The sequence below is a fragment of the Pseudorca crassidens genome, chromosome 2, assembly GCF_039906515.1.
Source record: "Pseudorca crassidens isolate mPseCra1 chromosome 2, mPseCra1.hap1, whole genome shotgun sequence".
Lineage (NCBI taxonomy): Eukaryota > Metazoa > Chordata > Mammalia > Artiodactyla > Delphinidae > Pseudorca > Pseudorca crassidens.
This window is the reverse complement of record NC_090297.1, coordinates 115,447,279-115,710,296: the sequence shown is the minus strand read 5'-3', so window position 1 is coordinate 115,710,296 and position 263,018 is coordinate 115,447,279. Positions and strand designations below refer to the sequence as shown.

Genomic DNA, 263,018 nt, shown 5'->3' with positions numbered 1-263,018 from the left:
TCCTGTCCTGGGCCCACCCCGCAGCCACTCCTGGGGCTGTTTTTCTCCACCCGCCTGTCGGAGACAGAGCCCCCCGACCCCGAGGGGTGGCCGTGTTCAATTCTTTGGGGCCCAGACCCGGCTACACGAAATCCAGTGCAGTCTGGGACGTGGAGAGATTGAGTTTTTCCCCCCTCTAGGGCTGCGAGAAGAGAAAGTCATCCCTGATTTTAATTAGTGGCGAGAAATGCTCCCTTCGTCCCATGCATACGGGGATTTCCCTGACACAGTCGCCACCATATCCCCCGGCTTCCAAAAATAATTTAATTACTTGGTGTTCTAGCTGCGAGCGGCGACCGCTCAGTCAGTCTGGGACGCTCTCTTCATTAACACTTTTTTCCTCCCCTCTGGTTTGAGCGTTGGGATTAATTACAAAGGAAACCCTGCCCTGGGGGAGTGGGGGAAGGGAGACGACGAGGGCGCCGGGAAGTTTGGATGGCAGGGGAGAGAGGCCCTTCTCCCAGGAAACCTCCAAGTGTAAAAATGCGTTGACCTATCGGGTCCCTAACCCCAAGCAGGCAGAGCTCTTGGCCCCAGGGTTTCATGTACACTGGAGTTGATGGCGCTACACAGGGATTGTAGGGTATCACAAGTATCCGACATAATCGGGCATTTCTGCTTTAGAGTATGCCAAGAAACCAGTTGAGTTTCATGAAGTGGGGCAATAGCTTTGAACCCACCAAGATTGACCCCCCACTATAAAAGTCTAGGCTTGTGAAAAGTACATGTACTCCTTGGAGTGAGTGAAAGCAAAAGTATTATTATAATGTCATTAGTATTGTGTGCAACCCGCACTTACCTAGAATAATAATACTTCAAAAGCACCTTTGCACACTTCACCTCTGGCAGGGCAAGGCTCCCTCAACATCTCAGCGTCTTAGGGCTTCCAGTCCTGATACCTTCTCACCCAACCCTGTGATTAAAAAGTCTCAGGGTAGGAGACTCCCAGCCTCTCTGTTCCTGACTTGTTGGGGATTTTTCTCCTCTCTGATGAAAATATGTTTTCTGAGACATAGTCTCAGACTTTTTGGTCATCCATTCTAACCTGACCAAAGATGAGAACAGAGTCATCTTCACCTGCACTGTGACCATTCCAATATGTCATTCTTTAGGTCTTAATAGAGCCTTAAGACAGACTTCCCTTCTTCACCCAAACGCTTGCCTTTCCTCATACAGTACTCTCTTCCCACATCATGGGTCAGCAAGTGACTCAGCACCAAGGCTGCATGAAATATGCAGAATCATCATTTCAGGTACCCAAGTCTCTGCATGCATTCAGGTGTTCATTTGCTTGGTGCCTATCATGTGCCGGGCGCTGGGCTGCAATGGAGGTCCTGCCGGTGTGGGGGACGTTGGCAGGAGAGCTGGGGAAGGGTAAAGGGTGGTAGAGAGGGCTTAGGGTGCTCCCAGCCCCGCCCAGAGCACACCCCTGGTGCTGGGCAGCAAGTGTGTAATTTGACACAGTGTGGGGAATGTCCTAGCTGCCACAGCCCCAGCTGACTATCCAGCAGGTTTACTGTGAACTGTGTTCACATGATGGTAGCCTGTTTCACAGACCTCAAAAGGGCCCAAAGAATAGGAAACACTGCTTCTGATGCCAGAATTACAGATAGCTCTGTAACCTCTCCCCACCTAAAGCTTGAAACCTAAGTCAGGATGTCAACAAATGAAGCGTCAGGATTAGCAGAAATCAGGCATCAAACTGCAGTAAGCTCTGACCCTCTTTTCTCTCTCTGAGGGTGAGATTGGGGGCTTTCTGTTATATCTCTATAACAAAAACACTGGATTTCAGAGGAGAGGTCCAACATTAAATCTAATTGGTGTGGTGTGTCCCATGCAGCTATTCTCTGAACTGTCCTCCACCCTCACCCCTAGGATGGAAACCCATCTGGACTTCACACATCCTTAATTCACAGAATGAAGACATGGATACACAAAGAAGAGGCCCATGTGCCCTGGGGCCCAAGGGAACTAGCCTAATTCTTTAGGAGGGAGGAGAATGCTGAGGTGACATCCAACCAGGATTTTCCCAAAGACGCCAACCTACAGTGACAGAGGGAGGACAGGAGCCTGAAGGACAGCAGAGTGGAACAGGTTGAACTTCAAAGGCACAGCTCTTGGCTTGGAGCACATGGGCAAGTTTCTTAATTTCTTCAAGCCTCGATTCCTGCATATAATATGGAACTAATAAGGTAACAGAAGGAACCCCCTCTGCATACCCATAGTGCCCCAGTCAATTCCCAATCAAACTTCCCCTCTCTGTTATATGACTTGGGGATTCCTAGTGCTTTGGGGAATCCTGATCAAGGAGGGGGGCTCCCAGCCAAAAGCCGGGGTCCTCAGTAAAATCTCTTTCAAATCCTCACCAGCTCATGGGCCCGGGGCAGCAGTGATGGAACAGGCCGACCACAGGCCTCTCAGGAGCCCTGGGAGGTTGAGTCTCCCGGGGAGATGCAAAGGGCTCAAGACATGGCAGTGGACACTCTCCAAGGGAAGGTCCCAGCTCTGAAGAATTGCCTGCTTCCCGTGCACAAGAAGCTGTTCCTTGAAGTAAGTCCCATACCAGAGTGGCAAAGGTTAGGTCTTCTAGTCTGGTGAAAAGTAGGGCCCTTTTCCAGCTCCACTGCTGAGAAAGAGGAATCCTTAGTATCTTGCTCAGACATAGAAACTTCACAGCCTACGGGATGGCCATGAAAGGTTTCCAATGTGAGTGATTAGCAATTTCACCCACCTCCCAGGTACAGGGACCCCAGTAATGAACCCCCCATGTGGGACAAGAACCACCATCTTCTTGTAACCCTGTTGATAAAACTGGGGACAGTTCAACCTCTCAGGATAACTTGAGCTCTCTCCCCAGCACCCGCTTTCCTAGAAAGGCTGTCTCAATGCTTACAAAAGTATTCCCAGACCCAGTTTGTACTGTGAAATAACTGGATTTTTTTTCACTTTTAGTGAAAAAGGAAACAAAATAGAAAAAACAAACAAACAAAAAACGCTTAGCTGGTTAAGAACTGTAGGATGGGGCTTCCCTGGTGGCACAGTGGTTAAGAACCCGCCTGCCAATGCAGGGGATATGGATTCAAGCCCTGGTCCGGGAAGATCCCACATGCTGCGGAGCAACTAAGCCCTTGTGCCACAACTACTGAGCCTGTGCTCTAGGGCCTGTGAGCCACAACTACTGAGCCTGACTGCCACAACTACTGAAGCCCGCGTGCCTAGAGCCCACGCTCTGCAACAAGAGAAGCCACCGCAATGAAAAGCCCGTGCACTGCAACAAAGAGCAGCCCCTGCTCAACGCAACTAAAGAAAGCTTGCGTGCAGCAACAAAGACCCAATGCAGCCATAAATAAATAAATAAATAAATAGATAAATAAATAATTTTTTAAAAATAAAAAGCTTAGGGCTTCCCTGGTGGCGCCGTGGTTGAGAATCTGCCTGCTAATGCAGGGGACATGGATTCGAGCCCTGGTCTGGGAAGATCCCACATGCCACGGAGCAACTAGGCCCGTGAGCCACAACTACTGAGCCTGCGCGTCTGGAGCCTGTGCTCTGCAACATGAGAGGCCACGATAGTGAGAGGCCCGCGCACCGCGACGAAGAGTGGCCCCCGCTTGCCACAACTAGAGAAAGCCCTCGTACAGAAATGAAGACCCAACACAGCCAAAAATTTTTTAAAAAAAATAAATGAATAAAAATAAAATAAAAAACTTAAAAAAAATTTAAAGAAAAGAACTATAGGATGTAATAGGTTTGTTTTGAGGTGTCTCTCTCAGATAAGCTGCTGATCTCTTTGAGAACAAGGACCAAGCCTCACTCATTTCTATATGAATGGCACATAAAAGTCACTAAGGTAGGATTAGTCCCCTTCCCTTCTAACTTCCTTCACTTTCTCTATTCCTAACCTATCCCCAAACTTTACTACTCCCTATTCATCCGATCTTTATCAAGCGTGAACTTCCTCAGATCCCATCCTATTATCACCAATCTAAAAAGTCACCTACAATTAAACCAGTGGTTCTCAACCTTGACTGCAGATTTTAATCACCTGGGAAACTCTGAAAACATACCAACACCCAGGACCCATGCCAGACTAATTAAACCAGAAACGTCCGAGTTGTGGCCCAGCTATCAGCATTTATTTTTTAAGTTACTTCAGTGATTCTAATGTGAGAACCACTAAATCAAACTCTTCTTTGATAGGCTTCCTCCTTTCTTGACACAAGGAATGCCCCCACCTCCCTTGCCTAGGACTAATCCCCCCAGGTTTCATTAGATCCTATCCTTTCCCAGCTCCATTCGTTATCCCCAGTCTCTACTGTATCTAACTTCAAACTCTTGTAGCAAAATAAAATAGCTCCCTCCACTCTGCACCCTCCTCTTGCTTCAGCCCTCTCTTCTTTTCTTATCATCCAGTCTTCTCAAAAGAGTAGGTTCCTCACCACTATCCTTCATTCCTCAGCTCCTTGCAACCCAGCCATCCTCTCAATATCTTTCCTCTTCCTGACTTTGAATATCGATATTTCCCAGAATTCAGCATTTGGCCCCTTTACTTCTCACCCTACATCCTCCCCCAAAGTAATGTCATTCTCTCCCTTGCCTTCAGTCAGTGCTTACTTATTAATGCTCCTAAATCCAGATCTCTCTTCTGAACATCAGACTCAAATTTCCAGCTTCCTATTGGACATTTTATTGCCTATTCTTTTGGGTACTTTAAATATAATAGGTTTAAAGGGAACATATTATCTTCCCTCCCCCATCCCAAATCCCTTGGCTTATTCAGACCTTTCTCACTTCCAAACTTGTATCATGCCCTTCTAATCTATCTTTCTATCTGTTGCCAGTGTGATTTTTCTGAAAGAGAAATCAGACTGTCCCTCCATTGCCTAAAACAATGACTCCCCACTGTCTACAAGATGAAATCGAAACTTCTTGGCATTCTATGTAAGGACTTTGAGTCTCCCCCTCCAGCCTTATCTCCTGTTGCTCCCTGGGCATTCAAAGCCCAAACATGCAATGCGCATACGTTCTAACTAGACCCATCTACTGGTTGTTCTGCCAGCTTAGGGCTTTTTTACTGCCTCTTCCTTTCTGAGGTGTTTTCTTTGCCTGAAATCCCATCCCTGTCCTCTCTGCCTAGAAAATTCTGTACATCCTTCAAGACTCCACTGCGGTCTCCCCTCTGATTCCTCCCCAACTTTCCCAAGCAGAGTTAGACGCCCCTTTCCCCAGAGAGCCTCCTTGGTGCTCCCAGAATTCTGCATTTTATGGCATTGTATGGTAATTTCTTATTTACATATCTGTCAGCCCAGCTGGTTCTGTGAGCTTCTGAAGTGGAAGAAACACAGTGCTTTAGGTATCTTTCTACCCTCAGAACTTGGCTCAGTGAGTGGGACACAACAGTAAATGTTTGTCTACTGAAACCTAACAGAGAAGAGACTGAGAGGAGATAAACTGGAATATTTGATGTCAAAGGAATCTTTCTGTATTTTACAGATAAGGAAACAAGGGTGGAGCAGGTAAAGCCACTGCCCCCAAATCATACAGCTGATTAGTTGGCAACACCAAAATTGGAACCTAAGTCTCCCGATTTCTTGTTCAGTAGTCTGTCAACTATATCATATTAACTGAGCATTAATTGTTTCACATGAAATAAAGATACAGGGCAGATGGATCTTAGCTTTTTGTGGACTGGTGCTCTCTGAGACTTTGATGAAAACTACAGGCTCTCTCCAGAAAAATGCACATAGAATTTCCCATCCATTTTCAGGGGATTTAGGGAGTTAGTTGTTGAGTGAGGGATGATTGGAAGCAAGAAGGATCTAGAAATGGAGAGACCAGTGAGAAGGCTAATGCAGTAGTTGAGGAGAAAGACAGAGCAAGCAGGCTCTAAGAGTAGGGGGATAGAAAAGAAAGTTCAAATTTCAGAGGTGCCCTGCAGGTCGGATGGATAGAGTTGAGGAACAAGAAAGCATTTAAGATGACTCTTAAAAAAAAAAAAAAAAAGACTCAGGCTTCTGATGTAGATATTAAGGAGGATAGTGATGCCACACATCAAATTAGAGCTACTGAGGGAGAGTAGGTTTGAAGGGCAGATAATGTGTTTGATTTGACAGGTGTCTTAGATGTCTGCAGGCCATCAGGGTGAGGATGTCCATAGGAAACTGGCAACAGCACAAGTACCTTCCACATCTCCTGCCACTCTTCCTCAGACCATCTGGATGATCTATTTTTCTCTGAATCAAATACATACTTTCCTGCCTCCATCCCCTTTGTCTATCCCATTCCCTCTAAATGGTGTACCTTTCATTCACCATCACACTTACCCAAATTATTTCAAGGTCCAATTCAGGTGACAATTTCTCTGTTAAGTTATTCCTGACACCACCAATTTGACCAATTTAATCTCTCCCTTCTCTAAAATCCCAATTTTTTCTCTGAACCTCTCTTACCATATTTTATATTTTGAATTTCAGTTATTTGTGTTATTGAGAAAAAGACATTAAAAGAGAGAAAAATAAACCAAGGATAGACAGTAAAAATAAATGACAAATAGCAAGATGAAAAATGTAAACCCAGCTATATCAATAATCACATTAAATGTAAATAGTATAAACACACCAATTAAAAAGCAGCATTGATCAGATTGAATTATAAAAGTACTATCTCACTATACACTGCCTACAAGAAACCCATTTAAATATGCGAAAAGGATGGGAAAATATATGCCATGCTAACACTAATCAAAATAAAGTTGGAATGGCTATATTAATACTAGATAAAGTAGATTCCAAGGCAAAGGTATTACTAGGAATAAAGAAGGTCATTTCATAATAATAAAGAGGTCAATTCATCAGGAAGACATAACAATTCTAAACATTTATGTACCTAATAACAGAGATTCAAAGTACATGAAGCAAAAACTGAGCTCTATCAAATCCACAATTATAATCAAAAATGTCAATACCCGGGCTTCCCTGATGGCGCAGTGGTTGAGAATCTGCCTGCTAATGCAGGGGACACGGGTTCGAGCCCTGGTCTGGGAAGACCCCACATGCCGTGGAGCAACTAGGCCCGTGAGCCACAACTACTGAGCCTGCGCGTCTGGAGCCTGTGCTCCGCAACAAGAGAGGCCACGACAGTGAGAGGCCTGTGCACCGTGATGAAGAGTGGCCCCCACTTGCGACAAGTAGAGAAGGCCCTTTCACAGAAACGAAGACTCAACACAGCAAAAATAAATAAATAAATGAATAAAATTTAAAAAAATAAATGTCAATACCCATCTCTCAACTGATAGGACAAGTAGACAGAAAATCTGTAAAGATATAAAGAACTTGACCATCACTATCAACTCACTTGACCTAATTGACATTTACAGAACATTCCACTCAACAGCAACTTAATACACATTCTTTTCAAGTGCACATGGAACATTTTCTAAGATAGAACATATTGGGCCATAAAAATAATCTTGATAAATTTAAAAAGAATCAGATCATACAAAATATATTCCCTGGCCACAGTGGTATTAAATTATATATCAATAATAGAAAGATATACAGAAAATCCCCAAATATTTAGAATGTAAATAATACAATTCTAAGTAATTCATGGATAAAAGAAGAAATCAAAGGGGAAATTAAAATTTTTGAACTGAATGAAGATAGGAACACAACATAATCAAATCTGTGGGACGTATCTAAAGCAGTATGGAAAGGGAAATTTACAGCTCTACCAGCCTATTAGTAGAAAAGAAAAAAGCCTCGAGTGAAAGATATAAGCTTCCAGTTTACAAAATTAGGGGAAGAGTGAAAATTAAACCCCAAGTAAGTAAAAGAAAGGAAATAATAAAGATCAAGTAGAAATCGATGAAATAGAAAACTGAAAATTAATAGAGAAAAATCAATGAGATCAACAGCTAGTTCTCTGAGAAGGTAGGTAAAATAGATAAATCTGGCCAGACTGATCAGAAAAACAAGAAAAAAAATACAAATGACTAATATCAGTAATGAGAGAGGTGACATCACTACAGATTCTAAAGATATTAAAAGGATAATAGAAAAATATTATAAACAGCTTTATGCCAATAAATTTGACAATTTAGATGAATGTAAAAATCCCATGAAAGTACCAAAATGTCAAACTCACTCAAGAAGAAATAGATAATCTGAATCACCCTATAACTATTAAAGAAATTGAATTGAAGTATAAAAGATTCCCACAAAGAAAACACAAGGTGTAAATGGCTTTACTGGTTATTTCTACTAAATACTTTAAAAAGAAACAACACCAATTTTATACAAACTCTTCCAGAAAATTGAAGCACAGGGAATACTTCCCAAGTCATTATATAAAGCCAGTGTTGCTCTGACACCGGAATAAGACAAAGAAATTACAAGAAAACTACATATCAATATCCAGTATGAATAGTTGCAAAAAATCCTTAACAAAATTTTAGCAAATCAAATCCAACACTGTATAAAAAGGATAATACATCATGACCAAAAATGCAAGATGGACTTAACATATGAAACATTGAAAACATTTTAAAAGATTAAAAAAAGAAAAAACAAAAAGAAGGAAAACACATGGTCATCTCAATATCTATCAAAAAACATTTGACAAAAATTCAATATCAAATTCTGATTAAAAAAAAACTTTCAATAAATTTGGAACAGAAGGGAACTTCTTCAACCTGATAAAGGGCATCTACAAAAAACTATGGATAACATCATATTCAAAGATTGATTCTCCTAAGATGAGGAAAAAGGCAAGGATGTATGTTCTTACCACTTTTACTTAACATTATTCTGGAGGTTCAAGCAAGTGCAATAAGGAAAAAAAATGGTATGCAGATTAGAAAAGAAGAAGTAAAATTGTCTTTATTTAGAAAGGACATAATCATCTTTATAGAAAATTCAATGGAATATTTTTTTTAAGTTACTAGAACTAATAACTGAGTTTAGCAAGTTTTCAAGATACGAGATCAATACGCAAAAATCAATTATATTTCTACATATATTTATATTTCTACATATATTTATATTTCTACATATATATTTCTAGCTGTATTAGTTTCCTAGAGCTGCCCATAACAAAGTATCACAAACTGGGATGGTTTAAAACAGCAAAAATGTATTCTCTCACAGTTCTGGAGGCTAGGGATCTGATATCAAGGTGTTGACAGGGCCATGTTCCCTCTGAAGGATCTAGGAGAGTATCCTTCCTTGCCTTTTTTAGCTTCTGTTGTTTTCTGGCAAGCCATGGGTTCCTTGGCTTGTAAATGCATCCCTTCAATCTCTACCTCTGCTGTCACACAGCCATCTGTTCCCTGTGGATTTTTACATCATCTTCCCTCTCTGCATGTCTGTGTCCAAATTTCCCTCTTCTTATAAAGACATCAATCATATTGGATTAAGGCCCCACCCTACTTAAGTATGACCTCATCTTAACTCTAATTACATCTGCTAAGACTCTATTTCCGAATCAGTTGACATTCATAGGTACTGGAGGTTAGAATTTTAACATATCTCTTGCAGTGGGGGGGGGGACACAATTTAACCCATAACATTAGCAATGAGCACTCAAAAAATTAAATTAAAAAATACCATTTATAGCATCAGAAATATAAAATATTTAAGGTAAGTGTGACAAACTATGTGCACTAAGGGACTTCCCTGGCAGTCCAGTGGTTAGGACTCTGTGCTTCCAATGCAGGGGGCGTGGGTTCGATCCCTGGTGCGGGGAACTAAGATCCCACATGCTGGGTGGAGCGGCCAGAAAAAAATATATATGTGCACTGAAAACTACAAAACATTGCTCAGATGAGTTAAAGATGACCTAAATAAATGGGAAGGTATACATTGTTCATGGATTGGAAGACTCAATATTGATAAGATTTCAATTCTACCAAAAGTGATCTAAAGATTCAATGCAATCCCAAACAAAATCACAGCAATCTTTTCTTTTTTATCTGATTCTAAACATTAGATGGAAATGTAAAATACCTAGAACAGCCAAAGCAACTTTGAAAAAGGAGAATAAAATTGAAAGATGTATATTATATAAATTCAAGATTTATTATAAAGCTACAGTAATCAAGACAATGTAACATATGCATAAAAAAAAGATAAGTAGATCAATGGAACAGAATAGGGAGTTCATAAATAGATCCACATACATATGGTCAACTGATTGTTGACAAATGTGCAAAGGCAGTACAGTAGAGAAGAGATAGTCTTTTTAATATAGAACAGTTGGATATCTACATGCCCAGGAAAAGAATGTCAATCCACACCTTGCATCATACACAAAAATTAATTCAAAATTGATCACAAAACTAAATGTAAAACATAAAACTTCCAGAAGAAAACATAAGAGAAAGTCTTTGTGACCTTTGGTTAGAAAAAAGTCTCTTAGATGTGACATTAAAAGCATGGTCCATAAAAGACATAAAATGATAAATTGGACTTTACCAAAATTAAGAACTTGTGCTTTCAAAAGACACTTCTAAGAGGTGAAAAGACAAGTCACAGACTGGGGGGAAGTATTTTCAAATCACGTACTTGATAAAGAACTTGTATCCAGATTATATAAAGAACTCTCAAAACTAAAAAAAAAAAAAGAAAGTAATATATAAAAATATTGCAAAGGAAAAAATAAAATTGCTCTTTTAATTTAAAAAAAGATGGATTGTTCAATAAATGGTATTGGTATAATTAGGTAACCATTGGGAGAAAGCAAAGTTGGATTCCTACCTCATTTCTTATATCTAATGAAATGCAGATAGATCAAAGGGCCAAAGATAAACAGCAACAACACCAAAACAATAATAATAATATAACTACCAGAAGAAAGCAGTGGAGTTTCTTTTTTTGTCTTCTGATCTTGGAGCAGGGAAGGCCAAGCCCCAAAATACAGAATCCAGAGAAGAAAAATACTATAAATTTGACTAAATAAAAATGTCTGCATGGCAAAAGAGTTAGTATCCATAATCCTATAGATTTTACAATCCTATAATCCTAGAGATACTGCAATCAATTAGAAAATTCCCAACAATCAAACAAAACAATAAAAGAATACTTATGACTTTACATCTATCTGAACAGCAAAATTTATAAGTTGGATAATATCAGGTGCTAGTGAGGTGGTAGGAAATAGAGATCATCACAAGCTGCCGTGTGCAAAGATGAGTTGATATGTTTTGTAGCACAATTTAGAAGTATCTCATAAAATTGAATATGTGTATAGTCTCTAATCCAGTTCCATTCCTAGGCGTGTATGACAAAAATGACCCTGCAGGGACTTCCCTGGTGGTGCGATGGTTGAGAATCTGCCTGCCAATGCAGGTGACCTGGGTTCGAGCACCGGTCCGGGAGGATCCCACATGCTGTGGAGCAACTAGGCCTGTGCGCCACAACTGCTGAGCCTGCGCTCTAGAGCCTGTGAGCCACAACTACTGAGCCCGCATGCCACAACTACTGTAGCCCGCGCCCCTGGAGCCCCTGCTCCACAACGGGGTGGGGGGCCACTGCAGTGAGAAGGCCGTGCACCGCAACAAAAAGGGTCCCCCTCTCGCCGCAACTGGAGAAAGTCAGTGCTCAGAAACAAAGACCAAACGCAGCCAAAAATAAAAAAATAAATTTATAAAAAATAATAATAATAAATGTTAAAAAAAAAATGACCCTGCAAAGGATAAATGAATTGACTTATTCAAGGATATCCATTGCAGAAAAAAACTGGGGGAGAAAAATCTTATATAATAAATACATGGTATTGATAGAATGCACATATGGTATATGCAGTTAAAAAAAGAACTAGTCAAAAAAAAAAAAAAAGAACTAGTTCACCATATATTGTGTTTTAAACTCCATCCATAAGAAAAGCAGAATAGAATTTTAAAACACAATGCTCAGTAGGAAGAAAAAAGAAAAGGAAAAGGAAAAGAAACAGACTGAGATGTACATCACAATATTGTCCTGAAATATAAAAACATGTAAAATAATGTAATGTACAGATCACGGATACATACGAGTCAATAAAGGGATGAAAGGGAGATTCAAACACATGCACTAAATAAATGAGTAGATTCCTATTGGAGGAGTGGCAAGGAAAATAGGGTCAAGGATGGGAAGAGGAAGCAACAAAAAGGGAGGCATGGACGAATTATTTACCGTGCAACAAACTGAGGAATTAACTTGATTATAGCAGTTGAACAAAAGAAGAACAAAAACATTTTTGTTTTCCTTAAACTCAATTGTATTTTTTAAAAGAAAAAATATTGCATAAAATTTTTTTAAATAAACAGTTTTTTTCACTCGAGAACCAGAGAAGCTCATGAGGAGACCACCTGAGACTAGATTAAAGGAGTGCAGGTCCTGTGTGCACCCTGATCCTTATCAGCAACCCCACTCTTGAACTATTGCCATAAAACTCCTCACCAAATCCCCCCAGGTTGGGGCACACAGTTTTTCAGGGCACGAGCCTGCTGTGTCCCCCTTTGCCTAGCAAAGCAATAAAGCTGTTCTTTTCTACTTCACCCAAAAATTTAAAAAAATAAATAAACAGTTTTTTTCAATAGGCCAATGATATGAACAGGCAATTCACAGAATAAATACAAATAAGCATATGAAATTATTATAAGCATATGAAATTATAAGCATATGAAATTATCTAATAAACATATGAAATTATTATCATCAACCTCAAATAGGGAAAATTCAAATTAAAGAAAAATTTGATATTTCTTTTGCCCGTAAAGTTGGAAAAAATAAAAAAGAATGATAATATCCATTGCTATGAAGGGTGTGAAGAAATGTAGACTCTCATGTATGGTTGGAAATAGTGGAGGTCGATAAAGACTTTTTGGAGGACACTTTGGAAGAATCTATCAAAATTTTAAATGTTCATTCTCTTGAATCCAGCGGTTCCATTTCTAAGAATCTACCCTCCGAAAATGCTCGCATTTGAGTGAGCAAATATATACATAAGTGCACAGATGTATGCATAGAATGATATACACTGCAGCATTAATAACAAAAGATTGGAATTAACCTAAATGTCCATCAGCAGGAGGATGGTTATATGAACTATCATACACATGTCCTATGCAGAAGTTTAAAAAGTGAAGTTAGTCTGTATGTACAGATAAAGAAGATTTTTATAGTGTGTTGTTTAAAAAAAAGTAACAGTACATATTAAGTTAAAGTCTAACAGTAAATGTACAATATAATTTTAAATGCATGCACCTATGTATTTATAGACATTTGTAATGTAAAGTTTGGAAAGATGGTTCAGACCAAATGGTTAATACAGATTTCTTTGGGGGAAGGTTATGTAATTCATACCTACACAGTTGGTACATCTACTTTTAACTCTATGTACATATGTTAGTATTATTTGAATTTGTTACAATAGGCATATATTACTTAGGTAATTTTTTTTAACTTGCCTTTTTAATTTTTTTAAATGTATTTTTGGCCATGTTGGGTCTTCGTTGCTGCGCGCAGGCTTTCTCTAGTTGCAGCGAGTGGGAGCTACTCTTTGTTGAGGTGCACGGGCTTCTCATTGTGGTGGCTTCTCTTGTTGCAGAGCACAGGCTCTAGGCACTCAGACTTCAGTACTTGTGGCTCGCAGGCTCTAGAGCGCAGGCTCAGTAGTTGTGGTGCACGGGCTTAGTTGCTCTGCGGCAAGTAGGATCTTCCCAGACCAGGGACAGAACCCATGTCCCCTGCATTGGCAGGTGGATTCTTAACCACTGCGCCACCAGGGAAGTCCAGTAATTTTTTAAACGCTTTTTAAAAATGAGTAATCTTATGGCTTCCGGTGGAGTGAAAAGATAAGACACAGCTTCCAGAGGAAAATAACATATGAGAACCCCGTCTGAAATGTCAAATGGACTGGAATAGATGAATACGTATTCTCAAGGTGAATGGTAACAGGTAGATGTTGGGACAATACAGAAAACTGAAGTGGAAGATAATAAAAGCCATAATTTGTCTTAATATAACCACCATTTATTGAGCTTTGTTATGCACTGGCATGGGGCTAAGGGCTTAATATGTTATCTCTAATAAGGAAACAGATGTTTGGAGATTTCAAGTAACCCACCCAAGGCACACCAAAACCCATGTGATAGTAGGTAAATGATTTCAGTACCATTCAATGTGGGGAAGGCAATCATAGAGATGTGCATAGAAAGCTAAGGGGGAGCAGGAAGGCTATAGGAGGGTTTCCTGGAAGACGGGACATCTCTGTTGTCTTGAAGGATGAGTAGGACCTACATAGGTGAAGTAGAAGCAAAGGAACAGAAGTTAGGAACAATGTGGAACGTACCAGAGAGCTCGTTATAATGTTAGAGGACAAAGTGTGAAGGACGGAATAACCGTCGGGGTGGAAAGACTTGCAGGAGCTGCACCATGAAGGGAATTTCGCGCCATGTTGAAGAATTTGGATTTTATTCAAGAAATAATGGGGAGCCATTAAAAGGATTTGAGTCTAGCACTGTCGTGATTAGATTTGCACTGGGGGTAGGTCACTCTGATGGCAGTCTGGAGGGTGGATTTAAGGAGAGGGGGCCAAGAGGCAGGGAGACAGCTCGGCAACTGCGCTAGTCCAGGCAAAGGAAAGCAGGGGTGGTACTGGTGGAAATAAAGAAACGGTTCCAAGTCTCATTTAGAAGGCAAAATGGATGGATGTTGATGACGGATTGGAGGTGGGAGCCAGGGCAATTGAATGCTGATGGTGCCATTTCGTCATCTGAGGAGCAACAAGGGAGAAGTCGGGATGAGGGGAGGAGAGAATAAAGAGGCCAGTTTGGGGATGTGGAGTTGGAGATTTCTGCGACACGTCCTAGCAAAGAGGTCCAACTCTTTAGTCACAAACCCAGAGAGCCAACTTCCTTCTGGACACTCCATGGGAAGACTCCTCAACAGCTCTTGTTCAGTGTGTCCTTAGTATGTCACCACTGCTGCCACCATCCCCACCACAATCCCTCACAGTTTCTCCTCCTATCTGGTCTATTTTGGAAGGCAGCGCCGCTGTTCATCCAGGCTTCCCAGACAGAAACCTGGGAGTTCTCTTCTAGCCTCCCACATTTAATAAATCGCCAAGTTCTGTTGAATCCACATTTAAACAGCTTTTCCTAAATCTGTCCTCTCCTCTCCATTCCCTCTGCCACTGCTTAAACAGACTCTCTTTTTCTCTCAGCTGACCTTGCAATAGCCTTCTAAAACTGTTCCCTGCACAGATCTTACCCTTGCTCATCTGTCTTCAGAACCGTCCTTAAAGTGACATTTCTAGAATGTAAACCTGACGGCATTTATCCACCCTACTCAACAATATTTATTGGTTTCCCATCATTATGTGGTGAAGGACAAGCTCCCTAGGATAACACATAAGGCCTCTCCTGCCTGGCCCCTGCTTACCTCTCCCGCCGTCCTCCATCACTCTCCTGTCCCACCAGCCCCTTGTATTTTATGTCCTAACAATACCAAACTGGTTATGGTGTGCACTTGCTCACAAAGCCTCCTCAGGCCTCCATGCCTTCGTACCTACAGTGCGTTCTACCTGGAATATCGCTGTCTCAGGTAGAGTTCCCTGGGAAAGAGATTCTTACACTCTGAGGTGTATGCCGGAGGATGCTTTCAGGAGACAATACCTGTGAGGTGTGAGAGAGGCTGTATTAAGCAGAAAGCTAAACTGAAATGCAATGGGATCGCAGTAGAGGCCTCTGGCAATCCCATGGGGGATCTCAAGCTGGGACAGCCCTTCATGATTGTCCCTGGAATGGGGCTGTGTAGCCCCATGCACCAAGCAGCCCTTGCATGTACACTGCCTAGGGAGGGAGTGCAGCCTTAAGCAAGGCAGCTTTCCTCCTCCAAAGGCAATTCCTGGAGAGAGACTCCTCGGCTGTGAGTCAACACTCCTGCATCTGGGGAGGTGAACGCCCTGTCCAGTGAAGGAGGAAATTTGCAAAGGGGGTTCCTGACATCACACCGCAGAATTTTCTGCAAGCACCTTCACAGACCTGGCAAATCCCTTTCAGTCTTTGAAGCCCAGCTCAGGGTTTACCTGCTCCCTCCTTCCCCAGCACTCCCTCTGAGTTCATACTGACTTCTGATCCTTGCATATGCTTTTCACCCTCAGGAAACGGATGCGTTTCCATGTCTGTCTCCCCAGTAGATACTGAGGAGAGCCTGGGCCTGTATTTCAGAACCTAGAACAGTGTCAGGCACACGTTGGCTAGTTAATAAATGTATGGTGCACTGAATAAAATGGGAACGACTGGTGAAGGAGACAGCTGCAAGGTTGTAAAAGGAGAAGGCTGGAGTTTAAATGCCAGTAAGGACAGCAGAGAGGTGGATGGCAAAGGGGTGCTGATCTCAGGGCTCTCCCTCGCCTCTCACGTCACTCGGGAAGCAGGTTAAACCCAAGAGTCCCAGGTTAAAGCGGAACAGGGCTCTGCTCTTGGAATGATCAAAGCAGGGCAGAAGCCAGCAAAAGTCTGTCACTTGTAAATAACCGTGTGGCTGATGGAGCTGGAAGGCAGAGGTAAAACCTAGAAGGAAGGATGTCATGGTCTATATGGGAAGAGAATCTTAAGAAAGAGTAGATATATGTATAACTGATTCACTTTGCTGTATACCTGAAACAAACACAACATTGTAAAAATCAACTATACTCCAATAAAAAGTAAAAAACAAAAAACCTAGAGGGAAGGAGAGGAAGTTAAACAGCTTCAGGTCTCTGTGCCATACCTGAAAGTTGTCACTCAGATTCCAACATGAAAAAGGGCACAAAAACAAGCACACTGATGTAGGCGCATACAGAGACCACAGAAGCAGGCAAGCACCCTCAGAGTAGAACACACACACACACACACACACACACACACACACACACACACACACACCCTGAATGGAATGGACACAGGAAAAAATCAATCCGAAAATTATAAACCATTAATACATGTAAATGAAACACTATTTATCCCTAGACAGCAATCAACCCTCATCCACCTTCCGGAAACCTCTGACAAGAAGAGAACTTTGGATTGCTGGTCCCACCACATCTCCTTCACCCTTTGTCCCCAGTCTAGCACCATCTTCTCATTTCCCATTTCTTAGCAGCTCCCAGCCAGAGAGGGGGAAGAGTGAGAACATCTCTAATCGCGGACAGCAGGGGGCAGTGCTCCATAAGCAATAATCAGACCTGGCTTAGAGAAACTTGCTTAAGGGAGGGAACGGGGGAAGAGGCGGAGCAATAGGTCCGCCCAGCACAGCGTTCTGATCGTATTCCCCCACCCAGGTCTCCCTCTTTTTCTGTTTCTTCAGCACCCACCGCGCTTTTCCTCAGCTGCCGTGTCTCCATCCTCAGTTTAGCAAATTTCGGGGTTTGGCTCTACCCAACTCTCCAGAGAAGCCTGAGCTAAGGGACCCACAGCCTCTTGTCCCCTCCCACTCTATCTTGGTTTCCAAGGTGACCAAGACTCCTAAGTTTTTGGTTGGACTCCTGACTGACGCTCAGGAGCCCACATGAGGGGCTTGATTCTAAGGCCACCTCTTGAAGGATGCATGCATCCTCACTGGCACCAGTGGCACAACTGGTGTGGTGGAACAAGGGCTGGATATCAGGCCCCTTCACTGCCCTGGCCTGGCACATTGTACAGTGCACAGACTGTGCAACAGTACAGGTTGGCCCTTGTACTTGCTGCCCCTGAGGTACCCTAAGTGAGAACTAATCATGCTAAGCACTGCCACAATGATCTCGTTTAACCTTCATAACACGCCTTTGAGGCAGGTCTTATTATCTTCCCCTTTTTGCAGATGAGGAAGTTGAGGCCCAGGGAGGCATGTGCTTTGCTCATTATGGCACAAAGTGCAAAAGGTAAGTATGGAGCTGGGACACATGTCCTCCGGCTTCCAGGTATGAGCTTTCTCTCTCCTCTAGCACAATGTTGCTGCTTCTGCTGCGGCCACCACACTGCCTCCCTTCTCCCCAACTCCCTCTCTGCTCTCTTCCTTCTTCTCTCTGGCAAACTAGCATTTGAGGACTAACCTTCCTGTTAGCTTCTTTCTTCTGTCCCCAATCCTTACCCAGCTGGATTTCAAGAGCTTAGGAAAGGACATAAGAAAGCAAGAAAGAGTCAGAAAGATGAAGGAAGGGGGTGGACTAAGGGGCCTTCCAGAAAGAGGAAGAAGAGAAGGCAAAGAAGTCGGGCACTGCATTGGGAAGGAAGGAAGGTGGGTGAAATGAGGGAGAGGAGCCCTGTGCCCAGACTGGAAAGGGGCACAGGCAGGGCCTCCATTGTGTGGGCACAAAGGGGCCATATGCCTGGCAGCCTACACAGTGTGTGTGTGTGTGTGTGTGTGTGTGTGTGTGTGTGTGTGGAAGGAGAGGAGAGGGAGGAGTGGCTAAGAAGTCCCCCCCATTCCCTCAAACCCCTGGGGCCCTGCTGTCTGCTCTGTCACTGGGGGTGGGGTTTTCTGAGAAAAAGGTCAGAGGGGAGCAATTATGACAGACAGCATGGGAGGGTCAAGGCCAGCGGTAACTGGGGATGGAAGAGGGCATGGAAGGCTCGAAGGGGCATGATGGGGAGGGGCTAGAAGAGGGAGGGGTGAGGTGCCAGAGCCCCACTCGCCAGGTGCCCCCCAACCGCCCCTCCCCCACCCCACTGGCCCACTTGCTGGGGTTTGGTGGTTGTGAAATGAGGGCCCCCAGATGCATCCTCTTCTAACCTTCCGTTCCTCCCTCCTCCCTGAGTGCTAGACCCGGAGCGCTCTCTTTTACCCTCATCCAGGGACTTCTATCTCCCTGACAGTCTCCTCTCCCAGGGCCTGGTCCCCTGCTCCCTTCCCCCTCCACTCCCCACCTCCTTCTCCCATCCTGTGGAGCAGAATGGCAGCCGAGGCCAATTGATTATCTGAAGAAATTCGGAGCTAGCAGTAGAACAGCTGCAGCCGCCCCCTCTCACCATCCCCAGGCCCTAAGGGATCCCTGAGGGGAGGGGCCCAGTAACCCCTTCTGCTTTCCAGCGGGGCAAAGTGATGAGAGGGAGGCAGGGCGCTCAGTGGACTGAGGCTGCTGTGCGGTGGAAGGCGCAAAGCACTTGGGGCCAGGTAACCCCAGTCCGCCATCATGGGTGAGCCCCATCACCTCTGTGGACAGCATTTCACCTGCCTTTCAAACAAAAGTGTTGGATTCAGCAATTTCTGTGCTCCCTTCCCACCCTGGCCCCTTGTAGTCCTCAGATTCTCCGTGGTCTCTGTTCAGCCCTCCCTCTTGCCAGGTTCTGGGCAGAGTACATGTCATCTAAATCAGATGGGGAAGGGAAGATGTCAACCTCTTCCCGTATGGGAGTTCTTCCCTAAGTCTAACTCAAACCCCTCTTGCTGCTGATGTCATTCTTTGCCCATCAGAGATGAAAACAGCACCCTTCAGAGACTGAAGGACATCTCAGCATCTTCCTCCCTGTGTTGGCATTCAGCCTTCTCAGAAGGCCTTCAGCCTTCTAAAGTTTGGATAGCATCTTCAAGTTCACCTAGCCAGGATTTCATCCGGCAGGAATGGCTCCCTGGCAGCTCTGCCTACAGTGTTTTCTTCAGCCTATTTGGACTCCTCCTCCTTGAGGCAGGCGCTTCCACTGCTGGACAGCTCCAGATGTTGCAACGCTTTTTGGAGTTAAAAATCTGTTTCCTATCACTTCCACCTACTGGTCTTTGTTCTGCCTCCTGGGACCACATAGAATGTCTGTTTTTGTTTTTTCTTTCAATATTTGAAGATGGGTATCATATTGTCCCTAAATCTATTCTGGTAAAGACACATATCCTCAGTGTTTCAACTATTCCTTCTGTGAAGTTGTTTCCAGACCTTTTGTCTTCTTGGCCGCACAACTCTGAATACTCTCTAGTTTATCAAAGTTCCTGTTAAAATAGGGAGTCCATAGAGTGTCACCTGTCAGGCTGGCTCATTTCAGAGAAGCAGAGGGGCATTGGCAGTATAGGACAAAAAGAACCTGGGTTTGAACCTTCTCTCTGCCCTTAACTAAATGTGTGACCTCGGGCAAGGTCCTTCTCCTCTCTGGGCTCTAGTTTCCTCATCTATAAATTGATTTTAGAGTCCCTTCCAGGATTCCTTTGATATTCCTTCAGCACTACTTTTTATCCCTTTCCCTATTCTTCTCTTAGTACCATGTCCTCCACTGTGTTCTCTCGAGTATCTGAAAGTTGGGGAACACAAAATGGGCCAAGAACCATGATTGCAAGGAATTTTGATCCAGCTCAGAGACAATAATGGGGAAGGCCATGTTTCATAGCCATGGCATGAAATGTTTCATAACCCAGCAACGTGGACCCACAGACGCATGTTTAACTTGGGTTCCACTGGGACACTCAGCTCCTTCCCTGATCCATAGAGACCAGGAGCAGAAGCACAACATCAGAGGGGTCAGAAAGTTTCACTCAGTGGGTGCCAAGATGGAAGTACATGGTACGTTAGGTGGAGAGGCCTGGGACCTGTTACACCCTCCCCTGCACCTCTTTACTCTGTGACCCCTTCTCTCTTTTTTCATTTGCTCACCATAGTGAGCTCTCATGATCCCATCAGGAGAGCCTTCAAAGCTTGGGACCCTCAATGCCCACTCTATCATAACCTGCAGTCCAGCTTCCCAACCCAATTGAATAATCCACAGCTGTACCTGGTGCTAGAACGAGGTCACTTTAATTCTTCTTTTTGTATGAAATCAGAACTGCAACAGGAGGAAATCACACACAGGACACAGGACACAGACCTTTAGGGCCCATTGTTGGGGGTCTTAGGAAGAAGTGAGGGTCATGGGAGAGGGCTGGAGAGAGAAAAGGAGCAGGCAGGACTGGGGTGGGATTGTCTGGGGATGGAGGGAGCTGAAGAAGGATCCAGGAGCCCTGGAAGTGGGGGAGGGGCGCCATCCCAGAGGACTAGGGTGTCAGGACAGATGGATCCCAGGAAGGGATATGGGTGTGGTGAGCAAAAGGGATCCCCACACACACCTGGAGTTACAGAAGGAGCAAGAAAGGGAAGGGAATAACTAGGGAGGAAGCAAGAGAGACCTGGCTAGGACAGCCAGGAGCTCCCTCAGTCGACCCCAAAGTGCACGACTCGGCAATAAATAGTAATATTTATAAATAAATACGTAAATAAATAGATGAATAAATAAATAAATACGTAAATAAATAATATCCTTGTAGAGCTAGGAGTTTGGTGCGAGGGAGGTGGAAGCATGGGAAGTGCGGTGAGCTCATCTCTTCTACGCAGGTCCTCAGGCCCTTCATTCTGCCACGGACCCTGGGCTACTGAGCAGGGGGCGCTCAGCAACGTGGGGGTAGCGCAGAGAGCCACGAGGTGGGATGGGGTAGGGGGTTATCTTCCCTTGCTAATAAAGGCAGCTTAAGGAAGCAGAAAAAATATAATAAACAGGTCCTAGGGTCGGGAGAGCTGAGCTTTCCCAGAGGGCAACAACAGGGCATCCCCCCTGCATCCGAGGGAGGAATCAGTGTGGGCTTTGCACATCTTTGTGGTGGACTGGGATGGAGGAAGCAGACATGAGATTTGGCCCACTCACTGCCTGGGCCTTTTGCAGATGCTCTGGGCTGATTTGGGGGACATCACCCCCTACCCCAAGATCTAGGTTCCCTTTCTCTAGCTGCACACAAAGAAGAAGAAAATTGGGATGGTTGGGGTGGGAGGAGATAGGGAGGGGGCCAAATAGCTCAGAGAGGGCAAGGCACTCACTACCAAGTAAGATCCGAGGTCTGTATATGCTAAGCCTCAGGAACAAGATAGAAAACAGGAAGAGTTTTTCCATAATCCCCAGCTACTGAGATTCCCCTCACAGGAGTTACCTCACCATGCCCCTGCCTCCCAAGGGCTAGACTGAGATGTCTAAGAAAAAGCCCACACCCTCTAACCCCAGCCTTCCCCTTTCCTGTTCCCATGCTGCCCCTCTACCATGGGCAGGAGAAGCTGCAACAGGGTGCAAACAGGATGGGAGACAGAATCGGGGTCTGGGGAAGGGGGTGTGTCTCTGAAAATTTGGATGTAGGAGTAGAAGAGGCAGCAGCCCATGAGCAAGCCAAGGGGAGATTCCAAGACTGTATACCCACCACCCAAGCAAAAACATTTCTAACCGGCTGGGTCCCAAACACAAACTGTAGAAGGTACCCACGAGAAGAGCCCTCCGGCTGCCTAGGTGAGTAAAAGGAAGTCTCCTTCGACCAATCGACCAACCGGTGGGCACTCTGCCTGAGCCCAGGGCCAGTGGGTACATGCTATGCCAAGGTACAGGGACTCAGGGAGGAGAGGCCGTTCTAAGCAGTGAGCGGTGAGGAGGGACCCCAGCGAAGCCCCGGGGAGAGGAGTGAATCCAGGGCGGGAGGCAGGCAGTGTTCAGACGTCCAGCACGTGGTTCAGGTAGGAGATGTAGCAGATGGCCAGGCGCAGGATCTCAATCTTGGAAAGCTTCTTGTCGGGGGGCAGCGTGGGCAGCAGCTTGCGCAGCTCGGCGAAGGCCAGGTTGAAGGCTTCCACGCGAATTCGCTCCCGCGTGGCGTGGGCCGTGCGGTACTTGGCTGTGGCGCGCCGCCGGCGCCGCCGCTCCTCACGGCTCAGGTGCTGCAGGTCTTTCCGGCCCGGCTCTCCTGGCTCCAGGACGCGAGCCTGGCCCCCTCCCGGCCCCCCCGGCCCCGCCCCGTCAGGGCCCGCCCCGCCCCCACAGTCGCTGAAGCCTGACTCGGTCTCAGAGTGGGTGGGAGGCAGGTCCAGCTCCATGGTGTCTGAGTTGAGCATCATGATGGATGCCCCTCGCCCTGTGAGATCAGGATCCCCTCCCCACCCCTCCCTCTGGGAGCCTGAAAGCTGGTTGCGGGAGGGGCAGGAAGGGCCTGGGGTGGTGGGGTCTGCCACTGAGCTCAAGGAAGTGAGAGCCACTTCAGGGTTCCATGGTCAGCGTTCTGGTCGGGAGCCTGGAAGAGAGAAGGGGAAATTGGTAAGGGCAGAGGGAGGAAGGAGGGGACAGCTCAGAGATGGGGAGGGGTGAGGAAGGTTTAAGATGGGCTGGGAGAGGGGGAGGTACTGTAAGCTTGGGGAAAGAACAGCAGAAACATGGGGAGGGGTGGAGGCAGTGAGGCAGGAGAGACAGGCAGGAGGCCATGGTGTCAAGGAGTAAGAGGAAAGATGGAGAGAAGGGAAGAGATCCAGAAAGTCGGCAACTCGAAAGGAGAAGAAGCAATGAGAAGGACAGGGTCAGGATAAAACTGAGCAAGAGGATTAAAGACCTAAGTGTAAGACTTAAAACTGCAGCTCCTAAAGAAAACACAGGGGGAAAACTTCATGACATTGGACTTGGCAATGATTTCTTAGATGTCATACCAGAAGCAGAGGCAACAAAGGCAAACATAGACAAATGGGACTACATCAAACCTACAAATTTTGTGCGTCAAAGGACACAATTAACAGAATGAAAAGGCAATGGGAGAAGTTATTTGCAATTCATATAGATGTAAGGGGTTAATATCCAGAATATTATAAAGGACTCCCACAGCTCAACTTCAAAAAACTAAATAACTAGATTAAAAACTGGACAAAGAGCTTGAAGACATTTCTCCAAAGATGATATATAAATGACCAGCAAACATATGAAAAGATGCTCAACATCACTAATCATCAGAGAAATGCAAATCGAAATCACAATGAGATATATATGACCTCATACCCATTAGGATGGTTACTATCAAAAAAAAAAAAAAAAAAACACCCAGAAAATAACAGGTGTTGGCAAGGGTGGAGAGAAATTGGAACCCTTTGCCCTGTTGGTGAGATTGTAAAATGGTGCAACTGCTATGGAAACAGTATGCAGGTTCCTTTAAAAATTAAAAATAGAATTACCATATGATCTAGCAATCCCACTTCCGTGTTTATGTCTAAGGAAATTGAAATTGGGATCTTGAAGATATATCTGCACCCCCATGTTCTTTGCAGCATTATTCACAATAGCCAAGATATGGAAACAACCCAAATGTCCATCAATAGATACACAGATAAAGAAAATGTGGCATATACATACAATGGAATATTATTCAGCCTTAAAAAGGAAGAAAATCCTGTCACAATGCTACAACATAGATGAACCTTGAGGACATTATGCTAAGTGAAATAAGTCAGTCACAAAAACATAAATATTGTATGATTCCACTAATATGATATATGTAAGTATTCATCTTCATAGAAGCAGTATGTAGAATGGTGCTTACCAGAGGCTGAGGGGAGGGTGGGGAAGGGGAGGTGTTGCTCAAAGGGTATAGAGTTTCAGATTTACAGGATGAAAAAGTTCTGGAGCTCTGTTTCACAACAATGTGAATATACTTAACACTACTGAACTGTACACTTAAAAGAGTAAATTTTATGTTATATGTTTTTATCACAATGATTTTTTTTTAATAATTAAAAAGGGGTGGGGGGGAACTGAGCGAGACTGGAGCCACAGCTGCAAGAGAGATTGGCTGTGGCTCTAAACCTTTCCCAGTTGTGAGGGGAGCATTGCAAGCCTTGGCCCTACCATCCCCTCCCTCCCAGGGCCTGTCTCCACCCTGGCTGCCTCTGTATGTGTGTGTGGAGGGGAGAGGATGATAAACACACAGATTGCCCTTTGTAGAGTGGACTGGGGCATATGGAGCTCGGCACAGCTGCCCAGTTCAGTCCCTCCCAGCCCCCAAACCCCACAACAGGACCATTGCAGACACCAGATCCTACCACCCCGACCACTAGAATCAGGGGGAGGTATCTCCTCTGGCCACAATCCCCCTGCTCAGGACAGTCCCTTCCTCCAGCTCTGTCCTCAACACCCTCAACCCTTGCCATTCCCTGGCCGTTTTGGCAACTCTGCAAGGAAGATTGGGGAAAGGGAACATAATCAGCTTTCCACTCCACATCCTCCCCCAGCCCAAGGCCAGTTCAGATGTGGCGGGCAGAGACGGATAGGGGTAGCTTTTGGAGGCCACCATTTGGGGCTTGGCGAAGCTTGCTTGTCCCTGGGACCAGAGGAAATCAGGAAGAGGCAGCAGGAACATGGTCTGGGGGAAGGCTGGGGAAAGGGCTTTGCTGTGGGAGAATGTCAAGTGGGAACAGTGGGCCACTCACTGTGAGCTCAGCCGGACTAAAGTGGCAGAAACAGAAGCACAGAGGTTCCTTCGCAATCACCATATCCCCTTCCTCACCAGTCCGGGTTCTCCCGCCTGATGGACACCTTCACAGGGGTCAGGACTCCCCAGGCTTGCCCCGCCCCACCATGCAGAAAACAGGCTCAAATGAGTAGTCCACTAACAGTAAGCTCTGAGGTTGGGGGTGTGAGATCATCAACATCTGACAGCATGTACGCACACAGCCATAACACAAAACAGACGGGGGTGAGTGCTGAAATTTAGAACACACCGCATATTCCAGGGTCCAAAGGAACATGAGGGGATGGATGGCAATAGCGTGGGAGGCCCCGAAGTCAGCACCTCCCAGTATGTGTTTAGTGCTCCAACTCCCCACCCCCATGACCCAGGAATTCAGCTATGGGGCTCTCGGCACGTCTATCACAGCCCTGCCTGGTCCCCGTGTTCCTTCATCCCTGATCACTTGGCCCTCCCTTCCCCTCTTCTGCTCCCAATCTGACCCCAGTCCCATTTCCACCTGGACCCACTGTCTTCCCCAGCTGCAGTCCTGGCAGCAGCTTCTATTCACCCATCAAGTCAGTCCTCACCCCAAAATCCACTTCTGGTTTCAAAGTTGCAGGTTCCGAGGATCAGAATTCCAAGCATCCAGGATAGGACTTCCTGCCCCACTTCTGCCATCCCCAACCCGACTGAGAATAGATAGGCACAAAGAGTCAAAGGGGAGAAGTGGGGAAGAGGGAGGTGCAGGGACAGAGAGAGACACAGCGTGAGAGAAAACTAGAGGGAGACTCTGGGAGGGGACTTGAGCCAGAGAGTGGGAGGGACACGCCCACCCCTCCCCAGCCTTTGGTTCCCCCTTTACCTAGGAGGAGCCTGTGAGGGGATCCAAGCTGGCAGGACAGGGGGGCAGCGTTGACAGCCCCAGTCTCCTCTGGCTGCTCAGAGCTCATCCGTCTGCAAAGTTATTGACCAGCTTTCTAGACCTCTCCGGGGCAGCGTGGCGTGGCTGTACAGGCTCCGGGGCATAGGAGAGGGGTACACATGTTGGGGATATAGGGCCCAGGTGGAGGGGTTGAGCTTGGCTAGGTACTGGGGACACCCGCACTCACACGCACACACACACCACACGCTCACAGACACATACACACCTGAGCTGGCCCAGCCCTATGTATATATATGGAGATACACACACACACCCCCAGCTCTCCATTGGCTGGCCCAGCCCCCCCCTTATCAATATTAAACAGTAAGGCCAGGCAGCCATTGGCAGAGGGATCTGGGAACCCCCCTGGGAGCTGGGGGTGGGGCTGGCCCTGGGGGGGGCGAGGAGTGGGGGAGCAGGGACATCTGTTCTCCATGCATATTTCATAAGCAAGAAATGGAGAGCTGGGGAAGGGGTGGGGCTGGGGCGAGAGCCAGGGCAGGATCACAGATGAAACCCCTCAGTCTCCCACACCAGAGGCGGCAGGGACAGAGGCCCCCAGCAAGCCAGGTTTAAGTGCCATGGTCCCATTCTGAGTCCCAGCTGGGCTTTGACAGCCCCTTCCCACATCTCCTTTTCCCTGGGAAAAAGGCTCTCCAAGGTACTAACAGGGAGATCGAGAAAAGGGCAAGTGGACAGCACGAAAACGCAGAAGAGGTTCCCTAGAGTCCTTGCCCTCACCAAGCTCTCATTCTTCGTAAAGCTGGTTCCCACCAGCCCCTTTGCTAGGCTGCCTGTGGCTACTGCTCAGGCCCCTGCCCTTGTCACCCTGGGACTCAATCACCCCACACCCTCTTATCCCAGCCTCCAGCCTCCCACCTACCCAATCACCAGGGGAGGAGTGGGGTCAGATTCCTGACACAGATCCTACAAGGAGTTTTTCTAGGCTGGCTGGCCCAACCTGACCCACTGGGAATTGGGGGCTCTCAGGAGGAAAGAGGTAAAGGCTAAAAGGAGCAGGATACAGGAGTGCGGGGAGAGGAGGAACCAGGGTTGGATGGACACTGGGGGAGGAGGGCAGGGCACCCAGGCAGGCTTCAAGCATGCAGGGGCATCAAATGAGCAATAAGAAAACTAGCTGCAAAATCATATGCAAATGGGCATTGATTAAGTTCACATCAATAGCTCAGCTGCCTCCAGCCTGTGTGTGCATGTGCATGCGTGTCTGAGTGTGTGTGTGTGTGTGTGTGTGTGTGTGTGTGTGTGTGTGTGTGTGTGGTGTGTGTGAGATACAGGGTGGCAGGAGCAGGGAGCAAGGGAAGCACAGAGGCAGTGGGCTACATTTCCGTATCTGAAGTTCTCTTCCCCACTCAGCTGTTGAATGTCTTCGTTGAACCTCTGTGAATATCGAGAAGGAACCATGGCTGGGAGGACTGCAGAGACGGCTACACTGCTACAGTGAAGAAAGCTTTGTCGGCTGTGTGACCTTGGATGAGTAACTCAACCTCTTGAGCCTCAACCTTCCTTCTCTGTAAAATGGGATTAAATATAGCTGCCGCTTAGGTTGCCACGGAGATTAAGCGAGATAATGCACGTAATGGGTCTGGACCTTAGTAGGAGCACAGTCCACCTGCAGGCTTTTGGAAGCATTTGCCATTTCCCTGTTGCCGATCAACCTTTTCTGGGCTTTCTCCAGGGTAAGGCATTCCCTAAGGGGAGTCCTGTAATTCTTCCCCAAGCTCCCCCACCCCCAGGTCTGGGAGGTGCCAACTCCCACCTGGGCAGGCCCAGACAGGTGCCCAGGCGCCAGCAGATTGGCTGAGCTGGAGGGGAAAGGAGGCTTGAGGAGGGGGGCTGGGGGGCAGGGGATCAGGTGGCATCGCAGTTCTTGCATCACCATTGCCATGGTGCTGATTAAAAACCAATCTCTACCTAATGAGCCCCCAGCAACAACAATCCTACCTCCCCCACCCTCTTGCCCTCTACCTCATCCAAGAAAATTGGGAGACAGAGAGACTCAGGAGAGAGGGCCATGGAGGAGAGGAGAGATACGGAACAAATGGGAGATGGAGAAGAAACAGAGGAAATGAAGGGGGAGACGTGGGGAGATGTCGAGACACACACAGAGAGGAACAAGATGAGAAAACAGAGTCATGAGGTTACAGACATGGGGAAGATACAGAGAAATGGGAAGACTCGTTGTGGGGAGATGGAGGCGTAGGGGAGACAGAGAGATAGAAGAGAGAAGATGGGAGCAGAATTGCCAGGTTGCCAAGGCTTTGTGGAAGATTCGGGGATGCAAGATACAGGGGGATAGAGACATGGGGAGAGACATGAAAAGAGGAGATGGTTAGGGAGACACAGACCTGGGTGAATTATGGACGTGGAGAAAACATGGATATTCAGGGATGGACAGGTACTGATACTGGGAGAGGGTCCTGAGGGAAGCCCCAACACAGGGTGGAGATATACAGACATGTGGGAAGCAGAGTGCAGACAGTTGTGAGGAAACAAAAAAATACCGGAGACAGGGAGACAAGGAGGGGAGACACGACAAACAGCTATAGAGATGAGGGACTGTTACTGAAATGGGGAGGCCTGGTTCCCCAAGGGTGAGACATTGAGAAAAACAGAAACAGAACCTGGAGAGACTGTAGAAGCAGAAGGGAACCTTGGTGGGGTGGAGATGGGAGAGAGAAACCAAATCCTTGCTCCCGGCCTCCCTCCTTTTAGGCAGTTCGGCTCAGATACTTCAACCCTGCAACCTCCATCCTTGAAGCACTCAGCCCAGGCTGTGCCCAGTGCAAGCTGAGGGTTGATGGTACATGGGGGTGGGAGAGTGCTCTGGGACCACCCCTGTCTGCCTCCTCTGCATCTGTCATTCCAGGGTCCTGGACTCTGGGGCCCCCAGCCCCAGTGTTCACTCAGGGATTCAGTTTTTGCACCTAGGGGGTGTAGCTAAAAAGGACATAGTGTATGATAAAGAGGAGGAGCTAAAAGCATGGCGTGGTGGGAAGAACTACTAATTCTACTGAACTTGGGGCCAGTAGACCTGGGTCCGAGTCCTGGTGACCTTGGACACATCATTAACCGTTTTCTTTCGGCTGCGCAGCCTTGTGGGATCTTAGTTCCCCAACCAGGGATCAAACCCAGGCCCTCGGCAGCAAAAGCATGAAGTCCCAACCACTGGACCACCGGGGGATCCCCTGGACATATCATTAACCTTGACTGAACCTATTTTGTCATCTGTGAAATGGGAAAAATATTGCCTTCCTTGTAGGGCTTTTGTCCCACCGTGCGTGGGAAAGTGCTAGGTACCCCAAACCCTTACATTTGTGCAGTGATTCAAAGGTGGCAAGAAATCGTCCATGCGTGTATATGAGGCATGATGATTGAGGGAGGCTGGGGAGAGCTCTGAGGTCAACTCAGGTTGCCGGCAGCTCCAGGCCCCGCGGGGGGAGGAGAACCCTGGGAGTTGTGTTGGGGTCTTTGCTGTAAGCAGGGCAGGAAGATGCGGAGGGGGTGGGAGGATGAGTGGGGCTCTGCGGTTTATTGTTATTTTGCATTTGATAGGTGTTCAATTTTTCAGATTGTTACTCCCCATCTTTTTTCATCGCCACACTGCCTGCCTGTGAGTTAGATGGTGGGGGAGTGAGGTTGGGATGTAGGGAAGACATGGGGGCAGGGGGCCTGGTCCTTGAGGGTGGGGGCAGGGCCTGGAGGAGCTGGGAAGCCGTGGGTTTGGCAGGAGAGGGGGTGACATATGTGGGGAGCCCTGGGGACCCAACCAGGCAAGCGGCTGGCAGAGAGAGCAGACGGCATTAACCCTCACTGTGCCACACTGTGCGACCCGTCCTGGGAGTGGCCCGGGGCAGGGGTGTTATCATGTGTGTTCTGGGTCACAGGAGCTCCTGGGCAGGATCTGTTATGATCCTGGGAAGCGGTGGCTCGTCTTGGGTCTTCTTCCCTCTTTGAAGTTCCCTCCTTGTCTGCTTCCACGTGTTCTCCCTCAGTCTGTCTTTCCCTGTCTCCACCTCTCTGTGCCTCTAGGTGACAGCGGGTCTCCACAATCTGTCCCCTTCTCTGCCTCCAGCCCTGCTGGAAGCCCCTTTTCAGCGCCAGGCCCTGAGCCCTCTCTCACCCCCGGCCCCCTAGGCCTTGTCGCCTTTGTCTCCTAAGGCAGCCTCTCCTTTCTTCTCTCCTCTCTGCTCACCTCTCCCCAGCTCCAAGCCCATCCCAATCTCATTAGGCCTCCTCCGACCACTGCCCCCCCACCTCTCCTCCTCCCTCCCCCATCCATCTGTCTTCCCCGAAGCCCTCCTCTTTGTGTCCACCCATCTGTCACCACCAGCTCTGGGCCCACTCCCCCCACCCCTGCAGCACACCCGCCTGGCCTCTCTCCCCTCAGGCTCAGCTCCCTCAGAGCACTCCCAGCCTCCTTCCCTCATTCAGCCCATCAAGGATTGCCTACTTCCACTTGCCCTTCACTCATTTATTCCTTTTCCAGATACCCTCTTTCATCTCTGTTGTTCCTTTTTCCTCTCCAGTTTCTCTAACTCTTCCTCAGTTGATGGGGGGAGAGACAGAGGACTCTAGGGTCCTGGCCCCCAGCCCCTGAGCAGCCAGCCAGCCGGAGCCAGAGGCTGGTTAAGATTTACTCACAGTTGCATCATCTCCTCAAGCCTCCTGAGATGCCTCCTCCGCTCCTGTCCCATGTTCTTCTGGTTGGGAGCAGGGGCTCCAGCTGCCCTTCTCAACAACAGGAGTGTGCCAACCCCTCTACCTTCTGAGTGTGGGACTCAGAAAGGAATCAAAAGCTGACCTGAGGCCCACATGGACCCTGACCTTCGAAGGCTCTCTGCTTCCCAAACTCCCACCAACTCAACAACTCCCACCAAGCTTTTTTGAGGATGGGATGCTGAGTTTCAGGATGGCTTTTCTACCACATTATGCCACTACCCGCAGTCTACTGTCCCCGGGTTAGAGGGCAATCAGTGCCCCCCAGGCCTCCCTCTCCAGTGGGAGAACTTTCTAACTACCTTCAAAAGCTCATGAATTGGCCAACCTTTCAAGCCATCCGCTGCCCTGAAGGGTTTAGGATGAAAGGCAGAAGGGAAGAGAGGCTGACTGTCAGAGCAAGGCGGGGCCTCAGACAGCAGCCTCCTCTGACTCCACTTTGTGCAAATGAGAACACTGCGGCCCAGAGAGGGGAGTGCCCTTTCCAAAGTCACACAGAGCATTAGAGGCACTCCAGAAAATCTGGTCCTGAGCTCTTCCCACAACAACATGAAGCTTCTCCTTACTGGCCCCACCCAAAGCAAACCCGCCATCCTTTGAACTCGGGTAGAACCTTTTTATAGCACTGATTTTGCATGGAACATATGCTGCCTGGCCTGGTTATTTATCTCGTGTCATGTCCCATCCAGCCATCTAGACTCTGGATCCTAAGTCTCTAAGGGAAGGTGCTATATCTCATACCCTTTTACGATGCTGGGACAGAGTGCCCTGCCTGTAGTCAGGCTCCATAAATGTTTATTACCACTGTAGCTACCAGTGCAGATATAAGAAATGTTCCAGTCTCTGCTCTAATATGCTGTGTAACCTTGAGCAAGCCACGTCACTCCTCTGGGCTACTGTTTCCCCCATCTATCAAATGAGTTAGGCCATACACACAATTTCTCAGGGCTTATCATATGGTCCCTGGAAGAAACAAAGTCATCTTGAAAAAGGTGGAATCTTGGTACAGAACACCAGACTCTGGATGAAAATCATCTCCTCCCAGGATGTGCCTCTGGGATGTGGGAGACAGAAAAGAGTAAACCCTTTACTCAGAGAAGCTGGGAAAGAGAAACCAGCTAATAGAAAAGCCTTCAGTGCTAGTCTCGAGGGACCAGGTGTCACAAGAGGTAGAGACAGGACAGACTGGGTCCTGGAGCAGGGTGGTCTGTTATTCAACAGTCCACGGGGGTTGGGTGGAAGAGAAGGTGCCGTGAGAACTAGCAGTGGGTAGGATTAGGGAGGGAGGGAAGCCCTGTGGGCAGAGGAGGAGCTGGAAAATGACAAATTTCAGGTGGCACAGAGGTAAGCAGGGCCTGGAGCAAGCAGGAAGAGGGAGGCTAACAAGTTAAGTCTGTGGCCCTAAGATGCTGCTAGCCAATCGCATGCGGTCTCCAGGACACAGGAGGTGGCTGGGGAGGAGTTAGACTGTGGTCTCAGAAAGAGGGCCCCAATGGGTTATCTGGGGGTCTATTGCCCCTTCCATGGAGCCTGGTCTCCTCAGGAGACATGTTTTTTGGTTTTGTAATTTCTTTTTTGGGGGGGAGGGGGAGGTAGGTGTAGCATGGAAGGCGGAAGACAAGCTGGTGCTGAAGATTCCTCCCCAGGAGGAGACCGGAGGACAGAAAACCCTACATCCTGTACCCTTCTCTTGCCCACCCCATCCACTGATTTTGCCTAACTCTCTGCTTCCCTGTCCAGCCCTCTCACTGGTTCTCAGCCACTTCCTCGCTTCCAGAAGCTGCCAGCAGGATGAGGGAGCTTAGCGCTCTGTCCACTGGGAGACCTGTTGGCCGAGGGAGGCATGGAGTGGGCCCAGGCGATGGTGGCAGCTGTGCTCAACTCCCGCCAGCACAGTGCACAGCTTCTCCAGCTCAAACTGGGAGGGGTGTGGTGGAGGGGAAGCAGCGGGGTATAGTTCCACACCCCAGAATCCCAAACATGCCCCCTGAGGGAACTTGGAGAGAAACCTCGAGAAAAATCACCTCCTCTCAGCAGGATTTGAAAAGGTAGTCTAATCAGGAAACTAAGAGGAGTGCTTGGGACTCTGAAAATGGCCAGTTCTTTTCCACCTCTGCTGTCTTCAGGCACGTTGCAGACAGGCCCTTGGCCAGCAGTTAGCGGAGAAGGCTGGCTTCAGGCGCCACTCCCACCGGTTCGCGTCCCCCCTCAGTTGACTCAGCCCCTGCCCATCATCTAGCAGTTCTGCTATCCTCCAGAATTCTGCCTCTGCGAAGACCCAGGGAATGAGAGTATCTCCAAAGAGCAGAGATTCCCTTTCTAGAAGGGTCCAAAACTACCTGTTTTGGTCTACCAAACGCCCACTGACAGCACAAACCGCTTAGCGTGCCACCCAAGGGCCTTTGTGACCTGGCCCCAGCCTGCCTGCGGATCCTCACGGCTTGGGAACACTGAACAACCTACGATTCTCAAGCGTGAGCCATGCCTTTTCTTGGCTCGATGCTTCCACACCTGGTGAGCTCTAAATCACCACCCAAGTGCCTCCTCCTCTCTGCAGCCTTTCTAAATGCCACCCCCACTGCCCTGAACCCCTCCATGTGCTACCAAAGCACTCTGGAGAGGCTGCAATTTCTCCATTTACTACACCTAGTTGTGAGTGTATGTTTCTCCCTTTAGCCCAAATGTGAGCTACTCAAGGGTCAAGGCTGCTGTATCCCCTTCATCTCTGGACCCCAGCCCGGGCCTCAGATAAGGAGAGAAATGTCTGTCGAATACAAAGTGGGAAGAAACCGTGCTAACGTCGCTCTTGTAGAGGGAAACCGGGATTCCAGGGCTCCACAAGGAACCCTTCTGCCAGAACTTCCACTGTTGTTGACAGAGCCTTACTACTCGGGCTCTCTGGGGACTCAGAAGAGAGCATGTGAGGTTACGATTCCACGACTCCAATCTGGGATCACTGAACAAGGGGGCTCAGGAAGAATAACAGGTAATGGTACAGGACATGTGGGAGAGTCTGTTTTAATGAGACTCGTTATTTATATATTTGTATACATGTACACGTACACACACAAAAAGAAAAAAGAAAACAAAAATAGATATTACAGCTTAATAAAAATTACAACTGAGCACTGTGGGCTGGAGGTGGGATACCCACCCAGCAGCACACCCACCCTGACGTGCCATCTAAGGGCCTTGAGACGGGACAGCAGGAGGGAGACAGGAGGCTCAGCCCACAGATGGCTCCTGTCCTCCTCAGGGCTTCCTTGCACTTTGTTCCTGGCATTCACCCCTTCATGTCCTTCCTGGTCAGGAAGGGGGCGAGGGGCGGGGAGCAGAAGGAGGTATAAGGTGGGACGGAAAAAGAAGAGGGATCCTGAAGAAGGGAAAGTTAGGGTAGGTAGCTAGGAGTCAAAACAGGAGCAAGAAGCTTCTATTTGTCATCCCAGGATTTGGCAGCGGTGAGGAAGAAGACACAGGGAAGGGGAGATGGGAAGGGGAAGATGGGGGCGGCAGGTAACTCGTTTCTCTCTCACTGTCTCTTTTGGGCAGTTCCACTTTATGTTAATGTCAGTCCGAGCCAGGCCCAGAGAGGTTCCAGTGACAAACTAGTGGTTTATGTCCCAGTGGGATAGATGATCTAGGAAGTGAACTGCAGAGCTGGCAGGAAAAGCTGGGGTCCTCTTCAGTAAGACACAGATCCTGGTTCCCGGGGAGCAATGAAAAGGACATCGGCTTTGGCATTGATGCAGTAGGTGACGACAAGAGAGAAGACGAGGACGCCGAAGCCCACCATCAGGGTGATAAACTGCAGGAGGGGGTGGGCAGGGAAGGAGAAAGGTGCTCTCAGAACTCAGTGTAGTTGTGGGTAACTGCTCGGGGCTGGGAGCCAGGGCACTGGAATTCCAGAGCTGGCTCCAAGCACCAAGTACTGAGCAATCATGGGCAACGTCTCCCCATTTGAAAAGAGGAGTAAAGTACCTCTGTCCTTGCTTCTGCCTTTTTCACTTAGATTTTAAGCATCCAGAAGGTAGGGCCCACGACTTTGATTCTCTTGTGGCCAATTACGTGACTGACTCACTTGTGACAGGTGCTCAGTAAGTTATTAGATTGACTCGTCCTAGCGATGGCTCGTGGACATACCGGATGGGAGTGGAGCTGCGGAAGGGCTACATAGGGTCCACAGGGGAAGGCATATCTCTTTGGGTCTCCATGGGAACATATGTCCAGAATGAACACATACGTAAACTATCAGTGAAGACAAGCTTCCTAATGGCGCATGCTGGCTGACCAGGGACAGATTTGCAGCAGGTTTTTGTGGCAAATCTGGGGCAAATGGGAGATGGAAGGGGGTAAGAGACAAGAGGCAATATAAAGAGGTCAAATAGACCTCTGCCACCTCCCCCACGCCCCACCCTCCCCAACCCGTGTCTCACCTCCAGCTCTTTGCTGGCTATCAGAAATATCCGGGCGCGGATGTCTTTCCAGCGGCTCTCAGTCCATGTAGAGTATTCAGTAGAGCCCCACTGCTTCAATTCAAAGGCAGGGGACAAGGCCCTGGCGAGTCGTGCCGTGGAACGCACACACCGGGGACGCCGGTCTGTCTCATTGGAATTCAGAGGGCCCTGAACCCAAGCGTACTCGTACAGCTGCACAGAAGACAGGCCACAGCAAACGGGCTGACAGGATCCTCTCCCTCTCACTCCCTTTACCCTCTAGATGGTCCGTTTTTACCCAGGTTACTGCCTCTTCAATACTCAAGTTCAAAGGGCTACAACCCTCCACCTCTCCTTCCCAATCTCTTGGGTCCAATTGGGCCTAGGAGATCCACCAACTTTCCCAAGGGAAGGGGACCCTTGGGGCGCCTCCAATGTCCACTACCACTCACATCCTTGTTTTCAGTGGGGACTTTACTCGGATCCTGGCACTGCTCTCGGGTAAGGTCGATCACCTTGCCAGTCAAATTTGCCAAGGCATACTGTACAACGTAAGTGGTGTTGGTGGGGCTGGAGACGGCGATGTAATGCTGAAGAGGCCCGTCACCTGACCAGATACCACAAGGGAAGGGAGGATTTGGTGGGTGGAAGGTGGGGTGCAGATGGGCAGGGATAGGAAGAGCCCAGGGACAGGCAGGAGCCAGAGAAGAGAAAGTTAAGAGAAAACGATCCAACAGATATCAGGAGGAAGAAAGGAAAACAGGGGGTAAAGAAAATAGGAAAAAGGAGAAAGGAAAGATTAAATCAAAATGATGACTTTTTCTCTATCCCTTCCCTTCGTTAAGGGTCCCATCACACACCAGGTGCTTACCCAAGTAGGACCTTAGGTCCGGCCTGAGGATAGACTGGAACCACGAGTTGTTGGCTCTAACCAGGAACCCATAGAGCAGGCGGGTAACCTAGGATTGGGACAGGGAGAAGAGAGACCCCTGTGACTTGGAGTCCAAGGAAAGAACTATTAGTGGAGATCCAGTCATGGGGTAGGAACCAGACTGGCCAGACACTGGGGTTGGGGAGACGGTGGCTGGTCACAGGATGCAGATGAGGCTCACCCGAGAGCTCTCTGGGGCATCAGTGATCCTCACCTGCACATCCAGGGCCGCTGAATGCCAAGGTTTGGGAAACTAGGCAAGGGACCAGGATAAAGGATGGGGTAGCCTGCTGTGTAAACAGACGGAAAGGAGCCAGGGCCCACTTGCTCTTACCGTTTGGGGATCGGCCTGAATGGTGTCGCTGAAGTTGGTTCCTCCTGCGAGCTGGTACAGTGCACGTCCCAGCACCGTGGCCACACCTGCCAGAGCCTGTAGTAGGTGAGGAGGTGGCTGAATGGCCCAGGTTCTCTGACCTCCAACACGAACATGCTAGCCGTCTGCACTGTGTTCCCCACGCTCCCACCCAGCCCGGGTGGGTGCTACCTTGGCAGTATCTGTCACAAAGTTCAGGTCCTCTTCAGGGCTCTGTCCTTCAGGGTAGGTCACATTAATGTTCTCAGCAGTGTCGTAAATGCTCTGGTAATAGCTGCCAGGAAAGCCAGCATGAGCCTTGGCTGCACTCAGCCAGGGCCCTGCCCTTTCCTCCCTCAACTGTCCCTTCTGCAGGAACTTGGGATCTCAGTTTTCCTCATACAGGGAGGAGGGAAGAGAGAAAATCAGGATTCCACATTGAAAAGGCGTAGAGAATGGCAAAGTAGGAGTGAGCGTGGGAGTGCTTAAATACAAAGACTCGCCTGACCGACAAGATAGAAAAGGTAAATAAGATCACAATGCAGGAACCGTTCCTTCCTGGGAGATCTTTAAACGTAAGAGACACTTCCGTGTCATTTGGGTCGGAGATACAGGAGGGTGGCTAAGACGACTCTCAGAGAACCCTGCCATACGTTATCAGAGCAATCATATGATTGTTTCAATGTACATTCATACTGAAGGTGGCTGGGAGTAGAGGGGGACGAGCAGGTCTGTCCACAAATATGTAACACTACACTGGGTCAAGCCACCCTGATGCTCCTTGGGAAGCCCCAAGACAGATCTTAGAAGAGAAGCTAAGAGGAGAGCGCTCCCAGCCTCTACCATCACTGAATGCCTGCCCCCCACAGAATCAGGTCAGCCTCACGACCAAGTCCAACACATGTTCAAATGATGAATCACCCCTCACCACAAAGTGATACAGAAGACAGGTTTGGAGAAGAGAGCTGACCCTATGTATCAGAACCGTCACCGCCCTAAATAAATGAGAAGGTGCTACTGGGTGGTGGCTGGAGAACCAGAGCTTATGCATGTTTACTCAGAAACTCACTTGGCCTGTTTTGAGAAGGGAAGGAAGGCTGGGGGCTTAGCAATCCAGCCTGAGTCAAGTCCCCTGTTACCCTAGGCCTCAAGTTAGGGGCAGTTTAGAGGTGCCTAGGACCAGGAGAGAGGTGATTACCAGGGCCTCATCCTTTATTGCTGGAGCCCCCTCAGCTGTAGGGACATTTTTACACCGACACTGAACCACGCGCACTTACCACATGGCAAGAACATGTTACATTTCACAGAGTATGAGTACTGTCTGCGGCACCCTTGGGCGGGCCATAGGCACCCTTGGGCGGGTCATAGAGAGCAGGGACAGCTCTCTGTGCTCCAGCCAAAGAACCTCCAACATCATTCCGCCGCGCGTTTGAGATGATGCCCTCTGCTGGCAGCCCTGGGGAACTCAGGCCCCTGGAGAGCTTTGGAGAGGTGGAACCACAAATGAGGAGGATTGTGCTAGGAAAGGGCTCAGGGTGAGGACTGTTTTCTAAGATGAAATGTCAAGTCAAACGCGGGGACCAGGTTAGATGTGAAAAAGACACTGAGCAAAGAACACAGATTGACCTGAGATTTTGGTGAGGGTCGTGTGGGGACAGGGGCGAGCAGTGATCTCTCCTGACACAGAGACATTTCTCTCTATGGACCTCTGGCTGCAGAACAGATTCTCTTTGGGAACAAAGAGGATGCAGGCTAGGTGACTCTTACTGGTTTTGGAAGACAGCAGAGTGGTCAGCAAGAACAACGCCAGAGATGTTTTGAGCTCGAAGAAATCGCTGCAGAGAAGATGGTGGGAGAGGCTGGGACCGATTCAGCCTCCTGAGGACTACAGTAGGGACGCCAGCACCGCTCTTCTCCAGGGTGGTCAGGAGCTCCTCCACCTGGGGGATGAGGGGCATTAGCTGATGGGATGCACTGGGGAGAGGAAGCAGGAAGGGTCTCTCTTAGACCCGAAACACTCTCTACTTCAAGTCCCCAATCTGTTGAGCAGCCTTAAATTCTCCTAGATCTAAATCCTTCAAGCCTTTTGGGATCAAGGCTCTCTGAATTTTCCTGCAGCTCCCACCATCCTGTTTAACTTACGGCACAGAGAAGTAAGAGGCCTGTGGGTTCTTTTTTTTCATATTTACAGGTAAACCCCACTGTCCTCAGGACACTGTCTTATCCTCAGCTGATGTTTTACTTATTATTTGCTGTGTAGAACTGGAGGAGCAAAAACTAATACAAAACAATGCTGAATGCCACACCAGTAGTCCACTCTGTAAGGGCTGTAAGAAGTCAGAGCAGGGATGACACTGAAGCTGGCATGGCAGGAAGAGGACCTCAGGGAAAAAAACAGACCTATTTTGAGGGAGAGAGGGTCTTGAACAAGGAGTGAGGAAAGTGGAAGACAGTTTGGGTAGGGAGTCTTACACAGCCAGGATGAGGAAGGGCAGCCAGGACAGCTGGGTCCCTGGGGCAGCAGGAGAGAAAGGAGCCACTCACATCCTGTCCTTAATGGGCAGTGATAGTTCACTAGGCACCGAATGATCAGAGGACCATCCATCCCAGGGAACCAGTGACAGGAGCTGAACTCATGGTTTTTCCCGGGGAGCTGTAACAGCCGAGTGTTCACCCTTTGGCCAACACCCAACCTAAGGTCCTGTTTCACAGGCCGTGGAGGCTGGTGCGGATAGGGCCAGGGCGAGAGGGTGCCCATATTCTGAGCTGTTGAAAGAGGAAGTGAGGGGAAGAGATGCTCAGATTACCTGGTTCTGTACAGTTTCATTTTTCTGAGACATGGGGTCTGTGTGCATCCAAAGCTCTAGTGAATTTCTTAAGGCCACCTGAGGGGAAGATGAAGAAGCAACATTTATAATTAGTCTCCCATTCTGGCCCATATCGGGGAGAAAAGAGTGGGATCAGAAGTCAAGGGAAGAGGTGGTGGCACCTGCAGTGGGTACAAGAGAACAGCAGAGGTGAAGCTTTAGGAGGTAGGAAGGAAGGGGTGGAGGATACATGCTGCACACCTGTCCCAGCTCCACGAATGAGTCAATGTTCTCTAACTGCACAGGAAACTTGCCATTTTTCATATCGTAGACCATTCTTGAGCTGCCAATGTAGTCAAAAGTTTCCTGAGGGATGGAGATGGGTGGGAAAGGGAACAGAGACTCCAAAGTGTTAGGGCAGTCTCAGTGCCTTGGGGCCAGATCATCAAAGCTGTAGTTACAAAGGTTACTGTCTGTGTCATCTCAACTGCTGTCCAGCTTAGTCATGTGACTCTGCCCTCCTCCCTACCCCAGCTCCCAGCTGTGGCTATGCCTCACATGTATGTGTCACAGGACTTCTCGAGCCCAGATGTGGGGAGAGCAGCCTAAGTGGAGGCCCAAGGCAAACATCAGCTGCTAACCGTCTGCTTTTTGCTTCTCCCCCACCTCGGCCGACTGAGCCACGGCTGCTGTTCCTTTACCCTAGGGCCAGTCTGTGGTGGCAGTGGGGAGAGGCAGGAGCCTCAGGGCTCCTGGGTGGAGGTGGCAGGGAAAGGGTCCAGAGAATGTAAAAGAATGTTTCAAATAGACCGTATCCGTGGGGGAGTGAGGGAGTTGGCAGTATACCAATTCCAGGTCAGGGTGCAAAGGCTTCCTACAGTGGGGGAATCTGAAAGGGAGACACACATAGACACATCTAGAAGCTCTCTGGTGAATAACAATTAAGTCAAGTGCTGAGATCTTCCCCAAACAATGGCCACTCCCATCTTTACCACCCGCTCCTTCCCAGCCATCCCACCCCAGCCAAAGAGCCCTCACCCCTTGGAAGAAGACAAACATGACATTGCGGGGCAGGGTGGTCACATCGGGCGCCTTCTGCAGAGCTTCAGCTGCAGCCAGCTGAGTGACGAAGGAGGCAACAGCACTTTCAGCCCCTGGGGCCACATTCCAGAAAAAGGAACGACTGTCCAGCTGGGCACGGCAGACAAGGCAGGGGAGGTACACTTTGAAAATGGAAATTCGGGGCAGGCCCCAATCCCCCTCTCCTGTTCTGGCCAAGAAAATATTCATGTCCTGCGGCGATGGCTAGAACCCCAGAGTCCCACAGCCCAGATCCCTCTCTGTCTGAGGCTCCCCACTGTAGCAACTCAGACACCTCATATGCCCAAAACAGGTCTGCCTGCCCTTTCTGTGCCAGCCCCGCTCACCCTGATCAGGGGCCAACACTCACCCGGGTGGCAGCCACCACAACCTTGTCATCGGGCTCCAACGTCTCAGAGGTATTTACAGGCTTAAGCATGCTCCATACGTTGTAGTCGGACAGGGGGTCACAGACGATTTCTGAGCAGGACACAGACAGTGAGAGATCAACAGGTAAGGGAGAAGGTAGCTACAGAGAAGGCCCAGAAGACCTCTCTGTAAGTCATTTTCTGTCTCCACTCTTCCACGTTGGTTTCTCTGCCACCGTCCACTTCTGGGACAAGCTGCCTCGATTGTGTAGAACTGTTTCCACTTCTCCCACCCAGTGCTCCCTACCTGTGCCCACTCTATCTCGATAGTGGTCTCACCCACATTCCCTGGCCTGACCCCTCCTCCCCACCCCAGGGCACCCAGCTCGCCTCGGACCTGTCCTACCTGGGTTGATGCTGAAGGAGCTCTGGATGAAGCTGCGTCGCATGCAGGTGACGGTACTGATGACGGCGTGCATGTGTGAAAAGAGCTGCATGGCACACAGTGGGAAGGCCGGTGCTGAGCCGTTCTGACTCAGGTTGTGATCGCGGTAGCACTACAAGGGGAGATGAACCCTGATGAGGCAGCTAGCTGTGGAGTCCATCTCATAACTCCCAGAAGGAGGAGGGCCCAGCTCCATTCCCACATCTGTCCCTGAGCTAAGTTGTCCTGGTACAACCACAGGAGCTATAAGGTCAAAGAGAAAAACTCACCAAGAGGTGCCAAGGGGCACAGAGTCAATGACTTAGTTGGGGCAGATGAAATTACCCTATACCAACAGCCTGCCCCAATTCGGAGCTTCAGCCACTGTTCCTAATGTGATTTGCTGTAAAGAGCACCAAATTGAGAGATGAAAAATGAAATTCAAGATGTTTGCACATCAACTCACCATGTAACTTTGGACAAATCTCTTAACTGCTCTATGTATCAAAATTAGAGAACATTAGATTAGAATTAGAGAACATTAGAGCTAAAAAGAATTTCAGAAATTACTGAATTGAATCTCTCAATTTCTAGTCCAATGCTCTTTCTTACCACACTAAGGGTTCTTAACCAGGACTCTATACCTTATCTCATATTAAGTATACTTTATGTTTTCTTCCAGTCTAAATGTTATATTTAATGCTATAATTTCAGGCAGGAGAGAAGACAGGGGAATGTGAGAAAAATAAACCTCTTGGCTCTTCCTGGAGCAACTGTTTTTCAGAGGGTGTACGAGCAGAATAAGACTCTCTCTAAACAGGAGAAGAGCCTAAAAAATAATTCTCTTTCTAAGTGGAATTGCTAGGAGCTGGCAGAGTCATTACCTGCTTAATGACATTGGTTTCATTTTCATCTTCAAGAAGGAAGATGGGGAAACTGAAGTCTTCATAAGCCAAGCCATCGCCCAGGGGGTTCCATGCTATCTCTCTGCAGTGAGCAAACTCTGGCCCATAGGAGTTGGAGTAAACACCTGAAAGGGAGGACAGGGGATAGGATGTTGGGACACCAAGGACTCAGGGACCAGGTAAGGAAGGTGGGCTAGGATATCATAGGATTGGGACTAAGAGTTCTGAAGGAGGCGGTGACTCAAAGCAAGTATCAACCTGTCACCACGTACAGTAAAACAGACACTGGTATCAGGGAGCCCTAAGCTGGGCAGTCAGGGATCTGAGCATGTGACAAAAAGGGAGGATGGAAGGTAAGCAGAAGAAAGGTGAGCAAGAGAGAGAAGGGATGAGTGGTAAAGACAAAGAAACGAATCTTCTGTTTGAGTCAGTTGCTCACACTATACACAGACAGACGCACACCTCTTCCCAAGCCCTCCAAGATGTGAGAATGAAGCAACAATGAGCTTTGGGTGACAGCAGGCTCCCCTGATCCCTTGGGGCTCTTACCAAACCCATCATTGGGACACTGCACACTAGGAGAGAAGCCTGAGGCAGGACTGGGCTTGGCTAAAGACACTGCAAGACCAGCAATTCGGCTGGTTCTCCCCTTCAGCTTCTCCATCAGATTCCTGGAATAGGGTGACAATGCCATGAACAAAGGCAGGAAGGTTATCAGGCAGCCCGACATCCTGCCCCCTAGGATGGAAACAAATGGGGAGTTAGGGGAATCAACACTGTCGACTCATTTCTTGTCTTTTCGGTCTCTTAGCTTCTGAGTGAGAACCATGACCTGATCTGAACTCAGGGCTTAATCTCATCTACGCTGTCTCTGTGCACCCCTTCTTCCTCCCTGGGGTCCGTATTCAACTAGAGCTCTACTTACAAGGTCACCGAGACGATTCCTTTTAATGGCCCATCTTTTCTTCAGAGGATCACTCCACCCCCTGCCCTGATCGGACCAGGGCAGCCAAGGGAAGTTTTCACTCACAAGTGTGAGGACTGTTCACTGACACTTCCGCTCTCTGGATGCATTTCCTCAGCAGGAACACAGAGTTCTTACCTGGTAAAGAGCGTGCCCTCCAGCAGGACCACATAAGGGGGGTTAGGGCCATCGGTCAACACCCACTGTAGGTCTTCTTCCTTCTGTACTACGTGGATAACCCCTGTGTCCCCACTAACGGAAGCTGCCAGAACAGAATGGGACAAATTAAAGCACCCACAGCTGACCATTCTGACTTTGCTTCACTGACTCTGCAGATCATTTATGCCCCCCACAAAATGTCACAAGACATTGCGTAATGCAGCCAACTCTGGACTGTAACTGAAAGGCTGAATTGCCCTGGCTCCATTTGAAGGCTACTAGGAGGGAACGGAGGACAAAAGAGGCCCGAAGTCTACTCATTAGAGGCCTTGTTTGTTAAATGTCAGAAAGGCTCGACGATCTTCATTTTCTTGCCCTCTTCCCTCAACCTCATTTAGCCACATATACAAGATTCTGTAACAGCAGACACCAAAGTCTTTACACATGCATTTTCTCCATGAAATGGCAGGATCTAGATCTCAAGCTTAGAGTTCTAGCACTGAATCTTCCTTTGTGAAAACATATGTGTAGATTTCCTTGACCTCATAGCCTCCTTGGATCTCCATTCCTTTGCCCTATTTGGAAATGACTTTACTTGCTTTTGGCCAGTTTTGGGAAAGGTTAATCAAGAAGTTCAAGGAGTTCTGTAGAATAGTTTCCCAAACGATGGGCCTTGAATAGATTAGGTGTGCTGATATCGAGTCCTCTCATTGCTGGGGACCGAGGGTTTCCAAAAACCCTACACTGGTCACCCCAGGCCAGGAGCAGACTCATCCATTACCCCAGGATGCTCTACAAATATCATTTTCTTTTATTTTAAACATTTGTTTATTTATTTGGTTGTACCTGGTCTCAGTTGTGGCAGGCAGGCTCGTTAGTTGCGGCATGCACGTGGGACCTAGTTCCCTGACCAGGAATCGAAACTGGGCCCCCTACATTGGGAGCTCAGAGTCTTAACCACTGCACCGCCAGGGAAGTCCCAAATAACATTTTCTATATGTTTCATGACAAAGACTGGAAGGCACCGCTCTAGAGGATGGACAATCCAGTCCAGAATGACTTGAGTTCTATGTGGCAATACCCTCAAGTCCCTAGTGATCCATGTAGACATCCTAGGGTCTCCCCACAAGTTTTCTCCCCACTCAAAACTGGATGTGTTACTCATAAATTGTTTTAGAGCAGTACTTCTCAACCCTGGCCACATATCAGAATCACTTTGGAGTTTTAAAAAATAGAGATGCTTGTGCTTTACCTCAGATCTACTCAATTTAAATCTCTCAAGGTGAGACCCAAGCATGTGTAATTTCAAAACACATCACATGGTCCTTTAGTAGGCATGAGAATTATGGCTCTAAACCAAGACACTGGAATACTTGTAACTTGCAAGAGACAAAAACCACAGATACTTTTCAGACTGCCAGCTACCAAGAATTTTTCTCCCATGGGATCTGGTAAAACCTAGATATAGAAGCAGGTCCCCAACATTCCACTAAGTCATATATAGCAAATACTTCAGAAGTTCATGTCGATAGTGATAAAACATAGAGGAAAATCAGAATCTGGAATAACTCTGGTAAAGATTTAGCTACCAAATGGCAGTTCTAAGTAAAACAGCAGACAACAGTGCGTGCCACAGCATTTAAAACACAAGAAAAGGAAAAGCTCATCTGGCAGATAAAAAATATGTAACTTCAGCTCCAGGGAGGACAGGAAGAAGACAAGCTATAACACAGGCCTGAAAAAACCTGGATTGGACACTGGGTTCCCACTGGTGACTGTGTAGTCTTAAATAACTTATTTACTTTCTCTGGTCCTTCAGTGAGGAGGAGATTTTCCACCCCTATTCATCTCATACTGTAGGAAAAGAGTAAAAAAGGAAAGAAAGGAAGGAAAGTAAAGAAAGCTACAGGTAGCCCCTTATGAACACTTTTAAAAGGGTCCAACAGAAATAGAGCATCAGAATCAGAAAATCAAATCTAGGTCTTTCTCTCCAAATTTAAGCGGGTGTAGCTTGCTCAGGATGGACAGACATGAAGTAAGACTGAGAAATAAGTATGTTGAAAAGGAACCAAGATCTTAATGAGGAAGTGTCCAGAGTCCAGCCCCACTGTGTTGGCACCAGGCTTTATCTCTAGAGGCTACTGCTTTGCTTCCCACAGGGCTGCTCTAAGAACATGCAGCAGAATGACTCATTCCCAAAGGGGATATCTTAGAGCTCAGCTTCAGGAGGATGTGGGCCTAGCCTTTTGCACTAGACTGGGGTTCCAGCAAGACCAGCAGTCTGATCTCAGCCCACACTGGACCTGGCTCCCTTCTACTCACAAATCTAGTTTAAGAACAAAGTCCAGGGACCTCCCTGGTGGTCCAGTGGTGAAGAATCCGCCTTCCAATGCAGGGGACGTGGGGTCGATACCTGCTCAGGGAACTAAGATCCCACATGCCGCGGGGCAACTAAGCCCATGCGCCACAACTACTAAGCTCACACACCTCAACAAGAGAGCCCACGTGCCTCAAACTACCGAGCCCACGTGCTCTGGAGCCCACATGCCTTGGAGGCTGCACGCCACAACTAGAGAAGAGAAAACCCGCAGGCCACAACTAGAGAGAAGCCTGTGCGCCACAACAAAGACCTGACATGGCCAAAAAAATAAATAAAATACATAAATAAAATAAATAAATATTAAAAAACAAAACAAAACAAGGTCCAACAAAAATTTAATTTGGGGGCTTCCCTGGTGGTGCAGTGGTTGAGAGTCCACCTGCTGATGCAGTGGACACGGGCTCGTGCCCCGGTCCGGGAAGATCCCACATGCCGCGAAGTGGCTGGGCCTGTGAGCCATGGCCGCTGAGCCCGCACGTCCGGAGCCTGTGCTCCGCAACGGGAGAGGCCACAACAGTGAGAGGCCCGCGTACCGCAAAAAAAAAAAAAAAAAAAAAAAAAAAATTAATTTGGGACTGTTTGGAACCAGTTAACCTACTCCCAGTATTTCCTGTAGTAAGGATATGGACAATTAATGTAGAGTATAGCTAGGGGAAGGATGGCTAGAAAACTAGTAATTGCCACCTTGAGCAAGTCCTTCACTTCCCACTGTCTACTTTTCTCCAACCAAACTGGAAGGTTTCAGACAATCACACAGTCCTGCTGAGACCACACTCAGCATCATCAATAAACACCTATTAAAGGCAGTCTGACTTTCAGCTTTGTGCACTTATATTCTAACCATTTTTACAGGAGTAAATAAATTCGGAGGTAACCAATTTGATGACGAAGAAGTCAAGATCTGACTCTAAGTTTCCTGCATCCCTGCAAAACTACATTCTGACAAAGCTACTATCCACAAAACAAAATCTGAAGATAACAGGTTAAGCAGCAAAGGAACTAGGGATTCAGCCTTCAGATTACAACTTTTTACCCTCTCATAGTTTTATAACCGTACCACATTGACAGGGTAGCCTGTCTTGGAACACATTTACAAAACATAAAGACAAATCTAAATCCTTTACTATTTCCTTTTGTAACTATTTGGTTTCTCGATGCCTTCTTCTTCAAAGAGTTCACTGCCTTAAGGAAGCCCATTTTGGTTCCAAAAAGAGCATTCAGAGTGCAGGTGATGAGTGGACTTCACAGAATAAGAGGCTTTTACTCCTTACAAAAGACTATAACTTTCTATCTAACCAACTGGGTGGTTAAGAGTCCTGGTTTAGAACTTAGACCACTGGGGCTCAAAGCCAAGCTTCATCACTTAATAGCAGAATGATCTTGGAAAAGTTATTCAACTTCACTAAGACTCAGTTTCATCATTTGTAAAATGGGGGTAATAACAGGACCTACTTATGGGGTTGCTGTGATGGTTAAATGAGATGTACATGTAAGAACCTTGTATGTAGCATTTCCTAAATGTTTGCTCTTATTAACTATCTCACCTGGTTTGACAAATGGTTCTCTATCACCTACTACCCACACCGCCTAATTTGTGTGCTACGACTCCCAAGCAGGACTTGGATTATTATACCTAGGGCACAGACTGAAATATCAATGGCCACGAACACAAATCCCAACCTCAACTCACACTGGCAGCCAATCTGATGAGTAGCGTTGAGCAGACGGACACAGGGAGCTGTTTTATTTAAGGGGATGTAGATCTTCTTCTCCACTGAGTTTCCTTCACACAAACCTGATCAGAAGATAAAAAGTATAAGAAGAAATTGAGAGACAATGGTACTAGCCTTCATCATGTCACAAATTTGTTGTATGGCTTGAGTATATCATACTTTCTAAAATGGGACTAATGTCTATTCTTCTCACCTCCTGGGCACATTATTGGAACAAATAAATGCACCCAGCTATGTACCACAAAGAGTTACTACAAATCATAAAGCAACTGACATTGAAGCTAAAAGACAAAAAACTTGATTTGTCAAAGGAAAGGTATTTAACCTCAGGTGTACCTGCTTCTGGTTGCATGGACAACCACACTTCTGCTTTTCTCTTCTGTATGTACATGACTAATTAGTTAATAAATGGGTGCCAGTCTAAGAATATAGATCACAACAGCAAAAAAATCTTCTTGAGACGTTTTTCCAGGGGTCTGAATGGAACTGGGAGAGAAAACTTATGCCAAACACACTGTCAGTTAATCTAACATCAGTAAGTCATTTCTGTGTGCCCACAGTGTGAGGCAGCTAGTTTCTCCTTTGGGGATTTTTAAAACAAACAATCTCAATTTGGGGGAAGATATCGTCGTGGTTATAAACAGGCATGTTTGTATTTTAGGGCTTGACCAACTAGAAAGCCATATACCAGAAAATAAATGGGTGTAAGCAAACACCTGTGCACATTATAAATGGCTAAAGTTTCTTGAGTCATTATTTCACGGCATAGACAGTTAAGAGAACTAATATCTTACCTTAGTTTCACTTTATTGATGGGACAAACTGAGGTGAAGGACAGGGACGCGGGTTTACAGTGGAATAACAGAGAAAGAAATAAAGCATTTACCTTCCTAAGCGCCGCAATGCACCCACAGAACCAAGCGCGTTTATCTTAAAAGTCTAAACGCACTGGGAAGAAAGCTGAACGCTAACTAACACCTGTCCTTTCTGATTGTGCGTGGGGTGGCTGGGGCCGTGGGGGAAACGAGATACCCGGACGAAGTAAGAGAAAGTGAGGCTGGAAGTCCAGGAAGAGGCCTGGAGGAGGAAATTGGTCTACACGACGTGCCGCGGGGGAGAAGGGACCTTCAGGTCCAGGCAAAGGGGGAACTTCTGTCGTGGGAACGAAAGAGAAAGAGGATTTACAGGGTGGGGGACGGAGGGGCGGCGGGGACCAGAAGGGAGACGGCAGCGCTCGGGCCGGCCAGATCCGGAGGATTCTTCTTACAAACTGGAGCTCACGGGCGGGGTAGGTCTCACCTGCCAGTAGGACGCAGAAAGACACAAGGCGAAGGAGACTCCGACTTCCCAGGTCGGCCACATAGCCGCCGCCATCTGTGGCCATCTTGCCTCTCGGTTGAGCGGAAGCCTTGGTTCCCTCCTTGTCCGGCAGTGGCCTCTCTAGGCCAACAATGGCGCCGTCTCTGTGGCCCGGAGCTCCTGGGGCCGGAAGTTCGTGTCTGGGGAACTTCCGGGAGTCGCGGCTGGGGGACGCTGACGTGGAGGCAACCAAAGGACAGCAGGGAGTGTCAGGGCTCGGATTAACAGGTCGAAGCCGGAGATCTGAAGGATGCTAACCAAATTCGAGACCAAGAGTGCGCGGGTCAAAGGTAATGGAGATTAAAAGGGGAGAACGGAGGCTGGATGTCAGGGGCGGGCGCTGTCACCGGGGAAGAGAGAGAAGGTAGACTTAACGGGCTGAATTGGGCCCACCGTGCGAACCAGAGGAAGATGGGACCGAGGGAGGTTAGGCCTGGCGGGCGGTTCACCTGCAGTCCTGTCTTCTTTGGCGTGCCCTCGGGATTTGATTTTCCTGTAGTGGTTAACGAACCGCAGGAGGTTCCTTAGCTTCGCTTCTCTTCCCCTCCTCTCCTGGGGCCTGTGCCGCGACTTTTATTCTGCTCCCAAGGCCCTGTGACCTGTTGGTTTTTTGATGATTGTGTTGTAGAGAGTGGCCCTGGGGATCGAGTCTCGACCTCTGCTATTCGTGTCCAACTCTAGGTTTTTCAGAGACGAGCACTGGCTACCTCTCTTAAGGAGGCCTTGGGCTGCACCGTATCAACATCCAGTGCCTCCATTGGGCTCTATTGCCTACCTGGAAACAGGACATTGTTAAGTCTCAGTTTGCACAGGTTGCCGGATAAAATAGAGGATGCCTAATTGGATTTGAATTTCAGATAAAAAGCGAATAACTTTTTAGTATTGTTCACTTTTTATCTGAAATTCAAATTTAACTGGGCATCTTTATTTTTATTTCCTGAATATGACAACTCTAAAACTTGTGCATCAGTGGATGGAAGTGGAGGACAAACAACTGAAATTGCAATAGTAGTCTCTTAGAATGTTAGAATGAGAAAGGCAGAGACTTGGGGAAAAGATTTGTATCTTAAATATTTAGTAATATAAAATAAAAAAATTTTTAAATGTAGCATAGTAAAGTGGTTAGCAATTTGCTGTTTGGAGTCAGGTGGGCTTGCTTTGGAATCCTGAAACATTCGGTAACGAACTGCACGACCTTGGGCAACTTAACATTTCTAAATCTATTTCCTCATCTGTAATATGTGAATAATTAACATTCTTTTATAGAGAGAATTGAAATGAGAAACTATATGAAAGGTGACTGGCGTAGACTCAGTAGCTCAGAAACTGGATGCCATTATTAATGTAAGAATAGATTCTGAGCAAATTCTAAGTCTCTTGGGAATCTTGGTTATGAAGAAGAGTACCATTAAGAATTCCTGGATGGTTGAAATGGGTCTTTATAATCCTCGAGTTTCTCTTCTGCTCCTAATTTCTTATCGGGCAGTAGGGAAGGAAAGTCGGGGTGGGGGGGAGGATATCAAAATATTTGAGAGTAAATATCCATTAATGAGTGTTCCTGTATATAACGGGGTGGGGGGAATGAACAACCTAATGGAAAGTTTAGAAGAAGAAATTAAAATGTTCAATAAATAAATGAAAATACTCTTTATCTCACTAATAATGAAAGAAGTGGTCTTAGATTAGTAAAGCAAGCAAAACAACAAATAGGGGATAACATCCCATGTTGGCCAATGTGTGCAAAATGGGTACCTTCAGAAACTTGGTGAGACTGTATGTTGATACAGTCTTTTTGCAATCAGATAGTATCTACCAAAATGTTAAATACACATACCCTATTCCTGAACAATCTCATTTCCAGTCTTTAGCCTAAATCAGTAATAATGCAAATAGGCTAGATTATGTGTGGAAGCATCTTCATTAGGTCCTATTTTCTGGTAGATAAAAGTTAGGAGAAAAAACTTAAATGCCCATGAGTAGAATAATTTTAAAATGTGGTGCATTTATACCTTGCAGTTATTAAAAAGAATGAGTCTACATTTATATGTACTTAAATGTAGTGAGATCCATTGTATATAGTTAAGTGAGGAAAGAAGTTTGCAGAACATTATAATGGTATCTCCATTTTCATAAAATGATATGGATTGCATTAAAAACCTGAAAGACTACAGTCCAAACTGTTAGCAGTTGTTACTTCTGTGGACTTCCATTTCCAGTCATGATGGAGTAAGAGAGACCAGGTTTATCTTCCCACCTTAAATACCTGCATAACTGAACAAAATGTGTGAAACAAAGGTTTTCAGACATTGGACAACAGGCAGTGCGAGAGTGATTCTTGAGAGAAGGGAAATAAACAAGATGAGTCCTATGATTGTTTTAGCTTACTACCTGGAGAGAGTTTCCAGGCTGCAGTACAGGGAGGGGGGAAGAGCCCCGTGGTCTCACTGAGGAGACAGAGTTTAGAGTTCAGGGAAGTCAAGACAGCTAGAAGTTGCTGGGCAAAATACTAGAGAAGAGGGAGCTGCACAGAGAACCGTAGAGTTCTGCAGGGGATCCTGTCAGGACTTTGAGTACTAATCTGCACATGCATGTGAAGAAATGACCCAAAGCCTGGGAAAGAACCACTAGAGAGGAGAAGGCAGAACAATCCCATATTGAGCTCACATACTGGCCAATACAGCCCTCCTGATACTACAGGGCATGATATAGAGATTTCAAATGGGTATTGCTTTAATAGTGGTGCCAAATTAGACCTAAGCTAAAGGCTGCTATGGACCCATCCTAACAAAACTTAAAAAGCAAGCCTCAGAAGGACCAACTAATTCCAAGTAACTGCATCCTAAACCAAAGCCCAACGGTATCTAAAGAAATATAACAAAAAATCCAGCATGTTAATACCATAAAATTCACAATGTGTGGCATCCAGTCAATGAATGTATGAACCCAGGGTCAACCTAGCTGTCCTGTTTTCTTATCAGAGTTGGCAGGAGGTGACATCGTGGGGCTTATTTAGCTCATTGGATCATTGTCTGTTTTTTTTCCCCCAGGACTCAGTTTTCACCCCAAAAGACCCTGGATCCTGACCAGTTTACACAATGGGGTCATTCAGTTATGGGACTATCGGATGTGTACCCTCATTGACAAGTTTGATGAACATGATGGTAAGATAACAGTTTCTAGGAGGAAGCTAAAAGAGATATAAATACTTATTGTCTTCTGGAGTAGTTTCAACTTTCTTTAGGATTATAGAGCATGGGAGGGATAGAACTGGAAAATTCTGAATAAGAATCACCTTAGAGACTAGGAAGCATAACTCTCTTTAACGTGTATTGCCTGCCTTCTTCCCCAGGTCCAGTACGAGGCATTGACTTCCATAAGCAGCAGCCACTGTTTGTCTCTGGAGGAGATGACTATAAGATTAAGGTATAGAGGGTCTGTCATGACTGGGAGTAAAAGACAGGCAATGTGAAGTTTGGGAATTATGGAAGGGACTAAAAACCCAGACATCTCATTCATACAGAGCTCAGGCTTTTGACATTATCCAGAGCACTTATCCAGCAGACATTTATTGAATGCTTACTGTGTAGCAGGCACTGTTTTATATTTTTGGAATTCAAAAATAAATAAGAAATGGTTTCTGCTCTGAAGAGCTTTTGTTCTAATGGAGGAGTTAAATATATAGCCAAATAATAGCGTGTACAGTTTAGTGAGTAATACAATAGAGAGATAACCAAAGTGAAATAGGGAAGGACAATGTCGGTACAAAGACAAAAAGATATGACATAGCTGGATACATTTGAGAAACTATAATTAGTTTTGTGTGGATAAAATGTGGACAAAAGGTGAGAGAAGGAGCAGAAGATGAGAAGGGCCAGATTATGGAGTATCTCTTTGTAGTGCTCAGAAGTTTAGATGTTATCATACAAAAAACAATGAGTCTGGGTTTCCCTGGTGGCGCAGTGGTTGAGAGTCCGCCTGCCGATGCAGGGGACACGGGTTCGTGCCCCGGTCCGGGAAGATCCCACATGCCGCGGAGCGGGTGCGCCCGTGAGCCATGGATGCTGAGCCTGCGCGTCCGGAGCCATTGCTCCGCAATGGGAGAGGCCACAACAGTGAGAGGCCCGCATACCGCCAAAAAAAAAAAAAAAAAAACAAAACAATGAGTCATTAAAGGCGTTTAAGTAGAGGAGTGACATCAGATTCACATTTTTTTGAAAAGGTTACTTGAGTGGCAGTATAGAGAAAAGAGGCAGATACCAGTTAGGAGACTCTTACAAAAGTCCATGTGGGAAATGAACAGAGCATGAGCTTAGGCAGTAACATTAAAAATGGAGAGGAGATGGGGGACTTCCCTGGTGGCACAGTGGTTAAAACTCCACGTTCCCGATGCAGGGGGCCTGGGTTCCATCTCTGGTCAGGGAAGTAGATCCCACATGCATGCCACAACTAAGGAGCCCGTGTGCTACAACTAAGGAGCTGGTTAGCCACAACTAAGGAGCCTGTGAGCTGCAACTAAGGAGCCCGTGAGCTGTAACTAAGAAGCCTGCCGGTCGCAACTAAGGAGCCCACGTGCCGCAACTAAGACATGACACAACCAAATAAATAAATAAATAGGACTTCCCTGGTGGTGCAGTGGTTAAGAATCCGCCTACCAATGCAGGGGACACAGGTTCGAGCCCTGGTCTGGGAAGATCCCACATGCCGCGGAGCAGCTAAACTCGTGTGCCACAACTACTGAGCCTGCGCTCTAGAGCCCACGAGCCACAATTACTGAGCCCGCGTGCCTAGAGCCTGTGCTCCACAACAAGAGAAGCCACTGCAATGAGAAGCCCATGCACCGCAACGAAGAGTAGCCCCCACTCACCACAACTAGAGGAAGCCCGCACGCAGCAGTGAAGACCCAACGCAGCCATAAAGAAATAAATGAATAAACAAACAAATAAATGGGAGAGGAGATGGTTGCATCTAACTGAACCAGAAAAATTTACTTCATGAAAAAAATAGTCTTCATAGGCTACCTCAGGGAGTTATAAATTATACAGAAGAACTTAGGTGACAGGCATGAAAAGTGACAGCTGCCTGTAGAGAAAAGAGGCATTAGAATTATAGGAAGGACAGTTCTTTCTGGTTTCTAGGTTTTAGGCACTGATCCCGGGGGCAGTTAGTGGAAGCTCAAATCACCTGGTAGGCCTCAAAAGCTCCTAAGGGTATCACTTCCTTGTAATATTTCTAGTAGAGTGATGACCATTAAGTATTAATAATGGTTAACTTGGGTTCCTTATGATCTGTTTAAGAGAAAGACTGAGTGACATTGAAGAAAAAATTGTTTTTCCCCAAATCATTAAATTTTTGAAAAGGAGTTATCTTTCATTTGTACAAAATATCCAGATCAGTAGAGCAAATCAGTAGAGACAGAAAGTTGATTAATGGTTGTCTGGAGTTTGGTGGGGGGTTGGGAGAAAATGAGGACTACTAATGGGTATAGTTTTCTTTTGGGGGTGATGAAATGTTCTAAAATTTATTGTGCTGATGGTTGAACAACTATGAATGTATTAAAAAAAACACTGAATTCTATACTTTAAATGGGTGAATTAGATGGGATTTGAGTTATATCTTAGAGCTGTTATTAAATGAAGAAATTAGCTAGCTGTTGGGTGTGTACTGCTATTATGCTGTGGTTTAAATTTATGTTTCTCTAATGAAAGTGGGATTGTCTCGAAAAGTTATGTTTATGGACCATAATATTGTTTGCTATACTCAGATAAATGTAATATTAGTGTAATCCTGATTTACAAAGAGAAAGACAGGAATTACAAATGGCCAAGGTCTAAAAACCCTATAGGTCTTTCAGAATTCACAGTGCTGGAATTCGATAGAGGACTATAAAGGAGTCAAGACAGTTTGAAGCTAGAAATATGAAAGTTTAAAATACTGAACTCTATAAGAGGAAAAAAAGCTAGTTATAGGGCTTCCCTGGTGGCGCAGTGGTTGAGAGTCTGCCTGCCGATGCAGGGGACACAGGTTTGTGCCCCGGTCCAGGAAGATCCCACATGCCGCGGAGCGGCTGGGCCCGTGAGCCATGGCCGCTGAGTTTGCGCGTCCGGAGCCTGTGCTCCACAACGGGAGAGGCCACAACAGTGAGAGGCCCACATACCGCAAAAAAAAAAAAAAAAAAGCTAGTTACAGAATAGTATTTATGGTATGATCTAATTTTTGTGTGAAACTCAAACTCCACTGTGTACATGTATATTTATTTATAGATGACTCAACAGATGAAGGTGAAGGTACTGGAATATTTTCACTTTTCATGTTATTTACCTTTTCTCATTTCTGCTGCACATACCTTTTGAGCATGTACTAAGTGTTAGCTGCTATGTTAGATGCTAGGGGTATAGTGTTGAGCATGATGGACAAGGACCCCACCTTTAGGGAGCTTACATTCTTTTTTGGACAATCAGACTTAAGGGTTATTCAAATTTGTTACAGGAAATGGGATTACCTTTTGTGATTTATGAAAGAAAATTTAACAGTTTTTAAGTAAAAATAGGAAAGAATAGTAACAAGCTGGCCTAGATAGATTATAAACAAGCGTTAAATGTTATAGAAGGGAAAAAAGGCATCTGACCTCTTATTTTTACATTTTTGGGAGTTTTTCTGGATGGGAAGTGTGAGCTGTTGTACACTTATGGTCCTGGTTTCAGCGTCTTCCTCAATTGTGTCCATTGATGCCTGATACTTTGGTAGTTGGCTTAATTTCTTATCTGAATATGATGTTTTTCTGCTTAGCTCAGCCTAACTGAGCAATGCAGTATTTTCCATAGTGATGAGTTAAAATATGTTTGCATGATAGATGAGTACAGACCATGAATATATGGGCATCATTTGCCATCAAGTTAGGAGTCTAACAAAAGATGATGCTATATATTATATCATTGTTTCCTTTGCAGTCATATCCATCCTACTTTGTCTTATCCTGAGCTAAGGTGATAGGTAAGCACTAAGTAAGGGATCTGTATTCAAGCGAAGAACACAATAATGCAGTAGAAAGAAGAATTTCAAGTTGAGCCTTAGATAAGCATCTTGTCTTACGTTATCGAATACAGATGGTTTCTTACCAGAAAAAAAGAAAAACCTTTCCATAATTTTATCTTTAGGTTTCCCTAGCCTTGCCCTTTTTCCCTCCCCACATTTTGTTTAGCTGACTTATATTTTCATTCATGGTCTTTTCCCCTCAAACCTTAAACGAGATTCCCTATCAAGATTCTTACCTATTTAAAAATGACAAAATATAAATCCAAACTTGTTTATTGAGAAACCTGGGCCTTATAGAGGTGCAAGACCTTATGTCCTATTCCTTAGTTGAATTTTTCTCTTCGCAGGTTTGGAATTACAAGCTTCGGCGCTGTCTCTTCACATTGCTTGGGCACTTAGACTACATCCGCACTACGTTTTTTCATCATGTAAGTAGCCATTGTGGCTCTTGTTTTAGAGCATTCTTCAGTTTCCCTGTAGGAATCTTCTACTTGCTCCTCAAGCATCCATGCTTTGATAACAGAATTATGTTATTTGTTCTTCTAGGATCTGTGAGGTGTTGACCTTTCTGCTTTGTTTCCTTCTTCAAGAGGAAGCACTCAGGGTTATATTTGAATTTAATTTAATTGGATTCAGTGGGCTTTATGAGGAAGGCATTGATTCTCTGTAGGGAAAAGCAGAGATTTGATTTTAGGTTTGCTGAGCTAGCACACAAAAGTTTGCAGGCTAATCACATGTAGGGTATTATTAAGTAGTGTGTCTAGAGGAAGGTCAAGGTAAGATGCCATTTTGATGAGTTAACAAATGTTTTGAAACATTAACAATCCTGTGCTTTTATCCTAGGATTTTAGGGTCTGGTAGAGGCTATTCCTTTAGCCAAGCTTATTACCTTTCTTGATCTGTTAGGTATCACAGTAGACAGATACTGAGTTACAGATTAGAGACTCCCAACCTTTTAATCTAGTCCCAACCTGACTGGATTTCTCTATAATTATATGCTATTAGAATTCTACTATTCCTTGACTCTGAGTAAACTAAGTCTCTTGAATTAAGTAAGAAAGAATATAATGAAATAAGCAATAAATTCCTGGCTAATAATACTTTATTTCCTTTTTTAAAATTAAAAAAATTTTAGGATAGAATAGGAGACGATGAATGCTAAAATTATAGCTGAAACATTTGAGAATGAGGGCCATTCAATAAGATAATTTACTCAGAAGGAACTAATCGTCATTGCCATTCAGGGCTTGCTGAAGGCTCTTGCCTAGAACAAGTTGCCATTCAGCTGGAAAGTTATGAAAAGCTTATTTCCTTTTATTTTTTCAGTTTAATAAGTATATGTGTACCTTGTGCTTATTAAGTTCGTTGCTGAACACTGGAGATACAACTGTGACTAAGAAATACTTCCTTTTCTTAAAAAGCTTGAAGACTCTAAAAGGGCTGAATTGTTTTTACATGTTACTTTCTGCTTTGTTTACTGAGACTTGGGAATTTTTTGAGACTGGATGGTCTGACAGGGAGAAGTCAGACTTTAAAACAGTATTCCAGGGGCTTCCCTGGTGGTGCAGTGGTTAAGAATCTGCCTGCCAATACAGGGGATACGGGTTTGAGCCCTGGTCCGGGAAGATCCCACATGCCGTGGAGCAACTAAAGCCCATGTGCCACAACTACTGAGCCTGTGCTCTAGAGCCCGAGAGCCACAGCTACTGAAGCCTGCGTGCCTGGAGTCCATGCCCCGCAACAAGAGAAGCCACCATAATGAGAAGCCCGCGCACCACAAGGAAGACCCAACACAGCCAAAAATTTTTTAAAATAATAATAAATAAATAAATTTATTAAAAAACAAACAATATTATAATCTTAGGGTTAAAGAGAAGAAATCCTTTCACAAGATCTTAATTTACAAGATTATTTATAAATATAAATCATATATACATATGCACATATGTAAAAGTAAATGTAAATATGTTTTATACTATTTGCCTCTGAGAACCTATTATGTCTGGCTTCCACTCTTAAACCTTATAGCTGAAAGTGCCGAAGCTGGGAAAAGCTGGTAGAATGGTAAGGAGGAATAGATAACTAGCCTGATAAGTCAAAATCGCTTAGAAACTAGCTGAGACGTTAGGCAACGGAATATTTCCTCCAAAGAGAGAAATGGGTTACAGCAGCCTGGAAGAACACATTTGTTTCATGTTCAAACCCTTTGTCTGGAATATTTTTCAGGAATATCCTTGGATTCTGAGTGCTTCAGATGATCAGACCATCCGAGTGTGGAACTGGCAATCTAGGACCTGTGTCTGGTAAAGCAGGAGACAGCTCAAAAAACTTTCATTTCCTAGTATTTTCATAATCAGCTTCTCTTCAGAATAATCATCTCCCTTCACTAATGGGTTATGTCTGCTGATTAATTACTGATTATATTTGTAAGACACTCTTGTGTATAAAATGATAAATACAGAAGCAATCTCATTAGTAATATATGAACCTGGATTTACTGGTCATTTCTTACCAGGCAAAGGAGGTCATATAGCTAGGCTTTTAGAACAAAATTTTTGGCTGGTTTTCAGTTCTGTTCCCGTGAAACCTGAGTCAAGATCTAGACTTCTGTCCTGCTTTGTATTTGGGTGTAGAGCTTTCCATAAGTATGTAAGGACCATTTAAAGTTATGGCCTTTAAGAGGGATACCCCACTAAAATCTAACATAGCTTCCAGTATGAATTACTAAGATTTCATTTATTTTAGTATTTTAATGCATCTTTAATCTGAGAGGAAAGCTGTACAGTCTCAGTTCTCCTGAAGTTAGTAATATGTAGATACTAAAACATTACAGGCAAGAAGAGAGCCACTCTTGGAACAGCTGACCTTGCTTATTATTATTAGTTCAGAATTGTTAGGATGACTTGCCTTTGCCTCCAAAAAAGTATAATTGGACCTGCATCTGCTCAATATGGAACATGGTATTTAGCATGTAGGAATCTGTAGATTCCTGCCTCTAATTTGGTATTGTCTTTCTTTTTTCCTCTTGCAGTGTGTTAACGGGGCACAATCATTATGTAATGTGTGCTCAGTTCCACCCCTCAGAAGACCTGGTTGTATCAGCCAGCCTGGACCAGACTGTGCGCGTTTGGGATATTTCTGGTGAGCTGCCCAAGTTCAGGGGACAACCTAGTGGTGTCTGGCGCAAAACTGCAATTGCTTAAAATAGTGAGGGTAGTTGGCTTAGAACAGGAAAACTTAGAATATTCTGTTCTCATGTAATAGTGTCTTCGATTTTGAGGGTGTTAAATCTGCTTTGACGGTTCTTTGTGTTAGAGGTATTCTAAGAAAAGTGGCTGCTCTAGAAAATTCATTTTACGTTGAAGAAAATTTCACCTTTTAGTTCAGTTTTAGGGAGTATTTGATTAAGAATTGAGCTTTCCACTAAAATAAAAAAAATCTTTGACAAAAATAAATTTTGGGAGTAGATTAGTGCAGGGAAGCAGGGCTCTTGGATCCTGTGGCTTCATTTAGAAATAGGAAAATCCTTCTATTATATATCTTCTAGTGTAAGGAGCATGAGGGTTGGACGAGGGATTTTCACGTCCAGAAAACCTTTTAACTGGCAGACTTCTAGGATGAAAAATAACTTGTAGATTTTGGAGTGTTGTCATAATCCCTCCTTTCACAGTTTGTATACAGTGTCTTGATTTTGGGATAAGGATTTAAATTTTTAGTGCTTTATAGAGGAGAACTGAGAATTTAAATGCAGAGGAAGGACTGTACCTATGAGATTGACATGCTGGAAAAATGGAAGTGCTTTGTTGAGAAATGGAATAGGGAAATGAAATTCTAAACGCTATGGTTCTCTGCCCAGTTAAATTTAATTATCACTTCCTGAATTGTTTCTAGTTGTTTGTTGCCTTAGAAATTCTTAGAGATTGGATTCTCTGAAAGGTCCATGACTAGACCACAGAACACTGTTTTCATTCTGTAAAAGGAAGGACTCCTCATAGGTCCTTGCCTGGTTCTTTGTGGTAATAAAGAAAGTTGATAACTTTTCCCAACTCCCTTGTGGCATGATGGGCTGGGGCAGTATAATACTTGCTGTTTTAACAAGCAAGATAGACAATTTGGATTCCTGGGTGTAGCATTTGAAATGTTATAATAGCAGGTGTTTAAGATTCATGTAGTATAGAGACAAGCCAAGGGGAAGATGAGGACAGTTGGAAGTAGAACCTCTGCATCATGCTGTGTTTGCAGTTTCAAAGGTTCAGAATTAGAAGGGAGTGGTATAAACAAGACTGTCTTGGAGATAGGGCAGTTGTCCTCTCTTCTGCTAGGGCTTTTGCCATTGCAGTTTTTCGTCAGACTGGCTAGGCTTTTTGAAGTACACCCAGATGTGACCAGCCATGCCAGCAGAAGGTGTTAGGTACAGGCACTGTGAGCCTGTGTCCTCTCCTCACTGCTAGTACCAGGGAGCTTACTCTTCACTCCCGCAGTAACCTAGCTATGGCTTTCCATGGTTTTTCACTGTGCACGCATTCAAAGCACCCTCTCTGTCTCAGGATATGGAAGCCTGATGGGGTTGGATCCCAGGTCATGCTGTTCCAGCTGATCAGGGGCAATTACTTAGAATAGCCTTTCCCAACTGGGGATCTGTGGAAGAATTATGTGCTACTCAAACACTTTGAGTGACTGTTTTCTCAGTTCTTCTAAGAATGGTATACAGGTAATGCCATTCTAGATCATAGAGAAGTTCATTTGTTACATGCATAGACTGGTGGTTTGGCCACTGGGGCTTAATTCTTTCATAGTGCATCGGGTTGGAGGGGCCTTATACTGCTCCACTCTTAAGAGTACTGTTTATGCCACCTGATTCTGGCAGAGCAGGTTCCCTGTGGCCTAGCTAAAGCAATTTGGGGCACTTAGGTGAATGGAGTCTCTTTGGTCATCATGAAATGCCCAAGGCAGGAAATCCTTTTCTTCACTTTTGTAGGAAAACATATTTGCATCAGAATCAAAGGCCCTAAAAATCAGAGAAGAGAGGGAGAGGGTCTGACCCCATTGGGTTTATGCTTGCTCTTGAATGTGTGAAGTGCATGGATTACTATATAATATTACAATTGCTATACCTAGCATATGTGATACTGAAATTTTATGCTAATGTTACTAATGTTAATTCTCTCTTTACCATTCTAAGTGTTTTTCTGTATTCACAACTCTCTTGATTTCCAGTAACCCTTTAACCAGAGTGGAAGGAGATGCTTTGGTATTTTACCAAGTGGAAGGAGCTTTTGGTTAGACTTACGCATTCTTTCCTTTTCTGGAAGTCAGCATACTCTTTTTAGCAGAGTTATTTTGCCTGGGTTCAAATAAATCTGAACACAGGAAGAGAAATTAGCAGTCAGCTCTGTTAGGAACCAGAGTTAATATTTCCAGTGTTTCCAGGAGGGAAAAAGTTCGTTCTGAGTCAGAGAACAAAAACCCTCAAATTTAGAGGACTGGTGAAAATTCTAATCTTTCTGAGTGACTCTCTTTGAAGGGGGACACTCTCTGAACTAAGTAAATAATAAGAAAACAGAGGTCTTAAAGGAAAACCTGTCTTCTTGATACCCCTCCCATTAGGATTAACCCACAGGGCTTAGCTTAACTTGATCTTTTGTATTAGCCTGGCAAAAAATATTTGCTTAAAAGGGAATATATTTACAACCTAGATTTAAAAGATAGGTTACTTTTTTAGCTTGAGCTTCCAGGTAAACTGACAGTGAAATTATTTTAATGTGCTTATACTTTTGCATGTCAAGCCCATATAATTCAGCCTTAATCTTTGAAATGACTACTAAAAAAGTATTAATTTGCTGCCAAATCCTGTCCTCATCCCTCTCTTTTTACTACTTCCCCTGGTTCCCACTGGGAAGTGTGCGTCAAACTGGTCCATTCTGAGTGTGTCCTCCCCTCCCTCTGGATCTGAGTAGCTGCTGTAGAAATTTTCCATCTGTCGTTCAGTCCTAGTGAGTAGCTTGTCGAAGGCTCAAATATTTCTTCTCTAAGTATCTTCACTGCCTGTCACTATTCATCTCTCTGTTTTTGCTCTTCCCCTTTTCCTGGATCATTACAAGCAAGTGCAACAAAGGCTTCCATTCTGTCATACAGCTTTCCTTTTAATGTGTTTGTTGAAGCTTATTGGAGGTGAAGTTCCTCGCAGCTGTCTGTCTTTGTATCTTCCTTTGAATCTGTTTCCTGCACCAGACTCATTAAAAAGTTGACAGATCCCATTAAAGGGATAAATGAAATAAGTGAAAGGAGACATCCCTATGATGATGTATTTTTGAAACCTTAGGAGAATGAATTTTTTTTAAAGCATTGGTTTTATTTCTTTCTACCTGTTGGCTAAATGCTTATCATGGACAGAGTACAAGATAATTAAAACTGTCATGTCCTTTTAGGCACTTGCTTCTCTAATGCTGATGTTTAGGTGCCATTGTACTAGAAGAGATACATTGTAATTTTAAAACAATGGAGATAAATACAATCATTGAACTTAAGTTTTTGTATTTTCTTACAGGTGCCAAAATTTAGGCTTAAAACTATGTAGGTTTTATTTTAAGTGATAGCTTTTATTTCCCCCCATTACAGATATTTGTTCTTTTTACTTTATAAGTGCCAGGTAGTTTCATCTTCCTCTCCCCCCACCCCCAAATACTCCAAAAGATAGGATTTTAGTCCCAATCCTATTTTCTCTCTGTAACCTGGTATAATTATCCCTGCTTGCCTACCTCGAAGCGTCGTTACCCAGATCAGCTTTGAAAACACAAAGTGCTTTTCACCTGTAAGGTAGTAGTGTTACTGTAATTTTGGTTCTGACTATAGCACAAAATATCAAATTTTAAAGACAGGTTTAAAGACAGGTTGTGGTTGAGCCATAAATGTGGGCCCTATACAAATAAGACTCTCCTTATCTTGGTGTCTTTTTTGTTTTGTTTCGTCTGGTTTCTTCCTATCCTTCTATCTATCTGTTTATTTTTGGCTGCGTTGGGTCTTTGTTGCTGTGTGTGGGCTTTCTCTAGTTGCAGCAAGTCGGGGCTACTCTTCGTTGCAGTACACGGGCTTCTCATTGCAGTGGCTTCTCATTGCAGGGCACGGGCTCTAGGCGCACGGGCTTCAGTAGTTGTGGCACACGGGCTCAGTAGTTGTGGCACATGGGCTTAGTTGCTCCGCAGCATGTGGGATCCTCCTGGACCAGGGATCAAACCTGTGTCCCCTGCATTGGCAGGCGGATTCTTTTTTTTACTTTTAATTTTCTTTTAACATCTTTATGGAGTATAATTACTTTACAATGTTGTGTTAGTTTCTACTGTATAACAAAGTGAATCTGTTATATGTATACATATAGGCAGACGGATTCTTAACTACTACGCCACCAGGGAAGTCCTTTTCTGTTGTTTTTGAATTAAGGGCTGATTTCTCCCTTTAGTCTCCAAAAGTTTTAATAGCAAGATACATATATTCAGATCTATAACCAGTCTTTTGAGCAAGTGTTTAAAGGGATATGACAGTTTTAATAATTTTTGTCCCACGCTCAAGAGTCAAGAAGAAGATATGAGTACACTTTTTGCACAATTTGTAGTTTTACAATATCATCCACCAAATAAGCTGTTTTATATTTGATAGTTTTAGTTTCCTTAACTCCTTTGGAACTTCCTCATGAGTTGCCTAGAAGCTTCTAGTTTGAGAAACACTGAGCTGCGTCCTCCCCAAATGACTTTTCTTTTAAAATTTTTTGAGATGATAGAAGAAAAGTTGCTATAGATTTCATGAAGTTGAAAGTAGAAATTGAATGTTTACCATTTGAGACCAAATTTCAAGAATATTGAAGAATGGAAATGGGTGTTATCTCAAGTAGACAGCTCTTGAGATGAGGTTTGTTGAAGAAATTAGCTATGTCAGAAGTTTGGATTGTCCTCCTCTGGGAAGAAGTCCTAGTAATGGGTCTGTTAAGGGAGGAGAAGAGAAGATAGTGAATGTACTTCACTATTTTGAACAGGTTTTTTTTGTTTGTTTTTTGTTTGTTTGTTTTGGCTGCACCGCACGGCATGTAGGATCTTAGTTCCCCAATCAGGGATTGAACCCGTGCCCCCTGCAGTGGGAACGTGGAGTCTTAACCACTGGACCTCCAGGGAAGTCCCTCGAACGGTTTTAGAAAGAGATAGATAGAAGCTCTTGCATCTTTCTTTAGTCTCTCTAAATTTCTTTTTCCCTTCTTTTTCCTTAATGTTAGTCTATCACTGTACCTTTCTGCATTTCTGTCACTGTGCTCTTTTTGGTAACATTATGTTTACATTTTTCATCCCACTCCTTACCCCTTCAAAGGTCTAAGGAAAAAAAACTTGTCTCCTGGTGCAGTGGAGTCGGATGTGAGAGGAATAACTGGGGTTGATCTGTTTGGAACTACGGATGCAGTGGTGAAGCATGTACTGGAGGTACTTATCTCTCAGGGAAACAGTGACAATATGCCGTTCATTTATTCATTCCTTCAACAAAGACTTATGCAGGGTTTACTGAGTGCCAGGCACTGTTTGAGGCACTGAAAATAGAATAGTGGGTGAGCCAACAGAGAAATGAAGCTTATGTGCTACCTGAGGGAGAGTCATGTTACCTTATAAACATGAAAGCTGGCATAAGCTCCATCACCATCCCAAAGCAGAGCCCATTGTCAAGCCTCTTGAAGGGGAAGGGGAGGATAGTTCATCAAAGTTATTGAGAACCAACCATGTGTAAATAACTTGCATGCATGGTGGGAAAATAGAAAAGCATAAGGGAAACAAACTAGATTTTAAAAAATAATCCTTACAGCTATCTACTGGTAGAGATATTATTAACCTCATTTTGCAGATGAAAAAATTGAGATTTATGGAAATTAAGTGGTTTACCAAAGTCTACACAAGTCTACTAAGTTGAAGAACTAGGCTTTGAACTTGGATCTATCTGACTCCAAACGAAGCTGCTTTTCACCGCAGAATGGTACCTCTCAAAAATACTGCTAATTCGAAACTACCTTATCTGTGATTCTGTTATGATACAGAGTATAAACTTACAAATAGGGTAAAAGATATCTTAAAATCAGCAGTTCTTAAACTTTTTGGTCTGAGGACCTTTTTATACACTTAAAAGTTATTTAGGACCCCGGAGAGTTTTTGTTTATGTGCATATCTCAATTTTTATCATATTTGAAATTAAAACCAAGAACTCTTAAAACATGGACTATATAAGGATAAAGTCTTTTAGCCACCAAAGCAGTGACATCATCACATGTCATGTAACCTCTGGAAAACTCTGCAGTCATGAGAGAATAAGAGTGAAAGGGGCAAATAATGTTTTGGTGTTATTACGAAAATCGTTTTAGACCCTGCAGATTTCCTGAAAGGTTCTTGGAGCTCATCTAAGAGTTTCTTGAGCACACTTTGAGAATTTCTTCATTAAGTTATAAAATTGGCTTTATTCTTGAGATGCTAATAACTAGTTGGAGAAATAAAATATAAGTAGACAAGTAACAAAACAAGGTAGCATATCCCAAATGCAAATGAAGCTGAATTTGGGAGTAGAAGGATTTGGGAATTCCCATGAGAATTCGGGAATAATATTAGATAGATTGATATAGTAATTCTCATGGTCAGATCTTAGAGCAGCAGTCCCTTGAGTCTTTTCACATGAAGAGTAAAAATCAGAGACATCGTTTATAACCACTAGCATGGTCCATTGGTTTGCTTTGAGTAACAGATATAAAGAAGAACGACTTTTTTAGTTTAGAAGAACCACCTTTTTTGTACAGGGTCATGATCGTGGAGTTAACTGGGCTGCCTTCCACCCCACTATGCCCCTCATTGTATCTGGGGCAGATGACCGTCAAGTGAAGATCTGGCGCATGAACGGTGAGTGAACCAGTGACAGTATCACCATACCTAAAATATTGGCTGCTGGCCAGCAAGGTGAAGTAGCCAGGTTTTCCAGACTTAGTGACCCATTTTCCTACCTTAGGTTGTTAAGCTAATCCTAGGAGCATGACAATTGCCTTATTCCCTTTTTTTCCTTTGATGGCATCCTGATTTTGAGGAGTGTGAACATAATTAAAAATAAGAATTCATTTATTCAACAAATATTTATTGAGTACCTACTTTGTACTAACCATTGTTCAGGGTTCTGAAGATAACAGTGATGACTGAACCAGATAACATTTCTGCCCCATGAAGAGTCCATTTATTCTATAGTGGCAGCTAGTGACAGAGCAGGGTAAGGAGATAAAGAATGACAGAGAAGAGGTGTTATAATTGATAAGAGGGTGAGAATGAAATAACAAAGAAATATGTAAAGATTCAGAGTCTTAAATGAAGAAAATTGCCCTATTAGAAAGGAGTTGGTAACTTAACATTTTGTAGTAATACCTAGCATTTGGTTAGAGGATGTCATAATTTGAAATCCCAAACTTAAAGTAGTAGGGAGTTGTAGTGACCTAATTCTCCTTTGTCCTTCAGAATCAAAGGCATGGGAAGTTGATACCTGCCGGGGCCATTACAACAATGTATCTTGTGCTGTCTTCCACCCTCGCCAAGAGTTGATCCTCAGCAATTCTGAAGACAAGAGTATCAGAGTCTGGGACATGTCTAAGCGGTAAGGGGGTTACAATGGTGTGTGACCAAACCCAGGGGAAAGCTCCTTTCTCTCTCTTACTCTCTCTTTTTAAAAATTAGATTAGAATACTTTTTGTTTCTCATCATCCTCAGCATGTAGAAAAATCAAATAACATATTATGAAAACGTGAAGGGACCTAGTGTTAGCCAACATTTAGAAATCTTCCATGAAATAGAAATTTCTGTGTATGTTCTTTTTCTCCTCTAAATTTAAGCAGGTTCTTCTGTAGCTACAGAAATAAGAAATATTAAATGAAAACAGTACAGTAGAAAATTATGATGAGTGGGGCGAGTTGTAATATCAAAATAGTAGAGTCAGTTTGAAGTCCTCTTTTGTTTTTTTTTTTGTTTTTTTTTTCTTTGGTCATGCTGCACGTGGCATGTGGGATCTTAATTCCCAGACCAGGAATCAAACCCAAATCCCCTGCACTGGAAGTTTGGAATCTTAACCACTGGACCACCAGGGAAGTCCCTGAAGTCCTCTTTCTGTTCCTTGGTAGAATTTATCATGACTGTCTTTATTTAGAATATGCAGTTCACTGTCCTTGATTTAGCTTTTTAATCAGTGTGCTGGCCTACCACTTAATACTCTTGTATGTGATAGGCTGAAGTTTCCTTGGAAATTAATATTTTTCTTTGTGTACCTTTTACTTTCCTAGGACTGGGGTTCAGACCTTCCGCAGGGACCATGATCGTTTCTGGGTCCTAGCTGCCCACCCTAACCTTAACCTCTTTGCAGCAGGTAAAGGCCATTTCTTCTTTTTTCCTTTGGTTCAAAGTTTATAAGACTTGAGAGTGATTCTCCATTAGCTTTGTCTCCAGCAAGTACATAGTAGGATGACAAGGAAAAATAGAAGTCTCAGAGCCACCTAGTTGAAGGTTTTCTCCTTTTTAACTCCCTTACCTTCTTGGTATAGTGTTCTTTATCCACCAAAATTCATTTAATAATAAAGCCCATTCTCTCCCTTTTTTTTTTTCTTTTGGCCATGCCGCATGGCTTTTGGGATCTTAGTTCCCCAGCCAGGGATTGAACCTGGGCCCTTGGCGGTGAGAGCACTGAGTCCTAACCACTGGACCTCCAGGGAATTCACCTAAAGCCCATTCTCTTTGATTAGTTCCTAGGAGACTTAGAGGCTAATACTGGACACTTGAGGTTCCTAGACTGAGGAGCTAGAAGCTGAGTTTTATTCATTCGTTTAGCAAATACATACTGAGTATCAGCCCTAGTCTGGGTGCTGGTATTCTAGCAGTGCATAAAACAATGTCTCTTACTTTACAGAACTTATTTTGAGTTATAATTAACTTAAAATATTTTATTAGTTTCACAACATAGTGATTTGATTTTTTTTTTCTTAATTTTATTTTTTTGTCTTTGGCTGTGTTGGGTCTTCGTTGCTGCACACAGGCTTTCTCTAGTTGCGACAAGTGGGGGCTGCTCTTCATCGTGGTGCGTGGGCTTCTCATTGCAGTGGCATCTCTTGTCGCGGAGCACAGGCTGTAGGCGCATGGACTTCAATAGTTGTGGCTAACGGACTCTAGAGTACGGGCTCAGTAGTTGGGGCTCACGGGCTTAGTTGCTCCACGATATGTGGGATCTTCCCGGACCAGGGCTCGAACCCGTGTCCCCTGCATTGGCAGGCAGATTCTTAACACTGTGCCACCAGGAAAGCCTGATTTGATATTTTTATACATAATGATCACTACAATAAGACCAGGCCACAACGGTGAGAGGCCCGCGTACCACCAAAAAAAAAAAAAGTCTGTTTCTATTTTGTTTTGTTTGTACATTTGTTTTTGTGTTTTTTTGGCGGTACACGGGCCTCTCACCGTTGTGGCCTCTCCCGTTGCGGAGCACAGGCTCCGGACGCGCAGGCTCAGCGGCCATGGCTCATGGGCCCAGCCGCTCTGCGGCATGTGGGATCTTCCCGGACCGGGGCACGAACCCATGTCCCCTGCATCAGCAGGCGGACTCTCAACCACTGCGCCACCAGGGAAGCCCTGTACATTTGTTTTTCAAATTCCACATATGAGTGAAATCATACAGTAATTATTTTTCTCTGACTTATTTTGCTTAGCATAATACCCTCCATGTCCATCCATGCTGTTGCAAATGCAAGATTTCATTCTTTTTTATGGCTGAGTAATATTTCATTGTATATGTATACCACATCTTCTCTATCCATTCATCTATTGATGGACACTTAGGTTACTTCCATATCTTGGCTGTTGTAAGTAGTGCTTCAAAGAACATTGGGGTACATATATCTTTTTTTTTTTTTTTTTTTGCGGTACGCGGGCCTCTCACTGTTGTGGCCTCTCCCGTTGTAGAGCACAGGCTCCCGACGCGCAGGCTCAGCGGCCATGGCTCACGGGCCTAGCTGCACCGCGGCATGTGGGATCTTCCCAGACCGGGGCACGAACCCGTGTCCCCTGCATCGGCAGGCGGACTCTCAACCACTGTGCCACCAGGGAAGCCCCATATATCTTTTTGAATTAGTGTTTTTGTTTTCTTTTGATAAATACCCAGGAGTGGAATTGCTGGATCATATATGGTAGTTCTATTTTTAATTTTTTTGAAGAACCTCCATATTGTTTTCCATAGTGGCTACAACAATTTAAATACCCACTAACGGTGCACAAGGGTTCCCTTTTCTCCAAAGCCATGTCAACACTTGTTTCTTGTCTTTTTTTTTGTGGTACGTGGGCCTCTCACTGTTGTGGCCTCTCCCGTTGCAGAGCGCAGGCTCAGCAGCCATGGCTCAGGGGCCCAGCCGCTCCGCGGCATGTGGGATCTTCCCGGACCAGGGCACGAACCCGTGTCCCCTGCATCGGCAGGCGGACTCTCAACCACTGCGCCACCAGGGAAGCCCTGTTTCTTGTCTTTTTGATAATAGCCATTCTGTTAGATGTGAGGTGGTATCTCATGGTTTTGATTTGCATTACTATGATGATTAGTGATGAGAACCTTTTCATGTGCCTGTTGGCTATCTATATGTCTTCTTTGAAAAAATATCTATTCAGGTATTCTGCTTATTTTTAAATTGGCTTATTTGATTTTTGATATTGAGTTGTATGAGTTCTTTATGATTGGTTTTTTTTTTTTTTGGCCACACCACACTGCATGTGGGATCTTAGTTCTCTGACCAGGGATCGAACCTGGGCCCCCTGCAGTGGAAGTGTGGAGTCTTAACCACTGGACTGCCAGAGAAGTCCCAGTTGTATGAGTTCTTCACATTTTGGATATCAACCCCTTATCAGATATATTGTTTGCAAATATCTTCTCTCATTCAGTAGGTTGCCTTTTTGTTTTGTTGGTGGTTTCCTTTGCTGTACAAAAGCTTTTTAGTTTGATGTAGTCCCATGTGTTTATTTTCGTTTCCCTTGCCTGAGGAGACATATCCCAAAAAATATTGCTAAGACTGATGTCAAAGAGGTTACTGCCTACACTTTCTTCTAGGAGTTTTATGGTTTTAGGTCTTACATTTAAGTCTTTAATCCATTTTGCATTTATTTTTGTACATGGTTTAAGAAAGTGGTTCAGTTTGATTCTTTTATATGTAGCTATCCAGTTTTCCCAGCACCATTTATTGAAGAGACTGCCTTTTCCCTATTGTATATTTTTGCCTCTTTTGTCATAGATTAATTGACCATGTGAGCATGAATTTATTTCTGGGCTCTCTATTCTGTTCCATTGATCTATGTGTCTGTTTTCGTGCCAGTATCATACTGTTTTGATTACTATAGATTTCTAATATAGTTTCCAGTCTGGGAGCATGATACCTCCAGTTTTGTTCTTCTTTCTAAAGAATGCCATGGTGATTTGGCAACTTTTGTGGTTCCATACAAATCTTAGGAGTATTTGTCTCGTTCTATGAAAAATACCATTGGTATTTTGATAGGGATTGCACTGAATCTGTAGGTTGCTTTGGGTAATATGGACATTTTAACAATATTGATTCTTCCAATCCATGAGCATGGTATATCTTTCCATTTATTTGTGTCATCTTCAATTTCTTTCATCAGTGTCTTATAGTTTTCAGAATACAGGTCTTTTACCTCCTTGGTTAAATTTATTCCTAGGTTTTTTATTCTTTTTTGATGCAATTGTAAATGGGATTTTTTTCTTCATTTCTCTTTCTGATATTCCAACAGATTTCTGTATATTCATTTTGTTTCCTCCAATTTTACTGAATTAATTTATTAGTTCTAATAGTTTTTTTGTGGAATCTTTTGGGCTTTCTATATAGTATTGTCATCTGCAAATAGTGACAGTTTTATTTCTTCCTTTGCAATTCAGATACCTTTTCATTTTCTTGCCTAATTACTGTGGCTAGGACTTCCAATACTATGTTGAATAGAAGTGACGAGAGTGGGTATCATTTTCTTTTTCCTGATCCTAGTGGAAAAACTTTCAGCTTTTCACCATTGAGTATGATGTTAGCTGTGTGTTTGTCACGCAGGGCCTTTATTATGTTGAGGTATTTTCCCTCTATACCCACTTTGCTGAGAGTTTTTATCATAAATGGATGTTAAATTTTGTCAAATGCTTTTTCTACATCTATCGACATGATCATATGATTTTTACCCTTCATTTTGTTAATGTGGTGTATCACATTGATTTATGGATGTTAAACCATCCTTGCATCCCTGGAATGAATTGTGCTTGACCATGGTGTATTATCCTTTTAATGTATCATTGTACTTGGTTTGCTAATATTTTGTTAAGGATTTTTGCATCTATGCTTATCAGGGATATTGGCCTATAATTTTTGGTTTCTTAATCTTTGCCTGGTTTTGGTATCAAGGTAGTGCTGTCCTCATTAAATGAGTTTGGAAGTGTTTTTTCCTCTTCAATTTTTGGAATAATTCAAAAAGGATAGATATTAACTCTTCTTTAAATGTTGATAGAATTTACCTTTGAAGCCATCTGGACCTGGAGTTTTGTTCTTTGGGAGTTTGTTGATTACTGATTCAGTTTTGTTAGTAATTGATCTATTCAGGTTTTCTGTTTCTACATGACTCAGTCTTGGAAGATTGTATGTTTCTAGGAATTTATCCATTTAGGTTGTCTAATTTGTTGGCATATCATTGTTTGTAGTATTCTCTTACAATCAGTCCTTTGTATATCTGTGCTGTCAGTTGTAATTTCTCCTCTTTCATTTCTGATTTTATTAGAGCTCTCTTTTTTTTTTTAATGAGTCTGGCTAAAAGTTTGTAGATTTTATCTTTCAAAGAACCAACTCTTAGTTTCATTGTATTTTCTATTGTTTTTTTAGTCTCTATTTCATTTATTTCTGCTCTAATCTTTATCATTTCTTCCTTATACTCACTGAGCTTTGCTTGTTCTTCATTTTTTCTTTTTTTTTTTTTTAATGCGGTACACGGGCCTCTCACTGTTGTGGCCTCTCCCGTTGTGGAGCACAGGCTCCGGATGTGCAGGCTCAGCGGCCATGGCTCACGGGCCCAGCTGTTCCACGGCATGTGGGATCTTCCCGGACCAGGGCACGAACCCGTGTCCCCTGCATCGGCAGGCGGACTCTCAACCACTGCACCACCAGGGAAGCCCTGTTTTTTTTTTAAATCTACTTTTAGATTGCTTGAGATTTTTCTTGTTTCTTGGGGTAGGACTGTATCACTATGAACTTCCTCTTAGAACTGCTTTTGCTATGTCCCATAGATGTTGAACACTTGTGTTTCCATTTTCATTTGTCTTCAGGTATTTTTGATTTCCTCTTTGATTTCTTTGTTGACTCATTTGTTGTTTAGTAGCATGTTGTTTAGTCTCCACATGTTTGTGTTTTTTCTAGTTTTCTTGTAGTTGATTTCTAGTTGCATACTGTTTTGGTGAAAAAAGCACTTGAAATTATTTCAGTCTTAAATTTATCAAGCCATGTTTTGTAGCCTAGCATGAGATCTGTCCTGGAGTATGTTCAATATGCACTTGAAAATAATGTATTTTGCCGCTTTTGGATGGACTGTTCTCTCTCTATTAATTCTATCTGGTCTAATGTGTCATTTAAGGCCAGTGTTTCCTTGTTGATATGATCTGTCCATTGATGTAAGTAGGGTGTAATGTCCCCTAGTATTATTGTGTTATTGTCAATTTTTCCCTTTATTTCTATTAATATTTGCTTTATATATTTAGGTACTCCTATGGTGGGTGTATAAATGTTTGCAAATGTTATATTCTCTTGTTGGATTGACCCCTTTATCATTATGTAATGCCCTTCTTTGCCTTTTGATATGATCTTTGTTTTAAAGTTTATTTTGTCTGATATGAGTAATGTCCTAGCTTTCTTTTCTTTCACATTTGCATGAAATATCTTTTTCCATCCCTTCACTTTCAGTCTATGTGTATCTTTAGATCTGACTTGAGTTTCTTGTAGGCAGCATATAGATAGGTCTTTTTTTTTTTATCCATTCAGCCACTGTAAGTCTTTTGGTTGGTGCATTTAGTCCATTTACCTTTAAAGTAATTTTTGATAGGTATGTGCTTTTTGACATTTTGTTAATTTTTTTCTGGTTGTTTTTGTAGTTCTTCTCTGTTCCTGTCTTGTTCTCTTGGTTTCTTCCCTTGTGGTTTGATGGATTCCTTTAGTGTTACATTTGGATTTGTTTCTCTTTATTTGTTGTCTATCCATTGTAAGTTTTTGTTTGTGGTTCCCATGAATTTCATAAATATTGAACTGTGTATATATATTTGTCTATTTTAAGCTGATAGTCACTTAAGTTCAAAGGCATTGTAAAAGCACTACATTTTTACATGTACCCCATTTTATGTATTTTATTTCATAGTTTATATCTCTATTTTGTGTATACCTTAACTATTTTTTGTAATTATAGTTGATTATACTGCACTTGACCCTTTAACAACATGGAAGTTAGGGACACTGACCCTCTGTGCAGTCTAAAATGTGCATATAAGTTTACAGTTGACTCTCTGTACCTGTGGTTCCATATCTGCAGATTCAACCAGCAGTGGACTGTGTAGTATTATTGTACATATTTAGTGAAAGAGAACTGTAAGTGGACCAGTGCAGTTAAGATCCATGTTGTTTAAGGGTCAACTGTTCTCTGGTCTTTTAACTTTCATACTAGCTTTTTAAGTGGCTGATCCACTGCCTTTACTATGTATTTGCTTTTATCAGTGAGATTTTTCCTTTGATGTATTTTCTTTTTTTTTTTTATCTTATAAAATTTTTTTTAAATTTATTTTTTGCTGTGTTGAGTCTTCATTGCTGCACATGGGCTTTCTCTAGTTGCGGTGAGTGGGGGCTACTCTTCGTTGCGGTACATGGGCTGCTCATTTCGGTGGCTTCTCGTTGTGAAGCATGGGCTCTAGGTGTGCGGGCTTCAGTAGTTGTGGCACATGGGCTCAGTGATTGTGGCTCGCTGGCTCTAGAGCGTGGGCTCAGTAGTTGTGGCACACGGGCTTAGTTGCTCTGCAGCATGTGGGATCTTCCTGGACCAGGGCTTGAACCCGTGTCCCCTGCATTGGCAGGCGGATTCTTAACCACTGCACTACCAGGGAAGTCCCTCATATATTTTCTTATTTCTAGTTGTTGCCTTTTCTTTTCTGCTTAAAGGAGACCTTGACATTTCATGTAAGGCTGGTTTAGTAGTGAACTCTTTTAGTTTATGCTTGTCGGAGAGACTCTTTCTCCTTCAATTCTGAATGATAACCTTGCTGGATATATGCTAAGTGGTAAGTCTTTTCCTCTCAGCATTTTAATGTATCCTGCCATTCCTTTCTGACCTGTAAAGTTTCTGCTGAAAAATCAGCTGAGAGTCTTATGGGGTTTTCCTTGTATGTGATTAGTTGTTTTTCTCTTGCTGCCTTTAACACATTATTGACCAGAGATGTATTAATACATCTTTCGTTACCTGAATGTTATTGACTGGAGACGTATCAATACGTTTTTAGAGAGTGATACAATTAACATCACCATGCAAAGTTGTTAGAGCTTAAAATTGATCAAGCGTTCATTATACAACTTGTCGATACCATTTGCATTTTGCTCCATTAGGTTTTTGTTCCAACCTTGTGTATATTATAAACACAAGTTTGTTACCATAAAATTTTCAAAAATGATGCATCGCAAGATTTTGAGTGAAGAAGAATTTTTCGGTGAATTTTATGCAGATACTTTCTCTGATTGTCCAAGTGACATATATACTAGTGTCTCAGAAGATGATGGTTCTTCAGAATATAGTTCTGATTCAGACAATGTGAATGTTAGACCAACAAAAAGACAAAAAAACTTAGTGATTGATTCTGATATGGAAAGTGAAAATGAAACTCATGGTGCTGGAGAATGCTCCCTTGCTTCTGCAGAAGAGTGGATTGCAGACAACATTTCATAAAAATTAGAAAACTTTACAGGTGTGTCAGGTGTAACTATTGAATGTAATAATTTGCAAAGTGTTAGTGAAATAACAGAATTAATTTTTGGTAACAACTTTTTTGAGTTGGTTGCTTCTCAAACAAACTGATATCACCAACAGAATGAAAAAGCATATAAAAAGTATGATAAGGCTTTAAAATGGACTGATGTAACCAATAGTGACATGAAGAAGTTTCTTGGATTAATAATTTTTTAAGAGGGATGAAGCTTCCTTTATTTATTTTTTGAATTTTATTTTATTTTATTTTTTTATACAGCTGGTTCTTATTAGTTATATATTTTGTACATATTAGTGTATATATGTCAATCCCAATCTCCCAATTCATCCCACCACCGCTCCATCCAGCCACTTTCCCCCATTGGTGTCCATACGTTTGTTCTCTACATCTGTGTCTCTATTTCTGCCTTGCAAACCGGTTCATCTGTACTATTTTTCTAGATTCCACATATATGCGTTCATGTATGATATTTTTCTCCTTCTGACCTATTTCACTCTGTATGACAGTCTCTAGGTCCATCCACGTCTCTACAAATGACCCAATTTCATTCCTTTTTATGGCTGAGTAATATTCCATTGTGTATATGTACCACATCTTCTTTATCCACTCGTCTGTCAATGGGCGTTTAGGTTGCTTCCATGGATTAATAATTTTGATGGGACAAATAAGAAAGTCATACTGGAAAGAATATTGGCCGACTGATCCCTTACTTGAAACACCTATCTTGCCAAAGATTATGACGAGAAGAAGGTTCGAAAAAATAATGATGTTTCTTCACTTTAACAATAACTCAGAAACTCCACTTCCTGCAGACAGAGGTTCAAAAGTTAAACCTCTTTTGGATTATTTTCTACAAAAATTTCCATCGATCTGTATACCCAAACAAGAGCTATCGCTTGATGAGGCAGTGATAAAGTGGAGAGGACGACTCAGATTCAAAACCTATAATCCCAGAAAACCTACAAAATAAGTTTGGTCAGGATGGTTAACAAAAGTGAAACTGGGTATATATGCAACCTTGAGATTTACATGGGTGAAGGATAGAAACTACAAGAAACAATCTTATAACAGCCTTATCTTGGTTCATGGCACCGTATTTACCAAGACAATTGTTACAACAGTGTGTCCACATCTGAAATATTGTTGAAAAATAAAATCAGAGTTTGTGGGACTATAAGAGAGAATCATGGTCTACCAAACCAATTAAGAGAAACGTAAAAATCTACAGAGGGAAGAAATGACATTCTTATGGACGGGAAAAGTGATTTTTCTTATATGGAAAGACAAAAGGCTAGTCTGCATGGTGACAACTATTCATTATGCCTCCATAGCATCTACAGGAAAAGAAGACAGGAGGACTGACCATCAGATGACTAAGCCCACTTGTATATTAGAGTATTAGAAATCTATGAAAGGAGTTGATTGATCCAGTCAATACCTGGCAAACTGCAATATCCTCTGGAAAACTTGAAAATGGTTTAAGAAAGTGGGTTGCTATTTCAGTATTGCAGTTTATTCAATGCATTTAAAATTTATTGTAGCCTTAATGCACAGAATAAAATGACTTACAAGCAATTTTTGTTAGCAGTAGCTAGAGAATGGGTAATTGACCATTCTGGTGAATATAGTGGTAGTCCCGCACCTGGTCCTTCTTGTGGTGTTTCTAAAAGAGCCCTCCACAAAGATCCACCTTGTCAACTATCAGGTAAAATAAAAGAACATATTCTAGAGGAAATAATACCCACATGACTAAAAAAAAATGCTGCGGGTCTTCCCTGGTGGCACAGTGGTTAAGAATCTGCCTGCCAGTGCAGGGGATACAGATTCAAGCCCTGGTCTGGGAAGATCCCACATGCCGCAGAGCAGCTAAGCCCATGCACCACAACTACTGAGCCTGCGCTCTAGAGCCCTCAAGTCACAACTACTGAACCTGCGTGCCATAACTACTGAAGCCCAAGCACCTAGAGCCTGTACTCTGCAACGAGAAGCCACCTCAATGAGAAGCCTGCACACTGCAACAAAGAGTAGCCCCCACTTGCCGCAACTAGAGAAAGCCCGTGTGCAGCAATGAAGACCCAATGCAACCAAAAATAAATAAAATTTAAAAAAACAATGCCGCCAGAAAATGTAGAGTCTGCTCTTCCAGGGGAAAGCACAGTGAAACAGGATATATTTGTAATAGATGTTCTGTTCCCCTGCACAGAGGTGCCTGCTGTACTGCCTATCACACTCTAATGAAATATTAGAATGCTTTAGTAAGACATGTACAAAGTTTCAAAAAAATACATTAAGTGCAAAAACAGTTGTTGATAATTATACTCAAACGTGGATGTTTCAGTATTCACTTACGTAACAAATCGCTGGCCACAGGCACCAGTTTCTGCAAAAATCCCCCGGCCAATAATGGGTTAAGATTCTCTCCTTATCTTTAACTCTTGCCATTTTAATTATAATATGTCACGGTGAGGATCTCTTTGGGTTCATCTTATTTGGGAATCTCTGTGCTTCTTGGACCTGGATATCTACTTCCTTCCTCAGGTTAGGAAACTTTTCAGCCATTATTTATTCAAATACGGTTTCTGTCCCTTTCTCTCTTCTCCTTTGGGAATCCTATAATGTGAAAGTTAGTATGCTTGATGTTGTCCCAGAAGTCCCTTAACTCTCCTCATTTAAAAAAAAAATTCTTTCTTTTTGCTGTTACAATTGGGTGATTTCCACTGTTCTGTCTTACAGATTGCTCATCTGTTCTTCCATATAATCTAATCTGCTGTTGATTCCCTCTAGCATATTTTTTCTGTTTTTGTATTCTTCACTTTTGATTGGTTCTTTCTTAACATTTTCTAAGTCTTTGTTGAAGTTGTCACTGAATTCTTCCATTCTTCAACCAAGTTTGGTTAGCATCCTTATGACTGTTTCTTTGAACTCTTTATCAGATAAATTACTTATCTCTGTTTCATTAGGGTTTTTTTCTGGGGCTTTATTTTGTTGTTTCTTTTGGAACATATTCCTCTGTCTCCCTTTTGTTTGACTTTTTGTTTCTATGAATTTAAGCAAAACAGCTACCTCTCCTGGTCTTTTAAGGAGTGGCCTTAACGGGTGAAAGCATTCCTGTGTAGATTGTTTGCACCTGGCAGCTTTGGCAGGCTTGCTGGGGCTGGAGTGCATCTGGGCAGGCATAGTCCCTGGGGAGTGTGGTCTCTTGGTGGAGTGCCTGGAGCTGGAGTGGGCGTGGGGCAGTCCCTGGAAAGCACTACACCTGAGGCCATGGAACTTTTATTTGTAGTGAAGGGAGGTAGACCCATAAAACAATAAATATATAAAACAATGTATGGTGAAAACTGCTTTAAAAGAAAGTTAAGCAAAAGTAAGTGGGATAGAGAGGGAAGAGTGTAGGTACTGCTGCTTTATATTGGGTGTTCAGGAAAGTGAAGGAGAATGATAAATACATTGACAGTGGGAACAGCAAATGCAAAGACCGTGATATGAGAAATGTTTAACATGTTTGAGGAACATCAGAGTGGCCAGCTGGAGCACAGTAAGGGGCTAAGTAATAGGAGGTAAGACCAAGCCAGATTGGGCATTGCCTTGTAGGCCATTAGAATTTAAGACTTTATTCTGAAAGAATGGAAAGCCATTGGAAGGTGTTGGGTAGGGAAGTGACATGATCTGATTTATGTGTGGAGTGTATACTAGGAGGACAAAGACTGAAGGTTTTTCTGAGTGATGGATAATGTTAGTAGGGAAAAGCAAAACATTTTTAAAAAACAGAACCAGAAAGGCTTTTTAAACTAGCATCCATTTGTTCAGCATTTACTTTTTATGTTTGTTATTTGATAGTGACTGGGGAAGGATGGAAATTATTGTAATTTCTCTTTTCAGGGAGCTCAGTGTATACTGGGGATGATATACCTAAACAATTACAGTGCAGAATGGTACGTGCTGTGACGGAGGTTTGTACAAAGCAGTTAGGAGAACATAGAGGAGGTTTTGTCTAATGTGGCAGTATGATAGAGTGAGTATTGGTAAATGATTTACAGGTGTTTACTTGAATAAAGATTCCAAGAATTGTGAGAATTTAGGCAAATAAAGAATGCATTTAGGTGTCTTAACTTTGTTTTTAGCATACATATACAGTAGTCATCTTTGTGTATCTCCTGTTTCCAGTTTTCTTTCTTGCCTACAGCTAATTCTTCCTCCCTTTTCCCTGTGGCCCAGGCCATGATGGTGGCATGATTGTATTTAAACTGGAACGGGAACGGCCAGCCTATGCTGTTCATGGCAATATGCTTCATTATGTCAAGGACCGATTCTTACGTCAGTTGGATTTCAACAGCTCCAAAGATGTAGCTGTGATGCAGTTGCGGAGGTAAATCAGACTTGTTTCTTCCCTCCAAAGTGTCTCATCTGTTACCATGAAACAATACTCACAAACTGGAGTCTGTTCTTTTAACAACGTTTTGGATCTCATCTCCTGTCACAGATAGAATCCCCAGGAGCGTGGTGGTGGCCATGAGGCCAATGGGGGCTTCCCTGCTGACAATGCTAGAGACCCTGTGGAAAGGAAATCATATTGCCAAGCTTGCCAGGTGTCTTGAAAACCAGGGAAAGTTTCCTGGTTGAGAGTAGCCCAACTTGGTGACAGGCCTCTTTGCCTTTATTTAGCATTTTTTTTCTATACCTCTCCCTTTGCTTTTCAGCAAAATGCATGCAACTCTAAACCAGAATATATGTCTCTGGAAACTCTTAACTCTGAAGATATGATAATATCTAGGGTGCCTGGCAAAAGGAACTATCCTCTTGGAAAGCCAGATGTATCAGCATGCTGAAACATTCATGGTGGCAGGCTTTGGCATAAGGGTTTGATAACCACCCTCCAGCGTTACTACAATAAAAAAATCGGTTTGTGTTATCACTCCAAGGGACAGGAGAAACTAGCCAGAGACAAATCACATCATGTTACTCTGTGGTATCCACTGCAATTATGTGTAGGAATTTGTACCCAAGAAGAATCAATCCCACTCACTACAGTGAGTGCTAGCCATACCTTCTGTTGAATAAGTAGACTTGTACTAGGTGTGCTTTTTTAAAACTCTATGCTCAAAGCTGAAATAGGGGAGTCCCTAAGCCTTAAAGGAAGGAAGAAATAGATGCAACATTCATTTATTTTTATTTCTGATTATAAAAATGATAAGTATATCTGTAAAGATGAGGTAAGTAGGAGGTGTAGGAGTAATTCCTTTTTTCCTATTGTCATTATATCTTTTTACTAATTTCTCTGTTTTTTGTATATATATATCTCTAGTGGTTCCAAGTTTCCAGTGTTCAACATGTCGTACAATCCAGCAGAAAATGCAGTCCTACTGTGTACAGTAAGTAAACCTCCTAGGATCTCCTCATTTCCCATAGGTCTCTTTCTCATGCCCTTAGAGGATCTCTAATGGCTTCTTTGAAACCATTTAATGGTCATTTTGAGAGAGCTGAAACAGTAAACAGAGGCTCAAACCAGGTAGGCTTCAGCTGTCATAAACATGTTAAGGGTTTGTGTACTTACATCTTTCATATGGCTAACAACTTCTAAACTTAATGGAGCGTTGGGATGAATCACCCAAATCACTGAAAGTAATTTGAAAGAATGTTTGGGACTATATCCTATTCAAAGGAGATGCTTATCTTGATTCCCTCCATTTGGGTGAAAATAGTAGAGCTGATTTTGAGAAGAGTTCCTTTCAGTGGTGTTACCTTTGGGGGTCATCAAGTAGCCCTCCACATTTCTTGCCATACAATTAAAAAAAAAAAAAAGAAAGAAATGGCATTCTAATTTTAGTGCCTTCATTGCCAAGTCAGAAGAATGAAAACCTGTCTTTCCCGATATGACGTCTAGTGTCTGATCCCAGTTCTTCTTCAATATCTAACAGCCCCATATTTTCCTCCTGGCACTTTTCTTTAATGTTTTTTCTTTGATGTCTTTTTTTTTTACCTTCAAACAGACTTTTAAGTTGATGAATAAACTCAGGTGGGGCACTGGAATATTGGGGTCTTAGTCTGTTAATTTGTGGAATAGAGAGCAGTCCTTGCTTTCATTCAAAAGATATCTACATCTTTGGAAGATAAAAGAAAAATAAGGTGACATGAATGCTGAATTCTTTGGCAACGAGCCCTATAATTTTTAGCTGTAGAAACGTTCAAATGCCTTCTGAGTGAAAGGTGTGAAAAGTATAGTTTCAGGTTGCTGTCTGTATAATGGTGCTGTTTTCTATGTCAGAGTAAACTGGTATCTTGGGTGCTCTCTTACTAACAATTCCTCCCTTTCCTCTACAGAGAGCCAGTAATTTAGAGAATAGTACCTATGACTTGTACACCATCCCCAAGGATGCCGACTCCCAGAATCCTGATGGTAGGCATTCTCTTTGTATACCCGACTCTGCTCCTAGCTTTCCTCACCCATATCATCACTCCTCTTCAAGTTTTTCACATTCTGTCCCCAGGCCATGGCCACATCACTCATGTCTGTTGGCAGGTGCTGCTGACAGTTGCATCAGAGGCAACTGTGGTGTGAAATATTCATGTTCCTTCTCCATTTTATTACTCCAGCTAGATATATATATTTTATAATTTGGTTATTAGAAACTCTCCATTTTCTCTTTCAGCACAGCATGTTATCCTAGTTTATTGTCAGCTGATGTGACTTTCACCCTGGTAGTTTCATTTATTTAAAAACATGGTTCCAATCTTGCAGTGTCTCATCCTGGGACTAGGGATTTATGCTCTCCCATCCATATCCAGATCCGATTTGCTTCCTTTTGCATGTCAGAAAGATGAGGCTGTTAACAGCCTCTCACCGCACCAGGGATCCCGGATCCAGCTGAGACCCCTGCCTACCTCTTCCATCACCACCATCCCTTTTTAGTCCTTTCTGCTAGAACTTGCTGACAAAACATTCTCAGAATAGATTTGAGTCTCACTTATGCTCCTTTTAGTGTACTCCCTCCAGTTGGTTTGTAGGTCAGAGGTTTGTTCCTCAGGTCCCCACTTTTAGTACCATACTTTCATGATATTTTAGACCGAATCAACAGATTCTGAGAAATATTTTGCTAGCTCTGTCCTATTGTGGGTGCCACTGTGTCATTGCTGCTAATATCATCACTCTCCTATAAGTGTGGTCATGGTGGAAAGAGAGAAAACCTGTATGTCTTTGATATCCATAAATCAAAGTCTCCCCTATAAATTAATCAGTCAAGCCATTTCTGACCAATTTTTTTTGTTTGGTCCTGCTTACCCATCCCCTTCTTTTCCCCATGTGTTTACAATTAATAGAGTCTAAAATATTTTTGTTTTGTCTTATAACCACTTTTATTTTATCTTCTCCATTTTTTTGAGGGAGATAATAATTATTAAAGGAATAAAGGTACAGCACAGCGGAAGAGAAAGAGGAAAGGCTTGAATAGTGTGGTTCTTCGGCCCCTGGAAAATGGGAGTGTTGGTTATGATAATAATTAATTTTGTAAATTGCCTGACACCCCTGGTTGTCAAGGGGTGGCCTGGCAAGGCTGGCCAGCACGTATTGTCCAGTTTTTTGCTGATACTAATAGATAAAGTAGTATTTCCACGCATCCTTCTGTGTATCTCCTTTGAAGTTTCCCAGAGTGTGGAGTACCCATTCGGAATTCTAATCATCCAGTGAAATGTTTGGGAACTGAGAAACATGTAACTTTGTTGAGTGAATGATTGACATTTATGGAGCATCAGCTTGGTGCTAAATACTGCCCAGCATAGAGCTGCCTGGATTTAGTTAGGAGCGCTCTGCCCCATTCTACTCTACTAGGAGGTCTGCATTTGCATGTTAAAAGCAGCAGAGCAGCTGCGTCCTGGAGAGGGGGCTCTGTCTCTACTCCAGCTTGTTGAGATAGGAGGTCCAAGACACTCACAGGCTGCTTGCTTTGTGCCGCAGCTTGGCCAGCGAGGCCCTGCTCGTTAGCTTGATGGAATGTGCTGTCTCCCAAGATGGGGGTGGTCCTTCTGCCAGTATATGGTGTTGGCTGAAATGCAGTCACTTGGCCTAGAGAAAAGAGGCTTGGCAGAGGTGGAGGTTGGAGTTTGGAGGGAACTGGTGGGGAAAAGTCACTGACAATAGCCTCAGGTTATGGCTGAATAAGTTAGGAAGCAGCTGAACTGGCAAAGCCAACATGGCAGCCAGCAAGACTGGCAGCTTCGTGGCACCTGACTCTGTCACCTGGCAGTAGCTTACTACATGTTCCTGCCCTTTGGTTTTGCTCTTCTCAGCTCCTGAAGGGAAACGGTCCTCAGGCCTGACAGCTGTTTGGGTTGCTCGCAATCGGTTTGCTGTCCTAGATCGGATGCATTCGGTGAGTTAAGACTAAAAAGGGAAATTAATTTGGAGAGTGTGGTGGCAGTGGCCTGTGTATTGCAGAATAAAGAGCATTTTTTTTTCCCTTACTCTGCCCTGGGCAGCTGTGGTCCTCGTGTATTGGCTGCTTTCTCCTTAACTCTACCCCAAACCCCTTGGGAAAAAAAAGGCCTTAAAATTGATTTGATTGGGTGGATTATCACTGTGGCTCTGGGCTTAAGAACCAAGCTAAAGTCACTCTTGATGACACAGGAGCCAAAAAACATCAAATTTGAAATAGGTGAGCTGGGAAGTCCCTGACGGTCCAGTGGTTAGGACTTGGCACTTTCACTGCTGGGGCCCGGGTTCGATCCCTGGTCTGGGACCTAAGATCCTGCAAGCCACGTGGCAAGTCCCCACTCCCTCAACACCAAAAAAATGAAATAGGTGAGATAGATAAGAAGTAGATCCTCTTATCCTACTACCTCTGATGGTACTTAAAATGTAATGGGTCCTAAAAAAGTTAAGCAAAGCTGTCTCAAGAAAATATTTAACAAAAATTTAAGCCTCAGAAGTGCTGTATTCTGTCCCTGGTTGGTTGAGGAATTTAGATTTTAGTTGGACTTCTCAGGATATTTCAATTGAAAAAAAAAAAAAGCTATTAAGACCCTTGGAGAGGATCTTAGTTGGAGTGGTCTACGTAGAGTGGTGATTGAACTGGACAGACAGAAAAAAAAATACTTTGTTTATTGAAGCTAAGGAATAATTGCTGAGGGACATTGTCAGCTGGCATCATCTTACATGTATTTCTCTTAACCCCACTTTATGTACTCATTTCAGCTTCTGATCAAGAATCTGAAGAATGAGATCACCAAAAAGGTACAGGTGCCCAACTGTGATGAGATATTTTACGCTGGCACAGGCAACCTCCTGCTTCGAGACGCAGAATCCATCACGCTCTTTGACGTACAGCAGAAGCGGTAACATGTCAGATGCCCCTAAGCAGACAGGCATATTGTGGGGGAGAGTGGAAATCTTTAGTGGGAGCTTTTCTTCCCCCAAGTGAGTTTGACCTGGGCTTAGCCACTTCTTGTGCTGTAACTCCAAGACTCTTTCTAACCACTTTTTTTCCTCTGTGATCACTCTCCATCCTGTACATACACACTAGCATTACAACAAGGGTCTTATTTGTTTTCAGAGCATTTATCTGAACAAAGAATGCTCTTGCGACTTAGAATAATAGGGACACAGAAATGAATAACATAGTTCCTGTACTTAAAGGAGCTTACAGTCCATTGGTGAAAACAGACATACACAAGTCCCTAATAATACATGGGAGTGAGGGGCAGGGAGTTGAGGAAGAGGGAAGTATACAATGTGAGCCAAATGTTTAAGTCACTGAACTGTAATACAGAAAATGTTTATTTGGTATTATTTTAAGAAATTTCGGTTTACATTAATTTGGAGATGAAAAGGAGTTTAGGTCATAACCTGGAATAAGGGAATCAGGTTCACTCATATTTGCCCTTCTCTCTCTATCCCAGGACTCTGGCATCTGTGAAGATTTCCAAGGTGAAATATGTTATCTGGTCAGCAGACATGTCCCATGTAGCACTACTGGCCAAACATGGTAAGTCTTCATTATGTCCACCCTGATTTAGAGACCAGTCCCTCCCTCCCCATCCCTGCCAGTCTACTTCACTCACCCTGTCCAGCAGAGCACTCATGTCCTTTGCCTCTTACAGCCATTGTGATCTGTAACCGCAAACTGGAGGCTCTATGTAACATTCATGAGAACATTCGTGTCAAGAGTGGGGCCTGGGATGAGAGTGGGGTATTTATCTATACCACAAGCAACCACATCAAATATGCTGTCACCACTGGGTAAGTTGATTATCTGAGATACAGAATGGGAGAAAGTGGCTTCTTAAAATCACTGTCGTGTCTCAGGAGACATACTGAAGTCCTCCTTGAACTGTCTTCATGGAAAAGCTTTGTCTGGCATATATGTGCTAGGAGCATCAAAACATTCTTTTTTCAACTCTTTTAAAATTGTGAAATATGACACAAATATAGAAAATTACATAGGTTATAAATATATGAAATAGCAAATAGTTACATAATGAACATCTGTGTAACTGCTACCCAAGTCAAGAAATAGAACATTTCTGGCACCCCAGAAGCCCTTTGCCATGTGGTCCCTATTGATCACATCCCTCTCTCTTCCTCAAAGATAACATTCTGACTTTTATGATAATTTCTTTCTTGCTTTTCTTTGCAATTTTACCACCCAGTGTGTGTCTTAAAATAATGGTTTAATTTTGCCTGGTTTTGAACTTCATGTAAATTAAATCATGCTGAATGTATTATTTCATATTTTGCTTATTTTGCTCAATATATCGTTTGTAAGATTCATCCATGTTGTAGCTCTAGATTATTTGTTTCTGCTGTTGTATAGTATTCTATTATATAAATATGCTACAGTTTATCAGTTCTATTCTAGAGGGATAGTTGGGTGATTTCTAGGTTTTGTCTATTATAAATGATGTTCTTTTAAACATTCTTCCATGAATTCTGGTTCATATGCACATACATTTCTCTCTAGGGCAGAATTGCTAGGTCATAGAGCGTGCTTATCTTCACATTTGCTAGGTAATGTGAGAGTGGTTTTACCAATTTGCATGCCAACCAGTGTTGTATAAAAGTTTCTTTGCTTGTCACACTGGCCAGCACTTGGCCTTTGTCAGACTCATTTTTGTCTGGTGGATGTGCAATGTATCTTGTAATTTTACTTTGCTATTCTCTGATTCCCCAGGAGATTGGACAACTTTTTATTTAGCCATCCATCAGGATTTCCTCTTCTATGAATTCTGTTCAAGTCTTTTATCCTTTATTTAAATGAGTTATCCTTGTTCTTTTGTTATAGGAGTTCTTTATATATTTGAATATCAGTCCTTTATCAGGGCTATGTGTTGCAAATATTAATATCTCCTCCCATTCTATAGTATGTCTTTTGATTCTCTTTTGATATCCGTTAATGAACAGAAGTTCTTAGTTTAATGTAGTTGAGTTTATGAATCTTATTCTTTATGGATATCAGGTTTTGTGTCCTATTTAAGAAATCTTTGTTGACTCCAAGATAATAAAGGCATTCTTTTATATTTTCTTATGAAAACTTTATAGTTTTACCTTTTATATCTAGGTCTATAATCTACCTGAAGTTGATTTTTTTGTATGGTGTGAGGTGTCGTGAGCTCAGCTTTACTTTTTCCATAAGGACACTCAGTTTTGTACCAACATCATGTATCGAAAAAACCAGCCTTTCCCCATAGTTCTGCAGAGCCATCTTTGTGATATATGAATCACGTTTAAAAAAATGTAAGGATCTGTTTTTTGTTTTTGTTTTTTTATTTTTGGCTGCATTGGGTCTTTGTTGCTGCACGTGGGCTTTCTCTAGTTGCGGCGAGCGGGGGCTACTCTTCATTGCAGTGCGCGGGCTTCTCATTGCAGTGGCTTCTCTTGTTGCGGAGCACAGGCTCTAGGCACGCGGGCTTCAGTTGTTGTGGCACGTGGGCTCTAGAGTGCAGGCTCAGTAGTTGTGGCACATGGGCTTAGTTGCTCTGCAGCATGTGGGATCTTCCTGGACCAGGGATTGAACCCGTGTCCCCTGCATTGGCAGGCGGATTCTTAACTACTGTGCCACCAGTGAAGTCCCAAGAATCTGTTTTTTGTGGTCTGTCTCTGATTGAATTCTACACTGTCTTAAGTATTATAGTCTTGTAAGTCTTTACAACTGGTAAAGCAGTTCCACAAATCTTACCCACTTTGTTTTACATTTTTTTATGTTATTAGGCTATTTTCAAATTAGTTTTGCCTTGAAAAGGCATATTTTCAAGTAATTTTTTGTCTTGAAAAAGTATAAATTTTAGATTAGCTTGTGAAATTCCATGCCAAAAACAAAAAAAGACAAACGAGAGTTCCTGGGCCCTGGTCGAGGAACTAAGATCATTTTTTTTTTTTTTAAAAGTTGATTTTTCTCTCTCTCTTTTGTTTTTAATTAATTAATTTATTTTTGGCTGCGTTGGGTCTTCGTTGCTGCATGCAGGCTTTCTCTAATTGCAGTGAGGGGGGCACTACTCTTCGTTGCAGTGCATGGGCTTCTCATTGCAGTGGCTTCTCTTGTTGAGGAACATGGGCTCTAGGCGCATGGGCTTCACTAGTTGTGGCACACAGGCTCAGTAGTTGTGGCGCACGGGCTTAGTTGCTCCATGGCACGTGGGATCTTCCCAGACCAGGGCTCGAACCTGTGTCCCCTGCATTGGCAGGGGGATTCTTAACCACTGCGCCACGAGCGAAGCCCCGGGAGCTAAGATCTTGCAAGCCTCACGGCATGGCAAAAAAACCCCAAAAAAACAGAAAGCAAAAAACCCTATTGTGATTTCAGTTGGGATTGTGAATCTGTATGTGATTTGGGGATTTTGGGTGTAATTGTTATCTTTACAATATTAAGTTTCCTAATTTGTGAACATGATATAGTAGTTCTTCATTTATTTAGGGCTTCTGAAACATCTTTAAATAAAGCTTTATAATTTTATCCATAGAGATTTTGCATTTTCTTTGGTTAGATTTATTCTTAGGCACTTGATAGTTTTTAATGCTATTTATAAATGTATAGTATCCATTTAAAAATTCAATTTTATAATTTTTCCTGATATTTAGAAATACAACTAAGTTGTTTTGGGGGTTTTTTGTTTTGTTTTGTTTTGTTTTGTTTTTTGCGGTACACAGGCCTCTCACTGCTGTGGCCTCTCCCGTTGCGGAGCACAGGCTCTGGACACGCAGGCTCAGCGGCCATGGCCCACGGGCCTAGCCGCTCCGCCGCATGTGGGATCCTCCCGAACCGGGGCATGAACCCGTGTCTCCTGCATTGGCAGGCGGACTCTCAACCACTGCGCCACCAGGGAAGCCCCATAACTAAGTTTTAAATTAATTTTATCTCAGAGACCTTGCTAGACTCTTATTAATTCTATTAATTTATTTATATTTTCTTTTCAAATACTCATAGCATCTGTAGGTAATGACACTTTTGTTTCTTCTTTCCAGCACTTATTCTTTTTTTTTTAGCGCTTATTCTTTTATGTATTTTTCTTGTCTTACAGCACTGACCAAGATCTCCAGCACAGTGCTGAATAAACACGGTGATAGCAAACTTTCTTGTCTTGTTCCCAATTTACAGTGTCACTTTTCAGTGTATTGGCATTATGTAAGCTTGCTGTAGATTTTTTTATAGATACTTTTTATCTACTGAGGAATTTCTTCGCTATATCTCAAATGAATATTGAATTTTTTTAAACCCCTTTTCTGCATATATTGAGGTAGTCATGCAGTTTTTCTCCTTTTGTTGATTAATGTAGTGAATTAAATTGATTTTTTTTAAAATGTTAGACCAACATTGTATTCCTTATACAAATCTGACTTGGTCATGATGTTTTACCCTCTTCAAATATTGCTTGTTTCAGTCTGCTAATATTTTGTTTAGGATTTTGCATCTTTGTATATATATGTGTGTGAGATTGCCCTGTGATTTCCCTTTTCCTTTCTGTCCTTGTCAGGCTTTGGTATTGAGGTAGTGCTAATTTCATAAAATAAGCAAAATAATATACTTTATTCATCTGTTCTCTCATTGAGTTTGTATAAGATTGGAATTAATTCTTCCTTGAATGGTAGGTAGAATTTGCCAGTGTAGTCATTCAGGCCTGGTACTTATAGGAGGATTTGAAAATATGATTCAATTAATTTTATGTAATAATTACAGGACTGTAGGAGTTTTCTGTTTCTTTTTAGTCAATTTTGGTAAATTTTACTCTTCTGGGAATTTGATCATTTAAAAACATTTATGCATATCCTCATTCTGCAAGATCTATAGTGATATCCCTTTTTGCATCCCTATTATTGCCATTTCATCCTCTTTTTCTTTTTTTTTTAAAGAAACTTATTTATTTTGTTTATTTATTTTTCGCTGTGTTGGGTCTTCGTTGCTGCACGCAGGCTTTCTCTAGTTGCAGCAAGTGGGGACTACTCTTTGTTGCAGTGCATGGGCTTCTCATTGCAGTAGCTTCTCTTGTTGCAGAACACGGGCTCTAGGCACACGGGCTTCAGTAGTCGCAGTGTGTGGGCTCAGTAGTTGTGGCTCGCGGGCTCTAGAGCGCAGGCTCAGTAGTCGTGGTACACGGGCTTAGTTGCTCCGCAGCATGTGGGATCTTCCTGGACCAGGGCTCAAACCCGTGTCCCCTGCATTGGCAGGCGGATTCTTAACCACTCTACCACCAGGGAAGTTCCCATCCTTTTTTTCTTAATTAGCTTCATGAGAGGTTTATCAGTTTTACCCAGCTTTTGCCTTTATTGAACTTCTCTATTGTACTTCTGTTTTCTATTTCTTAATTTGTACTATTGACTTTATTTTTTGCTTCTAAGTACACTCTTTGTTTTAACTTTAGAAAGAACCATAAGGGCTTCCCTGGTGGCGCAGTGGTTGAGAGTCTGCCTGCCAATGCAGGGGACACGGGTTTGTGCACTGGTCTGGGAAGATCCCATGTGCCGCAGAGCGGCTGGGCCCGTGAGCCATGGCCGCCGAGCCTGCGCGTCCAGAGCCTGTGCTCCACAACAGGAGAGGCCACAACAGTGAGAGGCCCACGTACCACAAAAAAAAAAAAAAAAAGAACCATACAGTTTTTGAGTTGGATGCTTACTAATTTTTAGTCTTTCTCCTAATATTAAGCATGTAGACCTCATTAATTTTCAGTCTTTCTTCTAATATAGTATATGCACTTAACACTATAAATTGTCCATCAAGTATTGTGTTAGCTATAGCCACAAGTTTTAATCTGTAAACTTTTAATTTTTATTCAGTTTAAAATATTATGTGCTGGGCTTCCCTGGTGGCACAGTGGATGGGTGTCCGCGGGTTCGTGCCCCGGTCCGGGGGGATCCCATGTGCCGCGGAGTGGCTGGGCCCGTGAGCCATGGCCACTGGGCCTGCGCATCTAGAGCCTGTGCTCTGCAGTGGGAGGGAACACAGCAGTGAGAGGCCCGTGTACCGCAAAAAAATATATATATATTATGTGCTTTGCATCATTTCTTTGTACATCAGAAGTCTTCACATCTACCTCTCTTCCACTTTCACTTATAACTTATAAGGAAGGATTTAACTGTTCATAGTGGCCTAGTGATTATATATCAGAACTTAAGATTTAACTTTTAGGTCTGGTTCTGATACCTGTGTCTGTTAGATCCTAGAGTACTAGCTTATAAAGAGAAATCATACCATCTGCCCCATCTTTTCCCACTTCATACAAGAGAATAAAATAAATTAATTTGGTTCTGCTCTTTTTTGAATCACTTCCTATCTATACTATTGTTTAAATGGCACTTGACAAAAGGGTAAAGAGAAGATAAAAGGCTGGGTCCTAGGCTTGTTTTATTTCTTTACAGGCTGGATTTACTCTTTTTTTTTTTTTTTTTTTTTTTTGCACTATGCGGGCCTCTCACTGTTGTGGCCTCTCCCTCCGGACGCACAGGCCCAGCGGCCATGGCTCACAGGCCCAGCTGCTCCGCAGCATGTGGGATCTTCCCAGACCGGGGCACGAACCCGTATCCCCTGCATTGGCAGGCGAACTCTCAACCACTGTGCCACCAGGGAAGCCCTACAGGCTGGATTTACTCTTACACTGACTTAAAGCTGTGCTCTCTAACTCTTATTCTTAGGGACTATGGGATCATCCGAACTCTGGATTTACCTATCTATGTCACACGGGTGAAGGGCAACAATGTATATTGCCTAGACAGAGAGTGTCGTCCTCGGGTGCTCACCATTGATCCAACTGAGTTCAAGTTCAAGCTGGCCCTGATCAACAGAAAATATGATGAGGTATGAAATGAGGAAGCATATTAGGAGTATTGAGAAGGGCAGCACTCCTTTTTTCCTATAAGTGATCTCTATTTCCTGCCCTAACCCTCCCCAAATGTCTAGGTACTACACATGGTAAGGAACGCCAAACTTGTAGGCCAGTCTATCATTGCGTATCTCCAGAAGAAGGGATATCCTGAAGTGGCACTGCACTTCGTCAAAGATGAGAAAACTCGCTTTAGTCTTGCACTGGAGTGTGGAAATATTGAGGTGAGAGAAGTATGGTTATAAGCCCCATATTGTTGTAGAGGAGGTGAGAGGGTTAGGGTGGCATTGGGAAGACATTATTCTGGGCTTGCTTCTTCAGCCAATATAATGGAATTTAGAATTTTTTTAGTTGTTAGATTGAGCTATCTTCCTGTTGCTGTTTGGCCATCTTTGCTTCTGCCCCAGCATTTCTATTGTTGTTGTCGCTCTGAGTTAGTCTGAATTCAGTAACTTTTAGAACAGAACCAAGATAGCATAGAATTTGGAAAATTTCATTATTTCCTTGACATTTGACTTGCTAACTGGCGGCTTAGATGAAGGAGTACTTATTAAATGTTGAGGCCTAGAGTCTATAGGCATTATTTTTAAATGGGGAGAAGCCTAAGGAAAATTGACTTTCTTACTTCTGAACTTCCTTCTTATTTCTTCTGAGGAGCCCCTGTGGATCTTCAAACCTGGCAAATGGGAAATATGATAGCTAAGCAAGAATTGGCCTTATGGAATCAGCAACTGCTAGAAGATGATTTTGTTGTAAAAGTAAATTTCTGAGGAGGAGGATAATGTGATGTGATTCTTCTATCCATGGATCCTAAGGGATCTTATTTGTTGATTGAATTTTCAGTACTATTAGATTGAAAACAAAGCTAGGAGGATTGAAAGTGTAAAGAGTTCCTTGGGAGATTTACTTAGAGACAGACGTTTTGACTGTAGTCCCTGGTTTTGAGTCACAATAACCTCCAACCTGTTAATTCTAACTCTGGGGATTCTTTAGATTGCTCTGGAAGCAGCCAAAGCACTGGATGACAAGAATTGCTGGGAAAAGCTGGGAGAAGTGGCCTTACTACAGGGGAACCACCAGATTGTGGAAATGTGTTATCAGCGCACCAAAAACTTTGACAAACTTTCCTTCTTGTACCTTATCACTGGCAATCTAGAGAAACTTCGCAAGATGATGAAAATTGGTGAGACCCCAGAAACTAAGGATGGGAAAAGGGGTCCTTGGGGGAAGGAAGAAGGCAAATAGAGGCAAGAGAGAACTTGAGAGAGAAGACCTAACTTGGTGTCTCTTATTGACTTGGTGCAGCTGAGATCCGAAAGGACATGAGTGGCCATTATCAGAATGCCCTCTACCTGGGAGACGTGTCAGAGCGGGTACGGATCCTGAAGAACTGTGGGCAAAGTAAGTATCCAGGACTCACTTCCTTTGGGGCCTTAGGAAGTATTTTCTCTTTATGGTGAGTTATTCATATGTAGTAGTGAGGGATTTCCCTTCATTGCACATTTTTTCAAGACTGCATGCTCCTACCATGCTCAGAGACTTTCTTCAAAGCCAAATGGAGGGACAGCCAGAAAATATAGTTTGGCTAGGCACTCTTAGGAAAATAGTTAATATCTTGGGGGAAATGGGTTTTAAAAGGTCCTGGAGCAGATACCGTAGTAAATGTGGTTGGTTGAATGCCATTAGAGTTTTATTGTTTTACTTCAAATCTGGAGGTTTCGCCCATTTATTTATTCATTTTATATTTAAGGGGTATTTTTTGAGAACCCACTGTATACCAAGCATTATACTAGCACTTGAGATACCTTAGGGAATAAGACAGGAGAAAGATGTGGTGTGGACCAATGTGCTAGCTGTGAATGGGTGAGCAATGGTCAGATTCGGCATATATTTTAAAGGTAGAACCAACGTGATTTGTCGAAGGGGACTGGTTGGGGGGATGTGAGAGAGAGCAGACTGGGATGAGTCCAAGGTTCTTGTTAACACTGATGATAGATCTTAAGGATAAGCAACTGTTTTAGTTATTTATTGCTATATAACAAATTACCCAAAACTTAGTAGTTTAAAACAACAAATGTTGATTATCTCAGTTTGCAGCATGACTTAGCTGGGTGCCTCTGGCTCAGTGTCTCTCATGAGGCTGCAGTCAAGGTGTTGGCCAAGGCTGCAGACATTTCAAGGCTCAAGTAGGGGAGGATCCACTCCCACATTTGCTCTGTGGCTGTGGGCAGTCCTCAGGTCCTCACTGGCTATTGGCTGGGAGACCTCAGTTTTCTGCTCTGTAGTCTTTTCCATAGGGCAGTTCACAGTATGGCAGTTGGTTTCCCTTAGAGCAAATGAGGGCACCCAAGATGGAAGCCATAGTCTTTGTATCCTAATCTCAGAAGTGACATCCCATCATTTCTCCCACATACTGTTCATTAGAAGCGAGTCAATAGATCCAGCCCACACTGAAGGGAAGGACTTATGCAGGGACTTGACCAGGAGGCAGACATCAGGACACCAGTATTCACTTGGAAATGTACCTATACCACAAAGTCTGTTTTCTTAACAGAGTCACTGGCCTATCTCACAGCTGCTACCCATGGTTTAGATGAAGAAGCTGAGAGCCTGAAGGAGACATTTGACCCAGAGAAGGAGGCAGTGAGTCTTTATTTACATAAGTATCTCTGATTACAGGATTAACTCTGAGATCTTGGGACTATTTAAACCTACAAATGTTACTCCCCACCTGGTTACCAGGAGAGGCAGAGAAACAAATGAGATCAAAGGAGGCTCCATAACCTTCCCTAGATGGTTCCTGAGAGCTGTTTGCTTTTAACCTTCTATCTTTCAGATCCCAGACATTGACCCTAATGCCAAGCTGCTTCAGCCACCTGCACCTATCATGCCATTGGATACCAATTGGCCCTTATTGACTGTATCTAAAGGGTTCTTTGAAGGCTCCATTGCCAGCAAGGGTAAGTGCCCACTTCTTCCATAGCATTTTTGTTGTGTGCTTGTTTTCTGAAAAGCTATCCTAGAGAGTACCATTAACTATTCTATCCTTTTCCTCTCTCCTTTTTTCTGTGTGATGCCTCATGCAACACTGAGATGCCAATTAAAGTTAAAGTCTTTTAAAAACTAAATAAAAGCATTATGGCATCATTAAAATTTGGAAGATAGGAGGGAAAAAGAGAGATGTTTCTTAGTCCATGGCTCTAACAACCACTGTTAACATTTTGGTGTATTTTCTTAGATTTTACCATATATGTAGTCATACTCTCCATTCTGTGTTTTATCATTCATGACATACAATCTTAAGGTATAACTCAGCTACCTCAATTCTGTCACGTGGGTATACCCACTACCACTCCCACCCTTACACTCCTGTTTTCTCGGCTATGTCTACTAGTTTGTTTCTCCCAGCTGAGAGCCTAACTAGACCCTTGGGCATTTCGTGCCCAGTCCTGCTCTTTCTTCCATATCCTCTCATCTAGCCTTTGTCCTCATGCCCTGTACACACTGTAGTGGTGGTAACTTAGCAAAGATCTCAGCAAGAAATGCCAAGAGTTGGCACCAAAGGCTGGTTAGTAAGAAATTGTTTGAGGCAGTTTTTGGTAGCAGGAAGGCCAGTTGTTTTCATCTCTCTTCTATTCCCTCTCTCTGTGAAACCTATGCTAACCAGGTTAGCATAATATAGATATCACAAAAATAAACAAAAACAGTAAGTGGACACAACATTGGCACCTGCTTCTGTAAGGATGCAACAGTTTGCCTGCAGAGGAGGCCATATCTTAGACTTAGCTGGCTGTAACCAGCTCCTCCTTTCTGTTCCTTCCCTCTGTAGGGAAGGGAGGAGCACTGGCTGCTGACATTGACATTGACACCGTTGGTACTGAGGGCTGGGGAGAGGATGCGGAGCTGCAGCTGGACGAAGGTATGCATGTTCTTCTAGGAGTGTTCTGGGCAGATGGGCTCCCTGGAGTGGGACTGGGTTGTGGGGCAGTTCTGCAGGGTGCTGGACCATAGGACCAACAAGGATCCCAGTGTTTTTCTTTCCTTTGGCTAAAATTGTGTCACTTTGAGAATCTATGTTGAGCCTGGATTTTCCTTACAGATGGGTTTGTGGAGGCTACAGAAGGTTTGGGGGATGATGCTCTTGGCAAGGGACAGGAAGAAGGAGGTGGCTGGGACGTGGAAGAAGATCTGGAGCTTCCTCCTGAGCTGGTATGTGGAATTTTCACCCTTGTAAGGTTCTCTCCATTTCTCCCTGTGGAGGCCGGTGGCCTTATCACCCCCCCAACACCTGTCCTGAGGTCCCTGAACGGGAGGGGGTCTGGATCCTCCTAGTCTGATGCTTAACTCCCATTTGAAAGAAAGAATAATAAGATTAACTAGGGTAGTGCCAGTGTCATCTTATGAAAAGGCAGCAAGCTTTTTTGCCTGATTGGCGCTTTTGGTGTATCGTTTTGTTACTGGGAAAGCTTCTCCTATTTTGAGAGTCATCTTCCACAACCACCACCCCTCTTCCCCAACAGAGGCTGGGAATAAGGTAGAGTTGTGTTTAGATTTATCAAGGCAAATTGCTTGAATGGCTTAAAAAATGACTCACTCTTTATTTTTCCCCTAGGATATACCCCCTGGTGTAGCTGGTGGGGCTGAGGATGGGTTCTTTGTGCCCCCCACTAAGGGAACCAGCCCAACTCAGGTAAGCAGGGAAACAGTCCTGTAGGGATAAGTGTTTCTGAGCTGGCTATACTTGATTAATGTGTAAAGAATATCGACACTCTTCTATTACAGATATAGAGTAGGACTGTTGGGAAGAGAAAGACCAAAATTTCACTTATCTTGGGTTTTCTGTTTCTTGTTAGATCTGGTGCAATAACTCTCAGCTTCCAGTTGATCACATCCTGGCAGGCTCTTTTGAAACAGCCATGCGGGTAAGTCTTAAAGCTACCTTGGCTTTTGTTGAGTGTGCCTTGCCTACGGTCCCAGGGGGATGATTGATTCATCTTAACCAAATGGAAATTATTATACCCACAAGGGCAGAGGTGTATATTTAACGTGGAAGTCTTTGGTCTTGCCTAAGGAAACTTGCCTCATAAGGCCTTCCTCTTACGTGCTTTCAGTCTGGCTTAGTAATCTCGTAAGGTGGATTCTTCCAGCCATCTTCCACCCATTTATAGCGTGCTTTCTGGCTCACATCAGTGAAGTGAGCACCCCTTAATGAACAGGTGTAGTTTTTGAACACTAAGCCATCTGCTATCGTAGCAATAACAAAAACAACCACAACTGCAACAGCCACTAACATTCAGTGTTGACTGTGTGCCAGGCATTATCATAAATGCTTTATGGGTATTATTAAATGAGGTAGATCCTATAATTAAATATAATTTACTGATGAGGAAACAAGTACAGAGAAGTTAAGTACCTTGCCCACTGTCAACTAGTTTTTAAGTAGCAGAGCCCAAATCTTATGTTTCTTTCCTCTTGTATTCCAGCTCCTTCATGACCAAGTAGGGGTAACCCAGTTTGGCCCCTACAAGCAACTGTTCCTGCAGACCTATGCCCGAGGCCGTACCACCTATCAGGCTCTGCCCTGCCTGCCCTCCATGTATGGCTACCCTAATCGCAATTGGTAAGGTCCCTTGCTGCTGGCTTCTCTCTGTTCCAACTTAGGGTAGATATTTCAGATGGTAACCTCAGAGACAGAATTGTCCCAGAGCTGAGGTTTCCTAGTAGGAAAAGATCTTTGGCTTGGCACTCTGTCAGGTTTGGTTTACACCTGCTGCATCCATTTCCCTAGTTTCTTTCTCAGTAGGGTGTTGTGATCATGTTGCCGGAAGAAGAGGTTAAGTCCTAGTGGGCCCCTGATCATCCTGTCTTCTTTCCCTTTCAGGAAGGATGCAGGGCTGAAGAATGGTGTACCAGCTGTGGGTCTGAAGCTTAATGACCTCATCCAACGGTTGCAACTGTGCTACCAGCTCACCACAGTGGGCAAGTTTGAGGAGGCTGTGGAAAAATTCCGTTCCATTTTACTCAGTGTGCCACTTCTTGTTGTGGACAATAAACAGGAGACTGCAGAGGTAAGAGCAGTCATAGTGTCATAGTCATACTTGTCATAGTGCTGGGCACCCCCACCTTCTTGCCTCTGTACCATGACCTTCTTTTGCCCCCTCTCCAGGCTCAGCAGCTCATCACCATTTGCCGTGAGTACATTGTGGGTTTGTCCATGGAGATAGAAAGGAAGAAGCTGCCCAAAGAGTCTCTAGAACAGCAGAAGCGCATCTGTGAGGTAAGACCTCTGGGCCTCTAAGCAGTACAGAGGCGTCTTCCCTTTTACCCACTATTAGGTCTGAATTCTTTAGGTCTCAATATGGGGAGTAAGAGAAATTTGGGCCCATTTCTGTGAGGAAAGGATATATTTCTCCACCTGTCTTCCTCATCTCATCAGCCCTCCATAACTAGGAGGCAGAAGATTTCTCTGCTTTATAGCCAGTCCTGTTTTTATTTGGTTGTTTTGCTGTGTTTCTAATGCATATGTGACCCCTTATAAATGACCTATCCCAGCTTTAGCATCAGCATGGCATGTGTTCCTCCTTCTGTCCACCAGATGGCAGCCTATTTCACCCACTCAAACCTGCAGCCAGTGCACATGATCCTGGTGCTGCGTACAGCCCTCAACCTCTTCTTCAAGCTCAAGAACTTTAAGACTGCTGCCACCTTTGCTCGGCGCCTGTTGGAACTCGGGCCCAAGCCAGAGGTGGCTCAACAGGTATATGGGAACTCCTTTAGTGAGCGTAGGGGAACTAGATCTGCTCTTACGTGGAGGGAGTCGAAGACCAAGGTCCTTGTCTCTGAAACAAAGTGCTGTATAACAGCATTCAACAAAAAGAGCCAACAAAATACCATCCTCTACTTACTGGCATGGGGACCTCCTTTTGTTCCTGGAAACTGAACTAATATCTTACTCAGACATGGCACCACTGTGAGAGTGTGACCTGCAATATGGAACAGGTCCTCTGTACCTGAAAATCAACCCAGTCCTGTCCTTAAGTTCTAGATTTCCCCTCACCACCACCACTAGCCTCCATATACATGTCCCATGACTTGTGTTTTCCAAAAGTTTTCTATTTGTGCAGTGAAAGCCAGTTTTAACCCTTTCAGGGCTAACCCTGAGAATTCTCAGACTTAGTGGAGGAGTATGGGTCTAGATCCATGGAGCCACTTTGGGATAGAGAAGGAGAAAGCCTGATACAACAGGAATGGCAACTGTTAGCCCTTCACATATGACCTATACAGAGGACGTGTTCTGTATTCATTCAGTACAATTGCATCTACATCAAAGAAACTACTAAACTATGGTGATGAGATCATTTGAGTTGTGGTGTGCAGCTTTCAGTCCTTGTAAATAAAATATTCCTTCACTCTTTTAGACCCGCAAAATCCTGTCTGCCTGTGAGAAGAACCCCACAGATGCCTACCAGCTCAATTATGACATGCACAACCCTTTTGACATCTGTGCTGCATCTTATCGGCCCATCTACCGTGGAAAGCCAGTGGAGAAATGTCCACTCAGTGGGGCCTGCTATTCGCCTGAGTTCAAGGGTCAGATCTGCAGGGTCACTACAGTAAGTACTGTCCTTGAGAAATACATCTAGAATTCTGTCTTGAGGGAAGGACCAACTAGCATGTTGGTCCTTTTTGTCTCCTGTATTTCCCCCTCACACCTTGAGGCAGTGACACTGGAGGAGGGTAGAACTTCCCACTGCTCCTTCCAGTCAGTAACAATAACAAACCACTCTACTGTGCTCATTGAGGTGTGGAGGGAGTAGGCTTTCTAGGCTTCTCACCTTCACAAATCCCTAACTTTCTTCTATTTCTTCTTCCATAGGTGACAGAGATTGGCAAAGATGTGATTGGTTTAAGGATCAGCCCTCTGCAGTTTCGCTAAGGCCTGCTTCATGTGTGTAGGGTTAAGCACCGTGTTTTCCCGCAGACAGTTAGTCTTTATATCCTTCTAACTCCTTCTTCCTCAACTACCCTTCATATTATTGATGTTTAGCTCTCTCTACCCTAAAACCTAATGTCCTTTTCTCTTCTTCTATGGCTAATCAAAATGTCTAAACCTGACCTTTTTTTTTTTTTTGCCTCTGAGGACCTCTCATCTCAAGGTAACTACAGTTGTGGTCACGATTGGCCTTGCCTTCCCAGCTTAGATCTTTCAAAGAACATTTGTGATGAACATTTGTGAAATAAATTCCTGCTATATTTATTCCTTCCCTCCCCACCACCTTTGTGTACTTTTTGTTAGAAAGGAATGAGATGTAATAAATAAGATAGCATCTTTTACTCAGTCATAACAAGCTGTCAGCCATCCCCGTTTTCCTTGGGCATTTAAACTCCGAGGCAGATATCCTCTGTGTGGCCAGAAACTTAAAATCTGAGAAGAAACTATTTGATTTTCCAGAAATGGACATCACTTTTTGTTGACTTGTTCTTTACAAAGATTGTTCTTGTATTTTGTTTCTCACACTAAATAAATAAATTTCTACAAGAGTTTTGTGGCTTGCCATTTGTTTCCTGGATACTGTCATATTCCTACTTACTCCATGTAGCTGCCCCATCAAAGCAGATACCTTTCCTTCAATAATTATTTTTAATTACAAAGGTAATAAATACCTATATGTTTTTTAAAGTACATATTTTTCATAGGATGTAGTGAATTGCTGTGAGAATGGTAGAAAGCACGTAGTTCCCCTATTCCATTATTGACTGCAACCTTCCATCTATTGCTAATTATAGAGTGTATACATTGAGCACCTGCCATGTACTTGGTACTGTTCTAGATGTTTTATGTGATATATATGTGATTAATTAGTAATACATTGTATATAGTACAGCAATTACAATGGCAATACAGAATTTTGCTTGTCATGTACTAAGATTAATTCCATAGAGTGATGTACTGTGCCTTTGATTAAAATATATACTTTTTTTCATTTTAAATTCATGTTTTCAATAAACAATACATTCATATAGTTCAGAAATCAGTAAATGTAAAAAGCTATTCTGTAACATCTTCCTCCCACCTTTTTCGTCAGCCACCTAGTTCCTATCGCCTTCCCCAAAACAGGTAACTGCCATTGTTAACTTCCTTATATCCTGCCAGAGATTTTTTGATGTATAAACAAGCAGTTATGAATATGTTCTTCCCTATCCCCCTGTTATACCTAAATGGAAGCATACTAATGATTTTAAGTTGCCTTGTTATTCATGGATATGTGAGTTATTTCCATTCTTTGGATATTATATACAGTGCTGCAATGAGCAACTTGAACATACATTGGACGGATGTGGAAAGTGAATCTGAGGATAAACTATAAGTGTAATTCCTGCTGTCAAAGAGGGCAGGGCTTTGTATCTTTTTAGCTTTAAAAGATACTTTCTTAAACAGAATCCCCAAATTAAGCCTGCCCTCTCAAAAATTTGCACGCTATTTTCATAACACTTTCTCAAGTTATAAACATTCTTTCTGTAACCATAGGCAAGTTGATGAAAAATTTGGCAAAATGGCAAAAATTTTCTGTAAATTTAAAATAAATTATAAAATTAATTTTGCATACCAACATAAACATTCTGAACTGAGGGATATGAAAAAAGTGGACAGTCCTCATGAAGCTTATGTAATTGGGGAAACAAAATGGATACATGTGAAATAATTAAATACCAGGAAAGAATTTGAAGTTGGTTAATAAACAGTGGACAGCCATTAAGTCCTTACTTGAGAGAGTGATATAAAGAAAATGTTGTAAAATACTGTTTTGCAACAGTGTTCACTATACGTGAAAGGTGGGAGGTGAGTAAATACTGAGATGAGGTGTTAGGCTTATCAATAGTAAAGCAAGTTTAAGAAATAGTGCAAAGGAAGAATCGTGCTTATTTTCAACTCCATCTTAATTCTTTTATTTACCATCTGATGTTTTCCTTATTAACATACTGATATTACCATATTAATGTAAAGCCAATATAAATACCTGTAATGTGTGCTTGATATAGTCATATTAGAGATTACACATGTAAGCAGTTTGGAGTTGAATGAGAAAGTTAACCTGGAAAAGATGTTACAGATGTTTGGGAGAAAGAGATTAATCAGGGAAGGACCTTAGAGTCCCAAATGTAATGTTACATATTTGTAATATGAGTCCTAGAGTGGTGAAGGGTTTTGAACAAAGCAATTTAAGAGTTGGGACTGGAATTTAGGTCTTCTGACTCCAGAGTGTTTTCTCCCAAATCACAGTACTTGTGCCTGGAAGAACACAGTAGGTTTTGCACAGGTATTTTAAAAGTCTGTGCCCTGTATGTCAAGGAAAGAGTAAGTACCTAAACTGGTGCTTGACACAAGTACTCAAGTGTGTGTTTTGGAAGCTAAGGATGAAAGTCATGACATAACTTTTTTCATTTAGTGTGATTTCTCCCTTTTAAACTTTATGGTACTTTATCCTTACTTCTTATAAGACACTTAACCTTGTGCCATACTTACTGTGTGTATGTCTAATCCTACCTCCAGCCTAATCCCCAGTCAACTACCTTACAGCAAGGGCTGGTCCTGATTTCTCTCTCTGCCCTCCACTGTGCCCAGCATAGGATATTAAACAACAGCAGATGCCTTCCAAGGGCTGAGATAGGTTTGTCAGGCAGTTGATGCATTCTCACAGATCTGAATAGCACAATTCCAGAGGAGGGAAGGGATGTCTGGAGTTGTCTATCTGAGTGTCCTCCAACTACACTCGACTGAGTTCTGCGAAGAGAAAAGGAGATAGGTCAGGGAAGGCAGGTCTATTACCACTACATTCCAGTTGCCTCCTTGTTTAGTCCCAGGTCCAAGAGTCGCTTTTTCTGACTGATTTAATTAACCAACATTGAGTTCTAAGTTATTGGCACTGTGACAGTTTTAATGAGGTGCAGGGAAATCAGAGATATCCACTAGATTCTGCAGAGAAACATGCCTCATCAGGGCCTGGGAAAGCAAAGAGCAGCCAATGAGTGCCCAAGTTTTAGTCCCTAGCCTAGGAGCTGGGGATGCAGCAGTGAACACGACAGATGAAAATCCTTGCTATCATGGTGCTTAAATTCCAAGGGGCTTGAGAGGAGATAACGATAAATAAATAAAATATATAGTATGTCAGATAGTGGTAAGTGTTGAGAAAAATAAAGAGGAAAAGTGGATAGGAAGTGTATATGTGTGTGTGGGAGGGGTTGCAATTGTACTTAGTGAGGCCAAATAAGGCATTTCAGAGAAGATGACGTTTGAGTAAAATACTGAGGGAAGTGAGAGGAAACTAGCATGTTGGGTATGTCGTTAACTATCGTTATTGATTACACATGCACAGCTTCTGGTTGTTCGTAGGCAGTTTGTCCCAATTTGGCCTACCCACAGTTCAGGAAGAAATAATAAGCCAGGTAATGCGGGCAGTTGAAAGAAAGGAGGCCAAGCCAGTAAGAAACCTGGCAGAAGGTAACAGTAAATTCCCCTCTGTTGGTTCTACGTCCCTAGAGAAAGAGTGGAAGGAAAAAAAAAAAAAAGAATCGAAGCTTCCTGTCCCTTTAAAAATGGCGGCCCGGCACGGGCCAACAATGCCATTGGCTGCACGAGGCAGAGGGGGAGGGCGCGGGGGGTGGGGCGCAGAGTCCTGCCTCCTACGGCACGGCGGAGGTGGCAAGATGGCCGCGGCCGAGGAGGATGGTGGTGTTGGGGCTGAAGCCGACCGGGAATTGGAAGAGCTTCTGGAAAGTAAGAACCCGTAATGGGAAAGGCCCGAAGGGGGCGGGTGTAAGGATCCCTTCAGGGGGTTAGGTGAACCTGAGGTATTTGGGGCGGAGCAGGAGAGGTTCTCCAAAGGTTGGTCGGCGGCGGAGAGTCTGCGACCCCCGAGATAATCTCTGGGTCACCCTCTCCTTCGCGGCGGGAGCTGAGGAGCTCGCTTTGGGTCCCTGAGCGGCCCAGACTGTTGATTTCCTTGCTGGAGGGGAAACTAACCCAGAGGACGATGTTTCACGATCCCACTCCAAACTCCCCTTACTTTTTAGATTAGTAAGTTCTTAAAGTCTGACTTTCTCCCCGCCGGCAGCAGCCTTCGGTCCTCGGTGGGCCGCGAACCGGACATCCACGGATCGCTCCCATTAACTCTTAGCGAGCCTGAAGTGCGTCCTTCTGTGCACTGTCCTGTTCTCCTTAACACAGAAGACACGCCTTTCCTTCTCCCAGTCCTTTCACCTTTCTCTCACCAGGCCCCTTTCCAGTTCTTTCATCATGTCAGAGCTCAAACACACTCCCTTCCCATTATTTTGAAAAACAGGGTGAGACGGCCTCTGGGGAAGACAATTCACCCTCTTAAAAGAGGGTGGCTGTACTTTTCCTCCTTAGCCCTGTTTCTTGCCCAGAGTGGGGCCGCTGCCCTCCCCTTACACTTATAGTCTGGCAAGCAGAATGGTGGTGAGGACAGAGGCTTTTCAGGGAAGAGGTGAATATTTTTTTGTTTCTTGCTCAGTCACAGACAGAGTGGGCAGGCGGAAAGATGAACAGAAATTGTGAGAAGTGCTAAGTGACTGTGAGTCTGCAGAGAGGAGGCCAGAGGGAGCTCTAAGAGCTTTGGGGAGGGAGAGTGAAACTGGAAGATAAGGGAGTTCAGTGCCCTCCCATGGAGTGTAATATGGAGTCCCTCAGTTCATACTAGTACCAGGACCCATGGGGAGCTAGGTGAAACATCTTGTGGCTTCAGCTTTCTTGCCAAAGATGATTCCCTTTAGGGCTCCAGAATGAGTTCAGGGGGTTAAGGACATTTGTGTTCTCTGCTCCCCTTGGATATCTGTATGGGATTTCTAGGAAGGAACTGTATAGATGGAGATGTCTCTGCAGAAGTTTTAACTCTCTCCTCCCAGCTCTGAGAGAGATGCTTGTTCCACCTTAAGAGATTTCTTCCCCTTTGATGACAATAAATTAGGTAATGGGGTGGGAAGTGGGAGGCTTATTGAGGGGTGGGTCAGGAAAGGGAGACTCAAAAAAAGGAGAAAATTTAGGAAAGTTGACAGTTTGAAAGATTGTCCTCTTAATGCTTTGCCCAGAAACTCCCCAGCCTTGCATCCTCATCCATCCCCGAATACACGCCGTGTTTCTTGTTTCTGAAGGTGCTCTTGATGATTTTGATAAGGCCAAACCCTCTCCAGCACCCCCTCCTACCGCCACAGCCCCTGATGCTTCGGGGTCCCAGAAGAGATCGCCGGGAGACACTGCCAAAGTATACGTTCCACCCACTTAAGGGATGGGGGGGCGGGCAGTGGGCATGCAGCTCTGAGCAGAGGTTGGGCAGGCCCCTGTAGGCCAGAGGGGAGGTGGGGGAGGTGCCTTGGCCTCACATTGCTGAGTGCTCTTGCAGGCCTCAGTCCTTGTGAAACAGGGACTTCAGATTGAGTAGAGGGATCTCAAGGAAGTTCTTTAAGAAAAGAGCAGATTTAAATGGTTGGATTGGGAGTGACACTCCATACCGTTCCCTCAGTGGCCAGATACCTTTTTGCTGCTCTTAGTAAGAGAGGTAGTCAGAATGTCCAGTGAAGGTGGGTAGGAGGGAAGCACTGCATTTCCCAGAGCCACTGCCTGTGACTTTTGTCAGAGGCCATGTGCAGTGGAGTGCCAAGTAAGAGATGCACTTAGGCCACGTTCTCCCCTGCAGGATGCCCTCTTCGCCTCCCAAGAGAAGTTTTTCCAGGAACTGTTTGACAGCGAGCTGGCTTCCCAAGCCACTGCAGAGTTCGAGAAAGCAATGAAGGAGTTGGCTGAGGAAGAGCCGCACCTGGTAGAGCAGTTCCAAAAGCTCTCAGAGGCTGCTGGGAGAGTAGGTGAGGAGGGGACCCCAGACAACTGAACATGTCTGAGCAAACCTCCTAGGTCATTGTTGCTTGAGGACACCAAACTTTGTAAAGTTGACAGCAATTATGATACCACTGCCATGGGATGGGGGAGGAGATGGGAGGAGGCATGAGACCCTGTTTAATGAAAAGCATGAGATAAGTTGGAAAGTAACAGAAAAGATTATTAAAAAGTGACCATTTTAAGGGTCACAGTGTTAATGTGGGTGTCATTGTGGAGAACAAACTGACACACAGTTCATGTAGTTTTATGAAAATAACTATGAAGATAACCATAGAGTATTCAAAGATGTGGAGTGCTAGTGATTCCCTAATAAATGCTCCATATCCAAGCTGGTAACCAGGTCAGTCTAGGCAAGCAAACAGTTAAAATCCTAAATGACCTTGGCTCTTTTCATCTCTCCTAGGCAGTGATGCGACTTCCCAACAAGAATTCACTTCTTGCCTAAAGGAGACATTAAGTGGACTAGCCAAGAATGCCACTGACCTTCAGGTGAGGGGGAAGAGATAGGGAACCACAGGGGGCCCACTCCTAGACACTTCACCAGCAGAGTCTCAAAAGGCAGACTTTTGGGTATCATCTCAAGTCTGTCCCTGCCTGACTACTTTGCTACAGGCAAGTTTAAATAGTTCTTTCCCACCTGAAAGGTTGGTGAGCATCCCAAGAAGGTAGTATACTTGCTCACCTCCCTTCTGTCCTTTCTAGAACTCTGGCATGTCAGAAGAGGAGCTGACCAAGGCCATGGAAGGGCTGGGCATGGACGAAGGAGATGGGGAAGGGACCATCCTCCCCATCATGCAGAGTATCATGCAGAACCTCCTGTCCAAGGATGTGCTGTACCCGTCACTGAAGGAGATCACAGAAAAGGTTTGTGAACTTCTATTTATGCTTTTCCTCTTTGTTCCCCATTGTATCAGCTCCTGTGAGCTGCTTTGTCTATTTAGAGCCTGCAGAGATAGAGTAACTCAAGTCTACAGGTTCATCTATTTTTTTCTCCTTTATTTATTTGGAGGGGGAGAGTTAGGGAGGAGTTGCATCTCCAAGAGAATAAAGCTACCATACTGAGGATGTTTAAGGTAGAAGGGGAAATCCTTCAGCTCTAGTTTCCTGTAAATTGGTCTAAGTCTCTGTTGTTGTCTGATAAACCTTTCTTGCATTTCCAACTTCATTAATTTCTCCAATAAGGTTTCACTGAGGATTTACTGGCTTTATGCTGTTAACAATTTTTAAGAGTAGTTTAAATGATGGTCTCTGCCATCACAGAGCTTATAGTGTCACTGAAGAGATTTTTAAAGGTTGTTAAAACAAACAAAAAAGAAGGGATATGTGACAGAGATCATATGTGGCCCTTAAAGCCTCAAATATTTACTATCTGGCTCTTCACAGAAATGTTTACTGTCCTCTGGTGACCGTAAATGCTAGCACAGCCAGGTGATCTGATTGAAGTGAGTGCTACTTCTCATGCTGAACTCGCTGATTTAGCTTTTCCTTCTCCTATGTTCCTGTCCCCTTCATGTTTTACTCTTCCTCATATTTTATTGCCCTTACTTATTCATTGTTCACTTACTTCCTCCCCACCCATTCTCTCTTTGCTTAGTATCCAGAATGGTTGCAGACTCACCGAGAATCTCTACCTCCAGAGCAGTTTGAAAAATATCAGGAACAACACAGTGTCATGGGCAAAATATGTGAGCAGTTTGAGGCAGAAACCCCCACAGATAGTGAGGCCACTCAAAAGGCTCGTTTTGAGGTGGTGCTGGATCTCATGCAGCAGGTAAGGCCTCCTCTTGCCGTCTGCCCGCTGCTGCTATCTGCTTCCGTGTTCAGTGGAGGAGGTGTCCTGGAAGGATGCCTCCCTGCCCAGCCAAGGTGGAGGAGGGAACACAGGAGAGGCCACATAGCATGGTCTTATCTCTTGTTCCTCTTTCCTTATTTTCCAGCTACAGGATTTGGGCCATCCTCCAAAAGAGCTTGCTGGGGAGATGGTGAGTATACCTTCTCATATACTTTAATCTTAGCCCCGGTTTCCAGTATTTTGTAACCTTTAATGATTTCACCTAAGGTGATAATTGTGGCTGCTGGGGATGGACCTTCAAAAGCTCTAACTTTCTGAAATAGGAGGAGTTATCTGAGTCCCTTCATCTCTTCTCCAGCCTCCTGGCCTCAACTTTGACCTGGATGCCCTCAATCTCTCGGGCCCACCAGGTGCCAATGGCGAACAGTGTCTGATCATGTGAAACACAACATGCTTTCTTCCCTGATTCCCAGCCGTGGGGGAACGTCTGGAGTCAGCAGAACCACTGGGAGCTGAGGCAGGAGTGTCGTCTACAGGAGTGGTCTGCCCACTGCCATCTGTCATCCCACCCAAGATTGTGCCATACCAGCGGAGGCTTTTTCTCTGTCTTTCTAGGAATAAGGCCTGTTCTGCAGATCATTTCTGTGAACCCTTTCCATTGTGGTTTCTGCTGCTAGCAAAGGCCCAGCTACCTACCAGGTGAAGGAAGGTGTCCCTTTTGGGGCATGCACCTTCTTTCCTCTCCCAAAATAATGTTATACAGGGCCACACTGAGTTACTTTTGTACCCAGGGTCTTCGTGCCTTGTGTCTACTCCCTGTCTTGGACCTGGGGAGCAGGGACAGAGTCCTAGGACTCTATATTTCTATAGTTCTCTTGGGCAGCACCTGTGGGAATGAATGGGGAGAAACTTAGCCTAGGCTGGGGGTTTAGGTCTGTCACCACACCCTCTTGCCTTCAGACTGTCCTGAATTCTCTGAAGGGAAAGTAAGTGGGGGGGCTTTTGCATAAAAATGCTACTCTTTCACAGTAGGTTGAAAGAGAAGCCCTGGGATTCTCCTCTCTCCAGGTACAGAGTCCTCAATTGCCTGTTCCAGCCTGAGAACTCAAGTAGCTGCCCTGTTCTTTCTATAATGCTATGTGATCTGGGTGAACTCAGCCCTTGACCTTCCTTTACCCCCTGCCTCTCCTCTCATCTCTCTATTTTAAATACCTCTTTATTCCAACCCTTCTCTGAGCCCAAACTGTGACAAAGAAGGGCCCATCCTGTTTCCCCTCATCTAGTCCATCCACCACCCTCACTGGCCCCCCTATCTCCCTGGCAAATGTATATAATTATAGTGTCAGGTCTAGGAAATGAATTACTGTTCTTCCCCAGATACATTTTGGCTTATTTGAGACATCTGATTCCTTTGAATCCTGTTCATTGATTCAGGGAGGTAGCTTGGGAAAGGGGGGGTGGGATGCAGCCTGGGTCCTTTTTCCTGACTAATAAATATTCTGAGTGAGGGATTGAGCCTGTTTTTCATCCAAGTCTTTTCCTAATCTTCCTCAGCTTCTCTAAGCTGCCATGTGAGGAATGTTAGCATAACATTGCATTACTGGGTTCTACCACCACTTCCCTTCCCCAGCTCAGTCTGCACCTCAGTTGGCAAAGGAGACTGAATGGCCATCTTTCCTCATTTTCTCTGAATATTTCAATTTGGGAAGCCCTTCGATTGGTATTGTATTTTAACATTTCACAGTATTATTATTAATGTTAGTAATATATTGTTAACATGTTTACTAAATTATTTTTCTTTGAGCTGACCTTGCTTTTCTCTGTGGGAACCAGTGAATCTGTAGACCTTGGCTGCCACATATTGGTGGATACTCTGATCAGACCAGCTGGCTGTCCTGGTTCAGCACTGAGAAAATAACTTCCAGAGCAAATTTGTGGCACTTTGAGCTCCTGACATGTCACTTTCCCTTGGATTAAGACTTTTCACCCCTTAATATCCCACACATTCTGTGGTATTGGCGAGGAAGGAAATGTTCTTAAGGCCTGAGGTTGTTTGGGAAGGTCCAGCTACTGTACCTTAAAGTACAGAAGAGCCCGGGTCTGAATCTGAGACTCGACTCCTCTGCAAGAGATGGGAAAGTGCAGGCAGAGTTGTGATGATGGTCACAGGACGTGAATGGCCAAAATTCTCTCCTTATAACTAGCAAAAACTGGATGAGGAAAGAGAAAAAGGAGGGAAGAACGAAAGGGCCTTGCACCTTGAGCTATGTGCCAGTTTTCCTTTACACATTCTCACTTCTGCTGGCCTGGCCAGGGCTTACGCCAGGAACCTAAACAGATGCCACCTTAGTTTTGTTCCCAGGCCATTCATTTTCATTTTGATTTTGATTGAACATGAACAAATTGACCTCAGGTTACTCTCTGTTCCAAAAATACTATTTGAATTATTCTAGGACTTGTGGAAAGATGGAGCGGTCCTTCTCAAACTGTGGTAAAGGACCAGGTTTTTTGTTTTATAAGTATCCTGTCCTTTGTCCACCAATATGTGTTCCATATGTGCAGTTCACACTGTGGGCTACCCACCACACAAGTTTGACAACACCAAACTGACAGACCTCTTCCACAGGATAAGGCCACTGATGATGCATTTGGATATTATAGCAGTCAAAATGCTAGGGACTTCCCTGGCAATCCAGTGGTTAGGACTCCGAGCTTCCACTGCAGGGGTCATGGATGGGTTCGATCCCTGGTTGGGGAACTAAGATCCCGCATGCCCCATGACGCGGCCAAATAAATAAATAAATAAAAATAAAAAACAAAATGCTAAAAGGTTTCTGAACACATTTAATTTCTAACTCATTCTTGTCGCAGACTGGTGAAAAACTGTTCACAGACCAGTACAAATTTCCAACCACCTGAGTAGCACTGCTCTAGGGCCCTCCTCAGTCTCTCCACAGTTGCATCAGCCAAAGGGATACATTTCTATACTTGTTCCATGTGAGGGTTGCTTCTACTGAACCTTTTCTTCAGCAAGAATGTGTCGCTATAAGGACGTTTCTAGTATTTTTCTAGCCTTCCTTTGCTGCTTAAAATAACCATCACAAAGCTTAGGTTTAAGCTGTAAAGTGTTTATACTGCTCTCAAACTTTAAAGGAAGTGCCCCTTTGTTCCAAAATTCTGTACATTAGAAAACAAATTTGTAATTGTTTGGATGGTTTAATTAAGAATCAAGTTAGTACTGTGATAATTATGTTCCTATGATTCTGGAACATCCTGGCAGGGGCCCCATGAGGTGCTTATAATGTGCTGTTGAGATGGCTTTTTGGGAGCTTGGGAGAAACGATGGCCCACAGTAAATGAAGTAGAGATGACAGACCATATGAAAAATGATCAAAAGGCTTAGAGGAAGTGTGCATGCAAGAATGAATGTATATTTCACTGGAAAACCCACCTGCTGACTATGTTTCTCAGGAAGGCCTCAGGAAAATTTTGTATAAAAGAAAGGCACTAATGAAGGGGTCACCAGCATGTTTGAGAAGTTAAGAAGTGGTTGTCTCTGTGGGTGGAGGCTGATGGAAGAGGATGTTTAAGAACTGGTTTCCTTGGTAGTGGTGGGGCTAATAGGATCCTAGCATTTGGCCCTGATAGCAGAGGCCAAATGGCAACACCTAACTCTCAGAAGCAGGGTGGGTGAATTTCCATAAGGGCAGCACGGTCAAGGTGGAGGTGGCTCATGGAACGTGGGTGGTCTTAGGGACCATATAGATGGACAGTCAAGTAGGGTATTGATTTACATATAATTAAGAGTGACCAAGAATGGTTGAACAGAAGGCTGAGGTCAGTAACTTCAATGAAAAGTCACAATTCCTTGCCTAGTTTATAGACCTGAGACAGTTGTCGGACTCAATCTATCAATTGAATGCACAATTTACTTAGTTAATCATACACTAGGGAAAGAAGACTACCCAAAATTTTTGAGTTGGAAAACCAGGGATACGGGGTCTGCGTTACACTGATACCAGGGACCCAGAGCACCATCACAGTACCTCCCATTCCTGCATTCCCCCCGCCCCACCTCACCCCAATTACAGTAGGAAAATATAGGGTCAGATAATAAATGGAGTGCTTGCCTAGGTCTGTCTCACAGTGGGTCCCAAAATCCACTTTATGGTCATTTTTCCAGTTTCCCTAGATAATCAGAATGGACATATTTGGTAGTTGGCAGAGAGCCCAAGTAGAAGTCCCTGAAACTGCACCCGCACCTCTGCCAAAATAGTAAATAAAAAGTAATATTGCATTCTGGGGGAAATGGCAGCAATTCGTTACACTCTTAAAAACTTAAAAGGGTGCAGGGATGTTGGTCCCCATCATATCCTCATTTAGTTTCACCATTCTGGTCCTTGCAAACATTGGGTGGGATGTAATGGACTACAATGGACTGCTGGAAACTTAAGCAGTTAGTAGTCCTGATTGTAGTACTGTGATGGATGTATTTTCTTTTTTTCTTACTTTTTTTTTTTGCATTGTAACTTCATAATATGATTTTATACATTTATTCTGAGAAATAGAATAGAAAAGCAGCCACTGGCAAGCAGGAGCTGTTCTGGCCCTTACAAGTAGGTCTTGATATTTTTCTGTTGAACACAACCAATTTTACATCAGACAAGCTTCATCTCTGGCCTGTGTAGTTAACGAGACACTTCACCTGCAAAGACATGTTGAGTCCACACTCAGTCTGAGAAAACATCAGCTCTCTTTCCTGGTGTCAGGACTTAAGGAAGCTCAAGTTCTTGATGTCTCATCACAGAAAGAATTCAGTGAGAGAAAGTGATAGGTAAAAAGTGGATATATTTAGAGAAACACACTTCACAGACAAGAGTGTGGGCCATCTCAGAAGGCAAGAGGCCAGATGTATTTTCTTTACTGGAGAGTGACGCAGCCTCTGATATATTATGTGGCTATTAATATGTACCATCTGGCCTTTTTTACAGAAAGTTTCCTGATCTAGTGAATATATTCTTTCAATACTAATAAGGAAGAATCAGAAGCAGTTGGAATCGCAAGTGATGGGCAACAGTATATGTTCACAGTTCTTTTTTAAAAAATAATTTATTTATTTGGTTGTGCTAGGTCTTAGTTGTGGCAGGCGGGCTTCTTAGTTGTGGCTTGCCAGCTCCTTAGTTGCGGCATGCATGCGGGATCTAGTTCCCCGACCAGGGATCAAACCCGGGCCCCCTGCATTGGGAGCTCGGAGTCTTAACCACTGGGCCACCAGGGAAGTCCCTATGTTCATGGTTTTGATCTAGAGCTATGTTAATTTTTCTCTCTTTCACAGTATAGTCCAAAAGGACCTGGATATTCTGTAGAATATCACATTTGTTTGCTTTATTAAGCTTATGCTACTCAGGTATTAAGGATATGCTAATCAGATCTGAGGAACAAGCAGTGTCAAGTATTCTGGATTCCTTGGTGAGACACATACACTCCAGAGGGTGAGAGAGAAATTCTTCAAAAGATGCAGGGCCCTGCCATGTTGGTTAGGTTTTTAGGTGTCCAGTGATCTGGAGCATTCTGGGACATCCTCTCTAGTAAAGGTAAGTTATTGTATCTTGTGTCTTTTACCATAAGAAAGTAGCAAAATACCTTGGTAGGCATATTCCAGTTTTGGAGGCAGCATATTTTTGAACTTGGGAATGCAAGAAAGGCCTCTACAGCAGGTCCAGCCTATGATGCAAGCAGTCCTGCTGCTTGGGCCATAAGACCCAGAAAATTCCATGGTACTAGAGGTATCTGTGGTAGGAAAATATGTGTGTGGATTCTCTGGCAATCCACAGTAGGAGAGTTCCAGCACAGACCTCTTGGGTTCTGGAGTAAGGTGATGCTTCCTGCAGTAGAGAAAGTTTTACCATTGCAAAGCATCTCCTGGCATACTGTTAGGTCCTGATAGAGATTCAGTGCCTAACCACGAAATATCAAGTGACTATGTGACCAGTTGCCCATATAAACAGCCTGTTATTGTCAGATGTTTCAAATCATAAGATTGGGTGGATACAATAGCAATACATATTAAAATGGAAATTGTACAGTTTGGAAGAAGCCCAAGCAAATTTGGCACAAGTAAGTTAAATTGAACAAAGGGCCCCGGGCCTCCATATTACCTGCATCTGTTGCCCTAATACCTTTCTCTTAGCTCATGCCTATGGCAACATAAGAATTCCTTCAACCATTTGACAGAGGAGGAAAAAATCCAGGTCCGGTTTGTGGATGCTTTGTCTTGATCATGTTAGGGCAAGCCAAGTATGGACTACTGCTTCTCAACTGCCTCTTCCTGAGTGGTCCTGAAAGACAGTGATGAGGGGAAATTCTCTCAATGAGTAGGGCTTTAGGCAATTTACTTGACCATCCGCTTTGGAGAGAGTAGTGGCTGGAGGCAAGTATATACATGAACTCACAGTCAGTGGGCTGGTTGGTCAGAGGCCCAGAAGGAGCAAGATAGGAAAATGGGGTCTGGTGAAGAGCATTTGGGTGGATTTATGAGAGGGGGACTTATGAAAGTATTCACCAGAAGGGTGCTAAATTATAACTATGGATAGGATAATTTAGTTAGGAAAATTTCAGCTATCCCAGTTCTTGCACAGTGTGTTTATAAATAGAATCACCATGGTGGCAGAGGTGGAGGCTGTGTTTTGGCCTATTAACATGGACTCTTCTCTTAGCCGAGGCTGACTTAGCTCTGCTATTTCTAAATGTCCATCTTGTCAGCATCAAAGAACAATGCTGATCCCCTTGTTAAGTACCACTACTCAAGGAGAACAGCCTGCCACTTGGTGGCAAGTTGGTTACATCAAACCTTTTCCATTCTGGAAAAGACAACAGTGTATTCTGATCAGGACTGATATATATTTTGCTTTGCTTATAAGTGCCTGAGCCAGTACTACCATCCAAGGACTCAGAGATGTTTGATTTACCAGCACTGGGTCCTACATAATAATGCCTTGGAACAAGGTACCCACTTAATGGCAAAGCAGGTACAGCAACAGGCACATGACAGTGGGATCCACTGTTCCTACCAAATACCTTATCACCCAGAAGCCTCTGACCTGGTACAGTAGTGAGATGGCCTTTTGAAGGTGCATTTGTGGTGCCAGCAGGGATGGAGTGCTGTCCTTCACAATACAGTATAAACCTACATGACCATAATAGGGTGCTTTATCCCCAAGAGGTAGAATTCATGGGCTCTGCAACCAAGGGGTGGAAATAGGAGTGACCCTATTCAACATCACTTCCAGTGATCCACTTGAGGAATTTGTACTTCCTAGGAGTCCCTGCAACTTTAAATTCTGTGGGTCTGGAGGTCCTGTTTCTCAGAGTGGGGATGCTTCTACCAGGCACCGCATAAGAATCTCAATAAACTTAAAGGTATGGCTGTCATCTGGTCACTCTGGGCTCCTAATGTCAGCAAACTATCAGGCAAAGGAAGAAGTTGCCATACTGTCTGGGATAATTAACTCTGTTATGAGGAGGTAGGATTGCTGCTACATTATGAATGCAAGGAGGAATGTGTTTGATGCACATGTGATCCCTGGGTTGTCTTTTGGTCCTACTATACTCAGTTTTAACTGCGAATAAGTAAACAATTATGGCCTGATAGGGCATGATCTCCAGGGGCTCAGAACCCTCAGGGATGAAGGTCTGGATCACCCCATTAGGTAAGCCATCTAGACTAACAGAAGTTGTAGTCAAGAGGGAGATGAATCTGGAATGGGTGGCATAGAAGGAAGATGGTGAATATCATTTGCAGTTTCTGGACCAACTGCAGCAACTCGTCTTGTGTTTCCAGAAATTGTGACTAACTTGATTGCTGGAGAAACTGCGTAGAGAGAGTGAACTTAATGTACAAAGCAAATGGATCTGAGCGGTGCTAGAGGTGAACTGTAGTAGACGTTGTTGGTACCCTGTCCAGATCCCCTTTACCAGGAAGTGAGTGTCAGCTGCTAATAGCTCACTGCTGCATTTTCTTGAGAATCACCCTCTGCCAACAGGACCAACTTCTGGAAACTCCTGGAAGGTTGTGCCTTCCCAGGGATAACACCACAGCCAATGGAATGATGTCAGTTTCTGCAAAGAAGTCAGATGGGATTCTGATAGGGATTGCATTATCAGTGATGATAGGTAATCAGTAATTGTGTTATCAGCAAATGATACTGGGGTACAGAATTCCTTCTTGCTTTCCTCAAGGTGGGACAAATGTGCCATTTATGTGCAAAGAGTTTCCAGTGGAGGCTAAACTTATCTGCTGAACCCATATCTTTGCCTAACTTGCCCCCTCTCCTATCTTGCTTCACTCACTCTATTCCAGCTTTTACTTGAGAGCACTCCCTCAATAGACCACTTGCACAGAATTCCTTTCTTGGACTCTGCTTCTAGGGAATCCAGCCTAAGGAGAACAGTGGAGGCAACTAAGAGATTTGAGTTTGACAGAAGGTAGAGCAAAGAGCAAAGGTGAGTTCAATTTAGGAATGTTAAGGTGCCATTGGCTGGAACAGAAGGGAATATCCTCAACCTGATAAAGTGCAACTACAAAAGATCTACAGCTAACATCATACTTAAAAATCAGGAACAATACAAGGATATCAGCTCTTCTAGTGAACATTATGCCAGAGGTTTTGGCCAGGACAATTAGGCAAGAAAAAGAAATAAAAGACATTGCGATTGGAAAGGGAAAAAAAAATGAAACTGTATTTGCAGATGTCATGATATAGGAAATCCTAAGGAAGCCACTAAAAAGCTATTAGAACTAATGAGTTCAGCGAGGTTGCAGGACTTAAGTTCAATATACAGAAATCAATTATATTCCTATGCATTTGCAGTGAACAATCCAAAAGTGAGATTAAGAAAACGTCCATTCACAAAAGCATCAAAAAGAATACTTGGGGGAGGGGACTTCCCTGGTGGTCCAGTGAGTAAGACTCCACGCTCCCAATGCAGGGGGCCCTGGTTCAATCCCTGGTCAGGGAAATAGATCCCACACGCGTGCTGCAACAAAACGTTCACATGCTGTAACAAAGAGTTCACGTGCCACAACTAATAATCCCGCATGCCACAAGGAAGATCCCACGTGCCGCAACTAAGACCCGGCGCAGCCAAAATAAACTAATTTATTAATTTTTTTTAAAAAATGGAATACTTGGGAGAGGGGGAGAATAGGAATACATTTAACAAAAGAAGTGCAAAACTATACTGTTAAAACTACAAAACATTGTTGGAAGAAGGAAGATGTAAATAAATGGAAAAACACCCCATGTTCATGGAGCACAAGACTTGCCATTGTTAAAATGTCCATACAAGTCTTCCTCGACTTATGATGGGATTACGTCCTGATAAACCCATCATAAATTGAAAATATCTTAAGCCAATACATTTAATACGCTTAACCTACCAAACATTATAGCTTAGCCTAGTCTACTTTAAACATGCTAAGAATACTTACATTAGCCTGCAGTTGGGCAAAACCAGCTAACACAAAGCCTGTTTTATAATAAGGTGCTGAATATCTCATGTAATTTATTGAATACTGTACTGAAAGTGAAAAAGAATGGTTGCAAGTGTATTGGTTGTTTACCCTCGTGATCGCGTGGCTGACTGGGAGCTGTGGCCCACTGCTGCTGCCCTGCGTCATGAGAGAGGATCATACTGCTAACCCAGGAAAAGATCAAAAGTCAAAATACAGTTTTTACTGAATGTTTAACACTTACACACCACCATAAAGTAAAAAAATTGTAAGTCAAACCATTGTCAGTTGGGGACTGTCTGTACTCCCTATCTCCATACTCAATGCAACCCTTATCAGAACCCCAGCTGAATTCTTTGTGGAAATTGACTAGCTAATCCTAAAATTCATATGGAATCACAGTGGACTCAGGATAAGAAAATAATCCTGAAAAAAGCAATGGTAATCAAAACAATGTGGTGATGGCACATAGCTAGAATAGACATAGATACCAGTGGAGTATAATTCAGAGTCCAGAAATAAACCCATACATCTATGGTCAACTGAGTTTTCACAAAGGTGCCAAAACCATCCAATGAGGAAAGAATATTCTTTTCAACAATTGTGCTGGGACAGCTAGGTAACCACATGGGAAAGAATGAGTTCAATCCTTACTTCACACCATAGGCAAAAATTAACTCAAAATAATTTAAACACCTAAAAGTAATAACTAAAACCATAAAGATCTTAGAATAACACATAGGGATAAAGCCTTCATAATTCTGGATTTGGCTAAGAATTATTAGATAGGACACCAAAAGCATGAGCAACAAAAGAAAAAAATAAATAAATTGGACCCCATCGAAATTAAAAAGTTTGTGCTTCAAAGGACACCATCAAAAAATTGCAAAGACAACCCACAGAATGGGACAAAATATTTGCAAATCATGTAACTGATAAAGGATTTGTATCTAGAATATGTACTCTTATAACTCCATAATAAAAAGACAAATAACCCAATTTAAAAATGAGTAAAGGATTTGAATAGACATTTCTCCAAAGAAGACAAAAACGTCCAATAAACACATGAAAAGATGCTTGACATTGATAGTCATCAGGAAAGTGCAAATCAAAACCACAGTGAGATACCGCTTCACACCCATTAGGATGTCTAGAGTCAAAAACTTAAAAAACATTGGCAAAGATGGGGAGAAACTGGAACCTTTATACACTGCTGGTGTGAATGTAAAATGGTAAAACTGCTTTGAAAAGCAGTCTGTCAGTTCCTCAAGTGATTAAACAGAGTTAACCATGTGACCCAGCAATTTCATTCGTAAGTATATACCCAGGAGAAATGAAATGAAACTTATGTCCACACAGAAACTTATACATAAACGTTTACAGCAGCATTTTTCATAATAGCCGAAAGGCAGAAACAACCCTAAGGTCCATCAACAGATAAACGGATGAACACATACAATGGAATAATATTTGGCTCTGAAAAAGAATGAAGTACTGATACATGCTGCAAAATGGATGAACTTCGAAAGCATGCTAAGTGAAATAAGCCCATCACAAAAGGCCACATACTATATGATTCCATTCATATGAAAGTCCAGAATAAGGAGATCCATAGAGACAAAGTAGATTACTAGTTTCTTAGGGCTGGTGGGGGATGGGAAAATGGGGGGGGGTGATACCTAAAGGGGACTGGGTTTCTTTTTGAGGAGATGAAAATGATTGAAAATTGACTGTGGTGATGGTTGCACATATCTGTGAATGTACCAAAAGCCATTCAATTGTACACTTTAAATGGATGAATTGTATGGTATGTGAATTTCATCTCAACAAAGCTGTTTTTTATTTATTTTATTTTACTTATTTTCGGCTGCGTTGGGTCTTCGTTGCTGCGCACTGGCTTTCTCTAGTTGTGGTGAGTGGGGGCTACTCTTCCTTGCGGTGCACGTTTCTCATTGCATATTGCGGTGGCTTCTCTTGTTGCAGAGTACAGGCTCTAGGCGTGCGGGCTTCAGTAGTTGTGGCACGCAGGCTCAGTAGTTGTGGCTCGCAGGCTCTAGAGCACAGGCTCGGTAGTTGTGGCGCATGGGCTTAGTTGCTCCGCAGCATGTGGGATCTTCCTGGGCCAGGGATCAAACCCGTGTCCCCTGCATTGGCAGGCGGATTCTTTTTTTTTTTTTTTTTTTTTTTTTTGCGGTATGCGGGCCTCTCACTGTTGTGGCCTCTCCCGTTGCGGAGCACAGGCTCCGGACGCGCAGGCTCAGCGGCCATGGCTCACGGGCCCAGCCGCTCCACGGCATGTGGGATCTTCCCGGACCGGGGCACGAACCCGTGTCCCCTGGATCGGCAGGCAGACTCTCAACCACTGCGCCACCAGGGAAGCCCGGCAGGCGGATTCTTAACCACTGCGCCACCAGGGAAGTCCCCCAAAGCTGTTTTTTAAAAAGTGCCATTGGCTATCAGGTATGCCAGTCTAAAGCTTGAAGGAGAATCCTGATTTGGAAATAAAGGCGTAGGAGTCATCATTATGTGGATAGTAGTTTGGACTGTAAGAATGGATAAGATCACTTTGGAAAAAAATGTAGAATGAAGAGGAAGAGAATCTCATGAAATAAATGGTCAGAGAGATATAAATAGAAGTATGGAATGTAGTGTCACAGAAATCAGTGGGATTGAATATCTAGAAGGGGTAATGATTATCACAACCTCAAACGCAATAGGAACGCCCAAAATAAGAAAAAGAAGAGTTGGTAATAGCAATTGATTTAATGGTAATAGCAATGGTGCCTATCAAAGCAGTGAGCGCAGAAAGCATACCACAGAGGGAGAGTCTTTTATCTCCATAGCTCCACTTTAGTCCCTCTTGTCAAGGTCTTAAATAATCTCCATGTTTCCAAATCCAGTGGTCGATTTTCAGTCATCTTAGCCTCAAATTCTCAAACAGGAATGACAGTTTATAGTGCCCTTCTTGAAACATTTAAAAATTTTGTTTTCTAAGATTCCTTGTTCTCTTGGTTTTTAAATTCTATTTCCTTGCTGCTCCTTTTAAATAAATTTTGCTGGGTTTTCTGTCTGACCCCTACTAGTTGGAGTGCCTCAGGATTAGAGGGCTTAGTCTATAGACTGCTTCTCTTTTCTTCCACATTAACTAAGTGAATGTTCCCCATCTAGTGCTTATCTATGCCATTTATACCTTAATAGCTCCCCAATTTATACCACCAATTGTCTCTTTTCCTATGAGCTTCAGATTCATATTTCAATTGTTTACTCAGTAGCTCCATTTGGAAATCTAATAGGCATCTCCAGTTTAACCAGTTTAAGATAGAACTGGACATTTTCCCAAAAAAACTCTCTTTCTGAACCCCCACCCCCACCCTGAGCTCTATGTCAGTAAATGGCATTACTATTTGTCCTGTTGCTTAAGTCAAAAAACCTGAGATATCTCGACTCTTTCTCTTGTACCCCATATTCAATCTATTAGCAAATCACCTCTGCCACCTTCAAAGTACATCCTGAATCCAACAACTTCCTACCACTTCAACTGCAGCAGTAGTCTTGCAGGTCTTCTGCAATAGCTTCCTAACTGGTCTTTCAGCTTCTATTTTGCCTCCCTGCCGGTAGTTTTCAAAGAATCAACCAGAATGAATCTCTTCATTTATAAATCAGATCATGTCACTCTTACTCAAAACCCTCCATGGCTTTCTAGTACTCTTAGGATAAAATCCAAAGTCCCCTTCTCGGCCTATAACTCCGTAAGTGATCTGGCTCCCATTGTGTTTCTCCAAACTAATTTCCTACCTGCTCTTTTGCCACATTAGCTTTCTTGCTGTTCTTTGAATACACCATACACTCAAGCTTCAAGTCTTTTTACCTTACTGTTTTCCTCTACCTGGAAGATTCTTTCCCTAGTGTGTATGACTTATTCTCTCACTTCAAATCTCTATTTAAATGTCACCTCAGCAGAGGGGCCTTCCCTGAACCCCGTATGTAAAAGAGCACACCTACTCAGGTTACCCACTTTTACCCTGCTTTATTTTCCTTTACAGTACTCTTCATAATTTAATATTGTCTGTGTGCCCCTCTCCTCCCCCTACACTCTCAACCCTTGTGCAAATAAATAAGTTCCATGAATGCAGGAATCTTGGTTTGTTTTGTTCACTGCTGCAGCCTGAGTACCTAGAAGAGGGCCTTACACGTAGCAGGAATCCAATAGTTGTTGATGGAGTAAATGAAAGAATGAATAGAATGGTAGGGCAATAGATAGTTTGTGTCCTAGCCCTCCTAGGTGCTGGGGTTAAAAAGATGAAAAAAGACATAGCCCCTGCCCTTATAGAGCTTATATTCTAATAGTATTGTCAGATTACAAATATATTATAGGTTAAGTGTTATAGGTAAAAAATGGTATGAAAAAATGCAGAGTGAGAGAACAGAGGAAGATGGTAGTGTACAATTTTAGTTGGAATAGTTAAGAGCTGTGTCTCTGAGGAAGTAGCATTTGGGTAGATATCTGATTAAGTGGACAGAACAAGTCTAGTAAAGATATGGTAGATGAACATTTTAAGAAGAGGGAACAAGTGCAAAAGCCCTGGGGCTGTCCATGCTTTGGTTGGAGTGACAACAAGAAGGCCAAAAGGGCTAGAGCAGAGCTAGGTAGTATGGGAGAAAATGAAATCAGAGAAATAGGTGCCACATCATGTAGGGCCTTCCTTGGAGGCCCTTTTGATCATTTTGATTTTTACTGTGTGATGGGAAGCTTTTGGAGGTTTTGAGCGGGCAATAATATGACCTGGCTTACATTTTAAAAGGTCACTCTGGCTGCCTTTATTTAACTAGCAGGGCAATAATGGAAGTACACAAACCAGCTAGGTGTCTATTGCAATAGTCTAGGTAATATATAATGACTTATAATAGGATGGTAGCGGTAGAAGAGGTGACAAGGAGCCTTTCACCCTGGCCTACTGGTTAGAAACCCCCTGGCCTGGCAGCTGGGAGTAACCTTTTCAGGGGCCTTCTGCACTCTTCCTTCAGGTGTCAGAACGAGGCAGAGTGTACATACCCCGTCCAATTCTTGGGCAACTTCAACACACTACCCCCCTTCAGAGGAAAGAACCTCCTGAACAGCTTAGCTACACCTCAGGCTTCTGAATCCCTTATTAAAAAATGGGAAAATGGGCTTCTCTGGTGGCGCAGTGGTTGAGAATCTCCCTGCCGATGCAGGGAACTCGGGTTCGGGCCCCGGTCCGGGAAGATCCCACATGCCGCTGGGCCCGTGAGCCATGGCCGCTGAGCCTGCGCGTCCGGAGACTGTGCTCCGCAACGGGAGAGGCCACAACAGCGAGGCCCGCGTACCGCAAAAAAAAAAAAAAAAAGGAAAATGGAGGTCTCGGGGGTAAATGGTTCTCGTAGGTATAGAAACCACTTAACAAGGTCAACCCCAAAGGAAATGGGGTTTTCAGAAGAAATCTTCTGGAGAGAACTGCTTGTTCTCAGTATAAAAAAACAGGGCAAAAATGGAGGTCGCCCGGGAGGTTGCCTGCCAGCCTGTTAGAAATAAAGCTGATTTCCACCACAATTCCGGGAGACGTCTAATTCGTATTTCTTTTCAGCATCAAAGTCAGCCGCCCGAAACACTGCGAAAACAACTTCTTTGCCTCCTCAGTATTGCGCACGCGCCCCTCACTCCGTTTTCCATTGGTCTTAAGCCCCGCCCCCTGTGCGTCCTTCGAGGAGGGTTGGGAGCGGAGAGCTCGCGCGACCGCTCTTCCCCCAGTCTTCTCCAGCACATCGTCGCAAACGGGGCCGGAAAGCGTGGCGGCGCAGGCGCAAGCGCAGAGAGCGGAGGCGGTGGTGGTGGCGGCCGCTGGCCAGTGTAAGATGGCGGCGGCGGTGGTGGCGGCAGTGGACGGGGCGGCTGGGCGTGGAAGAGTCGGAGCAGCCTCTGGCAGAAGGATGACCCAAGACAGGAAGCAGGCTGCTGAGCCTCGCCGGCTCCCGTGCTTGTAACTGCCCCAGCCGGACACCCCCCCCTTGACCTACCCGGTCCGTGTCTCGTTCCGGCTTGGCCTGCTCCCCTCTCCCCTGGCCCACTCCTCTTCAAGATAGGTTTGACTCCTTTCCCAAGCTCCCAGGGCTCAGGGCTTCTTCCCCTGACCTGAGTCACCGCCGGGAGGATTGGCTGCCTTTCCCTCAGGTCAGCCCCAGTGTTGACCTCAGGAGCCTGCCCCGCAATCTATAGGGACGTCTTGCCTCGTCGGGTGACCCATTTGTGTGCGCTTTTCTCCCCTTTAGATGGGGGGACGCGGCTTCCCCTGCGTTTCCCCGTCACCTCAGGACCACCGCGCAGTGTGCCCCCTCCCCCATCCCGAGTTCTCGGGCCCAGCACCTTGTACGGAAGGCCGAGGTCCAAGATTATCCCGCAGTCAGTTGTTGCTGTCTGTTCCTGTACCTTTTGTAATGTAATTCTCGTAGCCTGCTTCCCCTCACCCCTAAATCTTTCAGGACACCGTAGAACGGTCCCATTTGGTCCCTGTTAGTTGGAAAGCATCTGGTGGCTTGAGTTTCTGACTCATATGATTGTTGCTGGAGTCTCTGTAAACAAACCGGCATTAGCGCTATCACGTTCTCTCCGGGATTTCCCCCCTGCTCTGTGGCTTCTTGTTGAGAGGTTTGGTTAGGGGTTAGCGTTGAAAAGATTCAGGTTTTCCTTTTAAATGACTTATACGTTTTAGTGGAGCTGGGAGATTACTTGCCTGGTTCCTTTAATTTCTGTAACTGTAAGTTATTTGTTCAGTAGTCAGAATTAGATAAATTACGGTGGTTCTGAATAGTTCTGAGGAGGTCTAAAAAATACTAACACGTATTCATACATATTTTTTATTATGTTTAGTAGAAGAGACACCTTTGCCATTTAAACTTTAACTTTTCTCAGTCCTTCAGTGAATCTACAGACCTATTTTCTCAGGAGCTCAGCCTGGCCCTACTTCAGTGATAAAGGAGGAAAGGTGAGTAGGAGTTGAAGGCATTTAAATTCCTGAGTGCAAGACAGACCCTACCCTGGTGCTCAAGTGCTGACCACTAGTCATAAAATTTCTACCACAGTTTCCCAAAGAGTCGGGTATTGTTCTTGGCTTTGTTCCAGCTCTGGTTAAATTACTTTTACAAGTTTAATTGGCTCTGCGCCTCTTGACTTTCTGTCCTAAACTATTGCTGTATATCTTCACATGACTACAGTTAAGCCTAGAAGTGAATGTATCTCCCTCTTTCTTTATTCATTTGCCTTGTGTTTTGCCTTTGTGCGGATCGTGTTTCTTACACTGTTAAAAGCTGGGAACTAGTTTGCCTGAGTTCTGTTTAGCTTTTTGTCAAATCAAGTCTCTTTGCCTCTCAGGACTTTAGATTGTCATTTCTTGCTATGGAGAATATTTAGCTGCTTTTAACTAAAAACTAGTGAGTGATGAGTGGTGCTGCCTTTAGTTGGTGACTGTGTCCAATCCACCTCAGAATTCCAACTTTTCAGGACACAGTGATAAATTTTGGGTAAAAAAAAAGAAGTAGTGGTGCTCTTTTATATCTGGTCTGAAGAATTCTTGGTTAGCAGAGGAATCATCCTGTGCATTCAGCAGCATGGGCCAGTGCCACAGAGGGAGTTAGGACATACTTGTAAACGTAATTTTTGTAAGGGTGTTGGATTTCTGGTAGCAGAGAATAGTGCTGTGGTTGAGTTTCATAGGCTGTGACGGGAGAGCTGAGTGGCTCTGGAAGGTAGGCCTGGCTGATTCTTAATATCTTTATGATTTGTAGTAGGAAGAGTTTGAGTGTGACATTGGTGAGTTTTATTCCACACAGTGTTCTGATTAGAAATTGCTCATTATGAACTAGAATAAGATTATTATTGGCAGTATGTGTGTGTATCAATAAGATAAAAAGGGGAAAATACAGTCTTTAGAACTGGGTAGGTTTGGGTTTAAATACTGTACTAAGATTTATTAGCCATGTGACCTTGGGCAAGTTACTTAAACTTTTCTGAGTCTTAATTTCCACATCTGTAAAAGTGGGATAATACTGCTTATGTCCTAGTGTCATTGTCAGTATTATATGAGGAATATTATATAAAGGTCTTAAATTATGCCTAGCCCAAGATGGACACTAAAAAAAATACTTTCTCTTTTCTTTGCACATCATTGATATAGCTTTGAATAAGTTATATGTTAGTTTACACTTCTTTGCATTTTGCTTTTGAACACGTTTTTCTGGTTAATTTTTCAGATTCATTTTTTTAAAATTAATTGATTTTTATTTTTGGCTGCGTTGGGTCTTTGTCGCTGTGTGTGGGCTTTCTTTAGTTGTGGCGAGCGGGGGCTACTCTTTGTTGTGGTGCACGGGCTTCTCATTGCAGTGGCTTCTCTTGTTGCGGAGCATGGGCTCTAGGTGCGCTGGCTTCAGTAGTTGTGGCATGCGGGCTCTAGTGCACAGGCTCAGTAGTTGTGGCGCACGGGCTTAGCTGCTCCGCGGGATTTGGGATCTTCCCGGACCAGGGATCTTCTTAACCACTGCGCCACCAGGGAAGCCCTTCAGATTCATTTTTAATTGGTCAGCTTAGATGTGTTCTTTGTAGGTGCCCACCTAGGGTTGTATTCTGAACATGATTCAGTTTAGTCTGGTGGGAGTTCAAGACCAGAGGACAGGAATATTAGATGTTGATGTATGTATATTTCTAAATGCATTCTTAAATTAAACATCAATAAGTTTCCTTTGTTCTTTGCTCCTGCCTCTTGGTCTCTCTTTTAGCTCACCTAATCAGAGTTGACCTAAGTATTGTAATTCCTTTCCTTCCAGCTTCAGTGTTGTTCACCACCTCAGCTCCAGCTACCTCTTATGCCTTTTCCTTTTTGCCATAGAAGGAATACATTTTTTTTCCAAGCTGTTGGGCTCTGCAGTGGTCCTCATCAATAGCTAATCAAAGAACTAGACCATGAAAAGGTCTCCTTTCTTTCTGAAATAAATCTGGGCTAGGGAGTTAGGAATGCAGAGTTTTTTATTTCATCTCCCCAGCTGGACCATCTTAATAATATGACAGCACAGATAAAAAGTTTTTAACCTCTTGTTGGTTTTTCTTTCACATCTTTTTGAGGGAGGTAAGGGCACATGAAAATTAAGAAAGTTGTTGATAATAACATTGCTATGAAAGCAACTGTGTTCATTTAGGCCAGTGATCAACTTAGAGTTGACCAACTTTCATTACCACCATCTAGGGTCTAAATTCTCTCTGTTCAAAGGTAAAGACTCTTGGGGTGGAGGGTAGTGAGGTGCATTTTATTGTTTGTGTTATTTATGAGGTCTAGAGTTCTGTGTTCAGCAGGGCGAGAGTGGGTGTGGGAGGAGAAAAGGCAGTATGTTGAAAGAGGCATAATTTTGACTGTTCCTTATTACTGTATGTGCTGGGTAAGAACCCACTCCCACCATCACCACTCCCAAGAAGGGCTTCACATTTTATGCTCCAGGTGACACCTGTGTATACAGTGAATCAATATTTTTAGTCTTTAGACCATAACTGTAAAATTCTTATATTTCTGAAGATATTTTATATTTCAGGGTGTTGCATAAGAATTGTTGCACCTTACTAAGAAGTATTTCCTACCGTGGCTGCAGTGGGAGGCTAGGTATGCTTATGACCTTAGTTCCCACCACCAACCTGACAGGGCATTTTATTCAGCAGCCTGTTAAATGTATAAGAATCAGCCTCAGTGCTATGATCCTAAGTTTTGACTAGGATCAACCTAAGACAGAAGCTTGTCTTCAGAGAAAGCTAAAAGAAATGTCTTTTTGTTGCCAGTTTAAAACAATACTGGCATTTCAAAAGCAAACGGACTCCAATAGAAGACGTTCTATAGAAGTATGCCCTGTTGTGGGAGACTGAGATCTTCAGAGTTTCATGGTCTAGGTCCTGTATTCTATCAGGTGAGTTACAGGCTTTAAAAATCATGAAGTGACGGGTTGACCTTTGTTTTCAGTAGATAGATTTATTTCTGGATTATTTCTACTGTAGAAAAGTTATTCTAAACATGTCTAGGAAGTGTCCAGATTATAAAAGACAGAGTTATCCAAACAGCTTTTTATTGCATCACATTGGTGTTAGTTTTTAAGATTGAATTAGTTTTTTTGTTTTAAAGCAGATTATCAGTGAGCCAAGGTAATCTGTTATTTACCCTCAGCCATTTGGAACCCAGGCAACTGAAAGAATTGAATCAGCAACAGTCATGGAAGTAGTGACTATGTATATCTTAGTTTCAGAGCCAAATGCTGGTGATTTTAGATTAGCTTTACAGTAATATTGAAAGCTTTTCATCTTTCATTTTTGTGAGTATATCCAAGAAACTTCATCACTGTTAAAATTGGTCAGAAAAAGGGGCTACCTGTTCTTGTTTACTGATTCAGTTATTCTTGGAGTGAGAAGAAAGTCCTTGAAAGGTCTTTAAAAATTAGAGTGTGATACATTTTATGAATTGGTCACTTCTTTATAGCAGTCTTTATCTCTACCTCTACAGGACGTAGTTTCTGGGCCAGAAGCCCAGTTTCTCAAGTACTGCCTTAACCCAAGGAATGTGTATGCCAAAGATAAACTAATGAATTAAGGCTGCCCTGAGTTTGCAAACAGGGCATGGTGAATGATTAATTTGACAAAGATGGCATCTTATTAATGAATCGTAGTGTGTCTAAATGGATTGGGTTATTGCAAAAATTTTCTTCATTGTATCTGAGAGGTTAGATATTTGCTCTTATCCTCTGAGGATACTATTTAAGGAGGTCTGGGCAAGTTCTAATGTGAAGCATCCATGCTTGCCTCACATCTTTTTTTTTTTTTTTTTTTGTTAGCCATCTTGAAAGCTATTATAGGATTTACCTCTAGTGGTAGCCAAGAGGCTATATTCCTCTGGTGCACTTTAAGCATTGCCACATTATCACGTATGTTTTTAACCTTACTTAGGACCCACATTATACTCTGTTCTCTAGTCTCGTGCAGATAGGAGGGCACTTCTTGATGTTTTTAGCCTCTCTTTCTTTATTGTTTTATCATAAGTGTACCCTTTCATCTCTGTAGTGTCCTTTCAGACAATTTAAGAAAAATTTGAAATGTGAATGGCAAAAACTGGTAATGGGGACTGGATTCTGATGTAGATATAAATCATTTCATAGTGGAAACACAATGAAATTTCCTAAGAAATGGGTTTTCCTTAAAATGATTTAAATTGAGATGAATGTGCTTAAATGTTATTATAAAACATTCCTTAGCTCTGTTGCTAGAGATAGCACTTAGTGCATTCCTAACATACTCTGAAATACTGTTAGTAGAATTAAAGCCAATAAACTATAAACACAGGGCATTTGGTGTTACCGACAGGGAGAGAAGGCATTCATCCAATGGAGGAACAGAGCTCCTTGTTTGTAGTATAGTTGATGTAGAAATTCTTACCTTCCTCATCATCATTTGTGATGATTGCTCTGAAGTTCTCATCTTGGCTATCTTCTGAACCTTAGAAAGGGAGAAGACTTAAAGAGACTTATGCTGTGGGCTCCTGTGTATATTGCTTTACCCCAGTTCATAGAACATGAATGTGCTCAAAAGAAGGTATTAACAGAGTTCTCTGAATTCTTTAAAAGGCCAGTGAGAGTAGGTAAGCAGATTTTATAGACTTGGAGCTGTGTGTGGATTTGTGTACAATGTTTGGAGGATCATTGTTGAGTGGTGAAGAAGCCCAGTCTTCTCTAGGAAATGCAGTCTGAAATCAGAGATGAGAAGCTAGAAAAATAATATAGATGCCTACCACGTACAGACAGCCAGTTGCAAATGTTGTGTTTAATCCTCTAAACCAGCTCCTTCAGGGTAATGATATTGTCCCATTTTACAAAAGAAGAAACAAACTCAAGGGTAGATGGTTGAAGTAGAATTCAAACTGAGGTCTGACGGACACCAAACCTCTTTTCTTTCCCTTATACCATATGCTGTCTTTAAAAACCAGGGCTAGGGCTTCCCTGGTGGCGCAGTGGTTGAGAGTCCGCCTGCCGATGCAGGGGACGCGGGTTCGTGCCCCGGTCTGGGAGGATCCCACATGCCGCGGAGCGGCTGGGCCCGTGAGCCATGGCCGCTGAGCCTGCGTGTCCAGAGCCTGTGCTCCGCAACGGGAGAGGCCACAACAGTGAGAGGATCGCGTACCGCCAAAAAAAAAAAAAAAAAAACCAGGGCTCTTCAGTGCCAAGTGATGAAGCAAATTGAGCTGAAAGGTAGATCAGTACTTTTATTTTAATTAATTTATTGTTTATTTTTGGCTGTGTTGGGTGTTCGTTGCTGCGCATGGGCTTTCTCTAGTTGCGGCGAGCGGGGGCTACTCTTCGTTGCGGTGCACAGGCTTCTCATTGCAGTGGCTTCTCGTTGCAGAGCGTGGGCTTTAGGCACGCAGGCTTCAGTAGTTGTGGCATACGGGCTCAGTAGTTGTGGCGCACGGGCTTAGTTGCGGCATGTGGGATCTTCCCGGACCGGAGCTCAAACCCGTGTTCCCTGCATTGGCAGGCGGATTCTTAACCACTGTGCCACCAGGGAAGTCCATCAGTACTTCTTATAAAAGTGTATTTAAAGTATAAAAGGTCTGTCCAAATGACAATATGAATGAAGACATTTTTGAATTGTTTAAACATGGGTCTCAGGTTATGATTAATTGGTAGCCTAATAAGTTTTTTATGGAAATAAGTTTAATGGACTTAACTGAAGAGATAGCTGAATCCTTTTATTTTATGATACTTGAATAGGGAGAAAACCAGCATCCATTCCTGAGGTAATTCCATGGAAAAGCAGTTCTGAGTCTTACAGCCTTTTCTCAGTTTGCACCTTTCTGTACTCTGTAGCATTTGAAACAAGAACCATTCCCACTTTCTTGAAACCTTTTCCTCTCTCGACTTCCAAGTCATTTAAAACTGTTACTCTTTCAACTTCCCTGAGCATTTCTCTCCCTCTTTCTTTTTTTGAAGGATAGGTATTCCCCAAGATTTTTTTCCTTTCTTGAGTCCTTAATTTATTTTTGCTTTTTAGTGAGGTATAATTTACAAGGGATTTGATTTTGAAGCTTATCTGTACAAATAATTCTCAAGCCTGTATCTCTGGCCCTAATTTATTTCTCAGATTTCAGACATACATTGATTTTCCACTTACTTTCCTGACGTCAACTTGGATTTTAAACGTAATCAAAATGAAATTCCTCTCTTCCCCCACATGCCAGTCTCTCGTTTATGGCACTAGATTTCCTCTGTGCACCCAGACTCAAACTTGTCTTTTTTATTTTTTGAGCTTTGTTACTGCTTATTGAGCCAAATTCTATCATTCTGCCTCTACAGTGTTTCACACGTTGACCCCATTCTTTTAATTTCCTCTGCCATCAGCCTAAGACAGGATCTCATTGCTTCTTAACTTTGGCAACTGTACATTTCAGTCCATCTTATTATCCTTAATAAAATCTTCCTGCACACACACACACACACACACACACCCCTTCTACTATACTTCACACACACACACACCCCTTCTACTGTACTTCTTAACTAATGAACTGTACCCCAGCATCTAGCCAAGCCAGACTACCCATGTATTTTGTTGAACATAATCAGGTTTTTCATCTTCCATGTCTTTTCTCATGGTGGTCCTGATGGGATAGCTTCCTCAGTTCTACCCATTGAAATCCTCTCCTTCCTTCAAAGTCCAGTTTAAAAGCTAATATCTCCATAGAAGCTTTTCCTTTCTCCGTGACTAAACATAATCCTTTACTCTGTTGAACTACAACAACATTCTGTTTATATTTTCTTTTTTTTTTTTCCTTTTTTGGCTATGCCACTCGGCTTGCAGTATCTTAGCTCCCTGACTAGGGATTGAACCCGGGCCATGGGAGTGAAAGAGCTGAGTCCTAACCACTGGACTGCTAGGAGATTCCTTTTTTTTTTTTAAGATGGTACTGACACTTGTGTCTCTTGTATCGTAGTTGTATACCTGTTTTCCTAATTGCTTATTGGCTACAAAAGGTATTATGACTGCCTTATTTATATTTGTAGATCCTGTATTGCCTTGTACATTGTTGCATTACTAGCATGTCTCTGTACAAATGGGCCACTGGGTGGTGCCAGAGGCCTATAATTTAGAGAAAAAAGGGAGGCTGGAGCTGCTATACAGTTGGGCTACCCAGTGCTGTTACATCTTCTGCAAGATAGGAATAGAGATTAATTTCCCTGATCCAGAAACGTTTATAGTTTCTGCTCCTCTGTCCCGTTTACCAGAGGAGACAGTGTAGTATATTTAACTCCTCCGAGTACTTTAATAGAGAGTAGCCTAGAACTAAAGGCCTGCCCCCCTGTAAACATGTTTATACAGTATGAGTTTCAACTTCCTTGGGGTCATCCTTTGAATTCAGTGTCTGAAGTTCTCTGATTAATAAACACTGTACTATTAGAGTGGGGCTGGCAGCAGGAGTTGGGAAAGTTGGCTTGGAGAAGTGTTTATTGTGAAGTAGAAAAACAGTAAGGTAAGGAGAATGAATTTAAATTGAGCCATTTCAGCTTAAAAGCAAAAACTGGGGATGGAGAAAATAGGACTGGTTGATTCCAGATGGACTGTGGGACCTAAGACTGAAAAGCAAATTTGTACTTTGGATGGAGATCAACCCTGAACAGCTGTTCAGTCATGAGTGGTGTGGGACATCTGTCCTCCCAAGAGGAACCAGGGATTGTGTGGCTCTCAGATATGTCTTACTAATAATTGAAGTAGTTTCTACCATCACCTTTCACTTTAAGAGGAAATTCTGAAACCTTGTCTCATTTAAACATGGGTGTCTGTGTAAGAGAGTTGGGCACTTCAGTTGCAGAATGAGACATGCCAAACGAGGCAGCTGGACTGACCCAGCTGGACTGACCCAAGAGAATGCTGAGATTATGTAACTCAAGGGAACTCACTGAGCATGAGTTCAGGTCTTAGTAAAGGGATCAAGGACAGAAATATTATTTACAAGTTGATGTTTCCATTGAACCTGAGGTAAGGTAGAGTTATCAGACCAGTTTCCATAGACCCTAGAGTCCAAAGGAGTTAAAGTGAACTTGAGAGAAATTTAAAAAATAAAAATAAAAAGCGTATGTATACAAATTAATAGTACAACCGTTAGAACTACTTTGGACTACTTTAAGCTTCTGATATTCTTAGTTGTCACCTAGACAGTAGGGTTGAAGACTTTTTATGAGTTCAGGATTCATCTTGCCTTTAATGTGGTTCTGATAAGGCAGCTTTGTTTGCAGCAAAAATTCTTCCACATTTTAATTTTCAAGCAAGAAGACCAGACATTTTGCTCTCTTTTATTGTGGCCTATTGACCAGTGTTATCTAACTTCTATTAATAGTCACAGGCTTGAGAATCTAGTATTTTTAATTGTTGGGTTGTATCTGTCATTTAACACTTTGCATGATTCTTTCCCCCCCTCCCCCCACTCTCTCATTCTCTTTTCTGGCCAGATTGATTGATTGATTGATAATTTACATACAGTAAAATTTACCTTTTGTTTCACTGACCCATTCTTTGGATTCTAACAAATGCATAGTCATGTAACACCACCGTGATGGAGGCATAGAACATTTTAATCATTCCAGCAGGTTTTCTCATGACTGTTTGTAGTTAGTTCCTTTCCCCCAAATCCCAGAAATGACTGATTTGCTCTCTGTCCCTATAGTTTATCTTTTCTGGAACGTTCTACAAATGGAGTCATGTTATGTAGCTGTTAGAGTCTTGCTTCTTTCACTTAGCATAACACATTTGAGATCCATTCATGTTGCTGTTGTATATGTCAGTAGTTCATTGTGTGATGGACCACAATTTTTATCCATGACCTGGCTGAAAACCACTTGCTTTTAGTTTTTGATGCATCTAAGTAAAGCCACTAAAACACTTACATTTAGATTTTTAGGTGGATATGTAGTTTCATTTTTCTTGAGTACATACCTGGGTAGGATTCCTGGGTTGTATGGTAAGTGTATGTTTAACTTTATTTAAAAAAAACTGCCGAACGGTTTTCCAAAGTGACTACGTACCATTTTACCTTTCTCTGAGCAGTGTGTGAGACATTAGTTGCTCTACTCCTTGTAAGCACTTGATAAAGTAAACTTTCATTATTATTATTTAAAAATTTTTAACTTCTAATAGGTGTGTAGAGGATTCTCATTGTGGTTTTAATTTGTATTTTCCTAATGACTAATAATGTTGATCATCTTTTTCAAGTGATTGTTATTTAGTTGTGAGAGAAATTAAATATATTCCGATTGCTGTCAAATACGTCTTTTTTTTTTTTTGCGGTACGCGGGCCTCTCACTGTTGTGGCCTCTCCCGTTGCGGAGCACAGGCTCCGGACGCGCAGGCTCAGCGGCCATGGCTCACGGGCCCAGCCGCTCCGCGGCGTGTGGGATCTTCCCGGACCAGGGCATGAACCCGTGTTCCCTGCATCGGCAGGCGGACTCTTCAACCACTGCGCCACCAGGGAAGCCCTCAAATATGTCTTTTGCAGATATTTTCCTCTAGTTCATTGCTTGTCTTTTCGTTTTTTTATGTGTCTCTTGAAGACTAGATTTTTAATTTTGATATGTCCAGTTAATTAATTGTTTCTTTCATGGTTTGTGCTTTTTTGCATTCTATCTTAAGAAATATTTTCCTAGGGGACTTTCCTGGCGATCCAGTGGTTAAGACTGTACTTCCAATGCAGGGGGCGCGTGTTCGTTTCCTGGTCAGGAGACTAAGCTCCCACATTCCTCACGGTGTGGCCAAAAAAAAAGAAATATTTGCCTAACCTGATGTCACAAAGATTATCTATTTTGTTTTTCTTCTGGAAGTTGTATTATTTTAGCTTTTACATTTAGGTCTATGATCCATTTTGAGTTAGTTACTTTTTGTATATTGTACAATGTCCAAGTCGAGTTTCTTTTTTTTAAATTTGGATGTCCTGTTGTTCTAGTATACCCGGTTTCTTGTATAAATCTTTCATCAATATTAGGATAAGAAAGCAGCCCCATTGGTTTTAAACAAGAGATGTTTGGTGCCTCTTCCACAAAGTACTCTTACATCCTGTTTTAACTACCCCTCTGCTTGATTTTTAGTTAATATTTTGTCATGTATTTGGTTTAAAATTTAAGGCCTTTTTCTTATTAAGACAGGAGGAATCTAGGTCACTGGAATTTCTTAGGTAGAAATTAAAATGACACATGGGTCTTTTTTCCCCATCCTCCAATAGTTTACTCTTTAACCTTCACTTTGGCAGGGGTTATGGTTATTTTTAGAGTACAGGCAGTAGAGCTAATCTAATTAAACTCCCCCAGCTACCTGGGGCAGTGAGCTCATCAGCTCTTCCAAGCTCAGATTGGTGTGCTCTGGACTGGATTTTACATGGAAATTGATCAAGGTGAAAACAGTGGATTTGTTGGGAATGGAGTGCATTGAAGAGTGAAGAAGGTAATTTAAGTTTGGGATCAGATATGGTCCCTACCTCAGATTTATAAGGTTGTATTCTTTGGTGATGGAAGAAATTTTAGAGTGACTCCTGTACTTAAGACCTAGGGCACAGTCATAGCACCTTAGCCTGCTTTAATTTGGGCACTTACTCTAATTTCTACCCCAGAATTGAGATGGTTTTAAGTTTCTTCATTTTGACAGACATTTATATGATAACAACTCATCCCCAAAGTAATTGTATTTTATCAGTGTCATCGAAGTTTCTTGGCTTCTTAGAGACGTGATCCCCCAAAATGGGAATGTATGTACTCCAAGGGATATGGAAGATGATCCAGTGCTGTATAGGGAGGGAATGTTGAAATTTTAAGTTTTTTCTAGAAAAATCAAGCTTAATATTTAATGTGAATTGATTAAATGTGGGTTCATGCTCAGAGTTTTCACTGATAGAAGTTCATAATCAGTTTTGAGATCACTGCTCTAAGAGTGTCCTTCTGCAGAAGTTTTAACATATAATTTTGTTTAACTGTACCATCTCTGGAATTACTAATACTGTTTTACAAAAGAAGAAAATGAAGCCCAGAGAAGATTAAGCAGCACATCCAAGGTCACATCACAAAGTTTGTTAATAACTTAGGTAGTACTAGAACCCTGGACTTCCAATTTTCAGCCTAGGACTACTTATACTAAACTCTGTGGCCCCTAAAATGTGACTTTTAGAAGCTCTCTGCCTATCAGCTTGGTGATTAAACAGAGTTGACATAAGCATTCATAGGTTTTGTTCTGTTTCTGAATTTAGGAATAAATTCTGTGAACTTTTTTCCTCAAAGAAAAGATCGCTTCTTGCAAGAACCTTAAACCAGTGTCCCAGAAGATGAGCTTTACAACCTCTGGGTATAGGTTCAACCTCATGGCTCTCCTTTTCTGAGAAGTGGTTCTCAGAGCTAGGTAAGCATTAGGCATTTGGCACCTCCTGCCTAGCAAATGTGTTTTCTAGAGCCACTATGAGTCTAAAGTTCAGGCAGTCTGGGCTTCTGTAGAAGTTGATGAGATTCAGTTTTGAGAAAGGGTCTCTGGAGCTGCTCAATACTTCTCTAGGAGTGGATAACAGTGAGATGGGAAGTATGGTGTGGTTGACAGTCTTGATTCTGGAGGTGAGAAGGCATCAGTTCTCTTCTCAGTTGACCATAAGGTATGCCTGTGACCTTAGTTTTAAATCTTAAAGTAGTACAGTTGTTTTCCCTGCTTCATAGAACTTTTGCAATTAATGTAATTAATTTAAACCCTAGGTGAGGAAGAAGATATTGCTGAGCTACTGAAGAATATAAACAGGGACTACTGAGAGGAAAAAAACAAGTGTTGTGTGAGCAGTGCTGTACAAAAATACATCATTGAAGTAGGAGGAGGAAAACAGCCTGCTCTGCAAACAGCTCTTCACTGTTTTTCTTTATGTGGCTTCACAAATCTGTTTTTTGTTGGCATTGTCTTTCATCATCACCCTTCCAGGTGTCCCTCCCTCAAATTCAGCCTCAGTCCTGCTCTTGCATTATTTCTACTCCCCCACCCTGGCCTAATGTGAGCAAGCTTTGGGCAGCTGTCTCTTGGCAGAGGACACTTTAAAAAAATTTTTTGAAGCAACTTGGATTTTTGTAGAGGAGAGAAGCGGGTAAAGATAAGGATGGGGCTGCTTCTGGGATAATTGTTATGGGAATGAAAGGACTGTTGAAAGATTAGAGGCCAGTGCGCCTGGGTACAAGGACTGGAGTCATAATCATACTTTGTCTTTTCAGTGCCTTTTGTCCAAGGCACTGAAAGGGCTTAACAAAATTCTGGTCTGAATAATATTATTCTTTGCTCTTTGGACTTTGCTTGAGGTGGGAGTGAGGCCCTGAAAAAATAATGACTGTATTATAGTGGTATAAAAGGAATAAAGCTAGGTACCCCAACTCCTAGTTAGGGCTTTGCTAAACAGACAAACCTGGTGAAAGTTGGTGGAACTAGGTGAAATCGTGCTTGCCATTTTATGAAATGGACTGAGATGGTTTTAATGGAAATGTTGCACTTTCTTTTCCAGCTTTGCACTTGACTGACTTACTAGTCATAAAAGGGAAGAAAAAACCTTTTAGGTTCTTTTTTAGGGGTAGGATACTCCTGAGTTCTAATTTGACTCTGCTTCTTATAATCCTTAGTTAATATCTGTGCCTGTATGTTTGAAGCTAGGCATCTGAATGACCATAAAGCTCAGGCTGTTATCCCAAGAGCTCAGTTTCTTCTATCTCTGCTGTTCTGTGTGTGAAATGATATTCAGAGTCTGACCTTCCTCTTCATGTTGTGAAGGCAAGTGTTTCATAGAGTTTGTGGATACATACGATGATTATTTACAACAGAAAGTTTTTGCCTTAGAGGGTAGTGCTGAAGCTAGCTTTTTGAATTAAGACTCTGCTTGCTTGCAATACATGTCACTTGATATAGACCTGCTGTTCCAGGATTTATTTCAGTTCCTTCTTTCCCATCTGAAAAATCACTGCCAATTACTCAGTGAGAAGAAATGGCAGTTAGCCTCCCAAAGATATGTCTCTTTATGGAATTTAGACATGGGGGGATAATATCTGGCATAATTTTCAGCAGCTGAGAAGCCCTGCTGAGAACACACACAAAAATCAATTTTGTAAAAATGACAAAGGCTGTACATTGTTAAATCTCCTGGTGCCTTTTATCATCTTTCCCAGATTGTTTCCTAATTGTTTCATTTTCTTACTCTTCTCGATCCAGGCTGGCTGCAGTAAACATCATTCAAGATGTCCAGCAAAGGGAGCAGCACAGATGGCAAAACAGACTTAGCTAATGGTAAGGGGCCATAATGAAGGTGAAGCTATTTTTGCTATCGACTGAGGTTCTCCTCCTCCCGCAGAGAGAGTGGAGACTTGGATTTTAGCGGAGGGAAGGAAATCTTTCCTAAGAATGAACTCTTGGAGGGAGACGCAAGAGGGAAGAGATACGGGAACATACGTATATGTATAAGTGATTCACTTTGTTATAAAGCAGAAACTAACACACCATTGTAAAGCAATTATACTCCAATAAAGATGTAAAAAAAAAAAAAAAAAAAGAATGAACTCTTCCTGTGTTGTTTTGAGTGTAGGAAACTACACAGGAAACACCTTGGACTACCTGGTACTTTTGCTCCTTCAGCTTTTATCTGATTGTTTTCAGAAGATCAATAATAGAGTTGTCCCTCTAAGAGGTCAAGTGGTTTGGAATTTTGTAAGGGTGGACAAAACCTAGGAGATGCTGTTAATAAAGGAGAAAAAGAAGATCCAATTGGTGGTGGAACCAAGGGAGTTGTTGGGAAGGCAAGGCTCCCCAGATATAAGGAGAGGTCTCTTTTCACAGTAGTAGATCATAGTTCAGTAGAGATAATTAGATAAGAGATGAAGTTATAAATAGCTGCAGTTGGGGCTTTTTTCTTTCTTTTTCTTTTCTTCTCTTTCTTCCTTTTTTTCCTTTCCTTCCTTCCTTTCTTTCTTTCCCTCCCTCCTTCCCTCCCTTCCTCCTTCCCTCCCTCCCTCCCTGCTTCCTTTCCTTCCTTCCACCAGTGCTACCAAGTATTAAATCACTGGGTCTACTGCAGATTTGAAGGCAGAATATCATGATTCTGGTAGAGTATAGCTACTACCTGGGTTATTTGACCAGTGCATCCACTCTGAGCCAACTTCCAAACTAGAGAAGGTCCTTCAAATGGATATAGTTGGGCAGTATCGTGTTCAGCATTCCTCAGCACCTTGTAGTTTTAAGATTATCGTCTAAATTCTAGTTGACGTGTTTGGTAGAGCAATGAAGTGAGTAAGGGAAAGGGAGATTTTCAGCATGATGTTTTATTGCCCCTTTGTTCTTTTCTTACCACTGGTGTTCATTTATCTTCTCTAAAGGAGAGTGATTCAGATTTTTCACTAGGCTTAGTTGAAAGGCACAGGATTCTAGAGGGGTTGGAGGTATACAATTGATTTGGAGTTTGGCCATTAGCTAGATCAGGGATTGGCAAATTACGGCCTGCAGGCTAAATCCACAGGCCTGCAGGCTGCTGTTTTTGTAGTTTACTGGAACTCAGTCATGCTGCATTTATTTACATAGTATTTATGGTTACTTTTGTGCTACAGCAGTGGAGTTGAGTAGTTGTGCCATACATCCATATGGTCCAAAGTTTAGAAGCCTAAACTTTTTATTATCTGGCCCTTTACAGAAAAAATTTGCCAACCCCTAGCTATTATCTTGGTCATTGACTGTTAGTGTCCTCTTGCTGAGCTTGCGATATGCTCTGGCCCTTATCTTAATGTGGTAGGGCCCCCAAAGTCATCTTAATTTTAACAATAAATGCTAGGAGTTTTGATGTTTCATTTTTTTTCCTTCTTCACAGAAGTGATGGGTGTGATATTTTATCCCTTCTCACCACTCCCAATCTCAAACTCAATTTCATTTCAAAAACCACAATTATTAATCTTTCTCAGCATATACAGCAGCCTCAGCAAATGTAGTTCCTGGGAGCAAATTGCTGCACTTTTCCCCTTTTTCTTCCAGTTCCTAGTCGTTTTCACACTGTGCTCTTAGTTGAGGTGCTATTTGAAAAGAGCTGTTTGTGTGTGTCTCCCAACCTTCTGTCACTACTTGAACCAAAAAGTGTGTGTATTGTTTATCTGTTTTCTTTATTGGGCTTTGCCTAAGAGTTCATTGAAAAGAGGTTCCATTGCTTCAAAGATCTTCAGAAATTATTGCTCTAATCCAGATGACTAAGCAAGAAGATATTCCCATTTTGAATCCTTAAACATCAATGTGGTATTGGAGTTGAATAGCTTATACCAGTCACACATAGCTGGTCAGCCTTTCCTACCTAATAGCCTTTACTTCTGGCAAGATAAAATTTATTGTCATCTGAGGAAAGGAGGCCATGAGCAGGTTTAAAATCCTCATTCACCCCCTTCCTTTCTTTACATCTTGACCTTAGTTTGGAAGTTGTGGTCCTTTTGGCCCTAGATAATTGCCAAAGTGCTCACTAGAATATGATTTGGCTGTTAGATAGGAGAATTCAGTATCTAATTTTGGGGATTATATTGCTCAAAGTGACCCAGTTATTTTATAACTACCAATATGGCAGACCTAGAATATGAACTTTTCTTTTCAGGTCCTGCTGTAGTAGCCCTGCTTTTTATCAATTTTATTTATGCTTCCTGATAAAACTTTGTCTCACTAGAATTCCTATATCTAAAACTAATAATACGATTATTAAATTAATGGAAGTAAGGCAGAATACATTTATCAGCAAAAAAGAGAGCAAGAAGCCACTCAAATGGTCACAATTTCCACTTGTCCCTTGCACTTCCTTCTGGATCCTTGGGGGAAGAAACTGTAGGGTTTAAGAGGTGGGAGGTAGTGGTGCTTTCTCGAAGTGGTAAATAGTCCAACTCTTGCTGGGGATGGCTGTTCTTTTTTAATTTATTTATTTTTATTTATGGCTGCGTTGGGTATTTGTTGCTGCGTGCGGGCTTTTCTCCAGGTGTGGCGAGCGGGGGCTGCTGTTCGTTGCGGCACACGGGCTTCTCATTGGGTGGCTTCTCTTGTTGCGGAGCATGGGCTTTAGGCGCACGGGCTTCAGTAGTTGCAGTGTGCGGGCTTGGTAGTTGTGGCTCACGGGCTTTGGAGCGCAGGCTCAGTAGTTGCGGCACAAGGGCTTAGTTGCTACGCGGCATGTGGGATCTTCCTGGACCAGGGCTTGAACCCGTGTCCCCTGCATTCGCAAGCGGATTCTTAACCCCTGTGCCACCAGGGAAGCTCAGGGATGGCTGTTCTTTTTTCTTACGTTCAGCTTAATTATGTGCTATAACTAATGGATGCCCATCTAGCAAAATAGAGCCTAAGGTAGTTGTATCAGGCATACTTTTATAAAATCTGCCAGTGCTTTGCTTTTTGAGAATTTATTATAATCTTTGGTTGTCCTGCAGTTCTTTATTTGTGTGTGACTTTGGTTTTAATCTTTTCAAGATTCCCTCTCAGAAGGTACTGTTTATAAGCATATGTAATGAAAACATTTTGACCAAAGTTGGTTTCTGGGTCTTTTGGTGTGATGATTTTTTAGACTAAGGAGTGGGAATCCTTCTGGTCACTATCTTACTTCCTTATTTTTCCCCCTCACCTATCCATTCCTCACTAACATGCAGGAAGCCTGTCTAGCAGTCCAGAGGAGATGTCTGGTGCTGAGGAGGGGAGGGAGACATCCTCAGGCATTGAAGTGGAGGCCTCAGACCTGAGCTTGAGCTTGACCGGGGATGATGGTGGCCCCAACCGCACCAGCACAGAAAGTCGAGGCACAGATACAGAGAGCTCAGGTGAAGACAAGGACTCTGACAGCATGGAGGACACTGGCCATTACTCCATCAATGATGAAAACCAAGTCCATGACCGCTCAGAGGAAGAAGAGGATGAAGAAGAGGAGGAAGAAGAGCATCCTCGTCGTCGTGTACAGCGCAAGCGGGCAAACCGTGACCAGGACTCATCAGATGATGAGCGGGCCCTGGAGGACTGGGTGTCCTCGGAGACCTCAGTCCTGCCCCGACCTCGCTGGCAAGCCCTTCCTGCCCTTCGGGAGCGGGAGCTGGGTTCAAGTGCCCGCTTTGTGTATGAGGCTTGTGGGGCAAGAGTCTTTGTGCAGCGTTTCCGCCTGCAGCATGGGCTTGAGGGCCATACTGGTTGTGTTAATACCCTGCACTTTAACCAGCGCGGCACCTGGCTGGCCAGTGGCAGCGATGACCTGAAAGTGGTGGTTTGGGACTGGGTACGGCGACAGCCAGTATTGGACTTTGAGAGCGGCCACAAAAGCAATGTCTTCCAGGTGAGGCGAGGGAGCAGATTGGCAACTGAGAAAATCAGGCACGAGTTAGACAAACCTGAGCTGCTGCCTGGAGTAGGAGTGATAGTGAGTTGTGGTAGGAATTAGATATCAGGACTCGGTCCTTCCTTGGCTCCCATAATGACTTAGAGGAGTTAAATACACTGAAAGACTCATGGCACCCTTTTGTTTCCTTGAGCACAGAGACTGTTAGAAGCCTCATTATAATAGAAAGGGTGCTTGGAAATCATCAGGAAGGCACTAAGTGCCATGCTAGGAGGCGTTATAATACAAGAGCAGAGGCTCTTGAACCAATCTAGTTGAGTTTAAATCTTGGTCCAACCCCTTAACTAGCTATGTGATCTTGGGCAAGTTTATTTAACCTCTGTCTTCAGTTTATTTACCTATAGTATAGGGCTAATAACATACAGGATTATGAGGATTAAATAACAGTAGAAGCTAAGCAGTTAGAACCGTGCCTGGTACTTAATAAACGTTTGATAAATATTGTTAATATTGTATTCTCTGGAAGTTTTACTTGCCAGCCCCATCCATCATATGGTACTAGCCATTTATCCCTAAGCATGTTCTCTTTCCTTCCCCAATATCCCCTCTAGTTTCCTTTTTCTTTGTAGCAAGTTTATGTTTACTTCCTGAGTCAAGGAAGATTTTCTCCTTTTTCCCTTACCTTTCTTTCTTACTGGGTATAGTCCTAGTTCACCTGAGCACTCATACCAGTTCAGCCTTCTAGAAGCAACAGAAATCCTCTCATATCAGAAATTTTTTCTTTTCCTCTCCTTTAACCCTTGGAAGAAATTGGACTTGAGCCAACTGTATAAGAGCAGGAGGTCTAAGTTTCCAGCTGTTGTGTAGCAAAAGTGGATGATTTGGGGTTGTCATCATGTTTTTCCCTCTCAAATTCACCTCTTCAATTTCTCTTGTCCCTTTTTTTTATTCTTAACATCCCAGGCCAAGTTCCTTCCTAACAGTGGTGATTCCACCCTGGCCATGTGTGCCCGTGATGGGCAGGTTCGGGTAGCAGAGTTGTCTGCTACACAGTGCTGCAAGAATACAAAGCGTGTGGCCCAGCACAAGGGAGCATCCCACAAGGTAAGTAAGCCCTTGCCCCAAAGGTTGTGCAGTTCAACTCCTCTGTGGATCTCAGCCAAAGCCCTCCAGTATCTCTGTCCACTGTGTCCCCTTTGTTGTGGTCACCTCCATCACTTCTTTCAGTCCTAGGATTTGTAGGTAAGATGGGAGAAAAAGCAGCCACACTAAACTTCTCAGAAGGCAAGTATTTGAGAGGTCTCTAGATCTTGCACATGGAACATTCACCTGATAATACTTAACTCCTAAGCTGAGCCATGGTTGGTTTGGAGATCCTTGAGGTCTCCTGTGCCTTCCAAACCTTTAAAATTTACTCCTATTGTATTTAGAACATTTTAACAGCTCTAAGGTGCTAGCTGTTGGCTTCTCATATGTGAGAGCTCCAGCTTTTCTGCTCACAACTCTCAGTGCATAAACAGTACTATTTCTGGAAGCCCTATTTAGAGCTGGGAATATAGGCCAAATAATCATGATGGCAGCCCGTGAGGAGCCAAGAGCTGCCTAGTCTCAGAGTAGGCACTGTTTTCTTCCATGCCGTGGAAGGAGGATGGTCCTCTTTTTTTTTTTTTTACAAACCCTAAGCAAATATGTAGGTGGACCTGGAGTATGCTTTCCTCCCCCATGGCTCAAGAAATATGAAAATTACCTATTTCTTTGATTCTTAAGACTACCCCCAACCCACTAGATAACTAACTTTTAGAACTAAGCTGTAGGGAATGAAACTTGGGTGCCATTTCTCTCCCCACCTGAGAGTGTGGAATTGATTTTGAGGATGAGCCCTAATGGCGGTGTTTTCCTTTGGTATCACTGTTCAGATCCCTTGGAGACTTAATTAAAATAGCAAATCACCTGTCCTTTTGACTTGTATAGAATAAACAAGCTGTGAATAATTCACACAGAGCAAGAGAGAATGGGCTTATTAAATTATCTTCTTTCCTGGGATTTTACAACAAAAAAGGCAGATGTTTCTCTTGCTGAGACATTTTAAATGCAGCCCTTTGTAAAGATAAAGGAATGAGTTAGACAACCTCTAATTTTTTTTTTTTTTTTTTTTTTTTTTTTGCGGTACACGGGCCTCTCACTGCTGTGGCCTCTTCCGCCGCGGAGCACAGGCTCCGGACGCGCAGGCTCAGCAGCCATGGCCCACGGGCCCAGCCGCTCCGCGGCACGTGGAATCCTCCCAGACCGGGGCACGAACCCGCGTCCCCTGCATCGGCAGGCGGACTCCCAACCACTGCGCCACCAGGGAAGCCCCAACCTCCAATTTTAATCTTTAGAAACCTCATGCTTTCCCTTTTTTCTCCTTCAGTTGGCCCTGGAACCAGACTCTCCCTGTACGTTCCTATCTGCAGGTGAAGATGCAGTTGTCTTCACCATTGACCTCAGACAAGACCGGCCAGCTTCGTAAGTATAGCAATAGTATTTTTACAGAACTGGATTTCTTGGCTTTGAAAATATTGCATGTGTCCTAGGTAATGCTCAACTCTCTGGTCCATCAGAATGGTTCCTTTGTATTTATGATAAGAAACAGATGAGTTTAGGGCAATTCCTTATTTCTTTGTTGTTGTCTCTTTCTCAGCAGTAACATACTATTCGCCTGTCTTCATTTCTAAAGCAGGGTTCAGTTATCTTATTATATGTGGGCTTTAATAACTGGATGATCTTCCACTCTCCATTCACTTGGGTGCCACTCAGCTTCCCCACAAGAAGCATGTTCCTAGCAACTTAGAGATATGCTCCTATGTAGTTTTCACTTCAATTTTGTGTAGAAATGTAAAAATTAAATGATAATTCTTGAACAAAAATATTGGTAGTTGTAGTAGAACTCTATCATATCACAGCTCATTTTTACTTGAATCAGAGATTCATAGGTAAATTATATCCCCTTTTAGCTATGTGATATCATAGAAAGAGCATAGCATCTTATTTGGATCCAGGCAGACCTAGATCAAATCTCAACTTGGGCACTACTAGTAATGACCTATATAATCTTTCTGAACTTCAGTTTCTTCAGCCTCACTATGGGTATAATCAGTCAGTCTTATTCTCTCTTTTTCTCGTTTCTGTGAGGATTATTGATAAATGTGTTTGATACCTCAGCATAGTGTCTGGCACCATGGTTGGAACTTATTGAATTGTAGCTACTAATTATTTCAGTTTTCTTTTTTCATTTTTATTGCTCTTATAATAAACAAATATATCTTGTTTTAAAAACTCAAATAATGAAGTATATGGACAAAATGTAAATGCTCCCTCATGTATACCTCCCCTGCCTACCACTTTTCTAGCTATTGATAACCATTGTTAAAAATTTTGAATACCTTTTCAATCCTTTTTGTATACATTTATGTATCTTACTATATACATGTACACTCTTCCCTCCAACATGGGATAATTGTACGTGTATATAAACTTACATACACATATGTTCCTGCAATTTACTTTTTTCACATTATGATGTATTTTGGAGAGCTTTCTACATCAGACCAAAAAGGCCTACCTAATTTTTTCTTTGTAAACATTTTATTTATTTTTATGTGGACCATTTTTAAAGTCTTTATTGAATTTGTTGCAGTGTTGCTTCTGTTTTATGTTTTGGTTTTTTGGCCAAGAGGCATGTGGGATCTTAGCTCCCTGACCAGGGATTGAACCCATGCCCCCTGCGTTGGAAGGCAAAGTCTTAATTAACCATGGACCGCCAGGGAAGTCCCTATGGCCTACCTCAATTTTAACCATGACATCTGTGTCATAGCATTGGTGTACCACAGTTTGTTTAACGACTGCCTAGTTGATAGATTATTTACATTATTTATTGTATTGTTAGTCTTAAAAACTATCTTTTTTTTTTTTTAATATGCCATTCTGGAAGTTTATTCTAGGATCACAAAGTGAGGAAGAACTCAAGATTTCAACTTTTCAGAACTCTCCCCCCTTAAAAATTATCTTAGATCTTACATGTCAATACCAATATTGAGTAAGGGGTGTCCCTAATTTACATAGCATACAAGTAAAATATAAGTTAATATAGGGAATATAATCTTAAGGCTGATTATTATTAGACTTTTATTTTTAGAGAGATAAGTATACAAAAAGTTGTCTAGAAAGTGAAGAATTTAAAATAGTGGTTAAAGGATGGAAATGTTTTTGGCTTGTGGAAAGGATATACTGGTTATTTATATAAAACTTAAGAGGATGAAGATTGAGAGATAATGAATGGATTTCTCCTGGAAAGCAAACAGGCCTGGGTGACAAGGGATCTGCCTTCTAGTACTAGCCTGCAGTTATATAGCTTTGAGAAAATCATTTAATCTCTTAAACTGAATGATGTTTGTTATTTTCAGTTCTCCAGTTCCATGATTCTGTGCTGATAATGGAACATCAGCAAGTTTTCCAGAGTGGAGTGGAAGGGCAAAGATGGAAAAAATGATATGAGTTTGTTTGGTCTGCTCTGGTACAGTGTTGTGAAGCTGAATGAGATCCTATGGATCAGGTTCAGAGGAAAACTACTGTTAGGCCACAAGAAATTGGGAATCTGGTTCAAGTAATGGGCAGAGTACATGACTGGCAGATTATTGAATGTGTAATGAAAAGGTGTAAGCAGAAAATCTGGCTGAGAGTTGATCAGTGGATCTAGGTGCAAGCAGTAATAGGTGGGATAGAAACTAAAAGGGGGAACATAGGAGAAACTTAGAGTAGGAGGAGGTCCAGATCCTGGCCTTAAGAAAGTTTTTGCTTTAGGGCTTGAATTAGTGGAAGGCTAGAATGAGGACTGAATGTGAAGGTCATGGCTAGAATGTGTATCCGTATGTGTTAAGCTGGTGCCTGAACATCTGCTTATATCAGAGACACTTTTTTGTGTGAAGTTGGCATAGGGGAATTTTTCTTTTGTATGTACATAATAGCTGAGATTCTGGAATCTGGTGATATTGGCTAACATCATAGGAGGAGTTGGATTTGGAGCTGTGGGTGGGATATTCATTTAGCCAGCGGAAGCTAGTTTGAGATATTCTTCAGAGGAATCCGTTGGTTTGATCTGTAATTGTTGTTCCCTTTTTCCTGGAACATACCAGCCCGCTAAAGACTGCAAATTTTAAGGCAGAATTTGGTAAATTTGTTTCATATGGGTTTGTGTGCTGCCTTGCTCTGGTGTCAAAACTTTTTTTTTTCCTGCTGCCATTATCAATCTTTTTTTTTTTTTTTGTGGTACGCAGGCCTCTCACTGTTGTGGCCTCTCCCGTTGCGGGGCACAGGTTCCGGACGCGCAGGCTCAGGGGCCATGGCTCACGGGCCCAGCCGCTCCGCGGCATGTGGGATCCTCCCGGACCGGGGCACGTACCCGTGTCCCCTGCATCAGCAGACGGACTCTCAACCACTGTGCCACCAGGGAAGCCCTATCAATCATTTTTATAGCACCTCTGCATTTTCCCCACAGGGCTCAAGGTGCTCTGTGCATTTATGCATTAGGAGAGAGAATTGTTTGTTTTAGGTGAATAAATGGAGGCATAGAAAATTGAGTTTTTTGTCAGGATTAGATGACAGTGGAGCCAGTACTTCATAATCTATCCCCTCACTTTCTTCATTTTGCTTCTGCATGGTAACTGTTATGTTTGTCTGACCCTCTCCTAAAAATCCAAATTGCTGAGGAAATGAGATGTTTCTCTGAAAAAGAGCAGCAGCTGCTCCTATTCCTCTTCTATATCTAAAGCCCAAATTAGAGCTGCCTCTTCTCCATTGCTAGTTTTGTTCCTGAAACTTTTTTTTGACTTGTTTTCTGCCTTGTGTTTTGGGTATGTGTGTATTTGTGTTTTCCCTAATGACATTTATTTTTAATGACCTTTGTACACTATTCTTTTTTTTTTTTTTTTTGTACACTATTCTTTTAACGGAAGGCTGCAGAGATTTTAAAATTAAATTTCTCCTTTGCCTAGAGCAGTCTAGGATGGAGTGACTTTGACCATTCAGAGAGGATGCTAACATCATTTACAAAGAAACTTATTGTCATAGTTATAGTTCTTTTTATTTTCTGTAAGCACCAGAAATGAGCAAAAGCTTAGAATTAAAAATGAAAGCTGTTATTCATAATCGCCAAAACTTGGAAGCAACCAAGATGTACTTCAGTAGGTGAATGGATATACTGTGGTATATCCAGATAATGGAATATTATTCAGCAGTTAAAAAAAAAAAAAAAAAAAAAGCAAGCAAGCTAAAGCCCAGTCCCTTCCTTTCCTGTCTTCCTTTTTCTATAAATTTACTAATCTTTATGATGTCATATTTGACAGGATGAACGCTTCAATCTGGGAGGAGTATTAATAGGGCCACCCTTAAGGTGGGACAAAATTATGGCTCTTTGGCCAAAATCTTCTGGCTAAAACTCTGAAATTTTAAAGGTTTCCTCGGGGTCCCATGCCCTCCTAAGAATCACCCTTTTTTGTGGTACAACCAGAAGAATACTTTAGAAATAATTTTTCAGCATTAAAAACAGCTGTCTTGACAAGAACCTCTGCTCCTAATATGCTTCAAATAAGGGAAGACTAATACTGTTTTCCTTTGTATTAACCGTTGCTTGTTGTTTTTCATCGTGCATTTTTAAAGCTGGGTTTTAAATGACACTTCTCTGGAATCTGGGAGATAGATTCTGACCTTAAGGTCTTTTCCTTTTTTTTTTTTTAATGTTTAATTTTTATTTATTTTGGCTGCGTGGGGTCTTAGTTGCAGCGCGTGGGGTCTTAGTTGCAGCACGTGGGATCTTTGTTGCAGCGTTTGGACTTTTTAGTTGTGGCATGCTGACTCCTTAGTTGTGGCATGCTGACTCCTTAGTTGTGGCATGCTGACTCCTTAGTTGTGGCATGCCTGCGGGATCTAGTTCCCTGACCAGGGATCGAACCCAGGTCCCCTGAATTGGGAGCACAGAGTCTTACCCACTGGACTACCAGGGAAGTCCCCCTTAAGGTCTTTTCTATCCACTGTTTCTGTAATTCATCCTTCCCTCACTCCCTGCTCCCAGATGATTGGGAAGATGTACTTACAAGTAAAGGATAGGAAGATGTGGGTAGTATTGTCTCTTTAATGATTGGTTGTCATCATATTAGACTCAAGCTAAGGCTAATGAGGAGCAATACTTACATACACCTTTAATTTATACTTCTTGAGGAACACCAGAAAATTACTACATGTTTTTTCCATCTCCAAAGTAGCATTTAGTAAATATATATGGTGGTGGGTTTTGTTTTTTTTCTTGTTCCAATGTACGAACAAACAAAACCACTTCTTTCTTTCTTTCCAAGTGAGAATCTGTTTGGTTTCTTATTAGCTGTGTGTGCGTTACTGTCTTTATTCTCACTTGCCATGACTATCTGGATCTTTTGGAGAATATAACTTTTATACTTTTCTACTCTTGAAGGAAACTGGTGGTGACAAAAGAAAAGGAGAAGAAGGTGGGGCTGTATACAATCTATGTGAATCCTGCCAATACCCACCAGTTTGCAGTGGGTGGACGAGATCAGTTTGTAAGGTGAGTCTGTGGCTCTTTTGTGTCTTTGAGAGTTTGAGACTGTGATGTATTGTGTACTACCAGCTTGTGTACTACTACCTTATGGAAAGCTATGAATTGCCTAGGAGTTCATTAACCACCATCTTTAATTTTTTGCCATCTTCCAAAGACTTTAAACTTCCTCTGACATATTCTGTTCCCTAATGTAGCAATCTCTGAGGGATGGCTTAACATGTTATAGATATTATCAAGTTCTAAAGAAGTTTGATGAATTGACCAAGTTCTCCACATAGCAGCTAGGCATAAACCCAGGTTTACTAGCAAGTGCTCTCTTAGTAAATATTTTCCACCATTTTTCATATGTAAATTAACACGTACTAGAAATTTTGAATGCTGGTTTCAGATACAGAAATAATTTGACTTGGGAGTACTCATTGTGAACTTCAGGTTTTTGGCTCCCAGTATCCTGAACCACTTTTCTTTATCTTTAGTGATATCTTTGTTACTATGAACATCTTTGTTCATAGTATATCTTTGTTACTATGAACATTTCTTGTAACACTGTCTATTGAGATATATCCTGAGGAAAACAGAGTTCATGGATTCAGTTAGTTTCCTTCTGGCCCTTTGTCACAATTATATCCCATCCCTATCCAATTGGGCTATTTTTTTTTTAACATCTTTATTGGAGTATAATTGCTTTACAGTGTTGTGTTAGTTTCTGCTGTATAACAAAGTGAATCAGCTACATGCATACATATATCCCCATATCCCCTCCCTCTTGCATCTCCCTCCCCTGCCCCATCCCACCCCTCTAGGTGGTTACAAAGCACCGAGCCGATCTCCCTGTGCTATGCGGCTGCTTCCCACTAGCTGTTTTACATTTGGTAGTGTGTATATGTCAGTGCCACTCTCTCACTTCGTCCCAGCTTACCCTTCCCCCTCCTCCCGGTGTCCTCAAGTCCATTCTCTACGTCTACATCTTTATTCCTGTCCTGCCCCTAGGTTCATCAGAACCACTTTTTTTTTTTTTAGATTCCATATGTATGTGTAAGCATACGGTATTTGTTTTTCTCTTCCTGACTTACTTCACTCTGTATGACAGACTCTAGGTCCATCCACCTCACTACAAATAACTCAGTTTCGTTTCTTTTTATGGCTGAAAAATATTCCATTGTATATATGTGCCACATCTTCTTTATCCATTAATCTGTTGATGGACACAGGTTGATTCCATGTCCTGGCTATTGTAAATAGTGCTGCAGTGAACACTGTGGTACATGACTTTTTGAATTATGGTTTTCTCAGGGTATGTGCCCAGTAGTGGGATTGCTGGGTCGTATGGTAGTTCTATTTGTAGTTTTTTAAGGAACCTCCATACTGTTCTCCATAGTGGCTGTATCAATTTACATTCCCACCAACAGTGCAAGAGGGTTCCCTTTTCTCCATGCCCTCTCCAGCATTTGTTGTTTGTAGATTTTTTGATGGTGCAATTGGCCTATTTTTAAGTATCTTTCTTTGGTTGCCAACAGATCATCAGTTTGAAAGGGAGGAAGGAAAGCATCACTAGAAGAATGAATGACTTTATGCTTTCCTGGTGGTGGATGAAAAGCATTATCTTCCTTTTTATTTATTTATTTATAATTTTATTTATTTATTTCTGGTTGTGTTGGGTCTTCGTTGCTGCACGCAGGCTTTCTCTAGTTGCAGAGAGCAGGGGCTACTCTTTGTTTTGGTGCGTGTGCTTCTCATTGCAGTGGCTTCTCTTGTTGGGGAGGACAGGCTCTAGGCATGCAGGCTTCAGTAGTTGTGGCTTGCGGGCTCTAGAGCACAGGTTCAGTAGTCGTGGCGCACGGGCTTAGTTGCTCTGCAGCATGTGGGATCTTCCCAGACCAGGGCTCGAACCCGTGTCCCCTGCATTGGCAGGCGGATTCTTAACCACTGTGCCACCAGGGAAGTCCCATCTTCCTTTTTAAATAAGAGGATATTTTTATAACTGTATTCTGTAATTAATTTTATTAATAATCACAGGGATGGGACTAAATTTTTAGAAATACCTGAGAGATGATCTTAACTTGTTGAAGAATCCTGCCACAAGAGAACTGGGCAACTTTGTTGCTCTCTTCTTCTTCCCCTGTTTCCCTTGCCTTCTAAATTCCTTTCCTCTATTGATCAATAGCAAATGTTTAGCAGTAGTTTTTTTTTTAAGATAAGCTGTTGATCTAAAAAGGGGTAGTAGTTGTCAGAACTTTCAGGTGCTACCTCCTCCAAATCAAGCATTTACTGATTTTTAAATTTGCATTTCCTGCTTAGAGCTCTGGATTCATGGAAAAGTCTGTGTCTCTAGATAATTCAAGCACTAGGACCTTGATGTTTGGAGGAGAGTGGAGGCATTGGCTGTATTGAGAATTGCAATTGATAATGTTTTTATCCAGAGCTAATACTTTCTCAGGGTGAGAGTGGGGCTGGAAATTAGTTTTAGCATTTCATCACAAGGAGAAATACTCAGATCTTCTATTTATTATCAGCCTCAATATCCTTTATCCCTTTGTACATGCCAAATTCTCAGCACGTAATAGGCTGTTTACACGACAAAAGCATGTGTATATTTTGAGGCACACTGATCGCCTATGAGCAGATGGCCCTTCCACACCCTAGCTCTTCTCTGATCATCCTCAATTTCTCTGGCACCTCTTCAGTTCAGCCAGTTGAATGTTTTGGAATTCCTCTTTTCTGTTTCTTTCTTTGAAAGAACTTTAGGCTCACCTGCCAGTACAAATTTGAAAATACTTTTGCTGAATATTTTATATCATAACACCATTAGCTTTCACTAGCTTGAAGGAATTCCTTTAGGGGAATACAGAGAAATAGCTTACTCATCCTCAAGACTTTCACATCATAAATACTGAATTTTAGTTTAGGATTGTGAAGGAGCATTTAAGAGAGTCATGCTTTTTTGAATATGACCAAAATGGGGGGATGGGCAGGGAGAAAGAAAAAAGGTAGGCAAATGGAGGGTGGTATAGATTTGAGTTTCTGCCACTAAATCCTTTTTAGGTTAGTTTAAGAATTTACAGGAGTGAAGAAAAAGAGAATGTATCAGGTGAATGAATCCTGTGATAGATTTGGCAGTGTGATTGGTTGACATGTAAATTTATTGCTAAAGGATTTGGTATAGACCCTGGTTTATAAAACACAGTCAATAAATAGTCAGTTTGCTCCCCTATCTTTATCAGCAACATTGAGAGAACACTAGATTAAAGGCAAGTTGGGGGAAGAGGAGGTGAGGAGGGAAGAGAGAGGCTTAAGGTAACAAATTCGTGGGCACCTGGAGGCCTGTGGAGAGGAATGCAGTAAGGGTGTTCAGACAGTGCTGAAACCATTCTTTATTTGATTTAAAATGTCCAGGGTATAGGAAGACTCAATAATGTGGAGATGTCAGTTCTTCCCAACTTGATCTGTTGAGTCAGTGCAATCCCAATCAAAATTCCAGCAAGTTATTTTATGGATATCGACAAACTGCTTCTTAAAGTTTGTGTGGAGAGACAGAAGATCCAGGATATCCAACACAGTATTGAGAGAGAAGAACAAAGCTGGAAGCCTGATACTACCCAACTTCAAGACGTATCAATACTCTAAAGCTACAGTAATTCAGACAGCATTGTATTGGTGAAATAGACAAATAGATCAAAAGAACAGAATAGAGAGCCCAGAAATAGACCCCCATAAATACAGTCAAGTTATCTTTGACAAGGAAGCAAAGGCAACAAATGGAGAAAAGATAGTCTCTTCAATATATGGTGCTGAAAGAACTGGACATCCACATGTAAAAACTGAATCTAGACATAGACCTTACACAGTTCACAAAAGTTAACTTAAAATGGATCATAGACCTGAAAGTAAAGCCCAAAACTATAAAACTCTGGAAGATAACATCGGAGAAAACCTAGAAGACCTTGGGTATGGTGATGCCTTTTTATTTTTTTATTATTATTATTTTTAAAGTTTATTTTATTTATTTATTTTTGGCTGTGTTGGGTCTTCGTTGTGGTGCATGGGCTTCTCATAGCAGTGACTTCTCTTGTTGTGGAGCACGGGCTCTAGGCGTGTGGGCTTCAGTAGTCGTGGCATGCAGGCTCAGTAGTTGTGGCTCGTGTGCTCTAGAGCACAGGCTCAGTAGTTGGGGCACACGGGCTTAGTTGCTCCATGGCATGTGGGATCTTCCCGGACCAGGGATTGAACCCATGTCCCCTGCATTGGCAGGCAGATTCTTAACCCCTGGGCCACCAGGAAAGTCCCTCGGTGATGCCTTTTTAGATACAACATCAAAGGCATCCATGAAAGAAGTAATTGATAGGTTAGACTTCATTAAAATTAAAAACTTCTGCTCTGTGAAAGACACTGTCTTTCAAGAGAATTAGAAGATAAGCCACAGACTGGGAGAAAATGCTTGCAAAAGGCACATCTGATGAGGGACTGTTACGCAAAATATACAAAGAACTGTTAAAACTCAACAACAAGAAAACAACCCAATTAAAAAGTGAGCCAAAGACCTTAACAGACACCTCACTGAAGAAGATACACAGATGACAAGTGTATGAAAAGATGATCCACATTATATGTCATCAGGAAAATGCATATTAAAACAACAGTGAGATACCACTACACATCTATTAGAGTGGCTAAAATCCAAGGCACTGACAGCACGAAATGCTGGTGAGTACTGTGAAGCAACAGGAACTCTTATACATTGCTAGTGGGAGTGCAAAGTGATACAGCCGCTTTAGAAGACAGTTTGACGGTTTCTCCAAAACTAAACACACTGGTACCATACAATCCAGCAGTCAGGCTCCTTGGTATTTACCCAAAGGAGTTGAAAAGTTATGTCCACACAGAAACCTGTACGTGGATGTTTATAGCAGCTTTATTCATAACTGCCAAAACTCGGAAGCAACCAAGGTGTTCTTCAGTATGTGAATGGATAAATAAATGGTGGTATATCCAGACAATGGAATATTATTCAGCACTAAAAAGAAAAGAGCTATCAAGTCATGAATAGACATGGAGGAACCTTAAATGCATATTACTAAGTGAAAAAAAAGGCCAATCAGCCAATCTGAAAAGGCTACATACTGTATGATTCCAACAGTATGACATTCTGGAAAAGGCAAAACTGTGGAAATAAGAAAAAGGTCAGTGGTAGCCAGGGGTGGGGTGGGGCAAGAGAGATGAATAGGCAGAGGACAGAGGATTTTTAGGGCAATGAAAGTACTCTATGATATTATAATGATGGATATACGTCATTATACATTTGTCCAAACCCGTAGAATGTACACGAGTGAACCCTCAGGTGAACTATAGACTTTGAGTGATTATCATGCCAGTGTAGGTTCATCCTTGGTTTAAAAAAAAAAAACTACCGTTTTGATGAATGATTTTGATAATGGGAGGGGCTATACATGTGTGGGGGTAGGGAGTATATGAAAAACCTCTATACTGCCCTCTCAGTTTTGTTGTAAACCTAAAACTGCTTTAAGAAAATAGTCTTAAAAATTAAAAAAAAAAAATTTTTTTTAATGTCAAGGTCCTGTCCTATGTGCAGATAATAGGGGAATTGTTTTTGTATTTGTATCACCACTGTCTAGCACAGGGCTTGGCAGTCTACACTGTGTTTGTAAATAAAGTTTTATTAGAACACAGCCATAGCCATTTGTTCACATATATCCATGACATGCTACAGTGGCAGAGTTTGGAAACTGTGACAGAGACTGGATGGCCTGCCAGCTTAAAATATTTACAGCCTTGCCATTTAAGAAAAAGTTTGGGGCTTCCCTGGTGGCACAGTGGTTAAGAATCCACCTGCCATTGCAGGGGACACGGGTTCAAGCCCTAGTCCAGGAAGATCCCACATGCCACAGAGCAGCTAAGCCTGTGCACCACAACTACTGAAGCCTGTGTGCCTAGAGCCCATGCTCCCCAACAAGAGAGGCCACCACAATGAGAAGCCCACGCACCGCAACGAAGAGTAGCCCCCACTCGCCGCAACTAGAGAAAGCCCACGCGCAGCAGCAAAGACCCAACGCAGCCAAAAATTAAATAAAATAAACAAAATTAAAAAAAAAGTTTGCCAATCTCTAGTCTCAAACATCGTATCTAGAATATAGTAGGTTCTTAATAAATACTTATGGAAGAAAGGGGAGGAGGGTAGGTAAAGATTTCCTCATAAAGAAGAGCATTGGATACAGAGGAACATGGAATGGTCCATACAACAAGATACTGAATATTTAAAATTTTTTACTAATTTGATGACTTGGGAAGATAATAATGTCTTAGTGACATTTGAGAGCTGTTGATTTAGACTTAGTTTAGAGGGAAAATAATCTGATTATCAGCTGCTATATTTGCTGAAGAGTAGTAATTGGTAGTACAGCAGTCTCCTGTTTGTCTTATTTTTTTATTGGTTCATTTAAAAAACATTTCCTGGATAGTCTATTTATGCAAGATATTAGTGGATTATGGAGAATACTTAATTCGTTCATTTATTCATCCAGCATTTACTGAGCATCTGTTGTGTGCTAGGTACACACTTGACTAGACATAGTTTCTGCCTTCAAGGAGGATTCGGGAGAAGCAGATATATATAGGGATTAAAAATATTAAGTAACTTACCCAGTATTGCTCATCTAGTAAGTAGCATAGTATCTGAACTCAGTTCAGATGCCTTAAATATGGTGGAAACCATTTCACTATGCTGTTCTTTCTCACAGAGGAAATATTAAAGGCAAATGGGAAGTATTTCAGGTAGAGGGAACAATATGTGTAGAATTAGGATAACAAGATGTGACATGGTATGTTCAAGGAAGCATAGTTTTTTTGTTTTCTGTATAATGCATAGGATCTTGGAGAAGTGATAGGCAGCCATACTAAGTAGTCTGGACTTTATTTAGTAGAAAGTACAAAATCACTGAAGAGATTTAAGCAGGGAATTTACATTAAATTTTTCATTTTAGACATAATTCTGGTGACAGTATGAGCAAAGAGATCAGAAGGTTACTATAAATAATGTAGGCAAAAAATGCCTAAGGGTGGAGAAAGCAGATATAGTCAAGAAATATACCCAGGAAGTCAAATCGACAGGAAAGAAACTAGATACATCGAGAAAGGACCTGATTTCTGGTTTGGCCACCTGAATTTAGGATGGTGCCATTAACAAAGATTTGGGGGAAAGGGTAGGTCTAGAATGATCTTAGCTTAAAAAGGAGAATGATTTTACTTTTGGGCATTCCATTACAACATTCATTTGGCGTGTGGATATAAATCTAGAGCTCACTCAGAACAAGTGTGGGCTGGAGACACAGATTTAAGAGACATATCCACATATAGGTGGTAAAGTGTTAATGGAATTTGATTACCGAAAGAAAGTATAGAGCAGAATTCTTCCTCCCTTTTGAGTCTCTGGCCTCTTTGAGAATATAAGGAGAACCATGATCTCTTCTCCCAGGAAAAATACACATAAGCACAGTTTCTGGGCATTCACATATACTTGAACTCTAGGTTTTAAAATTTCCTTATGTAGAATCAGAGGAGTACTTAAGACCAGACCTTTGAGGAACATCAGCATTTAAGGGGTAGACAAAAGACAAGCCTATGAACAACATTAAAGGGTGGTTGGAAATCAAGGGAAAAAAGTGTTTCAGGGAAGGAGTAATGAACAATGTCAAGATGAGAGAAAGACCTAAAAATGTATCTTGTTGGTATTGGCAGTTAGGTTACTGATGACTTTAGCCAGAGAAGCTTCAGTAGTGAGTTGAAGGCCAAAGCTAGATTAGAATGGAATGAGAAATGAATAGGAGGTGAGGGAGTGAAAATGTTGAATGCAGATTGCTCTTTTCAGTAATTCTACTACAGGGGGGAAGGACAGGAAAAGCCAGAGTTGGAAAGGTCAGTGGAAGGATTTTTAGAAATGGGACAATGGTGAGGAAGAGGACTAATCAGTGAGAAATGGACTAATCAATCAAACAAGGTCCTTGGAGGGATGAGATTAAGAGCAGCTGTGGAGGGATGAGACTCTGAGATTGGAGGAGACTGATGGGTGAAGACAGAGACTAGATCTGTCTTGTTCCTCACTATATTTCTAGCACCTGGCATAATACTTGGCGCCTAATCCATGTGTCATAAATAGTTGCACAAATGATTAAAGTTTGGATTGGAAAGATGAGGAAGGTGAAGGTAGTTTGATGCTTGATGAGAATGAAGGAAGGAGAGAGTGAGTCTTGAGATATAGGTGTTGGTTTGTAATAGTTTTGGGAAGAACTAGCCAAATAAAATTTCAAAAAGGGATTCAAGACCCACTGACTTACATAAAGCATGGTCTCTGCCCAAGAGTAATAAACCGTATTGGGGAGGCAACATGCATGCAAAAGGCTCTATAATAATGTTATTTCAGTGCAGATAAACAGTAAATGATATAAAAGCTGAGAGAAGAGATAAGCCACTTCAAAATAATATAATTTAGAATTACTACTTGAAATGAGAAGTACCTGGATAAGAGTTTTGGTTTGGAAGAGGGGTGGGAGAAGATTTTTGAGGAAGAACCTGAGCCAGAAGCCTAATTGGGGAATGTCCTTTATCTGTCCTGACATCCAGCTGACTAGTGTTCCTGCCACTACATCAAATTGCAACTCTTCAAGGGATGTTTGTAAATTTTGACATTTTCATTGCTTCTTCCACCGTAGGATTTATGACCAGAGGAAAATTGATGAGAATGAAAACAATGGAGTACTCAAGAAATTCTGCCCTCATCACCTGGTAAGATTCATGAATGGCCAGTGGCTCCAGGCTTCCCTGACTCAACCCCAAGCCTGCCCCCAAACTTGTTGGTATGGTGGGAAGAGCTTGGACTTTGGAGTCAGACACCTGGATTTGAATCCTGGCTCTACCACTTACCAGTTTTGTGATCTTGGGCAGTCACCTTACCTCTGTTAGCCTCAGTTTTCTTATTGACAAAATAGAGATACAGATAACTGCCTTGTACCATGATGGTAAGGCCTAATGAGATAATGTATATATGAAATGGTTAGCACACAGAAGACAACCAGTAGAAAGACCTCTCCCCCCGAGGTGGTCAAGTTTCATCAGTTGTTCTCCTGTCTCTATCTCTCTGTCTATCTTCTTCTCTCTCCCTGTCTCTCTCTTTTTCTCTCTCTCTGTCTCTATCTCTATCTATCTCTGGGAGAGGATATAGGGGAGTTTGAAGGAAAACCTGTTTCCTGAAGGTGGTATAACAAATGGGGGGGTGGGGCATCAGTCAGTATCTGCTCCTTATTGCAGGTGAACAGTGAGTCCAAAGCAAACATCACCTGTCTTGTGTACAGCCACGACGGCACAGGTACGTGAGCAGGGCCCAGCTCCTAGGCTGGCATGCCCCCTCTGTCTAGGGAGCTGCTGAGCCAGTGAGGCATGTGCCCTCCAGTGCTCACCACTGTGCTATAGCTCCGAGTGGAGCAGCTGGGGAGTAGTTGCTGATGGTGAGCACACAGCGGGAGGATGCAGCAGATGACCCTTGGAGATGCCAGGCACTTGCAGAATGCTGCAGATGATATTTGGCAGGGCTTGTCCTAAAGCCCAGGCTATTTGGTTGAGCAGGTTCTTATGCCTTTGACTCATTCCTGAATTAATGGGTATGATCTTCCTGGGCATTCTGCTACCCCTGGGTTGGCAGCATGTTCCTAGTCTACCCTAGACACCTGAAGTGCCTGCTGTTCCAACTGAGTAAGATGGGTGCTATACCTGGGTATTAGGAGGGGGCACTACTGGCAAGAAGCCCCACCCCAACCCCCAACTCCTGATCCTAGCTTTTTTCAGCCTTTGCCTTCACTGCTGTGTGCTTGTTCTTGGCAGAGCTCCTGGCCAGTTACAATGATGAAGACATTTACCTCTTCAACTCCTCTCACAGTGATGGGGCCCAGTATATTAAGAGATATAAGGGCCACAGAAATAACGCCACAGGTGAGACTGTCTTTCTAGGTTTCTGTACCCCAAGTCTGTTGGTTTGAAGAACCACAGTATCTCATGCAGGTTGTGCAAATAAGAACTACCTAAAGGAGTAGGCCATCTGTCACCAAGTGACAACAAGCCTAATTGGGCTGGAGTTTTCATAGTCCCTCCTGTGCTAGAGGAGAGAGGGCTCGGGAGCATCTCTCACCACTACAGGGATGTTACTTGGTCTGGATGTAAGGAGACTCGACTGACTATATTTTTCTTATGATTTCAGGTAGCTTCAGGATTAAAAGACTTATTAGGGAGTTTGGGAAAGCCCTCCTTAGTTAGTGGTACTGAATTGCCTAAAATAGGGGGGTGAGCTTGTACTTAAAGGGAAGAGGAGGGAATAATTCTTTTGAATGAGGCAGAAGAGGAGAAATGGTGATAGCACCTCACCCAAGTTTGCAGTGACGATTGGCCCTTTTTGTTCTGTCTGTGGTTCCCAAACTTTGATGTGCAATGAAGTCACCTGACAATCTTTTAAAGATACTGAAGCCTGGCTTCCATACCCATCCATTCTGACTTAATTGGTATGGGGTGCACGTTGATTAGGATTTTTAAAAAGCTCCCTTTGATTCTAATGTACAGAAAAGTTGGAATCACTGCTCTTTGTTGTTATTAGTGCTCCTGTCAGATGTCTGTCATAATGTTGACTGGGGAGAGCAGTTAGTTTTCCTTTTTTCTCTTGAGCTGGTGAGAGGAGAGGGAAAAACCTGTACTTGGATCTTAGTCCTTGGGCATACAGAAGGAAGTATTCCAGTCTCATGATTGGTATGGAACTGGATGTAGCAGTTGGGACTCCTGGTTTCTCTTATTAATTTCAGGGGGAACCCTGTTGTTCAGTCTTGGTAACACGCACAGTTCAGGTGCTTCTTATAGGCAGTTGTGGCATATACCTTCATCAGTCTTAGGTCACCTAATGACCCAGGAAGCATTGACAAGGTACCAGTGAAGCACACATACCAAGGATAATCCTAGGGCATAGGACAGTGCTGCCTAGGAGTGGGCAGAGCTGGGGCCATTCAGGTTGGGACAGGTGAGGCATTAGTGAGGCCTATGGCTGCTCCGTAGGGTGCAAACTAATGAGACTGAGGCTGTTGCTAAGGGCTGCAAACTCCTCAGCTCTATGGACCTCTTTAGGAGAATATAAATAGTCTCTGGAACTGGTGTGATTTTTATTCTATTATACATGCATAATCCCTTGATTTGTTTTGTGAAAGTGAAAGAAATTCTTTGGCTCTTAGCTGATTTAGATTTGTGAATAACTAAATTTCCTGTGAGGTAAATATATGTCGGCCTGATGCCAACTCTCATGTGGTTTATTCCTTCATTTGTCATTTCAGTAAAAGGCGTCAATTTCTATGGCCCCAAGAGTGAGTTTGTGGTGAGCGGTAGTGACTGCGGGCACATCTTCCTCTGGGAGAAATCATCCTGCCAGATCATTCAGTTCATGGAGGGGGACAAGGGAGGCGTGGTGAGTATGGTGTGCTGGGCTGGCTGGCTCTCTGCTCTTTCCAGTCATTAAGGTAGGCTTTAGCAGGGCCACTGAATTCTCACTCTGACAATGTAATACCACGTCTTAGAGGTCTAGCCAGCTAAATAAAAAGACAGTATAGTCTGGGGGTGCTGAGGTTTTAATGGAATATTTTCTTCCCTTTCCTGTCTTCTGCCCCTATACAGCACGGTTTATTAAGAGGAGAAAGGGATTTTAGGGAAGAACCTCTGGCCTGAGTGAGGTATCTTTAGGCATGGACCTTTTCCAAAACAAAAGCATTAGCGTTCAGGGCACACACTGTAGTAGGTAGCTAAGTAGTGATCTTGAATAGATCCTGGATTAGCGGATACAAGCTAGAAGGAGCATTTTTTCTGACAGTTGGGAAAATCAGAATATGGTCTGTATATTGATACAAACACACATAATATATATGTATATATAGGGAGAGAGAAACGTGCTCACCCCCGCGACCATTTTTCTTGTTGTTGTTGTTTGACTGCTATACAACCCATGATCATATCATAGTCTGCCTGTCCTCTGAGTTCTGCAGACAGCCTCCATAGAGATAGGGCAAAAAGGAAGCCTGAGGATCGTGAGTTGGGGAGTGAAAGGTGGTCAGCTCTTAGGATGTATCTAGCTAACCATAAATTTTTTTGTTTTTTCTTTTTTGAGACCTAGTGTCAAGAAGGATTCAGTAGCTTTCTATTACAAGGTTTTCAGACTGCAGAAGATAAGAAAGAGGCAGTTTGGGCAACTACATTTTACTGACTACCCAAGACAGTCTTGTTAAGAGCTTCTAAGGGATGGCTGAGATGCTTATTCTTTCTTTCATTCCTCTTAAGCTGTGGGGAGCTACAAAGAACCCAGCCATCTCTTGATGAGGTTTATCCAGAGTGGTTTTAGAGTTTAGAATGGTTCATTGCAGTTGGGATCCCATTTCTTCTTGTGTGTCTCTTATCCTGGTGTGAGGCTATTTCAGACTTTCTTCTGGTTTCCTCTAAATTTTGGGGACCTGGGACCAGTATAGACCCAAAGCTTCTATGGCTTGAATATAAGTGGAGAAGAGTCTAGAACTTGAAGGTGTGTCTCACTGTTGCCTGCTTCATTTCCTACTTTTCCATAGGTCTTCTTCTATCATCTGTAGTGAACAAACCCAAAACACTGGAGTCTTAATGAGAATTCAGCAGTAGGCATGTAGTCATGAGAAAGTCAAAAGGGGCCAGTGAATCTTTTATTGATCATAAACTATTGTCCTTCATTCCATTCTAGAGAGATGCAGGGCTGAATGCCCTCCCCCAGGCCAGCACTTGTCTGTGGTCCAGAATCACTCTACAGGCCAATCTCCTTTCAGCTTAGCCAGTGTCAGGGTTTGATGATTAATCCAGGTGCTCAGGTTGGGAGGGCATTTGCGTAGGATGGGTGGGCCCCAGGCCTGAGTTTTAGTGGTCATAAGAGTGAGGTACTAGAACAAGAGGTATAAAGACTGCACCCTGCAGCGAGATTCCTGGCTTGTTCTTGCCTCTGTGTAAGCTGAATGATCTATGTGGTCCTCACTTGGCTCCTTCTGATTTTTTGTGCTAACCTCCCAGCAGTGGGGTCACCAGCGCCAGCCTGAATGCAGACTATATCATTAAGTAGACTATTAGAACCAGAAGGGATCTTTGAAATTCTCATCCACCTTGCCCAGGTATCTCAATTCTGTTTTTGGCTCAAACTCTAGTCCTTCCGTTGTTTGCATTCGGGGCAAGGGTGGGGGATGATGTCAAAGGACAATCCTTAGTCTCCCGAAAGCACTTTGCTCCTTTATCCCATCACCTTCATCCCTCAGCCCAGTCATCTAAGGCCAGAGCTCTTTTCTCTGCTCAGGCATTACTGACAGGATAAGTCCTGGCATGCAGACTGGTCGGGTGAAGTGACCAGGTATTCTGGCCCAGAAGCTCTCTGGTGGCTTCCCCTGCAAGCTCCATCTCAGGTACTATATGTAACTTACTCTATTGCCATTGGCTTTGTCCTTAGTCTTAAGTTCCAAGGAATTTCTCCCTTGTGCCTTTTTATTTTGCTGACTTGTCAAGCATAGCTAGGTCAGAGTTTAGAAGGGTAGCAAGGGCTTGAGATGGATGAACGAGTTCAAGTTTGTATGTGTTAAGTTGTCACATATCTTTTGATAATATTTTCTGGCAATGGAGTTTTTCTCTCTAGTGCCACCTCTGCTCCAGATGCTGGAACCTCTTCCACATTGCCTAAAAGAGCCCAAATATAAACTTTGTAATGAGCTGATATGTGGAATAAAAGAAGAAAGAAGGGAAATGTGGTTTCTGCTTTACTCTTAGACTCAGACTTAGCTTCAGTGTTTTCTGAGAATTTATTTGTAAAATGGAAGACAAAGAAGATTGGAAGTCTGTATGTCAGTTTTATTTTCCATGCTGACCCTGGCTTCCCATCAGCTGCTCTCCGCATGTGCAGGCGAGGCAGAGAAGGTTGGTCCAGAGAGAACTAAGAGGCTGTTTGCCAGGGGTTGTTTCCTTGGACTGTACTGCAGCTGCAAGACGGGGTGGGGTGAGGTGAGGAGTGGCTAGGACCACACCTTCTTCCTTCTGGATGCTTTTGCCATCTATTCCTCATCTGACTAAAAGCCCAAAAATGCTTTAGCAGCTAGATCTGGGACCAGCTCCTCCGGTGGCATGGTAGCTGCCCTGCTCTGCCAGGAAGGCTGATGTTTCCAAGTCAGACAGCAGGGGGCATGGGTGCCTTTGGAAAGAAGGAGGCTGCCTAAGCCAGAAGGCCTTTGCCTCGGCTGCTGTAGTTCATTCCTCCTGCTCAGTGAATATATCCAGAGGGTGGCTGAGCTTGAGGCTGTGGGTGCCCAAGGAAGCTGCCTCACTGTACCGTGCTGTCCTATAGCTGAGCCTGTTGTGCTTTCATGGCAGGCAGCAGAATGCTGTCTCCTGGGGTGTGCAGGGTTCTCAAGCAGATATGTGTCTCCACTACCCTACTATGTTTCAGGCTCAGCCTCTTCCCAGCCTATGCCTCCTTCCAGTTCTTATAAACAGTGGAATGTAATTGTTCTCTGAGTCTTCTCTGGGGGCTCAGCAGCAGCTGCTGCTTTCTTCATTTTTAAAAATGTATTTGCCACTTGGTGAAAGCCACTGAGATGTTTTTTTCCAGACTGGGGCAAGTTGGAGCTTTGGAAGCTGGAGAGAATGAGGTCATCTGAACCTCACTGCCTTTTTGTGAAGCCAGCAGTATGCTTGGCCAGTCACCCGCCCACCCCTAGAGCTATATCTCAGGATGAGGCCACCCCTACCTAAACCTAGGAAGTGAGAGATAGGCCTGGTCTTATATCCAGTCTGTGTCCAGTGTTTCTTTCACCCCGAGGGCCCTTTAGCCTAGGCTTATGATGGGTGGGCCTGTCTTCCCAGCAGCTGTCTTAACTTTTATCAAGGACAGTTGTTTGTTTCAAGGTGAGTAGTGGTTTTTAAACCGTATTGCCACATACCCCTGAGCCTATGTTTTCCTTTACTTCTGACCAGGTAAACTGTCTTGAGCCCCACCCTCACCTGCCTGTGCTGGCAACCAGTGGCCTAGACCATGATGTCAAGATCTGGGCACCCACAGCTGAAACTTCCACTGAACTTACAGGGTTAAAGGATGTAAGTAGCTGACTATAGATTTCTTCTTTCTGCTTATCCACATACTGTTAGGAGTTTTCATTGTCATAGGAAGGAATAACTTGCTGTACAGTTCTTTAAAGGCACTGCTCTAACACCCTCCCCCACATTCCTGTCATTGCCTCTCTAGGAACAGTCCCAGTCCGGGGGTCCAGGGTGCAGCTTTGAAGTGCATCTAGTTCATGGTAGAGGGGACATCTTTAGGAAGAATCATCCATCTTCTCAGTGGATGAACCTGGGGCATCCTTTCTTAGTCGAATCTAGCTATACTCCAGCTCAGTAGTTTCTAAGGGAAGATTTTACTGGGCTAGAACACCAGCCTTTTCTGATCAGGTCCAGGGTTCCTATTCATTACCCACTTCCCCAACCCTTTTTGGTTCCAGGTGATTAAGAAGAACAAGCGGGAACGGGATGAAGATAGCTTACACCACACTGACCTATTTGATAGCCACATGCTCTGGTTCCTCATGCATCACCTGAGACAAAGACGCCATCACCGGGTAAGCTGGAGTGGGAAGTGAGCTCCCAAGGGCAGTGACCCTCTCAAGAGGGTAAAATGTTCCAGGGCATACTTCTCGCTGCTTTAGGAGGAATCAAGTGGAGTTAGTTGGGTTTCCTATCCATTATTCCCCATCCCCATCAGAGCTTTGATGTAGCCTTGGAAGAGCCACTAGCAGAAATAGCTGGTGTCTGCTTAGTGTTCTCCATCACCACGCATGCACAGGGTTGTCTTCAAAAAGGCAAAGGCATGAGGGTGGGGAAGGAGTTGAGAAGAAATAAGTCATCTCAGGTGTCTTCTGTCTTTTCTCTTGTGACACAAGAGGCCTAGGGCAGGGGTTAGCAAACTGTGGCAGTTTGGGCAAGTGCCTGCTTTTTGTAAATAAAGTTTTATTAGACTACAGCCACACCCATTCATTTATGTGTTGTCTGGCTGCTTTCATGCTACAACAGCAGAGTTGAATAGTTGTGACAGAGATACGGCCCATGAGTCTAAAATATTTACTGTCTGGCCCTTTAAGAAAAATTCTGCCGACCCCTGGCCTAGAGCATGTAAATTATAGCTAAGACCTAACAGGCTTGTCCTTGTTCCAGGGAAATTACTAACAAGCCTTTCCCATCCTACAGCGCTGGCGAGAACCTGGGGTTGGGGCCACAGACGCAGACTCGGATGAGTCTCCCAGCTCCTCAGATACATCGGACGAGGAGGAGGGCCCTGACCGGGTGCAGTGCATGCCATCCTGAGGCCTCCTACCCAGGAGGGGCAGGCTGGGGCTGCCAACCCGATCCTGCCTGGGCAGCCCTTTCCTGTGCCAGGCTCTAACATTCAGCAGAAACGCACTTTGGACTTTTTTGCTTTAGATTTAAAAAAAAAAAAAGAAAAGAAAAGAAAAAAAAGAAAAAAAAAAGACATCCCAGGAGGACAAGCCAGAGGGGAGCAAACCTACAGAGCATCTAGAAGTGGGAATTGAGCCCTGGAATGGGGTTCCATGGAGAGGTGCATAGGACTTGGCAGAAATGGCCTCTCCCCAAAGCCTTTTTTTTTTGGGAGGGGGGAGCCTATTTTGTTAACTGGTTTGGGGTAGGGAATGGGGTTTCCTTTTCTTTGATCTCCCTTGTTTCTTGGGTGGGGGGTGGGGGGATAACTGGCTGTTCAGTACCAAGGGGCCAGACTGGGGGTGGTAGAAATGCCACTCTCTCTTTGGTTTAGGTTTTTGACTTTATTTTCTTTATTTTTTAAAATTCTATGACAGTTGCATTGTTTTCTCTTCCCCCTGAGCAAGCAACCCCATCCCAGGATCCTGTTTTTCTGGGGAGTCCTTAGAGCCCCTAACCATCCCACACTCTTCACTTTCTTTTCCACCCCATTCATTCTCTGTACTTATCACAGTGTTTTGCACTTGATTATGTATCCTTCACTCTCTTCTCTTCATCCCATCACCCCCTCAGTAGGTCTGGTGAGGGAGGTTGGGGGGAGGTGGGAGGAGGGACAGAAGTGGAAGAATAGGAAGGTGGTTACCTCTTCTGTTACTTAAAAAAAAAAAAAAGTTGTTTGGTGGCAGCAATCTCCCTGTCCCTATCACTGTTAGAGGCCTAATTTTATATCTATAAATATATTAAAAAGCAAGTCAAAATTGGATGTATCATGTTAAAATTATTGTTGAAGTTTAAATACCTATATATTCTCTATGACTGCAATAAAGGGACTTACAGGAGAGAGTGAGTGAGAGTAATGATGTGGAGGTATCACCTGGGGTCAGCCTACCCTCTGTGCACGGCTACTGGAGATTAGGGCTTAACCCTTACGTTTTAGGAGGCTCAAGAATGGAAGGATCCTGAATTCTGCCCTTTCCTGCTTTCCTACCATGGTTTCAGGGTTGGGAAGCCCCTTTCATCTCTTTGCTCCAGATATCCTACCTCTGCTTAAGTCTTGTGGGGGTTCCCAGGATGGCTCTGCTAACCAGAGACTGGCTCATCTTCAAAACTTGACTGAACTGTGACTTCAGGAAGGGTTCTGCCACTGCAGACCGTCTCTCCTAATACTGTGTGTGACAGAAGACACACTCACTCTTAGCTTTAGCTGCTTGATTCTTTAAACTATCCAACTCCACACCAACTCCCTTCCTAATGGAAGAGTATAGGGAAAGACCTCCTGGGTTTGACTTTATACCTTGTCCACCTTTTCCTATCTTGGGATTGAAGGACAAGTCATTAATCTAAGGATTGAGTAAGGTGGCTGGGGCTCAGACACCTATTGTATCACTGGTCACTAATTATCAAAGTCCCAGTTGCATTCTTGCCCTTAAATGCTTTTGTTGCTATTTCTTTGCCCCCAACCAGGAATTCTGCATCCTGGGACAGTCAGATTCTACTAGAACAGGCCAGGAAGGAAGGGAGGAGTGAAAGGGTGGAATTCCCAGATACTCCTTCCTCCTGCCCCTTTTCCTAGCAGCTCTCAGACCAGATGTTAGCTGCTGTACTTCCTCCCTGAGGTAGTGAATGTGTGGTGACTGTGAGTGGTCTGTGTTCTTATCGCTGGTGGGGTGATGGAGTGGGCTGAAACCATGCACTCTGGAATTTGTTGTGTATTTTCTCTCAGTAAAGCTTTTTTTTTCCCCCCCCCCTGACTGCTGCTGTGTGTGTGATATGTGAGCCATTCATTCATGATGGGCTATTTTTGTTCCTTTCCGTATAGGTGCCTGGCCCTGGTCTTATTACAATTTTAGGAAGTCCAGTCTGGGATATCCATGTTTCCAGTGGTTGGGCTCCAGTGGGAGACTGTGGAAGTGGAATAGTCCCCACAGTTCAGTGATACTTAGAAAATGAGAGAGGGCAGAGATCCTACTAGGGGTATTTTCCTGGCCTCTTCCAGGCTGCAGTTAAGGATTTGGGGGTAAATTTTGCTCTCCCTCCCCAGTCATCCAAAGGCTTAAAAATCCCGGTCATTCACACAAATTTAGAATCAGTTAGGTACAGTACAATCACCTTTATTCCAGGGTTAGAACAAGGCCGTGCACACTGCAGACAGAGGAGCACAGGATAGGGGCAATCTCACAGCAGTATAGGGGGCAGGAGGGCAGGTTAGTCGTTTTAGATTATTTTGCCTTACAGAGAAATTGCTAGACTCCGCTGAAAATGACCCTGTCTCCCTTCTCCCATCTCATCCTCTTCTCTCTTCAAAGGAAGGCTCTTTATAATATATTCCCTCCCTCCACCTCCTTTCTCTCTCAGACTTGTTCTCACATAACATATCCTGGCTTGGAAGGATAATTCCTGCTCTTTATCCCCCTCCCAATTCTACAAGTATCTCTCTCTCCTTGTGGGAGAAGCCAGACAGGACTGGGGAAACTTGGGAAGGTCCTTTAAGGCAAAACTGTGGAGTACTCGAGGTGTATGTGTTAAGGCAGGTGTCCGCAGCAGTGGCCAGAGGGTACAGGCAGGTTGGGCTGGGCTAGGCTAGGATTAGAGGGTGCTCTCCAACCAGTCTGGCTTCTTCCCTCTTCCAGTAGCCAGCTCTCCCCTCCACTAAAGTTTTGCTCCCACATCCTAGAAGCTCCTAGCTTAAACTTTCTCTAAATAGCCTCTTGAGATTGCATGTGAATTGAAAGTTTAAAAAAGTTTTTTTTGTTTTGACTATGTAGCAATTTGACTCTGCCACTCCCTTCACTGTGGCATTCCCCTTCCACCCCCGTCCTGGCCTAGACAATAAGTTAATGCCAGACACCACAAAAAAGGGCAGACATGGCAGTGCGGGTTTAATATACATATATGTAGAATATATATGTACACACAGTTAGCACGGTCAGGGTGGGGATGGCTATCTTGGGACAGGCAGGAGGCTGGGGTCACTGTACTCTAGTGATTTGGCTAGGAGGGGTTCATAAGCCCAAGGTGCCAGGATATTGAGGGAGAGGGGTTACCGAGTCCCCTCCTGGACTGAATTGGGGATCAGTGCAACGGAAAACACTGTAGTTAGCTTCTTCCCTTCTTTCTGGCTTGGGGGAGAGGGGGTTCTAGATCATGGAGAGAGGGAAGGTTGCCTGCAATAACCACGTAGGGACTCTGTAAGTGGGAGCAGGATTGGAGTTAAAACCTAAGGATCTCGATTCCCCAACCTCCCTAGGTTCAGGGGACTCCTGTGCAACAGTCTGAGTAGGAATAAAGGAGTGGAACAGGGAACTCCTCTCTGCCTTCATCCCCACCCAGGCTCAGTGATGGGGTGTGTTCCCAGCACAGTCTCTCCAGAGCAGAGGTGGGTGGGGGGTATCTAATGCTGGGTTCTCCATGGGGTTTGAACTTTGGGGCCAGGGAAGGATCCAGTGATCCTCTCTCTTTAGGTCCCTGGCTCATACCCACCGTAGGCCCATGAGAGGGGAGCAAAAAGGGACCTGCTGGTGCCCAGGCCCTCCAACCTGAGGAACTACTGGAAACTGGACTCCTGAGCCAGTCCAGCTTTGGGGTACAAACACAAACTCTGGCTTTTCTTTGCCCCTTCCAGGTGGGGGTTGGGTAGCCTCTTCATCTTCCCTCTCACTGCTTTTCATTCGATTCACCCACCTCTCCCATGCCTCACTCCTACCTCGCCGCCTCATTGTAGGAAAATACAGGCCCTTTTCTGCTCCCACACTTTAGAGAGGTGGGGGAAGAGTGGAGGAAAGGGAAGTAGGAGGAATGTGCCCATTTCTATTTGCATAGAAATAGCCCCCAAATCCCCCTAGAGTGGGGAAACTGAGCTCCCCCACCCCCAGCCCCTGACCCCCATCCCCTCACAAGGAGGAGGAACTAGATGAGCTAGACATATAGACAGACAGCCAGAGCGTGCGCACACGCACACACACGCGCACAGTAAGGGGGTTAGGACCAGGTTAGTAAGTGGGTAGATGGGGGGGGATGCCCTTGCCCCCTCCCCTGGAGGATGGGGGAAGAGAATGGTCTGATGAAGGTCCAACCTTCCTCCTCTTCCTCCCCCTTGCTCAGGCTTTCTTCGGTGGAGGAGCCAATTTGATGATCTCTTCCTCAGAGGGCTGCCGGATAATGTCTGGGGGCAAAAAGGGATGTGTCCAGGGACAGAAGTCACGGGAGGCAGTAGGCAGGCTAACTGATCATAAGCCTCTGTTCTCCCAGAATTCAAGTATCCACAGATAATCCATGGGAGGGGCAGAGGTACATATTAAAGGCATGGCCTCTTACCTTTGTACTTCTTGGCACTGGGGATACGGGTTAGCTTGGTGTCCAGCTCATCTTCCTCAGAGATCTTCAGAACACGGGTTCTGTAGTCAACCACCATAGTGAGCAGGTCAGGACGGCGGGAGATCTCAAAGATGTGCTCGATATAAGAGAGGTTGTCTGGAGGAAGGCAGGAGACTGAGGATCAGAGCTGCTGTAGAGGTCAGCTTCCCCTACACTGCTGGATTAGGCTTCAGGAACCAAGCCTGAGTTGCTCACATTGGTTACTGGAGGAGGCAACACTGGAAGAAGAGGGGCAGCTAAGCCAGGAAAAGAAAGCTCAAGCACCAGAAGACAGTAGAGAACTCTTCTCAGGAAGGGCAGATCATTGATGAGTGAAGTTTCTAGATTACAGATTTAGAATGAGGGATTTAGGTTAAATACCAGGTTCCACACTGAGTGGAGGGGAGAAGAGAAAAATTAACCGGGCTTCCAAATACCCAACATCCACCCTGTCCCTCTTTCACTTTTCCTCCAAGCAAGCATCAGAATTTCCCAGCAGCACATGTAGGACCAGAAGGGTGGGATCTGTAGACAACCCAGGAGAGATTCTGGGCCTAGTGAGAAGGGTAATTCTGAATGAGAAGGCACAGACATGACCAGAGGGATGATGTCCATGGGTCGGCCAGTTCTAGGAGATTGCAGATGCCTTCTTGCCTGGCTCCTCCCCTCTACTGCAGTAGTCCCCTAAGTCAGCGGTCCCCAACCTTTTTAGCACCAGGGACCGGTTCCGTGGAAGACAATTTTTCCATGGACAGGGTGGGCGGGGGTGGGATGGTTCAAGCTGTAATTCGAGCAATGGGGAGCGAGCGGTAGATGAAGCTTCGCTCACTCGCGCCCACTCCTCACCTCTTGCTGTGCGGCCCGGTTCCTAACAGGACCGCTAGGGACCCCTGTCCTAAGTGTAGCATGTCCTCCTTCAGCCTCCCTCCCTTCATTCCATGCTACAGATTAGTATCTCTGAAGCACCCTCAGGGCACTCACCTCACCTATCAAATACCCTGTCACTCAAGGCCCTCCACAACACAGTCTTAACTTACCTTTCCAGCCACTTCTAAACATGCTATGTTCCTCTGCCTAGCGTGTCCTCCTTTGGATCCTGCCTTTGAAATCCCACTTGCCCTTCAGGGCCATCTTAAATACCAGTTCCTCCCCAAAGCCCTTTCCAGAGCAATGGTCTCTAAAAGTGAATAAGAAAATGTTAGAACTTGTGGTTTTAAGTTTTATCACCTTTAAGTCCTATTTTAATGTTTTATTATACATATGATAATAGCACAGTAGGATCTGAGTAACATTTTTTGCTGAATAATATTTTTACTGAAGAATGTAATGCACCATGAAGAATGTAAAGACCACTGCCCTAGAGCCCCTCTACTCTCTTAGAGCACCCCTCTTATCCTGCCTTGTCAAAAAGGAGTGCACTTTGTATAGGAGCTCTGAGCTCATTTCTATTTGCTGAATGAACTGAGCCTGAACGGCTGATGGTAGGATGCCTGTGTCCCCCTCCCCCACCTTTGTCCAGCTTGTTGTGGCTCTCCAGGAAGCTAAACCAGGCACTGCCAGTAGTGATCTCCTCGCTCTTCTCACTGGGGATGTCCTCCTTGCAGGCTGACTTGAGCTGTTCCAGATCTTCAAGGGTGATGTTGTTGGTCAGGTCCTGGAGGAGGGTCCCGTACTCGGCCATGACTGGGGTTGGGGGGAACAAAGGGAGAGGAGGCTGAGCTTGAGGTTCACGGTTTGGTTCACTCACTGGCACTACCCACCTCTCCTCTACCCTACCAGGCAAGTGCCTGGAACACAGAGGTTGGGGAGGCTAGGACTGGAGGAAGAAAAGGAAGACCTAAGGGAGGTAGGAGTAGACAGGAAGAAACTGGGAAGCTAGGGGCCAGGCTGGAGTCTAGAGTGAAAAGTCACACCTCCTTCTCCCCACCATCTTTTTTCTTCCTTTTCCCCCCTCTAACAGTAACCCTGGCAACAGCTCCCCGACTGAGGAGGCGGTTACCATAGCAACCTGCTCCCGACTTTCTCACCCGCTGTCTCCAAGTCCCCCCCCAGGATCGCCCCACCCACCTGCAACCCCTCCCCCTGTCAAACAAAACAAAACACACCAAAACGACCAGGGAGAGGCTTGCTGTGGCAGTGAGAAGCTAAAAGGAAGGGGCTGGGGGAGGTTGATTGGAGCTCATGTTCTAGCTTCCATTCTTTCCCAGAAGCAAAGGGGGTCCCTCACTTCAACTCCCCACCACCCCACTAATGACTCATTTTGGATAGATGCCTAGTTGCCTGGCCCCTCCATGCTCAGCCCTGTATTCAGTCATTAGGTCTCGGGATGGGGGTGGGGAGGGTGAAGCAATGGGCTACCCCCACCTTTGCGGAGCCCATTTTCTCCCTTGATTGCTGCTGGGCCTCTACACAGCCCTTTCTCCTAGCCTTTGTGCTATGCCTACAGCCCCCGCGCCCAAGAATACCAAGCGGCTGGCTCTGGCCCCCTGCCCAGTTCCCAGGCTGGCTGGGTGGCAGGGAGAAGGGGTTCAGACGCAGCTTTGGGAAAGTCTGGCAGGAAGGGGGCTGCCACTTCTGCTTGCATCAACATCCCGCTGGCACTACCTTCAGCGTGACCTCCCACAGGGGGCCGGGAAAGGCTGGATCTCATCTAGGCCTTCACCCCATCCCTCTTCTATGAAGATTTTTAGGTGAAAAAGGAGAGGACATTCAAGGCCCTCCTTCCACTAAGATAGGGACTGTGGCTAAGACAGGAAGAAAGAAGGTCAGACCTTAGAATGAACTTTCTGGATTTGATAAAATGTGAAAATCCAGTGGTGAGTTTTAAAAAGGGGCTTTTTTCCCCCACAATGACTATATATTTCTTTTATAATTAAAAAGTAAAGCATTTTAAAAAGTAAATTATGGCATAAACACTCTGTGGCTAGACTAAGGGGTGGGGCAAGGAGCTAGATGACCTTGTACTTGACTGAGACTGCCCACAAATCACCCAAACAATGGGCCGGGAATATAGCAGAAAGGGACTAGTTGACACACCCCATATTCCTTATTTCCACCTACATGCAGGGAAACTGAGGGAGAGAAGCATGCACCCAGGAGGCCCCATTCCCAGCCCCCTACTTGGACCAGAACAAACAAGCCTCCCTTGGTGGCAGGCACTGTGACACAAACACACAATAAGCCAGGCAGCAGGGCCAGCATGAACCCCACGAGAAACAGGCACTTATACACATGCTCACTTGCACACCCAGGTGCAACCAGACAGAGGGCCCAGCGGTGGCCCTGCCAGGCTGGGCCAGAAACAATGCTCTCTGACTGTCAGCACCAGGAACCGTCTCGCCTTGAAATCTAGGTCACAGCAGCAGGCTCTGGAGCTCAGCCCCCACCCCCCTCCACTGATAATCCAAGGACAGAAAAGGGGATGTAGACAAGGGGAGTGATGGGGACAGGGTTCAGAGATGGGGATAATAATGGAGGTGGGGTGTGAAGAGAGCTGAAGAAAAAAGGGCAGCATGGGAAGGAGGCAAGATGCGCTCAAGAAGGCTGCCCCAGTCGAGGAGACCCTGCGACCAAGCCCTTAGCTGGAAAATGGGACAGACTTTAGGACCATAGTGCCCTGCTTTCACATAGAAGAGTTTGTAAATACAGAGATCCTGTGGGAGGAGGGGGGGAGAGAGAGAGAGAGAGAGAGAGAGAGAGAGAGAGAGAGAGAGAATATCTCCTGGGAGGAGTTAAGATTTAGGACTCTGAATTGAAAACACAGACTTACAGGGGAGGTGGGCGGGAAGGGATTAATGTGTATTAGACACCCACCCACAAAGGCTGGGGGCGGTGAGTAGGAGCTTTCTGTGAGAGTGAAACAGATACAAGGAGGCCCCTGAGAGAAATGGGGGTGGGAATGTGTGTGTGCCAGAACCCTCTGTATGGATGCTGATCCTGGGTGTGGGCACAGGTACAGGGAGGAGGCAGTGCTGGTATCTGTGGGTGTGTTTGGATGTTCTGGTAATGGATGTGTACATGCCAGCACTGGATGTGTGGCTTTGAGTGTATGTGGTCTGTGTGTATGTGTCTGACCAGCTAAGAGTATGTGTAAGAAGGCAGATAATCACAGGCTCACATCCAGAGAAAAGAGGAAGGGTAAGGGGAGCCTAGAGAATGGAGGAAGAGAACTGGTGTTGGGAGAGGGAAAGAGACTGAGCCTGCAAATGAGGAATCCTTGGGGCGGGGGAGGGGCACAGGGAGCACACAGAGTCCACGAAGAGAAGGCTGCAGCCTCAGCTCAGTGGTTACCATGGCAACCTCAGTTCTGGGTGCCCCCCCCCCATTCAGTTGTCAGGACAATGACACCACTGGATAGGAGGGATGTGGGGAGTGGGGAGTAAGAACAGAGAGAAGGGATAGGAGAAGGGCCCGGTAAGGGTGCAGGGAAAGGCAGCCTAGTGTCCTGCCTCCCTGGAGAGATCCCATTTGCCCAGGCCTGGGTGTGGCAGCAGGGGCAAGGGCAGGGGAGTTTGGGGGAAATTTCCTTACTTGGTTCTCAAGCTTTCCTGGTCAACCATTGTCCAGTTGTAGTCTGGCCATGGTAGGTGGGGCTTGGCAGAAGCTTGGCTCCTTCACCCTCCATGTTGCTTTTCTCACCCAAGATTTAGAATTCCATAGGGCCTATAGAGAAGTCTCCTGCCCTCATAGCTCTGAAGAGTCCTCCTGACCTCTGGAACAGTGCAGAGGCTGCCCAGGGAACACCAGGCAGCCTGGGCGGAGGCCACTCTTGGGACAGGATACTTGGGCAGGAACCGGGAACCGGGGCTGAGGCTGCCAGGAAGTCAGTCCCCTTCCCTCCCAGATCATTCTGTGCTCTGCTCACCGCTTCCTCACACCTTCCTTCCTTCCTTCCTCACTCTCTTTCTGAGCTGGCCCCAGGTGGGGCTCTGACAAAAGTCAAACCAACTGAGGATGCTGAGGAAGAGGGGCAGGAGGTAAGGATTATATTCTGACCTTCTAGGGGAGTAGTTGGGAGCATGACAGGTGGGTGCTCCATGGGCACCGGGGGAGGAAGGGGCGGGCCCTGGGAACACTTTGAGAGCCTAGCAAAATGGGATGACCACCTGTGGAGGAGGTGGTAGCACCAAAAGAATTTCTGTGCATTTGGACATTAATTTATGATTATCCTCTCCCTAGCATTTGGTTCCAAATCCTCAGTAAATTTAAGAAGCCTGAGGATTAGGAGGTGCTATTGCTCCCTCCCTCACATCGGCTGCAGCTGCCTAAGGCTGAGGGGGACTGCAAGGACCTGGAGATCCTGCAGTGGGCAGGAGGCGGCCTGTAGGCACTCAAGTCTGTCAGTCTTGTTGCCTGGGGTTTGGGGTGGGAGGGTGGTGATCACAGCAAAGCAGAGGGCTGGGAAGGGAGAGAGCAGGGTTCCTACTTTAAATTTTATCTGGGCCCCAAATTCAAGCAGTCCTATAGTTCGTCCCTAATTATTTCTTTACTATCATACTCAACTGACTTCTTCCCATAGCTTCTATTCCGCTTTTTGGGGGGGAGGGTGGGGGGAGGATGCCTTTATTTCTGTAAAGTAGGAAGAAGAGGGTTCTAAGGCTCCAGAGTCAGCCTGGGAATGAGGGGGTGGGATAGGACACCTGGACCTCAAAACGTTCAGTCCAAGAAGCAAAATGGGTTACCCCTGGCTACAAAGACAGGGTTAAGCTTTTGCCCTTAGTCAAGAGAAGAAGGATTGGACCCAGGATGAGAGCATCAGAAGATACCTGGCATTGGATCAGGCCGGGCAGAGGAGAGGGAATGGGGCCTCTACTGCTCTCTACTCATCTGATTCTCTCTCTTCCTCCTTCTGTTTCTCCCCCATCTCTCTCTCTCTTCCTCATCTATTACCTCTCTCTCTAGTCTTTCAGTCTCTCTTTTCCTCCTTTCCTTTCAATGGGCTTTCATCCCATCCCACCTGGTGGTAGCCAAGAATACTTAGGGCTCCTGGGTTCTGTGACTTGGTGTCCCTATTTCAGGACTCAGAGCTACTATACTAGCTATACTAGGAAGGAGTGAGTGTCCCTGCTATAAAGAGATAGAGTAAGTTTAGCGGGGAGGGGCCTGGATTGGTTGGCTGTGTACAGGTTGGTGACGTCCACCATTGCACTGTGGTGGAGGCTCTGTGTGAAAGAGTGAGGGGATGGCATAGCAGGGTGTGACTCTGGTCCTCTTCTTCATGCATGACAACACACGCACACATGATGGGCACAGGTGTCAGGGAAGTGAGGAAGTAGGCAACCAGGGCAGCTGGCAGCCTAGGGCATCTCTGGCAATTTCCCCAATGGAGTGTTTAACCACAAAGGGAAGAGCAATTAAAGCTAATCGCTCTGACAGCCTGGAGGCCAGACACATAGGGAAACAAAACACACATATTCAGCATGTTTCCCCTAACTCCCAGTGGTCTCACCACCATCCTGCTTTCATCCTCCCTAATTTCTGAGCCTCTGTCGTCCATTCCCCAGCAGTCTGCCCACTCATTTGACCATCTCTGACTCTCACTTCCTTCCCCTCCCCATTCCCTGACTGTATCTCTGTCCCTCTGTGTCCCTCTCTTGATGTCTGTCTGCCTCTCACACACATTCCCCTCATTCTCTCTCTCTGACTTGGGCCTCCATCCTTGGCTGACTCATACTCATTCTTTCTTTTTCTCTCTCTCCCTTTCTTCCATCCCCCCTCCATCCCTTGGCCACTCAGATGCCCAGAAGCCAGCCACTCCTAGCACCCTAAGCTCCAACTGGACCCAGCAAGAGAGGCCACCAGCAGCCCCTACCCTCACTACTCACCCGGATTCAAAGCACCAGGCTCACTCGCCCTCAAGATCCTGTCTCCCGGTCCTGGATTGAGACCAGGATTTTCTACCATGTTTTCTCACTGTTTTAAAGAGGGGCGATCTGAAGCCCAGGGCTGGGAGAAGAGGTCCAGAAAATTAGGGTGGACTTGGGGACGGTGGCCCCCACTCAGCTGTCCTGTTAGACTGATATTCTGCCAGGAGACTTGCACATGGGAGACAGTGGGAGTGAGGTGGGAGCTTGGATGCGTAGCGCAGGGCCCTTTGTGATTTGCTGTGTGCAGTCGATGTGTGTAAGAGTCACATGGGTGTGTGTCACCGTGTGTGCTGGCGTGTCTCTTGTAGGTGTGTGTGTTTTGATACAGATTATATGAAATTAATTAGGGGCTTTACGTTAGCTACTTCTCTCCTGTACACCCCCCAGCTCCCGACTCCTTCCCTCCGGACAAGCCTTCGACAATCCCACCTCTACCCCAGGTGCAGAGGACTGGGTGAGGGCACGTGGTGCCAGCTGCCGGGTTTGAGCCCTCGGAGCAGGGGGCGGCTGCCGGCGGAACTGAGGCAGGGCTGGGCCGGGAGACCGCCAGCCCAGGCGAGTCCGAAGCCAGAGAACGGGAGGGAGGGGCGGGAGCTGGCCCGGCCGAGCCGGCTGGGCGGGAAGCAGGCTCCATCCTAATCCCCAGGCCCCGGTCCGACTCCCAAACTGCTGGTCAGAGTGGAACGGGCGGCCGGAGCCACGCCACTTCCAGCACACACCGCGCTCGGAGCGCACCGACAGAGACGGAGCCCGTGGGGCCTGACACGGAGCGGACCCCTCCGGGGCCCCCACGCTCCGCATCTGTCCCCAGGCGTCCCGGATCGACGCCCCTCCAAGCCCAGATCCTCAAATCTGCCCCTCCCCGCGACACTTCCCCTCTCGGCCCTCTCACCGCCTCCGGGGCTGAGCGCTCGGGGAGCGGGCACTCCGGCGTCCCCGGTTCCTGAGCAGCGTCCGGAACCTCCTCCTCGGCTCCCGCCGCCGCCGCCGCCGCCGCTTCTGCTGCCGCCGCCGCCTCTTCCGCCCGCGGAGCCGGAGCCCGAGCCCAGCGCCGCCTCACCCCACCCGGCTGGCCCGTGATGTCAGAGCCGGGGAGGGGCGGGGGGCGGGGAGCGGCGGGAGAGGGGGTGGGGAGGCAGCAGGGGGCTGGGGTTCTGGAAGACTCCTGGGACGGGGGCAGAAGTGCGGGAGGGCTGGAGTAGCGACGACGCCTCCTCCCCTAAACAGCGAGCCCCAATTCTCAGATTTAATTCTTCCCAAAGGGACACACTCCTTTCCCTTACGACCTTTCGGTGACCACAGTGGCTGGCACCCTGGGAGGCAAAGAGTAAGTTAGGGTTTAAGGGTTTGGAAGTCCTTTGGCCTCTGGATCCTCTTAGATGCTTGACTCAGTATTTGTAAAAACCTTTTCCCCTTATGGGTCAGGGGAGCCGTAGTAAAAGACAGCTCAGATTTATCCACCTTGGAGGGTGGGGGAGGAGGAAGGAGTAGGGGCAAGAAGCAAAATGGGGGCCCCCTTCGCCTGCTCTGGAGCCACAGATCTTCTTTCTCCAGGATGATGCCAGCTGGCCCCTTGTGTTCCTCTCACCTTTCCCAAATATACCACCCTCCCGCCTTCCCCCCACCATGATGTAATTGTATTTCTGGGGAGAAAAAGAGCAGCAGTGAGCTCAGCATGCAAATATAGACAACTTGCAGAGCCACGCTCGGCTCTGTCTCCTAGCTCTGCCCCTCTGCCCAGGCCCAGCATGGCAGCTCTCACTTCCCTTCTACCCCAGGGACTTTCCTCCCCCAGATCCTTAGCCATACTGAAAGAGGGAAGGAAGAAGATGATCTGTTATCATCTCCAGCCTAAGAGGTCTCTCCTCAACTCCGGCAGAGCCTGGCCCGGGGACAAGGTCTGAGCCCCATCAGTGTCTGTGCCACCTCCAGGAGCGCCCCGGCTTCACTTCAGTTCCAGCCTGGCAGAGACCCCTCAGGAAGCCTCAGGTGAGCCCATCCTTTCTTGAGTCTACACTGCCCCTAGAAGAGGCTCAGGCTGCTGCTGCTTTGGATTTCACAGCCCTTCTCTTTGCTTTCGCCATCCTCTTCCCCCAGTGTGCCATGTCACTGCCCCTTTGATAGCCACACACCCTCATAATTTGCCTTTGCATATATCTCATTTGTTCTGAGTTGTAGGGCCAAAACTCATTTTGTTGACCCATCTTTGAGACTCAGGGAAGCTGAATGACTTATCTACAGTCAGTGAAAGGTCCAGGTCTTTCAGGTACAGGGGATTTGGGCTTCATGCTGACTCTGCTCCTTTCTTAGGTAGGTTATGTCTCTGAGCCTCATTAAGGGCAAGACGGGGACACTGATGCCTATCTCACAGTGTTCTTCTGAGTTTTAGAAATTGTAAGTCTCTAGTGACTGGCACAGATGGGTGGTTAAAACATGGGAGCTATTATTTAGTCTGGGGCCTTCCACTGACCTATGCTAGAGAGTTAAGTTCCATAATATTTTTGTATTGGCCCAGTGCCCGTACTATGTATTAAACATTTATTAAATGGGTGCAAGTTGGATGAATACGTGGTTTCTACTCTATACTCCTGCCACCAATTCCAGGAAGACTTCCTGGATTTGTCTGTGGAGGGTGAAAACTCCTCTCACCTCAGGTCTCATTCTTCCATACTCAGAGATCCTCTAAGTTGTCCAGCAACACTTTTATACCCAGTCCATGAAAGCTGTAACATCTGTTAGTTATGGGCTTGTTCAGTTGTTTGGTTCCTCCCCCCCTACTCCTTACTCCTTTACACTTACCCCAGCCTGGGCCTGTGCTGGAGAGAATGTGGGTCCTTCCTGCCAAGATCGCCAGCAGGCTCAGGTCTGGGGGATGCCCTTTGAACAAAGCTCAGCGTCTCCTCTGCACTCCCATAACCACCACTCTGATCCGTGTTCTCCTACCTCCATCAGATTATTATAACTGTCTGATAAGAGTTGGACTCCCTGCCTCTGGTATCTCCATCGGCTTCCTTCCCTCTATCTATCCTGCTCATCACTGCCAGATTAAATGTTGCCCTTCCTCCCCAGCTCACAGGACTAAATCCAAACACCTCTGCGACCTAGCCCCAGATGCCCACCCAACCTCGTGGCCACCACTTGAGCCTCTCTTCTTGTCTCCTTGGTCTCCTCTGTGCCCCAACATGGCACACGCATTCTGGCAGTGCTTTTGATGTTTTCACTACTTGAAATGTCTCCTCCCCAACTCCTTTGCCCTAATCAAATCCCACTATTCATTTAAGGCCTAGAAAATGCTCACTTCCTTTATGAAGCCGTCAAAGCCCACTCTCATCTCTCTCTTCTGAGGCCATTGTATTCATTTGTTCCTTCTTTTAACAAACATTTATTAGGGACTACTTTTGGTGTGCCAGGCCCTGTGGACACAGAGAAAAAGCCTGGGGTCCTGCCTTCAAGGGGCTCACAGTCTGGTGGGGAAGACAGACATGTAAATGAAGAGCTAGTACTAGAATAGAGGTGGACAGAGAGAGTGCAGTGGGAGCCCAGAGGAGGGAGCTGCAGGAGGGGCCACCTTTGGGAAGGCCGCACCGAGGAAGTGTTTTTGGGGCTCAGTCTTGCATTCAAATAAGAGCTGCAAGGGGGGGTGCTATCAAGCAGCACATAATCGCTTAATTACATATTGCTTTGTATTTTTCTTCAGTTCTTTAGTGTGCTTGTCTTGACTTCCCAGTGAGGCTAATCAGCTCGAGAGCAGAGACAGGCCCAGCACTCTCTGTTCTCCCAAAGCCTGACAGCAGTGCTGGACAAACACCATGTGTTCAGAAAAGCCTTTTTGACTTGCAGCAGATAAATAATCCAAGCTTCTCTGGGATAACTGCCTAGAGGGAGGAGCCCCACCCCCCTGCTATCACAGTCCCCTAACAAGGTACCCACACCTTAAATCCCCATCCTCTGGCTGCCTCCCTCCTGCCATAGGGGTGAGACCTCATCAGCAGACACTTGTTCATGTTGCCCCAGGTCGTTTATTGAGGTCTCTCATTTGACCCAAGTACATTAACAAGAGATTGCTAAGATATAGCTCCAAACACAGTACCCTCCCGTCCCCCTGGCCAGGGATAGGACAGTCAGAAGGATAGAGGACTTGAGAGAGTGGGGGAAGAGTGTGCTCAGCTGGAGGGAGCAGAAGAGAGATAGGGGCCCATAGATACGGCAAGAGGGAAGTCACAAGAAAGCATGTAGGGAGTGATGGAAGAAACAAATAATCGATACAGGGACATGGTGGGACTGGAAACAGAAGTCAGATGGGATAGCTGGGCTGGTGTGTAGGGAAAAGTAGCTCCTTGAATCTCAGCATGCAGCATAGAGACCCCAGTGGGCCCCATGGCAGAGAATGACCTAGTGTCCCTGGAGGAGCTCAGGGAAGGACAGGGAAGGAGGAGGGGGCAGGAGGACAGCAGGTGGGGCTAGGAGATGGCTGCCACAGCAACTAGTCATCATCGTCGTCGTCGTCATCGTCATCATCATCCTCTGTGTTGATCTCGCCCTCCAGTACATCCTCCAGCCAGTCCTCCAGCTCCTCAGCAGAAGGCAGGTCCTCTTCATCATCCATCTCCATCCATATGCTGTCCGCCTAGGACATGGCACAGACAGGGCATCAGAACTAAGCCCGATTCAGGTCTTTAGACCTGTCCTCCCACTCACTGGACTCTGTACATCCTCTGTCCCTTCTCTTCATCTGTCAGTGGGCAGGAAAACTGTCCAGGTGGGGGTCTAGGGTGGAATAGTGACAGTGGGAGTAGAAAGAATGGCTGGATCAGCAAATAGACCTTCTCCCTTCAGTCTTTCTTACAAGCTCTTGCCATGCTGAGCTTCCTAAAACAGACCTCTCTATCATGCCCTTAATGCAAAACCACTGGTGGCTCTTCATGGCCTGGAGAATAAAGTCAGCAACTCTTTAGCATTCAAGACTTTCCAGTACCTGCTTTTCTAGCACCATCCTCAGAGATCTCTAGACTCTCAAGCCATAAGAAACGACTTGCCTTTTCCCAAATCTGATATTCATTTTCCTACTTTTTGACCTTTTGCACTAACTTTTTCCATCAGTTTGGAAATGACTCATATAATTTGCACTTGTAGAACTCTTATACACGGTACAATCTCCAGTGTGTTTTAATTTTTTTAATTGTTTAGATTTAATTAATTTTTTATATTTTAAAATTGAGGTATAGTTGATTTACAACAATCTCCACTTTAAACTCTACTCCTTTTAAACCCTCTCTGATTCTCAAGCAGAAGTCACTTTGATTTCTCTGCCTTCCTGGTGTTTTCTTCGTATCTCTATTATAGAGTTTATCAGATTTGGCCTGGTAGTTAACGGAATACCTACCTCCTCAGTTAGACTGAGAATTATATGAAAGCAGGCTGTGACTTATTCAACTCAACAAATATCTTTGAAGCATCTATCTGTGTGTGAATGAGAAGATTTCTGCTCTCAAAAAGCTCAAAGTCTACTGGAAGAGACAGACATGATACATGAATAGCCATATAAAAGTCATGTTCTCAATGCCAAATGGGCTCTGGGAGTGCCAAGGAGGGAACAATTCCAAATGGGAGATCTGGAAAGACTTCATGGAGAAGAGAGGATTTGAACTGGGCCTTGAAGGACGAGCAGTCAGTTCCAACAGGTAGAGGCAGGGGTGTGTTCAGGGCAGGAATCTCTCCCTCTTTCCAGCCATTAGACTGGGCATGTCTAACTCCTCTGGGGAGGGCTCAATTCCTAGTTAGCAGAGCAGAGGAGGACTAGCTATGTTGGGAAGGAGAGTTGGGGGTCAACCAGGGATGAGGGAAGGAAACTCACATCAGTAACATTGACGACTCCTATCTGTGGGGCTGACAGGTCGATGTTAAACGTCTTCTCCCAGTATGGAACCAGCTGTGGAGAGATCACATATGGCAACTTAATGGAGGCTAGGAACACCTGAGTCCAGGAGGGTGAGTGTGAGTGTGAGGGTCAGCCATGGGTAGAGAGAGGACAGTGAACCCACGGTAGATTGGTGGATAGGTCCAGCTATAGTGCCTGAAGGGAATGGGTAGAACTAAGCAGTTAAAGGGTAGATATCCCCAAAGGAAAGTATCAAGAGGGTCAGCTGGGGACATTGGTCCCTCCTTTCCGAGGAAAACTTGATAGGAAACCTTGTTCTGCTCCTGGATCTGCTACTGATTGGCCTTGTGACTTTGGGCAATCACTTCTCCCTGGACCTCAGTTTCTATATCTCTAAACTAAGGTAGTTATACTCTGTAATTGCCAGCGGTCCTCACATTTCTGTTTGTTCATCTAGTTCCTCTTTCAACGAAGAGTGTTAGGTGTTGGGGATTCAGCTGGGAACAGAGCCGTGCCCTGAGACATGGAATCTCTGTGCTTTGATTCTGTGGTTGTGGACACCCACATGCAAGGTTAATGCGCCCTTCTGCTCCCCCAAACTCTGGATTTCTCTAGAAGGAGCCAGCCCCGGGCACATGAACTCTCTGCTCAGCCTCTGCTCTGGGAATCCTGTTGTTCCCACACTTCCCATCATCCTGGTTCCCCTTTCTCAGGATGCGCTCAGGGCCCCTGAGCATGCGACAGGATCCTCCACTAGGAGACGGGGAGAGGAACTCTGAAACAGGCTCCCCCTTGAGATGTGCCCTGCCTTGGATAGCCAGTGCCTGAGTGATAGCTCTTACCAGGGGGAAGTCATCAGGGTCAATCCAGATGATGCTCAGGTCAGGATTTTCAGTGTTATCTTGGGCCACAGCCTTGAGAATCTCTAAGAACTCATAGCCATCTTGGAGGGAACACAGGTGATAAGTGCACGGTGGGGCACAGAGGAAACAGGAGTCCAGCTCTCTTTTCCCGCCTCCCACAACTCCGCATGTCTAGCCCCAGGCTGCTTGTAAACTGTGCTCTAAAAAAACCCGTCTTATGTGTTAAAAGCCTATGCTCTGATAAATACCCCATCTCCCTCTCTCACCAGTGCCCCCGCCCCTGCCCCAAATCCAATCCAGTATTCCTCCCTCACCAGGATCAGTTTCCTCTGCAAAGGCCACAATATGGATTCCATCCAGATCGTCCTCCTGTGGGGGGCAGGGAGGGGAGACCTTAGCTATACTCACTGAAGTTAGAGAGCCCAGAACAGGCCCTAGATCTACCTTGGACCTAACTTTTGTGGAAATCCAGCTTCTGGAGCAGGTGTATTCTTGTGGTGGTGAGCCTTTTCCAAGTACACTGCCCCCTTCCACCCCAGGGTCCCCACACCTCCGCTGGCAAACCCTTCAGCCCCAGAGCTTAGAGCTCCTCCCTTGTCATCGTCATCAAGTTATGTGTGTCCCCCAACTCCTGACATGTTCTCAGAACAGAAACCCTCCACCTTTGCTGGTACACTGTCTTTCCTATAAGCAAGACATGAGGAGCAGCAGAGTTGGATGTTTCTAGGACTTGAGTTTTCCCATGCTCCTGCGAGGGCCTGGGCCCCATCCGGGGCACTCACCCAGGTCTCATACATACTCTCAGGCTTCAGCTTCCTCAGGGTTGATCTAGAAGGGAAAGAAAGTCACTACTCAGTGGGCAAGAAGGACACCCTTGGCTCCAAAGGGTCCCCATAGCAGAGGCTGCCACAGGGTCATGCCTAGGGCATAGACAGCTTGCAGCCCTGAACAAAGCCATCTGTCAGAGTCTAAGCTCTGGGCACCAGGCCCAGATAACTGCATGGTTAAAGCAGGTAGGAGAGAGGAGGGTGGGCAAGGGGACTGGAAGAGAGACTTTCGGGAGAAAGAACTGGACATCTGGGTGTTCATTCACTCATTCATTCATTCAATAACACTGAGTGTTGCAGATGTTCTAAATGCTGTGCTAGGTGCTGTGTAGACAGAGTTGGACAAGGCAGACATATTCCTGCCCTGATGAAGCGGACCATAATCAGGTGGGAGAGAGTGAGAGAAGTAGTGTTTACACTGATGAACGGGTATTTCCAATTGTGGAGTACTGTGAAGGAAGAGAATCATGTGTGAATGTAGGCCGGGGTTTCTCAACCTCAGCACTAGTGACGTTTGGGGCCGGATAATTCTTCATTGCGGGAGGGCTGTCCTGGGCACTGTAGGCTATTTAGCAGCATCCCCGGCCTCTCCCCACTAAATACCAGTAGCTCTCTCTCCAACCACAGATGTCTCCAGCCATTGCCATACCCGCTGGAAGACAACATCCTCCCCCTACCTCGCCACTCCCTCCACCCCTGTTGAGAACCACTGGTGTAGGTAATGTATGAAAAAGAACACAGGCCAGATCTGGATGAGAATCCAGTTCTGACACTACTCGTGGACTCTTTTTTTTTTTTTTTTTTTTTTTTTTTTGCGGTACGCGGGCCTCTCCCGTTGCGGAGCACAGGCTCCGGACGCGCAGGCTCAGCGGCCATGGCTCACGAGCCTAGCCGCTCCGCGGCATGTGGGATCTTCCCAGACTGCGGCACGAACCCGTGTCCCCTTCATCGGCAGGTGGACTCGCAACCACCGCGCCACCAGGGAAGCCCTCGTGGACTCTTTTTAACTGAGGTTGTTAAAAGGATTAAGTACAATAAGAGAGAGAGCACCTGGGAGTTCCTGGCAGACCACAGGCCCTCAACCCTGGTCTCAGTCAACATCACAATGAACCGTACACACTTATGGAACACCTTCTGTGTGTGCTCCGGGCTCTGGGCTAAGTGCTGGGGTGCAAAATATTGTGCAAAATGGTCAGTGTATCAATAAGAACTGATACCAGAAGTGTATTCATCTCTAGGAGAGACCTGCCTCCTGGCTGGCTGAGATCCCCCTAGCCCATCTCACAGACCCGTGTTCTAGCCTGGGGAGGAGCCTACCCTGCTCAGAGGGTTGCCCCTGCTCCCCACCTCCTGTGCTCCTCCACGAAGCTGACAATCTCCTCTTCGCTATTGGGCTTGTCCGGGATGGTCACAGGCTCTTCCATGAAGGCCTCGTAGAAATCGATCTCGTTCAGCTTCAGGGTCAGCTTCTTTGCCACCTTTTGGGGGAGGGGATGGGGGAGTGGGGCAGGGGACACGGGGTCATGGTGAGAGGAAGTATTATGGGGGAGCAGATGTCAGGCAGGGAGTGAGACAACCTGGGCCCTTGTCACTTCCTCTGTGACACTGGACACGTGTCTTAACTTCTCTGGGCTTTGGTTGAAGATGAGAGAGGGGCGGGTTAGATAATTTAAAATCTGTGGGATGGGGGAGGCCCGAGGTGGGGTGGGGTTGGGGAGTACTGGTGTGTAGTGGGGGAGGAGGTCCCCCATTGATTCTGGGAGAGGGGGCTGGAGGGCAGCTGAGGGGAGTGAGGGAGACCCAATGCCGCAGCAGGGGGGAGAACCTTGCTGTCGAAGGTGGCGAAGAAGGGGATGTAGGGATGAAACTCCTCCGCTGCGTCCTCGTAGGCTTTGTAATCTGAGGGGGGAATGCAGAGTCAGTCTCTGGGGGAACCAGGGTCTGCCAGGGAACCATCCCCCCTCTGTCTCTCCCCAGTTCTTCTTCGGCAGGTGGGGTTCATTCTGAGACCCACCCCCTCTAGTCCTCTGAGAGTGGTTACGTACAGTGGTGGGGTGGGGGGAAGGGGAATGCCTTGGTGCCTGTCTGTGAAACCCGCAGAGTGCAGGAAGATCAGAGCAGTCGATCGATGGACCCACCATGGCAAGAGCCAGTGCTGGGTGAAGTGGGGAGGTAGGAGGACAGGTGAAGTTGGGGACCAGCAGAGGGGACCGTGGAGTCTGAGGGTTACCCACGCTCTGAGTCTTTGCTCTTGAAGTAGCCAATGAGTTTGTTCTCATCTTCGATATTCTCAAATGCCTGCAGCTCTCGTTCACCCTCAATAAATTCCACAGGGTCCTCTAGGACCTGGAAGAGCAAGGACATTGAAGGAAGAGAGTGAGTTTCTGAACTCAGTGGTAGAGGCAAGAAGAGGGATCAGGGAAAAGTGGGCTGGGAAACGGGGAGGAAGGGGCTCTGTTGCCTGTGTGTGTGTGTGTGTGTGTGTGTGTGTGTGAGGCTGCAGTTGGTCGGAAGGGCGTGAGGTCTTAAAGCAAGGCCATTAGGTCCATTAGGTCCAGCGGAGTCCTCACATCAAGCAGAAACTCCACCAGGGTGTCAGCAGAAAACTCGCCGTCATACTCAATGACTTCATCTCCCTTGAATACGTAAATGCTGTCCTCTTCAGTTAGTCCTAGGGAGTGAGCCAGAGGTGTGCCATGATTGCAACCTTCCCACAGGTCCAAGGGTCCAAATCCAGGGTTGCAGCCCATTCCATAATCCCACTAGACCACACATCCTTCACCTGCCCAGCGCACCTCCACTGCCTCTCAGCCCCTCCATCCCCGGTGTCTGTGCCCCTGGATTTAGCCTAGGTGGCTAGTCTGGCCCCAGGGGCTCTCCAGGGGGAAGCTGGGGTCAGGTGGGAACGCTAGGGGAGGACGCAGGGAGATATAGGTCCTAGCAAGATGTCTCCCCGCTTTCTCTGCCTGCCATAACCAGAGACAGATCTTCCTCTTACCTCCTCTGAGGACTCTAGTTGCTGATTCCCAGTACAGCACTTTAACCTTCAGCTATTACTGACCAGATGACTTCACTACTGGCCACCCCTCCCCCATCCACATCCGGAGTCCAGTCTCAGGCCTGTGCTGCCCCCTGGTGGCTGGTGCTGCAATACCCAGCCCGCGGCTCTGGAGGGGGAGGGGTTGGAAGAGGAGTTTGCAGAGGTCTCTCCAGCCACAATTGTGTTCCCTGATTTCCCCTTTCCTCCAGAACTTAGCCCCTATTTTTAGGTAGGTATAAATAAGGCCATCTTCACCTCTTTCTGAGATTTGAGCATGGGTCTCTATAAGGAATAAAGGAGAGGCTGGAATCCCCAGCCATAACCCTCCAAATTTCAGTATTTTCTCACCGGTCACCTTCCCCTCCCTGCTCCTCCCACCTCTCCCTTACCTAGTTTCTTGGCTACAGCCGTGTCCTTCTCGGAGTCCACCATCCCGAAGCCAACACCCTTTTCTTCTAGGACTTGGGCTGCTAACTGAAGGGAGAGTTAGGGTTAAAATCAGCCTCTGGAATTCTTAGTAACCACTATTCCCGATCTCATGCTTGCGAGCTGGGTCATTTGGGACGCAGGGAATATGAGTTCACCTTGACACTGTGCTAGGATGCAGGAGAGCTCCACTTTCCCTACCACGCCCCCCTCCACCCTTTTGGTCTGTGGTCCAATTTTAACTCCTGAGCACCTTTTGCTCATGTACAACGTGCTTATTCTGTTGACCTTTAAGGCACTGTGCATGTACTTCCAGGTTCCTTAGGGATGCTGAGGGGTCTAGCTTCAGGATGACTGAGGCTCTTTCCTCCTTCGGAGCTGAGCCCTGTACTCCATACTGATCAAAGACCACGCTCAGCGTGGGGGTGATGTTACACGTCCCTGGGATTCTTCTGAGTGAGTCCCAGTGGGGAGAATTTTGGAGGGCAAGAGGGTGGGGGGCGTGGGGCTCTGGTCACCCTCGAGGCAGAGAGACTGACAAAGAGACTAGAGATGAAATAGGCCCAGTTTTCCTCAATGGGGTGGGACTTTCCCTTTCACTCTCTACTTCAAGCTGTCCTTAGGCTGTGGAGGGTCACACCCTAGGTCCCTGTCCTCATGGGTCTCCCAGCGGGGCTCTCAACCCTGATGCACTCTGCCTTGGGCGTGGTTTGCAGCTTTACCCCACCTAACACAGACTCGGGGCGCTCGGACTCTCAGGAGGCTGGGACAGGTGGATGGCCAGGGATGCTCAGCGCTCAGGATAAAAATACTCCGCTCGTTAATCAGGTGGCGGGTTCCGGCACCCGGCAGGGGCACACAGAAATGAGAACCTACCGTCCTGGTGTCTTGCCCTGAAATACTCCAAGCTCTGGGCAAGCTGGGGCCTCTCCGTCCTGCCAGACTAGAGGAGGGGCTGCAGCAGCTTGGACAAGGAGACTGCAGCACAGCCCGGCTCCTGGAGGGCTGTGTGACCACATTTCCCGGTCATCCCCAAACATGGGCTTTTTTCTTGTCACCATAGGCTCTCTCTCTCCTTTGCGCCCCAGGTCAGCTTGGGGGTGAGGAGAATCTTCCCACAAAGACGAGTTGGGGAAGGCATGGTGAAGCCTCCTCCAAACACAAGAATTTTCCAATCGGGGTGCCCAGCTTGATCCAGTAGGGGCAGATGGCAGGGGGAGGGGACTGAGAGGCCAGTGGGAGGCACGGTGGGCTCTATTAAACCTTTAGCCATTAAATCAATGACATGCAAGCAAAATGTCAATAACGTTTAAATTTATACTCAGTTTGGATCTCTTTGGGGTGCATCCCCTAAAGTGTATGGAGAGAGGGTACGTTTTGGTTAGGAAAGTAGATTTGGGGGTGTACTGCAGTTCTTCACCTTCCCCTGAAGAACCTCTTTTCCTTTTTTGCCCCCCTTCCAGGGTCACCTCAGTCTTAGCCAAACCTAGTACTACCACCCTCCTCTAGCACGGAGGAGAGATTCCCCCCTGCAGCACCCCCCTCCCTCCTAAAATTGCCTGGCTACGGTGGTACTTTGGGGGTTCCTGAATCTCTGTTTCTCTTCTGGCTAAGGTCATACGCCGCTTGGGTCCTGTTGGTCGAGACAGGGTCCTGCTGCCCTGCCCCTCACGCCCAGATCCCACTCTTAAAGATCTACGTGGAGTTGCAGGATAGAGGGGTGCAGAGAGGGACTGGGCTGCTCTGCAGGCCTGCGGAGCCCGCCACTCACCTCCAGGATCAGCTCCTCCATTTCAAACTGTCTTTGTGAGGCCTTGTCGTCCTCGGGGGGTTCGTGGTAGAGCAGTGCCAGCACCTCGTACTTCTTGAACACATTCTTGTAGTTCTTTGCGTTGACATTGACCACACGGTCCACACCATCATACTCGGGGAAGTCCAGCCCGTCTTGCCTCTGCACCCCTGACTCGAGTGTCCCTAGCACCAGCAGTAACAGCAGTGCCAGCCGCAGGCCGGGCACAGCTCTGGCCCCCATCCTGTCTGCAGCTCTCATGGAGGTAGTGGGATCTGGGTCGGCTCTCCTGGTCCAGAAGAGGTTAGCTGGGGTAGGGAGGGGCCCCTGGGTCCCAAATCCTGAGTTAGGGGCTCACGGTGGGGGTGGGGTGGGGAAAGGCCCAGAGCAGTGGACGGAGGACACTGCTATAGGTCCTGGAGAAACTGCCGACAGAGCCAAGAGAAACCGGGTCAGGGGGAGGGCGAGGAGCAGGGGGCGGGGAGGGAACCAGAGCTGCCCTTGAGGTTGGCACCCCTCGGCCCCCACCTGGTCCCGTCTAAATATGTCTCCAGGATTGGCAGGAGAGACGGATAACCTCCTGAGGCCAGGACGGCCCGTGAGGGCCGGGATCCTCCTACCTCCAACACCTCTCACCCAGGCTCTGAGAGCCTCCTCCCCTGCCCCTCCCCCCCAACGTCCAGGGCTCCTCGGCCCCTGTCCCCACACCGGCCTAGGAGCTCATCGCCATATTAAGAAAGGAAAAAGCTGGAGCTAAAAATAAGACCAGATGAGTCGGAGGTAAATGAAGCTGGGGCTGGGGGAGGGGAGGCTTGGGGGTAATCAGGGGGAGTGGAGCGAGGGCAAGGGTACTCAGAGAGAGGGAAATGGGGCCCGCAGAGGAGGAGGTATTCTGGGTCAGAGGTTAAATTTGTCGTCCATTTGTAAAAAGGGGGGCAAATGTGGTATTGCCTCTAAGTCCTAAAACCTGGGACTCTCCTCTAGGTCAAGTCTGTTTCTTTGATCCCGTGGAGGAAGCCGGGTGGAGGAGGGGGAGTACAAATGCAATCCAGGCTGTAGGAAAGAGACCCCCTGCACTTCCCTTTAAAGAACCAAGACCAAGGATGAGGTCATTCTCTGAATAAAAGATGGAGCCGAGTCCAGGACTGGCGCCCTGGCTCAGCTCCAGCCAGTTTCCTTTGCTTCAGTCAACACTCCTGACTGGAGTATGCAGAGGAAGGACGGGGCGTGGGGCGTGAAGTGCTGGCCCTTGGAGTCCTTGGAGATGCGGATCTGGGGCTTCTCTGCCCACAGACCCGAGAGGAGAAGGAGAAAGGCATTCGGCTGCTGCCTCCTGCTTGTACTCTCTACTCTGATCCTACGGGACTGGTTTTCTAGGGCACAGTGGGAAGGAGGATTCCCCTGGCTGAATGATTCCAAGGAGAGCGAATTGTGACTATTCATTCCTACGCCTTTGACAAGACAAAAAGGATCAGGTATCAACGGTAGGGGAAAAAATTAACACTGGGAAACGTGAAGAGGTGGGGCCCTGTGCCCTGAACCAAGGATGCTGCTTAATTCTGTGCAAAGCAGAGCTGGTGCAGAGGGGCTCTAAATTCCCGGATCCCAGCTTGGGGGTGAGGGCGGAGTGGATGGGCTCAGCTCTGGGTACCTTCAAGGACCCTCTTCACGGCCCTCCAGGGCTCATGCACAGGTAAGCAGAGGCACGAGGGAGACCAGAGAGAGGCTAGATCAAAGCCCCCACGCCCACCCTGAGGTGTCTCCGATGTTGGAGGCACAGCGGGTGTTTTGCACCATGAAGTTATGTTAGAGGAGTGACCTTTCCGCACTCCCACAGGGCAGACCTTACACGGCTAAGCAAGGAAGGCCAGGGAAAATCTCAAGAACGTGGCGGGAGTGGGTCCAAGAGAGACAGCTGTCGTTGGCACAGGAGAGGCCAGAGGTAGCTAGGCGGGGCATGGTGGAGCTGGAGAGACCTCAGAACCCATCTCAAGAGAGCGACCAACGTGCCCACAGCCCCGTGACCAGAGCAAAGACAGCAGGAGAGACAGGTGGACCCGCCCGGACGTATGTGACCTAGATGACGTCCAGCCCCAACTTCTCCTTCTGCTGCGCTCTGGAGGAGGGGGGACCACTGGGACAGAGACATTGGGACCTTAGACTCATTCCATCCTGAATCTGACCTCTCGTACCCCCAGGGTGTGAGATGGGACGAAATGGTGACCCAGGCCTGCCCCATTCCCTCTCTGCTTCTGCAGCTACCAAGCTGTTTCATCCCATCCTCCTTCCTCTCCTTGGCCCTGGCTCTCCAGAGCCACCCGGATCCCTTCCAGCAGCTGCACCCCTCCCCTCCTCCCTGTCCTCCTCTCCCATACTTTGCTCTATACTTTCTATTCAAATCCTTCCCTCTAGGCCCCTGCCTTGAGGCTCAGCCACCGATATCAAATGACCCTAATTTGGGGCCTCTGTATTTTTAACCCACCAGACACCCAAAGCTCCTGCTACTGAAACTTGAGGAGCTGGCCCCTCCATGCTCCCCCACCCCACCTCACTCACACACAGCCTGGCCCCTCCGTCTTCTGGGCTCTGGTTCAGCCCTGTCAGCATCGGGGAAGGACCCCAGACTGATACAGCCCTGTCCCTAGGAGACCTTGTGTTGGAGGAGGGAGGGGAGCAGGTGGTAGTGAGACCTCTGAGGAGGGCCCGATGTAGGGGGAGAGGGGCTGGTGTACCTTACGACAGCCTTCCCTTTGCTAGTCCATGGCCTCTCATCCTCCAGACTCGTCCACGGCCCTTCCTCTATCACTATCCTGTTTTTCTTTCGCATTGGTATATTTTTGGCCCCGCCTTCATCATAAGACTAGCCTGAAAAGTGGTTGAGGGCACAAGCTCTGCAATCAGACAGACCTTGGTGTCCTCATCTATAAAACCGGGCGGGGTGGTAAGAATGTATTTGTTGTATGGACTAATGGATGGTGTGAGTAAGGCCTTTGTCTACCGCCAGACAGAATGTGCGGTCACTTAACACATGTGCTTTGTTTTTGGTGACAGTCTACGATTGCCACCAGCTTTTCTCAGCATTTCTGTCTCTCTGTATGCTGTTCGGCACAGCCAACCCTCTCCTCTAAAAGAAGCCTGAGAGTGAACCGATCCACAGGGTAAAGTGGACCAGCTCACAGAGCAAAAGCCAGCGAGTGGGTGAAGAGGAAGGAAGAGCTGCCGCCAAGGGTGGGCAGGAGAGACAGGCTCGCGGGGACTCCTCACGTGCATGAGACGCAGCGAGTGCTGGGCCCAGGCTTGGAGGCCAGGCTTTGGGGAACATCCCTCACCTGTGTGGAGCTGGGGCATGAGGGGGCAGGTGCTTTGCCTAGAGTAAAGGCCACAGGGATCCATTCAGCGTTGTTCCAGCCTCTATTTCAAGGTTAGGCCAGAGAAAACAGCTGAGGGCTGGGATGGGGTCGAGATGCCCTAATGACTGGGGCTACGGGAACACCAGTCCCTTCCTCAGAGGCAGGGCAGCGGCCCCACATTCACCACTCACCACGTGGCCCCTTCCAAGTCATTTAACCTCTCTGGGGCTCAGGTTCTTCATGATAAAATAAGGTCTAGCACGAAAAGTCTATGAGTCTGTGAGTTGATCTGAGGAACTGAGTGGGCACTGTGGCCCCTCTGTAACGTGCGGCTTCCCTGCTCCTCTCTCACCTCCTCTGTTTCTCTGATCCCAGGACTTGTCCTGTCCTTGCTCTCTGTCGGGTTGGAGAGTGACTTTGAGGGGGTAGCCCTCAAGGGGCAAGGATGCTTGATTCTGATCCCTTCCCAGCCTCGACTCTGGTCCCTGAAAGACTTCCCCTGCCTGGCTCCCATGAAGATCTAGGGAGAGAGCATCACAGTAACCCCCGATCTCCAAAAATCAGATGCGACACATCCAGGAGCTAAGGGCTCTTGCAAACATTTACTCTTTTTTTTTTTTTTTTTTTTTTTGCGGTACGCGGGCCTCTCACTCTTGTGGCCTCTTCCGTTGCGGAGCACAGGCTCCGGACGCGCAGGCTCAGCGGCCATGGCTCACGGGCCCAGCCGCTCCGCGGCATGTGGGATCTTCCCGGACCGGGGCACAAACCCGCGTCCCCTGCATCGGCAGGTGGACTCTCAACCACTGCGCCACCAGGGAAGCCCAACATTTACTCTCTTGACTGGCTACTGAGCCCCCTGCTGGACTCCAGTCAGATGCAGGCTGGGCTCCCCTCAACCCACCTCATCTCCTATCCATGGTGCCCTCAACCCAGCCCTAGGGTCACCTGTCTCTCTCATCCAAAGTTCTTCCTCCTGGCATCTCCCTGCCCCAACTGATGTGCACTCTCAGTTTTCCCAAACTCATTACCGCAACCCTCCCCCACCTGGCGCTCAGGACACCCTGATGTTATGTGAAGATCTTCCTCTGTTGAGTTTAGTAGTAGGTCTCCTTCTCCAGCCAGCCTGTGGAAGAGAAGAGACCAGAGTGAACTGGGGAAGGCCTCAAGGGGAGACAAACAGAAGGGTGAGCCAGGACAAGGTGGGAGGCTTGACGGTGGAAGGCAGGGCCCTGAGGGTTGGAAGGAGCCGCGTGCTGGGGTCAAGGACTAGAGGGCAGGGTCCAGGCACAGCACAGGCTGGGCAGTGAGCTGGGGAGAAGGGCAGTGGGCCTGGTGGAACCAGGGGGAGTGGGGCAGCTGCTCAGGACGCTGGCAGACTCTCAGGCCAGGGTGCAGGAGAGCCTCACTGCCAGGGTGACGACGGATGATGAGTTTTCTGATTTCATCATAGACAAAGATGAGGACGCTGTAGGGAGTGGCACAGAGCCACCAGGTTATCCTGAAGAGAGCAAAAGCTGGTCAGTGGGGGCGGAGATAGAGGGGCCAGTGAAAGGCAGGTGCAGAGAACAGTGCCTGGGAATCGAGTATTTCATTTGTTGTGTGGGAGGTTGATCCCTACCTTTGAGGAGGTCAGAGCCTGGGGAGTGAGGGCGGAGGGGCCCAAGACGGCAGCATAAAAAGCCAGTGAGAACAGAAAGGGATAAATGCCATATTAGAGGTACATGCAGTGTTCACAGAGATTGTCTACCAGCTTTTGTGGAGTCGCTGAGGGAGACTTCCTTTGCTTTCTGGGTTCTCTAGACCTTGCAGACACAAACTCCAAGCAGGATGGGTCTGAGACTAGATGTGGGGTAGATCTTGCCAGGGAATATATACACTCTTCCATATTGCAAAGATGGTGAAATCTTTTTCTTCCTGAATCTCTTCTATAGACCAGGAAGATGGACTCTGGGGAGGGGTTGAATCAGGACCACATTTGTCCCTTGGATGATAGAGAGATGGCTTAGAGCAGCATTGTCCGACAGAAATATACTGTGAGGGCTTCCTTGGTGGCGCAGTGGTTAAGAATCCACCTGCCAATGCAGGGGACACGGGTTCGAGCCCTGGTCCGGGAGGGTCCCACATGCCGCGGAGCAACTAAGCCTGTGCGCCACAACTACTGAGCCTGCGCTCTAGAGCCCGCGTGCCACAGCTACTGAGCCCACGTGCCACAACTACTGAAGCCCGCGTGCCTAGAGCCTGTGCTCCGCAACAAGAGAAGCCACCGCAATGAGAAGCCCATGCACCGCAGTGGACAGTAGCCCCTGCTCGCTGCAGCTAGAGAAAGCCTGCGCCCAACAACGAAGACCCAACACAGCCAAAAATAAATAAAATTAATACATTTATTAAAAAAAAAAAGAAATATACTGTGAGCCACATATGATAGTTAATATTTTCTAGTAGCTACATGAAAATAAGTAAAAAGAAACAAGTGCAATTAATTTTAATGTTTTATTGAACCCCAAATATCCAAAATATTATTGCATCAACATGTAATCAATATAAACATAATTAATGAGTTATTTTACATTCTTCTTTTTATTCCGAGTCCTCGAAATCCAGTGAGCATTTTACACTGACAGCGTATCTCAAGTCAGACACTAAATTTTCAGTGGTTAAAGGAAAATGTAGTCTAACCAAAACCATAAAGTTGTATTTAATTGAAAAATATTTGACATTGGCTTAGTTTTTAACATTCAGTTAACTAAAATGATAAATTCAGTGTCTCAGTCTCACTAGCCATATTTCAAGAGCTCAGTAGTTGCGTAAGGATGGTGGCTACCATATTGGACAGGGCAGGCCTAGGCCATGGTTCATTACACACACACACAGACACCCCTCAACCAATATAAACAGTTAACACACATACAGTCATGCATTCATTCAACAACAATTATCATGTCTACTCTGTGTATGTGCTAGGTCCTGGGGAAATAAAAATGATGACATGATGGTCTTTGATCTCAAGAAGCTCAAGCAATCAGGGAAAAGAGGTTAGATAAACACACAAAATAAATAATCACAGTATTAGGTGATGAGTTTTATGGTCAAGGTATGTACAAGAGTGTTTGGGAGCACAGTTAATGCTCAACCATGTTTACTATCATATGCTGACATTAATAGCAGCAACAACTGAGCTACTATTAACAAAGTGCCCGCCGGGACCCAAATGCCAGGCTTCATGTATTATATGCATTTCTACCTGTAATTATCAGAACAGTCTGCCAGGTGTGTGTTATCGAGACTTTGCAGTTGAAGCTGAGGCTCAGAGAGGTTACCAGCTTGTCCAAGGTCATAGAATAATACACAGTACAGCCAAAATTCAAACCTGGAATTGTCAGTATCTAAGGGCAGTGCCAATGTCTTTTATTAAACATTAATTGAGCAGCTACAGAATACAAAGCATTGTGTAAAACACTCCAAGGGACAGAAAGGTGAGCAAAGTGTGTAAACACATAGAAAATCAGTTGGAAGACTACACACTAAATTATTAATAGAGGTTACCAATGCAGGGTGGGGGAGGAGTGGGAATGAAATGGGAGTTTTGCTTTTTTCTTTATAAAAATGTTAAATGGAAAAGTTTCACAAGCATATACTAATGTAAAAAACAAAGAAACAAAAACTTGGGACTTGAACCAAACAAGGTACCAGACAGTAAGAATTTCAGTATGCCCACCCACCTATATGCACATTAAAACGGATTTGCAGAAGTACAGCAGAGTTAGCCATGCATAGATGAGGCTGTTTTATGATTACACCAGCTCCAAGCAGTGTGTAGCCTGGGACAGCTATACCACACATTATCATAGAAAAGGTACCACTCTGTTAAGCACTGGCAAATCTGCTAAGTTTGCATGTCTAGTGGGTTGCGATCACTTGGTACAGTCCCTAATTCCTCCCCAGATAGGATGCGCTGTGGGAGCACAGGCAGTTCTCTCTACATCACTGAGTGGAGCCTGCTCCCCTCTTGACTTCCCCGCTCAAACATGCCTCCTCTCATGTGCTCTCCCTGTGCCCAGAGACGCCCCGCCTTGCACCCCTCCCCTTACTCACTTGAGTGGGTACATTCGCAGGGCCACGTCCATGCCTCGAGTGTAGGACAGAAAAGCAGCCAGGAACGTCTCGTCCAGGATCCCAAATGTTAGGATCTTGTTTCTGAGAGGAAATGTTTAAGGGTGTGTTGGAGGTCGGGAGGGAGAGTTAGGGGTGCAGTTCGGGGGAGTGTTGGGGCCGGTGGGCGGTGCTCATGTCATGCCCTGCAGGAAGACAGAGTTTCTGCGGGCCTTGCAGATGAGGTCAGCCCACTGCACGACCACGATGCTGGCAAAGAAGGCCGTGTGGCACGTGAACTCCAACACCTTGCGATGTTCATAGGTCTGGGGGAGGGTGGGCAGAGGGGAGCCGTCAGTGTCAGGAGGGATTCAAATATGCCTCAAAGGCCTCTTCCTTTTCCTGCCTCCCCGGACCCCAAGGCTGACATAGGTCCCCTATTTAGATTCCTGCAGCCCTTCACGTGTATCTCTGTCTTAGCACTTTCCATGTTGTAATTGTGAGTTGTTTATATGTTTGTCTTCCCTGTCTGAGAGCCCCTCAAGGGCAAGCACCTTGTCTTATCTCTGTGTCTCCTCTCCCCATGCTTCGTTCAGTGAGTGGCAGGTACTATGGCTCAATAAATATTTACTAAGAAGGGTGGTGTAAGAGAAGAAGGTGGATTTCAAGAGGAAACCAGGGTCAGAGGAAAAAGGTAAGGAAGATGGGGCCAGAAGGGAATCTGCATGCAGAGGGGAACGGGATACCCGAAGAGTGGTACCGGATGGGGAGGCATTCACTCATCCATTTGTTCATTCTTTCATTCACATTTTACACAGAAGGAACTTAGAGTCCAGTGGGGAAGATAAATATGCTATGTCAGCACAGTAGGTAGGTTACAAGAGGGAGATCACAGAGGGCTATGGAAACACAGGAGAGGAGCATCTAAATTCGACTGGAGAAAAAGCCCATTTAAAAAGAAATAAAACAGCATGTTTATAAATAACTTGTAGGTCGAATAAAGAATTTGAAAATATGTAGGACTAAACAATAATGAGATACTACAGATAGAACCTCATGGGATGTGGTCAATGTTGTACTTGGAGGGAAATATAGAGCCCTAAACAATTAGAAAACAAAGGCTGGAAATCGATGAGCCAAGCATTGAAGTTAGAATGAGACCTGTCAGCACATTTCTGTGCATCAGATCATACCACCACTATCCCCTGCAGCCAGCTACCAAAACTGAGCCACTCCCATCATCACTTGAAAATTTTAGCTCCTGACTCACCATCACTCTAACTGCTGTGTCCTCGGATTTGGAGATTTAAATATCCATGTTGATGATCCTTCCCGTACCATGGTCTCACAGTCTTAATCTTCTCCTCCAACTGTATCCTCTACTCCCCACCCGGCTGCTTACTTCCATGGTTAAACTCCAGACATTGTCTTTTCCAATAGCCACAATTTTTCTGTGATTTTAATTTCAAGCACCTCTTTTCTCTCTGATCACTGTCTTTACCTTTCCATCTCACCTACTCTAGTATCCCAATTCCAACACTTCTTGGACTTGGACTTAAAATCCATGGACCCAGTATGTTATATATTTGGCTGTTATCTTTCTCCCCTCCTACGCTGTGCCCCTAACTAGAATATAAGCTCCATGAGAGCAGTAACTTGGCCATTTTTGTTCACTACTATATTCCAGGGACAAAATAGTACCTGGTGCATAGAAGATGCTCAACAAATACTTGCTGAATGAATGAATGAAAGAATGGTGATCAATGGAATTACTGCTAGAGGTATTTAGAAGATAAGGAGCTATCTAGCAGTATGTAGGGTACTCCCTGGGTGGGCAGCTCTGTACTCGATTATCTGAAGATTACAGCAATGGAAGAGGCAGAGACCTTGCCTTTATGGCATTTATTCCGCAGGGCAATTGTTCTCAACCCGTTTTGCAATATCTCAAGACGTCACTGATGTAATTTGACATTAATTCAAATAAATTATCTTTAATTTATTGTAAATAAACATGTGTCAAGCTTCATCTTGGTAGCAGGGAGATGGTATCAAGATATAAAACTAACAAGGGGCTTGATCTGAGGACTGAGGAGATGTTGACAAGGTACATAGCAATGAGGACTCTAGGCATCTTTGGACCCTGGAGCAGTGTTGGTAGCTGGGAACATCGACATCTGTTGGTCTCATGAGGCTCAGATAGTGGAAGCCTACTGTGTATGAGGGGCAATGTTCCAACAGCCCCGATTTTAACATACTTTTGAGAGGCCTGCAGTTAGCTTGGTTTGGAGACATCATGGTGAAGTGGGAAAGTGCCGGCCAGGAATCAGTCCAGATTTCTAGTCCAACTGTTATAGGGATTCATTGTGGGACTTTAAGCAAGTCACTAAATCTTTCCAGTAGACCATAATGTCCTCTGTAGACTGTGTGAACTCTGTGGTTCTATGATTCTAGCAAAAATTGGTGTCACATCTCCCACTGTCTTAGAAATTGGGATGGGAGTGTTCACAGATGCGAACAGGCATACTCACTAAGATTCTTAAGCAAATATTGTTGGTTGGAGGGCTTCGGTTTGGACCTTATTCATCTTGGGTGTTAGGAATGACTAATACAGAGACGCATCCTCTAAGTTTAAAAAGTTTAGAAGAACAAGGAAGAGATATACAAAGAGAATACATTTTCAGATTTAAAATCATACTCTTTGACTACCCTTGGAAAAGGAGCATAACAGGAGGAAGTGGAAGCACTCATTTCTGGGAGAATGATGATTAGAACCTGGAAAACCAGAAATCAGCCCCCAAAAGTTGATTGACAAAGTAGACTTCCAGGTCCAAGGAAGCCAAAAAGACCCAGGAAGATAAAGACAGACAACAGACAGTAGGAATTAATGGAAGTGAAGTCATCGTAAACAAAGAGAAGAATATTTGCTGATGCGATTGGAGATTGAGGACAAATGTTAGAAAGCTCTTGTAGGACTGGAGATGAGGACCATCTCTGTCTGCCTGGTGCCTACATTCTCCTACTCTGCAAAAACTTGCTACACTCGCTCTTCCTCATTACTTCTTCACTCTTACTGGTCACAATCTACTACCCTACCTTTTACTCACCCACTGTTGTCCATAGCTGTCCTCCAGGTCATTGAGGTATCGATTTTCCCAGCTGATGCGGATGCCCAGCAGATCAGTAGGTTTAAAACCATTCTCAGCCAAGATCACAAAGTAGGTGAAGAATCCTGCCAGAGCCTGGATCATCCCTGTGAGTGATAGAGTCACAGGTCAGGGGAACCTGATTCAGAGAAGGAGCTCAGAAGGCAGATCATGGAAGGGGTGCTGCCTGGGGCTTGCTTCTAGCAGGGTTGATGTGTGTCTGAGGTGTATTGCTGAAGATTCATGCCATTAATGATCTGATCCCACCATCTCTGTAGGACTTGTCTCCAAACTCTGACATTTCTTTCTAAGCTGTAATCTAGAGTCATCTTTTTATCATATAAGCTTAAAACTGGAAAGGACCTTAGAGGGGATATGTTCCCTCTCCCAGCTGAGTGAGTGCTGGACTCCACCCTGTCCCTTCTCTCTGACACCAGGACACTCATCAAGTCCTCTCATCCCCTCGCATCTCTCCCATCTGCCCCTTGCCTCTCCCTTGGTCAAAACCTCCATCCCCTCATGCCTGGACCACGGCTATGGCTGACGTTAATGTTTGCCTACTGACCACAGATCTGTGCACTGTGTAGGTACTGGTGGACATTGATTCTTACAACAATTCTGAACTATCATTTACATTTCATAAGTAGGAAAACTGAAGTACGAAAAAGACTCAGTCATTGTCTGGGGTCATACAGGTCGTGAAATTGGGATTCAAACATAGGTATGGCTCCTAAATCTGTGCTTTTTTTCTATGTGTTTCCATCTCTAGATATTAGGATTGTCTCCTCTGTCCCCATCTCTTTCCTGTACCCCTATCGTATCTAGCAACTCAAGAACAAAGACCTCTAATGGCTCTCAAATGTCTTTCAAGGCTGGCCCCGCTATAAATGCTACCTGTGTCCACAGCCTCATTTTCCACTACTTCTTTATCAGGAATAAGCGCTCCACCAAACTGGTTTATTCACTCTTCAACAATCAGGTATCCTCTGGTCCCCCACACCGGACCATCCATTTACTAGTCTAAGCCCTATCTTCCAGCACCAAGTTTAAGTCCTGTTTCCTCCGTAAGGCCTCTCCAACTGTCCTCAAGACTGGTGAGTCCTCTTGCTTTGTACTCCTGCAGTATGTCCTATCTATACTCATTTGGCACTTGGAGAACAACTTGCCATCATTTTATGTACTTTTGCTCCTTTTTGACTAGACTCTTAAGTCAAGGGCAGATCAGAGATCAATGTTTTTTTTGTGTCCCAGGGCCCAGCACAGTTTGTTGTTAAGAAAATATCTCCCTGACTTCCAAGCCAAGATTGGTCCAGCGGCCACGCCGTTGCAGCCGCTCCCTGCTCCCTTCACCCCTCATTCCTCTGGCCGCACCAATCTGTCCGTAGGCCACGCCAGTGAGACGGTCATTCACCAGCTTATCAGTCTTTGGATTCCGTGGAGCCCTCTTCATGATGTCACTTTCAGCCGACTTATAAGCCAAGGAGATAGCAGGGACCTGGAGAATGGAGGGTGGAAGTGACAGGGAACACACAGTTCAGAAGGAAACTCAGAAGTAACTCGAGCTCTGCCCCTCTCCCTGGACATAGATTTTTCCTACTCCTCAGTCTGTTTCACAGGAGTTCCACGAGCTGGATCCCAGCTTAGTCCTCACCATGTCAGTGCCCAGGTCAATGCAGAGGATGGTTATGGTGCCCAGAGGCAGGGGGATACCAAGGATGATGAACAGCAGGAAGGGGGTGATCTCGGGGATGTTGCTGGTCAGGGTGTAGGCGATGGATTTCTTCAGGTTGTCAAAGATTAGGCGGCCTGGGAAGGATGGTCAACCTTCTGTGAGAAGCACAGAGAGTTCACACCTCCCACAAATCAGCTCCTGGACAGAGAGACCACTACAAAGCAGTGTCACAGTCCACGAAAGGGTCCGAAGGTCTTAGGCCTTGGCAGCCCCAGTGTTGTTTCTAAATTGTGTGACTAGTAACTAGAGCCGTGATTTATTAACGTGCCATATCTGTATACTCTTTGTTCTTGGGTTCAACATGGCTACGATCATCTGATCTCTGAAAATTAAGCAGGGTGGGGCCTGCTAATACTTAGAGATGTGTGAGAATGCCAATATAAAAGCCATTAGAAGATTAAGGCTGATTCACAGTAACATGGATGGACCTAGAGGTTATCATACTAAGTGAAGTAAGTCAGACAGAGAAAGACAAATATCATATGATATTGCTTATCTGTGGAATCTAAAATATGACACAAATAAACTTATTTACAAAACAGAAACAGACTCACAGACATAGAAAACAAATTTAGGGTTACCAAAGGGGAAAAGGGGGAGGCAGGGAAGAGATAAATTAGGAGTTTGGGATTAGCAGATACAAACTACTGTATGTAAAATAGATAAACAGCAAGGTCCTACTGTATAGCAAAGAAAATTATATTCAATATCTTGTAATATACTATAATGTGAAAAGAATATGAAAAAGAATATATATGTATATATATGTGCATACATAGATACGTATGTATCTATCTATCTGTATCTGAATCACTTTGTTATACACCAGAAACCAACACAACATTGTAAATCAACTATACTTCAATTTAAATAAAAGTCTGAAGTGGAAAGAGCCTGGGCTTGGGTTCCAATTCCATTTTCTGCCATAACTAGCTTGTGATCCTGGGCACCCCTCACCTTCATTCCTCCTGCCTTGCAAGATGGCTTGAGTCCTTCCCTGACAACCTTTTCTAATATTGTCGTCCCTCCCTCCACTCCCTGCTTTACTTATTTTTTTCCACTGCACTTGTCTTCTTTTATTATACTGTTCAGTTTACTTTATTGTCTGTCTGTCTCCACTGGAAATTAAATTACACAAGGGCAGGGATGTGTGTTTTGATTCCCAATTATAGCATCCCCAGCATCAAGAATATGCCTGGTACCTAGTCGATACTCAGAAAGTTTATTGAATTGAGTGGATATGAAATACTGAGGATCATACAAGGTCTAAATAAAATGTTAACTATCACTATTATGTGGATTGTCATAGATTTTAATAACATAGCTCCTGGAAGAAATCAGAAATCAGGGAGCCTGGGAAGCAGAATTCTGGGGTTCTCCTGTACGCCAGTGGGTATTGTCTCTGGGAAAGAGGGGCTTAATTTAGCTCATGCAGTCAATTCATAGATCAGCTCCAGCTGAACTTGATATGTCAACATCATTCAGACAACAGGTTGCTAGAAAGTTCTCCTGAGGTTGTGGAGTACAGAGTAGCCTCACGGTATAGCTACACCCTGAAACTTAACTGTAGACGCACTTGAATCCCTGTGAGAGAAGAAAAACAATGCTATGCTGCATTAGAGCCCCACGCTCCCTAGAAAACCTGGACTTTCCTCCAATCTCATAAGGGCTCCAGAGAGTGACGTGCTAAGTACCAGCTGAACCTAATTTGCAAAATTTTGACTTACAGTGATTTCTCCCAGTCTGTACAGGAGGTTGGAGGCTGGGCAAAGGGAATGAGAATGATGTATACCAACTCTCACCTGAGTCTGAGCAGGTGAAAGTTGGTACCTACCAACCTGGGCACCCTGCTTCCTCACCCTTCTCCATTCCTGTGATGATGGAGGCAAAGTTGTCGTCCAGCAGGATCGTGTCAGCTGCCTGCTTAGACACATCAGAGCCAGCCAGCGATGCCCATGGCAATGCCGATGTCCGCCTTCTTCAGCGTGGGGGAGACATTCACCCCGTCCCCTGTCACCGCCACAATGGCTCCCTGGGTGGAGCACAGAGGGAGTGAAATAATTATTGTGTCAGATTCAGGGCCCATCCCAAAGGTCAGTTTGATTCCATCATCCCTTGTTTCTTGATGTAATCATGCTTGGTTTAGGCCTCTTGGCCCTTCCTTCTCCTGCACCTCCTGAGATCGCAAAACTCACAGGGAGCCCCCAAATGGATGCCTGTCTCAGGGGTTCACGATGGGATGCTCTCTGGAGCCTCCTCTAGCCCAGCCCACACATTCCTATGCTTGGTTTGGGGCTGGGCTGTGCCACGTGATTCCCTCCAGATTCTCCAAGCCTCCTTGGTCTCCCTTACCAGCCTCTGACATCCCTCTACAATGATGAGCTTCTGCTGGGGGGAGGTCCGAGCAAACACGATCTCGGTGTGGTTTTGGAGGATCTCATCAAGCTGCTCTGAGTTCATATTTTTTAGTTCTGAGCCATGCACCACAATGGCTTTGACATCCCTGAGGGAGAGGAATTTCAAAAGGCTAGTTCAGAGTGTTGAGAATTCCCCAGGTGTCCTGGTGCCCTCTAAGCCATCTTTGCTATAACCTCCTTGTTTCTCCTTTCAACCCCATCTCCTCACTTGTCCAGACTGGCACATTGCATTCCTTCCCTCCTCTCCCACCTCCCCCTCCCTCTTCTCTACCTCCTTCTTTGTCCCACCTTCATCGGAAAACCCACTGACATAGTTGCTTGGTCATTTTCCTATTACATTTTACTTTGCAGTAAGTAAACTCTGTACATCCTACCTATAGAAAGAACCTCTGAAAATGTTAGTGGGTGGGGCAGGCTAAGGATGGAGGGAAAAAATGGCAGATCTGAGTTCTTTCAGGGATCTCACCTGACATTGACCTGGCTGACAGGGACCTTGAGCCGGGCAGCAACGTCCTCTGCTGTCTCGGTGCCTTCTGAGATGATGCCCACACCCTTGGCAATGGCCTTGACTGTAATGGGATGATCCCCTGTTACCATAATCACCTGGGTTGGAAGGGGAAGGAAAAGGAGCAGAATCATGTTCAGGGAGGTCCTGGCTCCTTCACCTCTCTCTCTAAGAACTAACAGATCACTGCTGTCATTCCACAGGGGTTTAAGTAGCTCATTCCCAAGAACTTGTGCTGTCAATCAAAACTCTTGCTACGGCTGGCTGGTGGCTTCAACCCATGGGAGTGGGTCAGGGCCATCAGACCATAAAACATAGGACAATCTGAGCTCTAGTTTTCCCAGGAATAAATCAGGGATTTGGGTGTATTTAACTGTATTCAGAATTGCATTTAATTGCTCCAGAGGATAGTAAGTTCAAAGACAGAAACACCTACCCGCAGAACAGTGGTAATAAAGGAACGTCTGGAATAATCCATCTGCCTAGCAAAATTTCATCTAGGCCCTCATTCATTTCGATCCTCAGTCTACCTCTCTTCTTCCCACTGCCTCCTCGTGCCCCTGGATTCCACCCCTTTTCTGGATACCTGGGGCCAGCCCTAGTCCTGTCCCCTTCCTCCCCAAAGATCAGGTGCTTGTGCTCTGTGCTCTTCTAGCCTTCTGTTCTTTGAGTCCTCCTCACATCTCCCCTGCTGGAGAGAGTGGGGCCGTGCCTATGATTCCCTGTTAAGTTTCCAGCCCTAGCATAATTCCTAGCGCATAGTAATCCATCAACAAGCAATTACAGGATGAAGGGAGGATCGCTTCCTGGGAAACACTGCCCACGGTTCCCAAGTGCCCTCCCAGCACATAATTCTCAGGCTCTGGTGGGAGGGAGAAGGGAACTATCTGACTATGACTGAACTAAGAACAGAGGTCCTGGAAAGGTCAGTCTGTTTACTTCCAGAGCGTGGAAATAAGCCTTGAAGGAGTTTTCCCATGAGCCCTCCTCATTCCACACTGGCACAGCGGGCTTGCTGGAAGGAGTGCTAACTAATCTGGGATTACCAGAGACTTAGGAAAGGTGTGCTGTGAGCAGTTATGCACACCACAGTGCCCTGGCTTGGGTGTGGGGCACTGGGGCCTCACCAAGTTCGGCCTGGGGGGGGGGCACGAGGTAACTGGTGAGGATCTGGGAGGGAGTTGCACAGAAGATTAGAAGATTCCAGAGGTGGTTCAGATTGAGCCCTCAGTGATGCCCTTCCAGGCTTACAGTGCCCTGAACGTTTCCTATTGGTTCATCAATAATGACCTGTAGGACATGTGTGGTAGCTAGCCCAGCTTGACCACTCAGATGGGCCGATCTGCAGTAGTTTCTGGAAGTATCACCTCCATGCCAGGCCGGAGAAATAAAAACAAAGTCAGTCACCCCAAGAGTGAGTTCCTAGGACACAATTTCACAGAACATTGAGATGCATACATACAATAGAAGCGCAGTTCTACAAAGAATGGCTCCCTTTGAAGTAAAGAGCATCTAGTGGTTTCTGGAATTTGTCAAATACTAAAGGAATTTCATTTCCAACTTCTCGGTGCTGACTGTACCTCTGGTGTTCCCACGCAGTCTTGCCAGCTGCCTTCTTGTGCCCTTGGACTCTCTTCCCCCAGATCAGACCCATCTGAGGGAAACGGTCCAGTGTTGGTGACCATTCTGTAGGCCCTCACGGCTCAGCTGCAGTTCTTAGAGGGGGCTGTGTTCATAGCAGGGGCCAAGTGTCTTCGTACTACCAAGGGCCTCAGGTGGTGGCAAATAGGATGGCATCATTTTATTTTAGATTTTTTGTTCTTTATTTTTATTTTTTGGCCATGCCAGGCAGCATGTGGGCTGTTAGTTCCCCAAACAGGGATCAAACCTGCACCCCTTGCACTGGAAGGGCAGTCTTAACCCCTGGACTGCCAGGGAAGTCCCTTATTTTAGTTTTTTAAAATTAAGCTTATTCCAAAGGTCTGAACACGTGGCTCTGAAAAATACCAGTCCCACAGTCAATTGTAAAAACTTTGCTGCCATGCAGCCGTTAACCAGCCTCTTTCAGCAGCCTCATCATATCCATTAGCTTGGCATCAACACCATTTTGGAGTTGACCTTGGAAGGGTCTCCCCTATGGGACAACCCCCTGTATAACCATTACATTTTGTCTTCCTTGAAGGATGGCCTCATGTGTATGTCTTACATTTTCTTAGAGGGAAAAAGGGTGTGATTCAAAATTCCTCACCAAGTCTGCCAAATTTCTGGCAGCTTCAGGTCCAGAAGAAGTAAGAAATTAAAATGTAAACCTGTGCCCAGAACAAGGGCTGGCCCAGAAAGCACCAGGCCTCCTGCTTCAGGCGTCAGCTCCAGGCCAGCCGGAATCCTATTCAGACTGTTACCTATCACAGCTCGCTCTGCCTCAGGCCGTGACCGTGACCTGCCCTGGCAGGCCACCTGGCTCAAATCACCTCTTTGTCTCCTGGTTGGGCCTCCCCCCCACAGTAGGCACAACTGTAACTCTCCTTCTGGCTAAAGAGATCCGTAAATTCCCAGGTGAGGTAAATTTTAGACCGTGTTATTATGTGCACAGCAATAACACAAAGCACAATAACAACCACAATGTTATTCCTCATGCTGGCAGCCCACCTCGAAGCTGAGAAAATGCAAATGAACCCCTTCTCCATTTATCTCCCACAGTACGTATGACGTGGTAGCTCATAGAACCACGGAGGAGTGTTAAGATATGTGGCTGTCCTATGCAGACGCGTTATAATCATGCTGTCTCCTCAGAGAACTGTACCACCCCAAACATCTTGTAGTAATTAGGGAATTCACTCAGAATAATTTCCTATATCCATTCCTTGGTTCCCACTGTAGTGACCAGTCATTGTACTCAGTGCAGCCCAGGCTGCCCCGAGACAAACTGCCAACAGTCAAAGGTCAAGATGAAGCCATCTCTAACAGATAGCAACCAGTTCTCCTTAAATACTTCTAGCCCCACTCCCTCCAACCTGCGCTCCCAGATACTCCCAGAATATCAAGTATGAGCAGGGAAGGTGACAATACCTAATCTATGAAGATGTATAGGAGTCTTAGAATTTGAAATGTGGTATACAGAGCATCTCAGGATTAGAGGAATTTTACTGCTGCTATCCCGTGAAGTCCATAGAGGAATTCCCATCTCTGGGTTTGTTCTGCAGCTGCATTTTACTCTCAGACCACTTCAAGTGGTCCAAACCAGAAGTTTTGGTTTCTAGCTTTTACTCCTGGACGTACACCTGTTAGGGCAGCCGCTCACCCTGAGTCAGATCCGTTGAGGGCCCCCAGCTCTCAGTCTCTCATTCTCACTAGTGTCTGCTCCAGGCCCCCAGCCCTCTTGGCCTCACCCTTTTTACAACCCATCCAGCAGTACATTTATATTACACCTTCTACCACTTTGTTACTCCTAGTGTGGCCTGCAGACCAGCAGCAATGGCATCAGCTGGGAGCGTGTTACAAATGCAGAATCTTGGGGTGTGCTAGTCCTACTGAATTAGGATTTGCATTCCGACAAAACCCCCAGGCGATTCACATGCACATTAGTTTGAGAAGCGCTGTCCTAGGGTGTTGCTTCTCAAATTTGTCTGCACATCAGAATCTCTAGGAAAGTTTTTAAAAATACAGATGCCTGGGTCCCACCCTGAACGTTGCTAATGGAATGGGTCTGGAGTATGGCCAAGGCATCCGATTTTTAAAGCTCCCCTGGTGATCCCATTTTATTTTTTAATTTTATTGAAGTATAGTTGATCTATGATGTTGTGTTCGTCCCCTGGTGATTCTAATGTTCGATGCAAGGCAGGATTCTAACGACAGAGGACACTTATTATTAAGTTCTCTCTTAAGACCGCAACTCATAAGCTCAGGAGGCAGAAATCAGTTCAGTTAAACCAAGAACCTACTCTGTCCGAGGTTTTCTACTGTTGATCCAGTTTATGATAAGTGAGGGGCATCTGGGAGGCTCCAGTGTTTACCTTAATCCCAGCACTCCGACACTTGCCCACGGCATCAGGCACTGCAGCTCGGGGAGGGTCAATCATGGAGGTGAGCCCCACAGAACAAAGGTTATCCATGGGAAAATTGATTTCATCGGTGTTAAACTTGAATCCCTTGGAGTAAGTGTTCGGCAGACTCAAGAAGCAGAACCCTAGAGAGAGACAGAAGAAAGGACCAGTAGTCATTCCACTGTCTATGTCTCTATCCTGCTCGCCCCAACCTCCTAGATTTTTCAACCCACAACTAATGACTGTTTTTTTTTTTTTTTTTGCGGTATGCGGGCCTCTCACTCTTGTGGCCTCTCCCGTTGCGGAGCACAGGCTCCGGACGCGCAGGCTCAGTGGCCATGGCTCACGGGCCCAGCCGCTCCGCGGCATGTGGGATCTTCCCAGAGCGGGGCATGAACCCGTGTCCCCTGCATCGGCAGGCGAACTCTCAACCACTGCGCCACCAGGGAAGCCCTAATGACTGTTTTGATGCCACTCTTCAAAGGCTTCTCCCACAGCCTCCTCACCTAGCACGCGTTCCCCCAGACCGCCCAGTTCCAAGTAGGCATTCTGGAAGGCTTGCTTCATTTCATCATCCATTGGGTACTGCTGCCCTTTCAGAAGGTAAGTAGAGCAAAACTCCAAGATCCTCTCAGGCGCCCCCTTCATGATCGGTACGTGGGTCTGGGAGCCGTCCTCCCGAAGGTGGACGGACACCTAGGGAGAGGAGAGGAACAGGAGGAGAGAGCGAGGTTTGGGGCAAAAAAGCAAGGGTAAGGTTTTTGAGGGTAAAGCCGACAGGCAAGCTGTGTCACACCTCCATTTCCTTTGTCCCCTAAACCAGCGCAGCCCCCCTCCCTCTAGCCAAATCCGACCTTTCGTTGAGCCCACCCCTCCTCCCTTGCAGGAACCCCCAGCCTGGTATTATCTGCACAGGAATCTGTTATCTTCTCAGCCAGACTGGACGTGAAGGGCAGCCCAGGCACTCTCCCCTCCCTGCTTCCTCTCTGCCTGGGTGGCTAGAAGCAGAAGTCATGGGGCCACAGAGACAGCAGAGTAGGCAGGAAAGAAAACTTAGGGTCAAACACCTGTGCTCTAGGGCCAGCAGGAATGCTTTCTTAGCTGTATGACCTCAGGTCAGTCCACTTAACCTCTCCAAACCTTGGCTCCTTTGATAAAATGTAAAAGGTTCTGCGTTGCCCACCTCATTGGGTTTTTATAAAAGAAAGATAATATTTGTAAAGAATATATTGAAAAACACTGACAGTTCTTTACCGTGGTTGTTTGAGCCTGAAGGACGGGATTAGGACGAATAGTAATAACAACATTTATTGAGCACTTACTATGTGCCAGCCACTGTTCCAAGTGCTTTACATGAGTTGTCATTTAATCCTCTCAGCTACTACCCTGTAGTAGTACTATCAATTTCTTTATTTTATAGATGACAAAACTAAGGTTAAGCTGTGTCCAGAATCACACAGCTAGAAAGTAGGGGCTGTCAAGGAAAGAACCCAAATTGACTCACTTTAGAACATGCTCTCTTAACCAACCTATGCTCTAAGTTCTTCGTTAACTCTGTCATCACACATTTAGTGGTGAAGTCTACTTAAAACTTATGATTGTTGCTTTGTTTTTATTAATACTGTCTTTTATTTTTTCCCAAAAGAATAAAGTTACCTATTCACTTTGAGTTACCAAACTCTCTAGGCATTCTGACTTGTTTAGTTTGACACTGAATCGTGGTTGCTTCTTATGTTTTTATGTTCATTTTGGGGACTGATGAATAAACTGTTTTCCAAGTGTTGCCAGTAGAATTTGTATAATCACATCTTTCATAATTTTGTTTATATGTTGAATGTACTGTTATTTTGTGTTCATGAATTTTTTTCTTTTTACCAATAAACAGAACACGTCTCAAAACCAAAAAGAAGAAAGAAAAGAATATATCGAAAACTGTGAAGCACAATGCAAAAACTGGTTAGCCATTCTAGCCCCATGTCTCCTGGAAACATGGCACGGCCCCTGAGAGGGGCTCGACGGTACGAGTTGGGGGTCGCTGTGACTCAGCTGGGGAGGGGAGAGCGTAGTCAGGAAGGGAACCTGAGGAGACAACTTGAGGACAGAGAAATAAGATCAGTCTCATTTTTCATTTTCCTGTGATCTGGGAAAAGGAACTGTCTCTGGGTTTCCTCTTATGATCGACAGGAAATTCCTGCTACGTAGCCTGTTGGGTAACAAAATCAGCACACTGAGAGGAATTGAGCTTGTGGTACCGAGGGGACCAGACTGTACTGGCCCAAGGAGAAGCTGGGTGGGAAACCTGGGTGTAAGATGTGGTTAAAACGGCTTCTTTGGAAACTTTCTCAAAACTGTTATATTCAAAATATACTTAAGCAGTTAAGAGGGGAAATCTAAACTCATGTACGGAGAAAGCTGTAAAAAAATTTTTTTTAATTTTCTGAGCACTTAAAACCTATTTGTTGACTATCGGAGATTATCAGAGATGGCAGCAAGACCTGCTTAAGCTAGTAATTTGAGCACAGAAGCATCACATCTTGATAGAAAATTACAGGTGAAACAGATGGGAGAAATCTTGAAATATCAGAACAGAGAAACTTCTTCCTTTCATTTTGATCTCAGAGACGGAAAGAGACCAGGCCTTGCAAATGACCGCCAGGCTAAGATGTCCCTTGCGGGCCAGAGCCTCTGACTGTCCCAAGAACAAGCTGATTAAGGCAGGTTGTTCTTGGGTATGGAGCAAAAGGAGCCAGAGGGGTTTCCTTGGACCCCCCCAAGCAAGCCCCACCAGAGCTGGGTAGCTTGCAGGCTGGCCGAGCACACTTGGTGCAGAGAAGGATTTTGCTGTTTGAATTTGATATTCGGTAGCTCAGAAAAGGCACTAACGTTGTCATTTGGGGGAAAGGTTGCTATTTTGTTGCATGTCCCCTCAAATGTCATGGGTATGTTTTACTTTTATTTTGAATCTTGTGGAAGGAGAGGTACCTAATTCTCTCCAGTCGAAGGCTTTAATCGGGCCCTGCCAAGCACAAAATTCCTGTCTGGTTAGTGAGGTCACTAAACGTCAGGAAAAAGTGGAAATGAGTTTGCAGTTTGGGCTTAGGGGACCTATCTTATTACACGGATGAAAAGTCAGATGAGACAAAAAACTATGAATCTGTTTCTTTAACTTTTACTCGTTCAGCATTCAGGGTGAAAATATAGGTAATTTGGTTTAAAAAGATCTATATAGGTTTTGTTATGGCTTTTTTTTTTTTTTTCGGTACGCGGGCCTCTCACTGCTGCGGCCTCTCCCGTTGCGGAGCACAGGCTCAGCGGCCATGGCTCACGGGCCCAGCCACTCCACGGCATGTGGGATCTTCCCAGACCAGGGCACGAATCCACGTTCCCTGCATCGGCAGGCGGACTCTCAACCACTGCGCCACCAGGGAAGCCCTGTTATGGCTTGTTTTTTAGTTACAAAAATTGTTTTTTCTTGTGACAAAAGCTTTTAAGATCTATTCTCTTAAGCAACTTTCAAATATAAAAGTATGGAACGCCTCTTGAATTTGCCTGTCATGAGGGGCAATGCTGATCTTCTCTCTATTGTTCTAGTCTCAGTGTACATGCTGCTGAAGTGAGCACTATTATGTGTTTTTTAAGACACAAAAGCAAAACTGACTTTTGGGAGTTGAATTTCTTCTCTGTTACCCACACCTGATGTCTGACCTTTACGGTAGTACATAAATTTGGAGAATTCCACTCCCCTAAGTAAATCACGATTGCCCCATATGAGTCAAAGCTTAGCTGCTAGAGCCCCCATCATGGTGATGCCACCGTTCCCTCCTTTCCACACTTTCCTCAAAGCGTGCCAGGATTCTCACGTGGGAGGGAAGTACTGGGTTTCTTGTCCCTCACATGCATTTTACTGTTAGGGCCACCACTGTCCCTCCCTCAGCATTTCTCCTTCCCTTCAGTCCTCCTTCCCTTGTCAGTCCTCCCTGGATCATGGACAAAACAGCCCTGGGAAAACAGCTTCGCAAACACTCTGAAAAGCCCTGACCGCCTACCTGATGGCAGCTGCTAGAACTGCAGGCATGGAATGAAAAGAAATATTTGATGACTAGTGAGATAAGATGCCTCAGGGAAGTGACTGGCAAATCCAACATATTCTGCAGCAGCAAATTTCACAGTTGCCACAGAGATGCCTTTAACGTGACTTTCTCCAGCCAGCCTTTGCTGCCTATGGACATTTCAGCACTTTATGACCTGCTCTCTGCACGAGTGGCGTAGCCTCAAGTCTGCTTATGACTGAATGCCTCTTCCTTTATCATCTATGCCTGCCTGTACCTGTTTGCCACTTTCCCTTAAGGTGACCCTTCCTCCTACCTGGGGTGCTGAGTATCGACCGTATCTGTTCTACAGCTCAGTCATAAAGGCAAAGGCAGATGACAAGCTTCCCCAGATGACAAGCCCATCCCCCACTGCTATCTTCCTACCTTTGTCGGTTCTGTACCTGGTACTTGTTGGTAGAATTAAAGGGAATTTCTGCCACCTTGGGGCTTTTCTCTCTCATCTCCTTCACAGAGCTGTAAGACTGCTCGATGAACTTGAGGAGGGCTGACTCAGAAGCATCCCTTGCTGTTGCCCGCTGCCGGGATGGGGTGGGTATAATGAGCCCGAGAGGCAAGGCACCTGGGCTTGCCAGTGGTGTCAAGGAGAGGAACAGAATGGGGAGGGGTGCTGGGGGCATCACCGAGGGCCAGAAAAGAGATATTGAGGGGAGAGGGCAGGTTATACCCTGGACACTGAGGTACCCTTTACTCCCTTGGGCCTGACACCTTAGCTATGGGAAGGTACTCCGGATTAGCCTTAAAATCAGCCCGGTTGCAGAGGCCAGCGATTCGGGCCAGGATAAACCAGGTATCAGAGCCCTTGGCAAATGAATTCCCTAGGGAGAGAGAACAGAACTGTCAGCAGGGATAGGAGAGCTTAAAGCAGGAGTTTATTCACACCCCTTCTGCGCCCAGATGCTTCTCAGAGACAACATTTCATCTCCTCCACACCTCCCTGCTCTCCTCTCACTTTGCAGCTACCTTCTTGCTGTCTGGACTCACCACGCCCTGTCAGCTACTCATCACATTCCCCACATCCTTCCACTCTCTGACCGCCAACGCCACTAGTCACCAGTCTGTTCTTCGCTGGTGTCAGCCTCATAGATGGTCCTGTCGAACCACAGGTGGGCGACGGTCATGCGGTTCTGGGTGAGGGTGCCCGTCTTGTCGGAACAGATGGTGGAGGTGGAGCCCAGTGTCTCCACCGCCTCCAGGTTCTTCACCAGGCAGTTCTTCCGAGCCATGCACTTGGCTGTCAGGGTCAGACACACCTAAGGCCGTGAACAGGGGAGAGGGGAAACGGAGAGGAGAGCTCGGCTGCTCACAGCGCTCTGTGTTTTTGGAAATCTGATCGTTTTCACTGCTCCTTTAATTTTTTATATTTATTTCCCTTTGTTACCACCTAGTCTTTAGAAACCCCATCTGTGGCTATGGGAAAGGAAATTAGGAAAGTGATTTCGGTTTGTACTTTATGGCAGAGTTTCAAAAGAAGAGTGCTTTCTTTTACCAGGGTATCATAGAGAATGATCTGTTCCTCCTGGAATATTCCTCTCCCCCTCGATCCTTTCATCTTTTCTATTCTGCGGCCTCTACTCCATTCAAGTTCAAGCTACACTTCTTTCTCAAGTCCAGTGTTTCCAGGGACCACGGTGAGAGCTAACCTTTGATTGTGGCATAAGATGCTGTGTGTGGAGGAGGGTTGTACCAGTAGTTTAAAAAAGGAGTGGGGAGGAGAGAATGATGAAACTGAGAAGGACTGTTGCAGCGCTGAGAATGACTTGAGAAGTCACTTAAACCAAAAGGTTTGTGTTGACCATAAATCCAGTGAAAGTCAGGTGTGGGGCAAGGTTATTTTAAAAACGAATGAATTCTTAGGCTGCGGTTATGTACAGAATTCTAATCACGGAGTTATTATTTATTTACACAATATCATGAGTACTGATGTTTTTGTGCTAGTCTAACCACACCCTGGGTATTATTCTCATTTCCATTTTAAGAAGGGTATTGATAAAGGAGAGCATACCCCAAACAGGTGATCAGCAAGACAAGGGGTCTGAAGATGTGTCACAGGAAAAAGGGCTAAGGGAAAAGGGATTATACGACCTCTCCCCTGGAGAGTTTGTGGGGACATAATGGCTATTGTCAAAGATCTAAAGGGTTGGGCTTCCCTGGTGGCGCAGTGGTTGAGAGTCCGCCTGCCGATGCAGGGGACACGGGTTCGTGCCCCGGTCCGGGAAGATCCCACGTGCCGCGGAGCCGCTGGGCCCGTGAGCCATGACCGCTGAGCCTGCGCGTCCGGAGCCTGTGCTCCGCAACGGGAGAGGCCGCAACAGTGAGAGGCCCGCGTACCGCAAAAAAAAAAAAAAAAAAAAAAAAGATCCAAAGGGTAGGTTTGTAGAAGAGAGAGACTTGACTTATTTTGTATTTCTTCAGATGGGAAAACTGGGACCAAACAGGGAACCGTATGTCTGCTCAATATAATGAAATCTAACTAGAGCAATCCAACAATGAAATGAGGTCAGATAAAAAGGGGTGGGCTTCCCATGACTAGAAATCATCATCATCTCCTACAGATTTTATGCAGGGTATTTGGCATTGGTTGAAAGGTTGAATTTATACGGGCTTTGAAGTCCTTTCCAGTAAGATTCTATAAGCCTAAATTAATCTTCTTCTATGAACTGATGAATAAATTGAGGCCCGGAGTGCAGTGAGTTGGCCAGATTCACCAGCCAGTACACCCAGGACTGGAACTCACTCCCGGTGATTGATAATCTATGCTTTCTGCATCGTAACTCACTTCTTTTCTCATTAAGGAGAGAAGGCACTGGAAAACAGGGGTGAAGGAAGTCAGTGGAATTTGGGAGCTCAATGATTTGACATCTGTATACGCATGAGAGTACTCTGCACTGGAGAGGTTCAGCCACGAAAGAGATACTAGTGATTTCATTTCCTTAGGGTTGTTTGTCTGCCCTGGGGCCACATTCCACCTTAGCTACTCACAGTGTTGGTGGCCAGCAGCCCCTCAGGCACGTTGGCCACAATGATGCCAATAAGAAAAATAACAGCCTCCAGCCAGATGTAGCCCAAGATAAGTGAGAGCCCAAAGAAAGTGACACCGAGGAAGACGGCCACTGCTGTGATCAGATGGATGAAGCGTTAGATCTCCATAGCCATGGGGGTCTGGCCCACTGCCAGGTCAGAGGTCAGCGAGGCAATTCGGCCCATCACTGTGGAGTCTCCTGTGGCAATCACGATGCCCCGGGCTGTCCCTGTGGATGAAGGGGGAAGTCTGAATTGGAAAGGCTGTTGGGTTTGGTTCCTACAAAGAGAAAACTGTCAACAGTCAAAAACAAGGTGGAAACTCAAGGTCCTCTGAGAGGTTATAATGTTCTACTGTCTTTACAGTTCGCTTATGCAAGTGAAGGTCTCCTCATCTGAAGAATCTCTGAAGAGGTTTCACAGTTCTCCAGAGATACCCAATTTTATTGCCTAATGGGCTTCACTGTCAAGAAGGTCTTGTACTTAGTCTAAATCTCTTCCATTGCCTGTATGTTTCTTATTTTGTTCTCAGCAGCTGAAGAGCTTCTCCAGCCCCAGGAATAGTGGTTACCCTTCTGCTAGAATCCTGTGTTCCAATATCTCCCCATCCTCTAACCCAGGGCTACTCAATTTGCCGCCCCCATCCCCAGGAGACATTTGTCAAGGTCTGGAGGCACATTTGGTTGTCACGACTGAGGTTGCTACTGGCACCTAGTGGGCAGAGAGCAGGGATACTGCCAGGCATCGTGCAACTCACAGGACAGCCCTCCTCTCCCGCTACCACGAAGAACAGCGCGGCACAATTGTCAGCAGTGTCGAGGTTGAGAAACTCTGCTCTGACCGAGCCTCTTCCCTGTTTTGCTGGCTGGAGCCAGTCTGCCCCCTGCTGGGTGGCATAGGCCATAACATGGCCCCTGAATCAGACGGGGAACTTGACATACCCAGGATGTAGCTTGAAATGAGGGGCCCCATAAGGTTCTTTGCTCAAAATAATTCTTCCTGCTTTACCATGATGGCTGAAATTCCTGCCATTAAAGTTACAGTCAGAATCACCCAGAAAAGCAACATATTATAGAAATAGCACTTATTTTCGAATCAGAAGGACTCAGGGCTAGAAGTTCAACTTCCAATGTACTAGCTGTTCACCCTGGAGTAAGTTACTTAAACTCTCTGAGACTCAGGTTCCCTCATCTTTAAAATGGGGTAAAAGCATCTACAAAGCTGTGAGAATTAAATGTTTTTAAAAGAGCCTAGAACAGGGTTGGGCACATGGCACTCAAATATTTGTTTTTTTTCTCCATTTAGATGAATTTAAGGTCTCCAGAAGGATGGCTAGAGAATCACACATACGCCTTGCAGGGTAGCTCTAATCTTGCAGCTCCCACGAACACCATAGCATGGAGCGGCCAGTCCATTTTCAAGGTCACCTTCAGCATTATGAGTCTGAGAGCAGGTTCTGCTCCGACCGACAGCAGACGCGTGAGGTCACTGCTATGTGAAGAGTGGTTCTGGAACGCCTCACAGTATGAGGCACTCTGCAGGTGAGCAGGAAGATACTAAAATAATTGAGAGGTGCTGAGAGGGTTTATTTTGGCAGGGGGTAGGGGTGGTTAGGGTGTGGTGTCACTTATAGCCATTTTGTGCCGTGGTTTAATCTAGTTCTTCATTTTTCTTCCTTCTGCTATGGTTTTCCCCATGCTTGGAGAGACAGGATTTAATAACTAATCCCAATGTGTCTAGAGAGGGGGAAGGTTGATGTCAACCTTGGGGAAGGTTAAGAAGGCCAAGCCTCCCATATTCCAGGCTAGACTGACTTCTTCCTACGCCTTCTATACAATGCCAGAGAAATAGCTTACCATCTCCCCCCTACCCCCCATGAAGATGCATGAGAACCCAAAGAGAGATGTTTGTACCAGCAGCCCTGTCAAGGGCCACAGTGATGAAAGCAGAGAGGCAAGGGCCTAGGATAAAGGTTAAAGTGATGCTACCTGTTTGCAGATTGCACAGGGATTCCTCAGTTTAACAGTCAAGAGCTCCTTCAACCTAACTCCACCCTCTTGGTCACATCTTGGGTCCCTCTAGCCTCCTATTAAAAGCCTTCTCTATTCTAGTCAGATCCCTGTTTCTTAGATGGAATTCCATCATCCACTTTGCCTGTTATTTGAAGCATATAATTTGTTGATGAAAAGCCTACTTTGGAAGGACAAATCTGAGCAAATTTCTTCCTAAAATTTAATAATAGGAATCTCATGTTTTTGGAGGAAGCTTGCTAACTTGCATCTTTCTGTTCAATCAAGTTAAAAATTTTTTTTAATATATATTTTATTTTCTAGTTGGATTCTTCTTCAGTCTTAATGGTACTCTACTCCTTTAAGCTATTTCCAAATTAAATAATTTCATTACCAGAGGGGTCATTAGCAAGCCTTATTCCAGGGGAGGTTCTGTGGAAAGAGCATGGGCTTTGGAGACAGACCTTCATTAGAATCCTTGATCCTCCTCTTTTTTGTTGAGTTGTGCTCTCGGGTGCTGCATTTAATTTCTTTGAACCTTGGGCTTTCATGTGTAAAATAGGAATAATATCTGTTGTATAGTCTTGTTAGAATCAGATTTCTGTGGCACTTGACACGTGCTAGGCATTCAATCAAAGAATAGCTATTTCTTAGACACCCAAACATTTATTCTTAAGCATAAATGATGGTTTTCACGTGTGTTCCAGAGAGTTTTGCAGGCCTTCTTAAGCAGAAAGGATGAAGGAGAGGTTGACATAATGATATTGAGCCCATTGGTACCACTTTGGCCAGAGCTGTCTCCCAGTTCAAGGATGCCCTAGATGCTAAGAACAAAGCCAAAGGTGTGAGTGGCACCTCTGGTAACTCAGATTTCCAATATCAGTACCCTCTCTTGGGATAGTGAGAAGTTAGGGCTTACTTCAGGAGAAGAGTGACTTAGCAGAGCTGAATAATTTTCCTCCCTTCTGTGCTATTTTCAGCTCATAGAGCATAGTCCATTCACTAGATAGAGTAAAAATAGCTACAATTACAGGGCACTTAGAGTGTGTTAGGTCTTGTGCTAGGCATTTTATTGTGTATTATCTCCTTTAACCCACATAAAAATCTATGGAGTAGTGACTTTTAGTATCATCAGTGCACAGATGTGGAAATGATGGCTTTGACCTTTCATCAAAGTTTGTATAGCTCATGAGGGATGAAGAACGTGCTGTTACCTTCCCTACTGCCCTTAGAAGATAGAGAGGTCTGGAAATCTTTGTTTCAATCTTTGCTTTTGAATGTAGGCTACTTATGATGCGATATTCACCTTCCACACAGTTGGTGGAGAAGAAGCAGATATTTTGGGTCTCCAGAGGATTCTCATTGGTGAAATCAGAGGAGCAGGATTGGGGCTCTGACTCTCCTGTCAAGGATGAGTTGTCCACCTGGGATGGGAGAGAGGACAGGTCATGGAAAAAAAGCACCAACATCATCATTATTGACATGCAGAGAGAAGCATAAACTTACACACCACTGTAACCTCAGATCTGCACTTGTGACTTCTCAAGGTTCTGAACAATAAGATCATATTTTTTTGAACTGAGTCCAGGTCACTGCAGTGCTCTAAGACCATACTTGGCCCCCTTCCATAGCGTTTCACATCCCCTCACCTTACATCCTTGTGAAGAGATAAGCCGGATGTCAGCAGGGATCCGGTCTCCCCGCTTCACTTCTACCAGGTCTCCTACCACCACGTCTTGTACAGGGATCTGAATCTTCTCTCCGCCTCGGATTACCAGAGCTTGCTGTGGGAAGATAGTGTAGGGTCATTTCCAAAGCTTTTTGCTCCCCTCATCCAGTTCCTGCTCTCTTTCCCTCTGATTCCCTTTTCTTACACTGTCACTCACCACATCATTCTCGAAGGTCTCTTGGGTAGATTGCAAATTCTTACCATTGCTGTCTGCAGGGCCCTTTGATGCTCCTCTCACTAAACTGTGAGGTCTATCTTCCCATTCCTACACTTAGGCTTGGCTGTATGGCTTGCTTTGGCCCATAGGACATTAGCAAATGTAGTGCAAGCAGGCACAGAGAAAGTGCTTGCACACTGGGGCTTGCCCTCTGCCACCATATCGAATGTGCTCAAGCTACCCTCCTGGAGGGAGAAAGATGATAAGGAGAGAGGCCCCAGCTGTCCATGACATCTCAGCTGAGGCCCCAGACACCTGAATGAAGTCTTGCAAGGCCACCCAGCACCAGCCAAGGTCAGCCCAGATCAGAAGAGCAGCCCAGCCACAGAATTGTGAGAAATACTATGTTCATTGTTTTGAGCCACTATGTTTCGGGGTGGCTTGTTTAGCAGCAAACACTGATAGTCTCCAAACTCCTACTTCATTCTACCGAAACGTTTCCCACTGAACTCTTACCCGAGGAAGGAATTAAGTTATGTTGACACCAAAGGGAGAAGCAGCTCCTGGGCTATAATGCTAGAACATCATCGTGTCATGGGGAAACTTTGGGGCCTATTCCTTTCCAAGTTTTCAAGCCCTGTGCCTAGGAACCCCCTTCTACTGTCATATTATTTCCAGGCTCTTTAGAAAAGTTTTATTTGAAAATATAAACTTGCAAAGGAGTTGCAAGAATAAACATTGTACCAAGAACACCCATATAACCTGTACCCAGATCCATCTGTGAGCACTTTACCCCATTTGCTTTGTCATTTGTTCCCTGTCTCTGTATATGTGTGTATGTAAATACTTTTTTTCTGAACTATTTGAGGGCAAGTTACATACATCATGACCTTTTATTGTACATACTTCAATGTGCATTTCCCAAGAATTAGGATATTAAATAACCATGATACAGTTATCAAATTCAGGAAATTTCACATTGCCACAATACTTTCACCTGCTGTCTGCATTCCAGTTTTGTCAATGGACCCAATATACCCTTTACAGCATTATTTTCTGCTCCAGCACAGGATTTGGTCTAGGGTCAGATATTACATTTAGCTGTCGCGTCTCTTTAGCCTCCTTTAATCCGGATCACTTCCATCGCTGTTCTTTGTCTTTAAGGCCATCGCCATTTGAAGAATCCACCCTCCCTTTGCCCCAACCGCCATTTTTGGAATAGAACCCTAAAAGATTTGGGGTTTCAGATTATGCTCATTGGATTCAGATCATGCCTTCCAGACCAGACCACTTCATGGATGTTATTGTGTTTTTCTCAGGGTACTTTTTTTAAAGTCTTTTTTTTTTTTTTGTGGTACGCGGGCCTCTCACTGTTGTGGCCTCTCCCGTTGTGGAGCACAGGCTCCAGACACGCAGGCTCAGCGGCCATGGCTCACGGGCCCAGCCGCTCCGCGGCATGTGGGATCCTCCCGGACCGGGGCACGAACCCGTGTCCCCTGCATCGGCAGGTGGACTCTCAACCACTGCGCCACCAGGGAAGCCCAAATTTTTTTAAAGTCTTTTTTTTTTTTTTGTGGTATTTTCTCAGGGTACTTTTAAGGCCTGATAGAATAAAACCTAAGTGAATGTCACCCTCATTACCAGCCTAACTCAGTTCACTCACGGTAGGATATAATTCTTCAGGGGACATACAAATCATGCATTTGGCTGCATTCTACGCATCCTCTCACTATATCCTTCCACATGAATCCTACCTGAGGTACCATGCTCTTAAAAGACTCCATGATCTTGGAGCTCTTGGCCTCCTGATAATAGGAGAAGCAGCCAGCGATGATGACCACGACTGTTAGTACAATGCCGAGGTACAGCTGGGGGTTGGGAAACAAAGGGCTCATCAGTAGGTCCTTTTCTTCCTCTTCATCCTCAGAAAGTCAGCTTGCAAGGGTAACAGCCATTTTTCCAGGTGGAAGAAACCATGGGACTCGGTGGGAGAGCACAGGGGCTGAGAAGTGTCTGAGACAGGCCTGGTTCTCCGGGCTTCCTTGTGAAGGAACCTGGAGCTACAGTGAGGGGCCAGCAAAATCCCAGGCCCGAGAAAGCCTATATCTTCCTCTCCAGGAAGGCTATTCATGGGGTAGAGTGAGGCTATTGAGGGAGATGGAGAGGAAGGATAGGAAGAGATTAAAATTCTATGAAAGAGAATGGACAGCAAAGTGCTTTGATGACCAGTTGGGAAGATAATCAAAGGACAGCAGGTTTCTGGGGGGAACGTTGTATCTCAGGGAGCTGAATCAGGAGCTATCTAGATAAGAGGGAAACCAGGAAGGACCAAAGCTTCCTTAGAAAATCCTGGGAGTATAGGGATTTGGGCCAGAGGACTTCAGGAGGGCTAGGCTGCTGAGCAGAAGAGTATCGAGGGCTAAGCAGACACTGGGCTTGGCAGTAGTAGTTGAACAGACTCACATTATCTTTGGTAGGGTCCTCATGGAAATATAACTGGATGCCGTAGGCCATGAAGCAGAGACTGGCACCAGTCCACAGTAGGAGGGAAAAACCGCCAAACAGTTGTTTTCAGAATTTAACCCATTCTGGAGCAGTAGGGGGTGGGCTAAGTGTATTGGGTCCATCTCGAGCCAGGGTTTCCTGTGCCTCTTCAGGGCTATGGCCCTGTGTGGAAAAGAAATAGGAATGGATGGAGAACCACGAAACCGGACCAGTCTCCCATGCTCCTCCTTGGTTACCAGATGGCCATCCCAAACCCCTCCAATGAAGAAATTCTAGAGTTAGGGGAACTTACATTTTGAGGGCTTTTATTTAAGTTTATTTGTGGTCGTTGTATTAGTGGTTAGAGTAGCAGCAGCAGCAGTAATAGTGATAATAGCAATAATAAATGATTTTGTTGTTGAACCAGCAGTTCTCAAAGTGTGGTCTGGGGACCCATGGGGTCCTGAGACCCTTTCAGGCGGGGTCCACAAGGTCAAACAATTTTCAGAATAATACTAAATTGTTTGTCTTTTTCCCTCTCATTCTCTTAAGTATACTGTAGAATTTTCCCAAGGCTACAGGGCACATGATAGCACAATAGCGTTAATGCTGAAAATATATGAGAATCTAGCTGTCTTCTAATAAAAAGCTAGACATGAAAGAGATTTGCAAAAATGTAAAATGCCACTAATATTTTTTTGTTTTGAAAAACAGAGTTATTTGTCATACAAATATTATCTGTACTAATATATAATTGTTGTTTATAAATGAGTTAGGAAATACTTTTTAATTTTCTCAATTTTAATTTCTAATATGATAAATCTAAGTAGACGTAATCCACATAAGCAAAAGCTCTTTGGGGTCCTTGATGGGTCCCGAGGACAAAGGTTTGAGAGGTGCTGCCCTAACCCATCCTCATTCTCTCATCGAATCCTGAACTCTCTTTGCGTAGTTACCATTTCATCTTTTTCTGAGTGTGTGTCCTTGGCTGGGCGCAGGTTAAGGGTAAGAACATTGACCTTGAACTTAGGGGCTAGATTTCTAGCCCTGCTTTTGTCCTGGCAGCCTCAAGGTCGGGAATGGAGACCCTCTGCCTCCCTCAGGGAGTTCCTTCACTCACCTTGGTTAGGTCCACAGAATATTTGGTGCTCAGCTCGTCCAAGGTTAATTTGTGATCATCCTGAGGGGACAGTAGAGTCATTGAGGGACAGGGGGTGACGCATCATTTCTAGGGGAAACATTTCAGGGAAGAGAGGTGGCACTGGTTGAGGGACAGGGAGTGATGCATCATTTCTAGGGGAAACATTTTGGGGAAGGGAGGTGGCACTGGCCTGTGTGATCAGTTTTCAAGGTGAGACGTTAGAAGCCTGAGGGTTGAGAGGGGTTTTTGGAGGGCAATTTGTCAGCACCCATTTCGGGTGTTCTTACCATGACCACTTCCTTCTTCAGGTCCTCCATCTCTCTCTTTTTTGTCCTCTTCATCTTTCTTTTACTCATTTTAGGACCCTTAGGTCTTGGGCTTGGATTCTGCTCATGAGGTGTCATGGTCCCTTTTCTCCCTCCAAGCCCCGTGGCTTTCCCTGGATATGGCCGCACCAGATCAACTGGTGGGAAGAAAGCAAAGAGAGTGAGGGGTGTGAGGAAATCAGGAGGAAGGAGGGGGAGAGGGGTGAGAGGAAGAATGGCTGAGCCGGGGGAGGACTGAAGGAGAGAGAGAGGGAGGGTGGTCAGGCGGCAGCGGTGAAGCCCTAGATGGAGGAGGACGAGGCATCAGGAAGGAGGGCACAGGAGGGATGAGAGGAGCCTGGGGCCTGAGGTACAGGAAGGAGAGGGGTGAAGAGAGGGAGTCGAGGAAATGAAGTGTGGAGAGTACTATGTGCCTAAGTGATGAAGATGCTGCAGGGCCCTGAGCAGGTGGGAAGTGCAGTGGGCTTCAGGGCACGCTGGGAGCTCCCCCCAGCACCGAGGCAACAACCAGGCCTGTTGTCACAAAGACCTCAGGAAAGTTCTAACTGAGAATCCACAAGTCTCAGTCTCTGGGTTTGAGAATGATTGGAGAAGTTTCTGCCACAGAGAGAACTGCAGTCTGATGGCAAGGCTAGAACAAAGTCCCAGTCTGGTCCTGCTAACCTCCGAGACTCAGAGGTACCCTAGATAGCTGACTCAAAAAATAAAGCAGGCAGTCTGTGTGTGTGTGTGTGTGTGTGTGTGTGTGTGTGTGTGTTTGCTGAGGTGCCCTGCCCACAGACATTGACTTTGAGCTTTTGGTTGTAGGAGATCAGATAGCAGAATAGGTCAGATCTTGGACTTTTGAATCTGTCCTGGGTTTGGGTCCTGACTCCGCTGCTTACTGGCTGTGTGGCTTTGGGCAAGTTACCTAACCTCTCTGTGCCTCTCTTTCTTCATTGGTAAAGGGGGCTACCATCTGCATTGTAGGGTGGCAAAAGTAAGGATTAAAGCAGGGTGCTCCATGTAAAACACGACATGTGACTTATATAGTATGTGCTCAATATATAGCTTGAATTAAATATTATAAGTCTTACCTGCAGCTTAATGTGCAGCTCTTCTCAGTGAGACTAAAAATACGCTTTTCACGTAATAACCCTGAATTTCCTCACTTTAGTACGACATATTTCTCTCTTCCATTCACCTTCTTTGACATCTCAGTAAGTGGTTTGACTGTATTAACTTTATATGTTTTAAGTGTAAATTATACTCTCCCTCCTTCTGAAAAAAGATCTGAAGCAGCTGTATATTTCTATAATGTACACATTTTTTTTTCAGTTATGCATGTCAACATACATTTTCCCTTTCTATTTTTGGGTATTTATTTAATTGCATTTTGGCTTGGCATTCTTTTAAAAAATATGACTGGATCAGAAAACATCCATCTTGGTGCTGATGTAACCCTCCTTCAGTATTCAGAAATAGAAATTTTCCCTTCCCAGCTGGGACAAATAATAGTCTGTTTCTTTAATAGATTGGATAAGATTTTTCTTCTCTATTAAAAGTGTACCAAATAAAAACAGAAAGTCCCACTTTCTCTCCCCCCAGACTCAGATTCCCCACGACTGATGTTACTGCTGTTGGCAGTGTGCTGGGTATCCTTCCAGGTTTTTTTCTACATTTATACCAATAGTATCTATAAGGAGGTAGAGTCTTACCTTTTATAGCATCATTCAGCTCCCCTTTCATTTATGTAAAGATTTGCTTTTTAATGGCCACAAGGCATGCCATATTCTGTATTGACGGTGGTCTATTCAATTATTCTCACTACGGATGGATTTACAGGATATTTTCCTTTTTTTTTTTTTTAACCACTGAAAGCACTGCTGCAGTGGCATCCTTATATATAGTACTTTCGGCGCTTGAGCTTCAATTTATGTAGAATCGATTCCTGTTGCTGAATCATAAGATACTCTTATTTAAAACCTTAAAATGTTCTACCAGATTGCTCTTCAAAAGAGCTCTTCTTATCCATATCCCAGCAACAAGATGCAAAAATGTCCACTCTCCACACCTTTGATTATATTGGATGACCTTGACCGTTTTCATTTTTCCTATTATAATTGGTGAAATTTGGTATCTTACAGTTTTAATTTGCATTTCTTTATTGTCTATGTAGCATCTTTTTCTTATATTTATTGGCTTTCTGGACTTCATTTTCCTTTTTCTGAATTGTTGTTCTTACCATTTGCCCAATTTTCCATTGTTTTCTTTTCCTTATTGATGTGTTTGAAGGGGTTCCAATGCCTTTTCATATACATTACAAATATTTTCTCCCAGCCTTTGTATTTAATGTAGATCATAAAATCCCTAAGAGCAAGGTTAGAATTAAAGTTAAAATTGTTAAGTTAATCTATGCATCATCTATGTGACAACAGCATTTAGCCCAGCCTTGAACATAGGAGATCCCTCAAGGCAACTTTATTGACATAAAATCAAGTGAAATTAGTTTTGGAAACCCCGTTCTGTTCCACAGTTCTTAGCTCAAAAGTCTACCTCTTCAGAGAGGCCTTCTCTAATTGCTAAATCCAAAATAGCCACTCTCACACGCAGCCCTCAATCCATCACTTGTGGGCTTCACTGCACTTTTTGCCCTCTGAAATTATCCTGCCCATTTATCTGTTGACTTCTTGTCTGTTTCTCCATGACAGTGGGGACCTTTTCAGGCTTATTCACGGCTTTACACCCAGCCCTTAGAATAGCACAGAGTGGTTCATCCACAAATAGTTCCTAAAAATAAGTTGAACGATGAATTTTCAGGTTTTATCTTAATGTTATAAGGTTTGATACCCATCATTTTGGTCCGCTATGTTTTAAAACCTATTAGGGTAAATATGCTAGCATCACAGTTATCTACTCATTTGCTTCATAATCACTTATTAAAAACTCTGATATTCTTGCCTGATCACACTTGCTGCAGAATGTCGCAACCAACATGTCATGTTTTATAAAAATACAATGAGGCTTTTAATTGATACTGGATTGGCTCTTTATAGCAACTTATTTTTATCTTTACTACATTCTGTCTTCCCAAACAGCAGTTAAGTTTAGCACTCCACGTTTGTTTGTTTTTTGCAGTACGCGGGCCTTTCACTGTTGTGGCCTCTCCTGTTGCAGGGCACAGGCTCCGGATGTGCAGGCTCAGTGGCCATGGCTCACGGGCCCAGCTGCTCTGCGGCATGTGGGATCTTCCCAGACCGGGGCACACTTCCCGAACCCATGTCCCCTGCATCGGCAGGCGGACTCTCAACCACTGTGCCACCAGGGAAGCCCTCCATATATATATATTTTTTAGTACTCTCATTGTACTTTTTTTTTTCTAATATTTTAATTTTATTTATTTATTTAGCTGCTCTGGGTCTTAGTTGCAGCATTCGGGATCTTTAGTTGTGGCACGTGGGATCTTCGTTGCCTCGTGTGGGATCTACCTTGCAGCACATGGGATCTTTAATTGTGGCCTGCGGGATCTAGTTTCCTGACCAGGGATCGAACCCGGGCCCCCTGCATGGGGACTGCAGAGTCTTAACCACTGGACAACCAGGGAAGTCCCTCATTGTGCTTTTAATCTTCTTTAATAAGTACCATATGTCACACACACTAAATCTTGAGTATATTTTGTTCTGGTTCTGTTGTAAAGAAAAGCTCTTTGTACTGTATTTTCTAATATTTAGGGATAAATTTGATTTTTTAAAAATCAATATCTTGTACCCTGTAACTTTGAACTCATTACTTCTAGGACATTTTTTTGTTGTTGCTGCTGTTGCTTTGTTTTTGTTGACTTCCATGGATTTTTTTAGGTATTTAATCATGTCCTGTACCAAAAAAATATGTTTTTATTTCTTCCAGTTTGTCTCTTTATTTAGACCATATAAATACAAACTTCTTATCCAAGATTTCAAATGTTGCTGCTATGGCTTTTGTTATAGTTGTTATTATTGTTTTCTAGACTTATGCATCCCTTCCTTGCTTCTCTGAACATGGTTACAATTTCCTATATGCTTTTTCCTCCAACATTTTAATCAGAAATAAATGTTAAATTTTACTGCTAACCTTCTAACAACTTTTGAAATGATTATTTAATCATTTTTCTAGTGAATATTCGTGGTTAGTTTTCTGTATAATATACCATCCTTGAATTTCACTATTTGGTAATAAAGTTATATATATATATATATATATATATATATATGTTAACAAATGTATATATAAGCAAATATATATATTTGTTTTTATTTTATTTTATTTTATTTTATTTTATTAAATTCTATCAAAACTGTATTTGTCTCATTAAATAGGCTGGGCCATACAAAATTTTCTTCTACATTGTAGTACAGTTGAAATAATATAAGAATGTTCTTTGAGGTATTTGGAAAAAATTCTCCACTGAATTCACTGGAGCTGAGGATGTCTTTGAAAGACTCATTTTATTTTAAATATCTTCCTTGAATATTGATCTAATCATTTTTTCTATTTCATCCTGCATTCTTAGCATTATGAATATTTAGCTTGTCGCCTGTCTCTGATGAATCATCATATTTCCTATTCTGTAGGTAAAAAGGAAATGGCATGGAAAGCATGTCTGCCTGGGTCAGAGGTGGGCCTTAACCTCTAACATTATATCCCATAGTAAGATTCTCTCACCTTTTCAGTAAGATCCTCTAAGATGGTTGACTCTTAATCCCCTACTGCATCCTTAAGGTCATGCCCTCTCCCTTTGGTTCTAATCACTTGGGTCTGCCCACCCCCTCTGGTCAAATGTTCATTGCCCACAGATTCCTGGTTCTCCTTGCAGCCTCCCCAGTTCACTAAACCATTGTGCTAGTCAGGCTCACTCCGTGCCCACAGGTTTACTGTTCCCACAGTTGCCGCTAAGTATGGCCTGGTGGTGAAGAGGGCTGCCCTGTAGCCAGACTGGTCTTGGGTTTGAAACCTGATTATGATGCTTACCACCTTTGAAGCTGAATGCATACTTTTGCCTTTCCAAGCCCTAGTTTTCTCATCTGTAAATTAAAGATAACAATAGTCTCCCTCTTACTGGATGAAGAGGATTCTTTCAGTCATCCAACCAACATTTATTAATTGCCCAATACATGTCAGGCATCGTTTTAGGTGGTAAATAAAGGTGGTGAAGAGAAAAAAATCCCTGTGTAAGTGGAACTTATTCTGGAGAAGGAGTCAGGCAAATAAAGTATAAGCAAAATACTATATGTATATATTTGTATACATATGAATTATATATATATTAAATTAAAATATTAAAATTATATTCAATAAATATAAAATATAATAAAAATTTAATAAAATACATTAACATTTAAAAATATATATTTTAATATATTATCTATATCTACTCATCTATCTAAATTTGAGCAAGTTAGTGTTTATGACTAGAAACAAAGAGAATGGTGAAAGAGATGCCAGAAGTGCTATTTTATTTGGTGAGGTCTGTGAGGGCCTTGCTGAGGAGGTAATGTTTAAGGAGTGATCTGTGTAAAGCGAGGAAGCCAGGCATGTGAGTCACTAGGGAAACTAGGTCCCTCCTGATAGAGGGACCATCAAGAATAAAGGTCCTGAGGTGGGATTAAATGAGACTCTACAACTAAAGGTCTGACGTAGTTATGGCACAGAGTGAGCTGCAGTTAATTCTCCTAAAACTCCTATTACAATCACCATCACCACCACTGCTAGACTTGTAATAAAGGGGCCAAGAACTGACTCCTGACGGGTATTCCAAGATCCTGGCACAGGGCTGTAAGTTTGGTGTCTTCCTTTCTCCAGTTATTAGGGAGAAACGCACACCACCCGGCCACCCCTCCATGCCCAGCATAGAAGCATTCCTCCTCACTGCCCATCACACCCTGTCCGTGAAGGTTTTAGATGTCCGCTACTTAGATGAATTTCAAGGATTGCATCTACTTTTCCCTCCATCCCCCGCTAAAGACAGCGCCCAGAACAGTATAGACTGTTAATTGGTGTTGGCCATCGGGGCCCCCTCAGCCCACCATCTCCTTCCCCTACCTGCTCATATCGAGAGTGGCCTGATTTGGCTCTGGGACAGAGAAAAGCAGAAGTGGCCCTGAGGGTTTGGGCCCATAGATTCATGGGCTCTTCCCTGTGCTAGAAAAACCTTTATGTTTTTTGGGGTGGGTTCACCTGCGAGGAAGGAAGGCCCCACTGTATTTTCATCTAGGTTGTTTTGCAACCTAATTTCTTCCCCTCTCTCTTGCTCCACTGACATCGTCTGTTCCCAGATTGTTTCCCTCCTGTCCTTATCTCCTGCCCTCTCTTTATTGCTTCCTCTGCAAGCCAAATCTTGCCACAGCACACGTTTCAATACCACAGTTTGGGAGGGAGGCAAGTATTAAGGACAGAAATCTGAATTATGGAAGGGATTTCTTCTTTCATAAAGAAATGCAACTTTATTATTTTCAAGTACATACGTAGTGCCTCAAACTAACGTCTTACAAAAGGTCACCAAGTAAAGGTCTTGTAGAATGTTTCTTAACAAATACATAAGAACTGATGACAATTGGCCCATGCATTCACTATTTCTAAATGGATATCCCTAAAGTGCCCCAAAAGTATTGTTTTAGGAGACTACATATGCCACCCTAGCAATATTGTCTATGCTCTTAATTTACTAAGCAAATGCCATTTGATTGATTGTGCAAAGATAAACTTTTGTCCATGGTCAATACATCTCAAATTAATCAGGCCCAAATTAATATGGTTTCCCATTTAGTTTTCCAAGCCCAAGGCAATGACTCATTATTTCAAGGTACCTCTGATAAAGTAAAGTTCCAGTGTAATGAAGTAATAGCCCTTGTGAGGTTGTCTACGGGCCTGAGGTTTGTCTCTTTTGCTTCCTTCGTTTCTGCCTTAGGTCTTCCATTTTCCTTAGGTGTCTCTCACACTTGCTTGGTTCATCTAGGATTCTCTCTACAGGACATTCCCTAAGCCCTCTAAGCCAGGCTTAGAGAATGGGCAGAGCTGCCTGCAGAGCAAAGTGGAGGTGGGGAGGGGGTTAGGGAGGGAAAAGCATCTTCCTGTAGGAACCTGAAACCAACTCCTCATCTCAGGGGAAATTGGGCACAATGATCATCAGCGTGAAGGGCGAAGGGCGTTGGTCTGGGAGGAGCAGCCCTGCTGTCTAAGGTCAAAGGCAGGTCTCCTAACGCCCTCTCTTGCTGTCCAGAGGTCCTAACCACACCCATGACCTAAGCTGATTCTGCATGTCCCTGGAAGAGAGGACGTTTCTGGGAACTTCTCAACCCCAATTCCAGCTTATGGCCAGGGACCTCCTTTTCCAGGGCTGGCTTGGCAGTGCCTGGGAGTGACGCAGGTTCATCCAAATGGGCATGAAGGGGAAGTAGGGAGGGGCAAGGAATGAGCTGGCAGCTCCCCCTCTCAGCACCACATGGAACTTCCGAGGACTTAGCATTCTAAAAGGCGAGGTGTTACCAAGCACACATGGTGGAGAGAACTGGAGCATCTGTGACACCTAGGTCTCGGGGACCAACAGACCACAAACCAAGGGTCAGTGGGGAACACCATGGGCACACGGGTGTGGAATCTCAGTGAAGCCCCTCAGATTGCCTCCTGGTCCTGCCTCTGCTGCTACTCTGGTGACATTGGAATTGGTTCTACTGGCGGGGTGCTCTAAAGCAGGGGTCCCCAACACCCGGGCCTCCGACCGATACAGGTCAGCAGCCTGTTAGGAACTGGGCCACGTAGCAGGAGGTGAGTGGTTGTGAGCGAGCAAAGCTTCATCCGCAGCCCCCCATCGCCCCCCATCGCTGGCATTACCTCCTGAACCATTCCCCTGCACCACCCCTCCCCGTCTGTGGAAAAATCGTCTTCCACGGAGCCAGCCCCTGGTGCCAAAAAGGTTGGGGACCGCTGCTCTGAAGGGCAAGTCACAGAGCTGGAGCCCAGAGATCTATGTCAGACATCCTGAACTGACATTCTCTCTCCTTTCCTGTCCCCCTGCTCCGCCATAACCCCCTCTCCCACCTGTCTGCCCAGCTCTCCTCTGGCGCTTCCTAAATGGCTTTGACTGGGAGACGGGCCAGCTTCTCCAACCGGCTGGCTTCCCTTTCTGGCCTCAGGCCCTAGCACTCACCAGGAGGCACCATTTGTGATTTCCAGGTCTGAGGGGGAAGCAGGGGACAGAGTTGGGCAGGAAGCAAATGAGGGGTGAAGGTGGGGAGTGGGATGAGGTTGGAGAGATAAAGGGACACTGGTGATCTGAGACAGTCCCCCTCCTGGTCTAGACAGACCCTTGCCTTTCGGTGTTGATGTGTTCTAGTGGGAGGTGGGGGTGAAGGAACAGGGACCGGGGAGGGCTGGGGTACCCCTCAGGTCCTCAGGTGAGATAGACAGCAAGTGGAGTGCAGCAGAGCAGGACCTGGGGAGGGACCCCTGACACGTAGTGTCTGGGCTGATTGCTCCTAGACAGGCCTCTGGGGCAATCACCCCAAGCTGAATTACCCACTACCTGCAACTCGGCCTGCTGAGTTGCCTCATTCTCTCGCCCCAAGTCTCCTCCCCAAATGCCACCCCACTGTTTCCCACCCCTCCCCAACGCCATCCCTGCGACACCTTCAGGGCCCCACCCCCACCCCCCGTCTTTCCCATGCTTGGCTCTTCTTCCAACGGGCTCAGTAGTACGTCTCCTTCTCCACCCAGCCTGTTAGAGAGATTAGGCACGGGGATTGCAGGGTGAGCTTAGAGGAGACAAGAGATAAATGCCCGAGGGGCTTGGTGGTTGAGGCCAGGCAGAAGGGAAGCCTGGGGAAGGGGAGTGGAGGAGGGGACTCCATGAGGCCATGGATTAGGGGAAAGGAGAGACTTGCATTTAGTACAGGGGACGGTGGGCCCGGAGTGCTTTGGCTGGGGGTGAAAATACAAATGACAACAGGGGCTGTTCAGGTAACAGGTGAGTCTCTAAAGGGCAGCCGTCCATTGTTGCTCTCCAGAAATGGGGCCTTGGGATCGACAGCGCCTGTGATGTTTCAGGGGAAGCCAGAAAATTGGATTTTATGTGAAAGCCCCTAAGTTTTAGATATTAGGCCAATTGCAAAACAAAAAACAAAAAACACCCGTGCAAGAAAGGGCAGCCAAACCCAACAATATCCACGGACCCTATTTGGCTTGTGGGCCACCCATTGTCAACCTCCAGTAAGTGATCGAAAATGCTTGTTGGGAAAAAAAAAAACACATGGTTGATGCCTGGGAATTAGGAGGGCTGGGTTGTAGCGCCACTTCTGCTGCTTCTGGCTTCATGACCCTGAACGAATAAATTCACCTCTGCCCCTCTCTTTGTCTGTAAGATGTGGAGGTGGGACTAGATGACCTCGGAGGGCCCTTCTAGTTCTGACGTTCTGTGATTTCAGGTGGAAGGCGGAGGGCCTCAGGGACCAGTTGTGTGTTGGGTGGGACGGGAATCTGGGAGGAAGAGTTTCCGCAGAGTCAGGGCTTCTAGGACCCCGGACCCGAGGATCCGAGGGCACTGAGGAAAAGGAGCGAGGATCCGTAGTAGGAATGGAGTTCGGGTTTGGAGCCCTGCAGGGGTAGGGTAGCCACAGTGGGGAGCTGCACTTTGCTGGGGTTGGGGCGCAGCACTGAGGTGCTTACCACCTGGATATCGCCGCAGGATCAGCTTTCGGACCTCATCGTAGATGAAGATGAGGAGACTGTAGGGGAAGGCGCAGAACCACCAGGTGACCCTGAGGAAACAGAGGAGAGTGTCAAGGGCATCAGAGGTTGCTTCAAAGGGACCAGAACTTGGATCCTAGCAGGGGGCCCGTCTAAAGAGACACTCACTTGAGCGGGTACATGCGCAGGGCCACACCCATGCCCGGGCAGTAGGACAGAAAGGCCGCCAGTGCTGTCTCCTCCAGGAGCCCAAAAATCAGAATCTTGTTCCTGGAAAGGCAATGAAAAGAGGGTAGGTAGCGTTGGAGGGGAGGGCAAGGAGGGGCAGAGATCCAGGGTGACCCCTGGTGGTGGAAGGGAAAGAGGCGGGAAGAAACGCTGGGGAAAGGCTATACATGACGTCTTCCCATGCCTTCTTCAAATGCTTCTTCTTATGTTAAATGTAACCAAAGAAAGATTGTCTTTAATTTTTCTGCTTACTGATTTTACCTCCGATTATTGTCTATAACACATACTTTCATTCATCAAATACATGTTTCCTATGTGTTGGGTGATACGCTCTGTGCTGGAGATGCTGTGGTCAATGCAAGCTTCCTTCTGGAGACCCGGGAACCTGCCCTCACGCAGCTTATGTTCTTGTTACTGCTCCAGGCACGTGGCCTTTGAACGTGTCGTCTCCCCAGCAAGATGCTTGTTCCTTCACTTCAGGACCCAATTATGTCTTCTACCCTCTCAGTGTCTCCTACAGCCCCAGGTAGCTGTTGGTCATAGATATTCAATAAAGAAGGGAATGTTTGTAAAGTACTCAGAAAGGGAAAGCTCACTGGATAAAAAGTGCTGAATATATATTCACCACATCAGAACTGAAGAGCAGGAGAGAATAAGGCTCTGAGGACAGTGTCTGGAGTCGGACAGGTGGGGTCTAGTCCCAGCCGGGCCACTTACTAGCTTCTGGTTGTAAGCAATGTTGCTTAACTTCTCTCTGGGTCTCATGCGCCTTCTGTGGAGGAGATAGTACCTTTATATCCTACGACTGCTGGGAAGATTATGGGAGATAATGCGTGGAGAGCTCTTGAACGTGGAACGTTCTTAGCTGTATTTTATAATCTCATGCACTGCACCTCTTCATGGCTTAAGCCAGTGGTTCCCAAACTTTTCACTCATTAAGGATCCCTCTTATTTTTCTTCTAAAAAGGCCACATTTTAATTGATTTTTTTCTCTCTAGCTGCATTTGTTCATAAGTAATGGATATAGGGAATTCCCTGGCAGTCCAGTGGTTGGGGCCCTGCGCTTCCACTGCAGGGGGCACGGGTTCGATCCCTGGTTGGGAACTAAGATCCCGCATGCTCCACAGCGAGGCCCCAAAAAAAGTAATGAATATATTTTCCCAATTAGAAAATTAATTAGCAATACACACGGCTTCCAAAGAGAATTGCGCATTAGCATGGGATCGCTATAGTTCATACTTAGTCTTCTGCCTGACAATGACACTTTGGTAAGCTTGGGAATCTTCTTAGAGGAAGTGCTTAATTTCCATAAAGCTGTTTGAATAATGCATAGAGCATCTCTGAGGACCCCTGAGGGTCCAGACAGCCCAGGGTGGGGCATAAGGTGCTAAGGCTGCCTCGGGCCAGGTTACTTGTTGGCATTAGTACTCCTTCCCTGTCCCAGTCTGAATTTTGTTTAGTTTCTTTTCCACTTGCCTCTCAGATGGGCAGGATTTAGCCGGTCTGGTCATGTCCCCTGCTTGCTCTCTCACCCATGCCCTGCACAGTCGGTCACCCAGTGTCTTGGACCCTCTGCTCCTTGTTCTCTGCTCACTGCCTTGTCCCCGTTAGTGTTTTTAGCTCAGTGGAATCTCCTTCCTTCATCTAACAGACTTTTCCCTTTCTTCTCCCTAGGATCTCAAACGCTATTAACTTCACTGGAGTTTTGGTATATATATATATTTTTTTCTCAAACTAAGAAATTGTGACAAAACTCACATGGGGACTTGTGCCCATTGTTTGCAGTAGAAGAAAAGAAAGGTAATGGGAGTGATACCTTCGGCACTGACCACCATCCAGGCTGAGCTGCAGAGGAATCACTGGTACCCCCCAGGTGCCAGGCTCTGTGACAGGTGAGCCACCCAGGGTAGTAGTCACGCGCTTGGGCTTCAGAAAGAGCGCTGGCTGAGCTATTTCCAGCTGGGTGACCCCAGGCACACCATTTAACTTTTTGCGGGGGTCTCTTATCCATAGAATGAAAATAATACCTCTCTCACAGAGCTACTGTGAGGTTGGACGATGTCTGTGAATCACTTAGCACAGTGACTGGCAAGTGTAACTCACACTATAAGCACTTGACCCTGAGCAGCTCACAGCTCCCACAAGGACAACATCACCACCGCAAGGCAAGTGCTGTGAACTAGAGCTACCTGTCGAGTGGAGGGGAGCACAGGGGACCCTGTATTTAGGGCTGGGCCAAGGGGTGGGGGTGAGTATAGAGTATAAGATAGAGGAAGGAAGGGAGGAAGGAAGAAGGGAGGGAGGGGAGAGGTAAGGGGAAAAGATGAAAAGGAAAGATGATGGAAGGAGACCATAATGAAGGAGATCTGGGGAGCAAATTAAAACTCATCAGAAAGAGTCATAACCCTCCTTCCTCTTCGCTCATCTATTTCCAAAAAGGCTACGGTTTTACAGCCGGGCAACTACAGTCAGAGACCCCAGCCGATGTGGGTGGGTGGGTGTGCCCTGAATGCGCTCGGCCTGGTGGGCGGGGCCGGTGGGCGGGGCTCACTTCATGCCCTGCTGGAAGACCGAGTTGCGTCGGGTCTTGCAGATGATGAGGTCAGCCCACTGCACGACCACGATGCTGGCAAAGAAGGCCGTGTGGCACGTGAACTCCACCACCTTCCGTTGCTCATAGGTCTGGGGGAGGGCGGGCAGAGAGAGGTGAGGGTGTGAGAGGAAAGGGTAGGAACAGGGTGCAGTGTGTGGTCCAGGGCGGATGTTAAACCCTGGGCACCTACTCCACCCTTAGCCCCCAATCCCATTGGCCACGACTGACCACTCCTGCCAGACGTTCAGCTCTCATATGTGTGCATCTGCACTTACACAGCCCCACTTACCCACTCCTGTCCGTAGCTGTCCTCCAGGTCGTTCATGGACCGGTCGTCCCAGTCAAGGCGGATTCCCAGCAGCCGTGAAGGCAGGAAACCATTCTCTGCCAGGATCACGAAGTAGGTGAAGAAACCACCCAGCGCCTGGATCATCCCTGTGGGTGGTGGGCAAAGGACAAAGGGCAGGACCTGGGTCATAGAAGGTAACAGGATGGGACCAGCCCCTACGGGCCAGAGAAGGACGGACATCTCTGACCCTCGGGGAGTTGGCCCCGTCCTGGAATTTTGCAGGGGGATCATCCCTCCAAAGGCTGGGAAAAGCGTCTTCTTGGGGTTCCCTCCTGAGCCCCGGGCCCGGCCGCACCGATCTGTCCATAGGCCATGCTGATCAGCCTCTCGTTCACCAGCTTGTCCGTCTGCGGGTTTCTCGGCTGCCGCTTCATGATGTCACTCTCAGCTGCCTCATAGGCCAAGGAGATGGCAGGGACCTGTGCAAGGGGGCAGTTGGGGAGAGGACGGCATTTGAAGGGAGAGGGTGGGAGCAGAGGATGATCAACAGTGAAGAATCTTTAACACAATTCAAACACTTATAAAGACCCAAGACCCTGGACTTCCCTGGTGGCGCAGTGGTTAAGAATCCACCTGCCAATGCAGGGGACCCCGGTTCGGTCCTTGGTCCGGGAAGATCCCACATGCCGTGGAGCAACTAAGCCCGTGTGCCACAGTTACTGAGCCTGCGCTCTGGAACCCACAAGCCACAACTACTGAAGCCCGTGCGCCTAGAGCCTGTGCTCTGCAACAAGAGAAGCCACTGCAATGAGAAGCCCGTGCACCGCAATGAAGAGTAGCCCCCTCTCGCCGCAACTAGAGAAAGCCCGTGCGCAGCAACGAAGACCCAACGCAGTCAAAAAAAAAAGAGACCCAAGACTCTATCATCTTCCAGGCTTTGTGCTCATCCTCTCTGCAACCCTCACAGCCTGCTCAGCTGTCCCTGATGCACCTTTCCTTCCATCTGTGGCCCACCCCTACCCACTGCACCCCCACGCCTGCCTTGCCTGTCCCCTCCTCCAACCCATGGCCTCACCATGTCAGTGCCCAAGTCAATGCAGAGGATGGTCACAGTGCCCAGAGGCAGGGGGATGTTGGCGATGATGAACAGCAGGAAGGGGGTGATCTCGGGGATGTTGCTGGTCAGGGTGTAGGCGATGGATTTCTTCAGGTTGTCAAAGATCAGGCGGCCTGTGGGGAGGTTCTGAGGGCATCAGGGAGATCAGAGGGACCCTCCCCACCCCTAGCCCCTGAAGCATGGGCCGCTCGTCTACCCAACAAAGGGAGATTTTGTGTTAGAGGGAAGCTAAAGCAGGCGGTTGGATGCCTGAGATCCTGAGTTGAGTCTGTAATTGGGGTAAAAGGCAGGGAAGCAGATGTGCCGGCTCAGACATCCTGGATGGCATCCCAGCCCGTGGAGCCCCTCACCCTCCTCCACACCCGTGACGATGGAGGCAAAGTTGTCGTCCAGCAGGATCATGTCGGCTGCCTGCTTCGACACGTCAGAGCCAGCGATGCCCATGGCGATGCCGATGTCCGCCTTCTTCAGCGCGGGAGAGTCGTTCACCCCGTCCCCTGTCACCGCCACAATGGCTCCCTGGGGAGAAGGTACAGCCAGGCTGGGGGTGCAGCCCCTGCACATGCCTGGCCCTGGCCCCGACCTTGACCCTTACCCCCTTGCTCACCTGCCTCTGACAGCCCTCCACGATGATGAGCTTCTGCTGAGGAGACGTCCGGGCAAAGACAATCTCCGTGTGGTTCTTGAGGATCTCGTCCAGCTGTTCTGACGTCATGTCCTTCAGGTCAGAGCCGTGCACCACACACGCCTTGGCCTCTCTGGAGGCAGAGGCAGAGCTGGTTGATTCCCTGGTACCCCACCACCCCTCCTCGCCGCTGCTGGGTCTTCCCCAGCAGCTTCATTCTTCCTCTCCCTGACACTCAGTGACCTGTCTTTCCCATTTCTCTCTTTGAGGGGGTGGTGCTCAGTCCTCACCACACGGCAGCCTCACAGTCGTCAGTACAGGGTGCTGGGCCAGGCGCTACTTCCTTTCTACGTATCTCGCTCCTATAGAAACCAGCAGCGTGGATACTACCCTAATTTTGAAGTTGAGAGGATGGAGGCTCGGGAAGGTAAAGTGACAGGTCCGAGGTTACACAACTGATCAGTGGCACAGTCTGGCCACAGGCTCGGGATCAGGGAACCAGCAGTTAGGACCAGATACCCTCAGGGGCCGCTCAAGTGTCCAGTGGGAGAGGCTGAGTTGATGGGGGAGGGGTCCTACGGAGCCTCACCTGGGGTTGACTTGGCTGACGGGAATGTTGAGCCGGGCTGCAATGTCCTCCACCGTCTCGTTGCCCTCTGATATGATACCCACACCTTTGGCAATGGCCTTGGCTGTGATAGGGTGGTCCCCGGTCACCATGATCACCTGGCAGCAAGGAGAAAAGAGAAAAGGAAAGCAGCATGAAGGTTTTTTTTTTTTTTCTCTTTTTATTCCTTTCCCAAAGTCAGAAGAGCTAGACCACTAGATGGTGGGACTGGAAGATCCCAGCCAAAATAATGGAACTCTGTGTGTGTGTGTGTGTGTGTGTGTGTGTGTGTGTGTGTGAGAGAGAGAGAGAGAGAGAGAGAGAGAGAGAGAGAGAGAGAGAGTGGGTGAGGGGAAGAGACAACAACAAGCTGTGTTCAGGAGCTCAGAGATAGTTTGCCTAACTGGAGGAAAGCCTTTCTGACAGAGTAACAAGTTAATGAGGGTCCCTTGGAAGAGCAGCCTCAGGATTGTTTAGGAGTTTGAATTTCATGGGGTATGAGGTTGTCACAGCTGGAAGGACCCCTAACATCTCCTTCATTTCACCAATGAGGAAACAAAGGCTTAGCAAGGGGCCCATGATTTGCTCCGGGTCCCAGGGAACAAGAACGGACATGGTTTTCCTAGTGCCCAGTGTGATGTCTGCCGACATCCTAATCAGACAGGGCAGGGACGGGAGGGAGACATTCCCTCCCATCCCTCCCTGCTGCCTTCCACCACCTGTCCTCTGCCTCTGACATCCCTTCACAATGTGGGAAGAAGGTGATTCCTGACTGAACCGTGATATTCACTGCTGCTGTTGCAGAATGGATGGAGCTGGATGGGGAAGGTGGTTAGCATCTGAGAGGCTGGTAAAGAGGATGTTGCAAGCATCAGGAGGTCAGAGCTGGCTTAGGAGACCATTTGCATGTGGGGGTTTGTGGGGCAGATCCCACACATACTGAGAAGGAAGCCTCTTCATGCCCCGCTGCCTTCTCTTCCACCCCCAAAAGCCACATGGGTCTCCCAGCTGAAAGACAAAAGCATCTTTGCAGTCCTCATCCTACTCAACCCTTTGAGGGGTTTGGCACTGTCTACCACCCCCTCCTTGAAGCCCTGTCCTCCCTTGGCCCCCATGGACTCCTTCATTCCCAGCTGCCCTCCATCCCTCTTCAGGTGGTGGTCTTTCCCACCTGAGTGAGGAAGCAGCTTTGCTGTCGCCTAGCAGACCTAAGGTGAAACACTGACCTTCCCCAAGTGCCTTCAGTAAATCTCAGCAGAAGAGAGATGATGAGTCTTTCCTTCAGGGTCGTCTTGAGGAGTTAGTGGTCTTAGGTGGACACTCACTGACGGTTACCTGTCACCACCTTCCCCCTCATCGCTGGTTCCTCCTCCACTTGCCCTTCCTGTTGGTGTGGCCCAGGGTTTCCTTCCCCTCCCCTTTCTTCACTCCTGCTCTTGTCCTCAGCAGCAGAATCAAGCATACTAGCGTGCCTTTAATCTGTACTCACACGGGAACGAGACTGAACTCTCCTGTCCTGGCCCGCTTTCTTGAGCTCTCAGCCATATTCCTGCTTTCCCTGAAACATCTCCCCCTGAGCATCTTACAGACCTTCCAATCTCAGGGCGAAGGGAACTCCTTATCTCCACTCCCCACCCCCACGGAGCCTTCTCCTCTGCTCCCCACCTGAGATACCATCCATTCGCTTCATTCAGTCCCTTTATCTCCTGGGTCTTCTCGCCTCCCCATTTGAGTTTGGTTACCAAGTTCTCAAAACAGCTCTCAAAAGTAACTACTCCACTCCTTTTGTCACTTCCCTCATTTGGGTCATCATCTTGGTATTGCAATAGCCCCTTATGCTGTCTCCCCAACCCCAGTTCTTCTCCAAATCCAGCCCCTCCTCCATCCAGGGAGCCTCCTAAGGGCTAGCTCTGCCCTGTGACACCTGTGGCTCTCTGTGGCTCTCAGGATAAAGCCCAAGTCTGGCATTTAAGCAAAATCCTTCCAACTGGCCCTGGCCCTGATTGCAGTCTCCATCTCCGGTGCTCCTCGGCCACCTCCCACTGCCACGTGCACATGCCCCGTGCAGTCCAGCCACCGCTGGGTACACACTGTTCCCTGCTCTTGACACGCCTTCCGCTCCCTCCCCGCCTTACAAAATGCTCTTCACCTTTCGGGGCCCAGATCAAATATCATGCCCTCTGTAAAACATTGTCCAGTTCTCCGAGGTGGACTTAACAGCTCCCTGCTGCTCTGAGTTCCCTGGACATGCTTTCCCCAGGCCTCGGTGACTGTTCTGATCATGGTAACAGGCTGCCTGGCGAGAAGGGGAGCACGGGCTTTCCGGATGAGCTGGCCAAGCTTCCTATAGCCAGTCTCCCTCTTACCAGCAGTTTTATTTTGGGAAAGCTACTTACCCACTCTGAGTCTCAGCTTGTTTTATTTTTAAATGGGGATAATGATGCCTACCTTAGAGACAGAGTGGTTGCAGGGTTCAGAAATCACATATATGTGCATATATACATATAAGCCCTCTAGTGTGATGGTTAAAAAATAGCAGAGGGCTTCCCTGGTGGCACAGTGGTTGAGAGTCCGCCTGCCGATGCAGGGGACACGGGTTCGTGATCCGGTCCGGGAAGATCCCACATGCCGCGGAGCGGCTGGGCCCGTGAGCCATGGCCGCTGGGCCTGCGCGTCCGGAGCCTGTGCTCCACAACGGGAGAGGCCACGGCAGTGAGAGGCCCGCATACCGCAAAAAAAAAAAAAAAAAAGCAGATACCTCAGTTCAAATCCTGGCTCTACCTCCTACTAGCTCTGTGGCCTTGGGCATGTCACTTTGCGTCTCAGTTTTTGTCTCTGTAACTAAGGGAAAATACTAGTGCCTACTTGCAGGGTCGTTGTGAAAATCAAAGGAGATCATACAGGTTTGGTGCTTAGAATAGAGCCTGATGCATATAAAGCCTCACGAAACAATGGGCTCTTTTTATTATTGGAATATCTGGCCCTTCGCGGGTGCTCGAAGACCCTATCTGTTAACATTGCTCTGTGAGTAACTTAAAGGCGTTTGTTTCCCCTGAGGGATCGTGAGCTCCCGAGGCCAGCACTGTACCTTATTTGTCTTTTGTATCCCCAGTGCCTGGTGCCGTCCCTAGCCCTCAGTAGACAGGTTGAGGTGAACTGATTTGGAAGTAGGTGAGAAGTTGCAAAAGGAGGAACCAGCGACGGCATCAGAATTGGTAACTGGACAGGTTAAGAGTGGTAAAGGGCTGTATCTTGGAGACAGGAAAGTAACCAAGATGGAAGGGATTTTTGTTTGTTCGTTGGACTCCAGCACCTTGAACGGTGCTCAGTAAACAATAAATATTTGTTGAAGGAAGCACAAATGTCGTACAGAGAAGGGAGTGGTCATTGAGAAGCAATTGCAGTTGGAGAAGAGAACGTGGGAGAGGTAGGCTTGGTGGAATGAGGACTGGAGCTAGTCTACGGGGTTATGGGGTGGAGGTGAGTGGCCGCAGGTGAGAGCCTACTAATCTCATCCTAAAGGGCTAGAGAGAGTGGGCGCTAGCTGGGAAGGGGAGGACAACCAGATCTCCAAGATAAGGGTGACTGATCGACTTGAAACCAGAATGGAAGGAGCCGTGCCCCAGAGAGAGAGGATTGGGTGTGGGAGACTGGTCACTCTGAGCAAAAGGGACAAGGGTGAGAGCTCCAAGGCAGGGACCGACCTTTCCTTGCAGTTGGACGGCTTCTCCTCTCAGTCAGCAGGAAGGAGGCCAACCGTGGCCCAGCCTCTGCGGCCCCTGGACTTTTGGTGTTTGGGAGGAGGGACGAAGTGAGGCTATAGTACCTTGATGCCTGCACTCCGGCACTTGCCCACAGCGTCCGGCACGGCAGCCCGTGGAGGGTCAATCATGGACATGAGCCCCACGAAGCAGAGCTTCTCCGTGGGAAAGTTCAGCTCATCTGTGTCGAATTTGAAGCCCCGAGGAAACTTTCCAGAGGGCAGATTCAGTTGACAGAAGCCTGAAGGGGACAGAAGGGAGCAGTGAGAGCAGCAAGGTGGCTGCCGGGTTGCCCCCAGAGCCCCTCATCCCAGGGAAGCCTTTCTCAGCCCTGCTCCCTGCTTCTGGCCCCTCACCTAGCACTCGCTCCCCAAGTCCTCCCAGCTCCAGGTAGGCATTCTGGAAGGCGTCTTGCATCTCCTTGTCTAGAGGGACCTCCTTGCCCTGCACCAAGATGGAGGAGCACCGGTCCAGGATGCGCTCGGGGGCCCCCTTCATCACCAGCACGTAGCTCTGGGGGCTGTCTTCTCTCTCGTGGATGGACAGCTGGAGAGAGGAAAGGCAGTTACAGAGGGGCCACACTTGTCTTGAAGCTCCAGTGCCCAGCACGGGGCCTGGGACAGAGCAGAGGCTGGTAAGGAAAACTCCCTTAATAAAATAACCCCTGATCCATCAACCATTGTCAACATAGGGAGAGTCTCCATGTGTGGATGGGTGTTTGGACCTCACAGTCCTAACCCTGTAACCTGAGAGTCACCTTCCCATAGGACATTCATTCACTCAGCAAATATTTACTCCAATCAGTTAGGACAGGCATTGTGCTAGGGGCGAGGTGGCTTTGTCATCAGCACCCCCATCACCACACTGGCCTTAGGGGGGCTTTACCCCTGTGGCTTTTACAGGACATAGCTGAGGCTGCATTCGTGGCATTTAACAGATGCCCACAGGCTGAGGGATACCCTAAGGAAATTTCCGACGTATGGTTCAACTGAATGGGATGGAAGGGTTGGGGGACGGAGCCAGAGGATGGGGAGCCCTGGGAAGAAGAGTTGAGAAAGTGACAGGTTGTAGTAAAGGAATGAAGGTTTGGGAGCTGGGTGTAGGGTTGGTCGTTGCAACCAGACATCTGGTCACCCACGTTGCCCCGGGGGATGATGCAGGGGTGAGAGGGTGCTCAGATGCTCTCTTTCCTGCTGTTGATTCCCCTTTGACTCTGTGTGCCCCTCACTTCCATCTCTCCCTCTTCCCTTGACCTGGCACCCAAATCAGACCTGGTACTTATTGGTTGAGTTGAAAGGGATCTCCGCCACCTTGGGGTTTCTATCCCTCATTTTCCTCACGGAGCCGCAGGATAGCTCAATGCACTTGAGCAGAGCTGACTCTGAGGCATCACCAGCTGTGTCCCGCTGCCAACAAGGAGAATTCAGTGTCACAGCAGAGGACCAAGGAGGGAGGGCACTGACGTCCCCGAGGCAGCCACAGGGTGCAAGAGGGGAAGCTGGGCGTCAGCAAAGTGGGCGGGCTGTGGCGATCCCCCGACCCCCTACCTTAGACACAGAGATGTTCTCCTGCCCTGCCTTGAAGACAGCACGGTTGCAGAGACCAGCAATCCGGGACAGGGCGGTCCACGTGGGGGATCGTTTGTCGAAAGTGGCCCCTGGGAGGAAAGGAGAGAGAAGCAGGAGCTTGGCTCTCCTTTAGACCTCTTATCTCACCCCACCCGCCCCGCCACTCCAGTGCCCTGAACATCCTCCAGTCCCCTCCACCCACTCTGGGTAGAGCACTCAATCACCAGACTGATCTTCTGTGGTGTCGGCCTCGTGGATCTGGTTGTCAAACCACATGTGGGCAACGGTCATGCGGTTCTGGGTGAGGGTGCCCGTCTTGTCGGAGCAGATGGTGGAGGTGGAGCCCAGCGTCTCCACCGCCTCCAGGTTCTTCACCAGGCAGTTCTTCCGAGCCATGCGCTTGGCTGTCAGGGTCAGACACACCTGGTGGAGAGAGAGGGCAATAAAAAGGGCTCAGCCTGAAGCTGGAGATACCCATGTCCTTACCCCAGACCATGGCTCTGTCCCTCCTCCCTTGATCCTACTCCATGAACACTGAGAGAGACCTAGGTGTAAGTCATGAATGTGTTCCATTTTAGACGCATTGAGCTGAGATCATGAGTGTATATTTAGGTGAAATGTCCAGTAGGGAGTTGAAGATATTTGGCCAGAGCTCCAGAGTGGGCCAGAGCAGAACAGGGTGTAGGTATGTGTGAGTCATCAACACCAAACAGGCACCAGAAACTGGGAGGAGATGAGCTTACTCAGGGGCATCAGGAGGAAAGAAGAGCACTGAGGACTGAGGATCGGTGGAGGTGGGGACGAGGAGACAGTGCAGGGGACTGGGGAGAGGAGAACCAGGGTAGTGATGAGTCACAGTCATCAACGAAGGAGAGAATGCTGGGAGGGTGGACAGCAGTATCCATTTCAGCAGCAGAGTTAAAGATGGGAGCTGAGGAAAGGTCACTGGATTTGCTAATTAGTCACTGGTGACAGCGACCTTGGAGAGAGCCTTGATGGGAGGGTTAGCCAGGATGAGCTCCAGAGGGCAGTGGGGAGATGACTAGTACAAGGGTTGTGAGAAAAGGCGACCAGCACGAGTTCTGGGAGAGAAACTGAGAGTGAAGGCACAGCCCAACCTAAAACCTTTCAGACTCAAACTCTGAGCAAGGTATTAAATGATCTTTTTCAGACTCACATTCTAAGCCATGTTTTAAAGGAGAATCGAATATGTGATTTCAGGGGCTGGAAGTAAAAAAACTGCAGAGAAGCCATAGCCTCTCTTGCTTTTGAGGCAGGGTAGCAAAGCCCTCCCCTGGAGGCCCCTTGGCCTGACCCACTCACAGTGACAGTGGCCAGCAGCCCCTCAGGCACGTTGGCCACGATGATGCCGATGAGGAAGATGACTGCCTCCAGCCAGCTGTAGCCCAGGATGAGGGACAGCACGAAGAAGGATACCCCCAGGAACACAGCCACTCCCGTGATCAGCTGGATGAAATGCTCAATCTCCATGGCTATGGGTGTCCGCCCGACCTCCAGGCCTGAGGCCAGAGTGGCTATGCGGCCCATCACGGTCCGGTCACCTGTGGCAATCACGATGCCCCTGGCAGTGCCTACAACACAGGAAGGGACACGAGGTTGGGTGCCTTGGGGTCGCAGGAACTGAAGTCTCATCCTACTTCCTGGGAGAGGAAAACCATCACAGAGTAAAGAAGCCAAAGACTGTGGGTCACTGTCATTAGATTGTACCTCCCTTGGCTTCCTCTCCCAGCATAGATGGCCAATCCCAGACTCCATACAACAGCAAATTATCTTCTCTTATACCTGGGCCTGGGGAGAAACCTTGCAAATAAACTCAAGGTTCAAACTGAGGAGATTCAGTAAATGAAATAAAAGTATTTTATTCAGTATTTTATTTCAGTATTTACTGTGGTATTTCAGTAAAATCAATCTCATACTTGTTATCGTCCAAAAATATATTACAAACACAAAGTAAAGCACTTATGGATTTTCCCTGTAGTCTTAAGTTTTTCTTTCTCAACACTAGGCACGAATCTCTACAGAAGAAGCTAGGCAACCTCTAGCCCTTGTGTAGACATTCCAGGGGTCTTCAGGGGAGGAAGTGTGCTGGAGTGGAAAGAGCATGCATCGGAGCCAGCCAGGCCTGGGTTTGCATCCATCTTTGAATTCCTACCTAGGGATTGTTTTAATAATGAAATGAGACAGTGTGGTCATACACCTAGAGCAGGGCCTGGCACACAGTAGGCACTCAACAAATGTTAGTTCCCTTCATTTCCTCTCCTCTCTTCAAAGCCAGTTCAGAGTAAGCCATGGACATGTTTTACTAGGCATTTTTATCAATTGTGGGAAATGTAGAGCAAATTTCAGAATCTCAGTACAGTAAGAATTTAGGAAACAATGTGTGGTGATTTTCACTATGATCCTAACTTGCTGAAGGAGGGGGAAAGCCCAGAGAAACAATACACACTGAAGAGAAATGAGAAATGGGAAGGGAAAGGTATGTGTGAGGAGCGGGGTGCAAGGCCTCCTCTGACCCATTTTCTGAGGCCCATGGTCTAGTCAGGTTCTTCCTCCCACCAGCTCTGGCCCCGGCCTCCCTCTCCGAGTCAGCCCGACTCTGCTCACTGGCACAACCAAAGAGGGCAGGGCTTTCGGTGGTGCTTGGACTCTGGCCACTCAGTGGCGGCAGCTCTGGGAGCTCCTCCTGGCCTTTGGTCATCTCTAGAACCCAGAGCAGTGGTGGGGCACACTGGGCAGCCTGTGCATGACCAACAGTTTCTTTTGGTGAAGCACAGGCCAGGATGCAGCCTGAAGGAAGGCCTGAATGTTCACCTGGACTGAAAGCTTTCCTGTCCCTTCCCCAGCCTGGGCCCTGGTCAGAGCAAGGGTCAGAGTATGAAGCAACTAGTCCCAGAACCAGGAGAGATGGAAGCCATCAGTCAAACCAGAGACTTCTAGGAATCAAGGATGGTTTGGGGCGTGTGCGTGTGTGTGTGCATGCGCGTGTGTGCATATGTGTATGTGTGTACGGGTCTTGGCCCATATCTGAAGGCTTGGGAATCTGCGCCGTCCTGGGGTGGACAGAACAGAGATCTTTCTGTGGGGAGGTGACTTTTCCCTGGAGTCATGCCGCCCCAGCCAATTCCCTGCTCTCTGGAGGGGGCTACTTCTGTAATACACAGGGCTCTCTGCCCCTTCAATTCCCTCCTCCATAGCCGGGCTTTTGACAAGTAAGTACAGCCATAGCCCCCAGTCCTGCCTGGAGGCTCAGGATGCAGTCTCCTCCCTCAGCTGATGCTGGGACCCGGGGCTCCCCACCAGGCTAGCCTCTCACCTTCCACGCAGTTGGTAGAGAAGAAACAGATATTGCGGGTCTCCAGGGGGTTCTCGTGGGTGAACTCGGGGGAGCGGGTCTGGGGCTCCGACTCGCCTGTTAGGGATGAGTTATCCACCTGAGGAGGAAGGCAGTGTGGAGTCATCAGATGGGCAGACGCCTTCAGGCACGCACAGCTGTGTCCTGACTCCGGCCACACTCAGTCTCCGTGACACCCAAGACAGAATTACACTCGCCCTCATCACATATTTATAGCATTACTCAGCTCTTGTCCCTGCTCTGGTTTGGAATCTGGGCTCTCACTGACTTCTTCCGTGACCTTGGGCAAGTTATTTAACCAACATTGCCTCCCTTTACTCATCTATAAAATGGAGAATGGAAGTAGAATCTCTGCATTGCACAACTACAGGGGGTGCTATTCACACCGTAGCCAATGAAGATGGCACCGTCTAGGGCTGTGCGTGGCATGACTCATGTGGCCGCGTGCAACCACCCGGCACGATTACACCGTTCTTGCAGAGTTAAGTTAGGTAGCCTATGTGAATGCATATAAAGCATGTGACACATAATAATACTCAATACACGATTGCTATAAAGTGGATATCAAAGAAACACCGGGGGTGCAGAGCATTCATGACACAGATACAAGGATGCATACGTGTAATATGTGAAACAAGGTGTGGCTGGGCAGTGTGGGGCAGGTGTTGACATCTGGACCTGGGCCTCCCAAACTTCAAACTTCTAACGGGCCCCTCTCAGCTTTACCCAGCTTGCTTTGTGGACTCAGCCAGTGGCTCTGGCCTGGCCCCCTCACCTTACAGCCGTGAGAAGAGATGATCCGGAGGTCGGCAGGCACTCGGTCTCCACCCTTCACCTCCACCAGGTCTCCCACCACCACCTCCTCCGCATTGATCTGCATCTTCTCTCCTTCCCGTACCACGAGGGCTTGCTGTGGGGAGGCCCCGGGGATCTCAGGAGATGCTCATCTTTACCCCTACCTTCCTCTTTTGCTGGTGTCCCACCTCACCACCAACCCCACCGAGGAGGACAGACCTTGCACCCTTAGCAACAAAATAGGTCCTGGAGTGAAGAGCTGGGGGGTCTTTTTTGCCCAAGCCTCCATCTCAGAGCCCAAGGAGTTGAAGAGATGAGTCTCCCAGAAACCTTATGCCCCAGCCTGGAGCCCAGCTCCGCCATCTACCTGAGGCACCATGTTCTTGAAGGAATCCATGATCTTGGAGCTCTTGGCCTCCTGGTAGTAGGAGAAGCAGCCAGTGACGATGACCACAGCTGCCAGCACCACGCCCAGATACAGCTGGTAAGGAGAAAGGTTTTGAGGAACCTGCCCTTTTCCCAACCCGAGAGGGGCAGCTGCCACTCAGGATGAGCATTCGGTGCCCCCCTTTGTCTGCATCTGGGAGTGAGAACGGTGGAAGAAAGTCCTTCTCTCCAACCTCTCCTTCAACCTTCTAACCCCAGCCTCCTAAGACTGGAGGGGGTGGGGAAAATCATAGGGAGTTCCCAGGACTAGGACCTCTCTAGGGGGTAAAGACCCAGGGATGCAGACAAGCCCACTCAAGTGTGAAGGAACAGGGAGGGGGGCCGTCTCAATCGCGAATGATTGTGTATGTTTGTGTTGGAGGAGGAGTGTCTGTAGATATATATAGAAGTCTCACCCCCTTTCAGCCTAAAGAGCAGAGGGGCTGTCAGACTGTACAGGAAGGTCTTGCTCCCTGACCCCCACCCACTGTACTGGAGATTCAGGGTTGGAGGACAGAATCATGGGCTGGTCCAGGGGTCAGGCGTACTGGCTCACATTGTCATTGGACGGTTCGTCCTCCATGGCAGCCTGGATGCCGTAGGCCAGGAAGCAGAGGATGGCCCCAATCCACAGCAGGATGGAGAAGCCCCCGAAAAGCTGGCGACAGAACTTGACCCACTCAGGGGTGGTTGGGGGTGGGGTGAGGGCATTGGGTCCATCCCGAGCCAGAATGTCCTGGGCCCGCTGGTTGGTGAGGCCCTGAGGGAGGCAAGGAGAGGTGTGGGAGCTGAGCTCGCATCTGGAACCAGCCAGGCCCCTCATCACTTCCCACCAGCTCCCTGGCAGCAGAATAATGTCCAGGTGGAGAGAAAAATCCCACCTGGTCGGAAGGGGTAGGGGACCATCAGGAGAGGCCACACGGAGGAGGTGGCATTTGCAATGGGTGTTGGAGGACTTGAAGGCTGAGTAGGATTTTGGCTGTGGTCCCCCCACCTCTGGTCAGCCTTGGGTTGAGACACATTTTGGTTAGGGCCACAATAATCTCCTCTGGAGGCAGCCTTGATAAGACTCCCTGGAAAGACATCTCAATCGATCTCCACCCCCCACCCCAACTCTCTGCCTTCAGATTCCCCCCCTTCACCAAGGATTCAAGAAGAGTCCTACATTACTGATCATGAATGTCACACAGCTTTGGTCACCATCCATCTCTTTCCCCAGAAAGCTTTGCCTGACCCTGTTGCCCTAGCCCCAGACTGGCTCACATGCCCCGTCTCTGGGTCCCATTGTATCCCAGGCATGATTCTAGAGCTGTACTCACTATATGGCTTTGGAATTCTGTTTGCCTTCCTTTCTGCTGCTGGACTTGGAGCCCCTTGAATGCAGAGGCCACTTCTTATTTCTCTTTCTATCTGTCCCCTCATTTATTTAATAAATGTGTATTGAGCACCTACTACATGCCAGGCAATGTGGTCAGTGCTGGGGATCCAGAGATACCCAAGACCCACGAGTTCCTGCCTTGCACAGCTTATGATCTCGTGAGGTAACACACTATAAATAGACATTACTGCCACATAGTGAAAAGTGTTACTTAAAAAAATAAAGGAAGGTAAAGGAAGGGGGTGTAGAATTTTAAAAAAGGCAGTCAAGGAAGGCCTACAGGAGGAGGTATACACCCATTACATTTCTGATGAACGATTTTTTTACTTTTCACAATGATGGGCTTGGCAATGTGACTGTGCCACTAACTATTGATATGAATGTGGGAAGCTACTCTCTCTCTGAGTCTCCTTGTTTTAATGAACAGGTCTCCACACCTTGCTTGTTGTACGGATCAGAGGAAAGTACGTAAAGCATCTATCCCAGCGCTACGTGCATAGCAGCGCCCAACGCATTACTCTGATAATAGTCATGGGTTCCCCCACTATTGCATGTATGTCAGTTCCACGAGAGAAGGTGTGTCACTGAAGCTGCTTGGGATACAGCCCTGCCCAGAGGCCCTCCAGGGCCTGGGTTTTAAGGAGTTCTGGCTTCCAGGCACTCAGGAAAGGAGTTGTAGACCGGGAAGCAGGGGATCTGTGTTCTAGCTTTGGCCCTGCCACCAACTAGTCCCTTGTCTCTGGGCCTCGGTTTCCTTAACTGTAAAGACGGTTGGCTTGAGTTTTAAGGCCCCTTCTACCCTGAGGCTGCGTGGTTCTCTCACCTCTTTGGTGCCCTCCCTAGAAGCCCCTTCACTGACCTTGGACAGATCCACTTGGTACTTGCGGCCCAGCTCGTCCAAGGACAGCTTGTGGTCGTCCTGGAGAAGGGAAAGCAAGTTTGCTTTGGGGAAGGAGGCAGACTGTGTGTGTCTAGAATGCATCTGTGGGCACTGAGAGCACAGCAGTGAGGCAAGGAGCATGCGGGGGTGGGCACGAGCTTTTCCCTGACGGGCAGCTGTCCCAGCGTGGGAGCCCTTCTCCATGGCCTGGCTGGGGGCTCACCATGGCCACCTCCTTCTTCAGCTCATCCAGCTCCTTCTCTTTCTGTTTTTTCTTGCCGCCCCCATTTTCCGCAGTGGTGGCTGCAGGTGAGTACTCGCGGCCGGCCTGCAAGAGGAAGGGAGAGCCCAGGGAGTCAGGGAGGACAGAGGCCGGAGCCTCTATTCCCACTGGATAGCCGGGGACCTCAGGCATTGGGAGTGGGGAGGCCAGTGGATTCAAAGTCAGTGGTCACCCCAGGGGAGGAAAGGGGGTTGCAGGTTGGCGGGGACCCCAGGCCCTCAGTTTGAAAATGATCAGCAGAGCCCCAGGGCTCTACATTTGAACTTCGGGAAAGGCTGAGGGGCTCAGGACTCAGGACCCCACTCTTAGCTTTTGAGTAGTCGGGCTCATGCTAAGATTTTGTTTGTTGAAAGAACCCTGCTCTTAAAGCAAAGTAAACAAAAACCTTAAAAACCACCATCCTACACTATTTAGAATTGTAGAAGGGAATGGACAGGGCTGGGGATTCGTTGAGGGAGCAGCACCCTGTAGGGATGTCTTTGTTCCAACACCGTGGCTGCTTTACTCAGAGAGGAGTAGAGACAGTTAGGAATGGGGGTGCAGTTAAGAGTCTTGGGGGAGTCAGGGGTCAGGGCAGGGAAGTGTCTGGAGGAGGAGGGGAACCACAGGGTCTGGTGGTGGAGTGTGGAAATGGGATGAGCAGGGCTTACGGGCTGAGAAATCAGTAGTCGGAGGACAAGTGCGTCCAGGAAATGGGCACGCAGAGCGCCCTGGGAACCCTCTCCATCCTGCTGCCACCTCCCACCAGAATGCAGGATTTGGGGTTGGGGTGAGTCATGGCCTCTTGCTGGCAAAGGTTTCTGGGGGAGTACCCCCAAGCCCCCCTCGCCTCCAGCCTGGAATGTGAAGTGACTCCCCAACCCCTTTGGCCATGACACTTTTGGTGCTAGGCTGCCGCTGCTTGGGCAGGATAAAAGGCGCTGGGAAGATCATGTGTCTGCAAGTCCTGTCAGCCAAGAAATAAAAGTTGACCTCAGAGCTGAAAAAAAAAATTTGCGTCCGGGCAAGAGGCAATTCACAGGACTTGAAGCCCCAGAGCACAATGGGGTGAGGAGGGAACTGGGCCCTGTTTGTCTAAAAATATAAGAAATTGTCTCTGAGCGTAGAGAATGGACTTGAGGACACGGGGAGGGGGAAGGGTAAGCCGAGACGAAGTGAGAGAGTGGCATGGACACATATACACTAGCAAACGTCAAATAGGTAGCTAGTGGGAAGCAGCCGCATAGCACAGGGAGATCAGCTCGGTGCTTTGTGAACACCTAGAGGGGTGGGATAGGGAGGGTGGGAGAGAGACACAAGGGGGAGGAGATATGGGGATATATGTATACATATAGCTGATTCACTTTGTTATAAAGCAGAAAGTAACACCATTGTAAAGCAATTATACTCCAATAAAGATGATTAAAAAAAAAAAGAGAAATTGTCTCTGAGGATAAATCTAAAACTGAAAATGCATGGAACTCTTAGGTCCAGGCATTCCTGAGTCATTTAGTGAAGTCAGGTGAACATTTTAACCGGAGCCTCGTGAGGCAACGTCTCCCCCTCCTCTTACTGGCCTGTGGTCTCCTCGCCGCCACCAGGCTTCCAGGGTCTCACAGGGGCCTTCTGGGGGAGAAGGTGGGGAATTTATCCTTCCAAGGGGTCTTGGGTGATAGGATAGGAAGTGGCTGGGGAGGCCTTGGGTGGCGTGACAAGTGCCTTCTCGCCCCTCTACCTCCCCAGGCTCCTCTCCTCCCACCTCCCTCGGGATGTTGTGTCCTCATCACAGAGGCACTGCTCAGTTCCTGTCCTGTGCCTCCACTTTTCCACTGGACCCTAAGGGCCATGCCAGGGTTTCACAAATGAGCTTTTCTATACTATGATGAAATTCTTTTTTTTTTTTTTACTGTAAAGAGGGAACACCTGGGTGGGATCTACAGTCAAGGTGCTTGCCCCCCCCCTTTTTTTTTGCAGGATAATTCATTTTTTAAAAACAGACTTTTTGTTTCAGAGCAGTTTTAAGTTCACAGCAAAAGTGAGCAAAAATTACAGGCTCCCATATACCTTCTACCCACCCCTGCACGGCCTCCCCACCACCAACATCTGGCACCAGAGTGGTACATGTGTTACAACGGCTGAACCTACGTTGACACATCGTTATCACTCAAAGTCCATAGTTTACATCAGGGTTCGTTCTTGGTGTTGCACGTTCTGTGGGTTTGGATGAATGCATAGTAACCTATATCCATTATTATAGTATACGGAGTAGTTTCACTGCCCTAAAACTCCACTGTGCTTGGGGACGACACATTTTTTTCCATCAAAGAGGAGCCATCCAAGGAATGTGGCAGCTGCCCTGATCGCAAGAGATCACGAATCTAGCACCTGGAGATACAGAAGTCTGGCCAGTGAAATCAGGAACTGGGGTGGGGGAGGTGCAGAGAGAGGCGGACACCGCCATCACCCAGACGCTAATGATCTAGAAGGAGATGAGCTCTTTGCAGGCTGTGCTGCTCAGAAGTGCTCTTCTCAGCAAAGGTGATCAGTAAATCTTGCGTTTGTTTCCACATGAAGCATCTACGGATCAAGGCTCTCTTTGGCTTCCTGAACACCGATCTTCCTGGGGAGACTGAAGCAGCCCAACAGGAGTGGGGAAGGGCTGTGAGTAGTGTTGCCTCTCGCTTCCTCAGGTGACTCAGGGGGGCTCATTTAATTGAATGGATTGACACGTCCTGGATTCACAAATCTAATGCTTTGGATTCTGTCCTTGGTGGGACAGCACTGAGAAATGGATGAAAAGCAGCGAAGAGACAAGAGGCCAGAGACCGGGGTGGATAAGCTTCCATGTGACCCTCTGGGCATTCACAGAGGAGGGGGCTGTGCCTGGGGGCTAAGGAGCAGAGCCCAGAGAATTTCTGTACATACAGGCATGAAGTTCATGAAAATTAGAATCAAAGGCATGGTTTAAAACATTTCCCAGCCCACATATGTACGTCTGGCATGTACAGATGGTGGCTAAGCAAAGAAGCTCTCTGCAGCAGCCCCTTTCCCTAAGTGCCCATCCTGCTTTCCTGCCGGCAGGCACAGAGCTGGGGACACACGGCCCCGTCCCCCCTCCTGTCCTGGCAGGAATCTCAGGCTCTGCAGCCAGGAGCCTGCAGAGATTCAGGGCCAGCGGGCTGCCCAGGCAAGAAAGAAAGAGAGGAAGCAGGACCACTCCCCTCCCCTCCTCCCTCCCCCATCCACAAGGCCACAAGTCCCCCTCTCTGGGCCTTGAGTGCTGAAGGAGAACAGAGAGTTCTTTCTGAGAAAGCCCAGGGCTGGGACAGAGTCGGGGCAGCTGGAAATCAGCCAACTTTCCCCCCCACGGCTGCCCTTCGGTGGCAGCTGGAGCAGGCCGGGCTCCCTCCCACCGGGGTTGTCCCTTCCCCCAACTCCCATGCTGCCCTTCACAGTCACAGGGTGGTGAGGTGACAGTGAGCCCTTGCTCTGCAGGGAAAAGGAGGATTTGGATGGGGGGGTGCCTTCCCTCTTCAGGGGTCTCCTGGCTGGGTGAACTCCAAGCTCCCCCCTTAAGTCCCCCCACTCTCCCCAGCCTCAGTCTGGATAGAACAAGACCTGCTCTCTGACTCGCTACTGGGAGTGGATGGGAAGGGAATTCAGGGATGCTGGGGGAGAAGCACAGACCCCTGAAGAAGTCAAGGTCAAATCACTTCTCAAGCAGGACCTCTTGAGCTGGGTCCACCCTGTGCTAAAGTGAAGGAGGGGAGAGGTTCGAGGTCCTGCGCCTCAGGTGGGGACTCCCGTTCCCTGGGGGAACAAAAGTTGTCAAGGTGCAGCTGAAGGTCCCCAGACAGTATCTTCCCATGGTTGTGAGCTCTTCCTCTGTGAAGCCCACACGTCAGACACAGCTCTTCACAGACATCACGCGCCCTCACACTGTGACATCTATGCTCACTCATGCTTGAAGGTCTGCACGTTTGCAAATTTGTCTCCTGAGACACAAACACAGGTGCTCACCCATGAATGTCTGTATCAACTGCAGCCTATGGAGAACACATGAAAACACACACACACACACACACACACACACTCACACACACACACACACACACACACACACGCTCACACACCAGTTCTATTTATAGCTCCCACCCTAGCTCAGGAACCCTGGTGTCCAAGCTCCGAGTTTTCTCAGCTGCTAAACTCAGTGTGATACCATGTCCTTGCCTGACCCCCCTAGGCCCAAAGAGCCCTACAGCTCCCCACAGCCACCTTCTTTCCTCAGCACTCTCCCGTTGCTCCCCAGGCCCTTTCCCTCCCTGCTCTCTTCTGCCAGCATTCCACAAAAGGAAAGCCGCCAGGGCGCAGGATGTAAAGGGATTGGGTCACTTTTCTCCATATGGAAATTTCATTTCCAAGCATTCAGAGCCCTGGCCCTGGCCCCCACCCCCCTTCTCTGGTAGTTGTTAATCTTCCCCTTGGCATACCCAGTGCTGCAGAATGCCACAGGCTGGGGTGGACTGAGGGGGGTGCCTGCGGCTCTCACCAGCCTCTGGGAAAGTCCTCAAAGCACATGGCTTGCAGCCAGAGGACAATGCTGCCCGGGACATCCGGGGGCGCTGGACGGGGGGCTGGGGCACATCACTCTTCCTCCACACCCTCCGCCCAGCTGTCCCTGGAGCTCAGGGCCCCTGGAGCTGGTGTCCGGAACTGCTTGGTGACTCTGCAGTGGATGGCCCCTGCCCCTCTCTCCAACCTCAGATTGGACCCCCATCCTCTCAGGCTGGGACTCCCAGAGGAATGGATACTTTCAGAGGGTGGCGAAGGTGGGGAGGATTAACAGTACCAAACGTCCCTTCAGCTGGGAGGCTGGGAGATGCGGTGAGAGAGGAGGAACGGTGGAGATGTGGCTGGAGGAGCAGGGACGGAGACGAGGGAGGGGGTGGAGGAGGGAGGGTCGGAGGGGATGCGAGTGGTGGGCTGCGGGGTTCGTGCTGGGGGTGCTGGTGGAGAGGACAGCGCTTGGGCGGCTGAGCTCTATGGGTCTGTGCCCTGTGGGTCTGTGCCGTGGGGCTGTGCACACAGTCGTAGCCGGGACACTGTCAGTTCCAAGTTCAAACCAGTCCACTGCTCCTCCCTCCGTATCCCATCTCCACCTCATCCTTTCCCTCCAGCCTCCCTCACCGTCCAGAGAGCCCTACTGCTCCCCGCAGAGAGGCCCCTGCTCTTTGGGAATACTCACCCCACGGCCCATCTTGGGGCAGAGTGGCTGAGGGATCTAGATGGGGGAGGTCACCAGGAGGATCCCAAGCTCACACCACCAGCCTGGGGTGGCCAGAGACCCCAGCAGACAGACAGTGAGCACCAGGGTAGCTTTAAATAGGTCCCTCTCCCCCTCCCCCCCCTTCCCCTTCTCGGGAAAGAAACGTTTGTTGAAACAGGATCTCTGAGGACTCCTCCCCTCCCGCCCCTTAAGCAACAGGCCTGTGGAAGGTCCGTTTGTCCCTGCTGAGTGCCCCCCCTGGGCTCCCCTCACCCTCCAAGCCCTGGCCTGGGGCCACCACTGCTGAGAGCAGGGAGAGGCTGTGCCGGGCTGGGAACATGCCCCTTAGGGACAGGCCGAGGGGGAGCAGTCCCCTCAGCAGCCCAGAGGCCAGATGCCATGAGATCTGACCCATCTTCTTGTTTTTCTGATGGGGAAACTGAGGCTCAGGGATATTGAACTATTTGACCTGATAAAACAGAGTCAGAATCTGGGTCTCCTGAGTCTATATCCAATCTCCCAGAGAAAGAAGCAGGGACTGTTCCTTCCAACTGTAGAGGTGGTGGGGACACTGAAGCCAGGAAAAGGTAGTGTTGGAACCCCAGGCCAGCCCTTGTGTATGAAGGGGGCCCTGGTGAGAGTCAAAGGCAGCTCAAGGAACAGCACGTAGTCTGCTTGGAGATGGAGGGGAGAGGGTCTCCCAAGCCCTCCAGATGTAGCCTTTCCAAAGTTTGAGAATCAAGACTCCTGGGGCCTGGGAGGTGGCTGGTGGAGGGACAGGCTGGGCACAGAGGAGACAGCCCAGCAGGCTTCCCAGATAATATCTCAGGCAGGACACGCCACTCCCTTAGTTGAGGAGCTCTAGGCTGAAATTATGCCTGGGGTTTGTGGGTGCGTGGGGAGAAGCCCAAAAAGAGGCAAATTCAGAGCTTCTAAGAGATACATGGAGATCAATACCAAGTACCAGACCTGTGAACTAGAAAGGAGGGCTACAAGCTTCCTTCTTCTGGTGGGGAAGGGAAGGCAAGTCTGCAGCCGGCAGGATGGAGGGTAGGAGACAAGGGGCCGCTCTTCAGGGAAGCACGGGAGAAACTGAGGCAGTGCCTGGGGAGAGAGGTGGGCCCTCACCTCGGGCAGGAAGGGGGTCTGGAACCTGACACCAGCCAGAAACAGTGGTAGAGGAGATGGCCAGGAAAGGACCCTCTGGTCTAGAGGTGGTGTTGCTGCTTGTTTGTTAAAAGAGCCAAAGAATCGGGACAAAGGGAGGAAGCAGGGAAACAGAAGGGGCAGAGAGTGAAGGAAAAATCCGGTGCCTGCTTTCTCGTGGGAGCAGTCAGCAGACAGCGTTCTCCTGGTGGAGGGAAGCCAGCCGATAGGGGGCAGGTCTGAGCCCTGGCTGGGAAGCTTGAAAGGAAGTTAGGAGGAGAGGAAGGTGGGCTTGGGGCCCTTGGGCCAGAGGCCTGAGGTTTCTGCTGGCTGGGCTGGTCCCTCTCTGACCCCAGAGGGAACTCCCCACAGAGGGATATCAACCTCTCCTCAGCAAGTCCACTCTCAGGGCACAAGGCTCTGAATTCCCCAAATAACTGGCCCCCTGCGGGCCTGCAGTTGGGATTTTCCATTACAGGGATCCGGTAGGTCACACCCTGCATCTGTCCTCCTTCTCCTCCTGGGTTGCAGCAGGAAGGGTGGGTGGAATGGGGTAGACACCTTCTCCACATGGGCCCCTCGACTGACCTTGAATTTGGACCTGGGGAGAACAGGTAGTGGGAGGAAACAACGAGGAGAAAACAGATCCCAGTTCAAGCCCAGGTGTGTAGAGGGGAGAGCGAGAGAAGTAGTTGAAGATGTAACGAGAAGGCTGGTGGTTAGACGTCAGGAGAGACTGCCTGAAGAAGAGTGACCCACGTGTGGGGGGCTCCACACAGAGGGCAGCCTTGCCCTGGGGTAGGGGTGGATGAGAGATGACTTGGGATTTAGGAAGCACCTGTTCCTCGGTTCCTAAGTTGAAGTATCTGGTTTATCTTCTGCCTTACCCTCTGCAGGACACAAGGTGAGGTAGAACATGGCCCCCGGAACTGGCACTGGCCCCCGGAACCTGAGGGTCTGTAGACTTCTGGCACCGGGCTCTCCTAGTTTTCACTCCCCACCCTCACCCCCCGGCACCTCCCACTACTGCCCAGTTTTTCCAAGGCCCTGGCTCTGGTCCCCCTAGCCAGGCCCAACACTGGAAGGGGCTGTGCCCTTCCTCTGCCCACACAGCCTAGTGGGCGGTCCCCGCCTCGCCCTGCATTTGGGCTAGTGTGCAGCTCCGAGGGCACTGGTGCAGGCACATCTGGGGCTCGGACAAAGGAGAGGGTGGACAGGACACCTGGGGCCCATTCCTCACCCGTGTCGTGCATCCTTGACCACCCTCCCTGCCGGGGACATTGTGGAGGCTCTGGGAGTCTACCTTCTCCTCCACGGTGGACCTCAGACTCCAGGACATCAGCCAGTGTAGGCATCACCTGGTCCTTTGATCTGGGGGGCCTGGTCGGGCTCCTGCTTCCTTTGAACACAGCCGGTAGTGCCAGCTTGGATCAAAGCCCTGGGGGTAAGAAGAGCAAAGCAGAGAGTGAGAAAGACTTAAAAGTAGGGGGTGGAAAGGCCAGGCGGACTGGGCTGGGGGGTGGGTTTGAGAGAAAGTCATAGATCAGATAGGGGGTCCACAAAGGGCAGGGTGGCCGGTTGTGAATCAGGTGTTTGGTTGGTATGGGAGGATCTGGGAGGGAGGCGTGTGTGTGTGTGTGTGTGTGTGTGTGTGTGTGTGTGTGTGTGTGTGTGAGAGAGAGAGAGAGAGAGAGAGAGAGAGAGAGAGAGACAGAGAGACAGAGAGACAGAGAGAGACAGAGAGACAGAGAGAGACAGAGAGAGACCGGGAGAGGGTCAGAGAGAGGCAGAGGAGGGCATATTCTGGTGTGTGTGTGTGCACGCCCATGCACCTGTGTGCTCATCATTGACTGAGGGGGGCGTGACTGTGCGGGGTCCTGTGTGTGGGGAAGAGACTGTGGGAAGGAACCAAGGTAACTCCAGAGGGGGATGTGTGGTCAGTGTAGTAAAAATCAGTTCTTTGTGTACCAGTGCATGTCAGTACCCCGGTGTGTGTGTGCGTGTGTGCGTGAGTGCGTGCGTGTGCACGTGCGGCCGGTGGGGAGGACGTGTGGAGCCGGGTGGGTGTACGTGAGAGGCCATGGGAGAATGTGTCTGTGCGCAGGGAGGGGGTGGGGACGCCGCTCAGCTGCAGATGGGCTTTCAAGGTCTCCAAGAAACAGTTTTGTTTCCTAAGTGACTGGTCTCCTGGGGCCTGCAGCCCAGACTTGAAGGTTGTTTCAAGATCATGAAAGAGAGCGAGGGAGGGAGAATGGGAGGGCAGGAAGCACTGCCGCCCCTCTGGCCCTCTGCCTGCCCGTCACCCCACTTCTCTGCCCCAGTCCCCGATCGGGGCCCAGCTCCCCGGTCCTGCTCTGGTTCTTCCTCCTTTCCTGCTGCCAGCCCGCTCAGGGCGGCCTCGCTTCTCCCCCCTGTCATTCCCTCTGAATCCCTTTTCCCCTTCTTCTTCAGGGACTGTGGTCTTGTCACCACTGCCAGGCCCCCAGGGCCTTCTGGGGGAGTGAGTGCAAAAGTGTCTCCTTCCATGAGGAGGCTGTCTTGAGGTGAAATGGGGAGGCTGGGAAGGCCTGGAATGGCCATGACACGTGTCCCAGAAAAGGTACCTCTTCCTCCCTCTTCCTCTCCAGCCCTCTCTCCTTGTACTTCCCGCAGGTTGCAGTGACCCTGTGGTGGGCAGAGTGGCTGTCCAGGTCCTACTGCTGCCTCAGTTTCACCACTGGACCGCAAGGACCACGTTGGATTTTCTCTCTCACTTGCTCTCCCCCCTTTACATCTGCGCCTGTTTTCTTTCTGGTCTTCCTTTTCAATCTACACAAAATGTGTTCTAAAAACCTGTCATCTTTAATTTTTCCTCCAGATTATTCTTATTATCTTTTTTATTGTTAAAACCACATTATAAAGAGTTCAGGGGTGTGGGCCTAGAGAAATGGGAGGCTGGTGTTCTGTTGTACTTTGGTTTCCTGTGGCTGGTATGAAGGCTTATGTTTGTATGTCAATGGTAATTATCTGGTAGAGAAGAAGAAACTGATAATTCAGAAGAGACAGAGATAAATTCAGGAATTAAGTCCTTCCGAGTGAGGATAGAATCCAAAGCACAAAAGGAAGTCCCGGGTTACATGTCTGATTGTAACAAGGAAACAAAAATAACTAAGTGTCTCTCTTCCTTTTGATTCAATATAAAATTATGCTTCCTGATTGAATTTACTTTTTTCATTAAGTTTGTCATATTAAAGTAACTAAACAAGGAGACCATTAGATTGAGGTGGCAGCCTACGTAAGCAAACCAAAATCCAAACCCAAACATGTAAATGCTTCAAGATCATGAAATCAAAATGCTAAGGACAACCAATTCTAGGCTTTAAACGACGGTCATTAAATAATTTCCTTCCTCTTCTTCCACAGCTTCTTTATGTAAGTCTTTCTCCTAGCCTCTTTTAGCAAAACACTCCTAACCACTTCCAATTTGGTGGATTGGAATGGCTTTTTGCTCAAATAAACTCTTGAAATTAAAAAAAAAAAAAGAAAAGAATTCAGAAAATAGAGAAAAGAGCACCCTGAAGAATTTTCCTGCAGCTCTCTGTCTCTGCTCCATGCCCACCTCTTTTGGCCCTCTTTACCGCTCTTTGGCTTTGGTTAGCTCCATGCTTGTGTCCTAGACGCACAGTGGAAGTCCGGGGGAGGAAAAGGAAAGGACCTGGGTGTGGCCCAGGGGGAGCGTGTCAATCCTCCTCCTTGACCACGATGGCCCAGAGCTGCTCCGTGCCTGTCTTCCCACTGTGCAGCTCTGGGCCATCGTGGTCAAGGAGGAGGATTGACACGCTCCCCCTGGGCCACACCCAGGTCCTTTCCTTTTCCTCCCCCGGACTTCCACTGTGCGTCTAGGACACAAGCATGGAGCTAACCACGCCCACACCATGGTCCAATGCAAAAGGTACATGTCTGCAAGACAGGCCGGCGAGGTTGGTCTCAGTGGGAGAACTCATGTGGCCTTGGGCAAGAGGCATCCCCACTCTGCCTTTGCTTCTTCATCTGAATAACGAGGAGTAGAGCTAGAAAATCTCTGAGGTCCTTTTGCAGCTCTGACGATCCCCAAATTCCAGGCTACTTCCTCCTCAGCTCACGGCTCAGCTCAGGTAAACGGGAAAATTTACCTATGGTTCTATCACCAACCACCCGTTGGAGACCAGGGTTCAGAAGGAGATATAAGGGGGCAGGCACTCCTATTTTGTTTATTAGTGTGACCCCCAGAAATGGGTCTGATCCCTTCAACTCTTGGCATAGAAGCAAGGAAGGGCTCAGGGTTTGGGCAAAGTCTACCCTGGTTTCTTACTGAGAGCCTGTGTGAGAGGGGGAAGGGTCTGGCTGTCTTTTGGGAGAAGGGCAGGGCTAGGAGTGAGGTTGGAGAAACTTGACATTTCTTGGCTGGCATTTGATCCACAAACAACAGATGAGTCTGTTTCCAGAGATTCTTCAGGCTGGGAAAATTCTGTTAGGGGTAATGGGGAGGATGGGGTTAATGGGCCCCGCTGAGTGTGGGGGGCAGGGGTCACAGCTGGGCCCTCTAGGGTTCCTGTTTGCCTTTGATTCCATCTGGGCCGGGAGGGAGCGGCCCCCAGCCCCCTGAGGCAGGTTTGCTTTGGCCCGAGATCTGACCCAGCCACCGGCCCAGAGCTCCCCGCCTCCCTGCTCCCCCTATCAAGAGGCAGCCCGGTTCCCCCTTAGCCTCCTCCTTTCTACCTCCTTCTTCCCTAACCAGGCCCCCTTCACTTGGCCCAGAATACAGCTCTGCTTGTCTGCCTGTCCCCTTTGGTTTTCCAGACACCCGGCTGGGACAGGATGCCCTGCAAACACCTGGCATACAGGGCCGAAATCTTGCGCCACACAGCGAGCTCTCCTTGGGACCTTGTGGAGCTCGGCCTCCACTGTGCCTCGGTTTCTCTGCAAGTCCAGGATCCTTTCACTCTTGTGCTCCTGTCTGGATGTTCTCAGCCTTGTCCCTTGGGGAACCCGAGTGCCCCCACAGATAATTCAGTCAATGATGTGGGCTCACGGTCAGTCCACTGCATCCTTCAGACTCTCTCCCAGTATTTCTGGAGCACTTACTGTGTGCCAAGTTCTGTGCAAGGTACTGGAGAGACTGTTACAATCAAGGCAAATAAGGTTCCCACCCTCATGGTCCTGTTGTCAGAATCTCATGGCCTTTTAGTCACCAAATCCCTTTACCCCACCCCTTGATCTGGTCTTCCCAAGGGCAGCTCTGAGCCCTCGGGGATGCCTCAGTTCCTCTAGCTCCCCTCACTTCTTTACTTTCATTTATGCTAAGTGAGATTGGGTGGGCCTGGGCTCTGCTTCGCACCTGGGCGATTCTCCCATCCCGAAGATGCAGGAGCAAAGGCTGGGCCATGGAGTACTAGACATCACCCTGTGCTGGACTAGAGGGAGAGCAGAAGCTTGCCAGATAGGACTCACTCCACCATGAACTAGACGTGTGAACCTGAATAAGTCCTTTACCTCCCATCAATAGAGTGAGGGGGTGTACTGGGTAGTACACAGCTCACCTCTAGCTGTATACTAATAACCCATGCCTGGGCCTCACCCCAGGGATCACGTTTTTGCTGGTCTGAGGTGGGACTCGGCCATCAGTAACTTTTAAAAGCTCCCAGATGATTCGATGTGCAAGCAGAGTTGGAACCAATCATGTCTAAGAGCTCTAGCTCATCAGAGCTAACAGTTAATGAGGCACCATGCTAAGCACT

The 263,018-nt window shown here is 45.9% G+C and overlaps 9 protein-coding genes, 1 long non-coding RNA gene and 1 pseudogene across 23 annotated transcripts; 4 read left to right on the top strand and 7 right to left on the bottom strand.

Annotated features, from left to right (window-relative positions):
- Window positions 1–20,739: 20,739 nt before the first annotated feature.
- Window positions 20,740–26,351, bottom strand: NHLH1 (nescient helix-loop-helix 1). 2 transcript variants are annotated; one of them, XM_067714011.1, is made up of 2 exons: window positions 26,089–26,351; window positions 20,740–23,033 (listed from the first exon to the last, which is right to left on the bottom strand). In XM_067714011.1, exon 2 carries the CDS (start codon window positions 22,858–22,860, stop codon window positions 22,459–22,461), a length of 402 nt encoding a protein of 133 aa, XP_067570112.1. In that variant the 5' UTR covers window positions 22,861–23,033; window positions 26,089–26,351; the 3' UTR covers window positions 20,740–22,458. The 2 variants fall into 2 exon arrangements, with proteins under 2 accessions (XP_067570112.1, XP_067570119.1); XM_067714018.1 differs by lacking the exon at window positions 26,089–26,351 and adding an exon at window positions 25,814–26,059.
- Window positions 26,352–33,887: 7,536 nt separating this feature from the next.
- On the bottom strand, window positions 33,888–48,909 carry NCSTN (nicastrin). 2 transcript variants are annotated; one of them, XM_067728330.1, is made up of 17 exons: window positions 48,721–48,908; window positions 47,379–47,483; window positions 43,288–43,411; window positions 42,735–42,856; window positions 42,165–42,310; window positions 41,263–41,413; window positions 40,859–40,968; window positions 40,447–40,599; window positions 39,670–39,774; window positions 39,409–39,486; window positions 38,369–38,541; window positions 36,794–36,896; window positions 36,584–36,679; window positions 36,190–36,277; window positions 35,771–35,925; window positions 35,319–35,531; window positions 33,888–34,690 (listed from the first exon to the last, which is right to left on the bottom strand). In XM_067728330.1, exons 1-17 carry the CDS (start codon window positions 48,803–48,805, stop codon window positions 34,568–34,570), a joined length of 2,130 nt encoding a protein of 709 aa, XP_067584431.1. In that variant the 5' UTR covers window positions 48,806–48,908; the 3' UTR covers window positions 33,888–34,567. The 2 variants fall into 2 exon arrangements, with proteins under 2 accessions (XP_067584431.1, XP_067584432.1); XM_067728331.1 differs by lacking the exon at window positions 33,888–34,690 and adding an exon at window positions 34,727–35,208 and having other exon boundaries at window positions 48,721–48,909.
- A 3-nt stretch (window positions 48,910–48,912) lies between these two features.
- COPA (COPI coat complex subunit alpha) lies at window positions 48,913–99,720 on the top strand. Of its 2 annotated transcripts, none has more exons than XM_067728327.1 (33): window positions 48,913–49,070; window positions 51,828–51,941; window positions 52,130–52,203; window positions 56,160–56,240; window positions 58,039–58,115; window positions 58,844–58,953; window positions 64,165–64,274; window positions 65,624–65,723; window positions 66,324–66,459; window positions 67,139–67,221; window positions 79,099–79,249; window positions 80,186–80,252; window positions 81,202–81,277; window positions 83,164–83,246; window positions 84,068–84,207; window positions 84,772–84,857; window positions 84,973–85,111; window positions 90,992–91,154; window positions 91,257–91,403; window positions 92,173–92,362; window positions 92,485–92,580; window positions 93,734–93,822; window positions 94,016–94,139; window positions 95,009–95,098; window positions 95,279–95,388; window positions 95,792–95,869; window positions 96,033–96,101; window positions 96,663–96,799; window positions 97,061–97,247; window positions 97,346–97,456; window positions 97,775–97,936; window positions 98,598–98,792; window positions 99,056–99,720. In XM_067728327.1, the coding sequence occupies exons 1-33, from the start codon at window positions 49,031–49,033 to the stop codon at window positions 99,113–99,115; spliced, it is 3,675 nt and encodes a 1,224-aa protein (XP_067584428.1). In that variant the 5' UTR covers window positions 48,913–49,030; the 3' UTR covers window positions 99,116–99,720. The 2 variants fall into 2 exon arrangements, with proteins under 2 accessions (XP_067584428.1, XP_067584427.1); XM_067728326.1 differs by having other exon boundaries at window positions 84,946–85,111.
- Window positions 99,721–102,804: 3,084 nt separating this feature from the next.
- PEX19 (peroxisomal biogenesis factor 19) lies at window positions 102,805–109,712 on the top strand. 2 transcript variants are annotated; one of them, XM_067728339.1, is made up of 8 exons: window positions 102,805–102,955; window positions 104,350–104,459; window positions 104,892–105,057; window positions 105,495–105,580; window positions 105,794–105,955; window positions 106,686–106,862; window positions 107,029–107,073; window positions 107,242–109,712. In XM_067728339.1, exons 1-8 carry the CDS (start codon window positions 102,886–102,888, stop codon window positions 107,323–107,325), a joined length of 900 nt encoding a protein of 299 aa, XP_067584440.1. In that variant the 5' UTR covers window positions 102,805–102,885; the 3' UTR covers window positions 107,326–109,712. The 2 variants fall into 2 exon arrangements, with proteins under 2 accessions (XP_067584440.1, XP_067584441.1); XM_067728340.1 differs by having other exon boundaries at window positions 107,207–109,712.
- Window positions 109,713–122,120: 12,408 nt separating this feature from the next.
- DCAF8 (DDB1 and CUL4 associated factor 8) lies at window positions 122,121–165,796 on the top strand. 7 transcript variants are annotated; one of them, XM_067728333.1, is made up of 14 exons: window positions 122,121–122,260; window positions 123,320–123,392; window positions 136,676–136,750; window positions 140,113–140,783; window positions 141,750–141,890; window positions 143,197–143,291; window positions 148,288–148,398; window positions 157,113–157,185; window positions 157,708–157,765; window positions 158,278–158,385; window positions 159,762–159,892; window positions 163,444–163,563; window positions 163,965–164,081; window positions 164,707–165,796. In XM_067728333.1, exons 3-14 carry the CDS (start codon window positions 136,702–136,704, stop codon window positions 164,821–164,823), a joined length of 1,791 nt encoding a protein of 596 aa, XP_067584434.1. In that variant the 5' UTR covers window positions 122,121–122,260; window positions 123,320–123,392; window positions 136,676–136,701; the 3' UTR covers window positions 164,824–165,796. The 7 variants fall into 7 exon arrangements, with proteins under 7 accessions (XP_067584434.1, XP_067584439.1, XP_067584433.1 ...); XM_067728332.1 differs by lacking the exon at window positions 122,121–122,260 and adding an exon at window positions 122,267–122,430; XM_067728334.1 differs by lacking the exon at window positions 122,121–122,260 and adding an exon at window positions 122,456–122,581.
- Window positions 165,797–167,809: 2,013 nt separating this feature from the next.
- Window positions 167,810–177,231, bottom strand: PEA15 (proliferation and apoptosis adaptor protein 15). Of its 3 annotated transcripts, none has more exons than XM_067728342.1 (4): window positions 177,067–177,231; window positions 170,818–170,991; window positions 169,270–169,425; window positions 167,810–169,117 (listed from the first exon to the last, which is right to left on the bottom strand). In XM_067728342.1, the coding sequence occupies exons 2-4, from the start codon at window positions 170,987–170,989 to the stop codon at window positions 169,053–169,055; spliced, it is 393 nt and encodes a 130-aa protein (XP_067584443.1). In that variant the 5' UTR covers window positions 170,990–170,991; window positions 177,067–177,231; the 3' UTR covers window positions 167,810–169,052. The 3 variants fall into 3 exon arrangements, with proteins under 3 accessions (XP_067584443.1, XP_067584444.1, XP_067584445.1); XM_067728343.1 differs by lacking the exon at window positions 177,067–177,231 and adding an exon at window positions 173,839–173,861; XM_067728344.1 differs by lacking the exon at window positions 177,067–177,231 and adding an exon at window positions 173,881–173,947 and having other exon boundaries at window positions 167,953–169,117; window positions 170,818–171,000.
- Window positions 177,232–177,331: 100 nt separating this feature from the next.
- On the top strand, window positions 177,332–235,459 carry LOC137219571 (uncharacterized). The gene is made up of 5 exons (XR_010941169.1): window positions 177,332–177,501; window positions 178,054–178,163; window positions 210,162–210,294; window positions 216,712–216,947; window positions 234,851–235,459. It is a non-coding gene; the product is annotated as an uncharacterized lncRNA (long non-coding RNA).
- On the bottom strand, window positions 180,171–189,360 carry CASQ1 (calsequestrin 1). The gene is made up of 11 exons (XM_067728341.1): window positions 188,980–189,360; window positions 187,172–187,256; window positions 186,313–186,413; window positions 185,977–186,088; window positions 185,568–185,641; window positions 185,090–185,220; window positions 183,698–183,743; window positions 183,230–183,284; window positions 182,895–182,995; window positions 182,029–182,103; window positions 180,171–180,801 (listed from the first exon to the last, which is right to left on the bottom strand). The coding sequence occupies exons 1-11, from the start codon at window positions 189,256–189,258 to the stop codon at window positions 180,658–180,660; spliced, it is 1,203 nt and encodes a 400-aa protein (XP_067584442.1). The 5' UTR covers window positions 189,259–189,360; the 3' UTR covers window positions 180,171–180,657.
- On the bottom strand, window positions 193,307–227,544 carry LOC137219569 (sodium/potassium-transporting ATPase subunit alpha-4-like). Its single transcript, XM_067728345.1, is given in 24 exon segments — window positions 193,307–193,470; window positions 193,754–193,845; window positions 196,440–196,543; window positions 196,637–196,762; window positions 199,541–199,686; window positions 200,951–201,074; window positions 201,231–201,385; window positions 203,171–203,258; window positions 203,260–203,343; window positions 203,664–203,814; window positions 204,195–204,331; window positions 208,247–208,419; window positions 208,783–208,972; window positions 212,769–212,903; window positions 213,094–213,203; window positions 213,440–213,638; window positions 215,368–215,636; window positions 218,722–218,839; window positions 219,065–219,199; window positions 221,056–221,169; window positions 221,765–221,968; window positions 222,906–222,965; window positions 223,214–223,389; window positions 225,477–227,544. Coding segments are annotated over 24 exon segments (3,237 nt in total). The 5' UTR covers window positions 225,595–227,544; the 3' UTR covers window positions 193,307–193,441.
- Window positions 211,798–211,897, bottom strand: LOC137220298 (U6 spliceosomal RNA; annotated as a pseudogene).
- On the bottom strand, window positions 229,672–256,241 carry ATP1A2 (ATPase Na+/K+ transporting subunit alpha 2). Of its 2 annotated transcripts, XM_067728328.1 has the most exons (23): window positions 256,096–256,241; window positions 250,812–250,916; window positions 250,568–250,627; window positions 248,887–249,090; window positions 248,272–248,385; window positions 247,885–248,019; window positions 247,071–247,188; window positions 245,060–245,328; window positions 243,961–244,159; window positions 243,716–243,825; window positions 243,440–243,574; window positions 242,525–242,714; window positions 242,234–242,409; window positions 238,390–238,526; window positions 237,783–237,933; window positions 237,526–237,694; window positions 237,134–237,288; window positions 236,414–236,537; window positions 236,059–236,204; window positions 235,728–235,858; window positions 233,117–233,218; window positions 232,928–233,019; window positions 229,672–231,980 (listed from the first exon to the last, which is right to left on the bottom strand). In XM_067728328.1, exons 1-23 carry the CDS (start codon window positions 256,105–256,107, stop codon window positions 231,952–231,954), a joined length of 3,063 nt encoding a protein of 1,020 aa, XP_067584429.1. In that variant the 5' UTR covers window positions 256,108–256,241; the 3' UTR covers window positions 229,672–231,951. The 2 variants fall into 2 exon arrangements, with proteins under 2 accessions (XP_067584429.1, XP_067584430.1); XM_067728329.1 differs by lacking the exons at window positions 245,060–245,328; window positions 247,071–247,188; window positions 247,885–248,019; ... (3 more) ...; window positions 250,812–250,916; window positions 256,096–256,241 and adding an exon at window positions 244,297–244,335 and having other exon boundaries at window positions 243,961–244,162.
- Window positions 256,242–263,018: the final 6,777 nt, after the last annotated feature.

Coding starts and splice junctions, on each gene's coding strand:
- NHLH1 (XM_067714011.1), bottom strand. CDS start 22,860: ATGATGCTCAACTCAGACACCATGGAGCTGGACCTGCCTCCCACCCAC.
- NCSTN (XM_067728330.1), bottom strand. CDS start 48,805: ATGGCCACAGATGGCGGCGGCTATGTGGCCGACCTGGGAAGTCGGAGT. Junction 42,857..43,287: donor GAGGGCACGCTCTTTACCAG/GTAAGAACTCTG, acceptor ACCCTATTCCAG/GAATCTGATGGAGAAGCTGA. Junction 36,680..36,793: donor TTGTGACAGATACTGCCAAG/GTAGCACCCACC, acceptor CACCTACTACAG/GCTCTGGCAGGTGTGGCCAC.
- COPA (XM_067728326.1), top strand. CDS start 49,031: ATGCTAACCAAATTCGAGACCAAGAGTGCGCGGGTCAAAG. Junction 95,870..96,032: donor AGGGAACCAGCCCAACTCAG/GTAAGCAGGGAA, acceptor GTTTCTTGTTAG/ATCTGGTGCAATAACTCTCA. Junction 96,102..96,662: donor CTTTTGAAACAGCCATGCGG/GTAAGTCTTAAA, acceptor CTTGTATTCCAG/CTCCTTCATGACCAAGTAGG.
- PEX19 (XM_067728340.1), top strand. CDS start 102,886: ATGGCCGCGGCCGAGGAGGATGGTGGTGTTGGGGCTGAAGCCGACCGG. Junction 104,460..104,891: donor CGCCGGGAGACACTGCCAAA/GTATACGTTCCA, acceptor TCTCCCCTGCAG/GATGCCCTCTTCGCCTCCCA. Junction 105,956..106,685: donor TGAAGGAGATCACAGAAAAG/GTTTGTGAACTT, acceptor CTCTTTGCTTAG/TATCCAGAATGGTTGCAGAC.
- DCAF8 (XM_067728333.1), top strand. CDS start 136,702: ATGTCCAGCAAAGGGAGCAGCACAGATGGCAAAACAGACTTAGCTAAT. Junction 141,891..143,196: donor ACAAGGGAGCATCCCACAAG/GTAAGTAAGCCC, acceptor TTTCTCCTTCAG/TTGGCCCTGGAACCAGACTC. Junction 164,082..164,706: donor GACAAAGACGCCATCACCGG/GTAAGCTGGAGT, acceptor CCCATCCTACAG/CGCTGGCGAGAACCTGGGGT.
- PEA15 (XM_067728344.1), bottom strand. CDS start 173,932: ATGGAGGGTGAAGGAGCCAAGCTTCTGCCAAGCCCCACCTACCATGGC. Junction 171,001..173,880: donor CCCCACCTACCATGGCCAGA/CTACAACTGGAC, acceptor CTTTGTTCCCCC/CAACCCCAGTCATGGCCGAG. Junction 169,426..170,817: donor CCACAACAAGCTGGACAAAG/GTGGGGGAGGGG, acceptor GCCTTCCTCCAG/ACAACCTCTCTTATATCGAG.
- CASQ1 (XM_067728341.1), bottom strand. CDS start 189,258: ATGAGAGCTGCAGACAGGATGGGGGCCAGAGCTGTGCCCGGCCTGCGG. Junction 185,642..185,976: donor CAAGAGCAAAGACTCAGAGC/GTGGGTAACCCT, acceptor TTCCCCCCTCAG/ATTACAAAGCCTACGAGGAC. Junction 182,996..183,229: donor TGCAGAGGAAACTGATCCTG/GTGAGGGAGGAA, acceptor GTTCCCTCCAAG/ATGGCTATGAGTTCTTAGAG.
- ATP1A2 (XM_067728328.1), bottom strand. Junction 242,715..243,439: donor ACTCAACCAATAAGTACCAG/GTCTGATTTGGG, acceptor TCCTCTCTCCAG/CTGTCCATCCACGAGAGAGA. Junction 242,410..242,524: donor ACTTGGGGAGCGAGTGCTAG/GTGAGGGGCCAG, acceptor TGTCCCCTTCAG/GCTTCTGTCAACTGAATCTG.